At 33.6% G+C, this 243,548-nt stretch overlaps 10 protein-coding genes and 3 long non-coding RNA genes across 22 annotated transcripts; 5 read left to right on the forward strand and 8 right to left on the reverse strand.

Annotated features, from left to right (window-relative positions):
* Window positions 1-4,595: 4,595 nt before the first annotated feature.
* LOC105344418 (uncharacterized) lies at window positions 4,596-5,338 on the reverse strand. Its single transcript, XM_011452198.4, has 2 exons — window positions 5,178-5,338; window positions 4,596-5,022 (listed from the first exon to the last, which is right to left on the reverse strand). Exons 1-2 carry the CDS (start codon window positions 5,181-5,183, stop codon window positions 4,675-4,677), a joined length of 354 nt encoding a protein of 117 aa, XP_011450500.1. The 5' UTR covers window positions 5,184-5,338; the 3' UTR covers window positions 4,596-4,674.
* A 5,900-nt stretch (window positions 5,339-11,238) lies between these two features.
* LOC105344419 (protein GrpE) lies at window positions 11,239-12,325 on the reverse strand. 2 transcript variants are annotated; one of them, XM_066089092.1, is made up of 4 exons: window positions 12,194-12,325; window positions 11,720-11,907; window positions 11,496-11,662; window positions 11,239-11,343 (listed from the first exon to the last, which is right to left on the reverse strand). In XM_066089092.1, the coding sequence occupies exons 2-4, from the start codon at window positions 11,780-11,782 to the stop codon at window positions 11,283-11,285; spliced, it is 291 nt and encodes a 96-aa protein (XP_065945164.1). In that variant the 5' UTR covers window positions 11,783-11,907; window positions 12,194-12,325; the 3' UTR covers window positions 11,239-11,282. The 2 variants fall into 2 exon arrangements, with proteins under 2 accessions (XP_065945164.1, XP_011450501.4); XM_011452199.4 differs by having other exon boundaries at window positions 11,496-11,907.
* Window positions 12,326-22,341: 10,016 nt separating this feature from the next.
* LOC105344420 (uncharacterized) lies at window positions 22,342-24,157 on the reverse strand. Its single transcript, XM_011452200.4, has 3 exons — window positions 23,920-24,157; window positions 22,861-23,388; window positions 22,342-22,743 (listed from the first exon to the last, which is right to left on the reverse strand). The coding sequence occupies exons 1-3, from the start codon at window positions 23,995-23,997 to the stop codon at window positions 22,732-22,734; spliced, it is 618 nt and encodes a 205-aa protein (XP_011450502.3). The 5' UTR covers window positions 23,998-24,157; the 3' UTR covers window positions 22,342-22,731.
* Window positions 24,158-29,774: 5,617 nt separating this feature from the next.
* Window positions 29,775-32,930, forward strand: LOC136276403 (cyclic GMP-AMP synthase-like receptor 2). The gene is made up of 2 exons (XM_066088297.1): window positions 29,775-29,917; window positions 31,907-32,930. Exons 1-2 carry the CDS (start codon window positions 29,835-29,837, stop codon window positions 32,928-32,930), a joined length of 1,107 nt encoding a protein of 368 aa, XP_065944369.1. The 5' UTR covers window positions 29,775-29,834.
* Window positions 32,931-41,904: 8,974 nt separating this feature from the next.
* On the forward strand, window positions 41,905-46,121 carry LOC105337419 (C-type lectin domain family 3 member A). Its single transcript, XM_034467587.2, has 5 exons — window positions 41,905-42,023; window positions 44,107-44,186; window positions 44,589-44,676; window positions 45,678-45,897; window positions 45,982-46,121. Exons 1-5 carry the CDS (start codon window positions 41,939-41,941, stop codon window positions 46,004-46,006), a joined length of 498 nt encoding a protein of 165 aa, XP_034323478.1. The 5' UTR covers window positions 41,905-41,938; the 3' UTR covers window positions 46,007-46,121.
* Window positions 46,122-51,124: 5,003 nt separating this feature from the next.
* LOC117688869 (ankyrin repeat and SOCS box protein 14-like) lies at window positions 51,125-69,519 on the forward strand. Its single transcript, XM_034467586.2, has 7 exons — window positions 51,125-51,929; window positions 52,483-52,797; window positions 52,899-53,192; window positions 59,917-60,142; window positions 61,749-62,141; window positions 65,315-65,548; window positions 65,886-69,519. The coding sequence occupies exons 1-6, from the start codon at window positions 51,158-51,160 to the stop codon at window positions 65,514-65,516; spliced, it is 2,202 nt and encodes a 733-aa protein (XP_034323477.2). The 5' UTR covers window positions 51,125-51,157; the 3' UTR covers window positions 65,517-65,548; window positions 65,886-69,519.
* Window positions 69,520-77,642: 8,123 nt separating this feature from the next.
* LOC105337035 (organic cation transporter protein) lies at window positions 77,643-94,158 on the reverse strand. The gene is made up of 10 exons (XM_034467584.2): window positions 93,981-94,158; window positions 84,110-84,305; window positions 83,762-83,865; window positions 80,823-80,977; window positions 79,967-80,135; window positions 79,547-79,771; window positions 79,179-79,402; window positions 78,653-78,834; window positions 78,288-78,445; window positions 77,643-77,909 (listed from the first exon to the last, which is right to left on the reverse strand). The coding sequence occupies exons 1-10, from the start codon at window positions 94,121-94,123 to the stop codon at window positions 77,804-77,806; spliced, it is 1,662 nt and encodes a 553-aa protein (XP_034323475.2). The 5' UTR covers window positions 94,124-94,158; the 3' UTR covers window positions 77,643-77,803.
* Window positions 94,159-95,956: 1,798 nt separating this feature from the next.
* Window positions 95,957-111,706, reverse strand: LOC105336981 (organic cation transporter protein). Of its 3 annotated transcripts, none has more exons than XR_010714893.1 (6): window positions 111,449-111,706; window positions 101,944-102,139; window positions 97,615-97,797; window positions 97,057-97,316; window positions 96,635-96,808; window positions 95,957-96,505 (listed from the first exon to the last, which is right to left on the reverse strand). It is a non-coding gene; the product is annotated as an organic cation transporter protein (long non-coding RNA). The 3 variants fall into 3 exon arrangements; XR_010714895.1 differs by lacking the exon at window positions 111,449-111,706 and adding an exon at window positions 108,584-108,674; XR_010714894.1 differs by having other exon boundaries at window positions 95,958-96,505; window positions 101,990-102,139; window positions 111,449-111,703.
* Window positions 111,707-113,460: 1,754 nt separating this feature from the next.
* LOC136276534 (uncharacterized) lies at window positions 113,461-136,715 on the forward strand. Its single transcript, XR_010715027.1, has 2 exons — window positions 113,461-113,635; window positions 136,559-136,715. It is a non-coding gene; the product is annotated as an uncharacterized lncRNA (long non-coding RNA).
* Window positions 113,488-134,608, reverse strand: LOC136276533 (organic cation transporter protein-like). Of its 5 annotated transcripts, XR_010715024.1 has the most exons (7): window positions 134,343-134,562; window positions 120,326-120,521; window positions 115,093-115,275; window positions 114,527-114,786; window positions 114,104-114,277; window positions 113,822-113,974; window positions 113,488-113,749 (listed from the first exon to the last, which is right to left on the reverse strand). XR_010715024.1 is itself a non-coding variant. In XM_066088774.1 (4 exons), exons 1-4 carry the CDS (start codon window positions 134,483-134,485, stop codon window positions 114,769-114,771), a joined length of 540 nt encoding a protein of 179 aa, XP_065944846.1. In that variant the 5' UTR covers window positions 134,486-134,608; the 3' UTR covers window positions 114,284-114,768. The 5 variants fall into 5 exon arrangements, 1 of the variants encoding a protein (XP_065944846.1); XR_010715025.1 differs by lacking the exon at window positions 113,822-113,974; XR_010715023.1 differs by having other exon boundaries at window positions 113,489-113,974.
* An 8,156-nt stretch (window positions 136,716-144,871) lies between the features above and the next one.
* LOC117688863 (organic cation transporter protein-like) lies at window positions 144,872-171,800 on the reverse strand. Of its 2 annotated transcripts, none has more exons than XM_034467575.2 (10): window positions 171,258-171,800; window positions 164,240-164,435; window positions 158,604-158,704; window positions 153,205-153,359; window positions 152,764-152,932; window positions 152,256-152,480; window positions 151,703-151,926; window positions 151,263-151,444; window positions 150,227-150,407; window positions 144,872-146,076 (listed from the first exon to the last, which is right to left on the reverse strand). In XM_034467575.2, the coding sequence occupies exons 1-9, from the start codon at window positions 171,398-171,400 to the stop codon at window positions 150,237-150,239; spliced, it is 1,566 nt and encodes a 521-aa protein (XP_034323466.2). In that variant the 5' UTR covers window positions 171,401-171,800; the 3' UTR covers window positions 144,872-146,076; window positions 150,227-150,236. The 2 variants fall into 2 exon arrangements, with proteins under 2 accessions (XP_034323466.2, XP_034323465.2); XM_034467574.2 differs by having other exon boundaries at window positions 144,873-146,076; window positions 150,250-150,407; window positions 171,258-171,797.
* A 13,331-nt stretch (window positions 171,801-185,131) lies between these two features.
* On the forward strand, window positions 185,132-187,428 carry LOC136276201 (uncharacterized). The gene is made up of 2 exons (XR_010714629.1): window positions 185,132-185,163; window positions 187,020-187,428. It is a non-coding gene; the product is annotated as an uncharacterized lncRNA (long non-coding RNA).
* A 1,341-nt stretch (window positions 187,429-188,769) lies between these two features.
* On the reverse strand, window positions 188,770-211,837 carry LOC105336985 (organic cation transporter protein). Of its 2 annotated transcripts, none has more exons than XM_011441513.4 (10): window positions 211,644-211,837; window positions 198,422-198,617; window positions 198,231-198,334; window positions 196,873-197,027; window positions 196,561-196,729; window positions 195,872-196,096; window positions 195,473-195,696; window positions 190,639-190,820; window positions 189,068-189,225; window positions 188,770-188,935 (listed from the first exon to the last, which is right to left on the reverse strand). In XM_011441513.4, the coding sequence occupies exons 1-10, from the start codon at window positions 211,784-211,786 to the stop codon at window positions 188,866-188,868; spliced, it is 1,626 nt and encodes a 541-aa protein (XP_011439815.3). In that variant the 5' UTR covers window positions 211,787-211,837; the 3' UTR covers window positions 188,770-188,865. The 2 variants fall into 2 exon arrangements, with proteins under 2 accessions (XP_011439815.3, XP_065943596.1); XM_066087524.1 differs by lacking the exon at window positions 211,644-211,837 and adding an exon at window positions 210,581-210,662.
* Window positions 211,838-243,548: the final 31,711 nt, after the last annotated feature.

Below are 243,548 nucleotides of genomic sequence, written 5' to 3' on the forward strand. Positions count from 1 at the left end.
AATAGCAAACATATTTCTTTGTAGTTGATAATTTGTATATTATGCACAGCGAAAGTAGTGCCATTGATAATAAAAATTAATAATATCATAATAAACCGTAACATAGCCAAATTGAATGTCTTATTTGTATTTTGATTATCAGTCAACGTCAACTTAAAGCAAGGATTCCAATTAATAAAAGGGATTTTATTGTGGTAATTTGCACCGAAAAACTTTTTAATTGGAATGCACACCATACTTTGGTGCATCGAACCTGAACCATTTTTGTCCGCTAGAATATTAGCTTTACTTCTTACATTTCACAATTACATCCAATTAAGTCCATGTTCATTCTATCGGAGACATGATGTAGATATATTATCCACATCCATCATAAAAGACTGAGAATAAACATACGGTATTGTTGATAGTGTAACCAAAACGACCCCAACATCTTGTACATGTGAGCATTATGAAAGTGAAGAGCAAAAAGATGTGTCAATATTTTTAAATGATCGTAATTTTTATGGAGTAGGTGACATCGATTTAATAATTGATATGTAGCTTTACATTGTCAATGTTTGCATCTTAATTTTATCGAACATCAATTTCAATTATTTGAAGCGAGAATAAAAAACGGTATCGATATTCACATGTACAGTGTATGACATATCATCGTTCATTTTACGTTGTATTTAATTAAGATTCTGATGAATATCGTCATTAGGTTTATTAAATCGTCAATAATGATAGAGACTTGTTTCGTAAATTTTAAATATTTTATACGATAATGTTAATTTTGTTTTCTACACTGCGAAAAGAAAACGATCGATATTATGTCAATACTTACATCATGTCCCTGATACCATGGTTCGCTTTGTGGCAAGCCAAATTACGTAAATAAGGTAAACATAGTTTCAAGGTTAATAAATTAGGTTTATCGACTGTTAACTATAGTGTGCGAACCGCAAACCATACTTAAAGAATAGTTTATTATAGTTATCATCTGTGAAACTATACTTAACTGTTGCAAACAATAGTTTATGAATGATGATAATCTAAGTTTATCTGTCTGCTAATAACGTTAACGATAGATTTTGCTGATAAACATATATAGATTCACATCTGGAAACTGTAATTTACAACCGTTGACTAAAGTAAAGATTTGTTAATCATAGTTTCACACTATTGAAACTATATTCATCAGATAAACTTTGTTTTGCAATCATAAACGGTTGTATTCATAGTTTTACTCTTTTAAAACATAGGTAGGGCACGCCAAATTCACAAAAATGAGCTAAATGAGGTTCACATTTGATAAATTAGGTTTGTCGACTGTTAACTATAGTTTACGAACCGCAAACCATAGTTAAAGATTCGCTAACTATAGTTTTTATCTGCAAAACCATATTTAACGTTTGTAAACTGTGGTTTACGAATGATAATCTAAGTCTATCTGTCGGCAAATAACGTTAACGATAGATTTTGCTGAAAAATACATAACATCTGTAAACTATAATTTACATTCGTTAATTATAGTTAAAAGCTGTTAAATCATAGTTTCACAATTGTAAAACTATATTTATCAGATAAACTATGTTTTTCAATCGCAAATGGTTGTTTCCAGTGTTAATTATACATGACTGTAGTTTCACACTTCTGAAATATAGATGATTTCGTTAAGTATGGTTTTCAGACGTGAAATATAGATTATCGTCGTTAACTATAGTTTTCTGTCCGTAAACTATAGTTTACAACCGTTAAACCTACTGGTTTGTCGACTGTGAAACTAAGATTAGCTTAATTTTGTGAATTTAGCGTACATTTTGGGTGCGCGTGATTTATGTTAACAATGATAATATTTGAAATCTCGGCATGGTCAGATGCAGCATCTCAAACATTACTTAACGTACATACACGATGCTTCAAAGGGAAACATTGAAGGTTATAAGGTCTTGCGAGACATTGTTTTCTTTGAAATTATCTAACATATTAAGGAATCACTCTTTTACTTTATTCGGCGATCATTGCATTCGGGCACGTGATCAAGTTTAATAAAGGACTTTACTAGTATGTAAGATTCGATCACGTACCGACTTCAGAGACAACTCCCCACCAAAAAGTCAAATAATGATTTCTTCTTATTTATATTTACATTATTTTTCCTTTATTGTATGAGCAATAATAAAAAAAAATCCACTGGAAAATATAAATCTTAAAAAGTACTAAAATTATGGACTCGAATTTTTGTTTTAATACCGGTAAATTGGGGTGAGACCTACTGTCAATTGTTTTAGATATTATAACCAGTGTATTAAACGTAATTGTGCCAACCGGGGCTCAATTTTTTCTACTATTTTAAGCAAAAATAAGTCCTAAAAATCCGGAATTTGAACTGGAAGACTATCTAATCCAAGGGAGGGGCCCTATCTTCCATGATGTTTTCCTGGAAAGTGCATGGTTTCAGCAATATTTAATTCGATTATCTTCTTTTTCACATTATGCTCCTCGAGCTCAATCTGAGTTTTTCACAGGCTAAATATACAGTGAAGTGTATATTTGATTCGTAAATTGACGATAAACGAAAACTTGAACGAAAAGAGTATTTTTATAGACCCTAAAACTACCTAACTCTAAATTGAACCATGCATTCCTTCTTGCTCCCTCATACTGGGTTTTAATCCAAGTTGTACTAATTTACCATGTTCTAATTTTTAGTTTGAAGAAGATGGATAGTAATGGATTACATAACAGAGTCGTAAAACCAATGTACATGTATCTATGTCACTTTCCTTGACGTCATTTAATTCGGTAGTTTTGTTTAACACCTAGAAGAGATAATGGTGGACTTTTCATATATAGAAAATATTTCTATTGATTTTCAAACACCTAGAGGATATATCATAAGTACAAACGTACATTTAAAAGCACACAACAGACAAACAATTGGGTTTCTGGGCACTTTTCTTAATATAAAGACGTCTTTATGAATACCATATCATCAAATCAAACAAAGTATCGGGGGTATTTCTTCTTTTTACAAAATATATATCCTATGTTGGGTGGTACAATGCTTTCATGTAATCTTACATACATACATGTTGTACCACAACAAAAATGGACCTGGACCCTCCATTCACGGAATAAATTCAAATGATCTAGTGATACAGAGTGAGACATGTTCTATTGAAAATGAAAGGTGTGTTGTGTTGTGGTTTCGCGCCAGTTACTGTTTCTACTAAATAAACCTTTTGGTCTCTTTCCGCTTAATTAAAAAAGCGTCATTAATCTTGTTTAATTAAAGAAAACACATGAAAATCTAGTGGTGAAATGGCCTAGAGGGATACGGGACTACAAGTCTATTGTTTAAACAGACGTGTTAAGACAGAGTTTGACATTTTTTTAAATGACAAAACACAAGAAAAGCCAGTGGATTCCTTCCTGACATCTTCAACACAAGGTGTATCCGATGTTATTACAGGGAGGATCAGTGGCGACATTAAAAAATTTCAATAAGATCTTAAGTAATTAATATAGTGGTTAATTAATTGAGTTTCATATGTGGTTTTGTATTATTTTAGACAATGTCGTGTAAATCTTCATTAATTAGATGCAAAGCCATTGGGTTTACTTTTGAAAACGGAAACTTTATTCAAACTGAACGTGTCGACATCAAGCTAAACTATACAAAAAATATAAACCGAGTATGTCTAACGAAAGTACAACAAAATGCTTGACGACTCAAGGAATGTGATGTTGGTTTGAGATTCATAAAAATTGCTGGGGTCGTTTGGGTTAGTGAAATAGAGGAGCCTGGTTGATTTCACTGTTTAAGCAAGGAATTCAAAATGGCCTATTAATAGAATTAAAACCAGAATTTAATTAACCAGAGTACATCGATGCAGTTTAACGTGAAAGGTATTTTACGTACATTTAAATACATGTACGATGGCAATTCTTCGGAGTACAATGACATTTTGTGGAGAAAAACAATTATTAAAAAAACATAAACTAACTAAAAAATGGCTAACACGACTGCTGGTCGCGACACTGAAAGATTGATCTATCTGCTCGCTTGTTCAGCTACTCATTTTCCCATCTACAATTCCAGCATTTTGAGACTTAAAAACATGCACGTTTTAACTATCATATGATAGAAAATGGCATAACCCAACTACAATTGAATATCGCATTAATATTTTTTGGCATCTCTATTTCCGTGATTTTCTTGATTGATGTAACTTTATATATATATATATATATATATATATATATATATATATATATATATATATATATATATATATATATATATAATATCAGCAGTAAATTTTATATACATCTTGAGAAAACAGAATAGATTGATCAATTGATTGATTGATTATGATAAATCAACTTAAACACTAACAGTCCGTCGTTGTTTCCAAGAGTACTCACTATAAACCAAGAAAATTAATTAATTTAGTAGCGTACACATATTAGATTAGTTAATGAAGAGTTGAAACGACATCAATTAATCACCAAATGACTGTCATGCACAATTTCTTTATACTTTCAATGAATAGTAAATAAGATTTCTCGGTGTAACAATTTCATTGTAAAGGAAATATAAGAAATCAAGAAAAATACAGATTTATATAAAAATATAATCCAAAATACCGGAAACAAAATATTAATGTAACAACAGGGGGATGTTTAAATCATTCCGGCCTTTGCCATGACGGATCGTGGAATTGGGGGCTGGTTTCGGTAATAAAAAGCCTTATAAGTCTTCTTCGGGCCGATAGGGAAGAAAGCGCCATTTTTGTAGTCATGTGACTGCACAACGACAGCATTTCCTACGTACAGTGGTTTGGGAACGTCCCCCATTGACATTACGCTGACCGCTTCGTCCACCCAGACACGCTGGAAGTTCCTCTTACGGATCGGTGGCACTTTTTTCTCGGCTACCAGCACACCATCGACGTAAACTTTGTCAGACAACAATATTTCGCAGTACACCTGCGTCATAACAAACAAAATCACCGAGGCTGCAAGGACTTTCTGAAATAAGGTACAAAGGACCATAAGAAATTTGTTTCATGCTAATAATTCACGGATTATGAAAGATGAATACAACTAAATTGTTTCGAATTCTGTTTATGAAATGTCAAAAATGTTTATCTCTAATTCTTGAAAATAAATAAAGAATGTCTTACCTCCATGTTGTTTGATCAGAGTGATCCTAATAAAGAGACAGTAATTGTCCCTATGCAGATTCTGTAATTATCAATTCAAATGATGGCGATGCCGGAAACCTTTGACACCTCTGACGACGTGCCTCTGCGCCAAGCAGCTGCTCATTGGTTGATTGGTGTGTGAAGTTACACCAAAGCGAGTCATCGACTCTCATTTGTCAATACACTCTTACCTGGGCAATCAAGAGACGGACCTCAACACCTCTTACAAAATCTGATTTAAAAAATTGAAGAATTATTATGTGTTATTTCCTCATAATCAACAAAAGAGGTTTGTTTCCTCACCACCATAAGATCCCTGCACTTGTTGTGTAGACCTATCGTCAACAGATGTTTTCCATGTTTTCATTTATTGAAGACCGTGGTGAATAAAGAAAATGTTTAATTAGGGTCACTCAGTTTGAAATATTTGCACACTTGTCAATAAATAAAGTGTAATTGAGAATACGTGTCGTACGAATTTGTTGGTGTTTCACAAACTATTCATTTCCTAAGGTACACTTCAAAATATCTTGATCCCAAAAAAACAAAAAAACACAAAAAAAAACACAAACAAACCCCCCCCCCCCCAAAAAAAAAAAACCATACATGTATTGTAACCTCATCATCAAATGTTGCACAGAAGGAAGACTGCGATATATAAGTTACTTCGTTTCTGGTGCATTGAAGTCATAAATACATCACATTGGACTGCTTTATGGGAAGATTATTGTTTTATGCGAACACTTGTACTCTTAACGCTTGTATGTGTCGACCATGCTGTTGTAATTGGCTTGTTCACTTGTCCGTCACTTTCTGTGACAATATTTGGCCTGTTTCTTAAAGTTAAGGCATTTGAAAAATACGACATTAATATTTTTTGTTTTAATTAAAGCAAGTTATATATAATTAATTTTTATTTTATCATCACAGCAAGATTTGAAATTCAATAATATAATAAAGTAAGTCTTTATATTAAACATATACGGGGGATTTTGGTTTGAAATATGCTCTGAAGATTCTGTTGAACATATAATTATTAAAATAAAAATTTTAAAAACAATTTCATCAGTGAAAAACTACGTGAATATTTTTTGTAATACATGTTGTTAAAGCATAAATAAGTTCCAAATATATCCTGAATAAAATAGCACAACACAATATTAATTGAAAATGACAGTGAGTATGAACTATACATTAAATGAAGGGATCTAAAAACCTTATCCAAACATTCATTTAAAGGATGACTGCACTTAGCGCTGGGTTTTGGGTCTTTTCGGTCGCTTCAGTTGCGTTTATTTCTGAACCTTATACCACCTTAGTTTATTTTATCAAAATGTCTTGTCAATTTCCAGCATAAATTAAGATATTAGACAGTGAGACAATAACCCCATTCAATGTTTTTCTCCTGTTAACTTTCGAAAAAATTTTTTTTTCGCTTATCTGCCCTTGATCGAACATAGGATTGATATAAATATGCATGAGAGATGGAGCTGACGTTTTCAGAATGGTACTAAAATTAGACTACCATGAATAACAATGTCATGTAAAAAATATGTGATCATCTTTCACCACAGCCCTTTCTATTCTATATGAAACAAGTATACTATTTACTTAAGGAATAAGGAATAATTCTTTAAGTATTACAGAATGTATGATGTAATAATTTCGGTCGGGTCGTGGTCAAATCCAATAGAGCCCGAAGGGCTTTATGATATATTTGACCACGCTCCGACCGAAATTATTACCTCATAATATTCAAAGAATGATTATTTATTACTTATTTTTATATTATTTCTAATTTGAACATTTTGAAGGGACTTGGACACGATTTCTGATCAAAAATTTTATTTTTATTTTTTATGTATGAAATGGTTTACTGGTGCATTTTAAATGATTGACCAAAATAGTCAAGTTACGAGCGAGATACAGAGGTAAGGATTGGTTGTTATGTAATGAAAGCTCGAGTCATATAGTTGTTTACAAAAAATGTAATGTAGAGAATTACCATTTCTTAGACAAAATGACATGTAAAAACAATTTAAACTAATTCAGTATCTTCATAAATACTATTATCAACAAAAGAAAGATACATTTGATTGAAACTTACACGAGTACAACACATATGTAAAAAATGACAATATTCCAGCTTTGTTTACAAAACAAAGAATTACGAACCCTGTAACTTGCTTATAACTTGATATTTGGCTTTATTTGACCTATTTTTAAACCACAATTTTTTAATGTAGCACATGCTATGTATTACTACGCGGAGCAGCCAATATCGTTTTTCGGTGATGTTGTAAAACACACCCACTCTGTGTCACTCGTGTTTTATGAAGTTATTGGGTTTTAGAGTTCAAAATTGATTCGTAATATTATCACAGACAAAGACAGTTAAAAATGTAAATATTATGGTATCGCCCATGTAAGTAAAGAAGACTCTAAATCAATGCTTGAGAACTTTTAAAATGTGTTCGAAAACATTTTCCTCGTTAGCACATAACATGATATCTTACACGTCACGTGATAGAATTCTGTATTCACAGAATTACCCGAGGCGCGGTGAGAAATCACGTGGTGAATTATAATATTCAACATGTTTCAACCCTTGGTTACAAAAGAGAAAGCAAAAGTAAGAAGAAGCGGATTTTTCTCAATTAAACCATGAATGCATGGTTGTTTATTTATCTCCCATTGACATATAATTTAGATATTGCAAATACACAACTACTTTTTAATAGAGATCAATACAGACAAACATGCGCTGACTATGTATGAGGTCAGTATAAAAGTGGGCGTCCTCATCGTATGGAGATTCAAGAAATCGTGATGACCCCGCCTATTAAAACAAAATGAAAGAAAACTGCTTGATTTAAAAGTTTATTTGTTCGTAAATATCGCATTTCCTTTCGTGAAGTCATCCTTTACATAAGAAGTAAAGATGTTTATTGATCTCTCCTGTTACATGCCAAAAGAATACAAGAATTGGAAAATATCTATTCAGTACAACCAAAAATTTGTTAAAAATTAAAAAAAATGAGCCAGTGTAGTACATGCAAGATATTTACATTTAGCCCATTTAACCCTATTTTTTTTAAAATTTGGTTTTTAATTACACAAACTACAAATTACAGTTAATAAGAACTGATTTCATTATGAAAAAAGTCTCATTCAAAACAAAGCTTTGTTGCGAAACTTACTTTTGAAAATCAAAAGCTTTCTGTAGACGCTGTGTGGCTTTCTTCGTTTTTATGTTCAATCAAACATCCAGTGCACTTGTTTCTAGAAAGAAAGAAGTCTTTGGTTACATTTGAACCAAGATAGATATTTGCCTCTTGAATTGCCCCAATTGTCTTTGAATTGTACCACCCACAAGTGTACATGATACAGATAATTAAAATCTATATCTCATCTGTTATTTGTGCCATTTGTGTTAACTAATTGAGAACTCGATCATTTGCAGTCGCTGCATAACGATACATTACTCCTCTATAACTGATGAACGGGAATAACAATAGTCTCTTTCATAACCCTTATGCAAATAGACGAATCATTCTCGAATTAAGTATTCATTAGCGTGTTTATTTGAAACATTTTAATGCAATTGTAAATGTATTAGTTCAATATTTCCTCAGAGTTTATATACTTTGAAATATTGACAAGACAGTAACAATGTTATCAATTTTCTTTTAATGTACATGTTCAGTGTATTAAAATGACTCAGCAGATACGATACACAATTAATAAATGACGTAGGATTATCTTTTGTTAACAGATTTTTAAGACACTAGTGAACATATTATGTTTACAGAAAAATAAACCTTTTTGTTGACCACCAACCAGCATGAACCGATGCACTATAATTATAAAATGTACAGCAGCATGACCACTAAATTATGAAGTAAGACATATTTTCAAAGCATTCGGTTGTTGTAATGTCAGTTTTCAATATTTTTATAACACCTACCTATATCTAATTTAAAATTTAATTTTCATTACGCCACTCCTTTTATTCGATTCAAGGGTTAGTTGTGTTAAATCCGATATAACCAAAACCTTTGAATTATATAAATTATGTACGTAGGCCCACAGAGGGTACATGTTTTAATAGGTTTTTTTTTTGCATATTACACCGATCTTTGTATGTTCATATGATGTATCTCCTCCATTATTTTGTTTTGCGGTAAATTTGGACGCACAAACTTTAAGTATATTAAAGTAACTTAGCTTTTAACTATAAAATAGGGACAATAAGAAACGTATTCTGAAATTGTATAGGAGTCATGAACCGGTGGTTGATAGGGCAAGGTGGGCGTGGCCATTTTTGACCGTATTGATCTCCTTTAGAAAAAGAGCTCTAATCAAGGAATAAGGAATAATTTGATTTGAACATATTTTATTATGCAAATATAGTTAATTTACATAAATGGATTAGGCAGCAGGCAATGCCTATGTAAGCCTTCTCCATAAGGTGCAAGGTAATTTTAATACATATAAAGAATTGTATGTTGAAGCATAAAGATATATGAATAAAAATATATATTCAGATGTATATAATTTAATTGTTGTGTATTATTTCGGTCGGACCGTGGTCAAATCTATCATAAATCGCTTTGGGCTTTATTGGATTTGACCACGGTTCGACCGAAATTATCACCTCATAATATTTCGAGAATGATTACTTATTAATTATATTTTTATAATTTTTAGCAAGTGTATGATAAAGTATTAGAATATTGACATATCTCTTTTAATTATGCAAACCCCGCTTGCACCCAAATTCATTTGAATTTATTGGACTATAGATACAAAATCAATTCGTAGCGTTATCACATACCAAAGATATAGATAATATAAGAAATATAGGAAAAATACTCTAATTTATAAGGAAAAAATTATGGTCGTTTTATTTGCGAAATGATAACTTATAACTAAACATACTATTTCTTTAGATTTTAGGTAAATCTGATGATTAATGTTTTGACGATCCAGCATCCTTAAGCTAATAATGAACGGAACATGGTATTCTTAACACGCACAGAAACTTACAGTAACACTTATATACGCTGTACATGTCTGCATCAGAGTGTCAAAAAGAAGTATTTGTTTCGTAGTTTTTCCGTCTAAGTATCTAGAAAAAATATTCTTCCTTTGTCGCAAAGAACAGTCAAGGAACTGTGATTTTATAAAAAGGTAAGTAAGGATTATGAAACCTTCAATATTCAAATATATCCCAAAATTCTAATTTTTCAAATTTAACATGCTGGCATTTATATTACAAACTTCATAAAATAATCATAAAAATACCTATTACTAAATCGAAAGAAAAAGTACCGTATATCAGGTTTTTTCCGCGAGTATCCAATTTCCGCTTTGTTCACGACGATTTCCGAATCGCGGAAAATAAATCAGCGTAAATTTGATACAAAGTTTTGGTTTGGTTATAGAGTTCTCTATTTTCTGATAAAGTAAACAGGTAAGTAAAAGTAGGGTGAATTATATTCAGCTAGTTTAGTTAGAGGCACAAATTGCGGGATCGGAGGACGAGTGTCAGATAGTAGATTTGTAAGCCTCATTGTTTTTTAATAATCCATTGACAAGCTAGTTAAAACGGTCGCTTTCCTTGCGTAAACCGATGTCTTATTATACCTGAGCTACTGGTAGATGTAACAGTACATAATCTATTTATTTATGACTATTTGCGTCTAATTATTTCACATTAAGGAAATCGTGTTAATGGTTTCATTGTTCGAATTTTTCATTATTAAGAGCGACAATTTAAAAACTTTCACCCTCTTACCTCACAGGTTTAAACAATCGTATATTTTCAATGTGACTTTGAAATAGTGAAAATTTGATTCGTGTAAATTTTATATACCGTTCTAGGCTCTGATCCGCGGAAAAAACATGACGCGGAAAAAATCTGATATACGGTATTTAGTGAAATTATTTCGATTTTGTTTTGTTTCCACGAAAAAGAGAACAACCGGCACGAGTTAACACAAATCAAATGTAGAATAAAACACAATCTGACCAGTCAAAAATTTAAAAATTGCAAAATTTATTCAACAAACAATCAACAGACTAATCATGGTTCAGTATAGTTAGATCCGTCAGTGGATGACTTTTCCTTCTAGTAGGTACCCTGAAATTCAGAAAGAAAACATGTTAATATTAGTAGATTATTTAATTAAAACCCAAGAAAAACATGAACAAAAAAACCCCGAAAACTACTTATATTGTAAAAAATCGTTTAAATATTTAGAAATTAGAAAATATCAAACTACATGTAATTACCTTTCCATATCTGTAACCTCCGTGACCCCCATGACGTCTCCCGTAACCGTAGCCACCGTATCCATAACCACCGAGATTTCTTCCTCCAAAACTTCCGAGTTGTCCGAGACCTCCGAATTGTCCGAGACCTCCGAATTGTCCGAGACCTCCGAGTTGTCCGAGACCTCCTCCGTATTGTCCGAGACCTCCTCCGTATTGTCCGAGACCTCCGTATTGTCCGAGACCTCCGTATTGTCCGAGACCTCCTCCGTATTGTCCGAGACCTCCTCCGTATCCATATCTACCATAGCCTCCTAGACGTCCACCGTATTGTGACCCGGAGCCGTATTGTCGGTTGCCGTAGCCATAAGAATTGTAACCATCGGCAAAAGCCGAGGCAATGAGAACAACAGCGCAAATCAGAGAAAACATTCTGTAATCAAAAGTATTACGTGTAAAAATGTCAAACTGAAGTAATTCATCACATATTCATGTCTCTGTACATTCTTCAAAGATGATATTATAGAAACAGTTTCTTAAAGAAAATCTTGAAAGCTTTAAACATGCAGTCCTGTATTTTTTGGTTCTTTTTTTAAAAACTTTAATTAAGTTGTAAAACTTAAAATAATAATAGTTAAAGTGAAATTATATAAACCCTCTTAAAACGAGAATTCAAAGATTAAAATATAACTCTTAGCGTAGTTGAGCGTTTTACTTACTTTTTGTGTTGGGTCCTGGCAAGGGCAGTAGTGTTCTATCAACACTGGGTTCGCTATATATACCCTTACCTCCTCATCTGTATTCATAGTACCTGAGTGGAATACGAGGTGCTTTGTGTAATAAATCTTGTTGTGAACGAAATGAAAGCCACATAAAGAGGGTGTTTGATGTTTGATTAAGTTTATCATTACTCATTTTTTAATTTGATGTTAATGGGGCTATGACTTTGAGATAGAAAACAGTTAATTTTTACAAAAAATGAATAATGCGTAAAAGATTTATTTAATTTAATTCAAAATCTTTATTGATAAGGAGGAAAAGCCGATTAATCATCTGAATGCACCGTCTGGTGACGTGACGTTTTTGCCAATGACCCGTTGTTTAAGGTTTGGTGCGTCAATCAAAACACAGGGTATGACATTGATCAATTCTCTCCGTGACGGATTCCATGATCTTACTGCAGATTAGCTGCATGACGGAAGATAGCTGCTGGAATCTGTAGAACATCCAGGAATGTGTAACAATCCAATCAGTTCACGACCAAACATTCGGTTTCCCATAAATTGACAGAGGAGCTGTCTCACCCTCTTTTGAATTCATTAAAGGTAAGGTATGTACTGGTCTTAGATGACGAGCACTTGCGTTTTAAAAACGAGAAATAAAATGTATACTTGAGTAACTTAGTACGATTATCACCTTTTTTTTCGCTTTATAATGTATTACTTTTGCTTTATCATAATTATGAAAAATTCGGAAAGTGTCCCCCCCCCCAAAGATTTGATTAAAACGCTTCCAAAGTTTCAAATTACTGAGACAAGGAATTTTTTGTTCGAATGCCATTTATATGTTTAACAATAACAAAATATATCTTCTGATTGCATTTCAAAGGGCATTGACGGTTCAATAAGTCGAACTTTGAAAAGTTTAACAGCAAAGCCAGAATAGCTGACTTAAGACGTAAGGAAAGTATAATTTCAATACAACGTTGAATACTTCAGACAAAAACAACGCCGAGTGCATATAATCGAATTGATCTGCTAACCTCAAATAAAAATTTTTATGTAAGGTAGTTTTATAGTCAAAAGTAAAGAAACGTATTTCATAAAATAGAAAAAAATACTTCAAACAATTATACTGCATGGACATTTAACTTATTACAGTGTTACATTCGTACTTATTTCACTAGGCAATACATGTATGTAGTTTATTATAAGTTGCAATACGTTAATTATTAATAATCTGACTTAAAAAATGAAATATGCGGTCTGTATTAATTAAAAACAGACTATAAATCTCATTAAAACACAGAATAACCACTGAATTAAAATGTCAATTTACATAAGGGTTCGTGGTAACGACAGCATGGCAGAATCACTGTAGGCATTTACGAGATATGAAAAGTGATGTTTTACTGTTGAAATGTAAACAGAAAAGCCGTGTTCCTGTGGATATATGTACAGCTGCACGTAGTTTCCCGTTACTATTAACTTTGCCTAAATCTCCTTACTTTAGAAAGGGATTTTGAAAGAAATCTTGATACCTTATCATATAGTAGAATTAAGTTGAGTTAATCTGTAAATAACAAGTTTATTAAAGATTTCTTCAATTTATAATTATCGATTTGTATTTTGAAGTTGATAAATGTTTCATTCACATACATAGTTTGCATTGATTTTGAATTTAATATCAAATGTTTGCCGTTACTTAATTAAACGTAATTAAACTGGGTATTTATCACTTATCCCCAAAAATGGAACCATTATATTTGACATAGATATACATATGTACGTATGTACTAGATAGAAACCCCCAGATGAAATGTAAATAAAAACTCTTAATTTTTAATTATTTTCTTTAGCATTTCAAAATGTAAACATTAAATGTCGATAAAAACATGAATAACGTTAATATATTATTTCCCTAGATAAACAAAGAATCGGCATAATGTCAAACACATTCGATTATTATCCTAAATTTGCGTCAAAAACTGTCTTCTTTTTAGCAATCGAAAAAAGTTGAATTCACTTAAATCCAACTTATAATTACCTAAAAACCCGTTTTATACTTTTAAAAGACCATAGAAAATTTAAAACTGAAGATCAGGTGGCTGATTAAATTAAAGGAAATAGTCTTCATGTCTTTATTGTAATGATAATTAAATTAAAATCAAAGACCATTTTGTTTTCGAAGCAAGGTCGGGTCATGCTTTTATCCCTCAACATAAAAGTCATAACTAGTTGTGCTCAATCACGTGACAACTGCGTTAATTTTCAAGCATTATGTTTCTTTTTCTTTCTTTCTTTTTTTTAAAAATAAATTACAAATGACTATTATTTACATATACACGTAATGCTTCCAAATTGGGATTTAGAAATAACCTAATATAAATATTGCTTGTACCAAGTTTCTTTTAATTTTTTGTAAAAATCTGAGACATTTTTGGCCTTTTTTATCATTCTTAAAAAATGAGATATGGTTATTTATAATTATATTCAATGTATTGAAAAAAACATTTTATATCTATTTATTCGAAAATGCGACGCATATTTCCACATGCACAAGGCAGAAACAAGACTCCACCCCTAACTCATTCACAACCAGAAGGCTGTTGTTGGTTTTTTTAAAAATTAAATAATCTTAATTTTCCTTAATGCAAGGTTCAGGAGTTCATTAGGGTACTTATTTTTAAATTGTTGATACTAATACATTAAACTTATATGATTAAATCAAAACTGATGATAAAGAAGTTCATTCCTCTTACAATATTGGCATTTGTGTCGAATGCTAGTACATTCTTTATCACTACTTTCTTCATAATCAAGCAACAAACAAAATAATATATCAAATATTGATGCTTTGTGTATTTGAAAAATAGAGTGTAAGATTAATGGTTAGTCATAAACTTTTAATGATGATAATTACAGTTAGCCCCTAATAAGATACTTAATTAATAGAGTTATTTAAATATGATAATGTTGATAAAAATGCATTTGATCGTGACTTAATTTTCGTTGAAAACACAGGTAAGCTATCAGGAATAATAAAAGGTTTAATTAACAATTTTACATACGATACAAAAAACACAATCTCAAAAAAAATTAGGACTTTTAAGATTGAAGTTTGATTAATTTCGTATGAAATTATTCACTACTTTAGATGATTAATTTATTGATTTCGCAGTTTTATCAATCAAATACAATGAAATTAATACATGTATGTATGTGAAAATTAGTCATATGCTTCATATTTGTAATTTTATAGAATATTCGGAGAAATGTTTTCTAAGGTCATTTGAATTAAAAATAAAACAAATTGTATTTAAAAGGATGTTCAATTTAACGTCTAATATATACAATGTACAGAAAGATTAAAGCAATATTTATTTCTGAGTATAAATTAGACTTTGACACATGTTAGTTAGAGACGAGTTTGACAAATCAATTAAAAAAGAAGGATGTTAACATTTCCTCTAATCCATACAATATATGCCAAAACATTAATCATATATTGGTGGAAACGAAACACAATTTGGATATGAAAAAAAAAATCAGTATGTTTTGTATTGATAATTACACAAAACCTGTTTTTAAAATAAACGCAAAGATTCCCCTTTTTTTATATTGGTAAGTGCTCAATACACCTTTCTCTTTTGTATCTCTCTCTATTGTATATATGTAAATATGTTTGTTCTTCTTATGTACCTCTTGTACCATTATATGGTGTTGAGTGAAATAAACTGAACTGAACTGAACTGAATCTTTCATACGTCTTTCAACGCATTCTAAGAAAACAAGAGTTTTGAAGTATAGATATATAAATCACTTATTACATCAGGGGATAATTGACGACGTAAAGAACATTCCCCGTCTCTTTCATAAAAATCATGATAAAATACTGAGTAAAAAATAATAACGAACTTAAAAAAGACATCACCTATATTTAGCATTTCATCAAACCGAATTCAAGACTTTAAATCATCTTCAATAAGATAATACGATAATTTGAAACAACAATAAGATTATGATGTCAAGTGATCGATAAAATACTTGTACAGGTGTTTAGGCATAGAACTGCAATTAATTCTGTTACGATATATAAAATTTATATAATATACGTCGGAAATGACTTATATAGTTCAAATAAAGAAATTACACCAACCTTTGCAAAGAATGTTGAATTTATGACGTCGGAAATGACATATAATTCAAATAAAGAAATTACACCAACCTTTGCAACCTTTGTTGAAGAGTTGGTAAGTTTTTTTTTCACATAGGATATTTAAAAATCATGCTTTTATAGGGTAAAAAACCATTGGCATTAGTCTCATTTCTTCTCGGTATATAATGGTGTTTTTTCTTGTTATTAATTGTGTTTGTCGATGTTTTGTTTTGTTTTTGATTTAGCCAATTCTAACCACGTAAAAACCTTCATTTGTAAAAAATAAAAAAATTAAGAGAAAAAATTCCGTATATAAGCAGATCATAAGCACATCTTGCATGTCGACATAATTTATTGAAAAAAAAATAATTTGTATACGAAAAGGGAGACAATTGCTGGCAGGAGATAGAAAAGTTACTTCAAATGTATGAAAATCAGAGAATGAAGACAAGATTCAACTTACGACACATCTTATTATGATATACCAGTACAATAAAACACATCTTCAGATGTGAGATCAATCTCGGTTCTTTACATTTATCGATATACATATAAAATAAAAAAATATTTGAAGTTTTCACATACAGAAAAATAATCAATCATTATATTGATAGTAGTGTACACTGAATATGAAGGGAAAAAACCCACACCAAATAATTTATATGCAGACTTAATGAGATATTGTACTAGAAGCAAATAATGTATATTCGTCTCTACGTCTTAAAGGTTTTGATTCTTTAAATTTCTTTCAATTTTCAAAATATTTGACAAGTTAAGATAGAAAGTAGTTATAAATTGGTTTCATTAAAAGTCTTAAGTCTGAGTTGGTAAGATAAAAAGAGAAATAAGTGCTAAATGATATAGTAAATTGCAAACTATTTTACAACTTAAAAAAAATAGACATCATGAAGATGGTGACCATCTCAAAGGGCTCCTCGTAAATAGTGGACAATATGATGAAAAGCATTTCAGAAGATTTTGCCTTGACCTTAACTTATGACTTAGAAATTTCGCAGTTGGCATATAACTTTAATTTCACTTCCTTATCCCTTACCTATAAGGATTCCTTTGGTTTGATCCAAGCAAGATAAAGCCATTGGGAAAAAATTTATGTTCTTTGTAAATCTGCTATGACTGTCACTTTTGATCTTGAAACTTGACCAAAGGTCTCTGCACACCTTAACCTTACAAGCTCTGTTTATATCCAAACCAAATATGACTAAGGGGAAAGTATGTACTAGGATGCTTTGAAATTTTTCTCCATGGTCCAGTATGACCTTGAACCTGGACCTTGAAACGTCATTCAAGGTCACTGCACATCTTTTGAGCAAAGGCACTCTGTCGGTAAAGTATAAGCCATACAAATTGAGTAACGCGCGTTAGCGCGTTATGAAAATTTGTATGCACACACCGCTGCAGTTATGAGAGTGTATACTTAAAAAAATCATGATTTAATGCTTATTTTTACATTTTTTAACTTCTTGCCTTGTCTGCAAATGTGAATTATACCTTAAAATTCCTATCTTATCCTAAGGGTAAGTTAATATTAATGGAAGAGCCACAGTAACAGCCACAAGCGTGAACTTTGATTTTCGCTTGTGACGTTGCAGTTTACAGCGTTCAACGTTTGTGACGTCACTGCACATCCTTTACTCAAAGGAACTCTGTGGTCGAAGTTCAATGCATAAGCCAAAGTAGCCCAAGGGGAAAACAGATATGCTCCGATCAAGTGAAATCAGACGGACAAACCTACTACTATAGGCCGCACGCAGAGCCTCCTAAAATCCTCCTTAATTTTGGAGTATCAGTGCATAGATATAATACTAAGACAAGATTTATATTATCCAAAAATTAGAAAAGACCTTCGTCGAATCATATGTACTACATCACGTAAATTTATCTCGACACATTCTTAGTGAGTTTCTGTTTATCCTTATAAATCATGTAAAGAAAGAAATAATGCTTTTGTCGGAACAGTTTTGAATTGATTCACGGGATGTAGCACCTTTGATGGCATTCCTTAATTTAGAATAGTTTTGAGAAACAAATTCTTGACATGTTCTGTAAAGATATATATAATTTGACAAAATATAGAATATATCGACCATTTAATAAGAAAGGAATCATATATTTTAAAGATGTTTCACTCATATCTGTACATTGATTGGCAAAAATTAAACATCTTTGATAATGTCATATTCACACTTTGTTATATTAAATACTTATATTGTGGAAGTTGTGATATCTACCACCGCCATTGTATCGCCAAAGATATATATACCTAGTAGTTCTTGTAAGATAGAGAACTTTATTAACAATATTTTTCTGTTTTACAATAGTAAATATGATCTTTTAAATTTCAATCTTCGTTAGCCAAGGCTGGGGATCTACGGTGCTTCTCTATTCTCAGAAAAGAGAAACACCGGGGATCAATACTCGTATCAATACATAAACAACAGATAAAACAATTTATCGAATTCAAACGAATCACTAAATGGCTATGAATTTGATTACAAATACTTTTTTTTGGTTTAACGCAGTCGATATGAACATAGTTTATTGCAAGCTACGTCGTAAGTTTTGATCATTATTTGTACAAAGTAATGCTGATTGGTTTCTTCCAATTAATCAAATTCAATTTCCTCTTTGTCATCCTCCAAAGAAAGTCATCCTGATTTCGCTCGTTAACCAATATTTAATACATGTGGTGAATAAGCGATGGAGTGTCATTGGTAACTACAAGCATAACGAAAATAAATATACATAGTAATAGCTTAATAATTAGGAGACACTATCTATACCAATGGAAAATGTTTATATACTTGGAGGAAAATATATTTGTTTGTAATCTTTGCATAAATTATGTAGTAAATATGTGTTTACCTTTATCCTTACTGTTGTTGCAATACATACATTAAAACCCTTGTGGCCAGCCCATTCAATTTAATTAGAAAGTTGCGTATAACATTTCGATTATAACTTGGGATGTCAACGAGTACTCGACTTCGCTCGGTCACAACGATTATCGACTAAAATTTTCTTGGTCGATTACTCGTAATAAAGTAAACAGAATTTAAAAATAGTAATTATTTTTTTCTTTACACGGCAGTTTTCGTTCTACGAATGTTGGCAACAGTTTTTCTTTTATCGACATGTTTGATCCTTAAATTTCGCTCTTTTCCATCGATGTCCCTTGTGTATTTTTGAAGCGGCTAACAAATTAATCTCTTTGATTTACTTAGACAGTCATATACCGTTACTTTTTACAATTTGCGTTTTTTTCTAATTAGTTATTCATTGGATTAGATGTTTGCATAACCAAAACTTTAATCATATACATATCATATACATAATTAACTTAATGCGTTTGTTATTAAACTTAGATTTTTGATTTGGCAAAGACAATGACTTAGTACCGTTGAACAGGTCACATTTGATTTTAAGATGATACGGAGCTCAATAAAATTTAAGAGTCTAGAGATAAAAAGAGGAAGAGCCAGAACATTTTCTAACGGATATTTATAGATTACTTTCCAATTTATTTCAATTCAAATAAAATTAGTATATGTTATCATAAATTTTTTAATGTTCTTTAATCTAAGATGAGATCAATGTGGCATAACATGATTTGATTAAAAAAAGAATCACAGTTTCGAATACGCTTAACTCATCGAGTACTCGACTATCGCTCGACTAAAGCCTCCGATTAATCAACTAAGCAAACCGAGTGAAATTGACATCCCTAATTATAATACATGTATTCACGTTTTCATGTTTATTTATCAATAGATTTCTGTATGTTTTTATTTCATGTTTGTTGCATTACAATTATTTGATATAGTTTCTTTTTAAAATTCATTTTTAATACAAATTAATGTATGCCATTCACTCACACTACAAAACTCACATAGAAGTTGAAAAAGTAAATACTAAATTATTCATGATGAAGTTTTCTTAGAAATTATGCCACATCAAAAAGGCAAGCAATTTTGGTGGTTTTTTTGGTAATATCTATTTTTTAAAAGAAATAATTTCTAAGAATAACAATTTTGTAAATATTAAACAATATCATCAAATAAAATATAAGCACCTTTTTTGAATTGGCGAAAATATGTCTCTTAACTAAAATGATTTTTTAATTTATGGCCATGTGTTTCTGTTCAAGAAAACCAATAATAACGGTTCTGGCATCGAACACAATTCTTTGACCAGACTTTCTAAAAATCTAATCAAACATTAACAACCATATTTGAGAAACTAAAACATATCAATCCAGAATCTTTTGTAGCAGATCTAGGGTCTAAATGAACATGTTTCCAGTTAAAATATATAGGTTGATTAAATCGTTAGCCCTTTGGTTTCCCAAATAGGTCTATGTTCTGATTTTGTCATTCAATGATCATAAATGTTCTATGTTCCTTTTGTACCCATGCAAAGTCTTTTGATTGATTCAAGACAATTCCACTTGATATGGTTTGACATTAAGTTATGCGAAAACGGCTTAACATTTGGCCACAACAGTTTGGCTTAACAGTAGTCTTACAGAGTATGTGTTATTTATTCTGAATCTTAACTTTCTATTGTACCATAGAGGCTCAAGTAGGATATGAATATGATTATACTCAATATTTTCCCAGAGGATCTTTTTAATATAATATAATATATAGAGAATAATACATATCATTTTATTATTACAACTTATATCAGCCTGAGACACACAAACCAGCCAGAGGACCGAATGAACATTGTCTTAAATTTTTAATTTTTACTTTATTCTCAAGGGGAAAATACAAATGAGTTCCGGAAGGGGTAGAGTACCGATCTCTTTAAGTCCCACAGAATCCGTATCAGCCCTGGAGACTGATACGCGCATTATAAAGTTTTATATATATACATTTTTTTTTTCAAAGAACAGACATTCAGTCACACACACATACATGCACACCAACACTTATGAGACAACACCTAAATGTATTATTTAGTAATTACTTGCCTGCATGAAAAACAAAGTTTAAAGGGCATGGTCACGATTTTGGTCAAAAATTATTTTCCCGATTTTAATGTTAACGATGCTTTAGTAAGGCATTTTTAATAGGCAACCAAAATTTAAGTGTCATTCGTTGAGTTATAAGAGAGTTACAGAGCTTACAGTTCATATTCGAAATGTAAACAAAGCTTTTGTTTACATTTTGAATGTTGAAGTGAAAACTCCAGTTTTAGACCGAAAATGAATGTAGTAAACGTTAAGATCTGTTTATTTATGCTTAAAATGAATAAGAAGATGGGAAAATCAGCTTGGGAAAGAACCTTAACCGGTATGTTGAACTAATGTAAACAAAAACAGGACACGAGCCTTGTTTACATGACATAAAATTGTGAGCCCTGTATCTTTCTTATAACTTCACTACTGACTCTCCAATTTCATTTCGTCATTGGAAATGCATTCCTAAAGCATTGTAAATAATAAAAATAGAATTTGACCAAAATCGTGACCATGCCCCTTTTTAAGGAACAAAAGAGAAATAGAAAAAATAATCATATTGAAAAAAAATGTGGACATTGACCCCTATGAATAAAATGATTCCACAGTATTCAATATTTTGTGAAGCATGTTCGATGGTGTAGTAAGTATATTCTAAAATCTTTTGATGTATACTCTATACTTTACAATGCACGTTCACTATCTTGCTATGCATATTCGAAATAATCATTATCTTCTGATGTATACTATAATTTATTTCTTGCAATGATACTCGATAATCTTCTTATGCACCGGTATTTGCAATAATGCATTGTGGGTAGTATGTATTTATAGAACTAACTTTTTTTGATTGGCTTTGTAAGAGCTTTTTTCAATGGTCTCAATTGTTCAAGCGAAAGTATACCTTTCTTTTTAAGAATTCATATGCATATTAATATTTGAATGTAACCTACAATTTTATGAAGATTCAAAGATATCAAAGACACATTATAAAATAACAAAAATGCATCACAAGATAATAAAAAAGTTATATTTTACAAGCCATATTTGTAGTTTCTCAACATGAAGCTTCACAACAATCTTCTAACCAAGGGATAAAGAAAATATGGAAAACGGTTCACCGAAAGTGGAGAAACATGTTGCATTTGTTACCGATGAAAAAGTATATCAAGGATAAGATATTCACATCAGTAAAATGACCGAACCGGAAAGCTTCGGAATGCAAATGGTATAAAGTATCTTGTAGAAAAATATTAAGGTACACAATTATGAACATAAAAACATAAATATGAAATTATATTTGCATACATTGTATAAAACTAAATAGAATATATCAACTTTTAAAATCAAACAGGAATGAAAGCTGATGGTTTACAAAAAAGAAACACTGGAAAATCTTTAAAACAGTCGCTGAAAAAGTAAAAATAATGATTTATTAGATATGATTAAGTATAGTGGGAATAATGTCAGATATAGTTCATTTAATTAAATTGACGCTGAATAATTAAGTATGTTTGCAAAATTTACCATTGGTCTTGAATGAAAGACAGGGATATCATGAACTTGTCGTGGGACGTCACTTCCATCTAATTTGGGACTAAACAAAATGCCTCTTCGGAAAAAGTACTTAATGATATTGGTTCTTCTGACTGCTGCGGCGGGTGCTGCATCATTGAATCGACTTCGGTCCGACTCCCTCCAATCTCCAAAGTACTCCCACCTACCGCTAGGTGGCGCCCAAGTATCCACAAGGTTGTGTGGATCCGTGAATCTCCACTCCATTATTTCATCCACATCCACGTTATTCTGGTTACGGTTACCGGTCTTACTTTTATTGATTTCCATCATTCGCCCCATGAGTGTATTATAGTACTGACGGTGAGACAGCATGTTATTTAGGATCGTGTTGGTGCCTAGTTGCCCTGTGTTCTGTGTGAAAGATCGGTGAACTGGCATACTTTGTTTTGGGCCTGAAGCAAATCGTCCTAATACAAAATCTGCCCCTTGCAGTATCACCACGCCGAGGAATAGCCATTGGTAGAATAGCTCGAACATCTGCATAGGATAAAAATAAACTATTACAGTCACATATTACTGCAGATGTTACCTTAATTAGGTATTACATTGTAGATATGTAAATAACTTTTTAAATAAATCGTCGTTTTAAATTTATACTTGGCATTTTTATATATAGAGGTGCAATTAATGATACAAACTCGTCTGGTAATTCGTTGCTCGTATAAAGCAAAGTGTTTATTTTTGGTCGGTCAATTACCTTTTATGTAGATGTTTATTATTTTAATAACCTGGCTAATTATGACAAATTTAAGCAAGCAATACTTTTATCCCGTGATTTATTTCGGTTTTGTCTTCATACGTTTACCACAACATGAATACATATAATTCATTAACTACTTTTCATTAACAATCGCATCTATGAACAGAGGAATACAAACTTTGAACCGTTGAACGTGTTTTGAAATTTCACACTCTCTCCTAACGACAAGATTTCATTGAACTCTTACATTGTTGGTAAAATTTATCGAAGCCATTGCTTTGGAGATTTTACTTGATTAACAGACCTACCTTGTTTCCCCTGTTGAATGCCAACTGTTCTCCTAATCTTGTGTCAGATTCACTTATAACAGCAATATCATTGTGCATTCAAGCGACTACATCAAATATCAAAAGCTATCAAACTTGTCAACTCTTTTTATCAATACAGTTTCCCGGATCATATTTTCTTACGTATAGCCAACCACTGAAAATTATTAAAGGTGTTCATCAAGTTTATCTGCATAAATATATTGCACGCGCGTGGGATCAATATTAATGCCCAACTTGCGAACAGAAGTTTCGTTTTAATAAATTCACAGGTAAAACAGTACAAAAGGCGTGTCAAAACTAAATCTAAAAATAATTTTGATTTCCATATATTAATACGAGACGAATATCTTCATATAAATGGATTGGATCTGCTCTTGTAGTAAATTCTAAAAATATATGCGTAATTAAAGTAAAACAGAAACGCTTCATTATTTTCTGATTTATGATCAAGATATACAATGGTTGTCGATCAAATGTGATTTGACTTGCACTTCTTGTTGTAAATTTTTTTTATATATCTTTTTATATTTGATTAATGCAATGCACTTTTAAGATTATATTCACCTTAAAGAAAACATATGCACACCGTGTAACTAATTGATAAACTTCATAATTTATGGATCGTTAAAGTATCATTTCTGAAGCATGATTTTTTTATTAAAAGAAGTATGCCCTTTAATATTTTATTCGAATAATTTTGAATTTTTGTGTTAAAGTGGAAAACATATTTTGGTAAAGTAACACACTGTAGTGTGTAAAATCTGTTGCGTATAAATGTATGATATTAATATATAATAATTCATGTCCTGTTTTGTCAACAAGACGTTTTATTTTTAAAAATATAAAACTCTTAATAAAAATAATAAAAATCTTTTGTTCATATTTTCAAACCTATGGGTTTAATCTCTTTAAAGATAGGTAAATTTTTTTTATTAAAACAATAAAACATCATGACATATTGACATTACTGGACATGATTTATTAGATATTAAGGTGATATGGGACATCTGTTGATATTAAGCAGATATAAGGACATTATACCAAAATACTTTCACCGGTTTAAAATTTTCCAACTTTACTAAATTTGACCAAAACTACATTTCGAATTTTTTGGGAAGGTAGAAATAATAAAAGGCATTTTATACGGAAATACGTCATAATATGGATGAGTCCCATATCAAATTACATAAGTGTAATATCATACATTTACATGTATCACACCAATTTCAATCTATTCGGTGTGTTACTTGCCTCCAAAACAGATTTCCAATTTCTCATAAAAAAAACTCAAAAATTTCGTTTAAAATTTTTTAAAAGTACATATCCTTTTTTAAACAACGATATCGTATTATAGAAATCATATTTTAATAATCCATAAAAAAAATTGGTGTAGCAATCTTCTTTAAGTTTATTTCTTTGAAATATTGGAATAAGATTAATATCAAACACAGGTAAAATGTTGATTTTCCTGAAATTGTTGTGATAAGAAAAAAAAAATTTAGTCTCCATTTTCCTCGGTGACATATTGTTAACTATCAAAAATGTATAAAACAATCAAGTTTTAAAAAATGTACTTCTTACTTTTCGTCAGTGACATATCGTTAATTATTAAAAATGCATTAAAACAAACTTTCTTAACCACAAAATACAAATGTCTTGACAGAAGAGTGATTTTAAATTTACGAACACGGAAATAACAATAATAATAAAAGGGATAGTTAAAACCTCTTACATGGAATCGGAAATTCCTGGTAATGTGTGCACATCCCTACGGAAAGGTCAAAATGAATTGCAGAAATGAAATTGTATACGGTAGGGGTTTTTGATGCAGGGTGTGGTCAAAATGCTTATTTGGTGTTTACTTAATTTGTATAATGTTTAAAAACATATACTGACATAGAATAAACATTGACTGCATATTTAGGGGGAAAAAACCATTAAGCTGTCATCTATGATAATATTTCATGTCACCTACATATAAGGCAAGGGTTATGGCTGAGAGAGGGGATATATTTGTCTTATTATTTTATATTTAAATGAAAGAAATGATTAAACTCGCATATTTAGAAAAGAGCAAGAATGAAGCTGTCTAGACTATTAAAGTTCAGATTTTGTGAAAGCATTATGAAAGAGTTCAGGCAGTTAATGGAGTTATCTTCCCTTGCTTCTTCATAATAGAGTTTTTTTCCCTTTGCTTGTACATATTTAGTAATTAATCATTCAATATCATGTAATTAAGAAGTCGTATGATAAAAAGAGTTATGAATGTATTCTTATTATAATTTTAAACGTTTTTGAACTTTCTAATTAAACAAATAAGCTTGTTAATAGTAATCTTGAAAGTTAACAAATATGGGAAAATTATTTTCCATCATTTCTATCAGAGTCATGCACCTTTTCAATATCAGGTCATGCACACTATTATGATCTTTTAAGTTTTTCGCTAAAGTTATAGGTTTCGTTGTCCTTTTTGAAAGATTTCAGGCAGGGAGGTGGTCATCATTACAATATTATGATTTTTCTACTCCAGAATGAAACTTAATTAAATAAATATGAGACTTCTTGACAAGTGTGTGTACGGGCTATGGTACCGTACAGGCACGGTCTCTTGTTTTCATATAAACTCGATAAGAAGGAGGAAACACACACTTGAAAAAAATGAATCATCCTATACAGATATAATATAGTGCTTGCATAATAAAGTCACAAATTGTGCAATTATATAAAGATGTTTAGGGATGTTTTCCTGTAAATTTGTATTCTAAATTTGGCATCTTTCCTGGAGGCAAATCATTTATTCAGAGATCTTGGTTAAAATAATTTTTAATCTTTATCAGGATTATTTTTACAATCTTAGCTGTGTATATTTTGTTTTGAAAAAAAAAAAATTATTCCCCTTTTTCACATATTCCTCCATAAAACAGAGAACTCCTTGTTCCAAGTGTTTATTTTCAAATAAATTTAAAACAATATAACATCAGGATGCTTGCAAAATATTAATATTTATTTGGTTTGTAGAAATATATCGGGTTGATCGATCTCATAGACGGCAAGGCCCTTCGCCTAACCGTCTATGAGATCGATAGTTTCGATATATTTCTGTAGTCAGTCAGTATCAAACCTACACAGTGTTTTGTTTTGAATTCCCAAGGACTATCAAGTGATACATTTATTAACAACAAGTGATGATCTTTGAAAATGCATGTAAAATTGGCCTTGCATCTCGTCCAATTTTACACAATTAAACTCTTCAAAATTGATTCTCATTCTCACATTTCAAATACTGTTTGAAAATCTTTGCTGCACCCTTGTTTACGAACAATGGTTTGTTACTTTTCAATTTTAAACGTTTTCTCCCTTTCTTCCGCAGAGGTTTGAGCAAATCTTGACTGTCATTTTATTCTGCTCCAGACATAACAATGTGACGTCAATTCAAAGGGTAACTACACTTATTTAACTTTAATTCTCTGTAAAGACCAAAATATAACTGTAGGGTCATGGCATATACCAACTCAGATTTTAGTGAAACGTTCTCAGGTGATTGATACTCATAAGGTGTGACATTACACACCATCAAAATAATGTAAATTACCTTGGCTGCCATGGTAACAAAATTCATTGATCTAGGGCCACACTACACAGTTTTAGTGAACAATAATTTATACTTAAAACGATAGGACAGGTTTATTTTAAAATTTTCTAGATATTTCAAATATATAATATACATAATACAAATTGACTCCTTCCAATTCCCATAAAAAATACTTTTTAACAATAAATTGATCATAAAACTTCTTTTAAAACACCTTTTCTACTTAAGTAAATGAGAAACTGATTTAATATTTCAAAATAATTTGAATTTGATGTATCAGAATAATTTAATTTGGCTTTATAAGCGTTGTTTCTATATATGTTTTGCAAAGGGCAAGAAAACCCTATTAAACGAGTCTTAACAAAATTAATAAATAGACCATGAAATTATATTTTAAAACATTGTTCCATTCATGACACATGTTAACTGCTTCAACAGATAACTTTTATAATTTTAAAGATTTTGACCATTTTAAGAAGGTTTTTATTGAATTTTAAAAATGACAAAGGGCAGAAAACTCCAAATATTAGCACAAGGGGAAATAATTTACTTTTTAATGCAATTCCAGTATTAAAAATCAACATTTACTGAAAAACTAATGACAAATTCTTTAAATAAATATTCAGAATATTCCCCCATAATCATTAAAAATACACCACTTAGTGACAATCAAAAAAAATGATGGATTGCTAAACATTTCAGAAAGATCAGTTTGTTCATTATTTGTATTTGTTTATATTTATTAAGCTTTGTATGTCTGACTGTCTTGCTGGTCCGTGTATTTACTAGACTGTTCTGATCAATTTTCTCAACACACTGCAGTGTTGAAAAATTATTAAAATATGCATTTTGAATAGAATACCAAAACCAAACATATTCAAATGTGACTAAATGTTTTCATTTGTTTTCAAATAAGAAACAAATTGCTGATGTGTTTATGTGTACATGTACAAAATTTAAAAACTGAAAAAGAGGAAATGATTACGATCTCAAGTGAAATTGATTAATATTATAGAAATCTTATTTGATATCTGTATGCACTCATGAACAGCTGCAACTGAATTCAATATGGCATATTAACCTATTCTTCGGGCAAGTTGCTTATTTGTCTGAATGCTATTATAACTTGTATTTTGAAATAGAAGGAAATTATGAAATGCCATAAATAAATGACAGAAATTTATGAGAGTATGGTTGGTCTGCACATTATTATGTCACAAAAAACTTTATTAAAAATTATCTCTATTGTTGTTATCAAACACAGTGTATATCAGTGTTAGGTATTTGTCAGTATCAAAAAAATCTTTTGAAAAATAAAAAAAAAATTACTTCAGGTTACAAAAACACCTTACTATTCTATGTAATATCACTCTAGAGAGGAATATTTTAATCAATCTACTGATATGTATTAGTGATATGATTTTAGATTTGTACACTTATTCCAGTAATATGGATACAGGTTTTCAGCCTTCTCCCGATTTCTCTTATTTAAAGTTTTATCTGATCTTCTTTCTGTTTTATCACAGTGAAAAACATGTTCATTTTTCATGATATTTTATGAGATCCATTATCATATTATAATTGTCTACATCTCTTTAAACTGCCTTTTAATGATCCTATTTTTTCACTTCTTTATTTGGGTTCTCAAAACAAGTAAATCCTTCTTAATATATATAAACATATATATTCCAGAAAACTTGGGTTGATTTAAACCACACACTGACAGCAGATCTGACTTTTACATAGAATGGCTATGTAATCGCTGTGGGTATGAAAAAGTATATCCCCAGAAGTATGTTTCAAAGGTGTTGACACTCTGGAAGAGTACACTCTACGACTTTTTCCATCTTTCTCACCATCAGTCCGGGATGAGGGATGTTAGTCGTATTGAACTCCAATATAAGTGTTGCAGGTTGGTAGCTCGTTAGCTTCATTGGTTGAGTGCTGGATTCGTAAGTCAGATTACCGAAACCTAAGTAGAGGAATCATCTGTCTGTTTCATTTGATCACAATTGTTTTATTTGTACAAAACAGTCACATGTTCACAACAGATTTAAATACAGCCCAGGTCTAATTAGATTGGGATTAAGCTAAATTCTGAAAGAGCATTGTTCATTTCATATTCACTAATTCATTAGAGACTTACACTAGTATTGTTATCAGTTTATGTACAAATACATTGAATACTTGCTTATAAAATTAAACTAATGTCATGATCAAACCTTCATACATTTAGGGAGCATACTGGTTATTTATATGATGATGTTCTATATGTTATGTTGGTCATGAGCAAAATGTTTCAATGTCAGTGCTATGGAAACTGTTTGGACTGTCAAAAATGTACCCACAGAGAGTCTTCATATGGAACACTCTTTCAAGTCAGAGGTAAACTTCAATTCCATGATAGTGCGTGGCCACGTATCTTTGTTCTTTACAGAGAATTGATGTTCTTCTAATGGGCAACTACTCAAAATATTTTAAGAACTAACGGAACATAGTTTTCGTATTAAATAATATGAAATGTCGAAATGATTAGGCGAAGCGTCGGTTAATGACGGCCATATTGCCGAATATTAATTTTCACCAGACGGACATAAAGATATATCCTGCAGTTACGTGTCATGTATAAACCAAATGAATGTGAACATGTGAATGTGAACATTTCAGTCCGAGGGAAAACAACATCACATATTGTGGCATATTTCTCTCTTACACATTAACCCTTTCCTTGGGCCCCAGTATTGGTCCAGGGGGTCATAATTTGCACAATTAGGAATATACACTTGTGAGGATATATGCATACTAATACATTAAATCATAAATTGTAAGTAGACTCTGTCTTGTTGCGAGCCTGAAGGTTGAGATAAGATCTTGACTAACGAACTCTGATAGGGAAGAAGAAACCAAGGAAAACGAAGGTTTTCCATTAGAGACGAAAGAACTAAAAATGTAGATCTTCAATTTAAAATCTATATATTTCTATGTCTATGAAATTTACCCCCCCCCCACAACTGGCTCAAGTATTGACCAAGGGTCATGATTTGAACACTTCAAAATCTAAACAATACATAAAAGCTTTTATGTTTTACGTTGATAAAGACATTTTATCGATATTTCTTGTGGAGGGTTTTTGAGAAGATATTTATAGAAACCATACTTTCATGATTATCTCACGTGCACCTTTAAATGGGTTTGGTCTTTCAATTTCCCTTCCCGTAAAGATGCTTTGTGTCAAGTTTAGTTAAAGAGACACTAGAGCTCATTTTGCGCGAATACTATGATATGACAATTGAATTTATGAACTTTGCAAAATTACGCTTTGTGAAATCTAAATATTCTCAATTTCTCGCTAAAAATAATAATTTTAGACGGCTCATATAGTAACTATTGCTACTCCAGCCTCTCGTTCAACAGCGCATGCGCATCGATTGTAAACATTTCAGCAAGAGGGTGAAAATAATTTTGACAGATTTGGCGATAAAATTATAAAAGAAAATGGAGACAAAACTCAAGTGCGAAATAAATGTATATACATGTATCTTGTAAGAAATACAAAATTATATCATCAATACATCATTTTATTACAAAAATATTTTATCATTTAGGCCGAGTATTTCCATTTCCCTTTCTTCTCAGGTGTTTCATTTAAAAGAACGTTCCGAGGTGGTAGCAAGTGTAGAAATTTCTTAACACTTAAGACTTTTTTTTGTCATGTGATGATCCTGTGAATGAATTATTTTCACTACCTGTTTATTTCTATAAAATTACCTCCAATTCCATTGACAACTGCTGTCATTCAAAATCACCTGATGTAAATAGAATTTTAAAGTTGGAGTCGATATAAATTTTGAATTCCGGAACATCTTTTAACACGCACTCACTAGGTTATTAATGCAGTAAAAAATCACACTTTCAGTACATGCACAACTTTGATTTTTTTTTATTGAATTGTGTTCAATAGCTGAAAGGTCTCTTAACATTGGCTTTTAGTTTTAATAAAAATGTTTGTAATTTCGGAAGGAACGATAAGAACACTTAGCACATATGTAAATTTCCTAAAAGGAAATACATATCTTAGCAACACAAATTCTATTATTTAGATAGCATGAATATTATATACGTATAAGTAGTTTTCCTTCACAATGGAGTCTTCCTCCACCTTAGGGTAAGTGCATTTTATAAATATCCAAAATTTGCTTTTAATTTAAATGTAGACATCACGACTAATTTTAAAAAAAAAACATAATATGAATATGAAAACAAAATAACGAGCATTCACTATATATATATATATATATATATATATATATATATATATATATATATATATATATATATATATATATATATATATATATATATATAATTTGTCAGATGTGAGGATATGCAGCACATGTCAGAGTCTGTGTTTGTGGTACTGTGTCAGATCATAGGAACATCACAGCAACTGGTTATTCGAAGGGAGACACAAGGCATAAAGGATATTGTGGAGAAAAAAACTACAACAAATGATGGGGTCATTTATATGATAGCTGGGAGCTATAGAGAAGGATTCAGACTGGAGGGATCAGATATGGACTTCATGTGGTGGCCAAACAACCACCGAGTGATTATGGACATGTCTCAGTCTAAGTTTTACAGCACGGCTAATAAAAACTTAATTCTCTTTGACAGCTCTGAGAGTTCACTAGGATTCACTCTGCTTCGGTTACTGGAACCAACAAGATTCAGAGAAGTCCGATCATCGTGTGTCAGAAAGAATGGCAGAGTCCTCATCTCTAGTTCTTTATACAGACAGTTAACTTGTTCTGCAGCAATTCCTAATTCCACTTTAAATGGACCCTGTGCTAGTTGTACATTCAGATCAAAGAAATATGACACTGCCTTTTGTTTTGTTTCCGACTTTTGGCCTCCGTCTGCCTCCTCATGGATTGACAGATGTTATTCATGGCCTAATCCTGAAGTTGTTGATGACATTGTCAGAAAAGGATGTCATTTTGTAGCAATAGGACACCCATTTGGATCCCATAAAAATGAAGAATGGAGAATCTCTTTTTCTCGGGCAGAATATAAACTTGTGTACTCTATGAACCACTGTCAGTTTTTGACCTATGGGTTGTTAAAACTTTTCTTAAAAGAAGTTGTAAATCAAAAATCAGACGAAACCAATAAACTGTTGTGTTCCTATCACATTAAGACAACAGTTTTTTGGACAATCCGACAAAACACATTGCCTAACTGGTGTCCACAAAATCTCCTGACCGGTTTTTGGGTCTGCTTCAAACTCCTTCTTAAATGGGTGTATAAGGGAGTTTGTCCTAACTTTTTCATCCCACAGAACAACCTGTTTCTGACAAAGATACATGGCTCAGCACAAAACAGGTTGTTCCTACAGTAGCACAAAACAGGTTGTTCCTACAGTTACATGAATTGTACAAGAAAGGTCTGGCCTGTCTGTTACAGAGTTCCTCTATCAGGTCCTACATCATTGATGTCTTGTACAATCCCAAACTTTCTATTTGTACATATCAGCGTATTAAGAAATTAGAAGTTGATTATGATGAAGAACTTGTCAAGGAGTCCTTTGTTTATCTCACGTGTATGGTTGCAGGAAACTTATGTGGTGTTACAAAAACCATCCACACAATAGAACAGATGGTACATTCACCCTTGTCACAATATCAAGTTGTCGTGTTACAGAGGTTAACAGCTTTATGCTTACAGTATACTGCTTTCAAATTACACAACTTGTACACTTACACTGGTATCAACAAACAGGAATATATTGCTGACAAAAGTTTCCATCACTTGCTAAAACTAGCAGCTAAGTTTGGCTGTGTTTCAGATAGGTTGTACATTGTTATGTATTATAACAAGACACTTAGATACAGGAAAGCTGTATCTGTTTTAAAGATGACAAAGGTAAAGTTAGCACAGTCATATCTGATGTATTACGGATATGGAAACAAAGAGAGCTATACTGAAGCTGTAGGGACAAAGTCCTGGTCTACAAAGATGAGACAGGCTGTAGCAGAGGATATCAAACATGATAACAAAACCTGTTACATCAGTGAGCTAATACCAGAACAACAGTCTGCTTTACAGATTAGAAATCCCAGTGTTTGTAATGTTACATTTCTTAGAGTTCTTGTGTTACAGGCACATTGATACAAGGTTATCACAAGCAGCTCTAGATGAGCTACAGGTCCTAGTCTACTATGGCCAAGGATGGTATGTACCTGTTGAATGCAGAGATATCTCTTGGGAGATCCTTGGGATCTGTCAAGTTATCATAGGGAACCTCCAGGCTGCTCTATATTCATACCAACAGTCACTCACACAGTACTCATTAAACAGCATACAAACTGCTACACAGAGGAGAATCAAAAATGTGGTTCAGTGTTTGCTTCACCTGCAAACATTTGTCTGAAATTGGAAAGCCAGGATTATTTAAATCAATATGTATGTATAGATTATGACACTTACACAGTCAACCACCACCACCCCACCCCTCCCCCATACTACAACAGTTCTTTAATCACTTTATAACATGTCCATCTTTCAGCAGTATATCTCTCTTTCCTGAAGTTGTTAAATTTGGGTTAGTTAGCAATACTTCTGAATAGAAAAAAATGCTTTTCTTAAGTTCAATTTACATCAACTCACAACAATATGCTTATATATTTGGCCAATATTTTATGACAGACGGAGAATGTGTTTTGTTTTGATGTTCCATTTTTGAATAATGAATCAATTTAGATATCATTTATACCATTTATGATGTATTGCTATAATCAAAATTACATCCATGTTTATTATCTACAGGTTTTGCTGTATATAGATAGGATAGAAAAATGATTTTAATTGCTCATGAGTTTTGCATGTATATCTTTTGTATAAAACAATATTGTGTTTGCTATCAAAACTAAGTATAATAAACACAGATATAATAAAATATTAGATTTATTCATTCCACTGGTAAAATTTTTCATTTTACACTGTGTATATTAAAAAGTTAAGCCTACGAATTAAGTTTAATGTAATATGGTCAAAATAAAACAAAATAAAAACAAAAGTCGTTTTCTCTAAAGATTGCCTATGTATTGTACTTTCTATAAATTATTTTGGGGTATTGATCAGGTATACTAAAGAACATCAGCGTGCAATCCCATACAAGATTTTCTATATTTCTTTCCAATGAAATTATAATTTCTGATAAAAGTTGCAATGTCCGTTAATCAACAGGAAGATTCATTCTCAACTGAAGCAATTTCTACCATGAAATGTATAAAGAACAATGTTATTCTCAATGGAACATCAATTGTAAATCATCTAAAGACCTTGAGGGATGTAGTCTGAACTTTGACATAATGTTTAAACCTCACCAGATTAAGCTAAGAAGAATTTTGTGTATTCTTATACTGCAAATGCCATCAAAAATACACCGGCATAAAGCATCAGGATATCGTTAGGAATCTGTCTGTTTAAATTGGAAAGATGATCAAATTTTGACCATTTTGGTATAAAAATCATACCTGAAAGTCTGGTTATGTATTTTTTTTTTGTTTAAATTAAATTCAAGTCAACATTTTAAAGCATACTTTTGTTAAAGGGACATGGTCACGATTTTGGTCAGATTTTATTGCTCTGTTTTTATTATATACAATGCTCTAGGAATGTATTTCTAATAATCAAATCAAATTTGGATGCCAGTCGATGAGTTTTAGGCAAGATACAGGGCTCACAATTTTTCGTCATGAAAACAAGGCTCGTGCCCTGGTTTTGTTTACATAGGTATATACCAGTAAAAAATCTTTTTCAAGCTGATTTATCTATCTTCTTATTCATTTTAAGCAGCGTAAATAAACAGTTTAGGTCTTAAACTGGTATATTTACTCCAACGTTTAAAATGTAAACAAAAGCTTTGTTTACATTAGCGAAGAATTGAGATCTTTGTAACTCGCTTATAACTCAACAAATGACACTCAAATTTTGATTCCCTATTACAAATGCCTTACTGAAGCATTGTAAACATATAAATCGAAAAAAATAATTTTTGACCAAAATCGTGACCATGCCCCTTTAATAGCATTTTGAAGAAAAAATAAACTTTTAACATAATCCTTTGCATGATGCTAAAGAAGGCTATTTTTACCAGGCTTTTCAAAGGAAAATTTATTATTGAAATGGTGAAAATAGAGCGGGCGGGTGGATGACAAAAAGGTACCCCTATTGTACGGATAACTCCTCCTACAGTTTTCAAGATTGGAAGTTGTTGTTATGCAGGTCAATTGGATATATAGCAGAGATATGCATATTACTTGGATTTTTACTTTTGAAAATTTAAGAAAAATATACCCCTGTTGAACTTAATTATTTTCATAAATTGCAAAGAATACTGCATATAGGTTATCCCATTTCTCTGGACGTGTTGTGATTATCAATTCAGGCTTGACAAATAGATGGATACTGTTTACAGAAAGACAACCCGGTTCGCTATCACATTGACAGCTTTTCTCTTGCTATCAGTGTTATGAGCATCCTGTCCCATATTATTGGTAGCTTTTAAAAAGGCAGTATATTGTTAAGTTTTGCGTTCTCTATAGTTTAGAATCAAAACTGAATCTATACCTAAATTTTATACCTAAAATTTCCAGGATATGAAGTTATCAGTTATGATAGTGGCGTTTTCCGTTTCATATTAAAAACTACCAATTGAATCAGAGGTACGTATGGAAATTGCTGAATGCCTCTCTTCATCCACTTGTTGGATGGTACCTTAATTACATTGTTAACAGTAAACATCTATTATGTAGATAATAGACTGTATGGCGACACTGTTGTGTTTGTAATTATATTAGTTATCGCTTTTGAACACTGGTGGGATATCTCATGCCGAGCCCCAAGACATCAAAGCCTCATCGATGAGTGTTTTGGCTGATGGGAATCTGATACTGGTTTTACTCTGATTCCATAACACCGATCTAGTCAGTACGAAAGATGTTTTTTGTTTACCTTTTATGCATGGGGAAAATCGGAATACATGTGTTCATATCGGAATCAGGACAACTCGCCCCCAAGACAAGTCATTTTTCATTATTTATAAATCCTCTTTCCCGATATAAACTCATGCAAATACATGTAAATGTACTTAAAAGATTATGATTCTAGAAACTGGAGCAATTTCAATAGAGCACATTGTTTATAAGTTTTGAAAAAACTTAATTTTGACCAACGTTATTATGAAATCGGCGATCAAACAATCGCGTTATACATGTATTATTTATGTGATAATGATAATTAGTTAAAATTATGACGAACTCAAGCTGTAAATTTATAGAGTGACATGTACACGTATAATTTTGATTCTTCAAAGTGCCGACTTATTAATGTATGCAAACTCTGAATCTTACAATGTATTTAACATTAAAACTTAAACTTAGTTTAATATTTGACTTTCTGTTAATAATTTCGAAAATCATTGAAAAATTAACACTATATGTCAATAAAATACGTATAAAATATACCGGTATCTTTTTCATTGGGGGCGAGTTGTCTTGACTGAGGGCGAGTTTTCCTATATTGGGGGTGGGTTGTCTTGAGCTGATGGCGAGTTGTCTTAGGGGCGAGATGTCTTGGGGGTAAGTTGTCTAGCATTCTTCATATCTACCTTGTAGTTAGATGCGCTATTTGTTTGGTATTGATATTTTCTTATTTCCCCCGTTCTTTGTAAAACCAATTTTTTCATCATTTACTGTTATCATTAAATGACATTTTTCATTCACACATACAATTGCTGTCGTACGTGTACTTTTAATTTAGGACAAAAAGCAAGCTGCGGTGTGCTGCTTGTTAAAGGAAGAACAGTGTTAGACATAATTTTGTTTTGTTTTGACCCATCCAAATTATTTCTTGTGCTTAACCATTATTTTCCGTGTTTAGTTGAATAAACCTCTTGGCGCAATTTCAAATGAGATATGTTTAAGAAATAGCATTTTATTATGTCAAACAGTCAGTTGAGGACAAATGAATCCCTATCAAATTAAAAGTCTTATCATTATTTTTGAGATAGCCAAAGATCTTGTAAGACACCTAAGTGATTCTGCAAACGTACTTGCAGCGGTTCGATTAAGAAGTAGGGTTAACGACAAACCTGGTCTAGTAAAAATCAGCTTTCGATCAGTTGAACAGAAAATAGAAGTCTTGCGTAATAAGCGCGGCTTAATGGCTACGCCGGCCTACAAATCTGTTTTCCTAAGATCTTCAAAATCGCACACAGAAAGGTTGATAGAACTCAGTGCCAAAACCATTCTAAGTCAGATTCCAAACGGTAACCAATTCCGCATTACATCCAATGGCCGAATTGTGAAAAAACCCACATTCAACATCATATTGACCAACCCGTTTTCACCGATCAAATCGAGGATGACTACGCAAAGCAACATTCCAGGCCCAAAAATATAAAACTTGGTCACAACGTCTGCGGATGGACGAATGAAAATGGTGAACTTCGAAATCAAATCATTCTTGCTATGAACTGTAACATCATATCTATTGGTGAAACGCATCTACACGTAGAAAACGTACTTGATATTAATGGTTATAGATGGTTTGGTTTTAGACATCCATGTAAATGCTCCGAAACTATCGTGTGGCGTAGGAATTTTAGTTAGAAACTGGTTGATGGATTAATTTGAAATTACAGTGATCAACAAAATATACGACGGTATCCTCGGAATAAAGTCTAAAAACCGTATTTCTGATTTTGAATTCATTATGTTCGCCTGTTATCTACCCCCAGAATGTTCTAACAGAAGAAGTGATGCTCAGGGTTTCTATACACACCTTTTAACTCAGATTTATCTTAATTGTGATAGTGATGCCTTATTTGTGATGGGGGACCTGAATTCTAGGATTGGGAAATTGAATGACATTCTTCAAGACATTGATAACATTCCTAACCAAATTTATATAGATAATACTGTAAATCAACATGGGCAGAATTAATCAATTTTCTTAACGAAGCAAATTTTTTTGTATTGAATGGCAGATTCCCAGATGATAACTTTACATGTATTTCAAGAAAAGGTAAATCTGTTGTCGATTATGTTTGTGTACCTATCGATGTGTTTAGAATGATAACAAACTTTAATGTGGCAACCGTGCATAACATTGTGGAAAAATTCAAACTACATAAACTCATTGGTGAAAAATCAAAACTCCCGGATCATTCCACAATCACTTGTGTTTTTAACATCTCTGATTGTTGTATAGTTTCTGACGCAGAAAAAACTGGACATCGCAAAAACCGTTTTCAACTTCATAGGATCCCGTCCAATTTTATGGCAAGCGAGTTAAGAAGGTCTGCATTGGTAGCAACAATAGACCTGATCGAAAACAGTCGGAAATCTGAGGAATGCATTGACGAGACTTATGAAAAATTATGCGACATAATCTCTAATGAGATGGAAGCTTTGATCCCAAAAGTCGAATACAAAAACAAAAATAAACGTTTTAAAAACAGCAATCCCTACTGGACTGACCAATTAACTGAATTATGGAAAACCACAAGAGAAACCGAAAATAATTCTTACGATATAACGGTGGAAAGAAAGTCAAATCTGTTTTAAGAAGGGAATACATCAAATCACGAGATAAATTTGATAAATCTCTTGGACGTACTGATCGCGTGTATAAAAGACCAGTTGCTAATGGTATTGAAAACATGAGCTCTAGAAATCCCAACGACTTTTGGAACAAAATACAAACCCAAGGACCCAGGAAACATCACAGTATACCGATGGGGGTATTAGACAAAGATGACAATATTATAACAAACGAAGAGGACGTGTTAGAAAGGTGGCTACTCGATTTTGAAAATTTGTATAATGGAGGCACAAGCAACGAATTTGATAACGACCATTACAATATTACGAAATCTGATAAATATACTAAAGAAATCAACATGGAAGAAGAGTCTTATCAGGTTAATGAAGAAATAAATTGCGAAATATCTAATGCTGTGATGCACGCCAAATCTAAATCTTCATATGGATTCGCCGGAATTCCTTACAGTGTCTTAAAATTCCCCGCAGTCATCGAAACGTTACGGCATCTTTTTCAACATATTTTAGATTCAGGCATTATTCCGTCGGTGTGGCGGAAAGCGATAATTTGTCCGATCCTTAAGGGTCCTACATCAGATAAACGTATCCCTATGAAATACCGTGGAGTGAGCCTCTTGTCCTGTATCAGTAAAATTTACAGTTCTTTTATAAACAAAAGAATCGTGTGTTATTTAGAGTCGAATGACGTATTCGGAGACAAACGGAATGGTTTCAGAAAAGATAGGTCATGCGAGGATCACTTATTTACTTTGAATAGCTTAATACATAACACCTCAAACTTATTGATCTACAAAAATGTTTCGACTTTGCGATAGGGATATGATGTTATATAAATTGTTAATGAATAACATAGATGGTAAAGTGTATAATTCGATAAAAAATATCTAGCAGAGCTCAGAATCATGTGTACGAATTAATGGTGTCCTCACAAATTGGTTTGAGTGTAAAACTGGTGTAAAACAAGGTGATAATTTATCTCTAACCCTATTTTCAATTTTCATCAATTACCTTGCTCAGGAAATTAATAATCTAGATGTAGGAATAGCTCTTGTAAATCGTAAATTATCCATGTTATTATACGCAGACGATATTGCTTTGATAGCCAAATCTACAGAAGATTTACAATGTATTGTAAATAAATTACATGAGTGGTGTAGACGTTGGAGAGTACTTATAAACACCAAGTCAAAATGTATGCATTTTAGAAAAAGTAGGGAAGGAGCAACGATTTTTGAATTTACTTTTGTGTCTAATAAACTAAAAACAGTTGATAATTATAAGTATCTGGGAATAACATTTACTTACTCAGGAAACTTTATAGAAAATGGAGAAAGGCTAGCTAAAGCAGAGGGACGTGCTGTTGATTATTTCCTCAATACATAATAATAAAGACTTTAGGTTTAACTCATACAAGAAATTATTCTAACCTTGTGTCATTCCAGTTTTGGACTATACATCCAGTGTCTGGGGGTTCAAAAAATTTCAATCGAGAGATGATATTCAAAATAGAGCTATTCGTCATTTTCTTGGAGTTCATCGTTTTGTGCCAACTTTGTCATTTTATGGAGACACTGGATGGGTACCTAGTAAATGTAGATGTTGGATTAATGTAATTAGATATTGAAATAGAGTTTTATCCTTTGACAATGAACGGGTCACAAGAAATGTATTTGAAATTGATTACAAAAGATGTAGAAATAATTGGTGTAGTGATTGAAAAGAAAATTTTCACTGTTTAGATTTATATTACTACTTTGACTCTAGAATGATCGTAGACACAATTTTATATACTTCAATCAAAAATACACTTCTTCTATTCAAATTTCTGGAACAGTGAGATTAGCAATATTCCAAAACTACGTACTTACGCACTTTTTAAAACAGTTAATTATTAGTTTTAGATATGTCTAAACAATTGCGTTCAATTTTGGCTTAGTTAGTTTAGATGTGGGATTTTACCATTGAGAATTGAGACGGGAAGATACCACGGTGAACCTGTTGAAGAGCGAATTTGTACTTTTTGTTGTAAAAATAGTATAGAAAACGAAATTCACTTTTTATTACATTGTCCTTCATATAATGACTATAGAAGAATCCCTTTCGAAAATACTTGGTTTAATCAATTACTACAATTGTCGGATACAGATGCACTATATGTTCTTATTTCAAATTATCCTCGGCAGGTTGCCAAATACTTACATCATTCTTTTACACGTACACAATCTTTATTGTTCAGAAAATAAACATATACTGTATTACATAAACTATGCAAACTCAAGGTTCTGAAGAAAGTTTTATACTCATACATGTATATTTTCAATCATATCTTTGTTTACAGCTTGATGCTGTGTTATTTTCTTTTCTTTTTTCATGTATTATGTGTTTAAAGTGGCATATAGGCCCGAGGGGCCGGGTGTTTAATCTATGTATGTATACACATGTCACTATAAATAAATAAATTACTTACTTACTTACATTAGCTTTGTGATAGGTATGAATGATAACAATGGAACAAGGAACCATCGTAATTAAGGTGGAAACAATCAATTAATGGTATCAGACACATAATCGTTGTAGACACTTATTTACATCTACCTGGTTCTTCCTTCATAAAACGATTCAAGAAAAGGAAATATTATATAATTATATATATTATATACTAATGGAAAACGGTTTAGATCCAAACACCTGTATCGTATTCGTATTTGATAACCTAGTTTATTAAGTGACCAAAGTAATCTAAATTGGTCATTTCTTATCATTTTGCTTTCTTTGTATTATGTTTCACGTCAATATACATGTATACAATACAATGAAATATTTGTGGATCTTTGCTGTAGCACCCGTGCTAGTGCTTTCTACAGGTGAAAAATAATTTCTCGTTCTCTTGATTAGCTATTAAGATTAAACATTTGTTTGTCTACTGTTAAACGTGATTTATTCAAATTAAGATTCACTGCTTTATATTGACATGTTTTTAAAAAAAAGAAAATCTAAAGTTAGTCTTTTCAAAATATAAATGCAGAACATTATATCTCAATGAATGTTTTAAAAGGATCAATTCTGTGTAAGAATCAAAATTCGGTGGCCACGCATAGTCAAGGATTTTTTATCATAGTTTACTGTTTGATAGATTTTGATAAGTAACAAAGCCTAAAACCATTTATTTGTCGCTATGTAGTCATGTTAACAAAGGGAAAAATGTGCATTTGAATGCTTATTTACAAACATATTGTGAGTAATGGCAACAATTCGGGTTTCAAGGGTAGAATATATTATCAAATTTAAAAAAAAATGTTTTGAGGTAGAGAAAACATTTATGGAGAAACGCATAGTTTTAAAGTGCCTCAATAGTAACTAAACAGAATTTTCAAAATAAGACCCCCCCCCCCCCCAATTTGAAATTTAAGCGCAAATCTTAATTTATTTATTTTTTTACACATTATTATAATTGTTTATTAAAGAATTTAAATATCAAAATTTGCTACGGTTACAAGCTGAAAAATTCTAATAATTTGAGGTTTTTGAAGGGGTATAAAAATTTTACTTTTTGATATTGTTAAGAAAAAATCTTCTTTAGTGCAACATATTAAAAAATCTGAATTTTATTCAAATAACTACCGTTGTTATTGATTTTTCAAAAAGTAAGAATTTCTGTGTGATCTTCTATGGTATTTTATTTCCATAGCAACAACAAATCTGTGTAGCATAACAAAGCCTTGATATTGAGGTGGATTTTAAAATGGATTTTTTTTTTCTAAAAATCTCTAAAATCAGGAATAAGAGCCTTTCAAAAGCGCCTTTTTTCATTTATTGGCCTTGTTACCATAGCAACAGGTGTCATTTTTATTTATAAAATGTTTATTGCATAAACAATGATAGGGATGTAAAAATTTAATAGTTACTAAATTTGGCTTATAAAAAAACAACAACACAAAAAATGATTTCAATTTCAATTACATAGAATTAATGTCAAATATGTTGAAACAGCTGATTTCCGTTATATTTTTGCCAACAATTAATTCACTAGATAAATTATTTCTTAGTTTAAAAAAATTAAAATGGTATGTACCGAGTTATAATATTTTTTTATGAAGAGAAAAATAGAACGTTTATTATCGTATCACATTTCAAATATTCATCATGGTTTAAGTAAAATCATATGAACGGTTAATCGTTTGCATAGAACACCAACCCATTTTGCGTCAAGGGGCTCACACAGTGATACATGTACTAATTATGTCCGTTACCCGTATAATTATAATACCCAAGGCAACGAAGTTGCGAGGGGTATAATGTTTTTGACTTGTCCGTCAGTGCTGTATTTTTAAAGCGCAACTCCTCTTAAGCCGCTGTACGGAATTTCGTAAAACGTTGTAGGTATTTAGGACACCATGTGTGGATGTAAATATTACCAATACCATTCTAATTCCATTCTTTTTCTGAGAATTTTGGCCCTTTTGAACTTAAATTTTCGCTAAATACTATGTAGATGTGCGTATTCCTTTGGAATTATTTTTCTAGGAATTTGGACCCTGGTTAACTTCTACTTTTGTACATATATTGAATAAGATAATAAATTTGTAGGAGCTACTTTTCTCAAACCGCTGAACAGAACGCAGTTTCGTGAAACTTTATAGGTATTTAGGACAGAATAAGTAGATGCACATATTACCAAGAAAATGCAGAGTCAATTATTTTTCTGGGAATTTTGTCCCTTTTGAGTTTTAGGGTTTTATGTATTTTTTTTTAAGACAAAGTAAATGGGCATATTTGCAGAAAGTTTTGATCTGATAATTATGTTGCAAGTTATGCCAATTTATTTAATTATTTTACGTATTTAATGCCATTCATTATGTATGGCATTGTCAAGTAATAAAGAGGGGAGCGTGGGGTATCTAAGCTTGCTCACTTTTTTTTTAAATTTATTATAATTTTGTATTGTAGACTGCCCAGCAGGATGGACAGGTTATCAAAATAAATGTTTCTTCTTTTCTCATACAATGGAAACATGGAGTAGTGCTTCGGTAAAATATGCTGCTATTGTCTGTTGAAATCAGCAAAGAACTGTTTGTTAAAGCTAATGTATGTATAAGCCCTTAAATATATTTTGGCCCCCATGTTATTTTCGACTGCTCCTGGGTTGTATATATTACGAGAGCTGTTTTTTTCAAGTAAAAAAACCTAACTTCACTAGACAATGTATTAATTAAAATATATATGACTATTGTGTTCTTCATTGACGTTGATTTGTTCATTTGTTTACTTTTGCATTTGTGCCAATGACAATTACATTATTAGCCAGGCTTTGCTTAAATGTTGTGATGTTACATTTTCAAACACTATATTGCAAGATCTATTTTTACATTATACAAGTATAATTATACAAAGCAAACATTCAGAAAACAATGTTCTACATTTACTTTTAGGCTGTTTGCCAGTCTTTCAAATCAATGCTTGCTGAACCTAAAACGACTGCAGAAATTGGTTTCTTATCTGGAGAACTTCAGCATTTTGGTAACTAACTCTTCCAGAATCAACGTTACAGCAAGTTCAAACGAACGTTGTTGGCGAGATCTTTTTTTTCAATTATGAAATACCAAACAAGGCAAGAGGCCTACAGGCCTTGATGGTCACCTGGCAGTCATTTATGAGTCAAAACCCTAATCAAAGACTCCTCTGACTCTAACCCCCCTTTTGTCAACACCCTAGCTTCAGGATACATTGTTACCGTTTGGTAAAAGGGGCCTATTATGTTCAATCTTTTATAATATTCAGTTTCAGGAAATTTTAGTTAAATGTAAAATTGTAACGGACGATGCATCAACGGCAATTGGGTACAGGACAGAAAGCTGATGAATTCATAAATGCCGTTTTATCTCCGACTACCGCCATATTAGTTTTCGATTTCTATTGTAACACGCATCGCTATACACCCCCTATTTATTATCTCCTTCGTTTCACTCCCCCGAGAATAAATATTTTCTTGACTAATCTTTACCTATAAATTAAGACATTTTGCCAATGAACTACTAAATGCCTACACCAGAGTAACTGCTAACACCTTTGGTATTTCAACACTTGTGAGATAAATGCAAAACTATTAACGCACGACGACGGACGAAGACCACCTGCTGTAGTGACACAAGTAACCTATATTCCTGAAGATATATGCAAATAAATACAAACCAACTTAAAGAGTGTTTTGTAAATATATTATCATAGAAAAGAATAGTAAGAAACACGTGTCCGCTGCTTTCTGTTGAAAGCGAAAGTAATTGCAGGAGGGTATTCAGCACAAGTTGGAGTTAGATATCTTTTGGTATCATTAAACTAGGGGGTACATACGCGTAAACATACTAGTAGTGCCCGCGGGGTTTACTGTTTATAATCTATTTAGCTATGAAAAATCATATGTAACAACTAAGTTGGTATCTTTGTTTCATAGAATAGAGAGATACGAAGTTTAAACCAGAGAGAAGTCATTAAATTCTTTTTGTAACTTTATTGTTTTACAGGTATCGCCGACATTTGGGTTGGTATTACAGATATAATAACTGAGAACCAGTGGGTGTATGATTCGTCTCTGACACCCATTGAAGTAAACAACTGGGGACCAAGGGAACCAAACGGACATAGCGTTGAAAACTGCGTCATTATGTCTGGATATTTTCATGGAAAGTTTGCCGACGTCGAATGTCACTCACCACGCAAGTTTATCTGTGAGAGAGCAGCTCGGTACTTTCTTTTTTTTAAATCAAAATTCAAATCCATCTTTTATACTGCCCTTGCCATTTTCAATATTTCATTTTCTTTTTATAGAATCGATGGAGAACTTATTGGATAGACCGACTTGGCTTTGTAGAATTATCAAAACCTAGGTTCTGATTTTATAGTTACATGTACATCTCTGTACGTATCACTTTCATCGAGAAATGAATAAATATTTTTCACATAGTAAAAGCAATATATTTCCTTCAGTGCCTTTAGTTTAAACAAGAGGCCAATAGGCCTTAACGGTCACCTGAGTAGCATATAACCCATACACAAACTTGTGTTGGAGTCTCATATATTCATTTAATTGGGTTTCATTCTAGAGAAGAAAAATTATAAATTTGTAATGACGACCAACTACCCGCCTGAAATCTTTCAAAAAGAACTACCTAAAATTTTAATCTGGTCTACAAAATCATGAATTTAGTTTTCCTTTCAGGTGTGTGGGAGAGAATACTTTTTAAATATTATATGCATTAAGGTGGCTCTATACACCCACAGTTTATTCCAATTTTCAATAGAAGACCACAGAACATATACTTATCGAATATTAAAATGATGATAAGGATACTCTAGGTATTTTTAAAGAATTTTTAAATGTTTTTTCGTGCTTTTGTTAAATATTTTTTAAAATGACAGCAATTAACAAATTGAGAGAATTTTTTTTGTCATATGATGGATATTTCCTTCGGACACCTAAAGAAAATATAACACTTCTTAACATTCAAAAATGTAATTTTTGCAATTTTTTTTAGTATTTTCCCAAAACAAAATTTTTCATATTTTCTTACTCTGTTGACAAATCATCTGAAAAAGTTGCTTGATGTTATAAGAAAATGTATTTTAATAAATGTGACATAAAAAATTGAATGAAAATCATTGCAAATAAACACAAAAAATATTTTAAATTTTATTTGGTATGAAAGTTCCTCAGGTAAGGGTTATCGTTCCTAAGTCCCAAGGCCCAAACACCTTGGGGACTTTTCATTTCTGAGTTGAAGAACATTTCCAAAATATAATGTTGGAATGATAAATACATACATATGTCATTATAGGCCTGTATAAGTGAATACAATCGCTTTAATGCAAAACTAAGTCAAACTAGAGGTACTGTGAGCAAGCTCACAATTGATACCCCCCGCTAAGAAAATCATAACTCATGTATTTTTTCTATTATAGAAAACATTGGATGAATCTATTTCACTGTCCATTTTCTATATATACATAACAACTGCTCTATTTTTTAATAAAACTGTTAATGCTAATATGAGTACACAAACCAATTTCTATTCTTTAAATTCCATTTTAGTTCAAGTTAACTGTTAATGCATGAGGACATTTGCATCCTTATGTTAACAAACATGACTCGAATCAAACAAAATTCCACATGTCAAGCAGCCATTTAATATAAACATTTTGAATTATAAGTATACTGAGCCCGATTTTTTTTTAAAACAATGACCTTGAACTTCCTCAATTGACCTTGGGTCAAGGTCATGACACACCTACAGACTATAAGCAATCTTGATGTGAATTAAGAACTTCCAATATTTGTCCATTAAAAAGATATGGACCGGACATGAATTTTGTACTTTTTCGGCCAGTGACCTTGGCCTTGCCCAAATGACTTGGGTCAAGGACATGACACACCCTTAGGTCATAAGCAATCTTTGTGTGAAGTAAGAACTTCCAATGATTTTCCATAAGAAAGATATGGACCGGACACGAATTTTAATTTTTTTCTGCCAGTGACCTTGACTTTGCCCAAATGACCTTTGGTCAAGGTCATGACACACCCTTAGGTCATAAGTCATCTTTGTGTGAGGTAAGAACTTCCAATGTTTCTCCATTAAAAAGATATGGACCGGACACGAATTTTGCACTTTATCTGCCAGTGACCTTGACCTTGCCCGAATTACCTTGGGTCAAGGTCATGACACACCCTTAGGTCATAAGCAATATTTGTGTGAAGTAAGAACTTCCAATGTTTCTCCATTAAAAAGATATGGACCGGACACGAATTTTGAACTTTTTCTGCCAGTGACCTTGACCTTGCCCAAATGACCTTGGGTCAAGGTCATGACACACCCTTAGGTCATAAGCAATATTTGTGTGAAGTAAGAACTTCCAATGTTTCTCCATTAAAAAGATATGGACCGGACACGAATTTTGAACTTTTTCTGCCAGTGACCTTGCCCTTGCCCAAATGACCTTGGGTCAAGGTCATGACACACCCTTAGGTCATAAGCAATATTTGTGTGAAGTAAGAACTTCCAATGTTTCTCCATTAAAAAGATATGGACCGGACACGAATTGAACAGACAGACGGACAGACGGACGGACGGACGGACAAGGTGATTCCTATATACCCCCCCCCCCAAACTTCGTTTGGGGGGGGGGAAGTTTGGGGGGGGGGTATAATAAATAAAGGGGAAAATTGACTAGGCTAATAGGATTTATGTATCCCAACCTGAGAGAAATTCAAAGCAACCCTCCCATCCCCTTAAGGTGTCGATATTAATGTTCATTAAAGTATATTATGATTGAAATATTTTCTCCGGTTCAGAATTTTCTTTTACAATATTCAACCAAAAAATTTTGGAAAGTTAAAAAATTTGTTGTTCTCTACGGGAATCGAACTCATTACCTAGACGTTTGTAATGAACCCACTAACCCACTGCGCTACGGTGTAACGTACCGATGATGTGAAAGAAACTATTTAAAAAATTATACTTGATTTTATCGTTCATTTCGATAAATAATACCACACAACGTGCAGGTGTCACATACCACATTACTTGTAAGTAATCTATTCATTTCACAAATTTTTCAAAAGAGCGGTCCCCATACAATTCGCCTCAGTTTAAATCAGCCAGTACCGGAATTGCATACTACCAGATTTACTTTTTTGCGTACTGCGTCATCAAAAAGTGGTGTATAGAGCCACCTTAACACCTATACATCCATTTTGACCCATACTCTAGAGAACATAAAATTTAAAATTTTAGTAGATGACTTCCTGGTAAACATAGTTATGAAGTCAGTTTTTTATACAGATGTGTGGGAATAGGGAAGAAGATTTTAAAACATTATATGCATTAACACTATACTGCCATATTGCCCCACCCCCATGTCCTGAACCCCTGACCCAGGGGCCATGAATTTCACAATTTAAGTAGAGGAGTTAGTGGACATCATAACCATGTATTAAGTTTTTTGCCCACATGTGTGGGAGTAAAGAAAAGATTTTTCTAAGATTTAATACATTTTTACTATATGGCCATATGGGCCCCACCCTAGAGCCAGAACACCATACCCAGGGGCCATGAATTTTACAATTTTGGTAAAGGGCTTCATGGACATTATAATCATACATTTAGTTTTTGACAAATATACATGCGAGTAGAGAAGATTTTTCTAAGATTTAATACATTTTTACTATATGGCAATATTGGCCCCACCCTAGAGCCAGAACCCCTGACCCAGGGGTAATTGATTTCACAATTTTGGTAGAAGGCTTCATGGACATCATAACCATACAACCAGTTTTTTCCTCACAAGTGTGGGAGTAGAGAAGAAGATTTTTGAAAATTTGGCTTTTTTTGCATATTTGGCCCCACTTGTGGTGCCCCGGGGGTGGTAGAGCCACAAATTTTACAATTTAGATTTCTCTTACCATAGAGATGCCTCACACCAAAAATGGTAACAATTAGCCTTGTATTTTTAAGAAGAAGTTAAAAATGTGAAATTGTTAACGCACGTCGCACGAAGACGGACGAAAACAGATAGCAATAGGTCACCTGTGAGTTTACTCAGGTGACCTAAAAAATGAATTGCATGTAGATCTAAACAAAGACTATATGACTTTTGAAAATATCTGTTGACTTTAAATACTTGTCATAGGTAAGGAACAATTCAGTGTTGATCTAAAATCTAAAATTTTGAAATGCTTTCAGTAAATCAATAACTATTTCATAATTAAGTGATCGCATCAAAAACACCTATGTGCTACTACTAAGAAAATTAATAATGACTTTTTGAATAATTATGTAATTCTAAACGCGTGTTTTAAAAAACATATTTACTTCATACTTATTACAAATATCATATAAACACAAAGACCGTAATGTATGAAAGTGTACCATCAAATTTGCAAAAGTAATTCAAAACAGATTTCTAGCATATTAAAAAAACCCATCAGCAAAGAGCTATGATTTAAAGACTTTAGACTCCTTTAAGTCCTAAACTTGTGGGACCAGTCCTCTTTTCTCTGTCAATAAAAATATCTTGTAAAAATAGAAACGTTTCTTCTTCCTGTCTAATCAAAATAGAAAATAGATAGAAAAAAAAACACGCAAAATCACGACACTTTTTTAAAATCTCAAATGTTGAGCCACTTTTTTAACCAAACAAAATTGAATGTATCTTTACTACATTGTAAAAACAACCACGGACAAGCCTGCCCTCTGAAAGTCAATAAATCTCAAAAACGGCACTGATTTACCAAAGTAACATTTTGATGTAACGGATCAGACTAAAAGGAACTAGATCTGAAAAATTCATGCAAATCGGTAGAGCCTTTTTGTGAATATGCATACACAAAATTGGAAAGAAAAAAAGAAAGAAAATCAAACAAACTCAACAAAACACAATAACATTTCCAATGTAAGACTTTTATTATAATAATGAATGAGAAACAGAAGAATAGTATGGTATTCCGCCGATGGCAAAAAACCTTAGGTGTAACAAGAAACTGTGGAAAAACAAAAGGGATCTCTGTTGAAAACGGAAGACCCCCAACTAGTGTAAGTTAAAATCGAAGCACTCAAATTACAGATATCGGCTTATTTGAATATAGATGTGTATGGAAAACGTTTCATAAAATGACATTACCAGTTCACATACTAAATACACACTGAGTCATTATCATAGCTAATCTTTGTTATTACGTACGCAATGAGCCTGGCTAAAATTAAATCATTTTCGCAATGCCGATTTATAATCGATAAAACATTCATTCCTTTTGAAATAAAATTCAATATGAAGAACGCTTACTGAATGAAGTATTTTAAAGAAAACATTTTATTTATTCCAAAAGAAAAGAATGAAGCGCATTCATTATTTAAATTTAAACTGTATTGCACAATATATTGAATATCCGTTGTTAACATGCGGAACCGTTTCGAATCGCCTTGTAAACAGACAGTCGCGAAGCATTTTCAATATGGAAGAGCACAAGAGGTTTCGGAAAGTTCTTCAAGGCATATCTAAAAAAGATATTGTGTCTTTTAAGAGAAGATACAAGTTATTAAAGCAGCCGATCGAGAAAAGAAAACTTGATCAAATTGTCCGTAGAGCGTTGAAACAAGGATTTACAGATGGAATTAAAACTTTAGTGGAAAAAAATGGCGTCGAATGTTTAAGATTTCACAAAAAAGGAAATGGTTTTCGTCTTGCTTGTAAATATGGACAAATTGAGACCGTGAAATTCCTACTCAATTTAAAAGATTGCGAAAAATTTTTAACTGCTGTTAAGGCAAGAAAGAGGGATGGATTATCAATTGCAATCGAGTTACAAAATGAGGAACTTACAAGTGTTTTAGTAAACAGTGGACTTTTCAACATCGACAAACTAGCCCGTGTTCGCAAGAACACATCCCGGCTTTTCGATGCATTAAAAGATAGCAATGAAAAGGTGGCCCATTTTCTTATCAAACATGGAGCAGATGTTACATTTGTTGGATTTGATACAATTCTAGGATCAATCAGTTGTACTTGTCTCTCGGCAATTAGAATTCCTAGTCTACTCGTTGAAATTCTCAAAAAGGGAGGAAATCCAAACGACGTTGAAGAAGACACAGGAGAATCTGTTTTGCATTTGGCACTCCAAGAAAATGCTGATAGAAAGACAATTTCGGAGATTATTCGATCTGGAGCCGATATTGCTCGAAAGGATAGTAATGGCGAAAATGCTTTATCATGCTTACGTTCTATAGGTATTTTAAGCTAAGACAATGTTTTAATTTTTTTTAGGTCTAGTTAAGATGTACATGTAGTTGTGTGTAAACGTGCTAGGGAATGGCAATGCAGATTATCAAATAGATATCAATTAGATACATGTACGCTTGAAAACCTATATATGTCTGTGACCCGCCACCATCTCCTTTGAAGCGGGGGTAAGGTTCATCCAACTCATGACCCTTTACCCTTATTTTCATGAAGAATTTTTTTAAAACATCAAAGGAGTCTCAAATTAGGGATTAAACTTCAAAGTGAAGCTTTCAATTCAAACAAGAGACTCTCTGACATTTCAATCTTAGTAATATCGGCTATGGTACTCAAGTGACCGTAAAGACCTGTTGGCCTCTTGTAATTTTTTAAAAATATATTATTAAGCTGCTTGCTATTAGTGTTGGATGTATTCCATATATTTTCCCTCTACAAACTAGCTATCTTTATTTTCTTCTAATATGTTTTGATATGTCAATATTTACATAGGCCCTTTGTCTTCGCTTAGTCGTATCGAAGTTGTGATATTTTAAATTTCAGATCAGCTGTATGGTTTCATAGATGCAGGTGTTCAAGTGAAAGAGATGGAGGAACGTTTAATGTTCTCTACTTTGAAATTTGTTTTGAAAAAACCTCATACGTTAGAAGACGTTAGATCTTTTCTACAAAGAGGGGCAAATGCCAACTTTTATGACGACGATAAAAATTGTGGAGATCATATACTTGCTGGAAGTCTAACTAGTGGGTTTATCACCGAAGAAGATGTATTATGTCTTTTAGAACACGGTGCTGACCCACATCAAAAAGACAAATATGGGTCAACGGCTCTTCAGCTCATTTGCAAAAAAAAGAAAGGTATCTAGTTATTAGAATATAAATATTTAATTTCTATATCTTAATATTCTGATGAACATAAAAGTTTTATACAACAATAGAAATGCGTATCTTTCTTTAAGGTTTGATGTTTAAAGGAGCATTGATTCTTTTGGATCTTGGATGTGAACCAACCGGATGTTTGTTCAACGTAATAAAAAGTAAAACTTCTGTTGAGAACAAGACTCGTCTTGTGAAACGATTGCTGGAATGTGGTGCTAATCCCAAAGAAAAGTGTGGTAAAAATATCTCAATTCTATGTGAAGCCATAAAACAACGTAATACCGAAATAACAGAGCATCTTGTTAACCATGGAGCTGACGTTAACTTTTTTGATCGCAAAATGGGTAGTCCTATAGGAAACGCTATTATGTTTGGTAAGTATGCATATTCTAAACTTAAGTTGTCAAATCCAAAATATCTACCCGATGGTGAACACACCTAACACCTTCCGCCATTATATTAATTAGTCATAGTTATTTTCGGGCACCCCGTTCTGGAGAGTTCTCTCTATCAAACTAAAATCGCATTAAATTGTTCCATTTTATTCATTAAGGTTTTTTGTATAAATCAGATATGTCCAAGCCAAGGTACTTGTATCTGCCCGCGGTGCATTATAAACTCGTCCTACACGTTATTAGTCAACCTGCATTCTTGGTTACCCCGTTCTGGAAAGTTCTATACCATTATCTCACCAGATGCCGTGCTCTGCAAGTGAATGATTATCATCCATCCATCCATCCATCCATCCTGACTACATCATCAATTCTTATCTTAACTTTTCAGTTCCTATCTCCGCAATGTAAAGAATTCCTTTGCTTTACATGTTATATAATATTTTCTGTTTGGATTTATAGTTTCAATTGAAAATAAATACTATGACATTATCAATAAGCATTCAATTGCATTTTGCATTTTATTAAAAAAAATTCAAAAATATTCCAACATAAAAATAGCCTGGTCATGCACTATAAATTTTTGGGCATGAACAGATTTATACGGAAGCCCATTTAGGACCTATCAAACATATTTTTGAATTTGATGTAACAAATTCTTGAATTTGTTATTACGAATTGAAATCGTTTTAACAAATTGTTGAATCCGTTATAACGAATTAAATTTGATATAACACATTTAAGGAATTCGTAAGAATTATTCTATGGAGGAGAAAATTATCTTAAACTTAGAACCGTCTCATATGTCCTTAATTTACCTCAAAACTTTTAGATTGATGAATGTTAAAGCTTTAATTATTTTTTTAAAATTCTGTGTATGTTCAGGTGCATTTGTCTTATTTCATTAATTTCGAATTCAATTATTGTAGTCTATGTTACGCTTAGATGGAGGTATATTATAAATGTGCTAGGCATGAATAAAAAAAATAACCATCTATATATGAAAAATGATATATCGATATCATATAATAATGTAAAAACTATTATTTAAAGCTTAATATACAGTAGTTTGCCATAATTTATAAATTCGCAAAATGGTCGACGTTTACTCAGGTATCGCTACCACCTGGATTTTTTTGACCAGCTATTTCTATCAACAAGGTAGGAATGACTAAGTAGAGATTTATTGTTCCTTGTATCATATTCTTGGGTGTGAAAAAATCTAAAATTTTCCTTCGTTTAGCCACGTACAGGCTTTGTATTCAATATAAAGGGAAACTACCTGAAATGTCAAAAACCTCTCTTCTTAGTTACAAAAATTTGGATTTCATTTTTTTGTTCTTTATACCTGCGTAATCAACATTTCCTCCTTGTTTTTAATTTTATTAGTGTCTGAATGTTATGTATGCCAAAAATATGTCGATACTGTTATCCGGCTCTGTTTAATTAGACATAGAATTCGTGTTATCATTTTTTTTTACAAACTATCGGCGATTTGTAAAGTGAAAATCACTTGTAAGGAGCAGTCTACTTACGGATTTATTCAACAACAGACTTTGGTCTTTCAGTTAATCAAGTTTAACGATTCTTAAAAGCATGTTTTTTGTTATATCTGGGGACCTTCTGCGGCGCCCTTTTTTAAAAACAACTTTCACTTCAAGATCCGATTTTAACATTACTCCGGTCTTCAGTATATTAAAAACTATACATCACAGTTTTTGCTGTTTATTCCGATCATCATTTAAGTTTATACATGTACATGTATGTTCCTACATCTGACATTTGTGCGACGACTTCTGTCTGCCTTTCCATATGTTTTCTCCAGTCCAATGCCATGCTGGTTTGCAGACTTTAATTGTTTACCAAAGGGAAATAACTGAAAAAAAAATAAAATCGTCGAAAAAAAAAGTCGAAGAATTAATCATTTGACGAGTTTTGTTTTGTTCTGGTTATTTTAGCAAATGATGTTTTTTTCGTTTTAAAAATCTACCTTACAGAAAAAAAATGTTAAGACGGCCAATTTGCGAACTCATTTATGGCACGTGGCTGTAATTACATAAAGACAAGTCGTCGTATCGATAAATCTTTAAAGGAATTGGTCAATCCACACGACATTTGAAAATGTTTGATTAACTCGTTAATTAGATAGCTATATTATTATTGCTTCTTGTGTTCTTAATTAGGATGTGCAGTACAACGGTTAAAAGCAACAAGAGGCCCATGGGGCCACATCGCTCACCTGAGCAACAATGGGCGTTCAAAAGATATTGTGCCATATGGTCCATCGGTAGAATAACAAAAGATAAATATTGTAAAGAATTCGATTTTTACACTTATTTTTGCATACACGTAATCTTTGACATTGAACCTTCATGAAATACTATTTTTTACCAGAATAAGAAAATCCTACGCAAGATATAAAACTAAACATTTGGTAGGGTTACACTGTTAAGTTGTTAACTTCCAATTCCCTATATTTTCGTTCTGCCCCCCCCCCCCCCCCCCCAACTTTGTAAAGCGATCAAAATATATGAGAGCATTTAGGTACATTTTTTTCATCAACTACTTACTAGTTATTGTATTTTTAAAAAAATATAATAATTATTGTTTTTTATTTCAAAAATCCTACAAGTATAAATGTGAAGTAGAAAATTGTACCTCAATGTGCTCAATTCCTCAAATTAAAAACATTCAAAAATTTTATTTGTCTTCTCCATTATAATTAAATAACTGTTATAATAAAAACGCAATACTCCTTCAAGTATCCGCTGTGATATTTTCTTAGGAATAGCGATAATTACCTTTTCCCCGCAACAGAAATGTGTCAGAACTATGGAAACTGTTTTAAAGGCGTCGTTTTTATTTACTCGTGTCTGAAAAACTATCAAAATTGATGTAGATTTTACATTATTTATTGTATAAAGAGGGGGCCCCAGAGAGTAAGTATATACAGAATATCATTCTTTTATTTTGTTTGTACAAGTATTTAACAAATTCTAATTCATATGGAATTTCTAATGTTCAACCAAAATTTCAGCGTCAATTGTAGAATTATAAGCAAGATACAGAGATCACAGTTCGCTTATGTTTGAGTCATATTTTATTCACATGAGTTTATTACATTCAGCTTAAGATTTTTAACTTGGTATTTCCTATTCAGCATTCAAAATGGAAAAAAAGAATGGCCTAAGATTTTCAATTCTATTATTCACTCAAGACCATTTCACTGGTATTTGAGGTTCAAAATCAGTTTATACCAATGAACACAAAAACAGTCAAGGATCACATGTACAGTAGGAGTAATAATGACGAAAAAAGGCCAAGTTTACAATACAATAAGTTGTTAAAGTTGGATTCTGGAAGAACAGACTTTGAAAATTTTCTTAATAAATATTGACCAGTTTTTTACTTTTTTAATCTTTAGTTTTTAAGATCTGTGTACAAACATAGAATTGTGAGCAAATCTCAGTATCTTGCTTATAATTCGAAGCTTAACACTCAAATATGGTTAGTAAATAGAAATTGTAAACAATTAAACACAAGAAACATGCACTATAACAAATAAAGAACACAATTTATTTTTTCGAAATGAATCAGATATATACATGTTTATACCTACATATTTCCGTCAGCGATATCAAACTCTATTTAAACTGAATAACCTCGAGAAAATGCCGAGCATCTTAACAAAACCTATTGCATTAATCCACCATTACGCAAAAGATAATGCCGAATTACCGATAGAATGAATTGTATTTCAGTACTTTTTTGATACATCAGAATTTGCTTAATTTGCGCAGGTAAACAGTTAACTGTTTGATTTACCGAAGTGTCTGTTTGATTTGATACGTAAAAATCACGAAATACAGACGATAGTTCCCAGGTTACAAAGCATAAATAATGAAAACGAAACGAAAATCAGAACAAGCTAACACTAACGTCATGTGGAAAACTGTCAACGCATTGAAATATTTAGCCTTAATTTACTTCACAAAATCGGCACCAATATATTTTGCATGTTTCAAAGATTTCCCTTCATACGCGAACTGTTGCATAGCAAACAAATTCATCATAGTCAGATCGACCCTTTTTCGTATAATGTCATGGCTGCTTTAAACAAAGAACCTCGTTTTAGAAGTATGGAATACGAGTCTTGGTAAAATGGGTATGCAAACCCGGGCCGTGGCAAAATAAAAGCCGGAGCAGATCGACAATCGTCAATTCCAAATACGCATTATTTTGCAGCAATATTTACAGCGAATACAAATATACTGGTCCATCAAATATCCCGAAATTTTAATGAGATTGGCAGATTAATACCTGCCAATCTTTTGTTTTGGACACAGACCACAATTATTTTTCCCTCTTATTCCTTTATACAAAAATAAATCATATAAAAAATTCCACCGGCTCAAATGAGTTCAAATACAGCATACCTATAGAATGACACTAGTCCAACAACATATCCAAACTACAGGAAAATCAATCGAGAGGGGACTGAGATATGGCCTAAAAATAACCCCTACCATGAACAATTCACTTTCACTTTGGAATTTGTGTAAACATTGGCCTCTTTACACCCTTTCTATTGCGCCTGTAAAGAAAATTTTTCTAAATTTTTTCCTGTCAGTATTTTTTTCCAAACCTTCTTCTTTCCATCCATGCCATAAAAGGAACCAAATTCGACCATTTAGTACCCCTAGGAATTTTTGAAATAATACATACATTTTTAGAATGGAACTACTTGCGTGGTCAATGAGCACGGGGTAAAAATAGTGGTATGTGACCTAATAATTACACAATTCTTCTTTGATTTTGATGAAACTTGGTAGGTAGACACTTATACCCATAATACACCTCCCTGTGAAATTTGGCGGGAATTGTGTATTCTGCATCAGAGTTATAGGCCTTTGAAATCTGGTCCAGGAAGGCTGAAATAACATGCAAAATCTAGCACGTTACACACAATATTCAAATTTCAAGAGCTACATTTAACATTAATTACTTGTCAAAAGTTTCATTAATCTATTACATTCATTAACTTAACATGTCTACATGATGATGCTAAAAATAGTGGTATGTGACCTTTTGCTCAGGCCAAGTCTTGCCTACCCATTTTACCGTATGCCGAGCCCGAAGCTATTAAACTGATTGAAACACGCCTTTCCTTTATTATTATTTTCGTAATAACTCAGATTTGAAACAGAATTAGCACTTAAGTTTTGCAATTTATATTTTCCTTCCCATAAGGATAATTTATGCTAAACTACGTTGAATTGGACTCGGTAGTTCTTGAGAAGAAGATTTTTAAAAATGCACCCCCCTTTTTCTACAGTTTCAAGGTTTTCTGCGCTTTGAATACAGATCGGACTTTTATTTCTGCAATTTATATTCGCCTTCCCATAAGGATGCTTTGTGCCAAATTTGGTTGAAATTGGATAAGCGGATTTAGAGAAGAAGTTCAAAATGTAAAAAGTTTACAGACGGACAGACGGACGGACAGACGGACGACGGACAAAATGTGATCAGAATAGCTCACTTGAGCTTTCAGCTCATGGTGAGCAAAAAATGTAAAACAATTTTGGTTGATTAATTCAGACAAAACAGAATGGCATTACTACAGAACTCGACCAAATTATCTTTATGTATAAACTTTATAAAAAAGAATAAAAATTTGAAAAGTTCTTAAATATTTTTTAGAAGAAAGATGCAGTAATCCTTTGTAAATTAGAATGTGCAATCAATAATCAATTACAGTACATATTTTGATGCTTACTTCTACTGACTGGATCCACAAAAGCGTGCCATCATACTTTCATTTTTGCTGGTTTATTGACAGTGAAAGTAGGTTTTTAATGAATTTTACAATAATGACTTATCGAGTAAAATTCAACAATAGCTTACGGACACAATATCACACTTATGGAAATACCAAAGGTCTAAACAATTACTCTGGTACAGGCATTTTATTGTTTATTGGCAAAATGTCTTGATTAATAAGCATTGATTTTGTTTGCTTTAGCGTGGAACGGGGAAATGGAAGTTTACAATAGTCCTTTTTAGCGTTTGATTCTTCAGTCATAGATTTTAAACTAATCGAGTACCTTAAAATGTTCAATTCTATTAAAACTTTTAATATTTTGAATATAACTAACCATCAATTTTTTGTAAGGCAGAATCTTTATTATATCTTTTTAAATCTATTTTGCAGTACACCTAGTTGTCTAGATATTTTTGTAAATGATCTCTTAGTGCTGATAGATCAGAATTATGGCAATTACATTGTAGTTCCCAACGTACAGAAGTGATGCTCTTGGGTCTCTTGTATACGTAAGGGAAATCAATTTGCGTATTTAATTTAATTTTTAAATTTAAGTGTAAGGCTTCAATATACTTTGCAAATACTTTGTAAATCTAAGACACAAAATAAGAAAATGGCAGAAAAAAGACAAGTAGACTCTTAATGTACATGTAAAATCTAGCTGAGTAAAATTTAATAATTAATTGTAACAAAATACAATTCTACAATACGGTATAAATGATGGATACTGTACAGTTAAATATATTCAATATCCAAACCTACAAATATAAGGTGTGGGAAAATAGTAGACTTAATATATATATGTTTTATAATGATACTGTTTCTTTTCTTTCATACCTGTTCATATTTTATCAATACAGAAATGATCATTTTATGAAATAACAGATTTCAGAGACGAAGAATTTGGCTGTTTACGGGCACTGGTGAATTCTCCTCTTAAACTGATCGGCTGTTATTTGAAGAGTCAATTAGACAATCTCGCTCATGGATGCACAGTGAGTTCAACTACCCGTTTATTCCCAGCACATGCTCAACATTATTTCGTTTTTGATGTCACGGGGATTTTTCATCTCATTTCCGCTGGTGCAGACCTGCTTAATGGCATGTCTAGGTAAAAAAAATTGATTCTTTTTTAATTGTTATGAAATAAGAAAAACTTCTTACATAAAACAACACGGAAAACACGTATAATATATAAAGTAATGTGTGTTTCTTAGGCTTTGAAATTTACTTAAAATTTATTTTGTCTTTGGTTTAGTTTGAATATATTTTTTGTATGTTACACAATGGGTTTGTAAACAAGTTGCATAACTTAATATACATCCTTCTCTAGCTGCAATAATGTAGCCCGGCCCTCTCCCGATTTTTTTTTTTGGGAGAGGGCTACAACTCCATAGGATCTCCGTAATGGTGCAAGTGCGGGAGTGATTCACTCCCGCAACGATTTCGTCTCAAATCGTATATAGATGACAATAACATTTGCATTTCTTACCTGAAGTCAAACGTTGTAGATGTCTATGGCATAAATTAATCCAAAAATATCAAGTATAGTCCATATTTGGCATATATCGGTTATTTTTCGTGTATGTCAACAACGAAATTTGAAGTTGTCCGCCATGTTTACTGACCTTGACCGGTTTTATTTTGGGACAGCCAATGAGAATTCAGGAGCGGATCTTGAACTGAATATAGGAATTCCCCTATTTTAAACATAATTAACGCGGTAAATATGAATTTTCCATTATATACCATTTCCTTAAATGATGTTTAAGTGATATAACGAGGTAAGATCGATTATTTACACTGACATTCACGTTATCAAGCCCATCAAAACTCCAAGCATACATCCCATAAAATCACGCGAGAACTGTCATGGCTGCTGAAAAAGACGACTGGTAAACGTGCTGATGCGTTTTATCTGGTTTTGATTTATATACGGTTAGTTTGTTCAACCTGAATTAAAAAAATCATTTTATCTAAAGAAAGTGAAATATAAAATCGATCTTTTCAGACCGAAGTCAGCCGCATTAAAAAATTAATTTTGCACCATTACGGAGATCCTATGGAATTGTAGCCCTCTCCAGTAAACATCAGATATAAAAAATCGGAGAGGGCTACATTATTGCAGCTAATCCGTCTCCTGACAAAATGAAAGAAAGCGTGAGCAAGCTAACGCTACCTACATTGCTTACCAATACATGGCAGTTAACGCAGTAAACACTCAAAATAAAGAACATATCTCGCAAAATTAATCGGAAAAGAAAACTTAATGCAAATATGCATATCTATTCCTTTGTCAGTACCAACATTCTACATTCCGAAATTTCAAGAAATATCATGTTAATAATTTATAATCGCATCTATCACATTGTCCAAAATAACTGAAGTTTTAACAAATTGCAGGGTTGTTAGAAAATTCGGTTGTGAGCAAACTATTCGCATAATACCAGCAAAACTTTTCATATTCAATCTTGACATATTTTCTAAGAAATATGTAAACTTAAGATCGGTTTTTTATATGCACCATAAAAGTATACAGATAAATTAGTTTGATGAGATATTTTCCTTAGTAAGAAAATGTACAGTTTAAACGCATAAAAATAAACAATATTTCATACAAGATTTTCGTCTTTCTTGCTGCCAAGTGATCTTTAATATTCATAATAACCATAATGATATGACATATCTTATCCAATTATTGTTTTTCTTTTTTGTAGCAAACATACCTTGAGCCTTTTTCTACAAAATGGATTGTATGAAACATCATATCGTTTCCTGAAATGTGGATTAGAAATACAATACGACGCAGATATCATTAAAAACATAGAAAATGAGTTTAAAGAAATTCATTTTGAAAACAAAATTTATCTGGCTGAAGTGTCCAAAGTAAAAAAATCAAATTTAGTTACTCTTTTAAGTCAAATGGAGAAAGAGCCACTTTCGTTACAACAATTATGCAGATCAAAAATCCGAAAAGAACTAGCAGTTTGTGGTCATAGTATTTTGCCTAAAATAGAAGAACTTCCAATTTCAAGTGTATTGAAATCATATATGAAGCTTGATATCCAGTCGCCTTTAATGGAAAAAGTTCCGGCTGTTTTGATAAAAGGGTAATTTTAAATGTATTTAATAGCTTAGCATTCCAAACTGAATAGAATATCTCGAAATCACACAGATGTATGTCATTTACTTATGTAGTACTAGAACATGTAACTCAGAGGTTTCTACCTCTCTCTCTCTCTCTCTCTCTCTCTCTCTCTCTCTCTCTCTCTCTCTCTCTCTCAATTTAACGGTCATTTAAGTTACTAGTGTCATTTTTCTATTCGATTAAAAGTGTTTTACGTATTATTATTTAAATTATTTACAAATTTTGACACGTTTATTATGCCCCCTCCCATCATGATAAAGGAGGCATATTGCTTTGATGTTTTCCACCTGTCTCTCTCTGTCTGTTGGTCCACAAATAGTTTCCGTTAATCAGGGCCCCGCTCTGCGGGCGCCTTATAGTGATCAGTCTGATCGTCTGTCCGTCCGAGATCGCTTGTCCGGAGCATATCCTCTCTCCCCTTGATCAAATCTGGCACATACCTCACCCACAGAATGCCTTTGGGTAAAGGGTGTTCAGTGAAAAATGTTTCTAGGTCTAAGGTTAAGGTCATAGCAGAATTATATATAAAATTCTTGTCTGGGGCATATCTTCTTTCCTTTTGGTTCAATCTGGCTCATTCTTCCCTAACAGAGTGTCTATCGTTAAAGGATGTGCAGTGACCTTGAATGAAGTTTGAAGGTCAAGGGTCATATCAGACCACTAAAAAATCCTTTTTTAGTGCATAGATATTTAGCCCTATTTGGCTCATACTTCTCATAAACAGAGCTTTTGAGTAAATGATGTGTTGTGATCTTGAACCAATTTTCAAAGTAAAATATGAAGGTCATAGCAGAATTATATGAAAAAGGCTTGTTTGGAGCATATCTTTTCTCCCTTTGGCACAAACATCACCCACACAGCGCCTTTGATCAAAGGATATGCAGTGAGCTTTAATGATATTTGTAGGTAAAGTGTCAAGGTCATAGGATCAAACAAAAATCCCCTTTAAAGAGCATGTATATACTCTCCATCTAGCCCTATTTGCCTTATACTTAAACTGAGCATTTTTGTTAATGGCGTGCAGTGACCTTGAACCAAGTCAATGTGGAGGTCATACATGTATCGGATCTCTTTATAATCAGTAATAGACCGATGATTATTTACCATTTGATTAATCTTGTTCATATTGAACAAAACCGCCTGTATGTAAGAGGTAATGAGATTGAATTAGAAGTTCTATGTCAGGTTGAAAATTGATAAGTGGTCAAGGTCAAAGCAAAATTTACTAAAATTCTTTTTACTCTATTGTCCATTATTTAAGCGGGTCCCTTTGAGATGGTCACCATCTCAATGTTGTCTAGTTTATTTCGTAGAGTTTGCACAGACTGATTTGAAATTTGGTAAACAGGTTTTTCATAAGAACATGAACAATATAAATCAAGTTCGGTTTTGAGCACGATCAAGAAGTTTTTGCATAGTTTTGACAAAATTACCAAATATTTACAGTTTTCGTTCATTTTCTTCACAGAGATGGCCGAACTGAAATAAAATTAATTACGCAGAGTTATACTTTTATGTAGACCATGTCATGTATTAGGTGCGAGGGAACATTTTTTGATAGTTCCATTTATTTGCTCTCCGTTCATTATATCTGCTAAGGTTTAAGAAATTAATAACTGATACACATATGTCATACAACGTGTATGTTTTTTTCTAAAAAAAATGATGTATAAAATTTACGAAAGCCCATTGAGTTCAGTTTTGTACGAAATTTTCGTAAATAAACACGTAACTTCCGCGAATAAATGCGAAAGTTTCGCATTATAACGCAACATTTCCGAAACGTTCGCGAATAATCGCGTTACTTATGCGTATTAATGCGAAACATTAATATAAATATTGTCATTTCATACAAAAACCCGTATAAAGCACAATGACTAAAATAAACACATTTTAGTTTTAAATGAAATAAACTTCATACAAATTAATATGTATTCAATCGTCGGAAATCGTAAAATTCTAGGCTTTTCAAACGACATATTGCATCGCACTTCTCATATTTTCATGATCAGTCTGTCCGTTTGTCCGTCCGAGATCTCTTGTCCGGAGCATATCTTCTCTCCCCTTTGCCCAATCAGGCTCATACTTCACCCACAGAGTGCCGTTAGGTCAAGGGTGTGCAGGGACCTTGAACCACATGTCTAGCTCAAAGCTGAAGGTCATACCAGAATTATATGAAAATTCCTTGTCCGGAGCATATCTTCTCCCTCCTTGGTCCAATCTGGCTTAAACTTCACTCACAGAGTGCCCTTGGCCAAGGAATGTGCAGTGATCGTGAATGAAGTTTTTAGGTCAAGGGTCAAGGTCATTCGATCATGCAAAATTTTCTTATTCAGAGCATATATATACTCTCCACTTAGCGCTATTTGATAGTATGTGTGATAGTATTTCATACTTCACACAACCAGAGCTTTGAGTAAATAATGTGCAGTAACTTTGAACCAAGTTTTAAGGTCAAATGTGTAGGTCATAACAGATTAGATTGAAAAATCCTTTTCCGGAGCATATCTGTTTTCCACCTTGGTCCAATCTGGCTCAAACTTCACTCACAGAGTGCCTACGATCAAAGGGTGTGCAGTGACGTAGAATGATGTTTGTAGGTCAAGTGTCAAGGTCAGATTAGATCTTGCAAAATTCTTTTTTCCGAGCATATATATACACCACTTGGGCCTACTTGGCTCCTACTTAACACTAACAGATCTTTTAGGTTAATGGTGTACAATGACTTTATAATTTGAACCAAGTCGATGTGAATGTCATACCAGATCTCTTTATAATCAGTTTTAGACCATAGATTATCTCCCATTTGCTCAATCTTGCTAAGGTTGAACAAAAATGCCTGCATGTAAGGGTAATGAGATTGAATCAAAAGTGTAATGCCAGCTGGAAATTTTTAAGTAAAACGTCAAGGTCGAAGCGACATTCTCTGAAATGCTTTTCATCCTATTCTCCATTATTTAAGCGGGGCCCTTTGAGATGGTCACCATCTCAATGTTGTCTAGTTTATTTCGTAGAGTTACTTCAAACAATACTAAAAGGAGTTACAATAGGGGTAAATGGTGTTTATTAAAAATTGTAAACAAAAAGATTTTAAAAAATGTTTAAAATAAAAAAAAAATACTTTAAATTCTCCAGATCAAGTGATGACGCGGAGAGTTGGGAAGAAGGAGCTATTGAAGAAGAGGGAGATTCCGATGACAGCGATGATCGGTTTGATCGTTATAACATGTGTACGGATTCGGAAGATTCCGATGACAGCGATGATCGGTTTGATCGTTATAACATAAGTACGGATTCGGATGAATATTATGATGAAAGTTTTAGCGATGAGGAATAGATTTATTTTTCAAGAAATTAATCTTATTTGAGGTATGATAAAAAAATAACTTGTTGAGCTAAAATATATACTCTATATATTTTTTAAATGCTAAGTTTAGCAATATATTACTTAAATTTTAGGAAATTTGCCCCTCTTTGTGTTTCCTTGATTGTGTTGATTGCCTTAATCTAAAGATACCAGTAACTTGTCAAAAATCTAGTAATTTTTATATCATTATCTTATAATACCGTATATGTACTTCATTCGTCTTGTTTAAGGCTTATATCGAACGACATTATTATGTTAGAAATATATGTTTAATATATAATAATTAAATATATAAATAATTAAGCAAAAAACGATGATTTTTTATTTTTATTTTGCCAGGACTAGGACATGACGAGCACGAAGACGCAGAACGGAGCTCTTTTTTGACACAATTTTCATACTTTTTTTCAAAGGCACTTGACGTTATATATTTTCTCATTATAAAAATATATACTCTACCTAATAATGTAAAAGGTATCGTCGCCGCCATCTTGGACTTCTTTAAAACTGTCACATCAGCTGGAATATATGCTTGAATTCACAATTCTAGTGTAACGTAGAATAATGACCCTCGTAGAATAATGACCGGGAGTCATTTTTCAACGTAGAACAATGACCCCCGGTCATTATTCTACACAGAAAAATGACCCTCCCCCCCCCCCCCGATCATTATTCTACGAAGAAAAATGACCCTTTTGCCTGAAGAATAAGTGTCATTTTCATAAAAATGAGCACACTCTAAATGAAGAAAAGTGACCCCTGTAGAATAATGACCCCATTATAGATTAAAGTTTTTCAGTATATTTTTTTATCATTTGTGAAATAGTCTTTACTATATTTTAATTTTTACTGCAGTGTACAGAAAGTAACAAAATTTATAATTCATATTCAAATACTTAAATAAAGAAGGAGTATGTCTTAGAAAATAAAAATCCTTCCGTTATAACAAGATACTGACGTATTGTATAGGGGTATGGTTGGCAGTTGCCATCTTAACGAGTTACATTTACATGTATATATCTCATTATAACGAGTGCAACAGATTAAAATTATTTTGAGATACAAGACACTATAAAACAAATTCTGTTTATTGGCGATAAAAGATCTAGAGTAGACTCGATATTGTTCATGAATTATACTTACATTGACGATTTTCCCCTACTACATGTACAAGCTACTGGATATGCAAGTGCATCACCCACAATTAATGATGAAACCAAAATTATGAAAAGTTTACTCCATTGTTAGGCATTATAACCATGCCGAAGTTAGCAGCCACTTAAGCAGCCATTCAATAAGGAAAATCGTCAAATTACTGAGAGTACCGAACAGACAAGAATAGAATTTCTGGGTCCCCCGCCGGTCAAGCAGTATACTAGTATCGAGTCTATCGACCAAGGCTGATTTAGGAACTTGACCAAGGTATTAGTGGTATACACATTTGGTATAAATTTAATGATAATCCGTCACCATTTGTAGGCATGAGAGCGCTTACAAGGTCAACTTTTGGATAAAACGGAGTCATTATTGTGGTCAAAGTCCCATAACTCCAACAAAAAGTATCGACCAATGCTGATTTTCGAACTTGACCAAAGTATTATTGGTATAAACATTTGGTATAGATTTAATGAAAATCCGTCAAAATTTGTAGGCATGAGAGCGCTTACAAGGTCAATTTTTAGATAAAACGGAGTCATTATTGTGGTCAAAGTCCCATAACTCCAACAAAAGTATCGACCAATGCTGATTTTCGAACTTGACCACGGTATTAGTAGTATAAACGTTTGGTATAAATTTAATGAAAATCTGTCAATATTTGTAGGCATGAGAGCGCTTACAAGGTCAATTTTTGGATAAAACGGAGTCATTATTGTGGTCAAAGTCCTATAACTCCAACAAAAAGTAACGACCAATGCTGATTTTCGAATTTGACCAATGTAATAGTGGTATAAACATTTGGTATAAATTTAATGAAAATCCGTCAAAATTTGTAGGCATGAGACCGCTTACAAAAAAGTGTGACGGACGGACGCACGGACGGACGCCCGGCATTTCTATGTCTCCGCACCGTGTTGCGTCGGGGGACAAAAATATATTTTACTTTATCATCGGCGTACTTTAATTAATATCAAGATGATTAATACATCGATACTTTGTAGCAGCATTGACAACTTCGGAGGCAGTAATGATCGATCGTGTAATCAAGATCATGGGAGATATAAACCCCTCGGAATTACCTGGTGGTACCCGAACAGCCCAAATTTGGGACCAGGAAGTAATAGCCCTATATGTCTCCTGCACTGCCCTGTAATTTGTTTGATGTACACTATAAAAAAGGGAGATAACGGCCCACCACAATATCGTTGTGAAGAGTTTTAAAAAATCACAAAGTTTTAGTGAGCTAAATAGACACATTTAGATATGATAGCGTTATTTCCCGCCATATGTCGACGAGAGAAGAGATGTAACTATTAACAATCAATTTGTGGCAATGTAAGTGTGTTTGTTTTGTGTTTGCTACGGATATGAAAAACTATATACAGCGTTTGCATTACAGGTTCAGTGTTTATAACTTCAAAATCAACTGAACAGAGTGAGAATTCCAGTAATTTTTAAGCTTGTCGGGATACTGGGTAACCAATTTCTATTCTTGTTTACAACGGGAGTCATTCTTTTTACGGGGTCATTTTCATTCACATTTAACATGAAAAGGTCTTTAGTCTTCAGAAAAATCCAATTATTCTACAGCAAGGGGGGTCATTATTCTACGTCGAAAAATGACCCCCGGTCAAGGTATAGTTTAGTACCTATGCTCAATTTCAAGAAAATACGGATAAAGATCTAGGTGTGTTAAACTGTACCATTTTTCAGTAATTGGTATGTTTATACAATGTTTGTCATCTGTGTTGGCTCCCCCTTTTGGATAAAACCAGAAGTCAAAAAGTTTGTAGTGTGTTCTTCAAGCCCCCACCCCTGTATAAAACCGGAAGTCTTTGTCATTTTAAGATGTAAACAATTACACGTAATTTATTTTTGGTATGTTTCTATTTCAACACTGTTCGTCAACACCACGGGTCATTTTTCAAGTCCCTCTCTAGCCAAGCAATTTCTTTTAACTAATTATGTAATATGTAACTATACATTTTGAGTTTGATCATTTGTTTTCACAATAGATATGTATAGTTAACATGTCATTGTATCTGTTGATGAATTTTACGCTGATGTGGTAATGTTAACATGAACGTATCTATGGCGTTAGAATGCACATTTATTTGTCCAGGTCTTCCAACGTAAGACCTTCTTGTTATTGCTTTGTTTATTTTTACCCTTATTATTTTTTTGCTATAATCTTTTTAACGGAAGACCTTGTTATTGCTTTGCTTATTTTTATATATTAAATAAAGAAAAGATATTGAGTTCAAACTTTCAGGGATTGTAGACCAACGACAGTAAACAGTTTTAATGTTCATATTGTGACCAAAAGCGAGATAAAAAAATGTTTTTGCCAAGACACGTAGAACAAAAAACTTTATAAAATTTAAGAGTTTTTATTTAACATCCAAGAAAAAGAGACTCTTAAATTCAAGGGCTAAGAAGACTCTTAGCCTTTCGGTAATATTTTGCCATAGTGAGATATCTTCTTGGTAGTTTAATAGAAGCAATAATGTTGAATTTATGCATTCACAAATTATGCTCAATTTCTAAAGCAAACTACTTAATATATTCCTTTAAAATGATGCTTATTATATTACAATAACATTTTTATGGTTTTCTCCGATATCTTATACATATCTTGTTGTTATGTTTCAAAAATTGGAAGTGTAAATTTAACACTAACATCTAAATGCTTCATACTATTGATTAGAATAATTACTCGAACATCCATTTTGTCCATGTGTTTTTAAAGATAATGTTTTATCACCCATAGAAATATGTAAAAGGAAAAAGACGTGACTTCAAGGTATTGCTAATTTGTATTCAGTAGATTATAGTTAAACTTATTGATGTACATAAATGCATTTAGTAGATATAGCTGTAAAATAAATATATAAAAACTGTTGATTTTCGTCATTTTCTCGCAGAATATTGCAAACAAGGTATCCCTATTTTACGGATAACTCCTACAGTTTTCAAGATAGGAAGTTGATGTTCTGCAGAACAAATGTACATAGATTAGAGATGCACACATTACTTGAATTTTGATGATTGATTATTTATGGAAAAAATCCCAGCTGTTAAACGTACTTAGTCATTTCCTCGCAGAATATTGCATAAAGGTCACCCTATTGTACGCGTAACTACTCCTACAACTTTAAAAATAGAAAGTTTCTGTTTCTCAGATCAACGGAACACAAATTAGAGATATGTATTATACCTGGATTTTGATTTTCAATAATTTACGAAAAAATGCTACCTTGAACTCTGTTACTTTTTGCAGAAAAAGTTTGTATATAGGGCATCTCCTTTCTCTGGATAGGTAGTGTATATCAATTCAGGGTTGACGGATGGCTTATGGATACTCTTCATTTTAAAGAAAACCTTGTTTTCAGTCACATTGACAGTTTTTCTCTTGTTAATTACATAAAGCCAAATTTGGTATTTGAATGACCATTTGCACCAATTTTATATATTTTCCCTTCTGTATAAACGAAAATAAGATAATTATATGGTTGAACATTTTAGCATGGTGTTATTAATGTGTAAAGTGTTTATTCTCGTGCTTGCGCGGGTTATCATCTTGTGATATATATTTTCCATGTTGGTACAATAGTTAACGCCTTGCATTAGGTACACTCTGTGTATAACAGTATCGTTTACACACTTCGCTAAATTCAGTGGTGTATGGCACACAATACATCCTCACTCTAGATGTTCAACGAAAAATGAAAACTCTACTATCGTCGCCCATGAAAGATATTGGTGCCCGTAGATCAAGAAAATTCTTCTTCCTCAACTCTAAACTTACATCAAGTACGCAGGTCTAAGTATCATCGTTGGTTACATCAATGCTGATTGAGCTTTTTTGTAAAGATGATGCTGTATCTTGTAAAGATGGTGCTTTTTTATGTGAAGATAAAACCAAAAATTATTTCAAAATGTAGAATTATTTGTAGGCCAATATTGAAGAAGAAAAGTTGCTCAAAATATAATAGTTAACATTAATATAACATTTGTGACGTCATCATTTGTTACTTCAAACTGTAAATAAAGAATAATAAAAACTAGAGGTACTGTGAGCAAGCTCACAATTGATACCCCCCGCTAAGAAAAAAATCATAACGCGTGTATTTTTGCTATTATAGAAAATATTGGATGAATCTATTTCACTGACCATTTTCTATAAATAACAACTGCTCTATTTTTTAAAACTGTTAATGCTAATAGGAGTAAACAAACCAATTTCTATCCTTTAATTCCATTTTATTTTAAGTTAACTGTTAATGCATGAGGACATTTGCATCCTTCCTTTAACAACCATGACTCAAATCAAACTCGAATCAAACGAAGTCCACATGTCAAGCAGCCATTTAGGTAGCTAAACACAGTTTCGTATAAAATCCAGGGGGGTTTTCTCTGGGGAAAAGCATGATGGGTAGGGATTTTCCTGCTATTTTTATGCGGTATACATGAAAATTAATTTTTTTAATTCTCAATTGCATAATATAGTGGATTATCTGTCGAATACACGAAAAAAGTATGTAGAAAAATTTTAAAAATTAATTTTGTAAGACTCTAAAATAAAGGGAGGTAACTCCTAAAACATCCGGATTAAACACATGCAGAATTTCATGAATTTTTTTAGCGGGTGACATAGCTCTTTAAAAAGCTGGCGAATGTACCCTGAAAAGACTATCAAACGATGCCTAAGGACTTGTTCTTGAAAATGTACAGAAATTAAAATTGCTGATTTGGTTGCATTCTGCTTTTAGGGGGAGCCTAAAATGCATGGGTGTACTGCATTTAGAGGCATCCTTTTGTCTTTTTTCCGCATGTTTTGATTGCCAAATAAATTCTAGCATTAAGTTACACGTGCATTATTCTGGAATATTTAAAAAAATCACAATTTTATCTTTCTATTGATATATAGATATATATGTAACATGTTTTTACAATTTATTTTTATAGGGGTCAGTTTTGCTTTCCCCTCATCTGAAAACGTCCTTATAACGTTACATATAAAACTGTGTTTTGCACCCTTAATATTTAAACATTTTGAATTATTGGTATACTGAGCCCGATTTTTTTCCGAAATTTTTTTCCCACACATTTTTTTTTCAAAATAAAAATTTCATCAGGGCAGGCCATTTTCAGAGAAACGGGGATGTAAATCTAAAAATAATTTTATGTGGCCTGAGAAGAGCAAGCTTTGTGTCAAATTTTAGCTCCTAATATTTCCATTAATACAAGAAATGACACAGACAAAATTTAGCATTTTCGAAACAATGACCTTAAACTTCCTCAATTGACCTTGGGTCAAGGTCATAACACACCCTTACATCATAAGCAATCTTTTTGTTAAGTAAGAACATTCAATGCTTCTCCATATGGAAGATATGGACCGGACACGAATTTTGCATTTTTTTTTGCCAGTGACCTTGACCTTGCACGAATGACCTTGGGTCAATGTCATGACACACCCTTACGTCATAAGCAATCTTTGGGTGAAGTAAGAACTTCCAATATTTCTCCATAAGAAAGATATGGAACGGACACGAATTTTGCATTTTTTCTGCCAGTGACCTTGATCTTGCACGAATGACCTTGGGTCAAGGTCATGACACACCCTTAGGTCATAAGCAATCTTTGTGTGAAGTAAGAACTTCCAATGTCAATGTTTCTCTAAAAGAAAGATATGGACTGGACACGAATTTTGCATTTTTTCTGCCAGTGACCTTGACCTTGCCCGAATGACCTTAGGTCATGGTCATGACACACCCTTAGGTCATAAGGAATCTTTGTGTGAAGTAAGAACCTCCAATGTTTCTCCATAAGAAAGATATGGACCGGACACGAATTTTGCATTTTTTCTGCCAGTGACCTTGACCTTGACAGACAGACAGACAGACGGACGGACGGGCAAGGTAATTCTTATATACCCCCCCCCCCAAACTTTGTTTGCGGGGGGTATAATAAATAATATAAGAGTAGAAAAGAAGAATTAAAAGCTGTTTTTAAAAAATTTATTTAAATGCCCACAGGAGAATTTCTGTCTGCCCCTGAGAATGGGGGATTGGAGGCTGTATACTAGCCACTTTGTTTTAGTTTATCTATGAAAACATATACACATAAAAACTGAGAGTTGAAAAAATATGGCAAAGTTATTTTCTATAAGTCTTGTACCTTTTCAATATCAGGTCAAACCCTCTATTATGATATTTAAGTTTTTTGCTGAAATTATAGGTGTCTTTGCCCTTTTGAAAGGTTTCAGGCAATGAGGTGGTCATCATTACAAATTTATAATTTTTCTACTCCAAAATGAAACTTACTTAAATGCATATATGAGACTCCTTGACAAGTTTGGGTATGGGCTATGCTAATCTGGTGACCGTTAATACCTATTTGTTTCATTTGTTCTCTAGTATAAAAATAGTTAATAATTTAGACTTCTAGAATCTTTAAAATATTCATCAACTAACATCATGTGTCAAATCTAGCCGCCGAAAAGAAAGGAGCTGGACTTGTATGAAAGAGACAATTAAAACATGTGACGTTTAATTGCGTTGGCGATAAAGGCTTTACAAATACAACAAGCATTCTGAGAGTATTGCATAAGCAATACACGTCCCCTACCGGTTTGTAAAATTTGTAGAATTTGTAGAATGCACTGTTATGTCTTACTGTCTCAACAGACCAACCCGATAACGAACCCAATTGTAATTATACAAAAAACTCTGTCGATTAAATTTACAACACAATGCTTGACACTATTTTACAGAACTTATTTGTTTGTCAGAAACAATAAAAGGAATAGTCCTAGTAATACAGGATATTATTACTGACAACATACTTTCCTCGTTTATTTGATACATACCGAGCCCAATAACGAACCCGAACATTTGTTCTCTAGTATAAAAATAGTTAATAATTTAGACTTCTAGAATCTTTAAAATATTCATCAACTAACATCATGTGTCAAATCTAGCCGCCGAAAAGAAAGGAGCTGGACTTGTATGAAAGAGACAATTAAAACATGTGACGTTTAATTGCGTTGGCGATAAAGGCTTTACAAATACAACAAGCATTCTGAGAGTATTGCATAAGCAATACACGTCCCCTACCGGTTTGTAAAATTTGTAGAATTTGTAGAATGCACTGTTATGTCTTACTGTCTCAACAGACCAACCCGATAACGAACCCGATTGTAATTATACAAAAAACTCTGTCGATTAAATTTACAACACAATGCTTGACACTATTTTACAGAACTTATTTGTTTGTCAGAAACAATAAAAGGAATAGTCCTAGTAATACAGGATATTATTACTGACAACATACTTTCCTCGTTTATTTGATACATACCGAGCCCAATAACGAACCCGAACATTAAAAAATTGGAACATAAAAAATTAATTTTCGCGAAAATATGTCAACCAGACGCTACAAAAGTGTAAACTTGATCTGAAGTTTGACATTTTGAAGCTATTCAGCAAATTTCATAAAATCCTCAAACGCATAAAGAAAAAAAGTGTGGAAAACTGAAGTGGGACAGACAGACGGACGGACGCAGAGGAAAGCTATAGTCCCCTCCGGTGAAAACCGGTAGGGGACTAATAAAACTTGTTCAGCACGAGCAGCTGCACATTTCATAGGCGTCGGAACGTTAGACCTAACCTTCAGGCACATAGGGCCACCCCCCCCCCCCCCCCACACACACACACTTTATCTTGCAGCAAACAAAATTTTCTTAAATGTACATATTAAAAACGAATTAACCTGTTTTTTGCTTGACATGATTTCAGATGATTAGTCTATCACCCCCCCCCCCCACCTTCAATTAGCTTCCGACGCCATTGCGTTTGAAGTACTCAAACATACCTGTAGTTGGTCTGTTAGAGATGACACTCTTTTTGTGCAACATATTTGCAAATTTGCGTCCTTCTGCATGCTAGATGTGTAATAATAGCAGTAGCCATACCGTTGAGTTTTGTCTTATGGCAACTATAAGAACCACTGCTATACCGAGTCAAAGTTAGGACGTCCTCGTGTCATGTACCAAGACAGGGGAATTTGTAGTAATTTCAACTTCTTTACCGATATGCATCGACCTAATTCTGGAATAGTTTAGGTCCGATATGGGCAAAGTGAAGAAAATAAGTAAACTAGCTAAAGGCGGAGTATTCCTCAAGGGGAATTTATAAAACATTAAGTAGGAACACAGTCAATAGATGGGGTAGGGGGCAATATTGAAGAAAAAGGTGAACTTTTATCATCGAATTTAAAACTGAGGACGTGTTCTATATGAGCACGAAGGTAAACAATAAGCATTTCATATTTCTATCAAAGGATCAGTTGATTGCTAAAATCAAGAGAAACCCTAAGGTTGACCATATGAAAAGCGACGCTGTCTATGAGACAACAAGATAAGGATTTTCCCGTGACCAGAAAAAAATATCAAATTTCTCCTTAATCCAAATGTGGAGTGAGTAACGTGTCTGGATGCTAAAAACCGAGAGAACTAGGAGATTGATTCTAGAGCCGTCCTCAAACAGCATACACCCATGCAACGAAGTTGAAATTTTGAACAACGTCGTTATATTAAATAATGAATTCCATTGTAAAATTGAACATTAAATCAAAAAACGTCTACTCAATGATAGAGGATATAAATATTTTGAAAATGATTTGCCGCAAACGGAAACTGAATAGAGTTTTCTTACTACATGTACATGCATATACACATGTATTTGCAAGGATTCAAATTTTTCTTAACTGAAACTTTACAATGCAAGATAATTTTTACAGCAAGTGCAACCCTATGACTTTATGATTAAAATTCTAAATATAAAATTCCCATCATCATACAAACTCATATGAATACCAATTAAGATCACAAGGTTATTAAAAAACCCAAAATGAATTGACTTAATTTTTTTTTACTAACAACAATATAGCTCAAAATCTAAATTACGTAATAATATTAAAAGTTCAAACTTTAAAATGCTTAATGTACTTTAAATGGCTGCCACACCTGTCAATTTGATTGACAATAGTTTTTTCATTTTCAAAAATCTTACTTTTTTATAATTTTCATTGTCATTCTCAACAAGTACCATAAATGTAATCAACGAGGTATAATGATTATGAAGGAGTAAAACAGCATAGAAACGAACATGGACAAAATATTAAATTCAATAAAGTCTCGATCTGAATGCATTATAGTCCATTGGTATATTGATTTCCTGCTATTTGTGAATTATCATTTCATTGAATTGTCCATTTTGACCTCGTAACAGGTAAGTAAATTACTCTTTAAATGTTTAATTATGCTTTTGCAATTCAGTGCAAAATGTTAATTGATTTGAACACCTTGTATAATAATTACTAACCATTCAATAAAACTGAGAAATTTATATCAATTCCAAGAGTATTGAAGTTGGAATTGTGTGCTTTTTACAAATGCCGTCGAAAATGGTTTGTAATGGTCAATTCAATCATTTACATCAGAACATCGATGATTTGTTCAGAGTTTTTTAATGTGAAAATTGCAATTGAATTGGTTTTATTTTTAAGATTTGGCAGAAATGTGGAATTTTAGTTTTTCTTCTTGCATCGATCGCGAGTTTGCTGGCGTTTCCATATAGAAACAAAGGTATGTAGATTTATTTTTATTTCCTGATGTATATTGGTATATATAGTCTTTTTTTCCCCTGATGTATATTGTCAATTGTACTTTATTAAACAAACAACAAACCTTTTACATTATACCGTGTATCAGGTTTTTTCCGCGAATCAGAGCCTAGAACGGTAAATAAAATTTACGCGAATCAAATTTTCACTATTTCAAAGTCACATTGAAAATATAATTCAATTCACGATTGTTTAAACCTGTGAGGTAAGAGAGGGAAAGTTTTTAAATTGTCGCTCTTTGTAATGAAAAATTCGGACAATGAAACCATTTACACGATTTCCTTAATATGAAATAAATAGCGATTATTATTTTCAGAGACGCAAACAGTCATAAATAAATAGATCATGTACCGTTACATATACCAGTAGCTCAGGTATAATTAGACATCAGTTTACACAAGGAAAGCGACCGTTTTAATTAGCTTGTTAATGAACTATTAAAAAAACAACGACTCGGAGGCTTACAAATCTATTATCTGGCGCTTCTCCGACGATCCCGCAATTTGTACCTCTAACTAAACTAAATGAAGATAGTTCACCGTACTTTTACTTACCTGTTACTTTATTTTTTTAAATTAAATACACACAGAAAAAAACTGATATACGGTTTTATTATTGACTGAAGTTTACCCGTTTTATACTACTGTGTTTAAAATTTATCTAATCTAATGATACTTTCTTTACCATATAGCAAACATACGTGATTGGCGGGAAAATACAGTCCACGCTTTAAGAAATCGAGGATTGATTAACCATAGAAATGGAAGACAAACGGAAAATGGAAGACTGACACTGAGAAACTATTATTCGGCAATACAGAGATCCAGGAATTCGCTACAGAACTCTGGTTATAATTTTGGTTGATAATTTCGAGTATGACTTGTAATATGTTATATATCAATTGTAGTTTTTTAAATTTTGTGGCAATTGGTTTCAATTTTTATTTGTTGTTTGTTAAAGTTTCAAAAAGAAAATAATTCAAAGTTTATTGAACGATAAGTTGAGTCAAGTTTGTATTTAAAGGCACGTCGGTGCCTAATATGCATGACACATTTAACAGTTGTACGACAATATCATTACCAACATGTTTCCTAACTTTGCATGTACATAGTTGTCGTTGCAAAAATCAATCAGGTCATATTTAAAATGTAACTATCGGGGCATGAAATTTCCAAAGGAGAATTGGATGGCTAACGGTAAGGCAAGGCGATTTAAACAATGAGTCAATATGCGTTTTTTATTATTACGTGATATTTTTATACAATAAAACTACCAACCCATAAACAATACATAAAATCAAAATAGAGGATTGATTTCGTAATTGAGAGCACATCAATTTTATCTTAAAATACTTTAAAATCTTCTACATATATATATTTAAGACGTTTTTGCGGAGGTCAGTATGTTGCTCATTGCATTCTATCATTCTTAGTCTTATTGTTTATATCTGTAAGCCGTACTCTTTCGCAATCTGAATCTTCTGATCCTTCTGAAGTCTTAGGAAGATCACTGTCACTGAAAGTAGATAAACAATATGGTTTTATGTAAAACAAACACACTCTGCTGCTATCAACTGTTTAAATAAAAAATATATAGATATAAAAAAGGAAATGTAAATGCCCGTTTATGCATTCAAATATAAAGCTAAAGATGTTCAATCCGATAAAAGACAATTGTAATTTGTCCTTTCTAATATGTTAACATTACCTGTTTGCTTGTATTGAATTTGCTAATCATTTCTGCTACGTTTTTAAATGTTAAACAAACAGTTCAATAATCTTTCATATATTTACAATATTAATCCTTATTAAGTTATAATTCAGAAAATCGAAAACAAATTACAATATAAGAGCTTTAATATGTCTCTTTTGTTTACCATGCAATAAAACGCACCTGTCAACCATTAGATCCTCCTCGTGCTCTACGTCTTCCACTTGCTCAAGCAGCTTCCGTTTCTTGGTTTCCGGTAGTAATATTGAAAGGAATGCCACAAAGATGGTGACAACACCGTATATCAACAAAGGCAATGCTTTTTTCATTTTGCCATCCGCCTAAAAAAGGGTTTTTATCTGTTATATTACTGGCTTGGAACTTGTGAAAACATTTGAACAATTATAAATGAAAGAGAATGTGTATTATTTTTTTTTTACGTTACAAGTTATCAATATGAGAGATGTTTTTATACTATGCTATTATATACTAACGTGACAGATCAATAAACGTATTTTTGTAATACAAAAGTGATATTCTCATCTTACCAGACGGAACATATATGGTGAGGAATTGGATCCAATTCTTCCTCCAAAACTACATACTGCTATCACAAAGCTGCGAACGACAGTGGGAAACAGTTCTCCAGTGTAAATAAAAACTTCCCCATATACTCCCGAAATCCCAAACTTTCCAACCATTGACAATGCAACCATAATCCAGTTGTGAGCTAAAACAAAGAAATAGATAAATTTAGAAGATATCAAAAGGATGTGATACATGTAGAGGAGTAAAATAAATAAAAACTTAAGGTTGGTACATGTATAATGGTTAACAAATTGTTAATGTTGGGAAAAATGATCACCCCTCAACATGGAAAATATATCGTCAATTTAGTACTCATTTCGTTCGATTCACGCAAAGAAATAATATGTAGCATTATATTAACACACATCTTGGTTTTTGTTTTCTTAGTTAATATGCTATTGAAAAAAAAGTACAATACTGAGTAGATGCCACTTCATAGAGATAAACTTGAGACATGATAACACAGAAATAAAATGCAATTCTTACATTCATTTCCGAATAGAACAGGAATTGCAGAAGAAAGACACGCCGCTCCAGTTAGGAACATCAAAGACAGATGCATAGCTTTACGTCCTGTTTTATCCATCAACAAACAGAGCAGGTTGCCCAGAAATTCCATCACTGCTGCTACCGTGAAATTGATGTATAGATTGCCTCCTAGCTTTCCAATATTCAGAGTCAATCCGTAGTATATAGATGATATAACAAACCTAATTGAAATAATAATGTTGACAATATTCTGAATATTTGGATAACAGTTTATATGATTTAAGGGTTTAACTCAGCTGTATATTTCTAAAATGTAATTTAGCAGTAAACTGATAAAATAAATGACATTGCTCGATATGACGAACCAGTTTAGGACAATAATTATCCATCTAAAGAGAAGCTTTTTGGAATGAAAAAATTCTCTGAAGATTTCCTTCAACCCTCTGTCCTCCTCTTCAAGCCTGAAGTTGCTTGGCAGATCCTCAAAGTGGACTTTGTTAGTTTTTGCCGCTTTCTTTAGTATTTTTACAGCTTCCTTATTTTTCCCGCGAGAAAGAAGCCATCTAGGAGATTCGGGAAGTACTTGCGGCCTGTAAAGATTATAAAAATTAACAGAGAAAGCCGGAAAAAATGAAAACAACTTTACTTATATTTTAGCAAAATATCTTGAAATCAATCGATCGCAGTTTGATATTAAACATGCAACCATTATGAATTGTAAAACAAACCCAAAGTCGATAAATAGGAATCTCACATAATATACCTGTAGGTACATCATTACTTACCACCAATAACAAACAGCAGAGACCATAGGAACGCCTAAGGCAAGTTGAAGCCATCGCCAGTCCCGTATAAAGTAGGCAAAGAACACCAGTAAAAACTCTCCAAAGACGTAGACCTCCAAAATCAGCGTGCCCGAAAATAGGCGTTTAGATGGCCCAACCATCTCCATGCCTGATAATATTTTTTATTTTATAATGTACAAAATTATGTATCCAAGGTTAAGTTATTGGCATACATACTAATAGGTTCTACATGTAAAAGTAATAGTTTGGAATGGTTCCTCTACTGCTACGATTGTAAAATCTGTACGTTAGATCTATATTGACATCATACTAATTATAGTGTGTGAAACATGTACATGAAAATGTGCGAGGAAGCTTTTTCAAAATACCGATTTTCAAAACTAATAAAGATGAAATTATCGTTCTTCTATTTTGGCAAAAAAGGACAATTGAAAGTACAAGCAAATGCTTCTATAAAAGTATTCTCATAAGAGCTCTTCCAATTGACTTAATTCAATAGAAATTAGAGTTTGGAATTTAATTTAAACAACCATTATTTTTTAAAACCTATAGTCCCATAACCGCAACGATGTGTGCATACAAAATAAGTGACGTGCGTAATGAAAAGTTGTTAAGCAGACAAATAAACATAGCACGTTATTTCAACTGCTCACTTGACGGAAGTTATTAACACGACGACGTCAAAATGAATCATTCAATGATTATGATAATAAACACACTACTTTGGCGACCAACTAAATAATCCCAATTTGATTATGTTTTACGTAAGTAATTTGACTATTCGAAGAAGCAATGATAAGTTTTTGTTTTAACATCTTTAAATTAAATAAGATACCTATAATGAATGCTCCCTGATAATAAGCCAATCCAGCTGCTCCGTCCAGGAAACGAAGGACGATGAACATGTACACGTTATACGAGAATGGCATAATAATGTTGGCGAGGAATTCAACAGTAGATGCGATAACAACCATTTTTCGTCTTCCGATTCTACAAAACACGACCTTTACAAAGATACAAAAAAAAAATAATGCTTTAATCCTATACACAAAAAAACAACGATTTTAACTTTTTTTAAACATTGTTATCTGTCATAGTTCAACTATTAGGTAACCTTAGACTTAATTGTCTACAGACCGAAAATAACTCTGTTTATACAGTATGTTGATACCAAATTTTAACAAGATTTTTATTTCATAACTAAGAATTGAGGGTCAGTTTTTATTACGTAAAGCTAGATTGGTTATTCCTATCCGTTTCTAAATCATATGGTGCTAGATTACAATTGACGTATTGAGTTTGGATCCTACATACCATATTCTGGATGTACTACACAATAGAAACCCAAAGGCTTGCCCGGTCGCCATGTGTAATGTAATCCATCGAAAGCTATATACACAACCCTCTGTAATCTAAGATCAGTAGATAAGTATATTTTTAAATAAACAGTGTAAGATTTGTTTGAATAAATTAAAGATTTACTGTTTATAATTTTTTGGGGGAAAAGTAATAGGTATCCATCAAATCTATATCATAATTTTACATTTGTGTAAATCAAAATTTTATATTTGACTAGTTATAGAACAGGGTGAAAATTTGTCATTCAGTCAACAGAAAAGTATCTTAAAGGTTATACAAAAGAGATGGAACATTGTAGCCGTTACACGGTCACCTTTCAAAACCTGATAGCTGAACTTCACCAGTAAATGTTTATAAACCCTCCGATTTGATACATCCGATTGCGCACTCGAAACACGAGGTCATTGCCTAGTTGTTAATTTTGCGCCTTTATGCCACGTCTTATGTGCATTTTCTGTTTACATATTTAAACAATAAAATGCCTTCTCTGGTGATTCATTTGGATATCAAGGTAGCGGCATTAAAAATCAAAATCGAAATAAAAAATATGACCCTTGTATTCATTGATATAGATGAATTTATAATACATTTATAAGTGATATAAAGTAAATTGGGAATGTAATAGGATATGCTAACATCTTTTCTCTATTCTGCAGTACTAGTAATCTGGACTTTCCAACATTTTTTCAACAATTTCCATTGCCTTTGCATTGCAATATCTCTGTTTACTTTGAATTACATGTAGCTTTGTATTAAAACCCGACAAGCTAGAAGGGGTGTTTTAAAGGGGTTAATCTTAAGATGTTTTTATATTATTGTATGAACATCACATATAAGTCGTCTGAACCCTAAGGTGTTAATACATGTAAACATGAATAGTATATTATAAAACCAAAATGTTATGGAAAGATATCTTTAAAAAATGCTGTTGTTTATGTCCTGACCATGGAAATTATATTTCTTCCGGCTTTGAACTCAATTTTGTTATTATAATACTTAGCCTATAATTAAACCGTGTGTAATTAATAGTGATATAATGCATTGGACTGAGCCCGCGAGTTATATGTAGTTCCCTTCAATACCCTTTCCTCTCATATTCTTACTCATTATCATACAAAGCAGAAATTAATCAATCTCTATTTCATAAATCTTTTGCAGGATTGATTATTGTTCAGCTGACAAACACCTTATGTTTGTTTTACTCAGTTATTTAAGGCTTTGGATATTTAAGAAATTTAACTGGGTTTTGCTTTTAGGATTACAGAACCACTCTTCATAACCGATATAAAGAGCGTGCATCAAACACCCAAGGTCAATCATTTTAGATTTTTTCTTAAAGGGGCATGGTCACGATTTTGGACAAGATCTATTTTTCTGTTTTTATTATTTACAATAATTTACAAATGCATTTCAAATAACCAAGTGAAATCTGAGAGTCAGTCGCTGAGTTACAAGCAAGATACAGGGCTCACAATTCTTTGTCATGTAAACAAGGCTCGTGCCCTGCTTTTGTTTACAAAAGTACAAAATACAAGTAAAAATCTTTTTCCAGCTAATTAGTCCATCTCTTTATTCATTTTAAGCATAAACAAAAATTTTATAAAGTTCAACACATTCACTTTAGGTCTAAAACTGTCATTTTTTCTTCAAAGTTCAAAATGTAAACAAAGGCTTTGTTTACATATCAAAGAATTGTATGCCATGTAACTCGCTTACAACTAGACGAATGAGACTGTAATTTTGGTTCCCTATTAAATATGCCTAACTGAAGCATTGTAAACATTAAAATAAAAAAAATAATTTTAGACCAATATCGAGACGAAGCCCCTTTAATTACACTTGCTGCAGGTTGATAAATTGTCAAGTTTAGTAAAGATCAACTAAAAAAAGACCTGCACTTTACTAGTGAACCATATTTTAACACAGAGGAGATATATTTATTAAAACATTGCATTATCTTTGTACGTAAATTGCAGTAAACTACTAGAAAATTTTAAATGATATAATTACTTGGGTTTTGATTTTTGATAACTTTTTGGCAGAACATTTGCATATAGAGTAGCTCGATTCTCTGCATAGGTAATACTTATCAATTCAGGGTTGACAAATGGGTTATGGATACTGTTCACACAAAAAACCCCGGTTTGATGTCATACACCAGATTTTCTTGTTATAAAAATATAATCAAAACATTGATTATCATTATAAAATAACAGTGCAACAAACATACTATGCACCGACAATTACTTTTAACATAAAGTGCAATTTAATATATATTTACATGTACTGTACAAATGCACGACATTATGTCATATGAGGTATAATTTCAGAAATTCATTCATAATACCATAAATATTTCATTGGTCATATAGTTACAGTATATAAATAAACCAATCAACACAAAAGTAAACTCACACATCCCCCAGTGGACACAGGGTAACAGTGGCCAAGACGTATCCAAAGAAATAGGCTGATACAGACAGGGAGTGAAGATACGTGTCGTCACAAACCAAGTTAAACTGCAAAAATGCACATTATAGATGTGTTATCTTATTGGATAAATAAACTTTAACACTTGAGTAAAAATTTCTACATTGTAAAAAATCACTTATAATATATTTTAGTCTTCAACATTTTGTGCTCATTATTAACATTAAGTGAGTTACTTCTGAAAGTGTGAAATATCAGAACACGTACTATTCCTACCACATGAACACATGTTTGTATTGAGTCAATACTTTTTTGATATTGAATTGTTTTTACCTGAGAATTTACTGTTCGGGTAAACACTGAATAATCATATACCCACTCAGAACATGTTTCAAGCGTTCCGTTGACTATGATTTTGCATTCGTCGTAGCTTCCATCCAACTTTACCGGAATTGTTAAATTTATCAAATCTTTATGATGCTGTCCCTGCACTGCATAGGAGTCGTTCTCCAAGTCAGGGATTTTACACCTAAAAGATATATATATATATATATATATATATATATATATATATATATATATATATATATATATATATATATATATATATATATCCAAAGTCTCTTTTTCAATGAATAAATTTTTTTATAATGTTATAATGTTTATATATAAATATATATATATATATATATATATATATAGAGAGAGAGAGAGAGAGAGAGAGAGAGAGAGAGAGAGAGAGAGATACTTTTAAAAATTGTAAATACATTCAAACCAATAAAATGACAAATAATGCGTGTAAAGTTGATTACCTTTATCAAGTCTAAATATGGAAGACCAGATGCAATGCATAAGGCATTAATCTTACATCTTTAAAGCTTAAGTGTTGATTAATAAGCCAAAATTATTAGCTTATGGAATTACTTAATAGATATTATGATGAATTATAAATTGATATCAAATGCATAGGTGCAATTAATGCGGGGTTTTGGAGAGAAGAATTATAATTTTTTCAAATAATAGAATCTCAATCAATTCATCAATAGTTTTTAATTGTATTATAATAAGCTTAAGTTTTTTTTTAATTTCTTTTGATCAGTGGTTGAGAATTTTAATGTAATAGTGAAGTTTTATTCATTTAGTTGCCTACACATTACATTAATTAGAACAGTTCAACAGACACTCATAATTTTTAGAACAATTGAAATCCTTACATGTCTTTAAATTCTAAACGTGTTAATTAAATATTTGTATGATGCATTCAAGCTTTTTAGAAATGTTGCTGAATATTGTTTTTAATTCTTTTTATTATTTATTATTTTGCCAAGACAGTCAACTTTCTGCGTCGATTCCTATTATGACGTCAGCCAAACCACGAGCTACCTTAAAGCTGACATATAGGGTGCTTTCCATTTAACCGGCATCGCCGGTTTTGCCTTCGTCGCCGATTGCTGGAACGCGCGTCGCCAGCGAGTGATTGTAGCAACGCAATATACCGTTGCCGATTAGGAAACAATGTGGAGTCGAGGTTATCATATTCTACAAAACCAATATTTCTAAAACTACAATTTGTCTTACTATATTGAAATACATTAAATCTGCAAAAAGCCAAAAATTCTGGATCAAATTTTAAGATAGGTATCTGTTTTAAGCTGCAATCGTCATCGTTGGATCATTGTGACGTTCCATTAACATCCCCATTTCCCGATAACGTCGCCGGCGAGGCAACGTAAATGGAAAGCGCCCTAAGTAATAAATACGCATTATTCCTCTTTTGGCGTCGACGTCTGTTTCTCTTTTTAAGAAATGAATTTAATTTTTTTTCTATTGATCGACGTATCAAAGAAAAAATTGCCCGAACAACTTTTAAATCAATGCGCGTAGCCGGTCAATTTTTCCTTTAATACGTCGACCAACAAACAAAAATTATTAAATTCATTTCTTATCATTTAATAAAATATTTTCAAATCATAAAATGTGAAGGTTCATTGATCAAAATTGTAAATAATGTAAATGAAGCGGCGCGTATGAGGGTAAAACAACAACACTAACAATATTCAAAATGGATGCGCCTTCAGCTGAATTTTAATGGATTTGACACAAGTAGAGAGTTGAAATCTGATCCGACTGAGTCGGAAACGAAATGGAAATACATGCGATGGCTTGAGATGTTATTCACTGTGAAGCAGAATCGTTAAAACTGTTTTCAAGTGATGAAGTGCAAAAATAACCCTATACAGAGTAATTTCTACATCAAACACAAACATGTAACAATGTCAAAGTTAGATGATGTTGTGTGCTTTATAGTACAATATAGTGAGTTTTTAATTACAAAAAGAGCTGCCTGTAACGTAACATCGTTATTGGAAAATCCTGGTTATTGAAAATAATTTTTTTTTTAGCAAATACATTACACAACTTAGATCTACAATCATCATTCGTTGTGGTACGTAAGTGTTAGTATCTAAAATTTGATCCACATTCCTCTACAGATTTTATTACTCTTTAAAAAATGATGCTGGGGGTAAATTTCTTTCCTTCTAAATCAATATATATTAAGAAGGGGGTACGCCTTAACGTGTTGCATCCTGTTTGAAATGTACTTTCTCGAGCGAATACACAATACGATTTTGTCGAATGAAGCAATGCATGCCATGAGAGATAGGAATAAAAAAGAGATAGAACATAAGGAAGGGAGAGGGCTTAAATAGGCTGTGCCTGTTGCCTAATCTCACTCAATATATTATATTGAATTAAACATTGTTTTGTAATAGAGTCAACAATTACTTACGTAAATTTTATTCTATTTCCGTTATATATGCGATCGGGTTTGGTTTATTTTCTTTAATCGTATTTGTTACTAGAGTTTTTCTACATCTAGTATCTTTATTTTGATTTGGTAAGATTCCTGTAAATACCGAACACTCTAAGAAATCTGTGTCCAAATCTATTGAACTGTTTATGTCTCTAACCTCTATAGGTTAGTACAAATTCTTTTCGTTTTATTTGACCAAGAACTAAATTTTTCTCTAGTATCTCTTAGCATAGTAATTAGTTTGTCGTTATTTATTCATTGTTTACATTAAAGTCCACCACTCCTTTTCGATAACCATAGGGATTTGCATTCCTCCTTTTATTTGCCTATTGTTGTTTTTTTGTCTACTAAACATAAAAAAAAACCTTTTTGTGTCTTACGTGTTATAATAAATGAGGCAACGGAACCTCGAATCACAATGAACTGAATTAAGAGGGGTTAATTAATTTAAAGATCTCCTATAACATAATTTTAGGGGCTCGTCCGGGATTCGAGTAATCCGTGGCATCTTTCGTCATGACACATTTGGGGGATTACCTTCAATACTTTCAACCCGGCTGGAGTGGCAAAGGAAAAATTTATGAGAGATTTTTGGAAGATTTTGAAAATTATGAAGATTCTAAAACAAATAAGGAAAGTCCAGTAAAATCCAGTCGGTCTTTGTTCACTTCAACCGCTTTTATTTTTATAAGTTCTTCTCCTCAAACCCATTGGAGTACCGGCTCTCAAGGGCCTAATGCACCCCTACGTGTATCAACAAACACGTCTAATACATTCTCACTCGAACGCAAAGAAGAATTTATCGCAGAAGTATCACGTGCCGCGGTCGTAAATTTGGTCATTATGCAAGCAACTGTTGCGATCAAACAGAAACTACAAAAGAAAATATAGAAGTTGATAGTGGTCCTTTAAACTCCCATTAAACTCCCAGGGGCTGAGTTCGAGCCCGAAGTCTCAGCCAAAGTCGGTGAAAATTGTAGGCCGCAATCTGCAATTGGTAACATTATAGGGCAAACAGTTGTGTTGAATACGGTTACTTTTAGTGCATTTTATTTGCCTTTAACGCTGTAGCATGACAAAGTTAATTTTTTGGTAGATACTGGGTGTTCCGAAACTTTAATTTCCCAAAATACAATCGAAACCGTTGAAACTAGTTATAGGGCTGATATAGAAAGCGCTTCAATCACGCTGGTTACAGCCTCTGGTAATGAGTTACCGATCTTGGGGGAAAAAAGAAACTTTTAAAATTGGTAACAATGTGTATACACATGATATCCTCATAGTAGAAATTATGATTTGTCAGGAAAAAAAAAGAATTAAGGAGTTATTATTTGAATTTTCGGATGTTTTTGTAGGACCTGCGGTAGTTTTGGAAAAACCATTGTGGTTGAACATAAAATAGATACTGGGGAACATGCGCCTATTAAAATCCCCCCTCGAAGAGTTTCGTCAGTTAAAAAGTTAGCCATAGACAAGGAAGTTCGGAGTATGCTAGACAAAAATGCGATAGAACATAGTCAAAGCTCCTGGGCTGCTCCTGTTGTTCTAGTTACCAAGTCTGACGGAACAATTCAATTTTGTATTGAATACCCGAAGTTTAATTTCGTCACAAAGAAAGACGCTTTTCCACTTCCAAGAATTGACGAGGCCTAGCTGCAATAATGTAGCCCTCTCCGATTTTTTATATCTGATGTTTACTGGAGAGGGCTACAATTCCACAGGATCTCCGTAATGGTGCAAAATTAATTTTTTAATGCGACCTACTTCGGTATGTAAAGATCAATTTTATATTTGACTTCCTTTGGATAAAATGATTTTTCAATTCAGGTTGAACAAATTAACCGTATCTAAATCAAAACCAGATAAAACATATCAGCATGTTTACCAGTCGTCTTTTTTAGCAGCCATGACAGTTCTCGCGTGATTGTATGGGATTTACGCTTGGAGTTTTGATGGGCTTGATAACGTGAATGACAGTGTAAATAATCGATCTTACCTCGTTCTATCACTAAAACATCGTTTCAGAAAATGATATATAATGGAAAATTCATATTTATCGCGTTAATTATGTTTAAAATAGGGGAATTCCTATATTCAGTTCAAGATCCGCTCCTGAATTCTCATTGGCTGTCCCAAAATAAAACCGGTCAAGGTCAGTAAACATGGCGGACAAATTCAACTTTTGTTATTGACAAACACGAAAAATAACCGATATATGGACTATACTTGATATTTTTGGAATAATTTATGCCATAGACATCTACAATGTTTGAGTTCAGGTAAGAAATGCAAATGTTATTGTCATTTATGTACGATTTGAGACGAAATCGTTGCGGGAGTGAATCACTCCCGCACTTGCACCATTACGGAGATCCTATGGAGTTGTAGCCCTCTCCCCCCAAAAAAAAATCGGGAGAGGGCTACATTATTGCAGCTAGACGAGGCCTTGCAAACGTTAGCCCATGCGAAATATTTTTCTACTGTAGAACTGGCTAGTGGTTACTGGCAAGTGAAGATGGTAGACGAAGATAAAGAAAAAACGGCTTTTGTTACTCATAACGGCTTTTTTTTTTTCATTTTAACGTCATGCCATTTGGCCTAACGAACGCACCTGCCACTTTTTCTCGACTTATGGAGTTGGAGTTCTTGGGGTATTGCGGTATTCAAAATGTATATGCTATTTAGATGACTTTATAGTTTTTGATATAGATTTTGAAACTGCTTTGTCAAATTTAAGTGACGTTCTACAATGTATACGAAGAGCGCATTCAAAATTAAAGCCAAAGAAATGTACTTTATTCCAAACGTCTTTGGTATATTTGGGACACATTGTTAGTGAATCAGGTATAGCATGCAATCCAGAAAAGCCAAAGCCGTTCAAGGCTGACCAGAACCAAGAAACATGTCTGAAGTTAAAAGTTTCCTCGGTTTAACCGGGTACTATCGCCAATTTATACCTGAGTTTTCTACAATAGCATCTCCTTTAACTAAACTTACGCGCTAAAACAGAAAATTATGTTGGGACGAATCTTGTCAAAAAGCGTTCGATGGGTTAAAGCAGTGTTTCATATCCGCGCCTCTTCTGTCGTATCCTAATAGCACTGATCCGTTCATTCTTTATACAGACGCAAGTTTAGTAGGAATAGGGGGTGCTTTGTCTCAAGTACAGAATGGAGAAGAAAAGGTCATCGCGTACGCCATTAAAACTTTAAGTAAAACCCAACAAAATTATTGTGTTACTCATAGAGAATTGTTGGCCGTTGTAGAGATGTGAAAACAATTTAAACATTTTCTCTTGGGTAGACATTTTCTTTTGCGCACAGATCATGCATTCCTTGTGTGGTTAAAAATTTTAAAGGTGCAGAGGGCATGCTCGCTAGATGGATATCTGTAATAGACACGTTTGATTTTGAAATCCAGCACCGCAAAAGTGGAAATCATATCAATGCTGATGGATTGTCAAGAAGACCAATTAGATAATGTAAGAAGAGAACGTTGTCCTAACTGTCTGGTGGATCCTGAAACTTGTGAAAACTCCCCAAAAGTAGATCAAAATAAATTAAATGTTTACTTCATTTTTAATGGGTCCGAGTTGGAAACTGGGTTGAACACTGGGGTGTAGAAAATATTATAAAATGGCAACAGGAAGATCCTGAAATTGGTGAATTTCTAAATATTAAGAGAAATAATCAAAATAAACCCCCCCAAGAGTGTAGATAAAAATTGTTCACACCTAGTCAAGATCATGAACATCATGTGGGAATAGTTTAAAATTTTTAAAAATGAAATTTTATATCCAACATGTTAGGAAAATGCAGCCAAGCAAACAATTCATCAGATAGTAGCTCCGTCCAGTGTCAGAGATAAAATTCCTAATTACTTACACAATGATATATTAGCGGGTCATTTTGGTAGGGGCAAAACTTTAAAAAATGTCAAAAGGCGATTGTATTGGCCTAGAATGACAGAGGATGTTAAACTCTGGTGTGAAGCGTGTGATTAGTGTGCTAGAAGGAAACCGGGTCCCGGGGTAGGCTAATCCCCTTTACAGCAATCGGTAAAACAATCGAGAGAATTGCAATAGACATTTTAGGGGGCTTCCTACGACTAGAAAGGGAAATGAGTTTATAATCAATGTGGGGTATTATTTCTCTAAATGGAAAGAGGCCTATACAGTCCAAAATCATACAGCTATGACTGTTGCCGACAAGTTACTAACAGAATTTATTTGCCGCTACGGTACCTTGCTTCAGATTCATACCTACCAGGGTCGGGAATTTGAGAGCGAGTTGTTTATAGCTTTATGTAAAAAGCTGGGTATAGAAAAGACTCGCACTAAACCGTACCGTCCCCAATCTAATGGACTTGTCAATCGGTTCGATCGCACTCTAATTCAGATTCTTTCGGCCTTTGTCAACAAAAAAAAAATGACTGGGACGATCATCTCCTTCACTTAATAATGGCGTATAGAGCTACCGTACATGAATCCACAAAATGTTCTGCAAATTTAATTATGTTGGGTCGAAAATAATCTTTACCTATCGATATTATGGTGGGTCCTCCCCCTGGGGAAAAACTTGATCTTTGTCCAATAATGTATGTAGCATGGGTACAGAACGCCATTAGATCTACATTTGAATATGTGTGTGACAAAGCAAACATTGCTGCAAGTCGTCAAAAAATTTATTATGACAAGGGTCTAAAACAAAGGTCATATAAAATAGGTGAATCCGTGTGGAGATGGTATCCCCCTGCTATAAATAATAAATTAGGACAAGGTTGGACAGGCCCCTATTTGGTTGTGGGAAAAGTTTCCGACATTACATAGAAATTCAAAGAAATGAGGCCAATAAAAGCATTAATATTCTTGTCGATCATTTAAAACAATACACTGGGAAAAAACCCATCAGCAATTGGCTAGACAGAACGGAAGAAGCTGACTCCTTAGAACTTACAAGCGCCACTCCAGTTGGTTTACCCAGAAAAACCCGACGGGATAGAACCCCCCCCCCCCCCGCCTTATTCTATATAAAACAAATACACATGTATATACAGATTTTTTTTTTACTTTTCATAACATTTATCTACTAAAACAATACAATAAATAAACACAATGTAATTATTATTATGCATATAATAAGGCGGTTATTCTGCCGGATATTATAAATATTATGTGTGTATGGTTTTTTAAAATCTCTGGCATGGACGTTTTAGAGGTTCTTTTAGGAGATGAAGAATTGCTCACAATTGAAGATGTTATGGACAAGACAGAACACACTGGACCAGGGGCTACAGAGGGGGGTCATGTCCCAGATAAGAATCCCTCTGAACAAAAGTCGACAGAGACCCCATCCATCGAAGTAAGCATTTCATGCCCGGCGGAGGGTTGCCTTGAGGGGTTTCCCCGGTGGCCAGCCCTACTGGAGCACTGGAGGATGACACACGAGGCCCTCGTTCTCACTTTACGGTGCCCGTTTCACAGGTGCCCCTACCAGCATGTATAGCAGGGACAGGTTGCGCGACACCTGTACAGGGCCCATTAGCGGCAGTCTAGGGATATCATTATCCAGAGCCGACTGGAGAAAAACCACAAATCCAAACCCCGGTATGTCAAAAGATGTCGCCAGTTTCTTGAGAATATAGTTAATCCAAGGACCTTTGGTGGGTGATATTTTATGGAGAGAGGAGTATATTTGCATGGATGAGACGGTGGATATTCGGGGAGAGGAAGTTTTCCTGCATTACAGAAGAGGCAATGGATGCCCAGGAAAGCTGATTGGGAAAACCAACAGAAATTATTCAGCTTCATATTAACTGTTAGAGTTAATGTTAATATTCGTTTTCAGTTTGATAATTATGATTTATTGTTATTGTTAAAATAATTTACAATTGTTATTCATTTTGTTTGTATATTACATGTTATTGTTTAAAAAAGATTAACAATTGTTATTCAAACGAATTTATTTTTTTTAAGGAGGGGGAATATAGTAGAATCAACAATTACTTACGTAAATTTTATTCTATTTCCGTTATACTCGATCGGGTTTGGTTTAATTTCTTTAATCGTATTTGTTACTAGAGTTTTTATTAGTTAACGTCTATATTTAGTATCTTTATTTTGATTGGGTAAAATTCCTATAAATACCGAACACCCTAGGAAATCTGATGAGTCGGTGGCAAAGTTCTATTGAACTGTTTATAACTGTCTAACCTCAATAGGTAAATCGTTTTATTTGACCAAGAACTAAATTTTTCTTTAGTGTCTCCCAGCATATTAATTAGTTTGTCGTTATTTATTCATTGTTTACATTAAAGTCTACCACTCCTTTTCGACAACCATAGGGTTCTACATTCCTCTTTTCATTTGCCTATTGTTGATTTGTTTGTTTAATAAACATATAAAACTTGATTTGTTTTACGTGTTATGATGAATGAGGTACCCGAACCTCGAATCCCGATGAACCGAATTAAGAGGGAGTTAATAAATTTAAACATCTCCTATTACAGTTTAAAGCTGAACACCGCTCCTGCATGTAAAATGCATTATCCCTCAAACTTCTCTTTCATCACCGCTATTTTTACAACCCCTGAATAAGCCAAAGATCTCTAAGCAGTTGAAAGTATTTTGCTGACGATGTCTCACCCTAATGCACATACATCTTGCCTCGCCGTTGTACTCGGTCGCGATAAAATTATCAAATTTTGCGCACTTTTTGTAAGGTCAGAAAAATACTTACAAAAAATAAACAGGTGCACATAAATTAGGAAATAAATGCCAAAAAATCCAAAGACTACGAACGGAATACTATACGTCGGCCACGAGGTTCAGATGTGCAATCGGATGCAACGAAATAAAAGTTTATTTTCCGGTGCCTGGGCTGGGTGACAGTGCCTATTTACGAAAAGTGTTCAGATTTACAATTTAAAAAAAAAAGAACTTGAGGGAGTTGGTATTTTGAAGTGTACTGTTTTCACAGTGTCTGAACATTGCAAGTTACAGCTTGAAGTGAGAAAAGTCTCGTGTATACGCCGAAAATTCTAATTTAAGAACATGACAATATTCTAATAAATTTTACCCTATTTTATTTTGAATGAGTGGGGTTTTTAAAACCATATTTTTGTTGCGGGTCCATTCATGCATTTACAGGTCCACTTCATTTCACGGGCGATTAAATGCAAGGGTTTAAGTTATGTATATATTTATGAAAATGTTACAGAAATAACTTTACTAGGTTGTTTGATATCCATGCACATGCCAGTCAAAATATCGGAAAAATTAAATTTTAATACTGATTGCTATAAAAATGCTGCCATTAATTTCCCTAGTAAAAATAGATCCCCAGGGCTATAAATAGAAACCATCTAATGATTTTTAAAAACATTTCTTACCTGTGAAGATGTTCTCCAAGTATAAAATTAGACACAGGCGCTCCAAAGGAATTGAATATGATTGGAAAGAAAACAATCATTAGGAGATGCTTTTGGTACGGACCAAACGTTCCCAACTTTTGAATGAGAGCATCATAATCCATGGTGTGTCTCCTAAAATCAAACCGTTGACTGCTTGTCCAAATATCAGTGCATCATATACGCCTCGTAAACATTCACACTAAGCCCATCCATGCGGCCCTATTTCATTATATTTCTCTTCTGTATTCGGAGAAATCATTTTCCCTTTGAAATATGATAAAAGCTCCATGTGTTAACTAAAAAATATCTCCCCCCAAAAAAGAAATTCAAATTTTTCTTTTTGTTTTTTTGTTTGTTTAGTAATTACTATACTCTGTCCCGAGTTTTTGCTTCCACCACTTTTCGCTTGATATCTCGATAATAATAAATACCTTTGTGGTCAAACTACGTTCATCCACTAATATGAAAAATGTCAAGATTATCTGTTTTGAAACGCCCCCTCTTCCGCTTCAGGTTTCAATACACATCCCTAAATAGAAAGTCTACGGAGATTTTGCATTGCATCAGCAATAATTAAGCCCGGATGATAACGTTAAAATATTGTGCGAGGTGTCCCGAGTACTTCCGAATGGAGAAAAGATGTAAACATTTCCCATTATAAATCTCCGTAAGAAAGTTTTCGTTTGAGTGAAAAGGGATAATTTGTCAATGAAAAAATCTTGGATATTTTCCATTTTGTCGATTTCAACTGTACTTCTTTCACAGGTATGTACATTTTTATTACAATTCACCAAAAAGTGATGGAAGCAACAGCTTCTAAATTAATATACACATTTAGAAGTTGTTGCTTCCATCACTGTCTTAATATACAAATGAATAGTTGTAGAAACCAAAGCGCCTGACCTAGTAATAGCATCAATAGTGAAACAGACTATACTGTTTTATGCAGAATGTTCCTTGAAAATGGCTCGATATACTAGGTTTTTATGCAATACAGACACCCATTATTTTTCTAAAAACATGGTATTCCACACCACAATCATCAAACATGGCTAGGATTTTATTAATCAACCCAATGTTTATATTTTCAACCACTCTACACGTGGTTGAGCACGGATATTAACTCTATTCTGAATATTATCGTAATATAAATAACCGCTAGACGGTGAAATAAGACATACACCTTAAAAGATTTTCATGTTTTAACATAAATCAAAGTAGGATATGATATGAAAAACGACCATATTATCCGAACACTTATACTTCCGCTCGAAATTTCACAGGAACTGAACAAATCTCGTTGAAGTCTCGTGAACTTTCATTCGAGCACCTCTGGATTTCTTACATACTTAGCAACGATAAAGAAAACATTCTGAACACATTCGCAGGGCCGGGTGCTTTAGAAATTTATTAAAATCCAACTTGAATATACAATTACAGTCAAGTCGTACCAAACCGACTCGTACTCAAATGTTCACGTCGTACCAAAAACTATGTGGTTCACTCGTACCCAAATATTTGAGTTCGACTACACTAGTCGACATGTGCATACGGTATTTTTTTGCGTTTGCTTTAAACTTTATTGTTTTGTATTATCTGCATGTCTGTAGCTCCAAATCGGAAAAAATTCGGATCGGATGGACAACATTCCATCTGAATTTGTTCAGACCGGGAGCTTCCGATACTTCAATAATACGCCCACGTGTGTTAATAGTTATATACTTCAATAATACGCTCACATGTGTTAATGTTGAAATTCTATGTTAATTTAAATAATTAGCCAAAATAACAATTTCATCTCCGGGGGTTTACGAAGTTTGTTTTAAATTAATGCATGTATATAAAAACTGGTGTCTATTTCAATTATAACAGAATTTTGGTCTACTACTCTAAGTAATATAATACTGATAATAAAACATATAATGTATAATAAGAAAAGGAAAAATTAGTTCATTTATATTAATCATTTATTAACATTGCAACATTTTTAAATAGGTTATAACAATATTTACATTCACATAAAGGGAAACTCAAAGGTCATATGCAATAATTATATACTCATGCAAGTACACAAGTTCAAAAGATATTAAAAAAGATATCACAGCACAGATCACAATTTATGAAATGAAACACAGTTCACGGACACTATAATGCAATCTTTAAACAGTTCACACTATGAAAAACAGGGGTGTAAACACTTCTGAGTAGTATCAGCAGGGTCGATGTGCTCACTTCCTCTGCCGAATAGGCCTCCCAAAGGTCGTAAATACGTGCATGGACCTAAAATATAATTTAAAAAAAATTATTAAAAGATTACACATGTATGATGTTTTGGATTAATACAGATTTACCATGTTCAGCAGTTAGCAACTCTAGCATCTGCCAAGCAGTGGTTCATCGATGGAACTTTCAAACCGGTTAGAGAGCCCTTCAAGCAACTGGTGTCAGTTCACGCCTACTTGAAGAATGGAGGTCATCTGAAGCAGGTGCCGCTGGCATTCATCCTTATGTCAGGGAAACATGGGAAGGATTACAAGAAGGTACATTATTACATTATTGTTATTAAAGTGCATAAAATGCATTAACTTGTTGTTTTTTTTTTACAATTTATATATCACTATAATCTCCTTTACTTTTATAGGTCTTTAAGGTTTCCTTGACTTGCTGCAATCACCTCCAGAAGTTCAACTCTTCACAGCTGACTTTGAAGGGGGATCTAGAAAGGACTGCGGTTGGTCTTCCCTGATGTAAGGATCGGAGGCTGTGCTTTCCAATGGTCCAAGACAGTTTTTGGAAAGGTGCCGGACCTAGAATTACAGGTAAACATGCAATCCATTCATCTTAAATCATCTTATTTATATTGTTGAAAATATCAGTTATAGTAAAAACTTGTAATATCTTGTATTTTTATCATAATACAATGTGAAAAACATTTTTTTTTCTAATTTGACATGAATAATTCTTTTGTAGGTAGCTTATCGGGAAAGAGATCACATCAACAAATTTATCCGCAAGCTGATGGCTCTGCTCCCGATTCCCGAAGAGCATGTCCAACCTGCCTTCCAAGAACTAGCCAATGGTGTGGAGGTTAGAGCTCTAAACCAGCTACTGGATTACATCAGGGATACGACCTGGCCAGTGTCATTAGGGTGTCTTTGGACAGGGTGTAAAAAGGAATGAAGTGGAGAGATGGCACACCCGCATGAACAGAAAGCAAGAGGATGCCACAACCTTCCTTTCTACACTCTTCTGACTCTTCTTCGACAGGAGGCTGATCTGCTGCCCCTATAGAGGCGCTTAGGGAAGTTGAAATGCCTTCAGAGAAAGACATCAAAAAAGGTACAGTATTTAAAGCAAAAACCTCATTGATCCAAGAATAATATATTTATGTTCTGAACATGGCAATTCTGTATTAATCCAAAACATCATACATGTGTAAACTTTATAGTATTTTTTAAAATTATAATCTACATATTTGCTATTGATGTTTATTGTACACTGGTTGTATAATGATACTATTTACTGCATTTAAACTTTTTATGCGAATCATATAGACTACCTACTTTAAAGACAAGTCTTACTACATTATTTGAGTGGTAAGTTTTAAGAGTACCTCAAAGTTAAGTTCTTTTGGTTCCTCGGATCTGAACTTCTGCTGATGTCTGTTGGGAGTTCGAATAAGGAGGGATGAAGTGGGACGACCGCTCTCTGTCTGGCGCAAGTCACACTTCTCTGCCATTATCTCTTCAACAATGCTAGTGGCGGGTGTGATGTTCTGTTTGGCTGCCTTCTTCACCTGAAAAAAATATCACTTGATTATCATTATCAATTCACAATTAATATATAGAACATTAATAACATTAAAATATTAATAGAAAAGTTTATGAAGGCTTTATGTCTAAAAATGAACATCAGAACAAGTAGATTAAGTACTGATACTTGCATTAGATTCATAACTATGTTAATTTTTTTTTTATACAACGATCAATGATCCTTAGGAAACACACACACACACACACACATCATGATTATGACAAATAGTGGTTGAAATATGTGGAAAGAATGTAGAAATCCAAAAAGCAAAAAGGATAACTCAGTATCATGTTTTTAGAGCCAGCTAGTTCACTTTCTCTTTCACTGACACCCCAACTTGTACCCGGCATAGAGCGTCCTACCAGCTCAGTAAATCTGCAACCTTGGCCATCGTCAGCGCCCACTCTGCCCTTTCTACCAACTAGACCAACACCTTCATCCCAGAAAATTACAACGGAGACGCTGCTCCATGAAGAACTTGAGAACACCAGAGAGAGAAGAAAATTGATCAAAGATCAGCAGCAACTGGTTTTTCTTCAGAAACATTATCTTCTGTTAAAGATCAAAAAGAGAGAGACCCATTTTTTGATGTAGATTTCTTGAATGAAATTTAATTTTTAAGTGTAATTTAATCATAATGTAATTAACAACTTATATTTAGGTCCCCACAGTTTATCGTTTTGTTAATCAATCTTTCAACTGTTTAATTTGACTTAATTCTCCTTTTAGCTATGGACCTTTCGTTTTGTGTATTTAATTTACCTATACATGTATATCGGTGATACTTAATCTTCAAGATTCATGCAGTTCCTCTGTTTATGTTGATTGTCTTACTGATATTTCCCTAGTTTTAGTTAAAAATATATGTGCAGGTCCAGATGCTGGGCAATTATTTCTCATAGACGAATTAGGAAGCGCTGCATTGGCGATGGCCGAGGCCACTCTCCGGATGCATCGTCCAGCCGTTGCCTTCGACACATTCACGGCATCTCCAACAAGCTTGTGGAAAGCCCCAGTGGCCTCCTCGTTCCATGACTCACCGTCTCGGCAATCATGTCACAGATATAAATGATAGTGCGTCGACGAAAAAGGTACCTCTCGAAGAGTTCATCATCTGCCCGCATTTCCTATAGATTAAGACGGTCTCGAAAAACCCGAGGAAAAGTGAGCCGCCTAATCCAACGAGTGCCACCATTTTGAAGTTGCTTAGTTACAATCTGTATACTTAAGTGTGCCTAATAGCAGACTTAAGATTTAATACACTATTTGAGACTTAACCCTAAGTCAATTTTGTGATCCACTTTAAGAACGATCTTTAAATTTAAGTGCAAATTTATTGACTTAAGTATGACTTAAGATTCAAGACAGTTTCATGATCCTGGGCCCTGAAATGGCTTTTTTCTTCTTAGTTTGATAAGCTTTAATGTACATTTGTGCCAGCTTAATTTTTACTATATAGAAAATAACCTCGATGTCTATTGGTCTCAAGAGTCAATTTGCGATTTGTGTTTGTCCGTCGGCGAGTGCTGTTCGCTTACAATTTTACATTTTTGATTTCTTAAATACTACAAATCCGATTGTTATCACGTTTGGTTTGAAGCATCTCTAGGATAACAGTTATAAAATCTGTAAAATCTATGACCTCAAACAACCAGGGCTTCATAGGCAGGTCCAAATAATAAAATAATCAAATGAAACCATGATTTCCAAAAATCTTCTATACTCCTGAACATGTAAAATTAAATTTATGCATGGTGAAATACGGTATAATGTCAATTCAGTCTTGCACCTAAATTGTGAAATTGATAGCCCTGGGTCATGAATTCAGCGCTTCCGCGGGGACAATATATTGAGAATGTATTAAAGCTTAGAAATTCTTTTCTCTACCCCCATATATAGATGAGGAAAGGTAAATTATGGAACGCCATAGCTGCCTTATGTGGCTATTTCATGTGAAGATGGTGCTTTATTATATGAATATATACAATTTTCATTAAGTGTTTTTTCTGAGATTTCTCCCATTTGTTCATGATTTTTTCGGCTTTTTAGACCACTCCCAGCTAATTCCCTGCAGAGGGTTGACCTTCCATACCGTGTGCATGTTGCACCATCACATGTCAGAAACTTACCGGTGTATAGTTTACAATGCCCCATCCACCTACTTTTTGGGAGTTGAATTTAATTAACTCTCCTATGCAGTTACTCAGACAAATCGAAAATGAAACAGTGTTTGGACCTCAGCAGAAATCATTGCTGCTGACAAGACTTAGTTCTTGAAAATAATTGATAAATTCGATGTAATGTATGCTAAAGCATTGTTTTTCAAGGAAACTTATTTATAAATACCTTAAAAATAGTCAGATTTTAAATGGTACGAACAAATTAAATATTTTTTGTAGTCGTATGTATTCCTACGCCAGAGTTCAATATAGTCTCGTTCAAATTGACGCTCGGCTGTCTCTGTAAATCACGGTGTCAGCCGAGCGTTTGGTTGAACGAGACTAGAGTTTAATACTACTTGGATCCATACAATTTTCGAGAAATATTTCTATTACTGATACATAGATTGATTTAATTAATTTTGTCTTTAAATATTATTTAACATGATTCATATGGGGGTTTCTCGACATTCTCGTCGAAAAAGTCCAAAAATTCATATTATAAAAATGTGCGTAATTCAAATTAGAAATTACATGTTATTACATATACTTATCATGCAAAATAAACCGTGTAAACCGTGTAAAGTCAGCACAACAGTCAAGTTTCGCATTTTACGTACACGTACTTAACAAAAGGGGCCTACATACATGTATTGCATATAAATTTCAACAAGAGACATCCCTCTAACTAATGATAATCTTAAAAAATCATTAAATGTCATTAGATATCAAAGGTGATATAATACTAAATACCTATTTATTCTAGTTGTTTGCACTTACTGGTAGTTAAATCAAAATCTTTCAAAAAAATTGACATTTTTCATACCTTTCTTGAATAGGAAATATCGAGCAACATTTTCAACAATGAAAATATTTTTGTCCCTTAATAGTCTTGGATAGACACACCTGTAGTAAAAAAATTGTTTAAGCATGCGCACAATGTTTTTTTGAAAGAAATGTTAAAAAACAAGCCGCATGTGCTAAAAATGAAAAACAATTAGCGGGTACAGGTTGCGATATGTCTTGTTTCTAAATTGTGGGCATTTGGATTAAAGAAAGATTAAAAAATATTTTTACCGGTAATTGTGTACAAAGAAAGCAAAGAATTATAGAAAAATGATGTTTTTTAAGGTGGCCATTTTATGTCCATTTCGTTTATAAGATTAACATCCTACATAATTTATTTCCATAGAAAGTACCCTTCATTTCTTTGTCTGACTGATTATAACACTTTCACCCTGTGAAAGAGTGAAGATACGTGTTGTCACAAACCATGTTAAACTGCAAAAATGCACATTATAGATGTGTTATCTTATTGGATAAATAAACTATAACACTGGAGTAAAAATTTCTACATTTTAAAAAATCACTAATAATATATATTATAGTATGTCCAAAGTTATTGCTTCTATCGCTTTTTGATGATTTTAAATAAAATTACACATACTTGTGAAAGAAATACAGTTGAAATCGTTAAATGGGAATATATCCAAGATATCTTCATTGAACAATTATCCCTTCCACTCAGAAAAATTCAAAGGAACGAAAACAGATTCCTTACGGAGAATTATCTCTTTTCTCCATTCGGAATACACTCGGAATACATCGCGCAATTTTTTAACGTTATCATCCGGGCTTATTAATGGCTGTTGCAATGCAAAATCTCCGTAGACTTTCAATTTTGGGATGTGTATTGAAACCTGAAGGGTAGAGGGGGCGTTTCAAAACAGATAATCTGGACATTTTTTTATAAAAATGGATGAACGTAGTTTGAGCACGAAGGTATTTACTATTATTGAAATATCAAGCAAAAAGTGGTGGAAGCAAAAACTCGGGACATTTTGTGCTCATTATTAACATTAAGTTAGTTACTTTTGAAAGTGTGAAATATCAGAAAACGTACTATTACTACCACATATACACACATGATTGTGTTGAGTCAATACTTAATTGATATTAAATTGTTTTACCTGAGAATTTACTGTTCGGGTAAACACTGAATAATCATATACCCACTCAGAACATGTTTCAAGCGTTCCGTTGACTATGATTTTGCATTCGTCGTAGCTTCCATCCAACTTTACCGGAATTGTTAAATTTATCAAATCTTTATGATGCTGTCCCTGCACTGCATAGGAGTCATTTTCCAAGTCAGGGATTTTACATCTAAAAAATTATATTTCTTTTGATCAGTGGTTGAAAATTTTAATGTATGTTATAGTGAAGTTTCATTTATTTAGTTGCCTACACAATACATAAGATAGAACAGTTCAACGGACACCAATAATTTTTAGAACAAGTGAAGTCCTTACATGTCTTTAAATTTTTATCACATGTTAATTAAATATTTGTATGATGCATTTAAGCTTTTATAAAAGGTTGCTGATTATTGTTTGCAATTCTTTTTATTATTTTGCAAAGACAGTCAACTTTCTGCTTCGATTTATATTATGACGTCAGCCAAACCGCGAGCTACCTTAAAGCTGACATAAAGTAATACATACGCCTTATTCCTCTTTTGGCGTCGACGTCTGTTTCTCTTTTTAAGAAATGAATTTAATTTATTTTCTATTGATCGACGTATCAAAGGAAAAATTAACCGGAAAACTTTTTCATCAATGCGCGTAACCGGTCAATTTTTTTTCCTTTAATACGTCGATCAATAGACAAAAAATATTAAATTCATTTCTTATCATTTAATCAAATATTTTCAAATCATAAAATGTCAAGTTTCATTGATCGAAAATGTAAATAATGTAAATGAAGCGGCGCGTATGAGTGTAAAACAACAACAGCAACAATATTCAAATTGGAATATAAATCGGAAACAAATGGAAATACATGCGATGGCTTGTGATGTTATTCACGGTGAAGCAAGATTCGTTTAAACTGTTTTCAAGTGATGAAGTGCAAAAATAATCCTGTACAGAGTAATTTCTACTTCAAAGACATACATGTAACTATGTCAAAGTTAGATGATGTTTTGTGCTTTATAGTACAATAAAGCGAGTTTTTATTACAAAAAGATCTGCCTGTAACGTAACATCGTTATTGGAAGTGACAAGCAAAGTAATAAATTACTTTTTAGCAAATACACAACACAACTTAGATCTACCATCCTAATTCGTTATTGCACGTAAGGGCTTGTATCTTAAAATTTGATCTAACTCCTCTACAAATTTTATTACTCTTAAAAATGATGCTTAGGGTAAATTTCTTTCGTTCTATATCTAAATATATTAAGAAGGGGGTACGCCTTAACTTGTTGCATCCTGTTTGAAATGTACTTTCTCGAGGGAATACCCAATACAATTTTGTCGAATGAAGCAATGCATGCCATGAGAGATAGGAATACATGTAATAGTGATAGAACTTAAAGCTGACATGAATTCATAAAAGCATTTGGTCGCTATACTAGTTTCGATCGCTCCTCTACTGCCACTGGGGTATATATACCGGTTGAGAAAGTTACGGTCGGTTGCTTTCCGATCGAGGCATTCACGTTGCACGGACTTCTAAATGCATGAACTACACATTGTACATGTAGTAACAAAAAATAAAGAAAACAACAATCAACGAAATACAAAATATATTTATTCTTTGAAAGGATGTCCAAGGTATCTGTATTATTTTGCACAGACAGTGCTGCCTTACTTCGCATGCACATCGAACACGTGCGTCGTTCATACAGAGTGCATAACGTCTGCATCTTCTTGAAAACCCTGGCGACACTACATCCAACACAGTAGCTAAATGATAGTAAATCCAAGAAGGTAACAACGTTTCTATCCGTTCCTACAAAAACTCCCCGTTTATAAAATCCATGCGATAATTGACATTGCCACAGTGTGTGGTTTGCGCATGTGCGATGTTATAACATACACAGGAAAACGGTCTACAATTATCGAGGAATTTCTGAAGTATCTGCGCCTGGATTTCAGTCTGTCCTGTTTCGTCGTTTATTGGATATATCTTGCCAGTGAAGTGGTTCTCATATTATTTTTGTTAAAACGCGTTTTTACAAGTCTTTTCGTCCAAGGTAACGTGTTCGGGTGTATGAAATTCCTGAATGCAGTGAAGCATGACGAGGGCTCTCGGCCTTATATAGGGGGTGTGTAGCGATGAGCAGAACAATAGAAATCGACAACTAATATGGCGGTAGTCGGAGATAAAAGGGAAGTTATGCGTATTTATGAATTCATGTCAGCTTTAAGGAAGGGAGAGGGCTTAAAAAGGCTGTGCCTGTTGCCTAATCTCACTCAATATCTTATATTGAATAAAATATTGTTTTGTAATAGAGTCAACAATTACTTACGTAAATTTTATTTTATTTCCGTTATATATGCGATCGGGTTTGGTTTACTTTCTTTAATCGTATTTGTTACTAGAGTTTTTATTGGTCTAATATCTTTATTTTGATTTGGTAAGATTCCTATAAATACCGAACACTCTAGGAAATCTGATGAGTCGGTGTCCAAACCTTTTGAACGGTTTATGCCTCTAACCTCTATAGGTTAGTAGAAATTCTTTTCGTTTTATTTGACCAAGAACTAAATTTTTCTATTATAGTATCTCTTAGCATAGTAATTAGTTTGTTGTTATTTATTCATTGTTTACATTAAAGTCCACCACTCCTTTTCGATAATCATAGGGATTTACATTCCTCCTTTCATTTGCCTATTGTTGATTTGTTTTGTTTACTAAACAAAAAAAACAACTTTTGTGTCTTACGTATTATGATGAATGAGGCAACGGAACCTCGAATCACAATGAACTGAATTAAGAGGGGGTTAATTAATTTAAAGATCTCCTATAACATACTTTTGGGGGCTCATCCGGGATTCGAGTAATCAGTGGCATCTTTCGTATTGACACATTTGGGGGATTACCTTCAATACTTTCAACCCGGCTGGAGTGGCATAGGAAAAATTTATGAGAGATTTTTGGAAGATTTTGAAAATTATGAAGAATCGAAAAATAATAGGGAAAGTCCAGTAAAATCCAGTCGGTCTTTGTTCACTTCAACCGCTTCTATTTTTATAAGTTCTTCTCCTCAAACCCATCGGAGTACCGGCTCTCAAGGGCCTAATGCACCCCTACGTGTATCAACAAACACGTCTAATACATTCTCACTCGAACGCGAAGAAGCATTTAAAACGCCAAATATATCACAGTAGTATCACGTGCCGCGGTCGTAAATTTGGTCATTTTGCAAGCAACTGTTGCGATCAAACAGAAACTACAAAAGAAAATATAGAAGTTGATAGTGGTCCTTTAAACTCCCAGAGGCTGAGCTCGAGCCAGAAGTCTCAGCCAAAGTAGGTGAAAATTGTTGACCGCAATCTGCAATTGGTAACATTATAGGGCAAACAGTTGTGTGGAATACGGTTACTCTTAGTGCATTTTATTGCCTTTAACGCTGGAGCAAGACAAAGTTAATTTTTTGGTAGATACTGGGTGTTCCGTAACTTTAATTTCCCAAAATACAATCGAAACCGTTGATACCAGTTATAGGGCTGATATAGAAAGCGTTTCAATCACGCTGGTTACAGCCTCGGGTAATGAGTTACAAGAAAGTTCGAAGTATGCTAGACAAAAATGCGAAAGAACATAGTCAAAGCCCCTGGGCTGCTCCTGTTGTTCTAGTTACCAAGTCAGACGGAACAATTCAATTTTGTATTGAATACCCGAAGTTTAATTCCGTCACAAAGAAAGACGCTTTTCCACTTCCAAGAATTGACGAGGCCTAGTTGCAATAATGTAGCCCTCTCCGATTTTTTATATCTAATGTTTACTGGAGAGGGCTACAATTCCACAGGATCTCCGTAATGGTGCAAAATTAATTTTTTAATGCGGCTGACTTCGGTCTGTAAAGATCGATTTTATATTTGACTTCCTTTAGATCAAATGATATTTTAATTCAGGTTGACCAAATTAACCGTATATAAATCAAAACCAGATAAAACATATCAGCACGTTTACCAGTCGTCTTTTTCAGCAGCCATGACAATTCTCGCGTGATTGTATGGGATTTACGCTTGGAGTTTTGATTGGCTTGATAACGTGAATGACAGTGTAAATAATCGATCTTACCTCGTTCTATCACTAAAACATCGTTTCAGGAAATGATATATAATGGAAAATTCATATTTACCTCGTTAATTATGATTAAAATAGGGGAATTCCTATATTCAGTTCAAGATCCGCTCCTCAATTCTCATTGGCTGTCCCAAAATAAAACCAGTCAAGGTCAGTAAACATGGCGGACAAATTCAACTTGTGTTATTGACATACACGAAAAATAACCGATATATGGACTATACTTGATATTTTTGGATTAAGTTATGCCATAGACATCTACACTGTTTGAGTTCAGGTAAGAAATGCAAATGTTATTGTCATTTATGTACGATTTGAGACGAAATCGTTGCGGGAGTGAATCACTCCTGCACTTGCACCATTACGGAGATCCTATGGAGTTGTAGCCCTCTCCCCCGCAAAAAAAATAAAAATCGGGAGAGGGCTACATTATTGCAGCTAGACGAGGCCTTGCAAACGTTAGCCCATGCGAAATATTTTTCTACTGTAGAACTGGCTAGTGGTTACTGGCAAGTGAAGATGGTAGACGAAGATAAAGAAAAAAACGGCTTTTGTTACTTATAACGGTTTTTTTTTTCATTTTAACGTCATGCCATTTGGCCTAACGAACGCACCTGCCACTTTTTCTCGACTTATGGAGTTGGAGTTCTTGGGGTTTTGCGGTATTCAAAATGTATATGCTATTTAGATGACGTTATAGTTTTTGATATAGATTTTGAAACTGCTTTGTCAAATTTAAGTTCTACAATGTATACGAAGAGCGCATTCAAAATTAAAGCCAAAGAAATGTACTTTATTCCAAACGTCTGTGGTATATTAGTGAATCAGGTATAGCATGCAATCCACAAAAAGTCAACGCCGTTCAAGGCTGACCAGAACCAAGAAACGTGTCTTAAGTTAAAAGTATCCTCGGTTGAACCGGGTACTATCGCCAATTTATACCTGAGTTTTCTACAATAGCATATCCTTCAACTAAACACGCGCAAAAACAGAAAATTCTGTTGGGACGAATCTTGTCAAAAAGCGTTCGATGGGTTAAAGCAGTGTTTCATATCCGCGCCTCTTCTGTCGTATCCTAATAGCACTGATCCGTTCATTCTTTATACAGACGCAAGTTAAGTAGGAATAGGGGGTGCTTTGTCTCAAGTACAGAATGGAGAAGAATATGTCCTCGCGTACGCCATTAAAACTTTTAGTAAAACCCAACAAAATTATTGTGTTACTCATAGAGAATTATTGGCCGTTGTAGAGATGTTAAAACAATTTAAACATTTTCTCTTGGGTAGACATTTTCTTTTGCGCACAGATCACGCATTCCTTGTGTGGTTAAAAATTTTAAAGGTGCAGAGGGTATGCTCGCTAGATGGATATCTGTAATAGACACGTTTGATTTTGAAATCCAGCACCGCAAAAGTGGAAATCATATCAATGCTGATGGATTGTCAAGAAGACCAATTAGATAATGTAAGAAGAGAACGTTGTCCTAACTGTCTGGTGGATCCTGAAACTTGTGAAAACTCCCCAAAAGTAGATCAAAATAAATTAAATGTTTACTTCATTTTTAATGGGTCCGAGTTGGAAACTGGGTTGAACACTGGGGTGTAGAAAATATTAAAAAATGGCAACAGGAAGATCCTGAAATTGGTGAATTTCTAAATATTAAGAGAAATAATCAAAATAACCCCCCCCCCCCCCCCCCCCCAAGAGTGTAGATAAAAATTGTTCACACCTAGTCAAGATCATGAACATCATGTGGGAATAGTTTAAAATTTTTAAAAATGAAATTTTATATCCAACATGTTAGGAAAATGCAGCCAAGCAAACAATTCATCAGATAGTAGCTCCGTCCAGTGTCAGAGATAAAATTCCTAATTACTTACACAATGATATATTAGCGGGTCATTTTGGTAGGGGCAAAACTTTAAAAAATGTCAAAAGGCGATTGTATTGGCCTAGAATGACAGAGGATGTTAAACTCTGGTGTGAAGCGTGTGATTAGTGTGCTAGAAGGAAACCGGGTCCCGGGGTAGGCTAATCCCCTTTACAGCAATCGGTAAAACAATCGAGAGAATTGCAATAGACATTTTAGGGGGCTTCCTACGACTAGAAAGGGAAATGAGTTTATAATCAATGTGGGGTATTATTTCTCTAAATGGAAAGAGGCCTATACAGTCCAAAATCATACAGCTATGACTGTTGCCGACAAGTTACTAACAGAATTTATTTGCCGCTACGGTACCTTGCTTCAGATTCATACCTACCAGGGTCGGGAATTTGAGAGCGAGTTGTTTATATCTTTATGTAAAAAGCTGGGTATAGAAAAGACTCGCACTAAACCGTACCGTCCCCAATCTAATGGACTCTAATGGACTCTAATTCAGATTTGTCAACAAAAAAAAAATGACTGGGACGATCATCTCCTTCACTTAATAATGGCGTATAGAGCTACCGTACATGAATCCACAAAATGTTCTGCAAATTTAATTATGTTGGGTCGAAAATAATCTTTACCTATCGATATTATGGTGGGTCCTCCCCCTGGGGAAAAACTTGATCTTTGTCCAATAATGTATGTAGCATGGGTACAGAACGCCATTTGATCTACATTTGAATATGTGTGTGACAAAGCAAACATTGCTGCAAGTCGTCAAAAAAAATTTTTTATGACAAGGGTCTAAAACAAAAGTCATATAAAATAGGTGAATCCGTGTGGAGATGGTATCCCCCTGCTATAAATAATAAATTAGGACAAGGTTGGACAGGTCCCTATTTGGTTGTGGGAAAAGTTTCCGACATTATATAGAAATTCAAAGAAATGAGGCCAATAAAAGCATTAATATTCTTGTCGATCATTTAAAACAATACACTGGGAATAAACCCATCAGCAATTGGCTAGACAGAACGGAAGAAGCTGACTCCTTAGAACTTACAAGCGCCACTCCAGTTGGTTTACCCAGAAAAACCCGACGGGATAGAACCCCACCCCCCCCCCGCCTTATTCTATATAAAACAAATACACATGTATATACAGATTTTTTTTTTACTTTTCATAACATTTATCTACTAAAACAATACAATAAATAAACACAATGTAATTATTATTATGCATATAATAAGACGGTTATTCTGCCGGATATTATAAATATTATGTGTGTATGGTTTTTTAAAATCTCTGGCATGGACGTTTTAGAGGTTCTTTTAGGAGATGAAGAATTGCTCACAATTGAAGATGTTATGGACAAGACAGAACACACTGGACCAGGGGCTACAGAGGGGGGTCATGTCCCAGATAAGAATCCCTCTGAACAAAAGTCGACAGAGACCCCATCCATCGAAGTAAGCATTTCATGCCCGGCGGAGGGTTGCCTTGAGGGGTTTCCCCGGTGGCCAGCCCTACTGGAGCACTGGAGGATGACACACGAGGCCCTCGTTCTCACTTTACGGTGCCCGTTTCACAGGTGCCCCTACCAGCATGTATAGCAGGGACAGGTTGCGCGACACCTGTACAGGGCCCATTAGCGGCAGTCTAGGGATATCATTATCCAGAGCCGACTGGAGAAAAACCACAAATCCAAACCCCGGTATGTCAAAAGATGTCGCCAGTTTCTTGAGAATATAGTTAATCCAAGGACCTTTGGTGGGTGATATTTTATGGAGAGAGGAGTATATTTGCATGGATGAGACGGTGGATATTCGGGGAGAGGAAGTTTTCCTGCATTACAGAAGAGGCAATGGATGCCCAGGAAAGCTGATTGGGAAAACCAACAGAAATCATTGAGCTTCATATTAACTGTTAGAGTTAATGTTAATATTCGTTTTCAGTTTGATAATTATGATTTATTGTTATTGTTAAAATAATTTACAATTGTTATTCATTTTGTTTGTATATTACATGTTATTGTTTAAAAAAGATTAACAATTGTTATTCAAACGAATTTATTTTTTTTAAGGAGGGGGAATATAGTAGAATCAACAATTACTTACGTAAATTTTATTCTATTTCCGTTATACTCGATCGGGTTTGGTTTAATTTCTTTAATCGTATTTGTTACTAGAGTTTTTATTAGTTAACGTCTATATTTAGTATCTTTATTTTGATTGGGTAAAATTCCTATAAATACCGAACACCCTAGGAAATCTGATGAGTCGGTGGCAAAGTTCTATTGAACTGTTTATAACTGTCTAACCTCAATAGGTAAATAGAAATTCTTTTCGTTTTATTTGACCAAGAACTAAATTTTTCTTTAGTGTCTCCCAGCATATTAATTAGTTTGTCGTTATTTATTCATTGTTTACATTAAAGTCTACCACTCCTTTTCGATAACCATAGGGTTCTACATTCCTCTTTTCATTTGCCTATTGTTGATTTGTTTGTTTAATAAACATATAAAACTTGATTTGTTTTACGTGTTATGATGAATGAGGTACCCGAACCTCGAATCCCGATGAACCGAATTAAGAGGGAGTTAATAAATTTAAACATCTCCTATTACAGTTTAAAGCTGAACACCGCTCCTGCATGTAAAATGCATTATCCCTCAAACTTCTCTTTTATCACCGCTATTTTTACAACCCCTGAATAAGCCAAAGATCTCTAAGCAGTTGAAAGTATTTTGCTGACGATGTCTCACCCTAATGCACATACATCTTGCCTCGCCGTTGTACTCGGTCGCGATAAAATTATCAAATTTTGCGCACTTTTTGTAAGGTCAGATAAATACTTACAAAAAATAAACAGGTGCACATAAATAGGAAATAAATGCCAAAAAATCCAAAGACTACGAACGGAATACTATACGTCGACCACGAGGTTCAGATGTGCAACCGGATGCAACGAAATAAAAGTTTATTTTCCGGTACCTGGGCTGGGTGACAGTGCCTATTTACGAAAAGTGTTCAGATTTACAATTTAAAAAAAAAAGAACTTGAGGGAGTTGGTATTTTGAAGTGTACTGTTTTCACAGTGTCTGAACATTGCAAGTTACAGCTTGAAGTAAGAAAAGTCTCTTGTATACGCCGAAAATTCTAATTTAAGAACATGACAATATTCTAATAAATTTTACCCTATTTTATTTTGAATGAGTGGGGTTTTTAAAACCATATTTTTGTTTCGGATCCATTCATGCATTTACAGGTCCACTTCGTTTCACGGGCGATTAAATGCAAGGGTTTAAGTTATGTATATATTTATGAAAATGTTACAGAAATAACTTTACTAGGTTGTTTGACATCCATGCACATGCCAGTCAAAATATCGGAAAAATTAAATTTTAATACTGATTGCTATAAAATTGCTGCCATTAATTTCCCTAGTAAAAATAGATCCCCAGGGCTATAAATAGAAACCATCTAATGATTTTTAAAAACATTTCTTACCTGTGAAGATGTTCTCCAAGTATAAAATTAGACACAGGCGCTCCAAAGGAATTGAATATGATTGGAAAGAAAACAATCATTAGGAGATGCTTTTGGTACGGACCAAACGTTCCCAACTTTTGAATGAGAGCATCATAATCCATGGTGTGTCTCCTAAAATCAAACCGTTGACTGCTTGTCCAAATATCAGTGCATCATATACGCCTCGTAAACATTCACACTAAGCCCATCCATGCGGACCTATTTCATTATATTTCTCTTCTGTATTCGGAGAAATCATTTTCCCTTTGAAATATGATAAAAGCTCCATGTGTTAACTAAAAAATATCTCCCCCCAAAAAAGAAATTCAAATTTTTCTTTTTGTTTTTTTGTTTGTTTAGTAATTACTATACTCTGTCCCGAGATTTTGCTTCCACCACTTTTCGCTTGATATCTCGATAATAATAAATACCTTTGTGGTCAAACTACGTTCATCCACTAATATGAAAAATGTCAAGATTATCTGTTTTGAAACGCCCCCTCTTCCGCTTCAGGTTTCAATACACATCCCTAAATAGAAAGTCTACGGAGATTTTGCATTGCATCAGCAATAATTAAGCCCGGATGATAACGTTAAAATATTGTGCGAGGTGTCCCGAGTACTTCCGAATGGAAAAAAGATGTAAACATTTCCCATTATAAATCTCCGTAAGTGTAAACTTTTATGAGTGAAAAGGGATAATTTGTCAATGAAAAAATCTTGGATATTTTCCATTTTGTCGATTTCAACTGTACTTCTTTCACAGGTATGTGCATTTTTATTACAATTCACCAAAAAGTGATGGAAGCAACAGCTTCTAAATTAATATACACATTTAGAAGTTGTTGCTTCCATCACTGTCTTAATATACAAATGAATAGTTGTAGAAACCAAAGCGCCTGACCTAGTAATAGCATCAATAGTGAAACAGACTATACTGTTTTATGCAGAATATTCCTTGAAAATGGCTCGATATACTAGGTTTTTATGCAATACAGACACCCATTATTTTTCTAAAAACATGGTATTCCACACCACAATCATCAAACATGGCTAGGATTTTATTAATCAACCCAATGTTTATATTTTCAACCACTCTACACGTGGTTGAGCACGGATATTAACTCTATTCTGAATATTATCGTAATATAAATAACCGCTAGACGGTGAAATAAGACATACACCTTAAAAGATTTTCATGTTTTAACATTAATCAAAGTAGGATATGATATGAAAAACGACCATATTATCCGAACACTTATACTTCCGCTCGAAATTTCACAGGAACTGAACAAATCTCGTTGAAGTCTCGTGAACTTTCATTCGAGCACCTCTGGATTTCTTACATACTTAGCAACGATAAAGAAAACATTCTGAACACATTCGCAGGGCCGGGTGCTTTAGAAATTTATTAAAATCCAACTTGAATATACAATTACAGTCAAGTCGTACCAAACCGACTCGTACTCAAATGTTCACGTCGTACCAAAAACTATGTGGTACACTCGTACCCAAATATTTGAGTACGACTACACTAGTCGACATGTGCATACGGTATTTTTTTGCGTTTGCTTTAAACTTTATTGTTTTGTATTATCTGCATGTCTGTAGCTCCAAATCGGAAAAAATTCGGATCGGATGGACAACATTCCATCTGAATTTGTTCAGACCGGGAGCTTCCGATACTTCAATAATACGCCCACGTGTGTTAATAGTTATATACTTCAATAATACGCTCACATGTGTTAATGTTGAAATTCTATGTTAATTTAAATAATTAGCCAAAATAACAATTTCATCTCCGGGGGTTTACGAAGTTTGTTTTAAATTAATGCATGTATTTAAAAACTGGTGTCTATTTCAATTATAACAGAATTTTGGGCTACTACTCTAAGTAATATAATACTGATAATAAAACATATAATGTATAATAAGAAAAGGAAAAATTAGTTCATTTATATTAATCATTTATTAACATTGCAACATTTTTAAATAGGTTATAACAATATTTTTATTCACATAAAGGGAAACTCAAAGGTCATATGCAATAATTATATACTCATGCAAGTACACAAGTTCAAAAGATATTAAAAAAGATATCACAGCACAGATCACAATTTATGAAATGAAACACAGTTCACGGACACTATAATGCAATCTTTAAACAGTTCACACTATGAAAAACAGGGGTGTAAACACTTCTGAGTAGTATCAGCAGGGTCGATGTGCTCACTTCCTCTGCTGAATAGGCCTCCCAAAGGTCGTAAATACGTGCATGGACCTAAAATGTAATTTAAAAAAAAATAATTAAAAGATTACACATGTATGATGTTTTGGATTAATACAGATTTACCATGTTCAGCAGTTAGCAACTCTAGCATCTGCCAAGCAGTGGTTCATCGATGGAACTTTCAAACCGGTTAGAGAGCCCTTCAAGCAACTGGTGTCAGTTCACGCCTACTTGAAGAATGGAGGTCATCTGAAGCAGGTGCCGCTGGCATTCATCCTTATGTCAGGGAAACATGGGAAGGATTACAAGAAGGTACATTATTACATTATTGTTATTAAAGTGCATAAAATGCATTAACTTGTTGTTTTTTTTTTACAATTTATATATCACTATAATCTCCTTTACTTTTATAGGTCTTTAAGGTTTCCTTGACTTGCTGCAATCACCTCCAGAAGTTCAACTCTTCACAGCTGACTTTGAAGGGGGATCTAGAAAGGACTGCTGTTGGTCTTCCCTGATGTAAGGATCGGAGGCTGTGCTTTCCAATGGTCCAAGACAGTTTTTGGAAAGGTGCCGGACCTAGAATTACAGGTAAACATGCAATCCATTCATCTAAATCATCTTATTTATATTGTTGAAAATATCAGTTATAGTAAAAACTTGTAATATCTTGTATTTTTATCATATAATACAATGTGAAAAACATTTTTTTTTCTAATTTGACATGAATAATTCTTTTGTAGGTAGCTTATCGGGAAAGAGATCACATCAACAAATTTGTCCGCAAGCTGATGGCTCTGCCCCCGATTCCCGAAGAGCATGTCCAACCTGCCTTCCAAGAACTAGCCAATGGTGTGGAGGTTAGAGCTCTAAACCAGCTACTGGATTACATCAGGGATACGACCTGGCCAGTGTCATTAGGGTGTCTTTGGACAGGGTGTAAAAAGGAATGAAGTGGAGAGATGGCACACCCGCATGAACAGAAAGCAAAAGGATGCCACAACCTTCCTTTCTACACTCTTCTGACTCTTCTTCGACAGGAGGCTGATCTGCTACCCCTATAGAGGCGCTTAGGGAAGTTGAAATGCCTTCAGAGAAAGACATAAAAAAAGGTACAGTATTACAGTATTTAAAGCAAAAACCTCATTGATCCAAGAATAATATATTTATGTTCTGAACATGGCAATTCTGTATTAATCCAAAACATCATACATGTGTAAACTTTATAGTATTTTTTAAAATTATAATCTACATATTTGCTATTGATGTTTATTGTACACTGGTTGTATAATGATACTATTTACTGCATTTAAACTTTTTATGCAAATCATATAGACTACCTACTTTAAAGACAAGTCTTACTACATTATTTGAGTGGTAAGTTTTAAGAGTACCTCAAAGTTAAGTTCTTTTGGTTCCTCGGATCTGAACTTCTGCTGATGTCTGTTGGGAGTTCGAATAAGGAGGGATGAAGTGGGACGACCGCTCTTTGTCTGGCGCAAGTCACAATTCTTTGCCATTATCTCCTCAACAATGCTAGTGGCGGGTGTGATGTTCTGTTTGGCTGCCTTCTTCACCTGAAAAAAATATCACTTGATTATCAATATCAATTCACAATTAATATATAGAACATTAATAACATTAAAATATTAATAGAAAAGTTTATGAAGGCTTTATGTCTAAAAATGAACATCAGAACAAGTAGATTAAGTACTGATACTTGCATTAGATTCATAACTATGTTAAATTTTTTTTTATACAACGATCAATGATCCTTAGGAAACACACACACACACACACACACAAACATCATGATTATGACAAATAGTGGTTGAAATATGTGGAAAGAATGTAGAAATCCAAAAAGCAAAAAGGATAACTCAGTATCATGTTTTTAGAGCCAGCTAGTTCACTTTCTCTTTCACTGACACCCCAACTTGTACCCGGCATAGAGTGTCCTACCAGCTCAGTAAATCTGCAACCTGGGCCATCGTCAGCGCCCACTCTGCCCTCTCTACCAACTAGACCAACACCTTCATCCCAGAAAATTACAACGGAGACGCTGCTCCATGAAGAACTTGAGAACATCAGAGAGAGAAGAAAATTGATCAAAGATCAGCAGCAACTGGTTCTGATTCAGAATCATTACCTTCTGTTAAAGATCAAAGAGAGAGAGAGACCCATTTTTTGATGTAGATATCTTGAATGAAATTTAATTTTTAAGTGTAATTTAATCATAATGTAATTAACAACTTATATTTATGTCCCCACAGTTTATCGTTTTGTTAATCAATCTTTCAACTGTTTAATTTGACTTAATTCTCCTTTTAGCTATGGACCTTTCGTTTTGTGTATTTAATTTACCTATACATGTATATTGGTGATACTTAATCTTCAAGATTCATGCAGTTCCTCTGTTTATGGTGATTGTCTTACTGATATTTCCCTAGTTTTGAGTTAAAAATATATGTGCAGGTCCAAATGCTGGGCAATTATTTCTCATAGACGAATTAGGAAGCGTTTGCATTGGCGATGGCCGAGGCCACTCTCCGGATGCATCGTCCAGCCGTTGCCTTCGACACATTCACGGCATCTCCAACAAGCTTGTGGAAAGCCCCAGTGGCCTCCTCGTTCCATGACTCACCGTCTCGGCAATCATGTCACAGATATAAATGATAGTGCGTCGACGAAAACGGTACCTCTCGAAGATTTCATCATCTGCCCGCATTTCTTATAGATTAAGACGGTCTCGAAAAACCCGAGGAAAAGTGAGCCGCCTAATCCAACGAGTGCCACCATTTTGAAGTTGCTTAGTTACAATCTGTATACTTAAGTGTGCCTAATAGCAGACTTAAGATTTAATACACTATTTGAGACTTAACCCTAAGTCCATTTTGTGATCCACTTTAAGAACGATCTTTAAATTTAAGTGCAAATTTATTGACTTAAATGTGACTTAAGATTCAAGACAGTTTCATGATCCTGGGGCCTGAAATGGCTTTTTTCTTCTTAGTTTGATAAGCTTTAATGTACATTTGTGCCAGCTTAATTTTTACTATATAGAAAATAACCTCGATGTCTATTGGTCTCAAGAGTCAATTTGCGATTTGTGTTTGTCCGTCGGCGAGTGCTGTTCGCTTACAATTTTACATTTTTGATTTCTTAAATACTACAAATCCGATTGTTATCACGTTTGGTTTGAAGCATCTCTAGGATAACAGTTATAAAATCTGTAAAATCTATGACCTCAAACAACCAGGGCTTCATAGGCAGGTCCAAATAATAAAATAATCAAATGAAACCATGATTTCCAAAAATCTTCTATACTCCTAAACTTGTAAAATTAAATTTATGCATGGTGAAATACGGTATAATGTCAATTCAGTCTTGCACCTAAATTGTGAAATTGATAGCCCTGGGTCATGAATTCAGCGCTTCCGCGGGGACAATATATTGAGAATGTATTAAAGCTTAGAAATTCTTTTCTCTACCCCCATATATAGATGAGGAAAGGTAAATTATGGAACGCCATATCTGCCTTATGTGGCTATTTCATGTGAAGATGGTGCTTTATTATATGAATATATACAATTTTCATTAAGTGTTTTTTCTGAGATTTTTCCCATTTGTTCATGATTTTTTCGGCTTTTTAGACCACTCCCAGCTAATTCCCTGCAGAGGGCATCTTCGCCAGCCAAGGGTTTTCGGTCCACTTTGCTCCCCATACACCCTTGGCGGATTTCATTACGAAAACTCGGTGATGTGGTGGCGCTATCTAGCGAGCAACTTGAGTTGCGCCCCTTGCATATTTACATTTTAATCGAATTAAACAACGGGTTTATTATACACTACGGCATTAATACAACTTGAAAACATGTTGACTACCGAATATCGGAACTTAATTAACGATGCTATTAAATACGAATTAAGTTATAACCATGGGAAAGCACGGAATGTTTTATTCGTAGTGTTTTGTAAGGATCCGTACCGGGAGTGAAAAAGTCGCCGATTTATATGAAAGCTTTTATGCCATAAAACCAGGTATCGTTGTCGTGAATAATGTGAACCAAACAAATAAAATAAAACAGAGCTCATTGAACCTTTAAAAGCAATAACCATAAGCAGGAACGAATATACTAACAGGATAGGCAACTTCTACACATTCGCCATGTTTACTTCCCATGCATTTACGCGAGTCTTGACAAGTTTGCAGAACTATGTATAATCCCAGTAAAATATAGGTTTTTAAAGCGATCTGGTTAGACCATCGTTGGGGAGGCACTGTACTCGAGAACTTGTGCCTCAACTTGTTAAAAGCACCGAATGTTTTTACGTTTTACCAAAGTTCTTTTAAAGTTTATATTTACAAGCACTGCGATTGGATCAGCTACTCGCAGCTGCAGCCAATCATAAAACGGAGCTTGTCACCGAGTTTTCGTAATGAAATCCGCCAAGGGTTTATGGGGAGCAAAGTGGACCGAAAACCCTTGGCTAGCGAAGATGTGCAGAGGGTTGACCTTCCATACCGTGTGCATGTTGCACCATCACATGTCAAAAACTTACCGGTGTATAGTTTACAATGCCCCATCCACCTACTTTTTGGGAGTTGATTTTAATTAACTCTCCTATGCAGTTACTCAGACAAATCGAAAATGAAACAGTGTTTGGACCTCAGCAGAAATCATTGCTGCTGACAAGACTTAGTTCTTGAAAATAATTGATAAATTCGATGTAATGTATGCTAAAGCATTGTTTTTCAAGGAAACTTATTTATAAATACCTTAAAAATAGTCAGATTTTAAATGGTACGAACAAATCAAATATTTTTGTAGTCGTATGTATTCCTACGCCAGAGTTCAATATAGTCTCGTTCAAATTGACGCTCGGCTGTCTCCGTAAATCACGGTGTCAGCCGAGCGTTTGGTTGAACGAGACTAGAGTTTAATATTACTTGGATCCATACAATTTTCGAGAAATATTTCTATTACTGATACATAGATTGATTTAATTAATTTTGTCTTTAAATATTATTTAACATGATTCATACGGGGGTTTCTCGACATTCTCGTCGAAAAAGTCCAAAAATTCATATTATAAAAATGTGCGTAATTCAAATTAGAAATTACATGTTATTACATATACTTATCATGCAAAATAAACATCGACAAAATCAACTCCCGTCAGTTCTTCATTACTTTGTTCTGTTATTTCACCTCCTGTCTGTAACTTGTAATTTCACCGTGTAAAGTCAGCACAACAGTCAAGTTTCGCATTTTACGTACACTTACTTAACAAAAGGGGCCTACATACATGTATTGCATATAAATTTCAACAAGAGACATCCCTCTAACTAATGATAATCTTAAAAAATCATTAAATGTCATTAGATATCAAAGGTGATATAATACTAAATACCTATTTATTCTAGTTGTTTGCACTCACTGGTAGTTAAATCAAAATCTTTCAAAAATTGACATTTTTCATACCTTTCTTGAATAGGAAATATCGAGCAACATTTTCAACAAGGAAAATATTTTTGTCCCTTAATAGTCTTGGATAGAAACACCTGTAGTAAAAAATTTGTTAAAGCATGCGCACAATGTTTTTTTGAAAGAGAAATGTTAAAAAACAAGCCGTATGTGCTAAAAATGAAAAACAATTAGCGGGTACAGGCTGCGATATGTCTTGTTTCTAAATTGTGGGCATTTGGATTAAAGAAAGATTAAAAAATATTTTTACCGCTAATTGTGTACAAAGAAAGCAAAGAATTATAGAAAAATGATGTTTTTTAGGTGGCCATTTTATGTCAATTTCGTTTATAAGATTAACATCCTACATAATTTATTTCCATAGAAAGTACCCTTCATTTCTTTGTCTGACTGATAACACTTTCACCCTGTGAAAGAGTGAAGATACGTGTTGTCACAAACCAAGTTAAACTGCAAAAATGCACATTATAGATGTGTTATCTTATTGGATAAATAAACTTTAACACTGGAGTAAAAATTTATACATTTTAAAAAATCACTAATAATATATATTATAGTCTGTCTAAAGTTATTGCTTCCATCGCTTTTTGATGATTTTAAATAAAATTACACATACTTGTGAAAGAAATACAGTTGAAATCGTTAAAAGGGAATATATCCAAGATATCTTCATTGAACAATTATCCCTTCCACTCAGAAAAATTCAAAGGAACGAAAACAGATTCCTTACGGAGAATTATCTCTTTTTCTCCATTCGGAATACACTCGGAATACATCGCGCAATTTTTTAACGTTATCATCCGGGCTTATTAATGGCTGTTGCAATGCAAAATCTCCGTAGACTTTCAATTTCGGGATGTGTATTGAAACCTGAAGGGTAGAGGGGGCGTTTCAAAACAGATAATCTGGACATTTTTTATAATAGTGGATGAACGTAGTTTGAGCACGAAGGTATTTACTATTATTGAAATATCAAGCTAAAAGTGGTGGAAGCAAAAACTCGGGACATTTTGTGCTCATTATTAACATTAAGTTAGTTACTTTTGAAAGTGTGAAATATCAGAAAACGTACTATTACTACCACATGAACACATGTTTGTATTGAGTCAATACTTAATTGATATTAAATTGTTTTTACCTGAGAATTTACTGTTCGGGTAAACACTGAATAATCATATACCCACTCAGGACATGTTTCAAGCGTCCCGTTGACTATGATTTTGCATTCGTCGTAGCTTCCATCCAACTTTACCGGAATTGTTAAATTTATCAAATCTTTATGATGCTGTCCTTGCACTGCATAGGAGTCATTTTCCAAGTCACGGATTTTACATCTAAAAAATTATATATATTTTTTTGGATCAGTGGTTGAAAATATTAATGTATGTTATAGTGAAGTTTCATTTATTTAGTTGCCTACACATTACATTAGATAGAACAGTTCAACGGACACCTATAATTTTTAAAACAAGTGAAGTCCTTACATGTCTTTAAATTTTTATCACATGTTAATTAAATATTTGTATGATGCATTTAAGCTATTTTAAAATGTTGCTGAATATTGTTTGCAATTCCTTTTATTATTTTGCAAAGACAGTCAACTTTCTGCGTCGATTCATATTATGACGTCAGCCAAACCGCGAGCTACCTTAAAGCTGACATAAAGTAATAAATACGCCTTATTCCTCTTTTGGCGTCGACGTCTGTTTCTCTTTTTAAGAAATGAATTTAATTTATTTTCTATTGATCGACGTATCAAAGGAAAAATTGACTGGAAAACTTTTTCATCAATGTGCGTAACCGGTCAATTTTTCATTTAATACGTCGATCGATAGACAAAAAAATATTAAATTCATATCTTATTATTTAATCAAATATTTTCAAATCATAAAATGTGAAGTTTCATTGATCGAAAATGAAAATAATGTAAATGAAGCGGCGTGTATGAGTGTAAAACAACAACAGCAACAATATTCAAATTGGAATATAAATCGGAAACAAATGGAAATACACGCGATGTCTTGTGATGTTATTCACGGTGAAGCAAGATTCGTTTAAACTGTTTTCAAGTGATGAAGTGCAAAAATAATCCTGTACAGAGTAATTTCTAAATCAAAGACATACATGTAACTATGTCAAAGTTAGATGATGTTTTGTGCTTTATAGTACAATGAAGCGAGTTTTTATTACAAAAAGATCTGCCTGTAACGTAACATCGTTATTGGAAGTGACAAGCAAAGTAATAAATTACTTTTTAGCAAATACATAACACAACTTAGATCTACCATCATAATTCGTTATTGCACGTAAGGGCTAGTATCTTAAAATTTGATATAACTCCTCTACACATTTTATTACTCTTTAAAAATGATGCTTAGGGTAAATTTCTTTCGTTCTATATCTAAATATATTAAGAAGGGGGTACGCCTTAACTTGTTGCATCCTGTTTGAAATGTACTTTCTCGAGGGAATACCCAATACGATTTTGTCGAATGAAGCAATGTATGCCATGAGAGATAGGAATAATAAAGTGATAGAACATAAGGAAGGGAGAGGGCTTAAATAGGCTGTGCCTGTTGCCTAATCTCACTCAATATCTTATATTGAATAAAATATTGTTTTGTAATAGAGTCAACAATTACTTACGTAAATTTTATTCTATTTCCGTTATATATGCGATCGGGTTTGGTTTACTTTCTTTAATCGTATTTGTTATTAGAGTTTTTATTGGTCTAATATCTTTATTTTGATTTGGTAAGATTCCTATAAATACTGAACAATATAGGAAATCTGATGAGTCGGTGTCCAAATCTATTAAACTGTTTATGCCTCTAACCTCTATAGGTTAGTAGAAATTCTTTTCGTTTTATTTGACCAAGAACTAAATTTTTCTATAGTATCTCTTAGCATAGTAATTAGTTTGTCGTTATTTTTTCATTTTTTACATTAAAGTCTACCACTCCTTTTCGATAACCATAGGGATTTACATTCCTCCTTTCATTTGCCTATTGTTGATTTTTTTGTTTACTAAACATAAAAAAAATTTTTTTGTCTTGCGTGTCATGATGAATGAGGCAACAAAACCTCGAATCACAATGAACTGAATTAAGAGGGGGTTAAATAATTTAAAGATCTCCTATAACATAATTTTGGGGGCTCGTCCGGGATTCGAGTAATCCGTGGCATCTTTCGTCATGACACATTTGGGGGATTACCTTCAATACTTTCAACCCGGCTGGAGGGCAAAGGAAAACTTTATGAGAGATTTTTGGAAGATTTTGAAAATTATGAAGATTCTAAAACTAATAGGGAAAGTCCAGTAAAATCCAGTCGGTCTTTGTTCACTTCAACCGCTTTTATTTTTATAAGTTCTTCTCCTCAAACCAATTGGAGTTTTTTTTTATAAGTTCTTCTTCTCAAACCAATTGGAGTACCGGCTCTCAAGGGCCTAATGCATCCCTACGTGTATCAACAAACAGTCTAATACATTCTCACTCGAACGCGCAGAAGCATTTAGAACGCCAAATATATCGCAGAAGTATCACGTGCCGCGGTCGTTAATTTGGTCATTATGCAAGCAACTGTTGCTATCAAACAGAAACTACAAAAGAAAATATAGAAGTTGATAGTGGTCCTTTAAACTCCCAGGGGCTGAGCTTGCGCCCGAAGTCTCAGCCGAAGTAGGTGAAAATTGTAGGTCGCAATCTGCAATTGGTAACATTATAGGGCAAACAGTTATGTTGAATACAGTTACTCCTCGTACATTTTATTTGCCTTTAACGCTGGAGCAAGACAAATTTAATTTTTGGTAATTGCTGGGTGTTCCGTAACTTTAATTTACCAAAATACAATCGAAACCGTTGATCCCAGTTATAGGGCTGATATAGAAAGCGTTTCAATCACGCTGGTTACAGCCTTGGGTAATGAGTTACCAATCTTGGGAAAAAAGAAACTCACTTTTAAAATTGGTAACAACGTGTATACACATGATATCCTCATAGTAGAAATTGAGGGTATGTCTGGGATTGTGAGCCTTGACTTCCTAATGAAATACGATGGAAAGATGCATTTTAAAGACAATTGTCTGCAGTTAAGAAATGAAATGGTACATTTAATCCCTGAGAGTAAAGCCTTTTTTGTGCCAGAATTAGAATGTGCGATTCTGTTATCATTCCTCCTAACACAGAAATGTTTATTGAAGGTCGTATTAAAGGAAATTTCTGTCAAGATACAGCAATTATTGAACCAAAGAAAGTTGTACATAAAAAGGCCTACTAATGGCCAACTCTTTGGTTAATACTAGCAAGAAAGAACTTTTTTTCTGTTCTAAATTGACTACCAAAAATACGCATCTCAATAAAAACAGTGTTGTTGCTTCGTTACAACCCATAGCCTGTGTTTGCGATTGTAGAGATTCTCCTACCAAGGTGAGCAATATTTTGCCCAAACACTTACAACCCCAATTAGCAAACTTTTATTCTGATTTGTCAGGGAAAAAAAGAATTAAGGAGTTGTTATTTGAATTTTAAGATGTTTTTTTGTAGGACCTGCGGTAGTTTTGGAAAAACCCATTGTGGTTGAACATAAAATGGATACTGGGGAACATGCGCCTATTAAAATCCCCCTTCGAAGAGTTTCGCCAGTTAAAAAGTTAGCCATAGACAAGGAAGTTCGAAGTATGCTAGACAAAAATGTGATAGAACATAGTCAAAGCCCCTGGACTGCTCCTGTTGTTCTAGTTACCAAGTCGTAACTACCAAGACGTAACAATTCGATTTTGTATTGATTACCCGAAGCTTAATTCCGTCACAAAGAAAGACGCTTTTCCACTTCCAAGAATTGACGAGACCTTGCAAATGTTAGCCCATGCGAAATATATTTCTACTGTAGAACTGGCTAGTGGTTACTGGAAAGTGAAGATGGTAGACGAATATTAACGTCATGCCATTTGGCCTAATGAACGCACCTGCCACTTTTTCTCGATTTATGGAGTTGGAGCTCTTGGGGTATTGCGGTATTCAAAATGCCTATGCTATTTAGATGACATTATAGTTTTTATACCCCCGCTCCGAAGGAGAGGGGGTATACTGTTTTACCCTTGTGTGTCTGTCTGTCTGTCCGTCCGTCTGTCTGTCTGTCTGTCCGTCCGTAACAAAAATTTCTGTCGCATTTATCTCAGCAACTATTTATCGCAGATGCTTGAAAATTTAACACAGTGTTTGTATAGGCATACCATATCGTGGGATATATTTTTGTTCCAATCAGAAGTCAACTTCCTGTTAAGTGACGACTTTGCTTATTTTTTTTACCAAAATTTTCAAACAAATTTTCGTCAAAGATTTCTCAGCAACTGTTTAACGCAGATGCTTGAAATTTTTACACAGTATTTGTATAGGCATGCCATATCGTGGGATATATTTTTGTACCAATCAGACGTCAACTTCCTGTTAAATGACAACTTTGTTTATTTTTAGCAAAAATATTCAAACAAATTTCCATCAAAGAATTCTCAGCAACTGTTTAACGCAGATGCTTGAAATTTTTACACAGTATTTGTATAGGCATGCTATATTGTGGGATGTATTTTTGTTCCAATCAGAAGTCAACTTCCTGTTAAATGACGACTTCGTTTATTTTTTGACAAAATTTTCAAACAAATTTCCGTCAAAGAATTCTCAGCAACTATTTATCGCAGATGCTTGAAATTTTAACACAGTGTTTGTATAGGCATACCATATCGTGGGATATATTTTTGTTCCAATCAGAAGTCAACTTCCTGTTAAGTGACGACTTTGCTTATTTTTTAACCAAAATTTTCAAACAAATTTTCGTCAAAGATTTCTCAGCAACTGTTTAACGCAGATGCTTGAAATTTTTACACAGTATTTGTATAGGCATGCCATATCGTGGGATATATTTTTGTACCAATCAGACGTCAACTTCCTGTTAAATGACAACTTTGTTTATTTTTAGCAAACATTTTCAAACAAATTTCCATCAAAGAATTCTCAGCAACTGTTTAACGCAGATGCTTGAAATTTTTACACAGTATTTGTATAGGCATGCTATATTGTGGGATGTATTTTTGTTCCAATCAGAAGTCAACTTCCTGTTAAATGACGACTTTGTTTATTTTTTGACAAAATTTTCAAACAAATTTCCGTCAAAGAATTCTCAGCAACTATTTATCGCAGATGCTTGAAATTTTAACACACTTTTTGTTTAGGCATGCCATATTGTGGGATATATTTTTGTATCAATCGGACGTCAACTTCTTGTTAAATGACGACTTTGTTTATTTTTTGCCAAAATTTTCAAACAAATTTTCGTCAAAGATTTCTCAGCAACTATTTATCGCAGATGCTTGAAATTTTTACACACTATTTGTATAGGCATGCCATATTGTGGGATATATTTTTGTACCAATCGGGTGTCAACTTCCTGTTAAATGACGACTTTGTTTATTTTTAGCCAAAATTTTCAAACAAATATTCGTCAAAGATTTCTCAGAGGCTATTTAACGCAGATGCTTGAAATTTTAACTCACTATTTGTTTTGGCATGACATATTGTGGGATATATTTTTGTATCAATCAGACGTCAACTTCCTGTTAAATGACGACTTTATTTTTTTGCCAAAATTTTCAAACAAATTTTCGTCAAAGATTTCTCAGCAGCTATTTATCGCAGATGCTTGAAATTTTAACACGCTATTGGTTTAGGCATGCCATATTGTGGGATTTATTTCTGTACCAATCGGATGCCAGCTTTCTGTTAAATGTCGACTTTGCTTATTTTGCATATTCACATCAGAGCGGGGGTATCACTAGTGAGCATTGGCTCACAGATATCTTGTTGGTTTAGATTTTGAAACTGCTTTGTCAAATTTAAGTGACGTTCTACAATGTATACGAAGAGCGCATTCAAAATTAAAGCCAAAGAAATGTACTTTATTCCAAACGTCTGTGGTATATTTGGGACACATTGTTAGTGAATCAGGTATAGCATGCAATCCAGAAAAATTCAAAGCCGTTCAAGGCTGACCAGAACCAAGAAACGTGTCTGAAGTTAAAAGTTTCCTCGGTTTAACCGGGTACTATCGCCAATTTATACATGAGTTTTCTACAATAGCATCTCCTTCAACTAAATACGCGCAAAAACAGAAAATTCTGTTGGGACGAATCTTGTCAAAAAGCGTTCGATGGGTCAAAGCAGTGTTTCATATCCGCGCCTCTTCTGTCGTATCCTAATAGCACTGATCCGTTCATTCTTTATATAGACGCAAGTTTAGTAGGAATAGGGGGTGCTTTGTCTCAAGTACAGAATGGAGAAGAAAAGGTCATCGCGTACGCCATTAAAACTTTAAGTAAAACCCAACAAAATGATTGTGTTACTTATAGATTGACATCTTAGAAAAAAGATTTGGTAAAATAAATTATATGTTGACGGATTACTTTTCACGCTATAAGCTCTAAACCAAGTAGACCCTGACGAAAAAATCCGTAAAAATCACATTTTGCTACAGTTTTCTGCCTAGATCTGTCAACAATGTTAGATATCATTTAAACATTAATTTATTGACGATTGATTAAATTCGAAATAGCTTCTGTCTCTAAATTTAAACCGGTTTTAGTAAAAGAAAAATAAAATTTCGGGGAGGGGGGGGGGGGCATCAAAACAAAGAAGATATAAGCATACCTGAGAACTTGGATAATCAGAAACTACGTTTTTCATTTTACTTAAGCAGAATCGAGTTAACATTAATCATTTCTATCTCTCATAGAATACATATATTACCGTTCTAATTGCTTATTATTGCTATTGTTTACAACAGCGATGCAGAGCAAAATCAATACCGGGTATCTAAAACGCTTTGTAAAAGTCGAACCAATATTGTAAAATCCGTATTATGACGTAGTGCGATACTCGGACTACTTTCAAACAATTTAAACATTTTCTCTTGGGTAGACATCTTCTTTTGCGCACAGATCACGCATCCCTTGTGTGGTTAAAAAACTTTAAAGGTGAAGAGGGCATGCTCGCTGGATAGATATCTGTAATAGACACGTTTGATTTTGAAATCCAGCACCGCAAGGGTGAAAAGCATACCAGAAGACCATTTAGAAAATGTAAAAAGAGAAAGTCTGGTGGATCCTGAAACTTGTGAAAACTCCCAAAAAGTAGATAAAAATTAATTAAATGTTTCCTGCATTTTAATGGTTCCGAGTTTCCAAACTGGGTTGAAGACTGGGGTGTAGAAAATATTAAAAAACGGCTACAGGAAGATCCTGAAGTTGATGAATTTCTAAATATTAAGAGAAATAATCAAAATAAACCCCCAAAAGTGTAGTTAGAAATTGTTCACACCTAGTCAAGATCATGCACATCATGTGGGAAGAGTTTAAAATTTTTGAAAATGAAATTTTATATCCAACATGTGAGGAAAATGCAGTCAAGCAAACAATTCATCAGATTGTAGCTCCGTCCTGTGTCAGAGATAAAATTCCTAATTACTTACACATTGATATATTAGCGGGTCATTTTGGTAGGGACAAAACTTTTAAAAATGTCAAAAGGCGATTGTATTGGCCTATAATGACAGGATGTTAAACTCTGGTGTGAAGCGTGTGATCAGTGTGCTAGAAGGAAACCGGGTCCCGGGGTAGGCTAATACCCTTTACAGCAATCGGTAAAACAATCGAGAGAATTGCAATAGACATTTTAGGGGGGCTTCCTACGACTAGAAAGGGAAATGAGTATATAATCAATGTGGCGTATTATTTCCCTAAATGGAAAGAGGCCTATGCAGTCCCAAATCATACGGCTATGACTGTTGCCGACAAGTTACTAACAGAATTTATTTGCCGCTACGGTACCCTGCGTCAGATTCATACCTACCAGGGTCGGGAATTTGAGAGCGAGTTGTTTATAGCTTTATGTGAAAAGCTGGGTATAGAAAAGATCGCACTAAACCGTACCGTCCCCAATCTAATGGACTTGTCAATCGGTTCGATCGCATGCTCTAATTCAGATTCTTTCAGCCTTTGTCAACGAAAAAAAAAGACCGGGACGATCATCTCCTTCACTTAATGATGGCGTATAGAGCTACCGTACATGAATCCACAAAATGTTCTGCAAATTTAATTATGTTGGGTCGAGAATTATCTTTACATATCGATATTATGGTGGGTCCTCCCCCTGGGGAAAAACTTGATCTTTGTCCATTTATGTATGTAGCATGGGTACAGAACGCCATTAGATCTACATTTGAATATGTGTGTGACAAAGCAAACATTGCTGCAAGTCGTCAAAAAATTTATTATGACAAGGGTCTAAAACAAAGGTCATATAAAATAGGTGAATCCGTGTGGAGATGGTATCCCCCTGCTATAAATAATAAAAGAGGACAAGGTTGGACAGGTCCCTATTTGGTTGTGGGAAAAGTTTCCGACATTACATATGAAATTAAAAGAAATGAGGCCAATAAAAGTATTAATATTCATGTCGATCATTTAAAACAATACACTGGATAAAACCCCATCAGAAATGGGCTAGATAGAACGGATGTAGCTGACTCCTTAGAACTTAAAAGCGCCACTCCAGTTGGTATACCGAGAAAAACCCGACGGGATAGAACCATCAACCACCCCCCCCCCCCCCCCCTCTCAGCCTTATTCTATATAAAACAAATATATACAGATTTTTTTTTACTTTTCACAACATTTATCTACTAAAATAATACAATAAACACAATGTAATTATTATTATGCATGAAATAAGGCGGCTATTCTGCATGCCGGATATTATAAATATTATGTGTGTATGTTTTTTTTTTAATCTCAGGCATGGACGTTTTAGAGGTTCTTTTAGGAGATGAAGAATTGCTCACAATTGAAGAAGATGTTATGGACAAGACAGAACACACTGGACCAGGGGCTACAGAGGGGGATCATGTTTGCAGATAAGAATCCCTCTGAACCAAACTCGACAGAGACCCCATCTATCGAAGTGAGCATTTCATGCCCGGCGGAGGGTTGCCTTGAGAGGTTTCCCCGGTGGCCAGCCTTACTGGAGCACTGGGGGATGACACACGAGGCCCTCGTGCTCACATTCCGGTGGCCTTTTCACAGGTGCCCCTACCAGCATGTAAGGGGGGGGGGGGGACAGGTTGCGCGACACCTGTGCAAGATCCATCAGCGGCAGTCTAGGTATATCATCATCCAGGGCCGACTGGACAAAAACCACAAATTCAACAAGATATCTGTGAGCCAATGCTCACTAGTGATACCCCCGCTCTGATGTGAATATGCAAAATAAGCAAAGTCGACATTTAACAGAAAGCTGGCATCCGGTTGGTACAGAAATATATCCCACAATATGGCATGCCTAAACAAATAGTGTGTTCAAATTTCAAGCATCTGCGATAAATAACTGCTGAGAAATCTTTGAGGAAAATTTGTTTGAAAATTTTGGTTAAAAAATAAGCAAAGTCGTCATTTAACAGGAAGTTGACGTCCGATTGGTACAAAAATATATCCCACGATATGGCATGCCTTAAAAAATACTGTGTAAAAATTTAAAGCATCTCCGATAAATAACTGCTGAGAAATCTTTGACGAAAATTTGTTTGAAAATTTTGGCAAAAAATAAACAAAGTCATTATTTAACAGGAAGTTGACGTCTGATTGATACAAAAATATATCCCACAATATGGCATGCCTAAACAAATAGTGTGTTAAAATTTCAAGCATCTGCGATAAATAGCTGCTGAGAAATCTTTGACAAAAATTTGTTTGAAAATTTTGGTTAAAAAATAAGCAAAGTCGTCATTTAACAATAATTTGACGTCCGATTGGTACAAAAATATATCCCACGATATGGCATGCCTATACAAATACTGTGTTAAAATTTCAAGCATCTGCGATAAACAGTTGCTGAGAAATCTTTGACGAAAATTTGTTTGAAAATTTTGGTTAAAAAATAAGCAAAGTCATCATTTAACGGGAAGTTGACGTCCGATTGGTACAAAAATATATCCCACGATATGGCATGCCTTAACAAACACTGTGTAAAAATTTAAAGCATCTCCGATAAATAGCTGCTGAGAAATCTTTGACGAAAATTTGTTTGAAAATTTTGGCAAAAAATAAGCAAAGTCATTATTTAACAGGAAGTTGACGTCTGATTGATACAAAAATATATCCCACAATATGGCATGCCTAAACAAATAGTGTGTTAAAATTTCAAGCATCTGCGATAAATAGCTGCTGAGAAATCTTTGACGAAAATTTGTTTGAAAATTTTGGTTAAAAAATAAGCAAAGTCATCATTTAACAGGAAGTTGACGTCCGATTGGTACAAAAATATATCCCACGATATGGCATGCCTTAACAAACACTGTGTAAAAATTTAAAGCATCTCCGATAAATAGCTGCTGAGAAATCTTTGACGAAAATTTGTTTGAAAATTTTGGCAAAAAATAAACAAAGTCATTATTTAACAGGAAGTTGACGTCTGATTGATACAAAAATATATCCCACAATATGGCATGCCTAAACAAATAGTGTGTTAAAATTTCACGCATCTGCGATAAATAGCTGCTGAGAAATCTTTGACGAAAATTTGTTTGAAAATTTTGGTTAAAAAATAAGCAAAGTCGTCATTTTACAATAAGTTGACGTCCGATTAGTACACAAATATATCCCAAGATATGGCATGCCTTAACAAACACTGTGTTAAAATTTCAAGCATCTGCGATTAATAGTTGTTGAGAAATCTTTGACGAAAATTTGTTTGAAAATTTGGTTAAAAAATAAGCAAAGTTGTCATTTAACAGGAAGTTGACGTCCGATTGATACAAAAATATATCCCACGATATGGCATGCCTAAACAAATAGTGTGTTCAAATTTCAAGCATCTGCGATAAATAGTTGCTGAGAAATCTTTGACGGAAATTTGTTTGAAAATTTTGGCAAAAAATAAACAAAGTCGTCATTTAACAGGAAGTTGACGTCTGATTGGTACAAATATATATCCCACGATATGGCATGCCTATACAAATACTGTGTAAAAATTTCAAGCATCTGCGATAAACAGTTGCTGAGAAATCTTTGACGAAAATTTGTTTGAAAATTTTGGTTAAAAAATAAGCAAAGTCGTCATTTAACAGGAAGTTGACGTCCGATTGGTACAAAAATATATCCCACGATATGGCATGCCTTAACAAACACTGTGTTAAAATTTCAAGCATCTGCGATAAATAGTTGCTGAGATAAATGCGACAGAAATTTTTGTTACGGACGGACAGACAGACGGACAGACGGACGGACAGACAGACAGACAGACACACAAGGGTAAAACAGTATACCCCCTCTCCTTCGGAGCGGGGGTATAAAAAACCCTGTATGTCAAAAGATGTCGCCAGTTTCTTGAGGTTTTAGTCAATCCAAGGACCTTTAGTGGGTGATATTTTATGGAGAGAGGAGTATATTTGCATGGATGAGACAGTGGATATTCGGGGAGAGGAAGTTTTCCTGCATTACAGAAGAGGCAAGGGACGCCCAGGAAAGCTGATTGGGAAAATTAACGGAAGTTATTGAGCTTCAAATTAACTGTTAGAGTTAATGTTAATATTCGTTTTCAGTTTGATAATTATGATTTATTGTTATTGTTAAAATTTACAATTGATATTCATTTTGTTTGTATATAACATGTTATTGTTAAAAAAATTAACAATTGTTATTCGTGTTGATGGATTGTTGTTCTATTTTTTTATTATATGAAAATAAAATGAATTAATTTTTTTAAGGAAGGGAGAATGTAGTAGAATCAACAATTACTTACGTAAATTTTATTCTATTTCCGTTATATTCGATCGGGTTTGGTTTACTTTCTTTTATAGTATTTGTTACTTTTTTTTATTAGTTAACTTCTATATTTAGTATCTTTATTTTGATTGGGTAAAATTCCTATAAATACCGAACACTCTAGGAAATCTGATAAGTCGGTTGCAAAGTTCTTTTGAACTGTTTATGCCTCTAACCTCTATAGGTTAGTAGAAATTCTTTTCGTTTTATTTGACCAAGAACTAAATTTTTCCATAGTGTCTCCTAGCATATTAATTAGTTTGTCGTTATTTAGTAATTGTTTACATTAAAGTCCACCACTCCTTTTCGATAACCATAGGGTTTTACATTCCTCCTTTCATTTGCCTATTGTTGATTTGTTTGTTTAATAAACATATAAAACTTTATTTGTTTTACGTGATATGATGAATGAGGTACCCGAACCTCGAATCCCAATGAACCGTATTAAGAGGGGGTTAATTAATTAATACCCTCGCGCAACTTGTTGCAAGGGGATATAGCATCACTACCGTGCGTGTGTTCGTATGTGTGTATGTATGTATGTGTGGGTGTGTGCACTCCATTTCAATTTTCTAGTAAATTTAAAAAACCTTCCAATAGAATTTCCTCAACCTTTACACAAATATGCCTCAAAGTAAAAGATTAAAACAAATGCAACGTCATATCAATTGGTCAAATTTTTATGCAAAAACTTAGATAAAATTACACCATTGTAAAGGAGGGGGGGGGGGCATACATTATGACAATATTCGTTCAAAACTAAAAATATTTATCATAGATTGCACACTTCTGTAAAATAACAAATAAAAAATGCATTTGCCTTTCCAAACCATTAATACTATTACAAATTATTATTTCATTAAATCAATGTCATAATCGACTTTGTATACGAGTTATCAATCGAAATTTCTGAGTAGGAGTTATCAATTACCCAGAGCGAAAGTAGCGTGACAGAACACCGTTACGATGAATTAATAGAGTTAATAGCTTAATGTATGTTTGAATGTTTGTTTTTATCCCCTCGTGCAACTTGTTGCGAAGGGGATATATCATCGCTGCTGTGCATGTGTGTATGTGTGTGTGTTCAGCTTTGAAGCAAAAAAACCTTGCACAGATATTTATTAAACTTCATACACTTACTTTGCATAGTATAAGGACAAACTCTGTTAATTTTCAAGTCAATTAGTTGAGTTCTTTTTAATATATCGTTAAAATAACACAAATGTAAACAGAAATTTTATGAATGAATCATGTACTTCAGCTTCACTTCTGAGAAACCAAAGTGAAAGAAAGCAGTTTAAATCAACAACTTGATATTTTTTTTTTGGATGAAGATTTAGTAGCGGTGAAGAAAAAGTAGTTTTTGTAGTAATGGAGGGTTAGTAGAATATTGTCTCTATTTACATCTGCATAACTATATATTCCTGAATAATGCATCCCCCACACAATAACTCATATCGCGAGGGGATGCTCCGTTTAGCGGTGCCCTTGTTTAAAGATCTCGTACTACAGTTTAAAGCTAAACACCGCTCCTGCATGTAAAATGCATTATCCCTCAAACTTCTCTTTTATCACCGCTATTTTTACAACCCCTGGATAAGCCATAGATCTCTAAGCAGTTTTTCTCCAAAAATACATACAAAAAATAAACAGGTGCACATAAATGAGGAAATAAATGCAAAAAATCCAAAGACTACGAACGGAATACTATACGTCGGCCACGAGTTTCAGATGTGCAATCGGGTGTTAAGAAATAAAAGTTTATTTTCCGGTACCTGGGCTGGGTGACAGTGCCTATTTACGAAAAGTGTTCAGGTTTAAAATAAAATAAAAAGAACTTGAGGATTGGTATTTTGAAGCGTACTGTTTTCACAGTGTCTGAACATTGCAAGTTACAGCTTGAAATGAGAAAAGTCTCTTGTATACGCCGAAAGTTCTAATTTAACAACATGACAATATTCTAATTTTACCCTATTTTACATGTATTTTGAATGAGTGGGGTTTTTAAAACCATATTTTTGTTGCGGATCCATTCATGCATTTACAGGTCCACTTCATTTCACGGGCGATTAAATGCAAGGGTTTAAGTTATGTATATATTTATGAAAATGTCACAGAAATAACTTTACTAGGTTGTTTTATATCCATGCACATGCCTGTCAAAATATCGGAAAAATTAAATTTGAAAACTGATTGCTCTAAAAATGCTGCCATTAATTTCCCTAGTAAAAATAGATCCCCAGGGCTATAAATAGAAACCATCTAATAATTTTTTAAAAACGTTTCTTACCTGTGAAGATGTTCTCCAAGTATAAAATTAGACACAGGCGCTCCAAAGGAATTGAAGATGATTGGAAAGAAAACAATCATTAGGAGACGCTTTTGGTACGGACCAAACGTTCCCAATTTTTGAATGAGAGCATCATAATCCATGGTGTGTCTCCTAAATTCAAACCGTTGACTGCTTGTACAACTATCAGTGCATCATATACGCCTCGTAAACATTCACACTAAGCCCATCCATGCGGACCTATTTCATTACATTTCTCTTCTGTATTCGGAGGAATCATTTTCCCTTTGAAATATGATAAAAGCTCCATGTGTTAACTAAAAGAAATCTCTCCCCAAAAAAGAAATTCAAATTTTTCTTTTTTGTTTGTTTAGTTATTACTATACTCTGTCCCGAGTTTTTGCTTCCACCACTTTTCGCTTGATATTTCGAAAATTAATAAATACATTTGTGCTCAAACTATCCCTCCACTAATATGAAAATTGTCAAGATAATCTGTTTTGAAACGCCCCCTCTTCCGCTTCAGGTTTCAATACACATCCCTAAATAGAAAGTCTACGGAGAAATTGCATTGCATCCGCCATTATTAAGCCCGTATGATAACGTTAAAAAATTGCGCGAGGTGTTCCGAGTACTTCCGGATGGAGAAAAGATTTAAACATTTCCCATTATAAATCTCCGTAAGAAATTTGTTTTCGTTCCTGTAAACTTTTATGAGTGAAAAGGGATAATTTGTCGATGAAAAAATCTTGGATATTTTCCATTTCGTCGATTTCAACTGTATATCTTTCATTTTTCTTAAAAATCTCCAAAAAGTGATGGAAGGAACAACTTCTAAATATGTCTTAATATACAAATTTAGAAGTTGCTGCATCCATCAGTCTTATATACAAATGAATTGTTGTAGAAACCAAAGCCCCTGGCCTAGTAATAGCATCAATAGTGAAACAAACTATACTGGTTTAAGCAGAATGTTCCTTGAAAATGACCTGATATACTAGGTTTTATGCAAAACAGACACCCATTATTTTTCTAAAAACATGGTATTGCACACCACAAGCATCAACCATGGACAGGATTTTATCAAGCAACCCAATATTTATATTTTCAACCACTCTGCACGTGGTTGAGCACGGATGATAACTCTATTCTGAATATTTTCGTTTAATATAAATAACGCTAGACGGTGAAATAAGACATACACCTTTAAAGATTTTCATGTTTTAACATAAATCAAAGTAGGATATAATATGAAAAACGACCAGTAGTTTCGTATTTTGGGAATATTATCCGAACACTTATACTTCCGCTCGAAATTTTACAGGAACTGAACAAATCTCGTTGAAGTCTCGTGAACTTTCATTCAAGCACCTCTGGATTTCTTACATACTTGACAACGATAAAGAAAACATTCCGAACACATTCGCAGGCTAGGTGTGCATTAGAGATTTATTAAAATCCAACTTGAATATACAATTACAGTCAAGTCGTACCCAAACTGACTCTCACCTAAGCCGACTCGTACTCAAATGGTCAGGTCGTACCCAAAACTATGTGGTTCACTCGTACCCAAATATTTGAGTACGACTACACTGGTCGACATGTACCTACGGTATTTTTTTGCGTTTGCTTTAAACTTATTGTTTTGTATTATCTGCATGTCTGTAGCTCCAAATCGGAAAAAATTCGGATGGACGACATTCCATCTGAATTTGTTCAGACCGGGAGCTTCCGATACTTCAATAATACGGTCACTTGTTAATAGTTATATACTTAATAATACGCTCACATGTGTTAATGTTGAAGTTCTATGTTAATTTAAATATTTAGCCAAAATAATAATTTCATCTCCGGGGGTTTACGAAGTTTTTTTTCAAATTAATATATAAAAACTGGTGTCTATTTCAATTATAACAGGATTTTGGGCCACTACTCAAAAGTAATATAATACTGATAATAAAACATATAATGTATAATAAAAGAAAATTAGTTCATTTATATTAATGATTTATTATCATTGCAACATTTTTAAATAGGTAATAACAATATTTACATTCAAATAAAGGAAAACACAAAGGTTCTATACAATAATTATATACTCATGCAAGTACACAAGTTAAAAAGATATTAAAAACAGCACAGATCACAATTTATGAAATGAAACTCAGTTCACAGACACTATAATGCAATTTTTAAACAGTTCAAACTATGAACAGGTTCATAGTCACAATTCAGACAGTCCTCAAACAGGGGTGTAAACACTTCTGAGTAGTATCAGCAGGGTCGATGTGCTCACTTCCTCTGCTGAATAGGCCTCCCATAGGTCGTAAATACGTGCATGGACCTAAAATATAATTAAAAAAATAATAAAAAGTTTACAGATGTATGATGTTTTGGATTAATACAGAATTACCATGTTCAGAACATAAATAATTATATTATTCTTGGATCAATGATTTTTTTTTTAATTTCTTTAAATACTGTACTTTTCTTGATGTTTTTCTCTGAAGGCATTTCAACTTCCCCTAATTCACTAAGCGCCTCTATAGGGGCAGCAGATCAGCCTCCTGTCGGAGAAGAGTGTAGAAAGGAAGGTTGTGGCATCCTTTTGATTTCTGTTCATGCGGGTGTGCCATCCCTCCACTTCATTCGTTCTTACACCCTGTCCAAAGACACACCCTAATGACACTGGCCAGGTCGTATCCCTGATGTAATCCAGTAGCTGGTTTAAAGCTCTATCCTCCACATCATTGGCTAGTTCTTGGAAGGCAGGTTGGACTTGCTCTTCGGGAATCAGGGGCAGAGCCATCAGCTTGTGGATAAATTTGTTGATGTCATCTCTTTCCCGATAAGCGACCTACAAAAGAATTATTCATGTCAGATTAGAAAAAAAAATGTTTTTCACATTGTATTAAAAGATACAAAATACAAGATATTACTAGTTTAAACAATAACTAATATTTTCAACAATATAAATAAGATGATTTAAGATGAATGGATTGCATGTTTCCTTGCAAACCTAGGTCCGGCACCTTTCCAAAAACTGCCTGGACCATTGGAAAGCACAGCCTCTGATCCTTACATCAGGGAAGACCAAACGCAGTCCTTTCCAGATCCCCCTTCAAAGTCAGCTGTGAAGAGTTGAACTTCTGGAGGTGATTGCAGCAAGTCAAGGATTACCTTGAAGACCTATAAAAGTAAAGGAGATATATAGGTTGTAAAAAAAAACCAAGTTAATGCATTTTATGCACTTTAATAACAATACAGTAATAATGGATCATGATATTACATGCATGTACCTTCTTGTAATCCTTCCCGTGTTTCCCAGACATAAGGATGAATGCCAGAGGCACCTGCTTCAGATGACATCCACTCTTCAGGTAGGCGTGAACTGACACCAGTTGCTTGAAGGGCTTTCTAACCAGCTTGAATGTTCCATGGATGAACCACTGCTTGGCAGATGCTAGAGTTGCCAACTGGTCATCTGTCGCAAACACAAAGTGTCGTCTGTCTTTGACGCGGACGTCTCTCCAGAAAAAAACCTGGCTGCAGGAAGTTTTAGCAAACTGAAAAAAACCCATATTTGCTATAAATGTTATTCTATACTGGTTGTATAGTGATACTATTTACTGCATTTCAACTTATTATGCGAGTCATGTAGACTACCTACTTTTAAGACAAGACTTATTACATTATTTAAGTGGTAAGTTTTAAGAGTACCTCAAAGGTAAAGTCTGTTGTTCCTCGGGTCTGAACGTCTGCTGGTGTCTATTGGCAGTTCGAATAAGGAGGGATGGATTGGGACGACCGTCTTCTGACTGGTGAAAGTCACACTTCTCTGCTATTATCTCTTCAACAATACTAGTGGCGGGTGTGATGTTCTGTTTGGCTACCTTCTGATAAAAAAAAAATCACTTGATTATCAGTATCAATTCACAATTAATATATAGAACATTACTAACATTAAAATATTAATAGAAAAATTCATGAAGGCTTTATGTCAAAAAATGAACATCAGAACATGTAAATTAAGTACTGATACTGATACTTGCATTAGATTCATAACTATGTTAAATTTGTTTATACACCAATAAAGGATCCTTCAGAAACACACACACCCACACAAATATATCATGATTATGACAAATAGTGGTTGAAATATGTTGAAAGAATGTTGAAATCCAAAAAGCAAAAAGGATAACCCAGTATCATGTTTTATGTTTTAAAGAGCCAGCTACATGTAGTTCACTTTCTCTTTCACTGACACCCCAACTTGTACCCGGCATAGAGTGTCCTACCAGCTCAGTAAATCTGCAACCTGGGCCATCGTCAGCGTCCACTCTGCCCTCTCTACCAACTAGACCAACACCTTCATCCCAGAAAATTACAACGGAGACGCTGCTACATGAAGAACTTGAGAACATCAGAGAGAGAAGAAAATTGATCAAAGATCAGCAGCAACTGGTTCTGATTCAGAATCATTACCTTCTGTTAAAGATCAAAGAGAGAGAGAGACCCATTTTTTGATGTAGAATTCTTGAATGAAATTTAAATTTTTTAGTGTAATTTAATTAATTATAATGTAATTAACAACTTATATTTATGTCCCCACAGTATATCATTTTGTTTATCAATCTTTCAGCTGTTTAATTTGACTTAATTCTCCTTTAAGCTATGGACTTTTCGTTTTGAATTAAATTACATGGTTATTTAATATACCTATATACCGGCGATACCTAAAGCTGCTTGGTCCGATTTTCTATAAAATTTTGGGTGCGTTCTTAGGCGATGCTTAGTATGTGTATGATAATAGACACTTCAGTTATTTTCCCATTCAATTACGCCAAATATCAATTTAAAAAAAACTATGTACAAAATTTGTTAACAAAACAAGCGACAAAAAGGGAATCGCGTTATTTCGCCTCATGTTAAAATTCACCCCTGACATAGAGACCGGTATAATCGACATCGCTATAAGTAAAGGTCATAATGTTCAGGTAAATTTAAAAAAAATGTGTACATTTTGTTCGCTAATATTTATGGAGTTTGCTTTGTTTAAAATCGATGCATAACATGCGGGTTTAATACACCCAATCATCCGGGGGACGAAACCAAACGTTTCCTTTTTCTAATTATTCCCATCATGCTTTGGTTTGTCTTTTTCGTTTGCCCAAAAAGAAATTATTTTACTTATTTTAAATATTTCTAACTTTGAAAGGAGACCAATTCTGCTGGTGTAAATAGGGGTGCACTCGATTGGGCAGTTATGGAATCGCTTGGAACGCAGTTCCAGTAATTCCGGTTGTTCCCGCGAATCGAATAAAACGGAATTGAAACATGGCGACATTAGGCATACTGAGAATTGTTTTAGCAGATGAAGTGATGAATAATGATGATGATGAGGGATGTGGAAATTCAAATTCTCTAATAAATGGTGCTTTATTAGCTGCAACGTAAGTATGAATTAAAAACAGGAGGGGGGGGGGGGGGGGGGTTCGTAATTTTTTGTTACATATAAAATTTTATAACTAATTATTAAAATTGGCTTGCCATGATTTGAGCAAAAATGTTTAAACTTTTGTTAAACTTTGTTACTTTTTTACTTTGTTAAACTTTTGGGTTTTTTAAAACGTTTTTAAGGTTAAGGGAGGATCGCTGTAGGATCTCTGGATATGTTGACAACGTGGTTAAAAACTATGGACCTGAGGATTTCAGGAAAATTTTAGAGTGTCCCGGGATACTTTTGATGTAATTCTGAGATACTTTAAAGACATGCCTAGTTTACATGTTGATTTACATCATGGGGGAAGAAAACCACTCACGGTAGAGAAGCAACTACTTATGACTCTTTGGTATCTCGGGTCACAAGACACGGTTCACAGAATTGCAGATAGATTTGGTGTATCTGAGTCAACTGTTCTAAAGAGCCGGAATAAAATTGTTGATGGAACACTTGAGCATTTGATGCAAAAATTTATTAAGTGGCCAGATCAAAATGAGCAAAATGAAATATCCAACTACTTTGAAAGAAAAAATGGTTTTATTGGAATAATTGAATGTCTGGACGGAACCCACATTCCAATCTGTGCTCCAAAAGAAAGCGCAGCTTCTTACGTCAATCTAAAGTGACCCCACAGTCTTCAATGACAAGGGGTTTGTCGAGAGAACATGACATTTACGCATATATTTGTTGGCTTTCCAGGCAGCTGCCATGATGTGAGAATACTAAGAAACTCGGATCTTTGGGAAATTGGTTCAAGTACCTGTGGCCAGGGCCATATTGTTGCAGATGGAGCCTATCCAATTTAAAGATGGTTACTTACACCGTAAGGGGACAATGGCCACTTAACTCGAAATGAAAAAAAAATACAACCGTTTCCTATCTGCAAATAGAGTTATAATAGAAGGATCATTTGGTCTTTTGAAAGGAAGAACAAATGCACAATGACAGAATGGAAATGTTCAAAGCCCTTATTGAAACAATGAAAAAGTACTTAATTTAATGTATATATATAGTTATTTGAATTTTCACATCTGAGACCAGACCAAATTTTAAAAAATTGTGTGTTGCAAAGGAATTTTTCCCTGCTAATAAAGCTAGAGTTTGTCGTTGTTAGACTATGATTTACAAATTATAGAAAAAAATTACCTTTAAATAATCTTTAAATATAATGATTTTTATTTTATTATAATTATTTATTCTTTATTTGTATTTACAGATGACTTGGAAGTGGGGTTTGGAGAGTGTACAATTTGTTTAAACAATGAAATGGACTGTATTGTTCTCTCAGCTCAATCTCCTTTCTGTGTCTTTCCTCTTGTTTCTGTTCACATGTGGATAAAAACTCAATCACCTCTGATGACTGAGTTTTTCGGGTTTTTTATCTTCTTCTGACTTCCCGAACTACTCTCTTCCTCTGAATCAGATTCATGCATTCTCTTAATATTTCCTGGGGGAGGGGTGGGATTTCTTCAGGTTTACCTGTTGATGTAGAGGCACTTGAATGACTCGATAGAAGACACTTTGGGGAAACAGCATGATCTTTTCCAAGGATGTCCTCCATTTCAGAGTAGAATGGAAAGTCTTTCTTGTCATTTCCTTAAAAAAATGCAAAAACTGTTTGTATTATGATTAAAAATTGTTGAAAAAGTTAAAAATTTAACAATTCCTAGTTTTCTTTACTCACCAGACTTGCCATAATGGTCCTTTGTCTTTTTGTAGATGCAAACAAGTGTCTTCCAGCGACCACTGACTTGCATCTCCGAGTATCTGTAGCCTTTCTCTCTCAGCTTCTCATATATTTTTGTCCACAATGCAACTTTTCTAAGTCTGCCTGATTCAAGTGCTGTTTTATGATTTTTATATTCACTCAACAGCAGAAGTGTTGGGGCTTTTGACCATAAACCATCTACCTCTCCATTCTCTGTGGTTGATAAGTCAGGTAAGTCAACAGCAGTAGCTGAGATTCCTGATCCTGAAGGATATATAACAAACATTTATGATCATAATTCCTAATTTTTAAATGTACAATGTTTAAATGTTTGCAATTTACATTACGTGTTCTAAGAGAGATAACTCTATGCTACCCCCTACTGTGTTATGTTGGGTTATTGCCCCTGTATTATGTGTGACGTTGTTTCCGGTTTTAATAAAGGTCTTCAATGACGAACCTGTTTTATTCATGTTCTAAATCTGGTTAAATCCGTGTATGTAGCATACAAGGACGCTACAGATAACATAAATAATTCAACAGCAGGCAAAGCCTATATTAGTCCTTTACAATTCATAACGTATACAAATAAAATGTACCGCATCATTTCTAGTTGTGCTTACCATTTCTACAGCATGGATGTTTGGTGAAAATATTCATGTCTGAAAAAAAAACAAGTTGCATTCTTCACATTGCACAAGAGTCCTCCTTTTTATGGAAGGGGTTTGGTTGACTTCATCACAGGTCTCCGTCCCAACTATTGTCACATCAGAATAGGCTCCTGTGGCAATAATTCAAACAATTAACATATTATAATGAAACTATGAAAAATGTGTAGGGGGCTGGATTCACCACATCAAAATCGCGGTGCAGGTGGTCATGATTTTTTTAGTGCTTAAAATAAAATGTTCACATCATATTCAAAATGTAAAGAACACCTACATTTATTTGTATCAATAAATATTGAATATCTGTTAAGTTGTTCCAGAAAAAAATAAATGACTTTGTTTTTTAGTATGTTAATCCCCCCCCCCCCCCCCAAAAAAAAAAAAGAAAAAAAAAGGGGGAAGCTACTCTCCATCTTTAAAAAAAATAGGTCAGAGTCTGAGAGATAATATTAATAACGCTTAGTAGTTATATAACGCGCATTTCTTACCGGTATTTTGATTCACATGAATTCAGCATTATATATGTATATATATTAACATTCGAGCGTGTTTTTTTATTTGCATTAAAATTGCTTATTTTAAGCCAGATTCTAATGCATATCTCTTGTTTTAGAATTGTCCTACCTCTTTGGGCACATTCGTGCATATAAAACCTGTCCATTGATGCAAAAGTCATTGAGCACATGGAACACCCGTGTAGAATATGTTGCCTCTCCGCCATTTTAATTCCGTCTGCACCACCTATCTGGCGGGAACAATTCCGACAGTTCCAGAACAGCGATTCCGATTCGTTCGTTTTGGATTCCGTTGATTCTCCCTGTCGGAACTGCCAATCGAGTACGCCCTAGGAGAAAGTCCATAATTTTCTTAGATAATTGGTTTGTATTAAAAATTATTTGATACTGTAAAAATAAAAAAAAACCGGACCAAGCAACTTTAATCTTGACGATATATGCAGTTCCTCAGTTTATGTTGACTGTTTCACTGATATTTCCCTTGTAATATGAGCTGCAATTTTCATGTTGAATTTTTTTTTTACGAAAATGTGTTTTTCTTCTAAAATGACCAAAAAACCCATGTTTTTAAAATATCTGCAAGGTGTATTTTTGTAGGAAAGACCGTTAAGAAGCCCTTATTGGAGCAAAATTGAATAATTGTCGTCCTGTACAAAAATTGATTTGCTATATATTCCTTATAGGAGAAATCTTTCTTCTGACAAAAATTAATGAATTTTTCAAACTTTATTTACCATAAAAGTTTAAGTTACATGCAGACTTATCATACTAGCAGGTTTCTGCAGCAAAATAAAATTCTAAATAATGCAGCTCATATTGCTTTAAAAATATATGTGCAGGTCAAGATGCTGTTGGGGACATTTATTTCTCTCTCTCTCTCTCTCTCTCTCTCTCTCTCTCTCTCTCTCTTTCTCTCTCTCTAACAAAATAGATCTTTCTTTTCTCACTATGTTTGATTATATACTATTTGTTTCATAAACGAATTAGGAAGCGTTTGCATTGGCGATGGCTGAGGCCACTCTCCGGATGCATCGTCCACCCGTGGCCTTCGACACATGAACGGCATCTTCAACAAGCTGGTGGAAAGCCCCAGTGCCTACAAACCTCAGGAACACCAGTAGCTGAAGCATAGGTGCTAGAGCCATTGACCTCCTCGTTCCACGACTCACCGTGTCGGAAATCATGTCACAGATATAGATGATACTGGGTCGACGAAAACGGTTCCTCTCGAAGATTTCATCGTCTGCCCGCATTTCCTATAGATTAAGACGCTCTCGAAAAACCCGAGGACAAGGGAGCCGCCTTTTTTGCTGATCATTTCTTCTTAAAAATCCAACGAAAGCCGCCATTTTGAAGTTACGTAGTTACAATCTCTACAGCGAAGTACTTTGAACTGTTCAGAGGTCTGCTCCTTATATTGGGTTGTAGGGACAGCAGTGATGAAAGAGAAATATGGCGGACAGCGCCTATTTACGAGCGGTTTTCAGCTTTAATGTAAATTAAACAGTTTAGATATGCTTTTGATTGTGTACAACTTTGAAAATCTACAAGCCCATTAAGGAACATCGGGTTAAATTCCTGCCTGCAAATACAATATTTATAAAAAGGTGCGAATGTATTTGCAGGAAGTTTTGATCTGATGATATTTTGTTCGAGCTATGCCCCTTTAATGGTTTAATTTATGCATAAATAAAATGCTTCTCCTTTCATTTTCTATTCAGGAAACTTGAGATTATTTTTAAACATGCTCTTAACATGAAGACTATAAATTCACCAAATTTAAAATGTCACATCAAATAATGTCTTTGCTACATTGTTTTGGACCTTTGAAATGCTATTTGCTATTTTATTTAACAACGGCAAATATCAAAATCATATATAGGACAAATTTTTAAGTGTCTGGGAGAATAATAATTTAACTTTTTTTTCGTAAAATGCATTTTTTTTATCTGCTGAATGTTCATTCTTCCATAATTATACAAAAACACAGTTTGAGAACATATCAGTGTAATTTTTTTTCACTAATCGTGAAACTTAGGAATCAGTTCTGTGGCTGATGAGCTACTTAATTTCTCGGAGAATCTGATTTAAACAAATCAAAAGTCCATATTATTTTATTTAGAATTGATGTTTATTCAAAGAACACGAGAAAGGGGAAAAGGATACAAATTAAATCAATATAAAATTTATAAAAATAAGATAAATCTTGTATTCACACATTCACACTAAATAACAGATAAATTTTACAATTTTCTCGTTGAGCACTACAAAACTTTTTTTTCTTTCATTTTCATCTTGTAGAAAAATATTCTTAACTCTGTAGACAAGGGAAATCCGAAGCGACACATTCAAATTAACATATATACTGTTTGTAAAAAAAATGTTTGTTACAAAAAAAGATAAATCTATATTACAATTTATCATTAAACACAAAAAAGCATTTAAATCACATCATAGTTTTTATACTGGTATGAAAACTGTATAGAAAAAGTTCTCATTTGTGAGACATAAAAGCATTTTTACTACAAACGCCCATTAACAAATAAGACAAAAAAAGCGCTATATATACATCGTGAATAAATTGAAAAATCAAATCATTTTGTAGAAGAAATATTCTTAAGAACACGAAATAAGAAAAATTTAAAAAGAAAAATGCTTTGCCTACCTGATTGGAACGAATCAGAAGTACACATCAATAAATTTAGAATTGATCTTTATTTAAGAAACGCAAGACAGAAAATGAATTTGCTTAATCGCGCAATGTCGGACTTGCATGATTTGACCAACCAGGTAGCGCGCTTAATAATTATAATTATTTACGTATACCTTTTTGGGTTCCCTTTGAAGCGTGACACCCCTCATTCAAAGGACCGAAGGTTTACGTAACGGATTAAGTTCAACCGAAAATTAAGCTTATATATGAGGAATTTTAGGTGTAATATTAATTGCCAAAAAGATGTTATTTCAAAAGAATTGAATCTAGAAAGAATTTACAGTTGATTGGCGACAACAAAGGTGTAATAGATATTTTTGTTGTGAAAAAATCTTTCCAAAAACACTTTAAATGAGAAATAAAATAAAAGTCAAACAAAAGAAAATGAGGACAAATTATTGATTTGTAGCATTTTCCAGAGTGTTTAAGAAAATCTTTGGATGGAAAAAATAATGATCAGCATAATATATGATATTTAAAAAAATGTAGCCTGTTACAAAATCTATAATTGTTCGATGACCAAACTTATTTTATCAGTTATTCCTGTCCTCATCATTGCTATTTGTTAATTCCATCATTTCACTTTCTGAATGGTTTGGTCCTGAGCTCTTGAACGATCCATTGTTCCTAAAAAAAGAAACAAATAGTTGTTAAAAAGTAGTATCAACAGGTGTTCGTTCTGAAAATATAATTAAAGGAAATAAATCTTCCTAAATTAAGGTAGCTCCATACTCGTAAAATTCTCTGAGGAAAGTTGAAAAACCGAACTGATTTCGACTTAATAGACTTAAATGTCATCAATTGTTAGAAAAAATATACATGTCATCACACTTTTTGAGATGCCAGATAAACATAAACTAAAGCATATTTTAGCATTAGAAAAAAGTATTTTTTTCTGTTAGAAGTAAAATCCTGTAGGCAGAAATTTGTTTTTCTTGTTCAATTTTAATGTCAACTTTATCAGAAAACTAAAATTACAAAAATATTTTAAAATTAATCGTTGGAATAAGAAAAACTATAGCATTTAGACATACAACTGAGAGAAAAGTCAGAAAAGAGTTATTTCCCCTTTGCATAGATAAAATATATAAAAATTTGGAAATTTAGTATAAAATTAAGTGCGAAAATATCTTTAAACTACCAATAATTCTAATTACATCCATGTGATTATATTCACAAAAAATAAATAAAACTATCTTGCACAATTTTTAAAGAATTTAAAGTTTTACATAAAAGTGTGACGTCACAGAACACTGGATCTACTTTAAGTTCCCTAATAAGACTCCTTTTTATGCATAATTTGTATATGATGAAGAGATATATTTTAATTTGAGCAATATTTTATTCAATATAGTATATTGAATGGGATAAGGCAGCAGGTCTAGCCTATTTAGCCCTCTCCCTACACTAAGTCATAATGAACAAATTGAAATATTTAAATGTTCAATATTGATAATACAACACAGACCATAGAAAAGATACAAACAAAGAAGAAAAAAGATAGAGCACCTTTGCCCCTTTTTTACCTAAACTCGAGTTTAAATGGAAATTTTTGCAGCTATAACAGTGTTTTTGAAACCAAGGTACTGATTTTATAATGGTTGACGTAACCAATAACTTGTTATAAGGTAAGAAAATCTGCATTAACAATTAAACATACATACTATATGTGCATAAAGACAAATGATACTACAAGTCCTGGTTACTTCCAGAAAATCCTATGCATCAAAGTTTAAATAGTGTAACGCTACTGAAGAGATATCTGCGGATTTGAAAAGAAATCTAGTTTTTATAGATGTATTTTCAACTTTATTATTAATATGTTTTACGATGCTACCGTTCTGGCGAGCGCAGCAAGAATTACACATACCTTGCATCAGTGTCAACCTAGTGTTATTTAGGTATCAACGAACGTTAAAGAATTTTTTAAAGAGTATTGCTCTACAATGAGTATGATACAGTATGCCAAAGGTACTAATTTTAATGGTTATGATAAATAATCGCAACCCCCTACCCCTCTCCCGAGAGAGAGAGAGAGAGAGAGAGTGCCCGGGCCCTGTTTGTATTCACTGACCTGTGTAATTCCCCACTTTTAAATTAAATGGTTTGACTTTATGCAATATCTACAAAAATTTTTTACTGTTTATTTTTTCTCTTTATTCCTTTTTAATTTGTTCAAAATGTCCTATTGTTTATTTCCTTCCTAGTCATATACATGTACATATCTGCCTTGTGTACATGCATGCACAATTAGCTTAAAAATGGATCGATATGACAGTAAAGTATGGCTCTTGCTAGTATATATTTATATAATCTCTATGTTAAAAAGAATTAAAAACAAATCATATGCCAATGAGGCAGGTATCACAGTCTATACTGAAATATTAAAAAGAATTAAAAACTTATCATATGTCAATGAGGCAGGTATCACAGTCTATACTGAAATAGCTAGTACACGCATTACAGATGTTTGATCCACCTGTGAATTTATCGCGGGAACTAAAGCGCGAGAGCACCGTGATGTCATCCACGACTTTGTTAGTCTTTGTTTACGTATCTTGACTCAATACGAAGTTATGGAAGCATGTAACAAATCTCTTGAGTCTCGCCAAACAATATGCGCTACTCAAAACGTGTCTTCAAACCTTAAAACACCGTACATTACGAGTCGGCCATTTTTGGCATAGCACCACGGGTGAATACATTAGAGAGCATTATGGGACGTAGACAAAAAAATTTTGTTTGATGAACTGTAGGTTTAGCTCGTTCTCTTTCCCGCGCACACTGGTTCTTAGAGCTCGATTCGCTTGCCGGCGGTGAGCTGCGCTCGCTATTATGCTATTAGTGAAAAGGGAAAAAAAACAACAAATAATTTGGCATCGAATCAGCGACCACGTTATCTGTAGGCCATACATAGAAAACCTTGTAACGTCTATTTAACTTTGCAGATGTATTTTCATATAGTAATGTCTAATTCCATAAAGGAACAAACAGTACAATTTCCTTAATTTTCAGCACGAAAACGAATGTTAATATGTACTAGAATGACAATTTCAAACATATTAATTCTTTGGTTTTAATTGGTTACAGTAATCCAATGGGTTCTACATATCCCTCACTAAACCCTAAGACTTCATTGATGTCATTTTGATAAGAACCTTAAGTTAGATGATTACTGTTGAATCATTAAATTTCGTGGGGGCCAATTTTCGTGGATTGCTTACATTTACATGTTCGTGGGGACGTAATTTCGTGTATTCTCTTATATCTACAAAAGGAAACATGCCTTATTACTTTATTTTATTAATTCATGGATGATGTTAATTCGTGGATAAGGGGTACCCATGAATTCCACGAAAATTGAGCCACCACGAATTCTAATGATTCCACAGTATGTATTACTTTCGATTTTCATTAGTGCGATCTTCAAATTAGAGATGCATTAGGTCATGTCAATGGGACAACCGATAAGCACTGTTATGGCACAAATTATTGTAATCTGCAATGTGCTGATATCAATCTTATATTAAAAGATAAAGGTATTAAATTCCCTTTCGAAACAAAAGAAAGGAATAGCCTAAGTGAAAGTGCGGAAGCCTTGAAAAAATAACGACGATTCCGAGGTTTTTTTTGGAGACGTACCGTCAAAAGTAAAAAGGTACCCGGATCCACGAAGCACTACATAGAACTAGACGCTCGGATAATCGCAGTCATTTGCCATCAATAGATACCTTTGATTTTGCACCATACCTTCAGAATTTCTGTAAGTGGTCCATAGAATAGTTAAAAAAAAAAAGGAAATCCGATAATGCATACACAATTGTTCTGGTCATAATCATTGTGTCTTGATTGTTCTATGAGGTGAGTGAATGATGGATTTAGATGTTTACACGAAGAATAAAAACAGTATCAATATCTTTTTCATTCTTACTATATTTAAAATTTTATGATTTAAATGAATTGTTTGAGATTGTTTGTTCCACATTAAGTGAAACTGTGCCCATGAGACAAAACAGTCAAGCAGCCCGTATCATCCGTGGATACTGCTTGAACAAACATGACAGCTGTTTCAGCTGGATTTACATGTGCTGTCTAAGTTTGCATACACCTTTTTATCCTACATTTTTAAAAAAATAAGTTACATGAATTTTGGTTTCGGAGTTATTTGAACATTTGGGGTTTTTTTTCTAAAATCTTGTGACATTTTGAAACACACTGCTTTTAATCAGTGCAGACAGATCATGCAAACATGTTATTGCACTTCTTTTCGGCCTTGATGGCCACCTTATTATATAATACAATGGTAAGTTCAATGTGTAAAAAAAATGTAGGACGAGTTCTGTTGTTTCCAGGGTATTTTTGAAATAAAAATATTTAATCTTAAATAAACAACACTTTCTGCATTTTAATAAAATATTTCTACTGCATGGTCAATTGCAGTTGGTGTCAACTCATTGAACACAAACTCTGAATATCTTGCTCTCTTTGGAAAAAATTACGATCAATGAAAGAAAAGTCACGATTTCCACGAGTTTAAAATCGTTTTTTTTCGCTTGCAGTCGTGAATGACTAATATTGTCCATGAAGGTAAGTTTTGTAAAGTACATTTACATCACATGATATCTCCTACGCGATAAAAAAAAATGCGTTGAACAACGTTAAGAACGAATGCTCTAATACACTCTTTATATTTTACATATGATGTATTTTAATACATATAAAACAAGAATCCCGAGGCTATAAATCACACATTTTATTTTATAATTGGTTGACCTACTTTTAACTTGTTACCAAACGCACCTGTCGACCGTCAGATCCTCCTCGTGCTCTACGTCTTCCACCTGCTCAAGCAGCTTCCGTTTCTTGGTTTCCGGGAGTAATATTGAAAGAGACGCAATGATTAAAGTGGCAACTCCGTAAATCATCAAAGGTAATGCCTTTTTCATCTTGCCCTCTGCCTGCAGGGATGATATGTTATTTTGGTATTAACTGTGTTGAAATTCAAGGGTTTGTTTGTGGAGTATATAGTTTCTTAGAACAGACTTATTTGTTTCATAATATTTGGTTCTTATACACCGATTGGTGTACGATGCCTAGAACTGTTCGATATTTTCCGTCTTTTCACTTTTATGCAGCCGTAAAATCCATGTTATAACTGTTTGGTATTTTGTTGTTATTCAGATAATATAACAATATGTAACGTTTATAAGTTAATTAAGAAAAAGTGATTGTATGACCTTTTAATGAAGAGTATAATGCAAAAATTGCCTGTTTATCGTTTCACGGCATTGTAATCTATAATGCCGGAAAAAAAGCAGGTTTAAAGCAAAGTAGATTTTTAAAATGAATATTATTAGGGCATCAGAAGAAATATATTAGCATATGAAAGTTATTGTTCGTTATTTTCTTTATCTTATTATGCCAAAATATAAAACCTATCCATGATATAATCCCTGGACCAAACCAAGAGGTAATTTTTTGTAAATTTTGAATATTTGTTAATTTTAACAACAGTTTGTATATATTTGAAAGGAAAAGAAATCCCTTAGAGCAACAAATACTAGGAATATTGGGAACGTGAAAATTTATGAACTAATTTTCATATAGTAAAAATTGTAAGCTTATGAAATGAACACTTACTTTGTATTTGTAAATTAGTTGTTTTGTTTTAGATGTAAAAAATGATATAGAATTTAACAATATGCCAAACAATTATAACAAAAATAGCTTGAGTAGAAATAAATAATGATGAACAATTAAGTCCTTTGCATTAAGAATACATGACTATAACTGAAAACATATTTTAGACCTACAAGATTGTACATGAATGGCGATGTATTGGACCCAATTCTAGCGCCGGAATTACAACTGGACATAATGAGACTTCGTACGACAGTGGGGAAGAGCTCTCCAGTATAGATGTAGATTTCTCCGAATGCCGCAGAAATCCCAAGTTTTCCAACCATAGATAGTGTAATCATGATCCAGTTGTGGGCTAAATAGCGAGATGAAATAAGATACACATATTTAAATATTCTTGTTGATATGGTGCTTTTCGTAGTTTTTGTTATAGGTATTTTTTTTATTGTTCTGTATTAGTCTAAATAAATTATGACATTTGCAAACTTCATCATGCAGCTTTTTTACATACTCAAATAGAACAATTTTTCATATTACAATAGAAAAAAATGTATAAGTTTTTGTTTAATAACAAAACAAATAGTTGTTTAATTATAAAACAAATAGTTCTCACAATTGTCTCCAAATAAGACAGGAAATGCAGAAGACAGACACGCAACTCCACTAAGAAACATCACTGAAAGATGCAAAGGTTTTCGCCCTGTTCTATCCATTACAAGACAGAGGAGGTAGCCCAGTAATTCCACAAGAGAGGAAAGCGTAAAGTTGATGTATAAGCTGCCTCCTAGCTTTCCAATATGCAGAGTTAATCCATAGTAAAGAGCGGATGTAATGAACCTAGTACATAGAAAGAAAATGATATAATTAATTACATCGCAGTGGCGTCGAAAGCAAACTGAAAGACTAATTATCAAAAATCTCGACTAGAATTCCCAAAATCATGAAAATCATAATCGGGGGTGGGGGTGCTAGAACTATACTATGACTCCGATTTTCAGTATCACTATTAATATTTCAGTCTTTTTAAGGTATTTTTAGGAAAACATTTGGGGGGGGGGGGGGGGGGCTGAGTCCCTAATCCTAATGGTTTGGTCAAACTTTGCAAAAAAAAATACCTATAGTAAAAAAGAATTCATTTATTAGAATACTTTTATGACATCACTAACCAGTTCAAAAAGACAATTATCCATCTGAGAATAAGCTTTTTGCTGTGGAAAAGCTCTTTTAGGATTTCCAGCAACCCTCTGTCTTTCTTCTCAAGTCTAAAATCCTTCGGCAATTTTTCAAAGTGTACTTTATTAACTTTGGCTGCTTTTCTTAAAATTTTCACAGCTTCGTCATTTCTTCCGCGTGAAAGAAGCCATCTTGGAGATTCTGGAAGGACTTTAGGCCTGAAAAATGTACAGATAAATTGTTCCGTTTACGTAACAAAAAAAGTTATATTAATCTATTGTGAAGAGACGTTTCAAACAGTTACCAACCTCTAACTTGTACATGTAGCCATACTTGTGTTTGCCAACTACACGTAATATTTGTTTATTTACCAACGTATATAGCTCGATGTGGGCTAGAAGTTCAGGTAATTTAATCTTTTTTGTTTGAAAAGTAACATCTTTTTATATTGTTATCCATTCAATCGAATATGATAGGGAAAATATTAAAACAATAACTTACCACCAATAACAAAGGACAGAAACCATCGGAATACCCAAGGTCAGTTGAAGCCATCGCCAATCTCGTATGAAGTATGCAAAGAACACAAGCAAAAGCTCTCCAAAAACGTACACTACCAAAATCAGTGTGCCAGCAAACAGGCGTTTGGATGGCCCGACCAACTCCATTCCTGTTGTGCAAGACAGTTATCTTAATATGTGTATTATTATACATTTATATTAATAACCGACCACCGTGGATTTTATTGTGTTTCAACATGTTAAACTATATATACAGAGGTATATCAGCTCTTGTTCGGGACTACAATATTCACACTTAAAAAACTTAAAATCTTGCACAAACATCGATGTTTGGCGATGTCATCTGAATATAGGTAATTACTTTTTATAATACAGGTTTTATAACAATGATAACTATAATGTTTATAAACGACTAAGATACCTATGATAAATGATGCACTGTAAAACACCATTCCTGTCGTTCCGTCCAGGAAGCGAAGAACAATAAACATGTATGCGTTGTAGGAAAATGGCATAATAATGTTTACTATAAACATAACAGTGGACGCAGATACAACCATGATGCGTCTTCCAAATCTTAAAAAAAACCACACCAAAATGTGCATTTAACAGGACAACATTAATGCATGGATATTGTTAGGCAATGTCACATGATGTTATGAAGCAGCATGCGCAAATCTATACAAGTTTTTTTAAAGGGGGTCTAAAGGATAATCATAAGTGTGTTTCGTGCATGGACAAACTTAAAGTATTATATCAAAGTAAAATGAAATTTGCAAGTAACAGGCACCTGCCATCGTTTATTTTTCTAATATTATGAAATAAATATCCCTTTCCAAAAATACACAATATACATATCGCAGGCATCTTGGACCTATTTAACACTATCACAGCCTAAAGCTTGGAATTTTGCATTAAATTCATTGATAAAATTATTTTAGCGAACTCTTACGTTGTATGATCAGTCCATAAAAAGGACTAAGTGCGGTTTTATGCATTTGTTGCCCCCAAAATCAAAGTTTTAGAAAGAGCTTTAAAAATAAGGTGAAAGATAGTTTAAATCATATTGGAAATAAAGGTGTAAAAGGTTATCACCACAGGGACGTCATAAAGTAGAAATGACGTCATGAAGATTGCATTATTTTGATAAATTGATGTTTTTTTAGCAAAATATGGGTGTTTTCCGATGGTTTTTCGACTGGGAAACATCGAGCGCAGGCTTGCTCAAGTAGCATTTTTTAGTATAATGTGTATAACTATCTGAAGAAAAAAATATGTTAAAATCGCACTTGAGCAGACCTGCGCTCTATACTTTCGAATGCAAAATATAGAGCAAAAATGAGAATATTTTCATTTGTTTGCAAATTTGCGGGAAATATGTCATTTTGGTGACGTCATAGATAAATAGTGAATGAGCAATGATGACTAAAATCAAGATAAAAATTATAGGCATCCTCCATACAATGATTTGTGAAGATTTTATTTTTATACCATACTATTTAAAAATTGGTTGAAATCGGGGGCAGATATTTGACCATACTGCACATAGTCCTTTAAACTTACAACTTGTTTAACCAATAACAGCGCGCCAAACTTTTAATTTATAAAAACCACCTGCATCTTACCCCCTAAGATATGCGACGAAAGGCTAAAGGAAGGACGGAAGTTAACATAATTGCGTCATAGTTTGGGTATTCCCTTCATAAGTTAGCACTGATACACTATGCATATTCAAAAGGCGTCGATTTGATCAAAACGAAGTTAAACTTATAGTAATAAATAAAACACAATGTCAATTATAATTTTTTAACACTCAGTTGATTATAATTTTTGTGTAGTTTTATAATATATATTCACAATGTCCCAATTTACGTCCATGCTTACTTTCCATACATTTGATGCTATGTTTATAATGTTACTAATTTATTGTCAGAGTCGCTTTCCATAGTTTAAAGATCACTCAGCTGGTTTTACTGGGCGGGTTCTAATCCCGTGCATTTAGGAATTCAGTCTGGGCGTAGCAATAGGAAAGAGCTATGGAGGGTAATCGTGTTCAAAAATCCAGACATGTAAACCTGTAAATCCGAATATGTAAACATGTTGGTGTGAGAGTCTGAATATGAATATGTGTAATTCTGATCGTGTAACCTATAAAACTCAGGGATGAACACTTTAGAGTTGACCCCGAAGGGCTTCAATCTAATTTTTCCTGCAGATGCTAATTGCAGCTGTAAAATGCTGTTTGTTATTTACATGTAACTTGCCACTATAATACAAACTTTCTATCTGTAGTCTCTGCATTTGTATTTCCGTTTTCTGAAATTTCATGGCTGACATGTTGCAAATCAACAAATGTAAAGTCTACAAGTTTGTCGAATTTTAACATGACCATATATGGAAACAGTGACGTCACCGATAGAAAAAGGCTAGCTGCAGGTAAGGCATGTCGTAATCGCCGGAATAGGGACGGAATTAATATAAGAAAAATATAAGGATGATCTATAATCATAATATCTCTGGATAACAACTTTTCTTAGAAAGTACTATTTTTCGGAAAGTCATCGATAAGAAAAACAAAGAATATAAAGACATATATTGGTTTTGAGATTTTGATTAATATGAGACATAAGAAGCCTCCTTTGAAAATGAATAAATAAAAATTCCAAAGATAAGGTTAACTGTCGGAAATTAAAATGTGTATAAAATATTTTTAAAAATGTTTCATTTTGCATTGTCAGCAATATGTAGGGAAAAAAGCCTATCATGCAGGTGAAAATTGGCATTTTTTAAAATTTCAAGCAATTATTACGGAATATGAGCACGACGTCCTGAATGTCGGTTCAATGCAGACTCACTTTGTGAAATTGGTTGATTAAAAAAATCCCGGAGAGCTATTATAATACAGCTTTACAGCCACTTGTGAACATGTACTGTTTGCCATAAGCAACTATAGTCTGTCCCAAGATATTTATGCAGCACATTTGGACGATACATACCTGTGAAAGAAGTGCAATTGAAATAGTTGAATGGGATAATTTCCAAGATAGTTTCATTGACATATTATCATCTTTCACTCGGAAAAATTCACTGGAATAAAAACAGATTCCTTACGGAGATTTATAATGGGGAATGTTTACATCTTTTCTCCATTCAGAATACTCTCGGAATACATCGCACAATTTTTCAACGTTATCATCCGGGCTTGCTGCAATACAAACACATTTTTTAGTATTGTTTTTAAACCTGATAAGCTAACAGGGGTGTTTCGACTGAGAAATCTTGGAAATGTTTCCGAAAAAGTATAAATACATGTATAGTTACATACATTTTTCCGCAAAAAATTACCAAATCTTTGCAGGTCGTTTATTCTAACTAATTCAGAAAAATAACAAGAGAAAAGCTGTTAATGTAACAGCAAACCGGGTTTTCTTTTGTGTGAACAGTATCCATATTATAATCCATTTGTCAATCCTAAATTGATAAATACTACCTATCCAAAGAAATGGGGTACTCTATATGCAAAGTATTTGCCAAAAAATGACTAAGTTCAACAGCTGATATTTTTTGACAAATTATCAGAACTCAAAATCCTAGCAATTTGCATACCTCTGATTTATGTATAACTGTTATGCAAAAGAACAATTTCATATCTCAAAAACTTTACGAGGAGTTATCGGTAGAATAAGGGTACCTTTATGGCAGCCACTCACCCGCCCGCCATTTTCACTTTTTCAATAATTGAAAAACCCGGTTAAAAATTCTCTTAGAATTCAGAAGCAATGGAGTTACAACATGAGACCTCACGGCGGTCTCCGAACCTCATGCCGCTCAAAATATATTTACCCCCTTAAGAAATTTCTTGATCCGTCTCATTTCTAGAAAAAAGTACGCATTTACTTATATTCCAGTTTAAATAACATGTCAAATTAGTTAAGAGAAATAAGATATTAGGCATTTCTTTTTAACCCTTATCATACAATACCATGAGAATAAATTACAGAAATTAGCGCATTCGTCACATCGGCGACGATTTTTATGTGCATGACCCTCTTCCTGTTTGGTCCAGTTTCAACCATAGCTAAAAAAAAAATTCTAAAAATAATACCGGTATTTTCGATGGAAAATAGATAAGTGTCCTTCATTAAAAGCTTATTGCAACAGTTAAGCTGAATATTATGTTTATGATTTATCCATTCCGGCGATTACGGCATGCCGTTTCCCCGCAGCAAAGCAGTTGCCATATAAGGTCATGTCAAAATTCGACAAACATTTGTCAATTTGTATAATTATGTCAAATGTGCTATTGCCGAGTCTGAAGATACAAGTGCAGAAACTACGGATTGAAAGTGTGCAAAGTTGAAGGTTTAATTAACTGTTGAAAGCAATAAAACTGCGAATTGTGCATCATGCGAAGGAACTGAGTCAAATCTTACACGTGTTTATGCCCGAGTTTTATAGGTTACACGGTCAGAATTACACATATTCATACTCAGACTTACACACCAACACGATTACATATTCGGATTTACAAGTTTACATGTCTGGATTTTTGAACACGATTACCCTCCATAAAGAGCAGACGTTTTCAACCAGCTCCCTCATCTCATGTAAAGCATTTCTTCATGTAACATAAACGTTTCACTGACCAGAGTATTTTTCTGTTTTGTATTTTTCGTGAGTATTTGGAAGTAAAGTATGATGAGTATTTGCTATTATGAAAACAATGAAGTATAAGTGTGTGTTTTGTTGCATTGTAAACATATGTGTATGTATTCCAGAGAAAGGCGCGTAGTAGTTGCCGTAAAATAAATGTATTTATGTAGTACACAATTATATGAATATGAAGTACCTGTACGAGTCTAATGACTGTTTTAAAGTATAGTGTATGTAGTGAAGTAGTAAAATTATGTACAGCAAAATGTGCAAATATAAGTGTAAATACAGGAAAATGTATTGAGTAAAGTAATGGACAGTAAAATGCAAGTATGAGTAAAGTAATGTTATCCGTGTATTTATCATTTCATTTATTTTTCAGATCCCTTTTTGTACCTTTATTTGAAGTCTATGGAACAGTTGGAAATCTATTTGTAAATTAACATCTGAATAAAAGCTATGTAAACATACTTAAAGTTATTATTTTGGAGCTGCAAAGCTATCCGGAGACACACAACACCAGCAAAGAATTCTGATCACATTTGTGTAGACATGGACTATTTGTTGCGGATGGAATGTTAAGTCGCATCAAACATACCTCAGCAAGCTGCGCATACATTTTGTGAATCAAATATCGTTTTCAAATATTAAAGCTATATAAAATGATGTCATATATTATTCATGGTAAAGTAACAAGTACAGTTCACCAGATTTTTCTAGTTTTCTTCCGTCAAGAATTATTGATCCGAACCCCTCCCCTTTTGCAAACTTTGCCTTTTATCATTTGAAGCATTGCCAAGTTATGTAAAAATTTTCTCTTTATCTTTTATTTTAAAGACAAACGAGATGCCTCTTAATTTTTCATGACAGTTGAGCCTATTTATGCAAAAAAGTCAGGGTTCATATTATTTTTGGAGTAAGAATATAAAAATAATACATTTTTCTTAAATGTAGATAATTCATTGCTTATAAATAAAGTCACATTGTATAGTTATCATTAAAGTTACATCTAAGTAGAAGGTATCAGGTAAATGAAAAAAAACTTAACATTTCAGAGATTAAAAACCATCGAAAAATAATTTCGTCCGACTTGACATGTAATGTTTTCATAATTTCCAACAATGAATATATATTTATGGTTAACAAGTTAACCACAATGATACTTACATATCAGCCAACGGACTAAGAATAGCAGCAAAAAAGTGACCAAAGAAGTAGGTAGATATTCCAAGAGAATTAAGGTAAGCGTTGTCGCAAACCAAGTTAAACTGAAAAAAAACCCGAAGGTGATAAATTCAGATACAATGTAATAATAAATGACTTAAGATCCGGAAAAGGACACTTTTTATGGTCTTATTCTGGTCTAATTACCAGTTTTAATTCAGTTATTGGAAATATCAATTCACATGCATTTTACATATCATGATTGTACTTTTTACTTATGAAGGCTCGATGGTCAAAAAATTTACCATGTGATCTACTGTAAATTTTAAGATACCATTTTTTAGACAGGGTCACGTGACCCCGTCTATTGGTTTACTGTCAGCCGAATTCTCAACCCGGAAGGCACGCGTAGAACACATGAATTGAGTCTACGCGTAAAAAAATAGTGCAGAAAGTTTTCATGCATTTCAGTCTACGCGTAAAAAAATAGTGCAGAAAGTTTTCATGCATTTCAGTAAATATGTATCATAAAAACACGCATTAAATCTGTTTAAGTCCTCTGTGTATAAACAAAGTTCTATTTAAAAATAAACAATAGTTTTATTGATCAAAATATTCTTGCTCGGGTGCAAAGGTGGAATGAGTTACGTAACTGAATGCACAGCGCCGTTGACGATTCAGTTGGTGTACGAGCTCATTTATCAATAGAAGAGGTTGATGGTGGGTGGAATCGAAATTAAAGTTCCCGAACGCAATGTGCCATTTTTGAAAAATTGTGAATTTTATTTTGACAATCTTTCACCTGAATACTACCAAACTTCGATTCATACGCAAGCCGAAGTTAAAATCGGGACGGGTTATACACAGAATTGTTTTACAAATTAAATAGGTGTTTCATTGGCTTCCAGTCTACTTGCGGTATGACTGCTGTTCGTCTCTAAAGGAATTTTGTACAAAGAAAATAAAAACAAGTCTGAATTTGCCTTCTCGTTCGTTGGCTCTTTAGTTGATTAAACTGAATTTAAATTTTAAACAATGCATTGTAAGCATAATCTATAATAGATTATACATTTTGGAAGACTTATACATCAATATTATCGATTGAAGAACCAAGTTAAATGTTAATGTTCATGTTTTCCGGCTTAGTTGGAATCAGGCTTCGGGTGAATTACATTGTAAAATAATGCATTACATTACCATTACTTCATGAATAAGGGCATTAAATTACCATTACTTAATTTTCTTGAAGTAACGCATTACATTACCATTACATGAGTAAAGTAATGCATTACCATTACTTTGTAAAAAATCAATAAGTTTTTTAAAAAAGTAATTTAAAAACTAAATAAAGAGTTTTTGTAAATATTTCATAAATAAAACATGCTTAAAATATTTACAGGTTCATGTTCACTATCAGGTTCAAATTTAATGACTTATACAAGATTGCTGTTGCACTTGTAGTTCTCAAAGTTAGGTTGGTCCTGTAACATTTACACGCTAATGGCGGGGTTGACAATCTCTGTTATTTATGTCTCTGATTTTCGGAGTATGGTTTTTGATGAAAGGAACGGTTGTATCGTAATTCGTGTAGGCGATGCACGAGTTTACACAAAAAGTATTACATGTAAGTGGCGAACGGATTTATTTTCACCTATTAATTTGCATGAATCGCAAATGAAGAAAATCGTGTCAGATAAGTCGGTCTTAAAAATCAAAACGGTGACCGTGACAAATCTGTTTATTGTCAAAGTTCTTGGAATCTTATTGTAAATAAAAATATTTCTAACGTCAGGTGCCTGTGTTTGTTATCGGTATACAAATGTTCACTTTGTTTGTTAATTCAGCAGTTTTAGAGTTTTCGGGGTTTTCATAAAACTTTTATTACGGTTACCGTCCGACTTGTGGATTTTCCCTTGGATCACAAAATTGAATACATCTTATGATTAAAATTATCTACTTTGATATAGTTGTTTGATTTTCCCGGTTAGTAGTAATTTTAAAAAATTTTCCTTGGTGTCTTATTTTACATGATACACCGTTGGGTCAATTTTCTACAATTATGAAGGCCGGGATTGAGTAAAATTTAGACAAAGTATCAGACAATTGCAAAAAAGCCGAATTAACATAGATTGAAACAAGTAATTAAAACTCATAAATTTTGGAAGCATATTCGAGGAAATCCAGGACAATTACAAATTCAAACTTTCAAGACCTCGTCTTTCAGTACTCTCGGTACTTTGATTTTACCTAAGTCAGAACCAAAGAAATTTGAATGTCTCATTTTGGTATTTTCCTACATTCTAACATAGAGCTTTTCTTCTAAATAATATCAATACAGTCTACAAATAGTCGCGACTATCGGGTCTTTTGAATGTTTATGTTAAATTTACATTGCAGGTCTTGATTTAAGAAATAATTGGAATACTAAATTATTGAAGCGTTTGCTTGATTAGTGTTTAACAAATATACCTAAAGTTAGAGGACCTCAAATAAATATGGAATAAAAATAATCCTCTAAGTCACTTAGTGGTTGAAAAAAGGTAGAAGTCATCGATATTTTTTTCTTATTTATACATAGCGTATTAAGGGAAAAAACACCTTTTGAAGAAAAGTTTATCATTCCCAACATCAATTTTTAGTCCCCTTCAGAAGGCGGTGTAAAGTCTTTGATTAAAAACTGTTTTAGCTCAATTTTCATATTTTGAACTCTAAAACTACTCTGCCAATTTCAACCAAATTTAGCACAAAGCATTCTTATGGGATGGTGAATACAAATTGCAGAAATAAAAGCCAATTTGTATTCAAAGCGATGAAAACCTCGCAACTGTACAAAGTTGAGGGGGTGTATTTTAAGAAAATTCTTTTCAAGAACAACCGAGTCACCCTCAGCGTAATTTAGCATAAATCATCCTTATGAAAAGGAAAATTTAAATTACAGAAATTAAAGCTGACATGAATTCATAAAAGCATTTGGTCGCCATATTAGTTTTGATCGCACCTCTACTGCCACTGGGGTATATTTACCGGTTGAGAAAGTTACGGTCGGTTGCTTTCCGATCGAGGCATTTAGGTTGCACGGACATCTAAATGCATGAACTACAAATTGTAGTAAAATGTTTGCAATAAAGAAAACAACACTCAATAAAATACATGAGTCAATCAATGCTAGATGTAAAAAATAACCATACAACTATTGACAAAATAAGTTTGTATTCGTATAAGATATTTAGGTAAAGCCAAAAGAATTTAATAGTTAGATCGGTAGTTGAAAATACAGAAGTTATAGTTTTAAAGAAGCGACTTTCGTTCATACGGTTTAATTCATTTCCTTAACCTTGTCTAAACATAATTTTAAATAGAAGAGTTCCAACGCACACTCATACCTTATACAACAAAATATGACAATGTAAGCCACGTCTTTAAATCTTTACCACTTGTTAATTATCAGTATTTGTTTAAACTGCACATATTAAACTATGTAGATTGTTTCCTTTAATGTTTCTAAAGATCATTTGTCATTTTAAAAAAATGTAGGTGTTTGCTATGACGGTCAACTCTTTACGTGGAATTCTGGTGTGGCGTCAACAAACCCGCGAGCTACGTGAAGCGTGTAAAACGTTATCTCCCGTTATCCTTGAGAGAGTCAAGAAAATGTAATGGACACTACCTGTGAAAACGACTTAGTCTACAATTTTATAAATGTGAACTATAAAATATAGTCTTTCAATATAATGTGTTTTACATCGAAAAGCAAACTTTGCAGGATTGTTTTATTTAAAAGTAGACTTGACTGCCTTAGACAAAAACTGGGCTGCATTATCATCAGTGATGACATATCTGGAAGGAACATATCAAATTTGTTGACATCCAGAGGTCGTATGACAATTTTGATGAGTATTCTGGTAATGAACAATGATGTTGTCTTCATAACAACGTAATTTATCTTGAAAAATGGCAATAACAAACTGTCAACCATCTAAAACATCCATAAAACGAAATACAAATTCTAAGCAGAGCAACACGGACCTCGAAAAAGATAGAGGTAGGATCAGGTGCATAGGAGGAGTGAGCATCCTCTACTGACCTGCCACACCCGCCGTGTGCTCTTTGTCGTAATCGGGGGAAAAAACGAAAAAGTCCGTAGACAACCAGGTGATTAATTATGGTCTAACAATTAGAATGAAAAACGTCAGTGAGCCTGCGACCCATTGGAAGACTGTATTTGCATCGTTGTATCGACCATAGAACATACGAAAAGATGACTTCAAATGAGACTGTTGATAATCCTGTTTTATCAACTTGTTTGTCAGTAGCCTGCCTCGCCTTAGAAACTTCATACGAAGAGCATGTCCTTGCGTATCGAATTGACTGAGAGACAAAAAACCATATGGCAGGTGATTAATGTATATTGCTACATAAGCTTTTACATTGCTTCATTTCCATATCAATTTTTCATGGCCTAATAGAAATGAGTATTTACCCCAGCTGTTCTGTCTGCAAGTTGAGGAAGCCATATCTGACCAAAATTTGTTTAAGGACATTTCGAACTTTTTGATCGAAGTATCCAAACCCACATAGCGTTCATTACCTTGGACACAAGTGGGAATATATTTCAACACACGTTCTACACGTGTTCTTGCTATTGCATTTAGTAATGCTGTAGCTTTTTACGCAGAGCATCACTGCGTTCATAAATCGGACTGGATTGTAACCTTTTGTTGACAGCAGACCCTGGTAAAATAAGTTTCACCAATAGTAGAGAAACTGGGGCTTTAAAACAAGCAGAGTGTGTCATACATTACACCGAACTTGGGGCTTAAGTGCAGTCATCCTTTAGCTGTTAAATTGTGGGGCTACGTGAGCTGAAGCTCACCGTAGGAAGACAAACATGCAAAGATATGAAACCTTGGCCTCTATAGTAAGTTTATTGGTTGTTCAGCTGTTCAAATTAAAAAAAATAAGTTTAGTTAGACACAAATTTCGAAAAGACTGGGTCTGCTTCAAATCCAGGCACAAATATATTAAATAAAATTCTCGATCATTTATTTGTCGTAGTTATAAAATTGCACATGCGTAACCTATCCAATGTAGGAGATCGTTCAATGACAACGTGAACTTTAGAAAACGGAGTGTTTATGTAGAAACTTAATTAAGAACGATATTACGTTGTTAATTAATTGTGTGAATTTACTATCAGTTATCTACTGTGTTGGATTTTGTGCGACTGGGTCTACATGTGAGGAACACACGTGTTCGATGAACACGCGAAGTAAAGCACCACGATCTGTGATAGATATAAGGATACCTTGCAAATTATTTAAAGGATAAAACTATATTTTGTTTCATTGATTGTAGTTTTCTTTGTTGTTTTTTTATGCAACATAATACTACAATATGTAATTCATAATGCCAAGATCGGAGAACGACCGATCATAACTTTCCTGGCCGGTATATATACCCAGTGGAAGTTGAGGGAGCGATTGTAACTTACATGTATATGGTGACCAATTGAATTTGTGTTAGTTTTAAGACACAATATTGCAAAAAAATTTGTCCATTTAAACCTGTTGCTGTTGACGAAGTCCTGTTACTTTAAATAGTCAATTTGTAGAAATTCTAGCCTACGAAAACAGATTTACCTGAGAACTGACAGTGTTGGCGAATATAGATTCATCATAAACCCACTCAGAACATGGTTCAAGCGTCCCGTTGACTATGATTTTGCATTTGTCATAACTTCCATCCGGTAGTATAGGAACTGTTGCATTTATCAGGTCTTCGTGATACTGGCCCTGAACTGCATAGGAGTCATTTTCCAAGTTAGGAAGTTTACATCTGCGTATATAAAATATACAATTCCATTAAATAAACGATCGCCCTATGAACCACACGACTTCGCTTGTCCAGGTTTTCTGATCTGCATCCCAGAGTGATGCAGATCAGAAACCTTCGGCTAGCGAAGAGGAGAACCACATCACTTTCCACGACCTAGGATTATTAAGTACTTTGAGATTATTTCATAAATATGACGAGTCAAACAAACGCATCACAGAAAGACAAAAATGCATTTCAAATTATTACAAGAAGCCCACAGGCCTTAATAATCACCCAAGCCTTTAAACAGAAATGTCAGAGAGTGTCATGTTTGCATTTAAAGCTTCATTTTTAAGTCTAAACTGTAAACCCTGCCTGTTATCCCGCTTTTCTTATTTAATGTTTGAAAAACTTTAATTCATGAAAATATTTGGGCGGGGGGGGGGGGGGGGGGGGGAGGGGGTAGAAGAGTCGGAGGAATAAGTTATTTCAACATGCCAAAAATTGAAAATTAAAAGAGACCCACTGGCCTTAAATGGTCAATCTTTTGTAATATTCAGTTTAATGTATAATGCACCCAATGCATACAGCTTGTTTCTACAAATATACCTTGTAGAGAATATGAAGGAAGATTTCATAAAATAGTAAACATTTCGACGTTTTAGAAATGAAAGGTCGTAACTAGTATTTTCATAGTTTTCAGTATCAAGGAAAAACTATTTCTTTCATATTATTTTAAATAGATACCATTTTAAGATATATTAGTAAAATCTATAAGCTATTGAATTTAAAATACAGCATACTTTTTTGGAAATTATATGCAAGAATTGAAAATAAATGAAAAATAAATCAGATACGACTTTTTAATGCTTGATTACAGAGATATAAATAGTTGTAACTGACACTTACGACTTTATGGTTGGTTGATTATTAGAAAATTATGGTCTTATGTAACACATACAACCTTTCAGTTTTCTCTTTAATTATTCATTTTTTTATTTTATTTATTTACAACACATTACGGTTTATATTTACTACATTTTAACGAAATATAGCTACAATGCCTCTGTAGATGATTACACTATTTAGTATCTTATCAATGTTTTTAAAAAACATTTCAAAATATTTTTTTCACTAAAAGATAGAGAGATTATAAATTCTTTATTAACAAAAAATTAAACTATGAAACACACCAACTGTGAATAATATAATACGATTCTAACATTAAAAATATTAATCAGAAACAGAAACACTCTATTTGAAATCAATCAATTTTTTTCGCATCATTTTAAACTGTTCATGAATCAAACAATTCTCTACCAACCAAACAATAGCATTCTGATATTTTCGCAAACACCGTCAATCATCCACCTCTGACTCATCTGAAGTATTAGGTTCTGGAAGATTGTCCACTTCTTTGCTGTCATATGGTAGACTCTGGTAAAACCTGTGTTACTTTGATGGAATTAGTCCCTTATTACACAAGCCAATCAAATCAGCGCATTTTGCATCAGAAATGGGAAGCCGTTCTCTGTAGAGTGGTTTGAAACGATAACCTTCCAGAGACTTCATTTTCCGCCTACCTTGGTGAATGTTTAGGCTTCTGTAGTCATCCTTAAAATCATACTTGAAGAAGATGATATTCGGACATTCTATTTTGTATTGAAATGAATGAATTCTGTTCCAATGGACAAGATCCCCATTTGTGTCTTTTTTTCTATTTGATACCACAGAAGATACACAATCTTTGAAATCTAAAATCATTGAGTGCTTAATTTCATGTACGGCATATTTTGGAGAAGTCTGCTTAGCATTTTTAATTCCTAATATCCAATCATCTGGACTATACATCTCCAACCTTTTGGTAGAGTTTTCAATCGCTGCATGCACTGAGTCCCCTTCCATTTGAGAATGCCCTCTCCCAAAATAGTTATGCGTTATAACTTTGATCGGAAAGTTGGTCACGCATAGCAGGCACATGATGCAGAATTGCAAATTTATTTGCTGCCCTGTGCAGCTGTCGGAGTAGTATATGATTTCATATTTGTCTCCAATTTCTCTGTTGTGCATGTAAAGACAAGTTGAAATTTCACAACTTCCCCGTTTAGCCTCAGTTTCATTCCACACATAGCATTGTACGTTACTCGATGCTAGATCATATGTTGTGAAGTTGTAGGTGGATAGCTTTCTGCTATAGTATGCATCACTCACAAACATTTTAGGGGTAATTAGTACTTTCTGTAGGTCAAAATTTACCGCTACGATATTTTTATCTTTGAGTGCTCTCTCTTTATCTTCCTTCTTTTGATTTCTAGCGTTCTGTTTCCTCTCCAAATGCTTAAGATGTTCGTTTTTCCTATCGTCTTTTTCTTCTTGTGTCATTTTTTCAAAGGCGTCGCAAAATGTGCAAACATCTTTTTTGGACGATGAAATCCTATGTTGTATTCAGTGCAGAATATGTGGTCATATAGCCAATATTTTACTGGCTCTCTTTCTTCGAACAGACATTTTTTCCTTATAAAGCTCATACATCTTTCTAATTGACAGGTGCTTTTCCAGATATTTTCTGCTTGTAGTTTTCCTACAATAGTGAGATTGGACTGTGGGGAAGGATTCAATATGCTTTCTAATGACATTTCTGTTTTCCTCCGAGATTCTTTGACTTCCAGGTTTTTTGCCTCTTTTGTCCACGCATCGCACTGTGTCACTTCTGTTTAACGTGTAATGACACCGTTTTTTCCCCTATATTGAGGGTGTCTAAGAAGAATGCTTTGCATACTCTTTCTCTTCCATCATTATTTTCAAGAAAATATTGATAAGAGTATTTCCTTCTTGATTCTCTCTCTGTTGTGCGTTTAGCATTTGCTTCCTTTTTTACATATTGCCCCAATACTGCCTAAATATTTTCAGCTGATCATCTTCTTTAACATTTTTAGAGTATTGGAATCGGCACCTGCAATCTTTTCTGTTAAGACTTCGTTTTCTAACTTTCTCACCCTTGCAGGAAGTATATTCGTCCCCTGTGTTTCTCTTTCTCTTTCTTATATTCTGTTTCCACGATTTCGGGATTTTGAGTGGACGCCGAGATCTAGTAACTGTTGTTTCCTCACTCCCTGATTCGGATGCATTGTCAGTTTCATTGTAGTTAATAGATTCTGTGTCATCCAAGCTGTCTTCTGACAACTTATCATGTGCTTGATCAATTTCCAAATGCTCAGTTTCAAATTCTGTGTTTTCTGTTTCATTTGTTTGGGTTTCGATTATAAAATGTACAGCTTCTGTATCTAATAGGGCTGTTTCTTCAAACAGTGGCATCAAAATATTCAAATTCTCAAGTTCTAATGAATCATTTTCACTGTTAAGAACAAAAGTTTCGTCAAGATTAAAGCAACCATCACACTCCATCCAATTATTTTTTTCATCATCAGTAACTGTAATTGCTGATGGGTTTTGATCCTCTTCATCCTCACAGCTTTCTCCTACTGTATTGAAATAATCTGAATGATCAACATAAAAGGTGTTTTTTGATTGTTGTTGACCATCTTCCGTCAGATTTGATTCGTTTTCTGCAGTTTGTTTGATGCCATTTGTATTACTGCATTTAGTATTCTCTTGCCTCTCGTTGTCATGTGATTTTTTGATTGATTTTGCAAGGATATTCAGTGGAATGTCGACATCATTCTTTTTATTTTGATGGTAATTTTTCTTTCAATTGTTTGAGTGAAATGTCCATATCATCAGATTCAACCTCTTTCAGTGGTGTCATTTTGCACCATGAGTTTTGATTAGATGTTCCCTTATTTCTTTGTTCAAACTTTTTTCCCTGTGTTTCAAAATATCTATCCGGTTGATGTTATTTAACAGGTGGCAGATCCAAAGATTGTATATATAAGGTTGTACGTCTCTTTCATGAATAGCTGCGTATGACCTCTGATAGTTTTCTTTTAGTAATAGTAACTCTTTCTCGACAGTGGTTAAAATGTTCTTCTTTGATAAACTATTAGAGTGAGGTATACACTATTTTTTTGTATAAATATATACTTTTCTTTGCGATTTTTACTCACCATTTATCACATTCATCATTTTCTTCTAAGCTGCAGCATCTCTGTTGACTTTTTGTTTGCATCAGTTATCAGTTATGAAAAGTCGGAAGTGTCACGTACGATGTTTTTAAAAATTATTTAAATGGTTATAAATCTTTTGTTACCATAGAAACATTTGGAATACATTTAAGATTTTTTTATAATTTAACAAAAAGCTTAAAAGGTCGTATCTAACACTTACGACCTTTCATTTCTACAACGTCGATTTTACATGTATTCAATATTGCCAAGTGACAATTTACAATGTATTTAAGGTAGTCTAATACTCTGCACTAAATGGGCCTACTCATGGAAAGTCTAGTTTTAAATTCTAGATATGCATTCGAACAATGCATAAACACAAGAAAAATTATATGTTTATGTGCTGGTTATTTTAATTGTTATCACCTCTCAGAAATATGGATAAATAAAACGCTATGTAAAGTCAAACCAAGATTGTAAAATCCGAATTCTGACATAGTGCGATACTCGGACTTCTTCAAAATTGCCAATGAACGACGCACAGCAATTACCCTTAGTTAAAGTACATGACATGTTCCGCATATGGCCATATTTATCATCTTCCATCACGCGTGGCTTGGGCTGTAAATTTTAAAAGTATCTATTGCAGATAACAAAAGAATTGACCTATAAGGGAGATGGATTTCCCGGCGGAAAAATCACTTCTTTCTTTCTATGATATACATTTAAATATTGTAACTGCGTTTTTGTGGGATATATAGATAGATAGATAGATAGATAGATAGATAGATAGATAGATAGATAGATAGATAGATAGATAGATAGATAGATAGATATATATATATATATATATATATATATATATATATATATATATATATATATATATATATATATATAATTCATATTGTGCTTATTTTTATGAATAAACGGTAAATTTGCATGAAGAAAGATGTTTTATGCCTTTTAAAATTTTTTACATATTTTTTGCTTTACTCGTACATGTAAAGTAGGTCAGAGTGTCGTGTTAGGCGCGTTTTTATCGAGACTATAATCTATTCGGAAAATTTCGGAATTTTTCATTCTTTTCAAAACAATGTATCGGGATCGTTATATGGGACATACTAAAGACGTGTAATACTAAAGACCTGAATTACATGAAATTTTATATAATTGATATATTTGAATTGCTTTGTGCTGCGTCAAATAAAATGACTTTGTGTGTATTTACTATATTTCCATGTGAAATGTAGTAAAAAAATATCGTGAAATGACATCTATATCAATTATTAGCGCATACATATGAAAGGACTGAAAATCTGAATTGACCTGAAAGTTTGAGCTAACCTGATTTCTTTTTAATTCTTTTGAGAAAATCATGCAAAATGGCCATGGTTTTTTCATAAGATGAAGTGTATATAAGATTCAAAATTCCATTGAGGAAAAAAATTATCCGGCTTATCTTTTACCTTTATAGTTATGCAGATTCTACTGGATGAGCATGTTCTTACATATACCTTTAAAATAATCCATTTCTATTTTATTATGTGGTCCCTTGAAATTTTAAAACGTGTTGCTGAAAATATTTTAAAATTTATAAATTTGTTATTTCTTCTTTGTGGTCTGTTTTTTATGTAAAATTAATGGTGATTCATACAACAATTATATTTTTTGCGGCCTATATGTCGCTTGCGTCAATATGATTTCTTGTTTTTTATCGTACATATTTCTCAATTTTTCCTGTCCCTTAAAAATCTTAGACATTGTGATAGGTTTTGTTCATAGGAAAGAATTATAATATTCCTATGGGCACCCGGCTGTGGTCAATTTTTTTTAAAAAAGAAGAAAAAATTAGGAAACTCATTTCAATTAGAGTGGTCTATACTTGCACCTGAAAGTGTCCTTGATAGCTGAGTAGTTTATAGCGCCGGCTACATGTATGCAGGTTTTTTGTGCCCTGATTCGATTTCATCTGTGGGCATACTTTTTCTTTTTAATATTTACGGCATTTATAAACACCGTCTTATTTTTGAATGCAGAATTGTGCATCTTGTATATTAAATTTCGATTTGTTTCCTTAGATGCACATTTACTCTTTTAAATAAAGAAATCAATTGGAAAGTATATACTTCACTAAATGTAAAAACAACCGAAACTATACCATAGTGTAAGCCGTGCAAAAACTGTTTCGTTTGCCTGTCCAGAATACTATAGGAAATGGTAGAATTGTGGAAGAAGAACTGCAAAGCAGATGCATTTGGTTTTTGCAAAGAATGTGTGCATTGGTGACACTTTAAGCTAAAACTGCAGGGAAGTTTAAAGATAAGGGAAAATCGGGATGGGTCAGTTAGAAATCTCCGTCCACTTGCCATTCCGGCATCAGGTACGTCCCTAATTACAAAAGATGCAGCTCTTAAAGAGGAAAAGAGTTAAGTTGAATGTACAGAGAACGATGATAGTGTAATTCTACATCTACAAACATCACTCTTCCTGTTATTTCAGTCAAATATACAAGAACAAAATTTAGTTCACATAGTATATTGCTTGGACAACGACTGTGAAACGGTTTTTTTCAATCACTGTACATTGATTGGGGTAGGTTCTCACTGAATTAATAAGAACTCGAGTGATCAGGAAGAATTGCTTAGAAAAATAGTCATATGTTTGTTGTTTTTTTTTTCAAATTTAAAGCTATTGACGTTGATATCTTTTTACAATAAAATTTTCCATTCTGGGTCAAGAACATTGGTATTAATACATGTAATAGAGATGTTCATACCTGTGAAGATGATCTCCGAGCAAAAATACCGACACAGGCGTTCCAAAAGAATTGAAAATTACTGGAAAAAAAACAACAAAAAGGAGGCGCTTTTGATAAGGACCAAAAGTTCCCAACTTTCGTACGAGGCTGTCATAGTCCATGGTGTATCTGCTTGCTGCTAACCTATTCGTTTACTATTCTCCGTTGTCTCGCGTATGTTAAAAAACACTTAATCCAAATCTCTGATGCGTTTTTCGGCAATAGTCAATCCATAGCCATAGCAGTTATCATTGTTCGTGATTTTCTCGCCCTTTAACCGACAGAAAAATTAAACACATATTAAAAGGTAAATCTTATTAAATGGTACATTTGATAGGGAATCTCGAATCACTCGACCGAGATATATGTTAGTATCCATTCACTGTGACCAAAACATTACAGGTACATGTCGAAACATACCGCAATGAACTAGGCATTTTAATACTTATGGGTACAGACAATGTAAAAACTATAACATTATAAAAAGAAACAAGATGTAATTATAATCGGGGCGATTATAAAATCTCCAAAACGAACAAGTCCATCAGTTGGGCCGCGGTATGATGACCAGCATGGGTCAAACTTTACTGGCAAATATATTTGATACTTGATTATATCTATTTCTGGAAATTCATAATGATCCCCGGAGGTCATTTACCATCACATGTCAGGTGAACCTACATGATCCAAGGAACAGGAATATATATGGTTTATTGATAGGGATCTCAACCGTTTCAGGGCTTAATTGAATCATTTTGATACAGTGTCCTGTACCCTTTCAATAAAAGGAATTTATCGTCAAAATATTGCTTTTTGGGGGAAGTTAAACAAAAATGGTTCAGTGCAAGTAAGCAAAAACTAAAAATATTAAACAGATTTTTTTTCATTTGCATATAACTCATATAATAATTGATTTTATTGTTGACTTACAGGGTAAATATACAGCATAGGTACAAAATCAACATCCTATCTTTTACATCACAATGCGATACAGCTACTGCGGAATAATTGGAATTCGTGGGGGCCAATTTTTGTGGATTGCTTCAAATTTACAGGTTTGTGGGGACGTAATTTTTTGCATTCGTTGATACAAAAGGAAACTCTCTTTTTTTACCTTGACCTTTTACCTTGGTGTCATATTGACTGGTAAAGGTCAAAATTTCGATTGTAAGTGGTCTGATGGTCCTACAATGTAAGGTTTAAAATTTGTAAGTGTTTTTAACAAAATTAAAAATCTTTCAGGGTCGATAACTGCTAGAAGGGGGCCTTGGGTACTTTCGGTATGATAGTTTGAAGGAGCCCCTAAATATACTGAATACATTAGTAAAAGTTTCAGGTCATTACCTTTAACGTTTATGAGAAATAGCGGCAACAAGCATTTTGTACAACAGGGGCAATAACTCTAAAATTGTTTAAAGGAAGGGGCTGAAGGGTTATATTTTGAATTGTTATACTTTCATGTTTAATACTGAAATCTGATTGGTTAAGACGTAGTTAATAATATTTACTATTACCCTCAGCGTTAGCAACGCACTTGGCAACGGGTAACATTAAAAAATACTACATGCGCGAAAATTATGCGCGTACGGTTCGCTGTAGAATTCACGTTATTCCTATATTAAAGCAGTAAAATTTTCTTAAAAATTTTAAAAAAGACATTCAGTATAACAAAATAAATAGTGCCTGTTTGGGAGGATAACAGTTGAAATTGACACCCCTCGAAAACCATTGTCAACCTCCGCTTCGCGTCGGTTGACAATGGTTTTCTCGGGGTGTCAATTTCAACTGTTACCCTTCCAAACAGGCACTATTTATATAATGTCTCACCCATGAAAAATATGATTTCTACCACCCTAAACAAAAGAGATAATAAAAACTCATTAATTAACAGATTTCCAAATGACTTTGACCTTTATGTCATTTTGTTTGGTCAAAGTAGACGCTTCTATCCCAAGTGGTCAGAAGTCTCTATGATAGGTAATTAAAGAGTTGGAAGTGATTTTTAGAAATTTCAGTACTTTCAAGGGCAATAATTTCTAAAAGAGGGCCTCAGATCCTTTCGGTATGAATAGATTGCAGAACCCTCCAAGTGTAATAAAGGGACATTGGTAAAAGTTTTAAGTCTTTATCTCTTATGGATTCGGAGGCGAATTAAGCAATAACAATCATTTTGTACAACAAGGGCAATAATTCTGTGATTATTTTAACGAAAGAGCCATGGGGCTATATTTTAAAATTTCTTACATGTATGATGTCCTACTATATCCATGAAAAAGTTTTACTCTACCACCCAAAACAAAAGAGAATTTAAAAACTAATAAATTAATAGATTTCCAAATACCTTGACATTTGGCCAAGATGGACGCTTCTATTCAAAGAAGTCCGAAGTCTCTATGATAAATAATAAAAAATTGGAAGTAATTTTATTGAAATGTGAATATTTCAGGGGCAATAACTACTAGAAGGGGCCGTCAGATTTTTTCAGATTAAATAACCCTCTAAATGTAATGAAGACATCGGTAAAAGTTTCAAGTCTCTTATGGTTTCAGAGGAGTAGCGATAACAAGCTTTTCGTACACAAGGGATATGACTTTGTAAGTTCTGGGAGTTTTTAAGCAAAGGGTCATTTGGTACCATAACTTTTATTGGTCAATAACAAAAAGACAAAATTGTTTCAACATCTCTAGAAAAAATCTGTCCCTGGAAAAAAGAGGACAAAAATAATTAAAAACATATGATACACAAAAGGTCTTTCACCTGAAAGGTGGAAAACCAAATTAGAAATGGACCCTTTAACAGGATAATATGCCCTGCATTTTCAAGTTATTTGGGCACCTAGTGTTTGAGGGTGGTCAGGACCACCCCCGAGGCCTGTGGCATAAATTTGATTCCTTTGATTATAGGGTTTAAAAGTCACATATCCAGCCGGCTTTGATTAACTGTGGAATCATTTAATTTCGTGTGGGTCAATTTTCGTGGATTGTGGGTTTTTTTTTGCATATTTGTTGGGATGTAATTTCGTGGATGCATCAGCTTTTAGTTTCAGATGGTAAACTAAATCTTTTATAATTAGTTTTCTTTGAAGATGAAATTCCTGGGCGAGGACTACCCACGAATACCACGCAAATTGAGCCACCACGAATTCTAATGATTCCACAGTACACTAGACAAAATTGCTAACACACCATTTAAAATAAAATAATACTAATTATCCTAATTTTTTAAAAAGATGTATTTAATGTTTAAATTGGTGACCTTAATTATAAGTTAGACATAAATAAATGGATGCAATGTTAATCGAAGCGTAACTGTTCTTTAGAAATGCTCAAATCGTGCTCACACTTTTTTTGGAAAAATAAATCTTTACTTTCTTTTTGTGTTCTTATTATTGATGCATGCATTACTAAAATCTCACAAAAAAAACCGACGATGTATGCCGACTGCAAGATTGTACCGGAAATTTGTATAAAAGTGTGAGGGACCGAGCAAGACTTCCAAAGCGCCGCGTGACTACTAGGCAACAAGAAAGACACATCGCATTTATCCAAGCAAATGGAAGCCACACCTGATTTTGATATGTGAATCACATGATGCGTGGTACCAATGTTTCAAAAAACAGTACTCAAAGCAACTGGTCAATACGTTTGCAACAAATGATGTTTCATTCTCTGTTTTATAATAAACTATTAAAATAATATACTAATCAATCGTTATTGCGTTCATATCTAAAACAATCAAAGAAATAGGAAGTGGTGTGTTAGCAATTTTGCCTAGTGTATATATGGTCATTTCAAATTCATAAGGGATGGGATGACCCCAGTGGCAAGATTTAACAAACCCCATAAATTACCTTTAACAGTCAACATACGATTCTGAAGACCCTACGTTATTATCTCTGTCCGTTTTTAAGATTAAATCGTTTACAATACAGTGCGATTTTCCCCATAAGCTTCAGTGTTAGACTCCACATCCCTTTGACACCCCATTAAAAGTGGTTTGAAAACCCCGAATTTTATATATTATGTGTTTAAGCACTATGTCCTAGCTTTAAATGAGTATCGAGATTCTATCCTTGAACTGCAGGGGACTTGCAGGAATTGAAAAACGAAGGAACGTTCTGAACTACATTCAACAAAAAATTGTTTTTATACTTTCCTCAAGATACACATTTTACTATGATTACATTGCACAAATATTAGATGGTATTTTGGTGTTTAAATCTCCCCATGCACATCAAATATCAGATGCACAGCTGTAATTATTTAACAATAAATTTGAACATAAAATTTAAAATGTACATAAGAATAATGACTGTAATATGTTGGCTATTGAAGTTAAATTTTTAAATACACTTTTTTACTGGTAAATATTTATGGGTTGATAAAGACAGCCCAAATATTTTTTATATCTGACGTAGTCGCTTATTTGATAGCGACTTTGTTGTCAGGTGATTTTAACTTTGTCCAAAATAAAAATTTAGACTATTACAATTATATCAAATAAATAGAAAAAACAAAAAGCAGGAGATGAAGTTTCAAATATAAAAAAAATACATGTCTGTATAAAACCAAACTTACCTCTTTCCCTTTGAAACTTTCAAATAATGTCCTTGAATAAGTAAAGGAAATGCCCATGTTTTGATTCAACACCCGAATTCATACTCGGTTTTTTCCTTTATGGAAATTGTCATCAATAGGCTATTTAAATCGCCATGTGAAGAAGAAACCAAGAGGCCCATGGGCCACATCGCTCACCTGAGGAACAATGGGTATGATAAAATCAGCTAAATGGAGTCATAATACAAACTATCTGGACAATGTACAATACATGTAGATCCTGTATAAATAAAATCCATTTTTCCCCTGGCTATTCTTATGTTTTGATCATTAGTCCCTTTTCTAACAGGATGATTTTATAGTCATATTATATGTTGAGTATTGCAGTTCTCAAAAAGATCCTTAACAATAGTTTATGTATGGGATATAAACCTACATCAAACTCTGAACCTTCTTGTGAGGCCAGAGAATTGTCCTGGGGTCAAAGTCTTAACAATTATAAAGAATCATCTGGCTGATTAGTTTCTTAGAAGAAGATTACTAAAGATTTACTCTATATATTCATGTTAAATTTCGACGCCCCATTGTGGCCCCAACCTACCCCTGGGGGTCATGATTTTCACAACTTTGAATCTACACTACCTGAGGATGCTTCCACACAAGTGTCAGCTTTCCTGGCTGATTAATTTATGAGAAGATTTTTAAAGATTTACTCTATATATTCATGTTAAACTTCGACCCCCCCCCCATTGTGGCCTCACCCTACCCCCGGGTGTCTTGATTTTCACAACTTTGATTCTACACTACCTGAGGATGCTTCCACACAAGTTGCAGCTTTCCTGGACGATTAGTTTCTGAGAAGAAGATTTTTAAAGATTTACTCTATATATTCATATGTTAAACTTCGACCCCCCCCCCCCTTGTGGCCCCAACCTACCCCCGGGTGTCATGATTTTCACAACTTTGAATCTACACTACCGGAGGATGCTTCCACACAAGTTTCAGCTTTGCTGGCTGAATAGTTTCTGAGAAGAAGATTTTTAAAGATTTACTCTATATATTCCTATGTTAAACTTCGTCCCCCAATTATGGCCCCACCCTACCCCGGGGTCATGATTTTCACAACTTCGAATCTACACTACCTGAGGATGCTTTCACACAAGTTTCATTTTTCCTGGTCGTATGGTTCATGAGAAGAAGATTTTTGAATTTTCATAAATTCCTAATTATCTCCCTTTGCAAAAGGACGTGGCCCTTAATTTTCACCGCTTTGAATTCCCTCAGGCTAAGGAAGGTTTGTGCCAAGTTTGGTTGAAATTGGCCCAGTGGTTCTTGAGAAGATGTTGAAAATGTGAAAAGTTTACAGACAGACGGACGACAGACAAAATGTGATCAGAATAGCTCACTTGAGCTTTCAGCTCGGTGAGCTAAAAACTGCTCATCAAACACGTTTTTTCTTTAAATTCCAATATGCCAACAAGGGAATTGACGCAGTAAATAATAGAAATATCGTCCATCACAAAAAGGTACAGTCTTGTGTTCAACCATATTTCAAGTTGAAGTGTACACCTTTGAGGTGAAAGACCTCTTTGTTTCTTTTTGTTTTTTATTTTCTTTTTTTTTCTATTTACTTCGGGGTCACTTTTTTGTCATTAGGGTTATCCAAACAATTTAAACTTTATGTAATTGCTCATTCCAATTGACCCGGTGTCAAAAAACTCCTAGAACTTACAGAGTTATTGCTCTTTGAGAAGAAAATGCTTGTTATCGCTACTCCTCTGAAACCATAAGAGATAGAGACTTGGAACTTTTAACAATGTCTTTAATACAATTCTAGGGTTCTTCAGTCTATTCATTCTGAAAAGATCTGAGGCCCCCTTTTAGTAGTTATTTCCATAAAATCACTTCCAAATTTTTAATTACTTATCGTAGAGACTTTGGACCACTTGGGATGGAAGAAACTACCTTGGCCAAACAAAATGACATAAAGGTCAAACGTCAAGGTAATTTAGAATCCGTTAATTAATGAGTTTTTATATATCTTTTGTTTAGGGTGGTAGATAAAAAATTTCCATGGATGTAGTAGAACATCTTAAGACACTTTAAAATATAACCCTTCAGCCCCTACCTTGAAACAATTACAGAGTTATTGTCCGAGATGGTTGTTATCGCTTCTGCTCTGAAACCATAAGAGATAGAGACTTGGAACTTTTACCAATGTCTTTAGTACTATTAGAAGGTTCTTCAATTTATCATACCGAAATGATCTGAGGCCCCCTTCTAGCAATTATTGCCCCTGAAAGTATTGAAACTTTGATAAAACCACTTCCAACTTTTTTACTATCTATCATAGAGACTTCGGACCACTTTGGATGGGAGAGTCTACCTTGGCCGAACAAAATGACATAAAAGTCAAAGGTCAAGATCATTTAGAAATCTGTTAAAATCTGAATTTTCATATCTTTTGAAAAACAGAATTATAGTAAGGGTTTCAATAGCTTGCTGGATTGCGCAATAAGGTATTCAATTGGGTCAGCCAGGTATCATATCAAGTAATGTGGTTACTCAAGCGGAACTTGTTTTTACAGTCAACTTATTCACATTGTACAAAGACAGCTAGCCTCTAGAACATTCTCTTCTATTGTTAGGTTTTCTGTTTATACATGTATGCTTTTGTAAAGAATATTAACTTTGCTCAGTTTTGTACAGAGTAAGTGCAAAAAAAAAAATAATAAGAAAAGTAATTAAATTGATGTTTACAATAAACAACAAGGGATTCTTATAGCAATGGCTTCAAATAAAGAAAAATTAAAAATCACATTGGTTTGTGGTTTTCCCATTTCATAGTACAACAGTATTTATAGGTATGATCATTTTCTTGTATTCCATACAATTTATCAAAACATACTAAGGTTAAAAGACCTCTTTTTGTTCGAGAACAATTAGTCTACTAGTTCTTACAATTATACATGGACAACTGTATCCAAACTTTAATTACCAAAAAAAAAATTATAGAATGTCTAGACATAACGCAGCACAAAGGAAGTCCTCCAACGTGCACTTGTCCTTCTACACTCTTTAACTATAGTATTGCTGGACATGTCTTTACCGATGACGTAAATGTAGTAAAAAATGATTACCTTGAAATCACTTTTTCTGAAAGGTCAAAATTTTAAGGAACCCAATCAAATTTCGAACATACATGTATCCTTAATTCTGTGGAGAAATACACGACAAACGATGGGCCAAACATGAAAGAAGACCTCGACACGTTGTCAGAATGGACTAAAAGTGTTCGATGCATGATATAATCTCGCATTAAGTTTAAAACGTAGCATGAAAACCAACGATGTATGATAATTACGAAATGAAAAAAAGAATTGGATAGATTACACGATTAGTTTGTACTGGTCCCTGCTGACAAAACAGGAAACAACGTTGTCTTTTGTAACGCTAATTAGATAAATTGTAAATTAATTTAATTAAGCATGTGACAATCCTATTTATCCTCAAAGCTGTCTTTCCAAGATGGGTATTCTTCAAAATCGTGAGTCAGTTTTGAATATTTTTATTATTTCCAACAACGAAAATCAATTTGAATTACCTTACTTATATTGGATACCTAAACTTAATAAAGATCCTTACAAAAAGATAAATAGCTTTTGTAAATGATCTACGAAGCCTCTTTCTGTACTACTTACCAATATATTTAATGCAGGTTGAAAGATATAACAAGGTTTTATCGAACACGTGGCTGTCTATTATTTATTAAGGGTGGATTACGCGTAGTAATACTGGTTAGACCGGTTATGTAGAGCATGACTGGCATGCTATGTGATATTAAGTCATTCGAGCTCAAGAGAACGCGACAGAGATTACGCGATATTTATCTATTTTATTGAATAAATGCGCTAGACTTGGAGCACTCACCCACAATCAGTGTTGTTATGATTGAATAAGGTAGTAAATATTTTATATTCGTTTGAGATTGTTCGAATTAGAACATAAAAATATGAACAACAGTTAAAAAAAACTTTAGTACTGTGAACAAGTATATCAAAGAAACGGTGTAAATTGGATGTGGATACTTACATTACCGGTCAGACCCAACCTAACAGAAAATAAACCTCAACCTAACAGAAAGTAAACCCCAAACTAACAGAAAGTAACCCCCCAAAAAACCTTGGGTTTTCTTTCTGGGTTTAAGAGAGTGAACCTAGAGCAAACCCAAAGTGGACAAAGAGAGTAATCCCTAATCAGAAGTATAACACTGAAAGCAGACGCTACATGTGTATTCGGAATATACAAAGGGCAGGAATTGCAGGCAGTAAGATGGTAAAATAGATACAGGTCAGCTTCACACTTCAGGGCGTACAATTGACCCCAAAAGAAATTTGCGAGTAAACCCAAAGTTAACCCCGAGTGGACTGAAATTTCATAAAGTCAACCCAAAATAATGCCGGGGTTTAGTTGGGGTTTACTCTGGCGTTAGAAAGGGTCTGATAGGTACTGTAAGAATTTTAAGGAAATTTGAAATCCCAAAGTTTTACCAAAATCAATAGAATCAAAACTTGCGACTTTTCTACACTTTAAAGCATATGATACGAAATAGAAAGATACAAGGAGCTGGTGTTCAGGTGACCGATGTGGTCCATGGGCCTTTTGTTTTGAAATAAGGAAAAGAAATGTTTGTGATGTCTTCAAACTTTATTTTTTTCTTTTGTTTATTGCATGCATGATCACTGATTTCCGCAAACATTGTCTGTTCGTGTTATGACTCTAGAATACTACATTCTTATGCCAGTCCATAATCCTTTTTTCTATCCCTGTTAAAAAATAGAATCTTTGATACTGCTGGTTCTCCGAAAAAAAACTTTCCTTGCATGTTTGCACTATAAAATCATTTCCTTTCTTGCAGCTTGACTAATTACACCTAGGTATTTCCTTCTCAACGTTTTCGGTGTTGATGGAGTAGCCTCAATTGTTGATGTCAATGGACAACTTTCATATACTTTTTTATGACCATTAGAATCTTTATGGGATGCAATGACAGTCTGAAGGGGAGGTTCCTGTCCATCTTCAACAACAAAAATGATATTTCCTCGATGCACCAATGCAACGCAGCATTCGGATTTGGTTTACATTTTCTCGAATTCAGAAGAGGAATTCTCTCTTCTGACTACTTCGTGGGTTTTTTTTATTCTAATAGAAAATTCTCTCAGAAAATTTCCAAATTTATCTCGAGAAAGGTTTGTTAAGGTAGCTCCATACTCGTTAAATTCTCTGAGGAAAGTCGAAAAACCGAACTGATTTTGACTTAATAGAGTTAAATGTCATCAATTGTTAGAAAAAATATACATGTCATCACACTTTTTGAGATGCCAGATAAACATAAACTATAGCATATTTTAGCATTAGAAAAATGTATTTTTTTATGTTAAAAGTAAAATCGTGTAGGCAGAAATTTGTTTTTCTTGTTTAATTTTAATGTCAACTTTATCAGAAAACTAAAATTACAAAAATATTTTAAAATTAATCGTTGGAATAAGAAAAACTATAGCATTTAGACATACAACTGAGAGAAAAGTCAGAAAAAAGAGTTATTTCCCCTTTGCATAGATAAAATATATAAAAAGTTGGAAATTTATTATAAAATTAAGTGCGAAAATATCTTGAACCTACCAATAATTCTAATAACATCCATGTGATTATATTCACATAAAATAAATCAAACTATCTTGCACAATTTTTAAAGAATTCAAAGTTTTACAAAAAAGTGTGACATCACAGAACACTGGATCTACTTTAAATCTTTTTTTCATCTCCTGCACTTTTTCTACCGTGACTTTTTTGACGATTTTTTTTTAAGTTTAGTTTTAAATGTTTGCATTTCATCATGGACTATTTGTCAAGTCTCGTTTTGAAGTGTTCCTCTGATTATGCTCAGCAGTCTTAGGAAAATACTCTAAAACAGACGTCGTCACAAATTATGTAAAAAGAGGAAAATTGCTTTCTAACACATCAAAGCTACTAGAAATTTATTGGTTCTGATGTTTAACAGCTGTTTTTCAATCTTTTCTAATCATAAAGCATTCAATATTCCAGACGCATATGAGTTCTTGTGTTCTTCAAAATCATATTTGAAGATAAAGCTACCGTCCTTGAATTTGGCTTCATGAATACATGTAAAATCTTCAAATTCCATTATTGGCAATTCTAGAAATAAGAAGTGCCAACAGTTCTCACAGTCTTCGGACACTGACAACACCATCCAGCGACGCTATTTACACCATGTTCACGCCAGATGCTCTATTTAGGTTTGTCAGATTGTAAAAGGGCACTAATTAGATCGGACAGATTCGCTAAATCCTAAATGTGAAATGGTATAAAGCATGTGTTCATCTACATAGGATACTGCTTCGAAGATATATACAAAATGTTAGCGCTCGTATATCATCCTCCGTCATCTTTGGGAAGTCATGTATACAGTTATCCAAGTCTTGAATTGGAAACCAAGATTTTGACTTTTCAGGAAGTGCATCGTCGATGACGATGTCATTTAGTCCCTTTTTGGAGACTTGCTATGAATGCAATACGGGTTCTAAAATTCGATCTCTAATCATTGGGTGTTAAGAATATAATAAAATTTCAGTTTGTTTATTTCCCGACTAGGCTGAAATACATTTCTTAGTCGACGCTATCCGGCCACATTGTTTACAAGCAGCACTGATTTTTTTATTAACAAATTGATAAGCAATTGAACCAACCGCTAAGCGCATATCTATTCATTACGCTTCTCAATCTTGTATTAACACTTTCCGGAATGTAAACACGGCGGATCTAAACAATACGGGTGTGTATTGTTTTGCATCCCATCACATTCATTAAATTGACAGTCTATAGAATTAAAGACATGCTACTGTTAAGAGTCGCCGTGGCCTCGTGGTTAGTGTACAGGAATGCAAAGCTAATGTTCGCGGGTTCGAAACCCGTCGTGGCTGGTTTTATCCTTTTTATATTGATTCACAATTTTATTTCTCTATTTACTCTTTAATTATCAACATTTGGAGGATTTTGTTTAAGATTTTGAAAGGTGGAAAGGCCTCTAATTGTTCCGTGGACAATTAGTATACTAGTTCTCTTTATGTTTTTTCTTCTTCTTTTTTTTCTATTTACCTCGGAGTCACTTTTTTCTCATTAGGTTTATCCAAACAACTTAAACTTTATGTAATTGCTCATTAAAAGTTATGATACCAATTGTCCCTGTATCAAAAAACTCTCAGAACTTACAGAGTTACTGCCCTTTGAGATGGAAATGCTTGTTATCGCTATTCCTCTGAAACCATAAGAGATAAAGACTTGGAACTTTTACAAATGTCTTTAGTACAATTAGAGGGTTCTTCAATCTATTCATACCGAAAGAATCCGAGGCTCCATTCTAGTAGGTATTACCCCTGAAAGTATTTAAATTTCCGTAAAATCACCACCAACTTTTTTATTACATATCATAGAGACTTCGGACTACTTGGGATGGAAGCGTCTCCCTTGGCCGAACAATATGAGATAAAGGTCAAGGTCATTTTATTATCTTTTAATTATTGAGTTTTTAGATCTCTTTTAATTAGGCTGCTAGAGAAAAACTTTTCATCGATGTAGTAGAACATCTTAAGACATTTTAAAATATAGCCCCTTGGCTCACACCTTTGAATAATTACAGAGTTATTGCCCCTATTATACTAAATACTTGTTATCGCTATTCCTCCGAAACCATAAGCGATAGAGACTTGAAACTTTAACCAATGTCTTCAGTACACCAAGAGAGTTCCCTAATCTATCCCGAGGCCCCCTTCTAGCAGTTATTGCCCCTGAAAGTATAGAAACTTTTATAAAACCACTTCCAACTTCTTACTATCTATCATAGAGACTCCGGACCACTTGGGATGGGAGCGTCAACCTTGGCCAAACAAAATGACATAAAGGTCAGGGTCATTTGGAAATGAATTTTCATATCTCTTGAAACACAGAATAACAGTTAGGGTTTCAACAACTTGCTGGATTGCGCAATAAGGTATTCAATTAGGTCAGCCAGGTATCACATCAAGTCATGTGGTTACTCAAGTGGAACTTGGTTTTACAGTCAACTTATTCATATTGTACAAAGATAGCTAGCCTCTACAACACGCTCTTCTATTGTTTGGTTTCTGTTTGTACGCTTGTGGAAAGAATATTCACTTGGCTTAGTTTTGTACAGAGTAAGTGCAAAAAATTTCATACTAAGGCAGATCGAGCAATGTAAATGATCGCATGGATTTTAGAAACGGGGCGTTTTTGTAGAAACTGATGGAATCGAGTCGATGTTACGTTGTTACTTTCTTGGATCTACTAACATTTAGAGACTATGTTGAATGAAGTGGCGCCGGGGTTTTCAAAAAAATGCACACGTTATGCATTCTGTATGAGCGACACACGTGTTCGATATGCTTATGAAGTAAGGCAGCATTACATGTATCAATGTACAAAATATTCAAAATAATACGGGTACCTTGGAAATTCTTTAAAAGAATAAAGATATTTTGTATTCTATTGATTGTTATTTCCTTTAATCTTTAATGCAAAAATTTTACTACAAATTAGTTTATTCATCTGGAAATTATCCCCTTGCGAAGGGAATATAACAGCGCTACTAAGTGTGCGTGTGCACGCGCGTGCACAACTATTTTACGTCGGAAAGGGGTGCACTTGATTTGATTTTATATTAATTACTTTTCAGAATGAGTAACATCATATTAATTTATAATCCTTTTAAAAGTATTCGTTGTGTATTGTTAAAATGTTGTTATTGGCAGAAATGTTTGGTTCTGATTTAGATAAATTTTCCATTAAATATTATTAAACATTTAAAAAATGATAAAAATAAGCAATATTTGCTCTTGGTAGTTCTGTCCAGTTGGTCTAGTGATTTTAAGCATTAAAACTATAAATGTCATAAATATATTTCAGACTTTTTCTGCTATGGAAGAGACATTCCACCACTTATCAACTGAGACTGAAACAAACATATGCATTTCTTGTGCAAAGAGTTTGTCACACAATGGGGTTTCAAAGGCATGAGCAGACTCGCAACAACCGTCACAAAACGCAGTGAGGTATATACCAGAAGACGTTATTAAACAGGGGTTATTTCCAGAGGCACATTAACAATCACCATGCATTAAAGCCACAGGCATGTCTTAAATGCAACGCAAGACACGTTTACAAGTCAAGTCTTCTGCGCCACACAATGAGCTGTGGCTACAGCAGAAAGGATGGCCTTCAAGATCACATCCATGGTAAACACGATTGCAATGCGCGGTATATATGCCCTTACTGCAAAGCATGCTTTCAGTAGAGATCGTCATGAAATAGACATTTGAAGTCAGATTGTTTAAAAAATTAACATACAGGTTGAACGACAGTACATTTAAGCTTACAAAACTTTAAATAACATAATTTGCATTTCAATTTTTCACAATTCAAGGGTTCTTGGTTACATTTATTTAGAGTTCATGCGACAGTTGGGAATCACTTGGCGTATAAAAATTGCATACAGAATTAATACATAATGAAAAGATTTCTGGAATGTTTTACAGATGTGTGAAGATTTTTGTATAATTATTCCATCGATATTAATTTATGAAGATTAAACCTTACTTACCTCTTTACCGACACAAAAATAAACGTGTTTACGATCGCGATAGCTTTGATTCAGTTATGAGTTTCGAATCACGCCGTCTAACGTTATCGGCATTCGACGATGTCGGGGAAAAAATTCAAAAGAGATCTGTTGCTCTTCTTTGAATTTGTATTTCGTGTTATGGGTTATTGAGATAGTTGACAGTTTGTTATTGTCATTTTACATCATATTACCAAATTTAAAAAGTTAAAAGACTTTAAATTCATCTTATAATACAATATTTTTTCTATTGCAATTGAGACGCTACACATAAAGATACTCTGCACAATACAGTGATCACGATTATGTCTTTTGGTATATAAATTATTATTATTTTTATTATAATTTGGTATATATTAATGAAAATGAGTAAAAGAAATATTTCATGTTTAATATATTGTATTTAATTTTCCAAACAACATATTTGTCTTTTTCTATAAGGGATAAAGGAAACGTTCACCAAAAAAAACACCTTTTTGGACAGTTTAACCACACTTTGACAAATTTTTAACCAAGAATTAAATTGTAATGATTGTTGTTTTCGTCTAAGGGCGTTACTTTCATGAGGCATTAAAGTTTCAGAATTTGTCGTACATATTACCGAAGTGCCGAAACGTCAAACTGCATTGTATATGCACTATCTGCGTCAAACAAACGTTTCAATGGCCTATATTTCAAATTAGTTAATTGCTGTACCAACCAACCATAACTTGCAAACAGTGAAAAATAATAGAGAATAGGTTTTTTATGATTAATAATAACTGAATCATTGGAATTTATCCCAAAGAATAAATTTTTTATACAAGAAACAGCAGACCTGATAACATTAAACTCTAAATACAATTCATTTCGATTTCAATCAGGTTCGGTTATCTTCAATCGGGTTTGGCAAACTCAAATATTAGTCGGGTTCAGCATCCTTTTCATAAAGAAATGGCGAAAACAACAAGGATCGGCTGCAAACGTTTTTCCCAAACCCACCCAGTCCTCAGACGTTGTAAATGCATACGTTTTTGATTCACTTACTAATAATTTTAAAGTAATTGTGCTAACAATATGGTTTATTATACTTTCATGTCAAACATTGAAATCTGATTGGTTTAGACGCAGATAATAATCCGTGCTATTACTCTCAGCGTTAGCAACACACTTAGCAACGGGTAACACAATGAATTGTTACATGCGCGTAAATTAAGCGCGTACGGTTCGCCGTAGAATTCACGTCATTTCTAAACAAAAGCAGTAAAAATTTCTCTAAAATTACGACATTCAGTATAATAAAATAAATAGTGCCTGTTTGGGTGGATAACAATTAACATTGACCCCCCCCCCCCCCCCTAAAACCATTGTCAATCTCCGCTTCGCGTCGGTTGACAATGGTTTTCTCGTAGTGTCAATTTCAACTGTTACCCTCCCAAACAGGCACTATTTATATATTGTTTGTTGCTGAACAGATACTGATTTCATTTACAGTTTACTATAAGGACTTAAAAAATCAATTGTGAATGGCACATCAAGATTCCAGAACTCGTCATGGCTTATATCATCTTCCGCTTGTGCTCCAGCAGTGGATTGGACTCGGTCTTTAGTTGATTAATTTAATGTGAATTATGTAATTGTAATGCGGAATTTGCAAAATGGCAGGATTTCTTATGTCTTTGATGTAGGCAACTGTTTCCAGGGCCTGCTCAGGGCTTGGGATTATGTGGTCAACTGTTTCCAGGGTCCGCCTCACCTAGCCAATAACCCGCCTTAATCATATACATATATGACCAATATTGTTTATGCATTTAATTACATTTACTTACTATTTTCAATAATTGAAATTAAATATTGATTGTATTCATTACTGTGAAAAATATATTTCTTGAGCATTTGTTTGCATTGAGTATAATGATTGATTGAACACTTAATTTTGTTTATTGTATAGCCATATGCCTGCTCACCAAGTGGGTGACCAAAATCGCCTATTGGTGTTCTGCTGTTGTCTTTAATAAAATGTCGTTGTTTTAAATTTACTTTATCCATCCAGTTTTAGTCGTCTTCGAGTATGTGGAAGTATTTTTGTTTGATCACTTTTATGAAACTGTCGGACAGGAAGGCAACCTCGACCTGGTTAATCTGGTTTAGAAACTTTGAGGAACATTAAAGAATGTATGTCTCCTATGACCCAATTTTACCGTCTGTATATTAAGTTCTTTTGACATGACTTTAAATACATCTTTTGCATGCTTTATGAATAAATGGTCCACTATTTTTTGAAAGCTATATCGTCGGTTGCACACCGATGACAGGTAAAATGCTCCATTTTGTCTAAAATGTATAAAATGATGTATTTTTAAATTATCTAAACCTTGCCATCCTGAACAATTTATTTATTCAGCATTCAATCCGGAAATATTTATTTATATAAACTGTACTACTATTTAGCAGGTGCATGAAGTTATTGCTATTTTTATACATGTATTAAAAGGACATTGAAATTATTTCATTTGGTTGATTCTACCGTTGAATTTATACATGTTTAGTCTTTAGATAAACACTAAGAACAAAGATATCAATAATTATATACACATGCGCGGATCTAGAATTTGTTTTCCAGGAGGAGGGGGTTCAAAGGATATTTAGTTTCTACGGTAAGGAAGGTGGTTCTGATGCTTATTTTCGGTTATTTTACAATGTACAATTAAAACCCCCCCCCTCTAGATCAGCGCCCGTTCACGTGTGCTGGTTGCTTCTTCGACAATACTTGGTATATTATTCTCGCCTGACTTTTCGCTTTAAACGATCTGCATAAGTCGTATGTGTCTTTGCAACGACATGATTTTAAAAAAATACAATCACTTTCTTGATAGATAGTACTTGATTGTATAAAAACACCGTTTTCTTCGGTGAAACAGAATTGGAATTTATTGTAAATTTGTTTTTATTTTGCAAAATTTTCACGCACCAATTGTCTCACTGTAAAAGCAATATGACTGCCTTGTTCATCCCTCCTTTCCTGTCCTACTTGCATCTGCACAAGTTTGCTACTGTTAATGGTTTTATTTTTCAGATCACCTGTGTCACTATGATTAAATCTCTAGAATGAAACATTATCAAATTGCATATTGGAGATTTTCTTCTGTATGGGCTATAGTACTGAGATGAACGTTAAGACCTTTTGGATTTTTACTTTCATTCTAAGGAAAATGCGATCTGTGTGACTGTCGGGACCAAACACTGTGATTCAATTGTTTATATGTGGCATGAATAAAGCAAACATATATAAAGTTCACATAAGTTAAAGCTTCTTATTTAAAATAAAAAAATTAGCATTTTATAACTGTGAGGATTCACTGGTCGTATATTCAAGCTTCTCATTAGTTGAAAACATTTCTTTTTCGCACCTACAATATAAATAAAATCTCACTTCAATTGTTGTTCATATTTTTTGTACTTAATTTCGTTGTTTCTCTTGACTAAACTTTTCATTTATTATTGGTGTTCAAAATTAATAACTGATATACTGATTTCCATACTCATCACTGCTAATGTCGTCCTTGTGCTCTGCGTCCTTGACCTTTTCCAAGAGCTTACGACCCTTCGTCTCCGGAAGTTTAATCGACAGAGCTGCCACGATAATGGTTGAACCTCCAAATATTATCAAAGGAAGAGCTTCCCCAAATCTTCCGTCAGCCTGTAGTTTTGAAGAATAAAATAATTGATATATCTTCCGATTGTGCATTCAATACGGAAATGGGTGCATAATTTTATAGCACTTTCCGATTTAAAATTTGTACCCCTCCCCTTTTCTAAATGAGTGTCAGATTTCTTTAATATAAAGTGAATTTCGTCACAGATTTGTTATGAATTAACAAGGTTGAATTTAACAATTACAAAAAATTGGCTTTACGATAATGATGGCAAAAAATGAGGAGTGCACTTGTAGGCCCGGGTAAAAAGTAAAAGGAATAAATATGCAAATTTAGCAAACTTTTTCATCTCACATAATCTATTGATATTTGAACTATGAGAATCAACGTCTGTAAGCGCTGAATTTAGTGTATATAGTAATCACTAAGCTTTAAAACAAAGTAGGGGTCAGCTGACATTTTTGATTTTATATAGTTTATTACGAAAAAAAAAGCAATTTGTTGATATTTCCTACATTAAAATGACACTGAAATAGGTTCCATTGTTTATGGCTTGAGTGCAATCGTTCTTTTGTTTAAATATATAGTGTTGCTTAATTAAAATAAAAGATCATACATGTATGTAACCTTAATAAATAAATTGCATATGCAGAATACCTTTTAAATTAATGATAAGTCAATAAATGAAAAGTAAAACAATTGTTAAAAATTAAATGAAAGTGATTAACATGTATATACTGAGTATGTGAAAGACATCTTCAAATATGTTTAAACTGCACATATTTCATCTTTATACGAGTTATCAGTTTGTATTTCCTCGTTAAATTCTTTAATAATTAGATGGAAATTCATTTACATGTGTCTTAAAATAAAATTTCTTTTAAGTACATAACATAGTAACTTTATCGATGAAAATCGCTGACTTTCGGCGCACTTTTGTACTTTTTTTAGATTGTAACAATCTTCAGAATTTGCCTTATCATTCATGTAGCTTTCATCCTCGACCGGCAAAATTAACATAAATTGTAAAAGTGATTGTAATTTCTGTTTTGCAAAGTATATCGCTGTATGAGCATTTCTTGGAAGTGTTTTCAAAATTCTGTTTGTTGTCAATAAAAATTGCCTAATATATTTTAGTATTATGATTAAGTCGCCGTCAGGATTGATGTTCATATTCTTCAGCAAAGTAATATTGTCACGTTTTGGTTTTCAGCAATTGTTTCCCTATGCACGCTCACAAGAAACATGAATGAAGATAAAAATGCTTTGTTCACTGTTTTCTTTGGGCACGAATGATAAATGCAAATGATCAATTTATAACATGATAGCAAATGTAGATCAATAATTACTAATTTAATTAAATTTAGAAACAATAGTTGGCTGCAGAATATGGAGGTAGAAGTCTGAAGGAATACATGTATACAAAAGAAAGATACAATCCCCACTCTTATACTAACTAAATGGTATATATATGGAGAAAGTGTTGCCCCGACTCGCGCTCCAACTCCACAGAAGCCTAGAATGAAACTTCGAACTACAGTAGGGAACAGCTCTCCGGTGTAAATGTAGATTTCACCAATAGCAGCCGAGATTCCAAACTTCCCGATCATAGCGAATGCAACCAAAAGCCAGGTGTAAGCTAAAATCAGATCCAGAGTAGTATGATAAATGTGGCCCTAGCTTGACCCTTGATTCTAATATGTATGTTTATATATGTTATCACTGGAGTTCTTATTCCATGAATAGTACCATGACTGAATCCTTTAATGCTTCTACATGTAGGAATTGTATAATTATATTTACATCTACCGAGTATGATTCCCTCTATTTCTTACGGAAATTAAACTTATAGTTAATTCATAGCTCTATTGAAACAGCCAGACTGAAATCGTTCATCGATTAGTCGAAACCCACAGCGTTCGAAAAAAAAAATCACGGACTCCACGAAATAATAACTGTATACAGGATTATAATCACCCGTGTAATTTTCGCCCTTCTCCACTTGCCAATAGTTTCGCCCCTTTAAAATTCGTCCTTACACAGTTGTGTTTTCAGGGAGATCATTTGAGACATTGAAAATCGCCCAGTCTTTAATTTGCCCGCTGAGGCCAAAAGGGGCGAAAATTAAACAGTCGTATATTTCCCGGATTACAGTATAATCATGTCAGACTCAAATTCTTATGAAAGGTGATTTGGCTGTTTCTTTTAGCTAATGTACTGATGTACATTAACTAATTTTACCTTCTTTTCACAATCAATTTAACAAGGGCACCGCTAAGCGGAGCACCCCCTCGCGACATGAGTTATTGTGTGTGAATGCATTATTTAGGAATATATAGTTATGTAAATGTAAAGACCACATTCTACTAACCCTCCATTACTTCAAAAACTACGTTTTCTTTACCTGTACTAGATTTAAATCCAAAAAATATCAAGTTGTTGATTTGAACTGCTAACTTTCACTTTGGTTTCAAAGAAATGAAGCGGAAGTTGTCATTGTCAAATCGTACATAAGATTTCTGTTTAAAATTGTGTTATTTTAACGATATATCAAAAAGTACTCAATTAATTGACCTGAAAACTACCAGGCTTTGTCCTTTTACATGTACCATGCCAAATAGGTATACGAAGTTTGATAAATTTCCGTGCAAGGGTTTTCTTTAACTTGCTTCCAAGCTCAACACACATACACACGCACAGCAGCGATGCTATATCCCCTTCGCAACAAGTTGCGCGAGGGGATAATAACAAACATTCAAACACACATTAAGCTATTAACTCACCGTAACGTTGTTCTGTCACGCTACTTTCGCTTTGGGTGATTGATAACTCTTATTCAAAAATTTCGATTGATAACTCGTATACAAAGTTGATTATGACATTGATTTAATGAAATAATAATTTGTAATAGTACTAGTATTAATGCTTTGAAAAGGCACATGCATTTTTTATTTGTTATTTTACAGAAGTGTGCAATCTATGATAAATATTTTTAGTTTTGAACGAATTTTGTCATAATGTATGCCCCCTCCTTTACAATGGTGTAATTTTATCTAAGTTTTTGCATAAAAATTTGACCAATTAATATGACATTGCATTTGTTTTCATCTTTTACAATGAGGCATATTTGTGCAAAGGTTGAGGAAATTCTATTGGAAGGGTTTTTTTTTTTTAATTTACAAGAAATTGAAATGGAGTGCACCCACACATATACATACATACATACATACACAAATACGAACACACACACGCACGGTAGCGATGCTATATCCCCTTCGCAACAAGTTGCGCGAGGGGATAATAATGTGTTAAAGCTGCTTGGTCCGATTATTTTGTTATTACAGTATCAAATTGTTTTCTATACAAACCATTTATCTTAGAAAGTTATGGACTTTCTCCTATTTACACCAGCAGAATCAGTCTCCTTTCAAAGTTAGAAATATTCAAAGTAAATAAAAATAATTTCTTTTTGGGCAAACGAAAAAACAAACCAACATGCATCACGGGATTGTTTAGAAAAGGACACCGTTTGGTTTCGTCCCCCGAATAATTGGGGTTATTCAACCGATTGTAAAGAAAGCAAACTTCAGAAATATTAGCGAACAAAACGTACACATGTTTATTTGTAATTTGTCTGATCATTTCGACCTTTATTTAAAGCGATGTCAAATTCGTAATACAACCATACCCGTCTCGTCGTCAGGGGTAAACTTTAACATGAGGCGAAATAACGCGGTACCCTTTTAAGTCATTTGTTTTGTTAGCAAATTTTGTACGTAGTTTTCTTTATTGAAATTTGGCTTAATTGACTGGGAAAACTACTGCAATGTCTATTATTATACATATACTTAGCATAACCATTATTTAATGCGGGCATAAAATTTGATATAAAATCGGACCAAGCAGCTTTAAAGAAATATGTAAATAAAAACAATAAAATGCTTTCCTTGATGATTCATGGAGGTAGCGATCATTGCAGAAAAAATTTATGTAACCCGCGGGTTATGTATTTCTTCTGCATTGTTGCCACCTTCATATCGCGCATGAATTACCAAAGAAAGCATGTTTATGTTTAAATAATTCACTTCATATATGCGTTGTCAGTAGACAAGCAGGAAACTAAATTTTATCTCCATTTTGCATAGAACTTTTTTTTTTACAGAAATAATTCAGCGCTTTCAATTTTAATTTACATTTTACTTTAAATGTCTTAAAAGGTTAATGGATAATAGAATATATATGAAATCCTTATTTTTACAAGAATAGAATTCCTGGGTCCCCCGCCGGTCAAGCAGTATATTAGTATACTGTATATGAAATTGCAATATTTTCAAACATTCAGGCTGTTCCAGAATTAAATGTGTGTGTGGGGGGGGGGACATTTTTTTTACCCCCACCACCCATTTTTTTTCTATTTTTCCTGTCGCAAATATATCCAAAATACTACAATCTAAAAGAACTTGACCAAAGTATTACTGGTATAAACATTTGGTATAAATTTAATGAAAATCCGTCAAAATTTGTAGGCATGAGAGCGCTTACAAGGTCACAAAGTCCCATAACTCCAACAAAAAGTATCAACCAATGCTGATTTTCGAACTTGACCAAGGTAATAGTGGTATAAACATTTGGTATAAATTTAATGAAAATCCGTCAAAATTTGTAGGCATGAGAGCGCTTACTAAAAAGTGTGACGGACGGACGCACGGACGGACACCCGGCATTTCTATGTCCCCGCTCCGCGTTGCGGCGGGGGACAAAAAAAATTATATCACCAGAATACTGTAAAAATACCAATATTCATACTGGTCCAATATTTCAGAGAACTGTGAGCGTAATATTTATTAGTAATAGAAAACAAAAATTAAATCTGTGTTTCATGACAACCAGTAGTTCAGTTAAAGTTCAGTTAAAGGAACATAGACATAAATATAAGACTCGAGCTTTGTTTACATAACAATGAAATCTTTCCTCTGTATATCGTTTGTAACTTGACTTTCAACATTTAAATTTTAGTAAATCATTCAAAATGCACAGGTAAAACATTTTATGCATGTCGAAAAAAAAACCAAAATTTTATCTCAAATACTGTCTCGGTTCCTTTATTGCATCTTTTGTCATAAAGTTGTGGTCATACCTACATTCTTTAAAAAGGTTTTAAAAAGAGGTAAAACACCAAGTTAACTGCCCATCTGAGCAACCTTTTTCCAAATTTCATAAAACTTCCATTTCCAATTAACGTCATGACATTTTTCTGAGATGCTATTGATCAAACGAAAACATTTATAAGGTCTGTTTATGGATTACTTAGGATGCCCTTGATAAACCGACGCTGGTTAACAAATCAGGGCTTAAAACTTCACATGAGATACGCATCCCTCCCAAAATCAAACGGCCACGGTTCTTGCTACTGTATTACATGGACATCTATAAGGCTCGCAATAAAACGATTGGTTATACAAGAGTATAATCACATCAATAACATCGTACATGTATTTACTGGCACGTGACCTGCGAGGTAAATTTTAATTCATATAAACAACAAATTCAAAATAGATTGGCAATTTACAAACTGTTACAGAGTGTAAGCTACCATGAAATGTACAAAATTCACTTATCCCGATATATTACACTTTTAGGGGTTACTAAATGATCGTTTGTATTTATAAGACGGCAACGCGGTCTGGCCATATACGCGAGCCCGGCTCGCGGCAGGTCTCGACCATCAAAAGCGTGCCATGGAAAAACCCTTGGAATTATAATACAGTTTTCCCTAATTTTTTTCCGATTCAGAAGATGCATGTTATCCTTTGTTTTCATGAATTATTTTTTTAGTTACGTTAAAGTTTCAAAATTCAGAGAATTTAAAACTATTTATTACAATTTAAATTGTTATAGATAGTTTTAAATTTTCTGAATTTTAAAACTTTAATATAACATTTATATATTTCCCTTCTCTTTATAAAGGTAGTGACAATTCGTTTGAAACTCAAGTTTTTCCAGTATTAATTTGCAAGTTAGAAATGAATTATGTGTTTCTGGAAAAGTAAAACATGTTTGCTGTTTATAGGTGAATGACAGACAGAAAGTGCTCAGAAATCCTCACTTAATTTTTCATCTAATTATTGTCATAAATGGGAAAGTTTGCATCTTGAGTTTATACAACTTTACCATTTCTGAAAATATATATGAATTAATATGAATTATGTTGCGTATTTCTGGAAAAGTAAAACATGTAAGATTAGGAATGATGAAAAGAAGAAAATTTTGAATTTTTATACTTGCACGTACATGAATCTAAGAACAGCGCAGGCAAAATAGATAGCAAACAGCCAAATCCGCTTCCAAACATCACTGTTAAGTGCAGGGGTTTTCTACCCGTCTTGTTCATCACGAAACAGAGAAGATAACCAAGTCCTTCGACAGTCACTCCAACTAAGAAGTTAACGTACAAGTTCCCAGCAAGCTTTCCCATGTTTATGGTAAGACCGTAGTAGATGAACGATATAACAAACCTAAGGAGAGACATAGGACAAGGTGTTATATTTTCATTTAATTGAGATTTTTATACCAAAATGATTAAATTAAAAATGCACAATGACTTCACACAATATACGAGTCAAAACAGTGTTTTATACCTTAGGCTTACAACTCAAGTTTAATATTATACGATATTTATAATAATTTTACCAATTCATCAGCATAATGCAGGACCGGATCACAAGTTTTGGAGTTCTGATCAGTTCCTTTATAATTTTCAGAATCCCGTCATCGTGTCCAACGTTGACATTGGAGCAGTTGCTTTCGTCGAGTTCGACTTTGTTTACTTTGGCAGCGTATCGGAGAATTTTCAGAGCCTCTCGATAGCGTTGTCGGGAGATCAACCAACGAGGTGATTCTGGCAAGACCTTAGGCCTAAATAAACAAAAGACAACAAGTGATGTCCTTCACATTGAATAGCGGTCATCTTATTTCAAAATAACCATCATAGTGATTTCCGATTGTTGTCTCAATTTACCTCTATGGAAGGTATGGAAAAAAAATGAAAAGCCTTTTTCGTTAAGCTACCAAAGCGATACATATGTCAAGTTGACAAGATGTTCTTGGCCTACATCGTTTTTCTGAGTAAATGTATGAAATTTATTTCTGTCTTAACTTCCATTATGTTTAACAGAACTATGCATTCTTATTGTGAGTGGTGTCATTCTATATGTGCATGTTGTTCTATAATTAAAAATAAATATAATGAACAAACACAAAAAGCGACTTCATGTGGTTATAACGCTTTTTATAATTATAAAAAGTGATGGGCTAATATAACAAACCCTGAACACACTTTGACGAAATAAGTCTTGTAAGAGTTTAAAAAGGATACCTACCACCAATATATTAAAGGAATGACCATAGGAACAGCCAGTGTGAATTGTAGCCATTTCCAGTCTCGAATGAAGTATCCAAGTAAGAGAAGAATATACTCGCCTAAGCAATATACTAACAGGATACAAGTACCGGATATAATGCGATGTTTTGGCCCGACAAACTCCATAGCTGCCAAATGTTTAATGTGTTATAAAGTTGCATTATAGTTACTTTATCAAAACATTTTTACCCAAACTTTCGAAAACAAATCTCTATCATATAAGTAATCCATTTAACAAAATATACCGTTAAACAAACCCAAAAGGACTTGCCTATAATGAAAGACGCCATGTAAAGACAGTTTCCGCAAAAACCATCGAAGAATCGACAAACAGAAAACATGAATACACTGGTGGAGAATGGCATAGCAATATTGGCGATGAAGGTAAGTGATGTGCTTATACAGACCATGTACCGGCGGCCCACTCTATAAAAACAGTACAATAAAATATATTAACACCAACAGCTAACCGCGTGGAGCAGATGCATTGAGTATTTAGTCATTTTTCCAAAAAAAAAAATAATCTGAAGCGTTGTAAATAAAGGGTCAAGCATAGATGTGAAACACTTTTTTTTCAATAGAATTATTATAAATCCAATATATAACTGATTGAAATTACAAATGTTGTGATTCCAACCTAAAGATAAGACTATTAATCTGTTATTATTTGTATTACTGCACAGTCCTTACAAAAACCATTAAAATTAAACAAAAAAATACTAAGATAGTGTTTTTTGAATTGAAATTAAAAAAAAAAAAAACCCATTAAAACCAGTAAAAATGAGATTTATACTATATGTACGTCATTGTAGCTCTTTTAATTAATTTATATAATTACAATGATACACATTAACCTATGATCTCTTTAGCCTTTTAAGCCCTGTTTAGTTAAAATATCCCATAGTAAACTTAACATGAGTATTTGTAATACTTCTTTATAACTGTTCATTACACAGACACTAGGTTTGGTTTTATATTATCATTTACTGTTCATTACAAAGACACATGGTTTGTTTTATATTATCATTTACTCCTGTAGTGTAATGTTTACCCAAGATATCAGATTTAAAGTTTCGTTAAGTTTCACTTTATACTAAATATATCACTATTTTTAGTTTTCTTCAACAAAAACTCATCTGGAAAACCAAAGTCATCTCTCATTTGTTTGAACAGTATGAAATCATTTTTAAAACACCCTGAAAAGTCGTTTTACAATACAAATTTTATCTTTTTGAAAAAAGGGCTTTAAGTCAACTTTGGAATTATCTTAAACTTACACTAAAATTGCTTTTGTTTTCCATTAATGTTGTCATTTTTAGTTTAAATTTGACAAATTTTTCATGTTTGATATATTTTATTAAGATTTTTAAAACGAAATATGAATAGTAATTTAGTTCTGTACGAAATGACTTTAAACTTTTATTAGTTATGTACATGTATATTTCTACGTAAATAATAGGTACGTACATTGGCATTTATTTTCATAACAAAATATCTCAGTACCATATTCAGACATTGATACTCGAATAAAACCCTATCAGTGCAGCAATACATCAACAACCTAAGTCCATACTGTACCTTAAGTCCATACTGTATGACTTTATTATGGATAGGCAAATAATTACTTACATGTCACCTAATGGAAGGAACACGACGGTTGATACTACTGTTCCAATGAAATACGCCATGACAGCATGGGACCGCATCAACTTCTGGTCACAGACCAAGTTAAACTACAACACATTTTTATAAATTGATACTTTCTTGAAAACAATCGATCATGATGACACTTTATCCTTAATTTGAAGGCAGTTGTCTACCTGTGAATTGACAGTATTTGTAAACATGGAACGGTCGTACACCCAGTCAGTACATTTCTCCAGCGAACCGTTTTTGACCACCAGACATTGTTCATAGTCACCGTCTGCCTTTAGGGGTATGGATAAGTTAATCAAATATTTGTGGTAATCATTTTGGATTTCAAACGTGTCGTTTGGTAGGCCAGGAACCCGACATCTGCAAGAAAAAGTCATGTCATTAAAGATTAAAACGGTCGTATAGGCTGACTCAAAACGTTTCTGTTTATGTCTGTTGTATTGAATTTACTCAAAAAGCACAATGAATACAAAGCACGTATATCACTCGATTTTTTGTTTAGTTTGAGAATAATATAATATTAATCTAAATTATAACCACAATAGCTCCTTTTGGACAAAGATAAAGTACGTTTAACTTAATGTATCTACATGTTCCCAGGTCAATGGTTTTTGATGTAGAGCAGAGCGGATCAGAAACCCTTGACTTGGGAAGATGACATGTTGTATACTTGAATTATATGAGGTCTTTAATGTTCTTTTTTTTCAATATTATTTATTATTCAATTTTTATACAGATAACAATAATTCATAAACAATACAGGAATAAGTGAGGACAAGAATAGAATTCCTGGGCCCCCCGCCAGTCAAGCAGTATACTTGTATCGACAAATGCTGATTTAGGATCTTGACCAAGGTATTAGTGGTATAAACATTTGGTATACATTTCATGTAAATCCTCAAAATTTGTAGGCATGAGAGCGCTTACGAGGTCAATTTTTGGATAAAACGGAGTCATTATTGTGGTCAAAGTCCCATAACTCCAACAAAAAGTATCGACCAATGCTGATTTTCGAACTTGACCAAGGTATTAGTGGTATAAACATTTGGTATAATTTTATTGAAAATCCGTCAAAATTTGTAGGCATGAGAGCGCTTACGAGGTCAATTTTTTGATAAAACGGAGTCATTGTTGTGGTCAAAGTCCCATAACTCCAACAAAAAGTATCGACCAATGCTGATTTTCGAAACTTGACCGAAGTATTAGTGGTATAAACATTTGGTATAAATTTAATGAAAATCCGTCAAAATGTGTAGGCATGAGAGTGCTTATTACAAGGTCAATTTTTTGATAAAACAGAGTCATTGTTGTGGTCAAAGTCCCATAACTCCAACAAAAAGTATCGACCAATGCTGATTTTCGAACTTGACCAAGGTAATAGTGGTACTTGTATAAACATTTGGTATAAATTTAATGAAAATCCGTCAAAATTTGTAGGCATGAGAGCGCTTACAAAAAAGTGTGACGGACGCCCGGCATTTCTATGTCCCCACTCCGCGTTGCGGCGGGGGACAAAAACATAAATCTAGACTTGACGATTAATACATAGATATATTGTATATTAAGTCGAATATATTTTGTTTTCAAACAATGAATATACATATATTGGATAAATTGTATTTTAACAAACAATTGCATTGTATAAGTATATGTATAATATATAAGTACTCTGATACTATTTGACAATTATGGTCCACCAGGGTCCTTACAACACAAAAAGTCCAAACACTCCCCAGTGGACGATGCTACATGAGACTGTTCTCTCAAAGTAGCTTTATAGAATTACAAATTAAAAACATGTAAGTACATTTATATATCACAATGCATCAGCAAATTTTGAGAAAAGACGTTGTTTGTCACATTTCATAAGACGTAACATAGAAGAATCCCCCTTGTCCCTTAACCATTTACTTAAATATGCGTTGTTGCAGAGAATATTATGGAGCCTTTTGTAATTAAATTCAGCTATTTTATTGTCATTTATAACTTTTCTCGTGTATATATTTTCCATAGATTTGAATCATTTACCGGTATTGCAAACTCTTGAGAATGTTCTAAATACAGAACAGTTGGAAAGAAGTTACAATTAAATATTAGATTTTAATATACCTGACTTTTCTGTCACCCAGAGCAAAGTATTCTGGTATTGTCGCCGATAATCTATGTGAAATATGATTTAAGATTTCAACAATCCTTATCCAATTCATTACATTTTTAAAAAGGTATAGATCCGTTAGATATATAGATAAAGAACTACAGAATTCGTTTATTATCATTAAGAGTCACGATTCCCTTGACCGACTGATTTTCCTTTGATCTTGATATATGGATGCATTTTGCGTTTGATTAATAAAGTGGAGATACCTAAATATCACTTGAGTGATATTTGGCATTCAATATCCAACCCAAATTCAAATGAAACGAGAGAAAATTCGTTTTAAAATTTTAATTGAAAAGAAAAACAGAGCATGGTGCGTATTCATACAAAAAAGCTTTAACAACCTCGTCTTCACCGGCAGTCGCTGCATAATTACGTATTTTTAAGACAAAAACAAAACTATGCAATGGTCAACTCTTCACAAAAATGACAGAGACTAGACAATATTCAAATTCGAATTAGTCTATTACTGGGATTCCCAATGTTTATTAGTGGTTTTCACTGTCAAGTTCTCCTCCCCTACGGACTGCTTAATGGGCTATTAAGGTGGCTTACGTACAAAGCTCGATTTAGTCAACAAGCGCTCACTATGGTGACCTGCTCTTTCCAAAATCTGCTGCGCTTCAAATTAATGAGGGAAAATATCCACGTTAATATACTCATAAACAAGAGGCCCATGGGCCACATCGCTCACCTGAACAGCAGTTCCTTGTAACATTACATTTCGTAGCATATGCTTTTTCTATTTTAAACATTGAACCCCTTTCTGGGGACCCAGTTATGGTCCGAGGTTTATGGTTGGCTTGAACAACATAAACAGTAACATAGGAATGAAAATGTGTAGCACTGCGGTAGGACCGCACGTACACAACCTGAAAAACTGAACGTAGCAGAGTTCCACTTCAAGAGAAATAACTCTCAGACTGTACAGAACATCAAGAAAGATAACTCTTGGTTCCACTACATTAGAGTTTACACAATTTGAGGATCCTTGCATAATAATCTCACAAACTGTAGCATTATAGTTCTCGAGAAAAACTTTTTAAAAACATTTTCAATATATCTTTCTATGTTAAACTTTGAACCCCTCTTGGGGCCACAGTATTAGTTCAGGGCTAAAGTTTTAATTATTTGGAATCTACATTATTTAAGGATGCTTGCATAGTTATCTCACAAGCTGAAGCATTATAGTTCCCTAGAAAAAGATTTTTCAACATTTTCCCTCTATATTTCTATGCTAAACTTTGAACACCTCTTGGGGCCCCAGTATTAGATTGAGGTCACAGCTTTTATAATTTCGAATCTACACTATTTGAGGGTGCTTACGTAGTTATCTGACAAACTGATGCATTGTAGTTCTCGAAAAGAAGATTTTTAAACATTTTCCATATATACCGGTACTTCTACATTTAACTTTAAACCCATCTTGGGTCCCTAGTATTAGTCCAGGGGTCACTATTTTAAAACTGTCGAACCTTCATTATCCAAGGTTGTATGCATGATAGTAATCTCACAAATTGAGGCATTGTAGTTCTCGAGAAGAAGATATTTTAACGTTACCTTTATATTTCTATAATAAACTTTGACCCCATCTTGGGGCCCCAGTATTGGTCCGGGGGTCACGATTTTACCAATTAGGAATCTACATGAGCGAAGGCATAGAAATTCCACAAACTAAAACATTGTAGTTCTTGAGAAGAAAATTTTTAAACTTTTCCTTTATGTTTTTTAAAATGTTTAAACTTTGAACCCCTCTTGGTGCCCATCAATTGTCCGGGAGTTACAATTTTTTGAATCTACATTATTTAAGGATGTACATGTATGCATAGTAATATCCCAAACAGTTGCACTATAGTTCTTGAGAAGAAGATTTTAAAACATTTTCCTATATATGTTAAAATCTAAACCCCTACTGGGGCCCCACTTTTTGTTCAGGGGTCACGATTTTTACAATCTTCACTATATATACAACCGTTTGTGTATGTATTGGCATTTTTGGTGAAGTGGTTTTTGAGAAGAAAATTTTTAAACATTTTTCATATGTAGTTCTATGTTAAACTTTGAACCCCGCCTGGGGCTGCAGTTTTGATTTGAGGGTCACGATTTCTACAATTTAGAATCTTCATTATACATACAAGCTTTTGTGTAAATATTGGCATTTCTGGTGCAGTGGTTCTTGAGAAGAAGATTTTTTAAACATTTTCCTAAGGTATATCTATGTTAAATTTGACCCCCGCCTGGGGCCCCAGTTTTGGTCCGAGGGTCACGATTTTTACAATTTAGAATCTTCACTAAGTATACAAGCTTATGTGTAAATATTGGCATTTCTGGTGCAGTGGTTCTTGAGAAGAAGATTTTTTAAAAATTTTCCTATGTATTTCTATGTTAAACTTTGAACCCCGCCTGGGGCCCCAGTTTTGGTCCGAGGGTCACGATTTTTACAATTTAGAATCTTCACTATATATACAAGTTTTTGTGTAAATATTGGCATTTCTGTTGCAGTGGTTCTTGAGAAGAAGATTTTTAAAACATTTTCCTATGTATTTCTATGTTAAACTTTGAACCCCGCCTGGGGCCCCAGTTTTGGTCCGAGGGTCACGATTTTTACAATTTAGAATCTTCACTATATATACAAGCTTTTGTGTAAATATTGGCATTTCTGGTGCAGTGGTTCTTGAGAAGAAGATTTTTAAAGACATGCACCCTATACTTACTGTTTCGCAATTATCTCCCTTTTGAAAAGGGCTGTGCCCTTTATTTTTACAATTTATAACCCCCTTTCCATAAGGATGCTTTGTACCAAATTTGGTTAAATTTGGCCTAGTGGTTTTTGAGAAGAAAATTTTTAAACATTTTTCATATGTAGTTCTATGTTAAACTTTGAACCCCGCCTGGGGCTGCAGTTTTGATTTGAGGGTCACGATTTCTACAATTTAGAATCTTCATTATACATACAAGCTTTTGTGTAAATATTGGCATTTCTGGTGCAGTGGTTCTTGAGAAGAAGATTTTTTAAACATTTTCCTAAGGTATATCTATGTTAAATTTGACCCCCGCCTGGGGCCCCAGTTTTGGTCCGAGGGTCACGATTTTTACAATTTAGAATCTTCACTAAGTATACAAGCTTATGTGTAAATATTGGCATTTCTGGTGCAGTGGTTCTTGAGAAGAAGATTTTTTAAAAATTTTCCTATGTATTTCTATGTTAAACTTTGAACCCCGCCTGGGGCCCCAGTTTTGGTCCGAGGGTCACGATTTTTACAATTTAGAATCTTCACTATATATACAAGTTTTTGTGTAAATATTGGCATTTCTGTTGCAGTGGTTCTTGAGAAGAAGATTTTTAAAACATTTTCCTATGTATTTCTATGTTAAACTTTGAACCCCGCCTGGGGCCCCAGTTTTGGTCCGAGGGTCACGATTTTTACAATTTAGAATCTTCACTATATATACAAGCTTTTGTGTAAATATTGGCATTTCTGGTGCAGTGGTTCTTGAGAAGAAGATTTTTAAAGACATGCACCCTATACTTACTGTTTCGCAATTATCTCCCTTTTGAAAAGGGCTGTGCCCTTTATTTTTACAATTTATAACCCCCTTTCCATAAGGATGCTTTGTACTAAATTTGGTTAAATTTGGCCTAGTGGTTTTTGAGAAGAAGTTGAAAATGTGAAAAGTTTACAGACGGACGGACAGACAGACAGACGGACGGACGGACGACGGACAACGGGTGATCAGAAAAGCTCACTTGAACCTTCGGTTCAGGTGAGCTAAAAAAACATTCACTTACTCCTACTCCTGAATACTTTTAGGGCTCAAGAAATATACTTATGGCGCATTTTTGTTCATGGTAAAACTAAGATGTAACATGACAGAAACCTTAAAGGGCTGTTACAGAGACTCAAAGAAAAGGGCTAACTCTTCACCTTGTCAGTTCGAGTTATCGGAGATTGATTTCATGAATCGGCTGTTGTGTGCAAGAGGAATTGGTCCTGGCAATGTCAAGATTGAAGCTGTAACCAAAGCTAGACGACCGAAACCGTTCCAGGGATGAAGTTTTCTTGGCCTAGAGGACTTGTTTGCTTGGTTTGTATCTGGTCTTGCTATTAAATCGGAACCGCTGGGGAAACTAACAAGATACATTGAGATTTTTTTTCTGGGGACAGAAACAAGAGAAATCGTTCAGAAAGTTAAACGAGAACATTTTTACAAATGCGAAAACTGTAGGTTACATCGACACTGAAGCGAAAACACAATTTGTTACAGACGCAGGTCTTGGAGACGTCTTACTACAAATTCAGAATAGGGAAAAACAAATTATCTCATATTCCAGTTGCAGTCAGATGTGGAAAACGCTTATTTCAAACAGAAAATGAAGATATTAGCATAATATGGGTATGTGCACGTTTTCTTATGTACCTCTATGGAATCGACTTGAACTTGGCATCATAAACCTGATATTCTTGTATCTATACTTTGAAAATCCAGGAATTGTAGTTATGAAAAGACATCTGCGTTAAAAAGTATAATGGTCCGGGATATATCGTGACGCTGAAGAGTACGAGGTGTCGTGTGTGCCAAGTATTATTTAGACATTAATCCCAGAGCCAATAAAAGAACTGAACTTCCAAGAGAACTCCAAGGGAATTAATATCGTTAGGAAGACCACGACAGACAAAATTGGAAGAGTCTTTACACGTTGTCACAAACACATTGTTTACTGATACAGATCGTAAACGATGGACCTCAGATCTGTTCAAGATTAAGGATTCCATGAAAAATATGACATAGAATATTGGCTCCATTATGGCCTCAAGCTAAATGTTAAGTTTAGAGATAGAAACAGTCAATACTGAAACGTTTGAAAATCGCTAGTGCAGAAAATAAATTTGCAAAATGAATAGACCAAATATTTGAACATGTACAGAACACGCCTTACTCTACTTCGGGAGTTAGTCTGTCTGGAATGCTATTTAAACGAAAATTCCGGACAAGATTTCATGAACAATTGACACTTCATTCTATGATCAAGATGACGTGGACCAGAAAATTCGTGACCGAGATAAAGAGAAAAAACGAATCGCGAAATACCATCCATCTGTAGCTTCGCAGTTCGACAACTGTTTTGTGATTAAAAAGGCATTTTCCTGTTCTAGTATGCATACTTTTCAAAGTAAAATGACATTTAGGACTCCATATTTATTGCCTTTATATCTTTTAGTGTCAGTTTCGGACAGAAACAAACCACATTCTCAATTTCCATCCTCAAATGTACAAGATGGCTGCACATCCCCCTTAAGGTACCAACCTACACCTAGACATATTTTTTAAGACACACGTCACAAGATGACTTTGTGAATTTTTGGTATTAATCGATTTGGTTGAATGAAAAAAAAGACAATAACAAACCGTCAACCATTTAAAAAGTCAATAAAACGAAATACAAATTTAAAGCAGAGCAACACGGACCTCCAAAAAGATAGAGGTAGGATCAGGTGCCTAGGAGGAGTGAGCATTTTAGGTTCGGCCTGGACCGGTTTTTCTTTTAGTTTCTTGGTTTATGTCACATGATACAAGGGTATAAATACGACAGAGAATCAGCTGTCGGCTGCTTTAGTAAATGATCAGCAGAAGAGAGAAGTCAGTATGTCAATACAGAGCTTGTCCGTTCGTAACGGTATTAAGTGTTTTTGGTAGGCCATAGAGAGGTTGTCCTCTTGGTACTGTAGGTTAGGCATTGCAGTCGTTTTGGCTTGTCAGTCTATCACAAAAGGCTTTCCTCGGAGAGGCTAGCCATTGTTCCTTTCTCTAGTGGCTGATCAGACTGTCGTCCAGGCCATTGTGTCCACTATCCGTCCTGATTAAGGCAGCCTACAGTGCGACCACATATACTGTCCGTCCTGAATAAGGCAGCCTACATTATATGCGGTAATCTGAGGACGGTCAGTCATTTTAGCTGAGTGGTTGACCTCAGTAGATTGTCACTGTGGGTGTGTACTGTCCGACTTGAACAAGGAAGCACCAGTACATCACACACAGTGTTAATTATTTGTTTATTATACCCTTGTCGTGTTTGTAAATATTCCAGATTCCCTGAAATTACTTGTTGATTATTAACCTAAGTAAGGTTAGGCTATACCAATCATTTTTGACAATCAATAGGAAATCATTATATTATATGACTTTGTTAGTGTATACCCAAAACCCTGAAAAAGACCAGGCACGAACCCTTCCTCTGGCAGCATAAGTAGCTCGGTACGTTACATTCTGCTGACCGGTCGCACCCGCCGTGTGCTTCTTGTCGCAATTGGGCATGTCATAATAGAGGTAAATGTCAAAAATCGGGAAAAGTCATATTAGGGAAAAAACGCAACGTTAACGATTTGGTTTGTTTTGATGTTCAAAATACAAACATTGAGCCAACACGGACCTCCATTCATTGGACGTAGGATCAGGTGTCTAGTCGGAGTGAGCATCCTTTGCTGACCGGTCACACCCGCAGCGTACTCTTTGTCGTAATCGGGGGGAAAAACGGAAAAGTCCGTAGACAATTAGGTGATTATTTATGGCTAACAATTAGTATGAAAAACGTCAGTCAGCATGCGACCCAGTGGAAAATTGCATTTGCTGACAAAGTCGTTGTATTGACCATAGAACTCATGGGAAAATTTTTTAAAATTATGCTTTTAATTTAAAATTGCACATATTATCGCCTTTTTTACTTTTATATCTCTGATCCATCATGCTATTATTCATAGTCCAGTAATTTTTGTTCATTTGAGAAACTATTTCAACGTGTAGTGAGCCCCCTTTAATGGACTCGCTGCTTTATGTGTCACGACCTTTTTCTTTTAATCCCCATTGATGGTTTCAGAAGACAGTCTAGACTGTACAATTAAATGAGAAAAAAGATAAATGTAGATCAATTTTATGTAATTTTAAAACGTATGCATAATATACTCTTCTTAAGTTAAATAGCCCAAGGTTGTTTTCGCAATTAAACTTACCAATGTAGATTCATTGTAGTAAGAGTGAGAAATATACCTTGTATTTGATAAAAATAAATTAAGTAACCTTGTATAACGAGGGCTGATCCAAAATCAATGTCATGGGTGTAAACAATCATAAAAGCAACAAAAAATGCTTTTCTAAGTTTACATGTTTTTCTGATAATTTAAAAGCGAAATAATAACTTCTGAATTTTAAGACAACATATTATGTAAAATACGAAAAAAAGATAGCCGCCACATGCATGCGAATCGACGTCTTGAACTTTGACGTTTTATATTAAATCCATAATTCAGTCCTTAAAGAAAAATGGACCATGATAATTTATTCACATGTTATATATTTTCCATTCTGTACTGTATACAGAGCTACACTTGAAAACAAAGAGATATAATTGAAGACATCGGAATTCTAAAATTCGCACGCTGAAAACATATGCGATATGGGCGAAAATAAAACAGGTCGAATATTTCCCTGTATACAGTATATTAAGAAGTAAGACGCTACCGCTAACTCTACCTTTTTGGCTAACCCATACCACAGGCTAGTACTTTATTTATTAGCAATTCAATGACATACATTTTCGTAAAACATTAGAACCAACTTTAAGACATTCTGTTCATCTTAAGTTTTGATAGATATTATTTCTAGAAATTTTGTTGTAATTGTTTTAGTAAAAAAAAAATTGTTTCGTTTTTGCTGCCTTTCTTCTTTTCATAAAATTATGAAGAGCATTGTGTTTATAATCAAAATCAACAATAACGTTATCAAACTTTCACCACAGTATGCTAAATTAGTTTTAAAATATGAAGATTTGGGCAGATGCAAAACATTACAGCTATGTAATTACAGCTTTGAAATAATAACTGTCAAAGAAGATGTAACGTAAACATGGGATATCACATAACTATGAGTAATGTTTCGAACATTTTTTATATTAAAATTTTTCTTTCGAGTTTAATATTAGATTGGATTGAGTATAAATTGATATATTATTTTCTAAAAATAATCCACCCATGAGAAACATGGTGCATTATGTGACATTCCATTAACATTCATGGCCGTTAATCTTTTCCAGCACAAGAAAGGTAATACAAATGCACAGGTTCAACTTAATGCAAAGCTTGCGGTCAGAAGGTGAGTTTTCCTGGCCCTCTAGAACTTGTTATGTTATTTCCTGATCAGTATCTATCATCAGTAGCAAATGTTATTAATAACTTTATATTTTTATACCCCCGCTCCGAAGGAGAGGGGGTATACTGTTTTACCCTTGTGTCTGTCTGTCTGTCCGTCCGTCCGTCTGTCTGTCCGTCTGTCTGTCCGTCCGTAACAAAAATTTCTGTCGCATTTATCTCAGCAACTATTTATCGCAGATGCTTGACATTTTAACACAGTGTTTGCTAAGGCATGCCATATCGTGGGATATATTTTTGTACCAATCGGACGTCAACTTCCTGTTAAATGACGACTTTGCTTATTTTTTAACCAAAATTTTCAAACAAATTTTCGTCAAAGTTTTCTCAGCAACTATTTATCGCAGATGCTTGACATTTTAACACAGTGTTTGTGAAGGCATGCCATATCGTGGGATATATTTTTGTACCAATCGGACGTCAACTTCCTGTTAAATGACGACTTTGCTTATTTTTTAACCAAAATTTTCAAACAAATTTTCGTCAAAGTTTTCTCAGCAACTGTTTATCGCAGATGCTTGAAATTTTTACACAGTATTTGTATAGGCATGCCATATTGTGGGATATATTTTTGTACCAATCAGACGTCAACTTCCTGTTAAATGACGACTTTGTTTATTTTTAGCAAAAATTTTCAAACAAATTTCCGTCAAAGAATTCTCAGCAACTGTTTATCGCAGATGCTTGAAATTTTAACACAGTGTTTGCTAAGGCATGCCATATCGTGGGATGTATTTTTGTACCAATCAGACGTCAACTTTCTGTTAAATGAGTACTTTGTTTATTTTTTGCCAAAATTTTCAAACAAATTTCCGTCAAAGAATTCTCAGCAACTATTTATCGCAGATGCTTGAAATTTAAACACACTATTTGCTTAGGCATGCCATATCGTGGGATTTATTTTTGTATCAATCGGACGTCAACTTCCTTTTAAATGACGACTTTGCTTATTTTTTAGCCACAATTTTCAAACAAATTTTCGTCAAAGATTTCTCAGCAGCTATTTATCGCAGATGCTTGAAATTTAAACACACTATTTGTTTTGGCATGCCATATTGTGGGATATATTTTTGTACCAATCGGACGTCAACTTCCTGTTAAATGAGTACTTTGTTTATTTTTTGCCAAAATTTTCAAACAAATTTTCGTCAAAGATTTCTCAGCAGCTATTTATCGGAGATGCTTGAAATTTTTACACAGTGTTTGTTAAGGCATGCCATATCGTGGGATATATTTTTGTACCAATCGGACGTCAACTTCCTGTTAAATGAGTACTTTGTTTATTTTAGCCAAAATGTTCAAACAAATTTTCCTCAAAGATTTCTCAGCAGCTATTTATTGCAGATGCTTGAAATTTTAATACACTATTTGTTTAGGCATGCCATATTGTGGGATATATTTCTGTACCAATCGGATGCCAGCTTTCTGTTAATTGCCGACTTTGCTTATTTTGCATATTCACATCAGAGCGGGGGTATCACTAGTGAGCATTGGCTCACAGATATCTTGTTTGATTTATAAACAAATTTTATCTTAAATTCAGATGTTTCAAGTCAGGCCACAGAGGAATATATTGTACCTATATACTCGTCATAAATATAAGATGAATGTAAGTTTAAACCCTTGTTGACATGTTCATGATATATTGAATTTCATGATAAATGTAAATAACGTTACAGAAAATAATATTGGAAGTATCCCAGTCCAAAAGCTAAAGAATACCAAATAAAATATTTGTAAAAAGATTTACCTTATCCTTTCAATTAAAACTGAGGTATCGTGGAATAAAGTTCTCGAAGTCAGGTGATGTTATCAATTAAAATATTCATAGGTGTCGACTAAAAAACACGCAACTGTAACTGAAAGATGACTGAAATATAACTACCTAATATATATTGATAAATCCCTTTGATTGTCCAATGAAAAGTCACTGAAACTTGACTAAAAGATCACTGCATAGTTACCCTAAAAAAGCTGCTTACAGATGGTTACATGCATGGTACTGACGGAAAAGGCTCTGAAATGTTACTGAACCTTGTCTTACATTTTAAGTGAACGGCCTGACTTTATCATATAAATATCAACGCCCGTCATGCTCATGCATTTTCGGGGTAACTCAATATATCATGAACAAGTCAACTGCCTGAAACTCCTTAAACCAACGTCTATATCGGGCATAACACTTAGAATTTTATGAAAAGATTAAATGGCTGGTCGCATGTAAGCAGACGAACGATGGGAACGCCTTTAGTTTAACATATTGATTCCCTGTTGTTATATTATAATACACGATAGTGAAATTGACAGTAAAAGATTCTATGTCAACCTATAGATGTTACATGAAAGTAGGCAGTAGCGATATATTACTATAAAGCATGGATTTGGTTTAAAAGGCAATGTATACCCAGAAGTTATGAACTAGAACTTTGGACATGACGAAATTTAGATTTGTGATAACACTTAAAAAGTAGAGAGGACCGAACGTTTAAATTCGTTTTGGTAACATATAGTTTAGTTTAGTAGTTACGGCAGGCTTTTTATTTACAAATACTTGCAAAGAAATTTGCTATTAACAGGCCTTGCGCGTTAAAGCCTACGGATAAAAACAAAATTAAAGTTTGTTTTTCAATTATATATTACATATCTAGAAATCTACTTAAAAAATATAAAGCATACTTCTTTAGACTATTTTCCTTTAATAGGGTAATTCTCTAGATATTTTTTGCGAGCTTACAAGGCGACATGCAATGATTAGCTCTAACTAGTTTTAGCAGAGTTGTGCTAGTATATGCGCTAAAAATAGCCTTACGGTCTGTATCATAACACTGACTTTAATAAAAAATCCGTTTGATTAGTCAGACTATGGGGTCGTTTGGAGCAGTAAGCTGTACCTTTAACCGAACCAATTCGTTTTGGATTTTTTTACTTTGACATAAGATTAATATTAGAATTACTGAACACAAACATATTAAGTATTTAGAATGTTCATGACTCGTCACCATTTAAAGATCTTTAAAATCAACAAACCTGTGAAGCTGTTCCCCAAGAAGAAAATTGGTCACTGGAGAACTGAAGGAGTTGAAAATGATTGGCAAAAATAGCACAAAATACAATCGCTTCTGATAGTTTCCAAAACTTCCAAATTTTTTTATGACCTCGTCATACTCCATAGTACCTCCTCTCGAGAGTAGCAAGCTGTGCTGAATGAACGAGCCGTGTCCTGTCTAATATTATATAAAAGCGATTTAAATGGAATTTGTTAGGTACTGTTTTATTTTGGAACTTTCATTTTTAGGTCACCTGAGTCACTCAGGTGACCTATTGCAATTGGTCTTCGTCCGTCGTCGTGCGTTGTGCGTCGTGCGTTGTGCGTCGTGCGTTAACAATTTTACATTTTTAACTTCTTCTTGAAAACTACCAGGCCAATCGTTACCATTTTTGGTGTGAAGCATCTCTATGGTAAGAAGAATCTAAATTGTGAAATTTATGGCTCTACCACCCCTGGGGTGCCACGGGCGGGGCCAAATATGCAAAAAAAGCCAAATTTTCAAAAATCTTCTTCTCTACTTCCACACAAGTGAGGAAAAAACTGAATGCATGATTATGATGTCCATGAGGCCCTCTACCAAAATTGTGAAATTTATGGCCCCCGGATCAGGGGTTCTGGCTCTAGGGTGGGGCCAATATGGCCATATAGTAAAAATGTATTAAATCTTAGAAAATCTTCTTCTCTACTCCCATATATATTTGTTAAAAACTAAATGCATGGTTATGATGTCCATGAAGCCCTCTACCTTAATTGTGAAATTCATGACCCCTGGGTCAGGGGTTCAGGCTCTAGGGTGGGGCCAATATGGCCAAATAGTAAAAATGATTTAAATCTTAGAAAATCTTCTTCTCTACTATCATATATATTTGTTAAAAACTAAATGCATGATAATGATGTCCATGAAGCCCTCAACCTAAATTGTGAAATTCATGACCCCTCGGTCAGGGGTTCAGGATTTAGGGTGGGGCCAATATGGCCATGTAGTAAAAATGTATTAAATCTTAGAAAATCTTCTTCTCTACTCTCATATATATTTGTTAAATACTAAATGCATGATTATGATGTCCATGAAGCCCTCTACCTAAATTGTGAAACTCATGACCCCTGGGTCAGGGGTTCAGGCTCTAGGGTGGGGCCAATATGGCCAAATAGTAAAAATGTATTAAATCTTAGAAAATCTTCTTCTCTGCTCCCATATATATTTGTTAAAAACTAAATGCATGGTTATGATGTCCATGAAGCCCTCTACTTTAATTGTGAAATGCATGACCCCTCGGTCAGGGGTTCAGGCTCTAGGGTGGGGCCGATATGGCTAAATAGTAAAAATGTATTAAATCTTAGAAAATCTTCTTCTCTACTCCCATATATATTTGTTAAAAACTAAATGCATGATTATGATGTCCATGAGGCTCTCTACTAAAATTGTGAAATTCATGACCCCTTTGTTAGGTGTTCATGCTCTAGGGTGGGGCCAATAAAATGATTTAAATCTTAGAAAATCTTCTTCTCTACTCCCACACATGTGGGCAAAAAACTGAATACATGGTTATGATATCCACAATCTCCTTTACCTAAATTGTGAAATTCATGGCCCCTGGGTCAGGGGTTCAGGACATGGGGGGGGGGGGGGGCAATATGGCAATTAAGTGTTAATGCATATAATGTTTAAAAATCTTCTTCTCTATTCTCACACATCTGTAAAAAAAAAAACCGACTAATAATTATGTTTACCAGGAAGTCCTCTACTGAAATTTTAATTTTCATGTCCCCTGGGGTATGGGTTTTGACTCTAGGGCAGGGCCAAAATGGATGTATAGATGCTAATGCATATAACGTTAAAAAATTATCTTCTTTACTCCCACACACCTGAAAGGAAAACTAAATTCATTATTTTGTAGACCAGATCTTTTAGTTTTTCACCAAAATTATAGGTTTCACAGTTCTTTTTGAATTAAATGTGGTTGTCATTACAAATTTATAATTTTTCTACTCCAGTATGAAACCTAATTAATTAGATGCATATATGAGACTCCATGACAAGTTTGTGTATTGGATATATGCTACTCAGGTGACCGTTAAGGCCAATTGGCCTCTTGTTTCAGGATAATATAGTGTCGTTCAACGTGTGGTGCTTATAGATCATAGAATCATTTTGTGAACTCGCAGCTCCTCTATATATGGAGTGAAATGACACTTATGACCCCGGAATTGCATATTTCCGAATTCTGATTGAGATTCGATACTTATATACAACGGGAATACTTGGTATTCTGCCGTACCTACATGTGGCATGGTTCATGTTGAAAATGCCTTTTTTACACGACATGACTGTTCAAATTGCTTTTTAACTCAAGATGAACAGAGATTCTTTTTGCAGGGATACCTCCTCTTCTTTAAAAATCCAAATATCTTTCTTAATTTTCGCTTTGTGAATATGAAATCAATGATTTCTTGATATTCCTGTTTTGTGAGACATCAGGTAATCACATTGAAACTATGAGTAAATTTTCTATTTGTCAGTTTTGATACGTAAAATTTAAGTGTTTTGATATCAATGCCTGAAACGTTCACGAAAAATTCGGGCATCAGAGAGTACGTCTATGTAATGTCATTTCAAACAGGGTTTGTGCAAAGTGTCCAAGTATTTGGTAATATGTTCGCTTGTTATTTTATGTTTCATCCCTTATGCAACCTCGGAACACTCTAGTACGTCGCACTGTTATGATACAGTAAATACAGATCAAATTGTATCACCGATAATGCAAAATCATATTCTATAATACAATATTATATCATGAGATTGCATAACGTAAGTCAGTATGAAATCAATTCAATATCATTACAAATCATTTTATCGTAACATATTCTTTAAACCAATAGTATACCAATTGGAATCATCCAATTATCATGTACATGTATCTACAATCACATACAAACTAAGTAAAGAATGTGGGCGCTTAAGATGTAGATTCGGCAGGAATCTGGGCGCACAAGGAGAGTGAAAATTTCATCAATTAATTTTAAATATATTTCGAATTATAACCGTTATTTGGTATCTGTTGGATGTGGAATGAGTGGAAAAATATTTGAAATGCAAAAGGTTTTATTATAATATGGGTCTAAATATAGCAACAGGATGCAATTCATGCAAAATCCTACTTATTTACAACTGTTTTTAAATGATTTTGTTGTCTCTGGGTCTTCTCTCCACAAATTTAAAAACGTGTAAAGATAACATATTTCAACATTTAAAATGTCGCTTTTTAAAAAAAGATGGAGAGATGACCCAGAGATGACTAATTATGTACTTTTTCAAATTATTTTTTGAGGGATAAAAAACAAAGTCCATTGATATGACAGTGTTGTTTCAAACAGTACTTTATAGAGCATATATTGACAAGTCTCGCATGGCTCAGTGGTTTCGTCCTGGATTAGTGAATACATACTTTCAGTGTTTTGGGTTCAAATCCAACTGGTTGTCTTTTTTTTTTAAATAAACTTTTTTGTTTTAAATGTTTGTTATTATAACATGATGTTGAATTATAATATACCGGTATATTTTAATTTGTTATTATTGATTTCTAGATCTGCTGTATGAACACTATAAAAAAATCTTTTCTTATTACTAGTTTTTCAGGATATACACAATATAACTTCATTAAAATATGTTTGCATTAACATTTCCAACTAGTTATCGGTTTACCTCTCATTGCCATTTTTTTAAAGCTTTGTGAGTTTTTTAATAACCGGAATAGCCATGTACTTTGACTCTCAACATAATATATTTTTGTTGAAACCTGTACATAGCCTTTCGAGGTTATAGACATTTTAATCCCAATTGATTCGTGTCGAGGATTCCTGCAAACTTACCATCTTGTGCGCTCACTTTCTTTAGGTTAGCTTTGTATAGTACATGTACCAGTGAATCCTGGAAAATCAAGTTAGGGATTGTACAGAATTTTCAATAAATTGGGATACAGTTAAAAGGAACAAATTTAAATTCAGTGAAACCATATCATATGAATATACAAGGAGCAAAGTTTTCTTCTAGGTAGGTTAGATGTCGTTTGCATTCCTTACATAGCAGAGCAGGCAAATTAAATGATAACATCAAAATGGTAAAATCATGTCTTATGGTTTATTTGACGTTTTTCGTTTTGCTGGTTTTTACGACAAATTGCCATTACCCTTCTGTTTGGTTTCTCTTAACATTCCTGTCAATTAGCATATTTCAGATTTTAAGGTTTTATTTATTACCTTAATTATTTAATCAAATAAAAATCCCCACCCCAGGTTTTCACCAGGGTTATAAGTAACGCAGCAGCAGAAGGTGAAACGTTTACTGAATTGTGTAAACGTTTAAACGAACAGCTCAATACAAAACGGTACCGTTTAAAAGAGAGAAGTATTTTTGTTGATTTTTTAGGCCACGTACTCATGAAACTATTTAGTAAACCATTCTTTTAATTAATGCTTCAATGTATGTATTTGTTTTTATTATTATTTATTTGTTTGTTTTTATGTAGAAAGAATAATTAAGCGCATTTAACTCAGTCGCTTTCTACACCATCATCCAATCATTGCATAAAAGGTTTTGAAGGCATCGTAAAATTAAACTGTAAGGATGGATCTTTTAATCTCGAATGATCTGCCGACTGTATTGAAACGCTTTTCAAACAAGTGAAAACGTATTATAATTATTCATTCAAAGTAAACTAAGTTTTTTTTATTTCAAAAGCAACTACAACATAATTTAACAAACTTTAAAATAAGTTCATATAGTACAATCAGCCAATACGAAAGCGGGTCATCAAATGTAGGCAGTGAAGGCATGACTGTTTCGAGTGTTTCTTGATTTGGCTGAGGATGGGACTTTGTTTCCTGTTTCACCTGAATAATATCTGGATTGGGTGTAGATAATGAAGTTTCCTAGGCAACTTTAATTGCAATTTTTTCCTCTTATTTCAACAGCAGAAAACAAGCTTGTCGTCCGAGTCAAGCGACGCTCGCAGCTTGGTTACTGTAGCTCCGGCGGTAAAAAAAACAAAACCATGCGCTCTGAGGAATCCGAGGTCGCAGGAATGCAAAGAAATCTCCGGGCCAATAAAGACAGTTTGTATTTAATGCGAGCTATATGCTCTAGTTTACCAGAAACATCAACCACCTTACTCATAAATATTAACATTTTAGGGTTGATTTTAGCAACCTTGCATTGTTACAAGAAATCAAGCTCCTCCTAATACATGTTTAGGATTAATCCTGCGTGTCTTATTAAATGAACAAGCATATTAGCATGAATATGTAGTTAGCTTTAAACTCTAATTTGCATTGGACTTAGTCATATTTCGCCCTGTTTTATAGTGATTTTTAAAATATCAAAAGAAATTGAAATGTTACATTAATTTACACTAAAATACCTCTAAACTAAGAATCTACACAAAGTTATACCTAATTAAACCTTCACAATGGTTATTGCGACGTCATTAACAGTGCATTTTCCCATAATTTTTATGTAACTTAGAAGAAGATTCAAATGTTTCGAGTTTTTTTTTTAAATAGAAAACTATGTCCGCACCCGTCGCCCACAAAGAAACTCACATTATAACTTTAACATATATATCACATAAAATATATTAATTTCGTTGTGGGCGACGGCTGCAGACACATTCTCATCTTAAAAAGAAACTATGAGAAAATGTGCTATTTTTCATCAGTTTTGACAAAACCTTACAAATATGTTGAAGTCATAATTATTGTTTGAAACACAAGATAAAAGTGTATAACTTATTATTTTATATACCCATATATTCAAGAGAGGATATGTGTATTTTCATGAGATTTAAACAATTGATTTTAATTTTACGACAAATATTGAAAGAAAATGTACCCTCTTCTTTACTCATTTACTTGCTAAATGTCCTGTATTAAAAGTAATTTTTAATGCATATACTATAGTTCTTTATGAACTAAAGCTTCCCATGAAATCTTTTCTAATAATTTCTGCAAACCCTTTAATGGTGTTTAGTGCAATGTTAGTTTTGTTATAATGTAATATCTCATATTATTTTAATTTGATACTTCTCAGTTTTTACAGAAGCAGATCTAAAATCAAAGAATATACTTGTATTTCTCGTGCGAACACTTTTGTAAAACAATGATACCAATAATTATTCATTTTTGTTGTGCGACACTTCATCCGTATGTAATGCGAGAATATAATTCGATCCTCTCTTTATTTTAGGTCCATGCAAATTTTTATTTGTTTACAAAAACAAATGGTCTGCGGTCGTTCATTTGACACTTACCTTAATTTATTTCATGTCAATACATGTACGAAAATCAACAGACAAATTCCGATTGCCACAAGTGATGATGCGGCTAATGACTCACTAAGGCATAAAGCAGAAACCACTACGCGTTAATTGTACAACATTTACATATTTACCACATGTTTATATGCCGATTCAGTATTGTCAAATTCAAGATAAAAATTAAATCAAATGAATAGAAACATCTTTTGAAGTAATACTCATCTCAAAATAATAAACATTTCGTTTCTGATATTACAATCGTAAATCGGTTACTCAAACGATGACTTTTGTTCGCAAAATCTGTAACCGGTTATATGCAATAATTCTAAATGTATATTTTGATATAATTATTAAACGAACCCGTTAAACACGAAGTTAGAACTTATATTCGATGCCTACGTTGAAAATGATTAGAAAACAAGAAATCTTAGGCATTTATGCAATATTTTCATCTCAAAACCCTAACAATAGACCTCTTTATAAGGTGGTCGTCTAGAAACGTCTCTTTTCTCTAACAGAACTTGTTTTTAAAGAGGGATATTACCCGTATAATCATTTTTTTAAAATTTGCACCGACGTGCCCCCGATCGCTTTATTGTTAGCATTTTAAAACCTGATCTGACTTCAAACACTTTATGATATATATAACAAGATTTTGTGTCATGACACCGACTCAGTGGATTACTGGAAGTATTTAAACGGCCAATTATAAACATTGATTGTTACGGATTTCCCCCAAAGAAAATCAATATCCTTAATGTTCGACCAGCTCTGGATTAAACTTTTCAGAATAAAAATCATGGTTATTAACCATAAGTAAAATTTTTAATGAAAGATTACTGATAATCAGATGGGACCGCCCGCATCTTTTGGGGAAGGATGCAAAGTTGGAGCCAACTAAGTTAACAAGGACTCTGCTCTGCATGATCCGCCTAAGTGTCTCTCCTTTTGTTTCTGTGTCCAACATTACTTGTCCGAGCATATTCTTACGTATAATTTTCATGCTACAATTTTTGATTAAGAGAACTGGAAGGTCATGGTCATTTTTAGATAGTAGTATTGGATGGGGTTGATAAATATGGCCATGTAAATGTAATGCATGCATTGTTTTAGAGTAATTGCTGTATGTCATCCGCCAACAATTTTAATTTAACCTTGAAAACAACATGGTAAATTATCACTTGGCAATATGGAATACAATATCTGTTCTATATAGGAAATCTACATTGATATCTGTTACATTGTATACTTGTAGAAATAAGTTATATGCATTTATGCATTGTGTGCGCATTCTAAATGAAACTGTCAAGATTCTTCGGACTCATGAAACGCATCACTTAGACCCCCCCTCCCCCCCCATCCCACACACACACCCGCCACTTCCACCACACACACACATATCTTCATGAATAAATATTTTTCAAACATCAAACAAGCATTCTGAGAGTATTGCATAAGCAATACACGTTCCCTACCGGCTTGCATTATTCTATGAAAGCTTCAAAGCATACATCTATTTCAAAACTATTATCAACGAGATGTTATGCTTTAATCAGAGATAAAAGAATCGAGGAAATTCAAACTACATAGTTGATATAGAATTTAAAAAAAATGGGTAAAATTATAATCTTTATTTTATCTCCTGTAATTTTGCCAGGTCCAGTGCTGGTAGAAATTTGTGAAAGCAATGCACTGTTATGCAGAATATCATTTCATACCGAAGCAACAGACCAACCCGATAACGAACCCGAATGTAATAATACAAAAACCCTGTCGAATGAATTTACAACACAATGCTTGACACTATTTTACATAACTTATTTGTTAGTTAGAAACAATAAAAGGAATGGTACAAGTAATGTACGATAGTATTACTGACTACAGCCCTAAAGGGTCTTAGACACGATTTGACTAAACATTTTCAAATTTTATTTTTCCATTTTCAATGTTTATAATGATAAATATAGACTGAAGTTAATGCTATTTCAAAATTTGAAAGTCAAATGTCAAGTTTTAAGCAAGATACAGAGTTCATAATTCTTTGCTTTGTATACAAAGTTCAATTATAGTCATTGTTTATATATGTGTTGTTGGTGTAAGTTTCAATAAAATATAACTTTCTTTTGTTGTTAACAGTATTAATGAAGATATTGAATTAGTTTAAATAGTTTTTTACATGTCATTTTGTCTAAGAAATGGTAATTCTCTACATTACATTATTTGTAAACAACCATAAGACTCGAGCTTTGTTTACATTACAATGATTTCTTACCTCTGTATCTCGCATGTAACTTGACTTTAACATTCAATATTTTTGTCTATCATTCAAAATGCGCCAGTAAACCATTTTATGCATAAAAAAATAAAAGTATAATTTTTTATCTCAACTTTAAAGTTTCCACGTTTTTTCAATACATACCGAACCCGATAACAAACCCGAACATTAAAAAAATTGGAATTTAAAAAAATAATTTTCTCTAAAATATGTCAATCGGACGCTACAAAAGTGTAAACTTGATCTGTAGTTTGACATTTTTGAAGCTGTTCAGCAAATTTCATATTATTTTTCAAACGCATAAAGCAAAAACCTGAATTGGGACAAACAGATGGACGGACGGACAGACTGACGGACGCAGAGTAAAGCTATAGTTTCCTCCGGTGAAACCGGTAGGGGACCAATAAGAAAAGCGGGATAACAGTTTGGAAAGTCTCAGATACTCCAGTGAATGGCAAGACCTGTGGGCAGCTTTGTCTTTGATCTTTATATAATCTGTCGGTATTGCAAGATTTTAAAAATACACACACTTTCTTGATAGATACAAAGCATCGTGTTGAATCGCTCTTTTAGTAGATTATATATATTTGGTCAATTGATTCATATCGAGTACATAAGACAGGATGTACAAATGTACATAACTGTATTAAATGTAATGCAGTAACGAAAAAAATAATTTAACTAAACTAAAAAAAATGACTTTATTCATTTTGAATTCAACTATATCATGATTCGAACTTTAAAAAAAAGGGTGGGACACTCTTTATAAGATATAAATCGGGTTTGGCGAATTCAAACGAAATATCGCGGCGAATCGTTCAAACTTAATATTCTTTAACAAGTGATGTTTGTAAAACACTTATGCCCCCCTCCCATGGAAACATCTGCAAAGAAAATGAACTGGAACTGCAAATAATTGGAAATTTTCTAAGTTCATGGGGCATAACTTTGACAAAAATTGCTCTATCGTACCCAAAATCAAACTTTACTTAGATATTATAATGATAAACCTGTATACTAAATTTCATTTCAAAAGGTGCATCCTCTGCGAAGAAAAGGAACGGAAACTGCAAATAATTGGAATTTTTCTACGTCCAAGGGGCTATTAGATCTGTTGAAAATTGCTCGATCGTACCCAAAATCAAACTTGACCTAGATATTATTATGATTAACTTGTATACTAAATTTCAGTTTAATATGTGCATCCTCTGTGAAGAAAATGAACGGAAACTGTTGGTTGACCGACCGACCGACAGATAGCAGCAAAGCAATATGCCTTCTCTTCTTCGAAGGGGGACATAATTACTGTATGTCTAGATCTCGTACCGCTCCAGTGCCGTTTCACCGAAGAAAAGGGGTGGGGTTTTTTATATATCAAAGTGCTTTAGACTTTGGCTTGAACAAGACACAGTGGGCCTAACGAACTCAAGGGACAAAGAACTTAGGATGTCAACACAAAGTTAGCAACGATATCTAAAGCTCGTTTAGAAGTGATAGCGGATCTAAAAAAGCAATGCGACCGAAATCACCTTCTGAAAGACTTTATAAATAAACTTTATGACATCAGAAAAAAAAAAATTTCAGGGAACTCACGACAAAAACATTTTCACACGTATCTCAGTGTTTTAGATACTATGTATCACAAAATCAGTGTACGATCATTTATATTGTGGTTCATGGTGTGGATATTTGCAGAATCCATTGAAGTACAAGCCAAAACATCTTCCTTACATCAGGTACCTTTGCGATGAAAAGTTGGAGATTCCCTTTATGGATTTGCTGAATAAAAATGTGAGTGATGCTGATGTTACCCATCTAAGGAGTTCTCAGAATTTTTACTCTGGGTCAGATAACAACGACTACCAAGTTGCAGCAATCATTGCACAAAGAAACATTGGCTATATGTGCCTCTTGTAAGTAAAAGCACACACAAACAAACAGTAAAATCAAGTCCTTTTAGATGCATTATATTTAAAGAGTCATTGATTTGTAAAGTATTTATCAATGAAAAAAAATATTTATTACAGTTGTATTAATCTGTGATGTTATCTCCTAGTGAAATGACCAAAAAGTTTCAAAAGAAAATGACATAAAATAAGGAGAAATAAAGAAAAAGCACGATAGAGTTCAAAAAGAGGAGAAGAAAAAAGGAGCAGCAAAGTAATTACCAGAAAACTTGTGAAGTGAAAGAGGGAAAATCGTATGACACAGTTGTTGATATGAATAGCAGCAACATGTGCTATGATAATTTTTGTGACATACCTCCACCGCAAACTGAACAAACAAAAGAACTGATACCTATAGTGGAATATGTGTCATTTGATCTTGAAAACACAGAACTTTGCATGTTTCAAATCATAATGGGTTTTTATGATAATTATCCTTTCTTGATATTTGATTTGGGTTCTTTTCCATAAAACAAATCAAAAGTTGACTGTGTTTTCGGGCAACAATGATTATATTAGCTCCCTTGGGACGAATATACCGTATTACGTCGGGCAATATTTCGTCCCTCGAGTGCTAATAAAATCAAAGTTGCCCTCAAGCCCAGTCAATATTTGTATAATCTTTTTATACTTTTTCATGAATCACAATTTTATTTTGTGATTACAGGTAATGATTCTGAAATTACTGAGTTTAGAGCAGCCTACATGAATGACAAAAGGTTCAGGCAATATGTCCTGCGTTTTAAAAGGATTTCAACCAGTGTGACTGTTCTGACTGGTGTCTGTTGCTGTGAGCCAAATGTACTATACAAGGAAGGTGAACCTGTTCCATCAACATCCACATCTGATGCAACTTTTTTCAGTGGCTGTCTTCAATTCATGAGCCTGTTGTGTTAGTGGCTTTTAATGCTAGATCTGATGCTTATGCTTTTTGTCGTGCTTTGATTGCAAATGACAGGAATATGGATGCAGGAAAGTTTTTCAAAGATTTGACACATTTTCACTCTTAAGAAAAGAAATGCCTGATCTTTGATCATACAAGCAAACTGATTTGGTCAGATATGACTAAAATACACATGATGCAGCATCTGATGCAAAAATTCTACTACAACTTATATCTTCGCAGATATTTTTAGAAGACATTTTACTTAAACACAGTTTTTCATTCGATTCAAACATTAGTCTACTTCATTATCATGATATGGTGCTAAAAAAGTACACCTCCTCCCTAGTGTACTTAGTGAACATTAAAGTTATTTCTAAAATAATAATGACACGCATTGCGAAGTCAGGACTTTCTTTTTCCCCACCTGTTATTGGCCTATAAAAGAGCCTCTGAGCATTGTGTGTTGCGATTGCTCCATGAGAACACTGGTAAAGGGAACGCAATAGTAATAAACAATTAAAAAATAATTGGAAACCTTTTGCTCTTACATTTAAGATGTTTGTGAAGAAAGATATTGTTAAAAAAGATTTTATCTGTTTTTTAAGTGGGTCTAAAAGGGAAAAAATCAAGAAGGTAACTCTAAAATTGTAAAATAGCAGTTTGGTATAAAAAAAAAATATATATATATAAAATCAGAAAAATGATTGAATTTCTTTAAAATTTTATTTTAGCTAATTTTTTCCTATATTGAAATGAAATCAATGTTAAATGGGAATTTATTTATTTTTTCAAAAAAAGATGGAAATGAGGGTTTTATGTGTCTGTTAACGCCTTTTTATATACATATCAACCTATAAACGAATCCTTAAAAAATGGTGCAAAAACCAGGAACGTGGGCTTTGGTACTGGTGTGAACGTTATGGCCCCTTGGCTTTGGCTCGAACACTTTGATTCAATTGTTTATGGCCGAGTTCCTGGCATGAATAAAGCAAACCTAAAACTATCATTTACAGCTCATATAAGCTAAAACTCAAAATTTTAAATTCAAAGATAGCATTTAATAATTGAAAAGATTCACTTCTTGTATATCAAAGCTTCTCATCAGTTGAAAACATTTCTTGTTTGCACCTAAAATAAAAAGTAATCCTCACTTCAAATATTAGTGATATTTTTGACTACCAATATATTTCATTTCATTGTTATTCTGGACTAAACTTTTTATTTGTTATTGGTGTTCAAAAATCATGAATGATGTTCTGATTTCCATACACATCAATGCTAATGTCGTCCTCGTGCTCTGCGTCCTTGACCTTTTCCAAGAGCTAACGACCCTTCGTCTCCGGAAGTTTAATCGACAGAGTTGCCACGATAATGGTTGAACCTCCAAACATTATCAAAATCTTCCGTCAGCCTGTAGTTTTAAAGCATAAAATAATTGATATATCTTCGATTGTGCATTCAATAGGAATATGGATGCATATTTTTTTTTAGCTATTTCATTGATAAAAAACATTGTAATTTTTTTAGCCAATCCAAATGAGTCTCAGATTTCTTTAATATAAGATAAGTTCGTCACAACTTTGTAATCAATTTCATGAGGTTGAATTTATCAATTAAATGGGCTTTGGGATAATGATTCCAGTAAAGTTGGAATCAAATATATAGTTTTGCTAAGTTAAAATAACTATGTATGTAACCACAGTAAATAAATACCGTATACATGAGGTTGAATTTATCAATTAAATGGGCTTTGGGATAATGATTCCAGTAAAGTTGGAATCAAAATATAGTTTTGCTAAGTTAAAATAACTATGTATGTAACTACAGTAAATAAATACCGTATACATATTACCTTTAATAATAATAAATCAATAAATGAAAAGTTAAAACAATAATTAAGTGATTAAAATAATGAGTATGTTAGAGACATTTTCAGATACGTTTTTAGCACAGTTTTGTATTTGCGAATAATCTCAAACTTTCAAAATTTAAACTGTACAAAAATCTAATTACGTAGGTTGATGGGTGTTTCTATGCTCCGGGGTGGTAAAAGTATTGTATCATCAAGTGAGGTTGACAGAGAGAACCCCAGTCCAAAGAAAAGGTAGGATTTCAAATAATCCCAATTCCTGCTTTCTTAAAGCCTCCAATTTTTGGGGTTTGTTAAAGCCTCCAATTTTTTGGTAACCATGCATGGAGATGTTTTTAATAATGAATATGATAAATATTTCAAATCTTATATTTTCTTAATATATATTAAAAATCTAAGTTCATGATACATTATAAGTATCAAGATATATATGTACATTGATTCATGATAACGAACTGTTTGTATTTATTCTATTTAGAAAACTCCAAAGTGAGGGCTTGTCAAAGGAACATGAACGTGGGTTCACAAGATGACGATGATCCCACCTTTTGAGCCATCTCAATTGGAGTTTTCATTTGTATAAGTATTTTTTCTAAAATGTGTTACTTTCCTATTCTACATAATGACCAAAGAAAACATTTTATTGTAAAGTCAAATGAAACTTGATCTTTTAGATTATTCATAAAGTAATTGATATTTATATACATCTTGACCCCCGCCAATTTAGTTTTATCATATGTTCACATAAACCCCTATTCAGAGACGATGAAGGTACAATAGCCGCTGAAGAAGAGATAATAGAATTGGCTATATGTTATAGGTAAGTATGTGCACGATATTACTCGGAAAGCAGGTACTGTTTTTTCTTTAAAAAAATTAAAAGGGATGTATATTGAAGGCATTTTCCGAAATGAAACGTACAGGTTAAAAGAAATTCAATTCCCACTCTAAAGAGGGATTGTTTTACCCCTGTGTGTTAGTAACATACGATATTCACATCAGAGCGGGGTATCACAAGCGAGTGTAGGCTCATAGCTCACAGACATCGTCTCTGTATAACAAAAATCATTTACACGTTATATTTATGTTTTAGTTATGAATCCTACAAATGTAGATGCTATATATATCTGGCAGCAATTGACTACACCAGAGCATTTGGAACGAGACCCTGTCAGGGTCAAAAATGGAAACAAAATGTATGTTAAGTGAATGAGATCAATAGATAAACAGATATTTAGATTCATGGATACGCATCACAATACATTTGTTATCTACAAATTTTCTATATGAAACTGATAGGCTCTAACATAACTCAAACTTCTGTGTTAAATTTAGGCACAAGAGACAATTTTCCAAAGTTTCCAACAACTGGATATCAGGCAAAAAAAAAATATCTCTGTTTCCTGTCACCTGACCAAAAAAAAATAGGGTAGTTAGGTAGGAAAAACATTTTATTTTTTTAAATTTTTTAATTTTTTTAAACTTGAAACATGTGTCATATTAATAGGGAAAACAGTGTCTTCAGGCTTCAGATGAAGCTTTAAAATTTCCCATAGGGCCTCTGTGTAATAATGTCCTTTCCCTGCAAGATGGAGCTTTCACAGATGGAAAGAACAGTCTTCAACTTCTGCAGAGTTCTTGATTAACTTCCCCCTCTCCACAACAATATGAACAAAGGTTTGCATGGCCAAGACCACTCCTGTAGTAGGATAATTCAACCGGACTTTCACATGTGATGGTTGACCTCGCCATTACCGTTTTATATAATGGATTTGAAGGAGGGAGTATCGGTGATCCACAGGTGTATTCTAGCTCACTAAGGTCACATACAATTGAATATTGTTGTCTTTCAGTTAATCTGTATTTTAAGTATACTACACGCGGTTTCCTGCATTCTATGCATTCTACAATTGATCTGGCATTCTGTACAGTACACAGACTTGGTATTGATTGAGGTTCCTCAATATATCCCAGTACATCAACATTCTTGCATGTATTTGTCAGCACAGTCGAGCAATCAACGCCTTCTGCAGGTTCTTCTGCAGGTACTAGTGGGTTTTTTCAAAAGTTTCAGGGTTGGTCTGTCCTTTTCTGTTGTTTCTTTCCCTCTCACCTCTGAGTATGGAAGATAATGTTCACCTGTGGCATCTAACTGGGGGTCTGGTAGCTATGAAGGTAGAGGATTTCTAGGGGGAATGCAGCAAGATACATTGTCACATTTCTTGATTTGGAAAACATACTGTGTAGATTTGCAGTGACGGTCCAACCAATCTTGGTATGACTTGATTTTTCTAGTGTGTGTCTTCTGTAATTTTGTCAGGTCCATGTCTGGAAATAGTTCTCTTGGGTGTCGTTTCATTACCTCAATATCTTGGTCACTGAGAGGATCCAAGACCTGAACAGGTTCATCTTTGAGCTTCAATCTGACAAATCTATTCTGAATTGTTCTTTTTACTTCCTCAAGAGATTCGGTCCACCCTTGTCTTATTCTAAAGTTGGGGTTTTCTTCATGAAAAGCCCTGACTTCTGCCATGCTATTCATGTTTTTCAAAGCATCTTCAATCTTTTTCTCACAGGGTTTTCTTTTTAAAGACACATTTTGTAGTCCTAGATTTAAAATGCTCATCACCATCTCTGCTGGATTTGTATAACTATGACCTGGTGCACAGCGAGCATGGATTAAAAGGTCCAAGTTAAACTCCTTAAACAAGCAGATGTTTGCTAGTTTAACAGCTTCCAGAGTGCTTCTTTGATCTACTCCACCGTCTGTGAATTTCAACAGCATCGGCTTAGGATCATTGCCTGAACTAAGCATCATCTTTGAAAGGAATGCTGCATGACGAAAAGGAGATGCAGTCTGAAAAATGGAATCATTCAGCACAGTAAAAACCTTTCCACGTACAAAGACCTGTCAACATTTTTATGCACTTCGCATTGTAATACAACTGATGGTGTGAGTGAACACCGTGTCATGTCGTGATCAAGGGCAACAAGGGTGCTGGAAGTAGGTACAATTGATTTTTTTCCCCTTACTCCTGTTGATACTGCAGCACCAGGATCACCAATTGGTACTTTTGCCTTATCATCGCAGCATTCCATCATGCATCTTTCAGCTTCCTCTACAGCAAATGATTTTAGATACTTAAACTGAGCATTGCAGAAATGACTGTCAGGATGAGTTGTGCGTAGTTGTCTTCTTTGAATTTTAAACTGTACATTTAAACGAGATGTAAAGTTCAAAGCCCCTTGGCAATATGGATTTCTCGGTAGTTTTACAAGACTTGCTGAAGGAACAGGGGTACCAGGTGGACAAGTAGATACTGCTCTCTGGATCATGTCTGATATTGAAATGAATTCACTGAGGTGTGCATGGCCATGTCTGCTGTCTTCAGCAGCTGTAATATTCTCAAGAAATTCTTGAAGCTTTTAAAAAAACACATCAAACTTCGTGTTTGGTCTTCCTGGATTGGTATGCCTTAGATCTGCAATTAAATCTGTATGGCCTAATGAAATGAGACGTAAACGTTCTTGCATAACCGGATTAGTCGTTTGACTGCCATCAAATGCCAACTCCTTGTATATGTATTCTATAACAGATGGTGACAAGGAAGTTATATTATTAATCTTCTCTTTGAATGTTTTTTTCATCTCTCGGGTGTGAAATTCCTGAATTTCTGATCTTGCTGTCTGCAACAAGCTGGCACCCTGAACTAATATCTGTGACTCTGCACGGTTCTGTAGTGTCCTACAGATTATGAATTAGGATGTTGTGGATCCACCTGGACTGAATTTAAGTATGTCTATTGGAACAGACAGCTGAAGACCCTTAAGGAATCGGTGTTTCTACTTTGAGTCAATAAATGGTTCATTAACATGCTCTTTTTTATTAAAAATAAAACATTCTCCAACTTCCTTCCTTTTATGATAGCACCCAGCAGGTGGTATTGCATTGCTACTTAACCAATGATGATGGTGTGCTATGCTCAATAGTTGCATCTTCAGCAATTGTTCTTGCAGGATGCATCTCTGCATGAGTTGTTTGCATTTCTTCATTCTTTCTTTTTAGGTAGTTGCTATAGGAATCAAAACAGTCAGCCAGGCCCTGAATTTCTTTACTTCCCTTCCTCCATGCTTCAGTAGAAGAAGTTATGGGTCTCAATAGAACACTACAAAAATGATGTTCATATTTCAAAAGCATTAACAGTTTGCCACTGCATAAGAAATAATCTTTGGTTCATCAAAAATAAATATTGAAAAGGTGATCGTTTACTATATTTTTTAGTTATAAAAGAGTTGTAGCACAAATTTAAACTGACCTATATAAAGTTTCTGCATGAGATTTAAGACATCCAGCATCAAGAGTCATCTGCTTCATTTTCTTCCTTTTGACCTCATTAAACCCTTGGTACATGTCAAATGCATCAGGAATTGGAGTTAGATCCTGTCTGTCATGTGCAGCATCGTTGATAGTCAAATGTTGGTTCGTAATGTACCACAGCGCGTTACATAACACCTGAAATAATAACTATCTTATAAGCCTTCATCAAGTTAACTTAAACATTTAACTATCTAAGTTGAACATCTTATCTTCTATTTTCCACTTAATATTTAATATAATAATACATGTCTTTATAAAAAAGAAGGCACAAATTTATCATGATTGATATAAAACTGTACATTGTGGATAGCACATGTATCTATATATTAGATTTGGTAAGCAGTATATGTTTGTTAAATATATATATTAATATGACGACATTAAAGATGAAGATACAAGGATGAGAATGATGAAGACTGGAGGATTAGAGTGGAGGAAGACACACAAAACCATATATAAGTGCACAGACTATTAACTAGCAATAGCATAGATGACCAATCCCTTTGCATAGTTTCAAACTTACCAAAGTAAAAGTCAAATCTGTCAGAGAAATAAAAATCTTTAAACTTGCATCAAAATGAATTTAATAAGAATTATTATCTTTAAAATTGATTTCTTTGGAACACATACTTGAACTATATAGCTGTCCTCTGTCTGTAGCACTGGTTTAGGGAGATCCAACTTGTGTTGCTTAAAAAAGGTCTCAATCAAGTTGTTGTACAACTCATCCTTTCTGGAAAGCCCACCTTTGACCCCTGAGCTAGAAAAAGTTCAGTAAAATCTATTTATTTACAACACAAGCATTTAATATAAAAAATTTCACTTGCACCTTATTTTAAGCAAACAGCATATATTTCTTCAAAGAAAAAAGTGTCTTTATATTGAGCCATACATGTACAATGTATATTAATAAAAGGTCTTTTTAATATGTCAGAATATTTTGACACCTTATTTAATATTTAAAATCATTTGATGTAGAACAATCTCTCTTTAATATGCTAACAAAAATATACCCCACATTTGCTGCTTGATACCGGTAAATAAAATGTCCGTGAAACTGTATGCATGGTAAAGTACTTTGTTTGTAGTTTGATACATACTTGCTACGTTTCTTGTCGGGGAAAAGAACGGCCACCTGCCATCAGCAATTCAAATGCGTTAACAGCTTTTTTAGTGGCATTTACAGCATGTTGTTGAAGTTCATTCAGCTCAGGATCGTCGGTTGCTTTGCATATGAATAAAATGATCTTAGAGAAAAGTTGCGAACAACTTCTCCCACCGATAACGAACCGTGTATACTTGTCTGCTTTGTGCCGACACCGTAAATTCTGGTTCTTTGTTTGATTTATGCTGACAATCATTGTAAGATTCAAAGAGGTGTGTAAATGTAGTTGAATCCTTAACGCTAGTGATTAATTTCTTCCCCTCTTTAAAATGTATACAAGATTGGAATTCCAGAGACAACACACTGGCTGTCTCCGGACACGCCATGTTAACACAGTCAATGTTTATCGTGCGCTTTATCGACAAGACAGGTCAGGGTTTATTCTCAAACGTTTAGAAGACCGATTAGCTAAAACGTAAAACCTGTCGGTCAATCTTAATATTTCCGGAAAAAAACTTCGGTCGGGCGACAGGAAACAGGAATATTTTTTTTTGGCCTCAGCTGAAGTCAAGGTACCAAAAACAAGTCATACTCTTACATACCGAAGTTGATGATGGCCATGGTGAATTAATATTGTGGTGGATACCAACTTAACTCTCTACGGGCACCAACAGTATTGTCAGAAAAAGACCCTAGAAATATTGCATCAACTATTGCTCCCAAAGAGCCACCACCAACCTCAGTGCTCGTGCAAAGTTTGAAACATCGAATAAAGAAGAAAGACGCGAATTAAATAGAGAGGCCTTTTTATGTCAAGACATACATCATAAATAAACAACGAAATCAATAGTAACATTTCATAAAATGTACATATGAAATAAAAATGTTAACAGTAGTTTTTTCACCTGGACATGTCCATGAATGGTTCACCATCCTACACCAAACGCAGACGCAAATCCCTTCTACTGGCCAGTGGGATCAGGGAACCGCCTCCGTATGGCCTTCACACAACAAGATGACACCACTCGCCTGTCCTCACGATGAAACCGTACATGAACGCATAGAATGTACTGTCTATATGCATTGTGTCTCAACGACTTGTTAATATCTTGTAGGGTGTGAGCCTTTCGTGCAAATATGTCATTTCTAAACCTTTGTTGAAGATGACGGGTGAAAGGATCCAGTATCAACAGATTCATTTCTTGAAGGAGGAAATAAAATGTTTACATAAATTGTCAAGAAATAAATGCAATAGTTAACTTTTTCTTTAGAGTTGAAGTTGAATTAATTGTATCATTCAATTGCATATTCAGAGCTTATGTTTACACCAACATCTTGAGCAAATCGCTTGAGCCTGTCCAAGTACTAAATCAAAATTTATAATGTATGGTTCTTACAGGCCTTAGGCTTATGCACAGCTCTGGTCTCATTTCGCAGCACACCCGTTCTATTGCTGTATTCATCTGTATGCAGTTGTTCGACAGACTGTAGAGAAATAAAAAAAAAATCACCTTTATCAAAGATTAGATTATTATTAAAGGCAATATAGAGAACACATTTGTTTTGATGTAACGAAAAAAAACTTGCCTGTTCCTGGCTCTCGTCCTCCGATTCCGAGCTCCTCGATTTCTTTTCAACTACATGTAGCGTTATTTGTCTTTTCTGCTGTATCTGAACATTTGTCTTAAATGAAAATGTCACAATTCTTTTAATTTATACGTTAAACTCATTACTGAGCATAATTTACTTTTGTAATTGTGAAAATGCGACATTTTTTGAATTTTGATATGATCCCTTACAGAAATAGATATTGACTGAATACGTCTTTTTTGATGATATATTTGGTATAATTTGAGTTAAGTACCAAGCTCAAGATGTTAAAACTGAAACTGAAACATAAGAGCTAAAAGTTTACATCTTTCTAACGCTTAAACTAAACAATTATCGAATCTTACCTTTTTTCTTCTCATCCACATGACTCTTAGCGCCAAAATGAATTCGTACGCAGCACATGCCGACGTCACAATGAAACAAAGTTTATTTATAATCGCCGTATAAAAGCGAAGACTTTATTAATTTAGAGGGCAGTATCGATTTAAAACCAATAGAAAATGTTGATTATTCGATATGATCTATATACTGGTATTCTGAGCGTTTTTTCTTATTTTCAAAAGTTGCAAAAATCGTCTCCAAGCCCCTTTAACTGTTAGAATAGCTATTAGAAGAAATAGTTATGTTTAATTGTATCACAGAACATAAACCGGTTTGGTTACATTGTCAGATTATTAGAATAACATGAAAAGGATTATATAGGATTAAATAGGATAAATATAAACCAACACTTTATATAGCTAATTATTTAGATGATACATAAGTGTATGCACGTACATATTGCATTTTATTATGGATTTTTAAAATTAACTTTTATGTTAGTTCAATAAGAAATTATTTATTAACAGGTCCTAATGAGGAAGTGAATTTGCGCTTTCTAAGGTGGGCCTTAGATAAAGAGTACATGTACCATTCAACAAAAGGTCGATACCCTGATACATGTAGTAACTGTAGCAAAATTTGACTGTGTTTAGAATGGTAATACATAAACCACAGTCAATGCTGTTTGTTTGCTGCTGAATTTGTGGAAGATATTTCGTTGTTAAAATATTGTCGGAGCCTTGCAAACAGGCTAACGGAATCTGTAAAGAAGGTCTTTGTTTGCCGTTTGACATGCTGTTAAGTATGTAGATCCGTCCCTCCAGTTTCACAGAAGTTACCCAGTGAAATTTTCCATTATGGTTAAAATTGGTTGGTAAATTGGAGTTCGTACTTCCAGTAACTTTCCTTCTCGTCTTAGTTAGGTAGTTTTTTCTGCGACGGTAACTCGTTAATGTTCGAAAACTGTTTTCTTGTACGGCATTGATAATTTCAGAACACAATTGTAAATTATTTTCAGTTTTTCTTGTGTCATTTGTTGTTAACCGATCTACCCATGTTGAAGATGTTACTTCTACATCAATATTTCACAATGTCAGTTCTCTCTACTGGATGTTTTGCTTTTTTCTATTGGTAGGCTGTCATTTATGTTGTTTCTTTACACCCCGTTGATGAAAAATTGACCATACCACTTTGGGTAGAAAACTTACAGTACCGATCAGACCCAGCCTAACGCCAGAGTAAACCCCAACTAAACCCCGGGTTTACTTTTGGGGTTTACTCTGGGTTTAATTTTTGAAAATTTGGGTCCACTCGGGGTTTACTTTGGGTTTACTCAGGAATTGCTTTTTGGGTGAGTTGTATGCACTGAAATGTGAAGCAGACCCGTCTTTTATATTACCATCTTACTGGTTGTAATTCCTGCCCCTTGTATATTCCGAATACACATTTAGCGTTTGCTTTCAGGGGTATACTTCTGATCGGGGTTTACTCTCTGTGTCCACTGTGGGTTTACTTTGGGTTTACTCTGGGTCCACTCTAGTAAACCCAAAGTAAACCCAGAAAGTAAACCAAGGGTTTAGTTGGGGTTTACTTTCTGTTAGGTTGGGTCTTATCAGTACTGTAAGTTTATTTTTCGACTTTGGATTTCTATTCCAGTTATTTCAAAAACTGAATCAGACGCAGGAGGTACTCAGATATCTATATCAATTTTCTTTTACGTTTCTTTCCATTTTTTGTCGCGTCTTTTTTTACTTTTTTTGGAGTGACTTCTTAGGCTCATATCTTTTCTCTCGTCCTCAAACGGCAAATCTGTAAACATGTTAACGGCAACAGTGATTTACACTAGCATGTCCAAGGATTTTAACCTCACACAGTTTCTCTGTTTACTATGCCTCATTCATTATGTCAACATCTGACACATGTGATACACCATTAGTATCTATGACAATGGCAAGAGATTATTTACTTATGTTTTAGTTTGCATATTTTTTCTCCCAACTTCTAGAAAATCATTATATTATCTGTCTATGAAACCGACAAGTTTTTAATATTTAACTGAAATATTCTCAGGGGTTTTTGTTTCCTCGGAAGTAGTTAAATAGGAAATGGATGATTAATTCAATAGAGCTAGAGAAAACTCCCTCCAAAGGACCGAGGATAAGATTTTTTTTTCTAAACTATTCAACTTTGTTAAGTTCTTTATCTTACTTTTAAAAATTTCACTCATAGGACCTCAAAAAGCATTGACCCATTCTACGAACATAACCCAGTTTTTTTTACCAATTAAATATCTCCAATTTTAAAGAATTCATTCTTAATGGCAAAGAATCTTTCTATTTCTAAAATACTGAAGAGTTTTTGATTGAAGTTTCGTTCAATATTAAAAAGCAGTATCCCTAAAAGTGTCTTCATCTTCTTGCGTCACAGGATCGCTCCTTTTCTTATTTTCACCTACTCCGTCCTTCATTCTACCGTCTAAAGCCCTTTTAAAACCTGCAAATACGTGGCCATCTTCCTTAAAAAAGCTAATTCATGTATCTGATTTTTCACATTTATTTCGCAAATGCCTCTGAATTGACGAAGCTATTTGAGTGAGTGTATAGGGGGATAATGAGTTTTTCGTCTTATTTCACAAATAAAACTTTGTAACCAAAAGTCCAACATTTTGTACGATAAATTTTTAGGATCATCTGGTTTATAGTATCCTTCTAAGTGTGTTAAAACTTCTAAGTGTGTAAAAGCATTTCTATTTTCTGTTTCTTTTCCTACAAAAATTTACTTGGACCTCCTTGACGCGGTTCTTTGCATATGGTACCAACAGTCACATAGTGATACCGTTTAATCCATTTTAATATCGGTAACAAAACGCTAGAAAGGAGAATATGGACAATATATTCAAATGAAATAAACGTCACACAACGTTTTTACTTGTTTTCTTTAACGTTCCGGAACAAAAGACAAAACCATTTCATGATAGAAAAAAATGTTTTTTGTTTGTTCGTCCGATGCCTTTCGTAAATAAAAAAATCACTTATTTATAATTCAGTTCTTTTTTATTTATTCAACGATAGATGAATGACCGATTTTATGATACCGAACTATGTATACTTATGGTGGAATTCACTGGTTAAAGGGACTTGGACACGATTTGACTTAAAATTTTCATATTTTATTTTTCCATTTTCAATGTTTATACTGATAAATATAGAGGTTTTAAATGGTAAGTCAAATATCAAGTTATAAGCAAGACACAGAGTTCATAATTCTTTGTTTTGTAAACAAAGCTCGAATATTGCCACTTTTTACATATGTGTTGCATTGGTGTAAGTTTCAATCAAATGTATCGTTCTTTTGTTGATACTAGTATTTATGAAGATATAGAGTTAGTTTAAATTGTTTTTACAAGTTATTTTGTCTAAGAAAAGGTAATTCTCTACATTACATATTTTGTAAACAGCTATAAGACTCGAGCTTTGTTTACATGACAAACAATTCTGACCTGTGTATCTCGCTTGTAACTTGACTTAAACATTTAACATTTTATACATAAAAAATAAAAATAATCCCTAATCGTGTCCAAGTCCCTTTAAAGTTTTATAATGTATTTCTAGGCATATATATTCTATACAATTATTTTCTCTCTCGTTTCACTCCTCTGAAAATAAATATTTTCTTGACTAATTTATTGAAAAACAAACAAGAGTTTTAGGATTGGTGCGTTTGTTACAAATCACATTTAATTAATATGCATTTAACATACAAATAAACTCATCGTCGGGGATTTCGACGATGAAATGCACGACAAAACAAAAAGAAAAACAATTTAACAACAGTTCAATATTAGTTAATCTCAAAAAAACATGTTTGGGTTAGGGCGGGTAGGGAAAACCAAAGACACAAACTGTAATGCTTTTTAACAAACGTCGCATTAATCGAACACTCCCCGGTAAATCTATTTATACTGGGCGCGAAAATAACCAATCTTGAAGTAAACCAGATAGTACGGAAACTATCAGAAATTAAAGAAGTTTAAAACGTAAAGAAATAGATTTAACAAACAAGCTTTGGACTGTCCACGTGTTGATATTCACTATCAAAAAACCCTGTAATGTCATTGGTCAGTGCCTTTCTGGGTTCTGTGTTTGATATGCAAATTAGTATTCACATCAATGAAATCGAAAAACCAATCGATTAGTAATATGATAATCAGCGTACAAAATTTTAGCACGGTCCGACAAGCATACTAGCACGCTGTTAGTAAAACGATAATAAATCAAAATCAACGTCTTTAAAATCCATTTCCACACAAGCCTGGCTTGATCGAACGTCCATTTTTAAAAAAGAACGTGTTCGATTTTCACGAAAATTGTGTTCACTTTGTTCAATTAACTCTGTAACCTTTATACAACTGTGTCACATTTATGACAGTAGTAAGGAAGTAGTTTATTTTCAAGACTTTAATTTGATTGGCTAGATTTTGTTCTAAGACAGCCCAGCTCCGCCCATTTTTCATGACGAAGATTTCTCTTCATATGATCTTACTATTACATTTCCAACCGTGGTGTAATAAAATAGCATCTAGCCCATTCATAAATTTAACTGTGTCATTGAAACAGTGCTGGTTATACATAAATGAAACACTGTGTAAGGTTCTGGACATCCCTTTATCTAATATTGCAATTACATATAGATAACAAATAAATGCTCTGAAATGAAATAATGAAAATAGCAAGTGATAAGTATGAAATACATTATAGACACAGTAATGGTTTACTCTTATCAAAGGGCAATAACTCTTATATGTAATTATACCTGTAATTACACATTTTATGCGGACAGATTATAAAATGCTTTACAGCTATACATGAGCTTTATACGATTGTCTTTAGGTTTGACATAATTATGTTATAATAATGATAAAAACATAATACTACCATTCATATGTGAATGGGCAGACTCTCACGCCCTATAAGTGTGCGCATAACTATTAGCTGACACAGCAGAAACAGCCGTACTACAAATTATATATATTGCCATAAGTAATACTTAAATACAGATTGCTTTAAAGTAAGGTTTTTACAAATATTTCTTCTAGTTCTTGAAGCTCAATATACTTTAATGAATATTAATTCACTCAAAATCACTCTTACTTAAAAAGTGCAAAAGGATAATTAAATTTGTTCAATCACAGAGTATGTACCATTAATTAAATATAAGCACTTCTGTTATGGTTAGAAATAATTGTTCGCTTACCTATATAAGATGAAGTAAAGTCAAATATCAGTGGTCTTGCTAAGTCTTTATACAAGTCTTGTCTCCTTGGCTTTAATATCAAGAATGTCTTAAAACACAAAGAACTTCTGGAGGAAAATTCACAGACCAATAAAACGCAACTGTACAAACTTAAGAACCATTAGATGTTCTCCATAAAAACACACCTTTTAATTGATCATATAAGGACCATATATCCTAAGGCCTTAAGATCAATTCTATGTAAGAATCAAAATTCGGTGGCCACGCATAGTCACGGATTTTCCTCATACTTGACAATTTGATTGACTTTGGTGAGTAAAAAAGCCTAACAGCATTTGCTTGTTGCTATGTGGTCCCGTTGCCATGGTAACCGAGGGCAAAGATGTATAAATGGCATTTTGATGCTTATTTGAGAACTTATTGTGAGTAATATGCAGAGCTTGGGGTTTCCAGGGCAGAATATATTATTAAAAATAGTTGTCATTTTTCAAAAGAAAGAAAAAAATTCATGGAGAAACGCATATTTTTAGAGCGTTTCCATGGTTACTAAACAGAAATTTTAAAATCTGTTTTCTTCATATAATTTTAATTAAAAGTGCAAATCTTGGATTTTTTAGTAAACACTATTATGATTGTGCAATTAAAAATTTAAATATGAAAATTGAGAACCGTTGATATGGTAACAAGCTTAAAAATAAGGAAAATTATAATATTTTTAAGTATCTTTAAATGGATATCATTCACTTATAATGAATAAATATATAAAATCAAATGGTGAGAAAAAATAAAGTATATCCTTAACTTTATTGACACTTGAAAAAAACCTGAAATATTCTAAAAATAACTGCCGTTGCTATGGACTTTTCAAAAAGTAAGAATTTCTGTGTTATTTTTTACGCAACTTAATTTTCCATAGCAACAACACTTCTCTGTTGTATAACCAAGGTTATTGTGGTGTATTATGAAAATTTAGATATATTTTTACAAGTTCCAACTAAAACAATTGCAAATTAATTCTAAAATCAGGAATTAAAGCATACCAAAATAATCTTCAATTTCTCAGTTTTTCTTAATTTTTGGCCTTGTTGCCATAGCAACGGATGTCAATTTTCATGATAAAATATATATTACATGGACATTGATATGGATGAAAAAATTTAACAGTTTCCCATTTGGGCTTATTAAAAAACCGCAGAAAACTGATTTCAAAAATTTGTAACGGTTTCCATGGTAACATTTTAAAAGTATTGGTTTCTCCATCAATTTTCTTATAGAATTAAATAATTGAAAATAGGACAAAGGCTGTTTTATGTCTTTGATAGTTTACATTAGTGGGCATAACCTTCTAATATGGCTTCAAAATAGGTAAGTTTTGCTATTTTTCCATCTTTAGCCTCGATTACCATAGCAACGGTTACCCCCAGCAACCAACTTTTAGTGGGTTATTTCGTTTTACACCTAAGTGTGTCCATGTATGAAATATAAGGAAAATTGGTGACTATGCGTGGCCAGACCCTTATATAAATCATTGATTCTTACAAAGAATTGATCTTAATTAACTTAAGTCAGGTAAACCTAGGTGTGCTACCTGGGTAATTTAATATAGAACTACATGTATTGCCAACATATATTAAATCTAAACTAATCAATATCAATACTGTAATTAGGGCCCCGCAAGGATTTGCGGGTGCCCTATAGTAATCACTCTGTCCGTCCGTCCGTCTGTCACTCTTCCGTCCACAAATTTCATGTTTTTTTCTAATAACTGTTTTTATGGTTGTCCAATCAAGTTCAAATTTGGTATGGTAGTTCAGTAGGCAGAAATACATATTTTGATGCTAAGTTTGGTTCTCTATGTCTTCTGGTTTGGAGCTGGGGTGGTGGGGTAGATTCCTAACTATGCATAAGAATGAATGGGCAAAGAGAGATAACTGCTGAGAATGAATGGGCAAAGAGAGATAACTGCTGAGAATGTTACCATTGTATACATGGAAGGCTGTGCAAAATTTGTCCTTTCGGATTAATTAACCTTTCACACTATTTTATTTTTGAATTATTTATTTTATTTTTTTCTGCCTTAATGCTGTTAATTTTAACAGGTAATCAGATAATAACCCCATTCTGTCATTTCTGAAAAAAAATCTTATTGTAAATTTATAGAAGAAAAGGATGAGAGAGCAGAACAATTAATCCCCTGGGATTAATTATCTTGCCTGCTGCAGAAAATTTAGAGGCTTATCTCTATCTGTCATATCAAGATTAATGAGCACCTTTGTCTGCACTGATGTTTGTTTTGAAGCAAATTAAACTCTCATTCCATGAGCTGCACCCTAATAATTTTACCCCTCAGTTTAAAGGATGGTATTTGATAAAGAATATATTTCATTCTAGTCCAAATACTTATATTCTGTAAAATAAGAAAAAATATATGAATTACAATAAATTTAAAAAAAATTTTATTAGATATCAGTTTTTTGATTCTTTTTTTTTTTTCTTTTTTGATGGATGTTTTGGTGTTGTTGTTGTTTTTGGTTGCTATGTTTATATTAAAGGAAACTTAAGAAAAGTACCAGGGGTTCCTTCTGTAAGCCCTGATTAAATTCAATAAATGGATGAGAGCAGGATAATTAAACCCCTGAGATTAATTATCTTGCCTGTTTCAGAAAATCTAAGGTCTGTCTTTATCTGCTATATGTATTACCGTACACATGTGTCTGCAAGTGATGTTTGTTTGAAGTTCAGGCAAAGTCTAGGTATCATTGCATTGGTATCAATTCTTTGTTTTTTTTAACAAATTTTATTTCATCCCATGTTAACCCCCTTTATCCCATGGATATGACTCATTGGATATTTTTTTGATATCCCACAGTTGTGACTTTACAACAGGATTTGCGTAGGCATAATGAAGTAAAATAATGTGGAGTTTTCTAAACAGTGTAAACATTGATTGTGGTGTATAAAACATGGGATAAATAGAATCTCATATGATTTGTAGTATAATATGATTTTTATCCAACTTGTGTGTTTTATCCCCTCACTAAGGCTCAAGAAAAAAACACTTTAATTGTTGGATGAAAATCATATCCAACTACAAATCATGAGATCTTGCAGTTCTTTACATCTTATGCCGGGCATTTATTTTTCATCATTGTTAATATAAAGAGGATGGAATTCAAAGTTTTTTTCACTTCTCTATATTATTTGTCATAGCGGGGACCTTCCTGACTGGTCAGTTTTCTAGTTAGATTTATTAACGAGGCCGAGTACAGAACGAGTACGCACGCTTTCGCGCAGCGTTTCATTTGTATTATGACGTCATCTTTTTGCTTTATTGACGCTATGGCGTGCTAGTTTCAGCTGCAGATATTCAGCGAAAATTGTTGAAAATAGCTCGTTTGATGTTATTGATATTATTTTGTGGAATAAACATAAATGTCTCGAAGTATAAGCTATATTTGGGCTCGGGTCGAAAACGTGAAGAGGGTTCAGCAAGCCTAGCCCTCTGTCACGTTTTCTTAACCCGCCTAAATATAGCTTAATTCATATTTTTCAAAACAGTAACCAAGTAGTTTATATTAATGACCCTTAATATATGATGTTATATATTTATTTATAACTTAAATGTGTCTGAATGTTTTAATAATGCTATAAAGATCACCATTTCCGTCTATGTCAAATGAAAAACAGCCATTATCTGGCAAACTGGGAAATTGGGCATACAAACAAAGTACTGAAGAACTGACGGGAGTTGATTTTGTCGATGTTTATTTATTTTAAAACCAATAATGCGTTATTTTGCATGACAAATACATGTAGTTTCTAATTTGTATTTGAATTACGCACATTTTTATAATATGAATTTTTAACCGGGTTTTCCAACGGAAAAATCCGGTTATTAAAATGGTGAAAATGGCGGGCGGGCGGGCGGGCGGCTGCCAAAAGGGTACCCTCATTGTACGGATAACTCCTCCTACAGTTTTCAAGATAGGAAGTTGTTCTTTTGCAGATCAATTGTACATATATCAGAGGTGTGCATATTGCTAGGATTTTGATTTCCGATAATTTATCGAAAAAATACCAGCTTTTGAACTTAGTCATTTTTTGGCAAAATATTGCATATAGGGTACCCTCATTGTACGGATAACTCCTCCTACAGTTCTCAAGATAGGAAGTTGTTCTTTTGCAGATCAATTGTACATATATCAGAGGTGTGCATATTGCTAGGATTTTGATTTCCAATAATTTATGGAAAAAATACCAGCTTTTGAACTTAGTCATTTTTTGGCAAAATATTGCATATAGGGTACCCTCATTGTACGGATAACTCCTCCTACAGTTCTCAATATAGGAAGTTGTTCTTTTGCAGATCAATTGTACATATATCAGAGGTGTGCATATTGCTAGGATTTTGATTTCCGATAATTTATGAAAAAAATACCAGCTTTTGAACTTAGTCATTTTTTGGCAAAATATTGCATATAGGGTACCCTCATTGTACGGATAACTCCTCCTACAGTTCTCAAGATAGGAAGTTGTTCTTTTGCAGATCAATTGTACATATATCAGAGGTGTGCATATTGCTAGGATTTTGATTTCCGATAATTTATAAAAAAAATACTAGCTTTTGAACTTAGTCATTTTTTGGCAAAATGTTGCATATACAATGTAGGGTACTCCATTTCACTGGATAAGGGTTGACATGGATTATGGATACAGTTTACATAAAAGAAAACCCGGTTTGCTGTCACATTGACAGCTTTTCACTTGTTGGACTTTTTGGACAAGAATGTCGAGAAACCCCCATATGAATCATGTTAAATAATATTTAAAGATGAAATGAATTCAATCAAACTATGTATCAGTAATAGAAATATTTCTCGAAAATTGTCTGGATCCAAGCAATATTGAACTCTAGTCTCGTTCAAACAAACGCTCGGCTGACACCGTAAATCTCCGACAAGCAAGAGAGACTCTCTGCTTTTCGGAGATTTACGGAGACAGCCGAGCGTCGAGTTGAACGAGACTATATTGAACTCTGGCGTAGGAATACATACGAGTACAAAAAAAATATCTAAATTGTTCGTACCATTTAAAATCTGACTATTTTCAAGGTATTTATAAATAAGTTTCCTTGAAAAACAATGCTTTAGCATACATTACACCGAATTTATCAATTATTTTCCAGAACTAAGTCTTGTCAGTAGCGATGATTTGTGCTGAGGTCCAAACACTGTTTCACTTTCGGTTTGTCCGAGTAACTGCATAGGAGAGTTGATTAAAATCAACTCCCAAAAACAACTTTGATAAGACCCCTGGAACAAAGCAGGAGGTAAATATAACTATTCGTCCATTTAGGCTTAGTTCTCGTTCGGGTTGATCGTCTTACGGGTGTACTTTATGAAATTTCATCAGATTCATCTTCTTGGTCTCTAACAGCATTGTCAGGATCATCTACAATATGTAAAGGAATAACAACATCATTATTGTTATCTACTTTAGTATTAACGTCTGGGTCATCAGTATCCGTCGACTGATTGAGAGCGTCCTCTCGCAACCCTTCCTCCAGGTTCTGGACAATATCCTGATCGTCACCAGTGACAGTTCCAGCATCACTGCTCCTCCCATCATCCAACACATCAGACTTATATTCTACTACATGGGGTTGTCCTGGAAAATAAAGAACTCATCTGCGTTGTGTTGTGTTGTGTTGATTAGGGGGTACTTCAGCATTTTCCACTTTCTGATCTCTGACTGCCCGCGGTTTCTTGGTTCTGGGAGCTGGCACGGGAGAAGTTAACTTTGTCCCAATCGGTAGAAGTAGATTCTTATGAAGGAATCTGATCCTCCCCTGACCATCTTCTCTACAGACCTTAAATACTGGTATCTCTTCATTAGGCTGCTTCAGGATGATATATGGATGATCTTCC

Source organism: Magallana gigas, chromosome 6, assembly GCF_963853765.1.
Source record: "Magallana gigas chromosome 6, xbMagGiga1.1, whole genome shotgun sequence".
Taxonomy (NCBI): Eukaryota; Metazoa; Mollusca; class Bivalvia; order Ostreida; family Ostreidae; genus Magallana; species Magallana gigas.

Bases quoted from the DNA above. Each gene is read 5' to 3' on its own strand.
- LOC105344419 (XM_011452199.4), bottom strand. From the start codon at position 11,782: ATGGTAGATATGGATACGGAGGAGGTCTCGGACAATACGGAGGAGGTC. The intron at 11,344-11,495 runs GTAATTACATGT...TCTGAATTTCAG, and splicing joins GAGGTTACAGATATGGAAAG to GGTACCTACTAGAAGGAAAA.
- LOC105344420 (XM_011452200.4), bottom strand. From the start codon at position 23,997: ATGCACAATGATATTGCTGTTATAAGTGAATCTGACACAAGATTAGGA. The intron at 23,389-23,919 runs GTAGGTCTGTTA...TATCCTATGCAG, and splicing joins CATTCAACAGGGGAAACAAG to ATGTTCGAGCTATTCTACCA.
- LOC136276403 (XM_066088297.1), top strand. From the start codon at position 29,835: ATGTCAGTGCTATGGAAACTGTTTGGACTGTCAAAAATGTACCCACAG. The intron at 29,918-31,906 runs GTAAACTTCAAT...ATAATTTGTCAG, and splicing joins AACACTCTTTCAAGTCAGAG to ATGTGAGGATATGCAGCACA.
- LOC105337419 (XM_034467587.2), top strand. From the start codon at position 41,939: ATGTTTCACGTCAATATACATGTATACAATACAATGAAATATTTGTGG. The intron at 44,187-44,588 runs GTAAAATATGCT...ATTTACTTTTAG, and splicing joins AAACATGGAGTAGTGCTTCG to GCTGTTTGCCAGTCTTTCAA. The intron at 45,898-45,981 runs GTACTTTCTTTT...TTCTTTTTATAG, and splicing joins ATCTGTGAGAGAGCAGCTCG to AATCGATGGAGAACTTATTG.
- LOC117688869 (XM_034467586.2), top strand. From the start codon at position 51,158: ATGGAAGAGCACAAGAGGTTTCGGAAAGTTCTTCAAGGCATATCTAAA. The intron at 52,798-52,898 runs GTATCTAGTTAT...TCTTTCTTTAAG, and splicing joins CATTTGCAAAAAAAAGAAAG to GTTTGATGTTTAAAGGAGCA. The intron at 60,143-61,748 runs GTAAAAAAAATT...TCTTTTTTGTAG, and splicing joins CTGCTTAATGGCATGTCTAG to CAAACATACCTTGAGCCTTT.
- LOC105337035 (XM_034467584.2), bottom strand. From the start codon at position 94,123: ATGGATTATGATGCTCTCATTCAAAAGTTGGGAACGTTTGGTCCGTAC. The intron at 84,306-93,980 runs GTAAGAAATGTT...TATATCTTTTAG, and splicing joins CTTGGAGAACATCTTCACAG to GTGTAAAATCCCTGACTTGG. The intron at 80,136-80,822 runs GTATCTTATTTA...AAATATTATCAG, and splicing joins TCAGGGAGCATTCATTATAG to GCATGGAGATGGTTGGGCCA.
- LOC136276533 (XM_066088774.1), bottom strand. From the start codon at position 134,485: ATGGATTATGATGCTCTCATTCAAAAATTGGGAACGTTTGGTCCGTAC. The intron at 120,522-134,342 runs GTAAGAAACGTT...ATAATTTTTTAG, and splicing joins CTTGGAGAACATCTTCACAG to ATGTAAAATCCGTGACTTGG. The intron at 115,276-120,325 runs GTAAAAACAATT...TATTTTTTTCAG, and splicing joins CCCGAACAGTAAATTCTCAG to GTGAAGAAGGCAGCCAAACA.
- LOC117688863 (XM_034467574.2), bottom strand. From the start codon at position 171,400: ATGGACTATGACAGCCTCGTACGAAAGTTGGGAACTTTTGGTCCTTAT. The intron at 152,933-153,204 runs GTATCTTAGTCG...CTTGCACAACAG, and splicing joins CAGTGCATCATTTATCATAG to GAATGGAGTTGGTCGGGCCA. The intron at 151,445-151,702 runs GTGAGAACTATT...CTCGCTATTTAG, and splicing joins TGTCTTATTTGGAGACAATT to CCCACAACTGGATCATGATT.
- LOC105336985 (XM_011441513.4), bottom strand. From the start codon at position 211,786: ATGGAGTATGACGAGGTCATAAAAAAATTTGGAAGTTTTGGAAACTAT. The intron at 198,335-198,421 runs GTAGACAACTGC...AATGTGTTGTAG, and splicing joins CAAATACTGTCAATTCACAG to TTTAACTTGGTCTGTGACCA. The intron at 190,821-195,472 runs GTACGTGCAAGT...ATCTGATTTTAG, and splicing joins TGCGCTGTTCTTAGATTCAT to CTTACACCTGGCTTTTGGTT.